The 245,186-nt window shown below is 38.4% G+C and overlaps 14 protein-coding genes across 19 annotated transcripts in view; 10 read left to right on the top strand and 4 right to left on the bottom strand.

Annotated features, from left to right (window-relative positions):
* Positions 1 to 7,629, top strand: part of tbc1d9 (TBC1 domain family, member 9 (with GRAM domain)) — a 24,775-nt gene extending 17,146 nt beyond the window's left edge. The window contains exons 10-21 of the mRNA XM_053330147.1: positions 1,382 to 1,596; positions 1,688 to 1,805; positions 2,034 to 2,319; positions 2,457 to 2,586; positions 3,043 to 3,141; positions 3,260 to 3,328; positions 3,803 to 4,043; positions 4,222 to 4,287; positions 4,818 to 4,904; positions 5,979 to 6,047; positions 6,636 to 6,739; positions 6,832 to 7,629. Of these exons, the coding sequence (XP_053186122.1) occupies positions 1,382 to 1,596; positions 1,688 to 1,805; positions 2,034 to 2,319; positions 2,457 to 2,586; positions 3,043 to 3,141; positions 3,260 to 3,328; positions 3,803 to 4,043; positions 4,222 to 4,287; positions 4,818 to 4,904; positions 5,979 to 6,047; positions 6,636 to 6,739; positions 6,832 to 7,629 (2,282 nt within the window). The remainder of the gene's footprint in view (positions 1 to 1,381; positions 1,597 to 1,687; positions 1,806 to 2,033; positions 2,320 to 2,456; positions 2,587 to 3,042; positions 3,142 to 3,259; positions 3,329 to 3,802; positions 4,044 to 4,221; positions 4,288 to 4,817; positions 4,905 to 5,978; positions 6,048 to 6,635; positions 6,740 to 6,831) is intronic.
* Positions 7,630 to 12,582: 4,953 nt separating this feature from the next.
* Positions 12,583 to 16,064, top strand: ucp1 (uncoupling protein 1). The gene is made up of 7 exons (XM_053330992.1): positions 12,583 to 12,726; positions 12,919 to 13,055; positions 13,134 to 13,338; positions 14,064 to 14,261; positions 14,396 to 14,497; positions 14,847 to 15,027; positions 15,590 to 16,064. Exons 2-7 carry the CDS (start codon positions 12,930 to 12,932, stop codon positions 15,702 to 15,704), a joined length of 927 nt encoding a protein of 308 aa, XP_053186967.1. The 5' UTR covers positions 12,583 to 12,726; positions 12,919 to 12,929; the 3' UTR covers positions 15,705 to 16,064.
* An 85-nt stretch (positions 16,065 to 16,149) lies between these two features.
* elmod2 (ELMO/CED-12 domain containing 2) lies at positions 16,150 to 22,554 on the bottom strand. Of its 2 annotated transcripts, none has more exons than XM_053331450.1 (9): positions 22,447 to 22,554; positions 20,566 to 20,713; positions 20,415 to 20,443; positions 19,142 to 19,239; positions 18,890 to 19,019; positions 18,520 to 18,653; positions 17,491 to 17,559; positions 17,207 to 17,340; positions 16,150 to 17,109 (listed from the first exon to the last, which is right to left on the bottom strand). In XM_053331450.1, exons 2-9 carry the CDS (start codon positions 20,708 to 20,710, stop codon positions 16,949 to 16,951), a joined length of 900 nt encoding a protein of 299 aa, XP_053187425.1. In that variant the 5' UTR covers positions 20,711 to 20,713; positions 22,447 to 22,554; the 3' UTR covers positions 16,150 to 16,948. The 2 variants fall into 2 exon arrangements, with proteins under 2 accessions (XP_053187425.1, XP_053187433.1); XM_053331458.1 differs by having other exon boundaries at positions 22,499 to 22,550.
* A 5,604-nt stretch (positions 22,555 to 28,158) lies between these two features.
* gprin3b (GPRIN family member 3b) lies at positions 28,159 to 30,393 on the top strand. Its single transcript, XM_053326274.1, has one exon. The coding sequence runs from the start codon at positions 28,159 to 28,161 to the stop codon at positions 30,391 to 30,393; it is 2,235 nt and encodes a 744-aa protein (XP_053182249.1).
* Positions 30,394 to 38,305: 7,912 nt separating this feature from the next.
* Positions 38,306 to 62,286, top strand: zgc:154142 (uncharacterized protein LOC555481 homolog). The gene is made up of 25 exons (XM_053326275.1): positions 38,306 to 38,450; positions 41,778 to 41,908; positions 42,932 to 43,025; positions 43,218 to 43,358; positions 43,571 to 43,668; positions 45,714 to 45,840; positions 46,223 to 46,423; positions 47,214 to 47,426; positions 49,765 to 49,905; positions 50,850 to 51,095; positions 51,748 to 51,933; positions 53,488 to 53,597; positions 55,170 to 55,270; positions 56,503 to 56,780; positions 56,992 to 57,155; positions 57,280 to 57,463; positions 57,568 to 57,786; positions 58,740 to 58,874; positions 59,062 to 59,283; positions 59,389 to 59,571; positions 59,825 to 59,937; positions 60,033 to 60,127; positions 60,256 to 60,545; positions 61,443 to 61,603; positions 62,089 to 62,286. Exons 1-25 carry the CDS (start codon positions 38,306 to 38,308, stop codon positions 62,284 to 62,286), a joined length of 4,176 nt encoding a protein of 1,391 aa, XP_053182250.1.
* Positions 62,287 to 63,366: 1,080 nt separating this feature from the next.
* fam13a (family with sequence similarity 13 member A) lies at positions 63,367 to 124,749 on the top strand. Its single transcript, XM_053326276.1, has 25 exons — positions 63,367 to 63,393; positions 68,517 to 68,712; positions 71,660 to 71,869; positions 74,745 to 74,922; positions 77,581 to 77,728; positions 79,691 to 79,774; positions 80,587 to 80,673; positions 84,530 to 84,774; positions 91,744 to 91,785; positions 99,254 to 99,296; positions 99,446 to 99,639; positions 100,944 to 101,139; positions 106,984 to 107,057; positions 113,127 to 113,347; positions 115,830 to 115,895; positions 118,150 to 118,363; positions 118,474 to 118,615; positions 118,840 to 118,921; positions 119,021 to 119,226; positions 119,377 to 119,460; positions 120,046 to 120,141; positions 121,294 to 121,377; positions 122,615 to 122,811; positions 123,197 to 123,298; positions 123,413 to 124,749. Exons 1-25 carry the CDS (start codon positions 63,367 to 63,369, stop codon positions 123,534 to 123,536), a joined length of 3,342 nt encoding a protein of 1,113 aa, XP_053182251.1. The 3' UTR covers positions 123,537 to 124,749.
* Positions 124,750 to 126,388: 1,639 nt separating this feature from the next.
* herc3 (HECT and RLD domain containing E3 ubiquitin protein ligase 3) lies at positions 126,389 to 157,104 on the bottom strand. Its single transcript, XM_053332992.1, has 25 exons — positions 157,028 to 157,104; positions 155,285 to 155,634; positions 153,457 to 153,616; positions 153,116 to 153,192; positions 152,447 to 152,668; positions 151,422 to 151,513; positions 150,955 to 151,085; positions 150,389 to 150,540; positions 149,859 to 149,932; positions 148,835 to 148,959; positions 148,558 to 148,617; positions 145,799 to 145,910; positions 143,071 to 143,260; positions 142,104 to 142,267; positions 141,809 to 141,922; positions 141,437 to 141,460; positions 141,246 to 141,344; positions 140,744 to 140,914; positions 140,513 to 140,656; positions 137,654 to 137,820; positions 134,904 to 134,970; positions 134,299 to 134,381; positions 131,972 to 132,155; positions 130,176 to 130,278; positions 126,389 to 128,246 (listed from the first exon to the last, which is right to left on the bottom strand). The coding sequence occupies exons 2-25, from the start codon at positions 155,505 to 155,507 to the stop codon at positions 128,038 to 128,040; spliced, it is 3,147 nt and encodes a 1,048-aa protein (XP_053188967.1). The 5' UTR covers positions 155,508 to 155,634; positions 157,028 to 157,104; the 3' UTR covers positions 126,389 to 128,037.
* A 1,743-nt stretch (positions 157,105 to 158,847) lies between these two features.
* Positions 158,848 to 167,961, top strand: ppm1kb (protein phosphatase, Mg2+/Mn2+ dependent 1Kb). Its single transcript, XM_053330981.1, has 7 exons — positions 158,848 to 158,972; positions 160,994 to 161,527; positions 161,636 to 161,736; positions 163,699 to 163,864; positions 164,678 to 164,822; positions 165,104 to 165,238; positions 165,764 to 167,961. Exons 2-7 carry the CDS (start codon positions 161,061 to 161,063, stop codon positions 165,893 to 165,895), a joined length of 1,146 nt encoding a protein of 381 aa, XP_053186956.1. The 5' UTR covers positions 158,848 to 158,972; positions 160,994 to 161,060; the 3' UTR covers positions 165,896 to 167,961.
* A 6,526-nt stretch (positions 167,962 to 174,487) lies between these two features.
* Positions 174,488 to 184,587, top strand: LOC128370455 (broad substrate specificity ATP-binding cassette transporter ABCG2-like). Its single transcript, XM_053330968.1, has 15 exons — positions 174,488 to 174,693; positions 175,747 to 175,806; positions 175,890 to 176,004; positions 176,129 to 176,281; positions 176,426 to 176,583; positions 177,362 to 177,513; positions 177,670 to 177,771; positions 178,255 to 178,505; positions 180,269 to 180,351; positions 181,654 to 181,743; positions 181,842 to 181,963; positions 182,484 to 182,638; positions 183,601 to 183,690; positions 183,796 to 183,908; positions 184,440 to 184,587. Exons 1-15 carry the CDS (start codon positions 174,488 to 174,490, stop codon positions 184,585 to 184,587), a joined length of 1,998 nt encoding a protein of 665 aa, XP_053186943.1.
* A 1,857-nt stretch (positions 184,588 to 186,444) lies between these two features.
* pkd2 (polycystic kidney disease 2) lies at positions 186,445 to 194,684 on the bottom strand. The gene is made up of 15 exons (XM_053330914.1): positions 194,061 to 194,684; positions 193,027 to 193,140; positions 191,680 to 191,813; positions 191,328 to 191,578; positions 190,940 to 191,164; positions 189,784 to 190,012; positions 189,523 to 189,693; positions 189,253 to 189,434; positions 189,049 to 189,169; positions 188,844 to 188,942; positions 188,607 to 188,728; positions 188,373 to 188,490; positions 188,059 to 188,222; positions 187,514 to 187,661; positions 186,445 to 187,395 (listed from the first exon to the last, which is right to left on the bottom strand). The coding sequence occupies exons 1-15, from the start codon at positions 194,485 to 194,487 to the stop codon at positions 187,189 to 187,191; spliced, it is 2,712 nt and encodes a 903-aa protein (XP_053186889.1). The 5' UTR covers positions 194,488 to 194,684; the 3' UTR covers positions 186,445 to 187,188.
* A 2,302-nt stretch (positions 194,685 to 196,986) lies between these two features.
* Positions 196,987 to 201,958, bottom strand: si:dkey-31c13.1 (uncharacterized protein LOC100002197 homolog). Of its 2 annotated transcripts, none has more exons than XM_053332971.1 (9): positions 201,684 to 201,958; positions 201,316 to 201,467; positions 200,714 to 200,830; positions 200,330 to 200,482; positions 199,632 to 199,810; positions 199,247 to 199,452; positions 198,795 to 199,033; positions 198,401 to 198,576; positions 196,987 to 197,938 (listed from the first exon to the last, which is right to left on the bottom strand). In XM_053332971.1, exons 1-9 carry the CDS (start codon positions 201,823 to 201,825, stop codon positions 197,080 to 197,082), a joined length of 2,223 nt encoding a protein of 740 aa, XP_053188946.1. In that variant the 5' UTR covers positions 201,826 to 201,958; the 3' UTR covers positions 196,987 to 197,079. The 2 variants fall into 2 exon arrangements, with proteins under 2 accessions (XP_053188946.1, XP_053188956.1); XM_053332981.1 differs by having other exon boundaries at positions 197,850 to 198,047.
* Positions 201,959 to 203,532: 1,574 nt separating this feature from the next.
* On the top strand, positions 203,533 to 215,116 carry g3bp2a (G3BP stress granule assembly factor 2a). Of its 4 annotated transcripts, none has more exons than XM_053329723.1 (13): positions 203,533 to 203,683; positions 205,507 to 205,625; positions 205,712 to 205,793; positions 206,729 to 206,902; positions 207,148 to 207,238; positions 207,370 to 207,475; positions 207,610 to 207,790; positions 209,203 to 209,304; positions 210,063 to 210,165; positions 210,254 to 210,313; positions 210,476 to 210,607; positions 210,741 to 210,868; positions 211,750 to 215,116. In XM_053329723.1, exons 2-13 carry the CDS (start codon positions 205,531 to 205,533, stop codon positions 212,029 to 212,031), a joined length of 1,536 nt encoding a protein of 511 aa, XP_053185698.1. In that variant the 5' UTR covers positions 203,533 to 203,683; positions 205,507 to 205,530; the 3' UTR covers positions 212,032 to 215,116. The 4 variants fall into 4 exon arrangements, with proteins under 4 accessions (XP_053185698.1, XP_053185714.1, XP_053185689.1 ...); XM_053329739.1 differs by having other exon boundaries at positions 210,741 to 210,859; XM_053329714.1 differs by having other exon boundaries at positions 210,254 to 210,312; positions 210,472 to 210,607.
* A 1,927-nt stretch (positions 215,117 to 217,043) lies between these two features.
* LOC128373053 (guanine nucleotide-binding protein G(I)/G(S)/G(O) subunit gamma-7-like) lies at positions 217,044 to 217,450 on the top strand. Its single transcript, XM_053333279.1, has 2 exons — positions 217,044 to 217,142; positions 217,325 to 217,450. Exons 1-2 carry the CDS (start codon positions 217,050 to 217,052, stop codon positions 217,448 to 217,450), a joined length of 219 nt encoding a protein of 72 aa, XP_053189254.1. The 5' UTR covers positions 217,044 to 217,049.
* A 1,962-nt stretch (positions 217,451 to 219,412) lies between these two features.
* On the top strand, positions 219,413 to 239,939 carry uso1 (USO1 vesicle transport factor). The gene is made up of 24 exons (XM_053332524.1): positions 219,413 to 219,614; positions 221,797 to 221,883; positions 222,527 to 222,591; positions 222,902 to 222,978; positions 225,023 to 225,123; positions 225,210 to 225,312; positions 225,503 to 225,558; positions 225,713 to 225,833; positions 225,979 to 226,157; positions 226,252 to 226,392; positions 226,512 to 226,600; positions 226,697 to 226,851; positions 227,500 to 227,705; positions 231,142 to 231,252; positions 231,708 to 231,826; positions 232,492 to 232,673; positions 232,775 to 232,896; positions 232,988 to 233,126; positions 234,640 to 234,806; positions 235,604 to 235,669; positions 236,647 to 236,745; positions 236,842 to 236,946; positions 237,090 to 237,305; positions 238,714 to 239,939. The coding sequence occupies exons 1-24, from the start codon at positions 219,558 to 219,560 to the stop codon at positions 238,789 to 238,791; spliced, it is 2,841 nt and encodes a 946-aa protein (XP_053188499.1). The 5' UTR covers positions 219,413 to 219,557; the 3' UTR covers positions 238,792 to 239,939.
* The last annotated feature ends 5,247 nt before the right edge of the window (positions 239,940 to 245,186 follow it).

The raw sequence follows: 245,186 nt of genomic DNA on the forward strand, positions 1-245,186 counted from the left end.
TTTCCATGAGTGTCTGTACACAAAACCCTAAACCTAAACCATAAAGTTTCCACTACCTGTCGACTGCACAGAGAACCTCACAGCTTTCAACTCTTGTTCTGTAACAACACGCTGTGGTATGCACAGGCTCCAGATTTTCCTGTTTATACTCACAGTCATGTGCAGCTTGTAGTCATCCTCACCTGATGGGAGCTCTTTTACAAACATCTCCTCACTCTCTCCCTGGTTACCTACTTATGGTGCAGTCTGCTTGTTGTCATAGCTGCATTATGTTCACCTTAGTCACACCTACCTGCACTTTCTGAAGGGCGATTACCTTATACTAATCCTCCAGAAAAAGAAAAAAAATATTGACATTTGAAGCATTTAAGCTGTTGCCTTATTAGTGTCTATATTTAGACCAAAGGGGATATAAACCAGTTTGGTGAGCATATATCCTGGAGCAGGCCCCAACATGTTTACTGATAATTATGCTGAGTAAACCACGGTTATCATAATCAAGCCGTAGACTGACTAGGTTTTTAATCGGTGTTATTCATGTTAACCAGTAGATCTGTAAACAGGCCTTTTAAGCTGTGTAAATTACAAATAGCAGTGTCATTTGAGTCGCAGCCTATTTGCCACCTTTGTTTACTGCACATTTCCCTTCTGTCATTTGGCTTTTTTAAAAATCATTTATTCAACTTTGTCAGCTTTAACGCTACAAAGATTAGTGCTTCAAAGCTGGCTTGAAATCAGAAGCTACTTACTTTTGACAGAGAGATAAAATATTGACAGTAAGGATTATAAAGCAACTTTTTTGAGAGGTTCTGGAGTGTAGCATTGCATAACAGTGTGCACAATACTATTTCAATACTGCAATACACAATGACATCATTGTAAAACTGAAACTTAGATAAAATCAGTGTTAGGTTTTGTGTTTACTATAATGGGTTATGTAGGTTATTGTACTGTAGACATAGCTTTAAATGAAGGCAGAACAGATATTGAAGAATGTGTATAATCATTGATAGGAATAACATAGTGATAATATCAAGTGGAAGAAATCTAAAAAACTAAAAAACCTCTAATATTATTTTAAAGTTATTTGTTTTATTATTATATTTATTGTGTTTTGTTTAGATGTTTTAAGACCACTAACAATCTTTAATTTGTTCAATGTATGTATTTTTGACATAGAGAGGAAAACATCTCTAATATAATTAAATAATCATGATGATCAAATGATTTGAAAATTACAAATTACAAAATTACAACATTTTACTCTGTTGCACTTTTGAGTTACAGAAATGATGACATCCTAGTATATACCCTGTGTTAGATACTGTACTTACCTTTTTTGGAATATTAATTTACACCTTTGAATGTTTTGTGTTTTTAGGGGCAATCAACGAGATGGCCACCCACCCCGGATACTATGAAGACCTGGTAGAGAAGTCGATGGGCAAATATAACCTGGCAACAGAGGAGATAGAGAGGGACCTGCACCGCTCTCTCCCTGAGCACCCCGCCTTTCAAAACGAGATGGGCATCGCTGCCCTCCGCAGGGTCCTCACCGCATATGCATTCAGAAATCCCAACATTGGATACTGTCAGGTTAGATACGCTCTTGTTTTTGATCCACATGAACTGACAGAAAACTGGCAGTCCGTGACAGGATAGTTTTTTTTATTCTTCTTCTCTGCAGGCCATGAATATTGTGACATCAGTTTTGCTGCTCTACGCCAAAGAAGAGGAGGCTTTTTGGCTGCTCGTAGCGCTCTGTGAGAGGATGCTACCTGACTACTACAACACTAGAGTCGTAGGTTAGTATGTTCATATTGTTGTGGGACTGAGGGTGTTTAATTTATCCTCAATTGATGGACAATCTTTTTTTTTCCATTGAAAAATTTGAACATCTGTATAGCCAACTAAAAATTTATTTTGCATAGTCTATGGCACTTTTCCGTTTGCCATGATGGTCTTTGAAAAAGATCAATTTTAATCTGAATGAGACATTTATCTTCTTCATTTACCATCCACCTCTTCCGCAGGAGCTTTAGTCGATCAGGGGGTGTTCGAGGAGCTCGCCCGCGAGTACGTTCCCCAGCTGTACGACTGCATGCAGGACCTTGGGGTCATCTCCACTATTTCGCTCTCCTGGTTCCTCACCCTCTTCCTGTCCGTCATGCCCTTCGAGAGCGCCGTGGTGGTGGTGGATTGCTTCTTCTATGATGGCATCAAGGTCATCTTCCAGCTGGCGCTCTCCGTGCTGCACGCCAACATCCACCAGCTGCTGGGCTGCAAGGATGACGGCGAGGCCATGACTGTACTGGGCAGGTAAGGAGAGGCAAAAGACCTCGGATATCTTTGTTTTTGGATATTTAAATTGTCTTTAATGGCCTCAGTCTGAGTTACAAACTCTTCCCACAGGCCTGATTTTTGCTATCATATCTTTAACTGTTTGTGTATTGTAGGTATTTGGACAGTGTGACCAATAAGGACAGCACCCTGCCTCCCATCCCCCACCTGCACTCTTTACTGACAGACAACGGCGAACCGCATCCAGAGGTCGACATCTTCAAACTGGTCCGCAGCTCCTATGAGGTATTTGACCTGAGTGATACTGTAATATCTACCTCTGTGCTTGGTCTTATTTTGTTCCTTGAAACTACCTCTTAAATATGCCTCTTATGGTGATATGTACACATCTGTTGATTTATGAGTGTATGACTCCATGAAACCTGCTAGTTTTTCTGTCATCTCTACATTTTTCATCCAGTTGTCACATTTTTGCTAAAAGAAGACATTATATTATGGTTGTTAAAGCTTTCAGTAAGATGCAGTGTGTGTTCAGTTTATCTATTTTAATGCTTTTCATGTTGAGAGGCCCTATGGAGTCCTCTTCGCAGTCAGTGTGTACTGTAAATGTTTTTGTAATTCCTCAGTAATTGTCTCCATTCATCCTTGTTGTTATAACTTGCTCAGTTATAGTCCAGTTATTTTAACCGCTCTCTTTCTTTCTCCCTCTCTTTCTGTTTCTTGCTTTCCTTTCTGCTTTAGAAATTTGGCTCCATACGTGCAGATGTGATTGAACAGATGCGTTTCAAACAGAGACTGAGGGTCATCCAAACTATTGAAGATACAACAAAACGCAATGTGGTAAGGACTAATTGACTTATTGTTCATAAATACTGGAAGTACAGTCAGATCTACCAGCTGTATGTACTAGAATGTTCTTGTTGACCCTTTTACTTAATGTAATTATATTGTGTTTCAGGTTAGAACTATTGTAACAGAGACTTCCTTCAGTATCGATGATTTGGAGGAGCTCTTTGTGCTCTTCAAGGTGAGTTACAGTTTCGATATTCTCATTGTGAGACCTTGTAAAAGCACCTTCTCACCCTTGGGCAGCATTTGTTTACTTCCATCCTCCACTCACAGTCATGCTACCATGCTAAAGTTTAAGTGCAGACAGGAAGTCTATGTGTGATTTGATCCGAGAGAAAGAGAGAGAGAGAATAAACAAGTGTTTAGTGTTTTGACTATTTTTCTCTTGCTGTTCTCTGTGCTGCAGGCCAGTAAAGATGAATTACTTAATTAATGGCAGTGTTTGTAATGATTCAGATAATTCAAGAGTTCAACATGACAGAGTGCAGCTGTGCTAATAGTTTGTTGGTTAAATCACATTTATCTTTAAAATTAGCATCTTCAAACACAGCAGAAAGCTTTGCTCTTCTTCTTTTGCAGTTATTTTTACTTCAGTTCTATTGCACACGTTCTCTTAAAGTTTCTACCCCACTCTCTCTTTGTCTCTTTCCAGGCAGAGCACCTGACCAGCTGCTACTGGGGCGGCAGCAGCAACCCCACAGAGCGCCATGACCCCAGCTTGCCCTACCTAGAGCAGTATCGCATTGACGTGGAACAGTTTAAAGGCCTGTTCAACCTGCTCTTCCCCTGGGCCAACGGAGCCCACTCGGACCCGTTGGCCATGCGCTTCTTTCGTCTCCTTGACCAAAACGGAGATGCCCTCATCAATTTCCGGGAGTTCATAAGTGGCCTTGGTAGGTAGAGCAAGGTCGTGTGTCTGTGTGGGTGTGTGTGTGTGTGTGTGTGTCCTTTTTAAATAGTTTAGTAGACAAATTGATGCTTTTTGTATCATTAATTTATTTATTTCATAGTATTGTTTCACTGTTGGAGGCAGTTCACATATGTTCTATAAATGCTGTTGGTATGTTGCAGGTATTCTGTATCATGGCGACCTCACTGAGAAACTGAAGCTCCTCTACAAGATGCATGTTTTACCTGGTGAGTGTGCATAGATGCAGTTCTCTCATCCTTGAAAGTTGTCTTAAGGGAGCCACAGAATATATTTCCATCCAGTGGAGCAAGATTAACAGCTGTACAGGGTAAAGACGGTTGAGTGAAGCATGTGAATGAGAATAGAATACGCTTTGTACTCTTTAGTCTCACTTCATTGGGCAAATCACTTTCTCAGGACTTCTCTTTGTCTGCATGTTTCCATTTGAAAGAGCTAACATTAATTAAAACTTTAACTATTTGCTGTATTCTAAATTCAGTTCTCTGTCTAATATGGCTTTCATTAACATTTTGGCAGTCTGGTGGAAAATGTTTTCACTGCATTTCATTATTTAGCATCAATGGAAAATTTGTTGTACACGGTTTTTCTTATCACCAAATGTCATGTTTATATGACATTATAAAATGTTTTTGATTTTAAAAAGTTTGGATTAAATTAAAAATCTAATGACAAAGAATGGTTCACTTGTTTTCATATGCCAAGTTAAATTTAGACCATTTCTGTTTTTAAAAATCAGAGTTGACTCACGAACAGGAAGAGCCAGACTCTGCCTTCGAGGCCACTCAGTACTTCTTTGAAGACATTACTCCGGAAACATCCATCGGTAAAGATCTTAGTTTAACTTTATTATATTTTATTGCTTATGTCACTCTCATGAGTTTCACATCAATCATTGCCCTACATGGCAATGCTGTTTTAAAATGTATACTGCATGGTATTTTAAGAAAAGCTATTTCAGCCAATGAGACACTGTATTCGTCACTTGTGTAAATATGAGTTGATAATGTGAGTTATAATATGAGTTGTGCTTTGTTGTGCAGTTTGTAGAGGAGATTGGGCTTTATTTGAAATGGATGGCTTAACAAGCTTTTAGCAGATATCCACTTCCATTAGGTGACATGCAGGAATATAATCTTCATTAGATCTCACACTGAACAGCTACATTTTTTATTTGACAGAGCATTTTCATCACACAGGCTTTATTTCAGTTTTTTAATTTATACACTGCCAGATGTGAAGCCATTTTTTATGTTTGTACTCCTGATGAAAGTGTGGCACAAAAATAATACTGAGGACTTGAGATCGTTATGGTTTTTGCAGGGGCTGTTTTTGTGGTTATGCACGTGTGACACGACTCGCAGGGGTGGTTATATTTACTGAAACCACAGACATCGCCTGCACCCTTTGGGCATGCTGGCATTGATAAATGTAGGCCCAAAAACGAATACGTATGTGCAAGTTAAATTATTCATGTAACCCTTGAGCCTGCAGGAGTATCCAGTTTTCATTTGCTGTGATGTTGAGGGAATATGCAGAGGAGAGAAAAACTGCCTCAAATGCTTCTGTTGATCACACAGCTGTTGTTTGTTAATTAAACCTGTTAACTAGTGTCATATGTGTTATGCACTGTTATATGTTATAGTTTATTGCAGTAGTTGCATTTGATCCAATTTGATATCAGAGACCCAGATGTTATGGTCTTAAACTACATTAGGCAGTAAATAATGAACTGAACTGTCCTGGGTGCAGAGAAGTGGAGCAGGACCATGTGTTTAATATACAATATGCTTTTCTTAGATAGAGAGGATGCTCCAAATTAGCACTGAACATTCAGTTTAGCTACTGAAAATGAATAAATCTAACAGTGTTTTTTTACAAAAAAAACTCCTCTCCTCAGGCCAAGACCCAAAATGCAGAAGTGAGAAGGATGATGGATTTGTCAGAGTTACGTTTAAGACGGAAAAAGGTAAGCAACATAATCACATTTATTACAAAAATATTTTAAACACCTGAATACAGAGATGTAATGCAGTTGATCATATAAACCTATTAGCTTAAGATGAACAGTGAGCTATTTGAGCTCATCAAAGAAGCAAACAGTTCTGCCTTTAGGCTTGATTAGCAACAAGCAAGTTGTTTGTTGGCTCAAAAGTGAATTTCATGGACTGATTTGTCATGGTTATAAACTCAGTCATCCATCTAGTAATGAACAAAGAACAAAAAAGAAAACTTAATTTCTTCTTTTGAATGTCTCAAACAAGTCACACATTTAAACAGTATGAAACTGTAAGCACACGCACACAATAAACCTTATTTATTTTGCAAAATACTGATGTTAAATGTCACATTTGTATTTACTAGTGAATTTTTTTTTTTTTTTACTAGTGAGAATTGGATGCCATTTATATGATCATGTCTACATTTTTTTAAATAGCTTTTCTCTTAAATCATAACAGAAATCTGAAAAGAATGCTGCTTTATTACCACCACAACATAACATGAGCATATGACTCCTTAAAGTTCATATTATAACACATTTTTATACATATTACAGTGAAGAAACTGAACACTCCTGATTACCGTCATTACCTGAAACTGTGGAATCAGGAGACTAAGCCTAAACGGGAAAACACAAAAGATCTTCCTAAGCTGAATCAGGTGAGACTTTTACTCTCTATACAATTATTATAAACATATATGTGTAGAAGAAACTCAGTGGAGTATAATTGAGCTCGTGTTTCTCTCTTCAGGGTCAGTTCATCGAGCTTTGCAAGACCCTCTACAGCATGTTCAGCGAGGATGTGGCAGAACAGGAGCTCTATCACGCCACAGCCACAGTCACCAGTTTGCTGCTGGAAATGGGAGAGGTGGGAAAGCTCTTCTCCTCTGGTAGGAAAGACCACAACCAAGATGGCAGATCAGAGCCAAACATGTGCACGGGAGATCCTAAAAGCTCACAGGAAGCGGGGCCTGATGACGTGTTCCAGCAACAGAATCGGGAAGACGTTTTTGTCTCTGCAGGTTTGGAGAACAAGCCGAGCCCCTGTGAGGAAGGGAAAGGGGACGAAGGCTGTGACCAGCTGCCACCTATGCAAGACATCAAGTTAGAGGACTCGTCTCCCAAAGACACAGGCACGTCGTCCGCTATGCTTATTTCTGATGATGAAACCAAAGATGACACGTCGATGTCATCTTACTCAGTGCTCAGCGCAGGCTCACATGAGCTGGATGAGAAGCTGCAGTGTGAGGACATTGCAGACGACACAGTGCTGGTGCTCAGCGACAATGTCTCCAACGGTGAAAGAGGTACCCGGCCTCACGGCAGTGGACCCCACAGCCGAGGGCTCCCTCACAGTACAAGCATTGATAAAGACTGGGCCATCACATTTGAGCAATTCCTGGCCTCCGTGCTCACTGAGCAGGCCCTGGTGCATTATTTTGAGAAGCCAGTGGAGGTGGCAGCTCGTATCATTAACGCCAAGAACGTGCGTAAAGTTGGGCGCCCCCTGCTGTCAACAAGTGACTATGAGATCTCGCTCTCTGGCTGAGGCCCTGGAGGAGATTTCACACAGAGACTTGTGCTGTTTTAAAAGGGAAACATGATTATGAGTCATCAGTTTAAAAACGTCTCAGTGGGTTTTAGAGGCTAATGAAGGTAAATGTAAAATGTATGTGTATGATAGTTGAATGAATGTGACCAAAAACTGCTCTTAGCAATGTATTTTACCAGATGTGAAAGACTTTTATTATAACAATCACTAGATTCTGCCCAGCTAAGAGGGAACAGCACATTAATATTAAGGTTTGCTCAGATGAAATCAGTGTGTACATGTAGTAGCTGTACTTTATAAAACATTATGCATAGGTGTTAATATTGTAACCTCTAGTACTCTTAGACTATAGATATATATGTCCACAGATACAGTACAGGTTCAAACTGGGATATTAATAGTCTACGTACGATCACCTAACATTATATCTGGTCAAACTATTGCTTCTTTACTTTAAAGTCCATTTGCTGCTAATCATTACTTTTCTTTTTCTTTTTTTTTTCTTTTTTTAAAGTTTCTTATCAAATATGGAAAAAAACAACAAAATAACAATGTGAAACTTCAATAAGATAGTGAAATTTCAGGTGTTATTGTATAAATTGTTTGTTTAGCTCCACACGTCTTTGTGATGTTTCACTTTGGCAAATCACATTCACCATTTCACATGCAAACATATGACTTCCTACGTATTCACTCCTCAACATAATGTACCTTGTATCTGTTCTAGGTTTCTTTTTTTTTTTTCTCCAAATAACAATAATAGTCATTATTATTATTATTACTGGTAATAACAAACAACTATAACAGTAATGCAAAATAGAAAAAAAAAACACAACCACTGGCTTGAATCAGAACAAGTCACTTCTCAGCTGTTACAACGGGCAAAAGGAATTCAAAGAAAAGTATGTGTGTGAGCTACAAAACGACTACACTACTAAAAAAACGCTGTTGTATGAAGAGCCTGCACTTTCTTCGTTTACATCATACTGTGATCCACTAATATGTATTTGCTTGCCTTTTTTTGCCTAGCTATTGTTGTCTCTACTCCTGACTGAAATGTTGGCCTTTTTAACATGTTTTTACCTTCTTGCTCTGTATATGATTACACTGCTGTTTTTTTTAAAGTTGTTTTTATGTGAATAATTTTTATTATGTCCATTTGTCTGTGCTCTGGGTTCTGATGCATTGAGTGTCACTCCATCAAATTAAAATTACATCAAGACCAATTCAGCGCTGCACAGTCACAGTACAATGTCTCAAGTCTTTTTCATTGACTTCTTCTGACTGGGAGCCACTATTTGACCTCTTTATGTAAAGTGTTACTGCCATCTTGTGGGCGATCATCCAGGTCAAATATGATTTAATAGATTAAAAAAACTGTTTGCAGTTGATGCTTTTTACAGTTTATACAATCCAAAGTAAGTATTTGCACAGTTATATTTTTTGTTGTTCAGGCAGCTTCAGCACATTAGTTTTGAAATAAGATGATAGATACTGTGTGTTAACACTCAGTGTTGTGTATATTGACACAAACCTACTCAAATTAAAGCTGGGATTGGACACTTTAATGTTGTGCCCATTACACTTACATTTTCAGATTGAATGTGCTGAAACACACAACCTGAAAGCAATACAATAAAACTAAAAAATACTGTCTGAACTGTAGTTAAGATACAGTATGTGTCTGAGAGTTAATCAAACATAACTTGATTTACATTTTTGGAGTACTAGTACCAGACTGTAAAACAATGGTGGAGATATAGCATATTGCTTGAGTAGATGTACTTTGTTAAGTGCATGTTTTAGGTCTTTGAAATTTACTTCACTATTCACATTTTACGTTACATCCATAGACTGTATATAAGAAAGGTTACATCACATTTCTACTCCTCTGCATTTCAGAGGGAAATATGTTTTACTGTATTCCATTTTTTGGGAGCTATACCAGTTACTTTACATTGCATTACTTTGTTGTTTAAGTTGTTAAAAATCCTTAAAATGACACCTACTGCTTCTTCCATTTAACACATCTAATACCACACAAATATGTTTGATTTCAAAAGACACAAGATGTTTCCTACTTCACTGTAAAATCTATTCTCAATGTTTGTACATTGGCGATTTCAAGTTTCAACATCACACTTGTGTAAACTGAATACAGACACTGCTAATCCTGCTCGTAAGCACGTCTTAAACTTGGATTTAAGGTGAGTGCAGAGAAGCTTTCCACTTTCAGCAGATGAATGAAAACAAACTATCAGTCGGCACAGCATCGCTCAACACATTCAAGTGATGGCACATGAAGAAAAACACATTTGACTGAAGGGTAACTAAGATTTTACAAAGAAAACATGATCAGTTTATGAAATAAAACAGTAGTTAAAATGTTCTCCACCTCAACTAACAACAACATTAAAGTATTGCTTACACATGAAGTAATTGTTAATAAAAGCCACAATGTAACACTGATGGGTCATTTTGTGGCAAGATGAGTATTTTTTACTTTTGACTCTTTTTAAGTACATTTTGCTATATAAGTATTTGCATTTACAATAATTCTCCTGTACTTATACTCAAACACAGATTATTTTTATATTGTGGTAGTATTATTAATTATATTTATAATAAAACTGGACTTACTGGACTTCTGGCTTTAGTTTCACTGTCATCTGCTCTCATTAAGATTTCTTTGAGGCTGAAAAATATAATATATTAACACAGGAGCAAATGACAGTATTTTGTTGGACATAATGCAATAATGTGTTGCCTAGGAGATACCTGTGTTAAATCCCTGTTGGTGACAGGGCCTCTCTCTGTCTCTGTAGACCAAACACAGACCAAACACACTGGGGCTGTGGCTCGGGTTGACCAATCACAGCTCAGTGAGCTCACCCACAGCAGCACTCTGCAGATTCAGGTGAGGCTTTCCCGTCTTAGACACATGGCCAAGCAATCAATAATTAACCAATCAGAAATGTGTGTTAGAGCAGGATGGATGCAGTGGTCCACATCGCTTTCTAGGTCCACAAGATCGTCATGCTCGCCTTCTTCCACAGATTATAAACTCCTCATATTAGAGTTAATATTAAGTTTAAAAAAGATGGTTCATGATGAAACTCTCTACAGGTCTTGCCATAACTTGCAAATGTGTTTTTTTTATGGCAGCATAATAAAAATGTGTAACATGAATGGGGGCCATCACTGAGGTCATCTAGTTGATAGGTTTGGTTTCATGATATCACTTAATCACAATGATCACATTATATTAGGTCCTGCCACCATGATCAACTCTTAGCAGCACGAGACAGCATCTTTATGTCTTCAATCAATCAATCAATCAATCTTTATTTGTATAGTGCCAAATCACAACAGAGTTATCTCAAGGCACTTTACACATAGAGCAGGTTCTAAACCGAACTCTTCAGGTTTTAACTTTAAAGAGACCCAACATTCCCACATGAGCAAGCACTTGGCAACAGTGGCAAGAACACATTATTGTAAACCTATAACTCCAAAGCAATCTATACTAGAGAATATTTATATTATAATTAAACTTGACTATTTTAACACTTTAAAACTCTGACAGAGTAAATGATACTAGATTTTGGAGAGAATGACTACATAAAAATAAAAGGAAAGAAGATGAAAATAGGATAATTGACAGCCTGTTGTTCAACATATTTCTTGCTCTGGATCCTGTTTAAATATCTCAACCATAAAATCCTTTCTCTCCTGATGTTAACTATTATATATATATATTTACTACATTTGCATTGCATTTATATATAATTATGCATTTTATTCTAAAACTACAGCCAACAACCGACCTGCAATAAATCCTATCATCATGAATACTAAAAGGTGTTGCTGTTATTTTGTCCACCCTATTTATATATCAGACCGTAACCCTAACTATTAGAGACACCTCTCAGTATAACACAATACCATTTACTACAATAACAACCTACAGCCTCCAAAATGACCATAAAGTTGCATCAAAGCCTCTTTTAAACATTTGTAACTAAAACTGAACATTACAACCTTCATGAGGGTATCTCAGTACTTTGGCCGCATGTAGTTTCTCCACAACTGCCATTCTGTTTGAGAAAGCTACGTTGGTAATAGTATGAGGAACGGTATTATGAAATAGACTGTTGAACGTATGATGGAAAGCTCTTATCTGCTCCACAGTGAACTTCAGTCACCAGCTCACGTCACAACTTAACCCCAGTGCTTTTTTTTGTTTTTAAAAAAAAATCAGTGTCTTCTTGAAGGTGTGGAAAGTCTGTGACTGTGACTGCTGTTATTAAGAAATCATGAGTGAACAACAAGATATGATTAGTTTTATATGAACCAATGAGCAAATTCTGTAAGATACAGTAACTCCACTGCAAAAGTGAAAGGGCAACGTGATGTGAGGCTGTAAAGTTTGTCTATTTAGCCAATCGGCTTCAAACACTTTCCCTGTACTGTCACTGGCTGAGAGCAGAGACAAGCCTCCAATTACCCTGTCTGACTGTCCTTTATTATGGTGGTTGTTAAGCACAGATACTTTGTCCTAATCAAGTAAATTATTACTTAATATCATGTCTGTGACAGACACCGAACATGAAAAAAATCTGCTGATATTTATTTCTACTGACTGTACTGAATGACAAATAAACCATATATAGCTTATAATGTGGATTCAATTCAAAGGCAGAAAAAGAGAAATTTGAAATTAGCTCATAGACATTTTTCTTTAAATATACCAACATTTGGATGATGGAAAAGATACTTAAAGTTAGAATGGCGGATTGGGGAAGTAAAAGAGTTGTTTTTCTGAAAAGTGACTGCACTGTGGGGTAAATTGAACATTGACTTTCTGACAGTCAGTGGACTTTGAGTTGACCCGGCAGAACAGGAGTACACAGTAACGCCTCTCTGTGGATGTCATAAAGACGCCGACCAGAAAATGTATAAGTACAGCGCAAAAGATGCATCTTTCCTTTCTGTGGACTGGGGCCCTTGATGGATTATAATCTGGCCTCTCAAAATCCTGCCTGTCAAAAACAACCAAGGATCAAAAGGGATCTTACATTTTAGACAAACCATGTAAGTCTGTTTCATGCTTTATTATCATCAATCTACACTTTGACTGTTGAACCATTGTGTCCCATAAATGATAATCTGAACAAATGAATGCTTTGTACATGAGGTTGATGTTTATATTGTGGTTTTCTATGAAAGTTCAACACTGATTTGTGCTGCTCTGTGCATGTTGCATGTGTGTCTGTGTAACCCCAGAAATAGGAAACATGGTAGGACTTAAACCCTCAGATGTTCCCCCTCCACTGGGGGTGAAGATGGCGAGTGCTGGAGCTGCAGCCTGTATAGCTGACATTGTCACATTTCCTCTGGATACAGCCAAAGTCAGACTACAGGTATGTGGTTCAGCAGCAATGTGTGATGAGTAGTTTGACTCTGAATCAATGCACTCATTAACACTTCTGTGACCCCAGATTCAGGGAGAGCAAAAGGTGGATGCAGCCAAAAACATTCGCTACAGAGGGGTGTTTGGGACGATCAGCACCATGATCCGAACAGAGGGCCCCAGGTCTTTGTATAACGGGCTGGTTGCTGGGCTGCAGAGACAATTGTGCTTTGCCTCCATTAGAATTGGCCTCTACGACAATGTCAGAGATTTCTACACTGGTGGAAATCAAAGTAAGTGGTTAATTTTTAAGTACACTCAGGGTTTCTATTTTGTTTTGTAATGACACATAAACTGAGCTCTCACAAATCTGGCTATACCTGATTTAAATATTTATAGACTTAAATGGCCTTCTGTCATAAACAAAACAACCTTAGATGAAAGATGAACAACAAGCCACAAATCACAAATTTGTCAAAGATGGATTCAAAATCTGCACGACTTACAACACAGTCTATCCATAGATCTTTGACACAGACAATGAAACACTGTCAAAAACACATACTGATTAATTAACCTGCAGACAGCATTTAATGTCAAACTCATTCCTTTTTTAAACTGATATGTTTTGAGAAAAGTAACTGTGAAATAAATGCAGTGGAGTAAAAAAGTACAATATTCACCTCTTAAATAAAGTGGAATTTAAGTATAAAGTGACACAAAATGAAAAAAAATGGACATTGTTAAAGGACGTGGTTAAAGTCTAGTCAGATACTTGTTCATTTTTTTATTGATTAACTGGTTTGTACTGTTTTATACCAGTGTGTTTAACATTGTTAGGACAAAGAGTTGTGAACGTTTTCTACATTTGTCAATTTTAAGTTGAGTTGGGATCACAGTATGGGTAAAAATTAGCAATTGACATAACCCTGAAACATTTATATTGATGTTGATTAATGTGCACTATCTGTATTTAAGTACAGTATTACACTATTAAGTTTCATCTATCCCTCTCCAGACCCGGGAGTACTGCTTCGTATCCTGGCTGGATGCACTACAGGTGCCATGGCGGTGTCCTTTGCACAACCCACTGATGTGGTCAAGGTTCGGTTCCAAGCCCAGATGAACCTGGATGGCGTAGCACGTCGTTACACTGGAACTATGCAGGCTTACAGACACATCTTTCAGAACGAGGGCTTACGTGGACTCTGGAAAGGTGCCATTTAATAAGCTTTTCTCTTAATAAGTTATCATGATGACAGCAGTTAAATATAGACCCAGAAATGTTTAATAACCTATTAATAAAGTACCAATTTGGTCCTTTTTGTTAAACCAAATGGCTTTTTCCAGGAACACTGCCCAACATCACAAGAAACGCACTGGTCAACTGCACAGAGCTGGTCACATATGATTTGATCAAAGAGGCCATCCTTAGACATAAACTGATGTCAGGTGAGTGAGCATGCACGTGTGTCTGAGCCTACACACACACGCACACACACACACACACACACACAAAAATGGGATCCCAAAGAGATGACAGCTGATTGGACAGAAATCCACACACCCTCCCACCCCTTCAACCCCACTGTAGCTGATAACAGAGCACATGCTGGTACAGGACATGTTGTAATGGTTACTATTACATTAACACCTCAACATTTATATTGCCCTATTCATGAGATTACAGAACCTGCTGACACTAGTATCTTATACTGCCCCATCTGAGAACAAAGGCCCTGCAGTCATTCATACTTCTTAAGGTCTCCATTGATAAGTCTTTCTACAACTCTCTCCACAGACAATCTGCCATGCCACTTTGTGTCTGCGTTTGGTGCTGGCTTCGTTACCACAGTGATAGCTTCCCCAGTAGATGTGGTGAAAACGAGGTACATGAACTCACCACCAGGCCAGTACAAGAGTGCGATCAACTGTGCCTGGACCATGATGACTAAAGAGGGGCCAACTGCTTTCTACAAAGGGTGAATTTCTCTCTTTCTCTCCTTTTCTCTCTCTCTCTCTCTGACCCCAGCACACATTTGTTTGTTTAGGAGTAACTGTACTTGAGTTCATTCTCTCCTGGCATGAGTCAAAAACCCAAGTCCTGCATCTAAAGTCCTACTTAAGTACAAGTATTATCAGCTAAACTTACTGAAATTATTAAAGTATTTGTTTTGCAGGAAATCTGGCGGTGACCACATTCAATAAAAAACAGTCTAATAACACCCCCCCCCCCGGGTGTTATTATCTCATGTAAAGTTGGGGAACATGGTTAATCTCAAACATTCAGGGTAACTTTAAGTTTATCATGTTATTTGATGTATAAATTTAACCTGAAAAGTAACAGATGTTGTATATTTGTCAAATAGTGAAGTATTTCCCTCCTAAATGTAATAGAGTAGAGGAAATACCCAAGTAAGGCACACACAGTATTTGAGTAAACATACTTAATTGCTTTTCACCACTATAAGCAACACATCAGTGGTTAAAATCTCGTCTTAATTATGTCCTACAAGCGTGTAATTTGTTTCTTGTCCCTTGTAGATTCGTGCCCTCGTTTCTGAGGTTGGGATCCTGGAATGTTGTGATGTTTGTCTCATTTGAGCAAATCAAGAGAGCCATGATGGTCACCAAGAAGAGATTTGACACCGACAACTGAGATTTTTGTCTCAAAGTTTGACTGAGAAACCTGAAGCGCTGACGGGCTGGAACATCGAACCTCATGAATGAACTCCACTAATTTTCAGTTTTATTATTGTTGTCCAGTAGTGACAAAGAACAAAATCCTTTGTTGAAAAAGGACGATATATGTGACAATATGTTGAACTGATGTATAAAAAAAACTCACAATTCTTTTTATATTTATAATTTGTCATAATGAGAAGTTGAGCTTGCACTTTAAGCCCTGTAAGTCTAAATCTGCCTCTTACACGTTTAAGGCAGTTTAACAAGTGCACCTTTACATGCTAAATAAAATGTAAGACATGTTTATGTAAATCCTAAATAATATTTGACTTTATTTACAGCCATTATGCTTGATTATTCCACTTGCCCTCTCTCACACACACACACACACACACAGACACACAGACACAAAACACATTTCAAAACATCAAAATGTGTATTTATTAAGTTTGAGCAAAGATGTGTTAGTCATTACATACCTTTCTCGAAAGCAAATCCCAGCATTTAAAAAAATGACTGGTAATGAAAATGCAACATCTGTCTTAAGACATACAAATATATGGAAAAGGAGGCAAATAAGCATTTTGACATCTCCTATATTACATAATACAGACTATATTAATGGTTTCAGCGGGGAAAAATTAAACCAAGCACACATTTTAAGATGATCACAACGGAGTGTCTGAAACTGGAAATGACTCCTTACATTAAGTTTAATTAATGGTCTCTGAACACAAATATCAAATTCCTGAGCAGGACAACTATGAGCCTCATTTACATAAATACAAACAAGACAGCTAAAAGTACCGTGGTTAATCACCCACTTTTCTATAACTGCCTTTAAACTGCAACAATTTGGCTGCTTGCTGACTGAAAGTGCTTAAACACTCAGACCCGTCCTCGCTTAGCTCTCGTTTCCCCTTTATTGAAGGACAATTAACCACTGGAATGGTGATATTTGAGGTATAGGGCAGTAGATTTGTGCTATATTTTAGTTTTCCCTTCAGTATCACTGTAACAACATGAACTGAGCACGGCTAATGTACTGTATCACAAAACCAAATACAAGAACGTTTATCAGTTTGAATTTTTGAGTTGAGGAACATGAGGGATTTGATCAGCTCGTTTGTCTTTTGCGAGCAGCGCTGCTTCCTTCTACCTGATCAAACAACATCAGGGGGTCACAGAGAGGTCAGGGGATATTATTCCTGAATCATTTTAGTTTTTAGTGCGTGTGTCAGTCAGTATGAGGGACACATCAGGGTCCTGTAGATGTGTCTTGACTGTATTATGGAATTTTTCTCTGTACTGATTGAACTCCATGATGCTTTCTGGTTCTTCTGCCACCCAGAATTTATCAAATTCATACGCCAGATAACCTGGAAGAGAGAAACAAGCAGGATTAAGAAGATGTTGTTTTTCTATTTATCTGGCAGAAGTGTGTATATATTAAAGAGGGAAGTGATTTCTTCTCACAGTATAGCTGATGAAAGTGCCTGAGCTCAGGTGTGCCGAGTACTGTATTGTAGAAATGTGGTTTCAATGCACCACTCTTCAGGAGGCTGTAGGCCATTTCTGTCAAGTTGATCCCAACTATAGCATATGAATACCTAAAATATAGGAAAAAAATCAAAAATAATAAGTGTTCACATAGAAACAAGATGATAAGATTTTGTTTCTGTCAGGTCTGCTGATAACGATGCATTGATTTCATCATGATTCAACTTTTGACACGACACCGACAAGAAGATTTCTCTCACCCGAGTTTAGGATGGTTTGCATGAGACAAAACCTGACGAGCCTCCTCTGTGTAGTTTTCACTGAAAAAACTGTGACAGAACAAAAACATTACAGATAATCGTTCACTGTGAATTGATCCTAAACTCCAATAACTGCTGATTAGTGTTCACCAGTGTGTACTCACTTCCAACATGCTACTTGTTACCTTTAATGTGGATATTATATTCAGATAGCTAAAATGTCATTAAAACCTCTTCTATCCATCTTTTGTAGACTTAATAAATTCTAAGTTGACCTGTGTGGATGATGTAATGTCTAATGATCTGACACAAACATCTAACCTGTTAATTTATCTATGGTGCTTTATAGCTTTGGGCTCTCCAGTGTTTTACCAGCTGATGGTGTGATAGCTGCAGAGAATATCCTGACCTGGTTTTCATTTCTTTGTGAAGTGATAATATGTGACAGTTTCGGCTACGAGACATGTAGAAAGCTCCACACATATAAACTATTGACATAGATTCAAGTTTAATTTTTAGACATAGAGAGCATGAGGTGTTGTTATATACTAGTCATGTTTGCAAAAAAAAAAAAAAAAAAAAAAGTAAGTGTAGATTTGAGTGCATATTCTCAATAGATGTGCCAGTGTGCATCTTTTATAATAGTGGAAATATATCCTATAACCTTTGTTTTGCTTGGTTTTATATTAAGCTACTGTATCTTATCCTCCTGTTTACATCTGGGTAGCTGTTCTGAGGGTCGTCATTTTGTGGCTCACTTGTTCAGCTCTCTGTACCTGTTCCATTTTTTTTACTAATTCCTTATTATTTCTTGTTGCTATTTTTAGATTATTTTCTTTTTATTTTCATCGTAGTTTAACATGTCTTTTCCGCACAGCAACAGAGATAAGAATGCACCAAAGAAGCAAAAGTTAGCTTTATATATTCTTCTCATTGTTGCACAAATCAAGTGGATCACTTTCCTTCTGTACTGATATTAGCTATTCCATTTATCATACTGTGTCTCATTCTTATTCATTGAACACTCACACAAGGTTGATTAGGCCCAGCAGCCCCATTCCTCTGAAGTCAGTCTTGGGGTCGTCTCCTTGGAAACCGATGTCTCCCCACTGTTTGGTTATCCTCGACTCCAGTTTGACAGTTGGCATCAACAGGTCCCAAAGCTGAGAGTACACATCATCCCAGAGTTACACATCTTTATTGCCACTGTAGTAAAGCTGGCACAATGACAGGTGCAATGGAAAAAACATGATGCAACATAGTGTGAAACATTTGAGATTAGTAATCAGTATCACAATACAACAATCTACTGGAGATGCTACCATTTATTGCCTTATCCTGGGACATATAAAACAGTAACATGAGGTTATAACATGTAGAGCCACAGCTTCACACACACCTTCAACAGCATGGCCTCATGTTCTTGGTTCTCTGAGCTGAAGACTTCCTTTCTCAATTCTTCCACAGATATATACAGACTGTTGTATCCTGTTGTCTGCAACAAACAGATGTGTAGGCTCTCCTTGAACCTAGAGAAGAAGGAAGATGAGACCAATAATGAGTCCACTAAATCAAAAAAATACACAGAACTGAATATTATTGTAAAATGAAGGAACTGCAGGTGGCAAGCAGATATGAAAAGTAAGCTTACATGGGACTTTTCTGGGGTTTGACATTCTTCTCTTTCATAATTTGATTCACACATTGTTCTAAATCATCCTTTTTGGTCTCCAACGCACCTCTTAAAACCTACAGAGGAAGCAAGCAAGGAGAATAAAGACATACCAGACAGAAAATTGGCATAGTCACTACCTGCTATATCATATAGTGTGTGCTGTCAACCTCAATGGAAAAAATGCTTTTACAAAGTCAACCTCAGGAACAATGAAACAGATGACCAAGCACTTCTCTCTCTACACCGAATGGACTGTTGGTCATGAAATGCTTAGCAAGCTATAATCATAAATAACAAGTAGAGTCAATTCATCTGAGCTTGGCAAGTGTACAAAAAGATAAAGACTGATTAAGTTCACAGGGAGTTCACAAATAATATAACCTGGCATATATTGAACAAATCAGTAGGGAAGCAAACAGTGGCTCTTTTACACTTCTTTGAGGGGCTACGTAGTTTAAAAAATGCCCCCAAAATTAATCAGGCGTCTATCTAGCATCTGTTGCAGTTAGGTTACTTTAAAAATAGATCACATTACACCAACTCTGACATGCTGAAAGCGCTGCATGATGTTGTTTTGACTTTGTTAGCTCTGCTAGGCACGTCAGGTCCACCTATTAAAGACTGCCGGCAACCACAACCTAGCAGCGTTCATATGCAGACTGAGAATAAAGTCTCACTTGAAACTGAAAAAGTACTCGTGTCTGCTTCATTCTGATTAATGACCTGTTTCACAACCCATTACAGACCTACAATGTGATGATGAACCTTTGTACATCCATTGTCAATTAATAAATCAGTTCTTTTTATTACGGTACAATTAAAATTGCAATAATGAAAACTGCTCATCACAAATTTCCAGAGCCAAAATGGACATCTTAATATTTCTATATATCAAAAAATGAGAAATCAGTTTACAGACAACAAATTGTCAATTTTCAGAATCTGGAAACAGAAAGTGATTTGTAATTTTACTTGAAAGATGATTCAACCAAGAGATTTTTAACACTTGATTTTAAATGTTATAGATCTATTTGCTGTTGATCATCAGTTTTTTGCACTAAAGTAATCATATTCAGTTATTTAAAGAAACCTGAACATAAAATAATAGAAATACTGATTTAAACTACTCTTTAACAAACAGTCAAACTGTCCCTGGAATTTGCCATGCAGCAATCCTGGGTATTAAAAACAAAATTAGCACTTTTTCCTACCATAAAACTGATGGTTGCCAATGGTAACATTTTCTCACCTTGCTTTTTGAAGACTTCAGGGAGAACTCTACAATTGGACACAAGCGGCAGATAAAACACATTAGACAAATAGTGGAAAAATGAATTATATTTATATATATATAAAGGGAGCAGCAAAAGTAGGACACATTTCGGATAGATTTAATTCACCTGCTTTCATCGTCCTAGTTGCTCCTGGTTTGTATCCGGAGCATATTCTCTGCAGCTCACATTTCCCTGTAGCCTGTCTGATGAGCCACTTCAGCCAGTATCTCAGAAAGGACGTGTAGACATACTGCCAGATGTATCCAAACATTTCCTACATTTACAGACAAAAGCAGAGAAACTTAATTCAAGCAGGACTACTTCACAAGCAAACAAACAAACACATATATTCAACATTCCTCTGAACCTCATGTGTCTCACTCAGATGCCTAATGTTATGGAAGTAAAATATTATCATCAAAATTAACGTTAAGTATCAAAAGCAAAAGAACTGATTATGCAGACTAGTATATTATATAAAACATTATACCATTGAATAGGGCTGCAACTAAAGACTATTTTCATTAACGATTAATCTGAAGTTTTATTTGTGTAATCGATTATTTCTATAAAAATAGTGACAAAAATGTGTTCACAATTTCTTAGAGGCCACAGTGATGTCTTCAATTTACTTGTTTTATCAGAGTCTAAAACTTTAAGAAATTCAATTTACTGTCATGTTACAATTAAAAAAAAAAACCCCTGCGAATTGTCACATTTGCGAAGCTGGAACCACAGAACAACGACTGGGACGGTTAATCAGTTGTCAAAAAAGTTGCTAATTGATTTTCTTTTGATTGACTAATAATTGATTAATTACAGCAGCTCTGTTATTCAATATTATTATTGATAGATGCATTTCAATTTTGCAGCTAATTATGTTGGAACCATTAAAAAATATATATTTATGATATACTACTGGGTTTTATAATGTATAAGAAGGAACAGTATATTTCTCTCCAAAGAGGAAATCCTACTTAAGTAAAAGCACATAAGTATTAGCAGTGAATTGTAGTTAAAGTATTGCAGTGAAAGTGGTTTGGTCCCTCTGACTGATATATTATTATATGTAACATCATTAGATTATTAATACTGAAGCATCAGTGTGTAAGTAGCATGTTCCTGTTGTAGCTGCGGGAGGTGGAGCTAGTTTACCCTACTTTCAGGTCAGGCCCATTCTAAGGGTCAGCAGATATATGTGAGGGGTGGTGAGATGATTTATGAGAGGAAAGATTAAAAACAAAGTTCTGATCCACAAATCTGTTTTCAGTTTTTTTACTTTTTCTCTAATCTTAACAATGGTTTGTATTTTAAAAGCTTGCTGTGTTATCCATTAAGTGAAATCTCCACCTGTCAAATAAATGTAGTTGATAGAAAGCACAATATTTCCCACTGATAATGCACTGTGAATGCTATCCATTACTTTCCACCAGTGCTGGCAGTACACATAACAAGTAACAACTAAAAAATCAGATGTCATCTCTATGAATGGGACTGCTGATTGTGTCATTCAGAGTACTTGACAATGACCACTGTTAATAATGTATTTTTAAAACCATTTAATTCATTAATTAATCAGTACATGAGAAGATCAGCTGCTCGGGCATCACTGAAACACACATCGATACATTTATAGACTGAACTCTAGCTATTCAAACATCTAAACTTATAACAATAGTGTTGCAACAGCTAGCCTTGTTGCTAAGGCTAACATAAACGTGACCATTTAGCTAACGTGAACAACACATCCAGCGTGAGTTTAAGATCGCTTCTGCAGATGTATGTCAGTAAAGAGTTATCCGGTTAGGTACCTGTGATTGTAATTAACAAACTAGTCGGCTTTAAAACACACAGATACCCATGGGGTAGCATTTCATACAACAGGTTGTCATTGTGTTCGCCTCACGGTAGCTATTGTTAACCTAGATAAAGGTTTGGTCGCTAGCATTAATGTGCTTGATAGTATTTACGACTAGCAAGAAGGTGGCGTTAATTTGTGATTCTTACCCTAGTATTGTCGCTGATAATAACAAATATACCCAAACTTAACTTCACGTACAAAGCTATAGCCGACGGCGTTGCAAGAGGTTAGCTACGTCTGCTGCTTTTGACAACTGTCTGGCTGTGATGTGTTCAAGTTTAACAGTCTTTACAAATCTGGCATTATCAGGCACTCGAGAAATTAGATGTTTGTCTTTTGCATAACATAAATACGAACATGTGGAATCATTTAAAGGATTTTTTTTAGTCGGGGGTATTACAATAACTATAGAAAAAAAATGAGAAATAGCCTAGTGATAATAATTTCATGGTTAACACAAATTCACGTGATGTCTTTGAACATAGCACACGCCAGCCTGTACACAGTCTAGACTTCAATGTTGCTGCAGCGCCATCTACTGTCCAAACCTTAGTAATAGGTACCTCTACAGATTGATGTCATGTTGCATTTTGTGTTCCGTGAGAGGGAGAGAAATATTACTACTTTTGTAATTCAGCTGCTGACCGTGCTCTGTAAATTTAAATGGTCTTGCTCCAAATTTGCATTCATCAGTTTATTATTGAACTCAAGCAGTACAGCACCTTAATAAGGTAAGAAGAGTTTCAATAGCCTATTTTAAAGGAGATATATTTTATTTTAACTTTTAAAAGGACTTAACAATGAATGGACTTCGGACTCCCCTGGCTTGAATGACAATTGTTGTACCTCTTAGTGGTAAATAAAGTTTTAGAAGGAACCCCCCATTTGCCATTACCAATACAACCACAAGATGCTGCCATATCCCTACTATAACTAGGCTATATGTTTTAAACCATTATCAAAGTATGTTCTCAATATAATATTCCCGATATTTAGGAGCATTGAATATACATGATTTAATTAACACATATGAGTTGGTACGTTGTACATGTGCTGCCTCATAATAATAACGACTAGCTAAAAATGGTGGCAGACAGACCACACATCATTATGCTTAATGATATTTCCTCTCACCAGCTGTGTTACCTTTTACAAACTGGGTGCACACCTTCGCCCTGAAGCACAAGTCTAGCATTTCAACAATGAGTGCTGCACAAACCTGCAGTTTCTAACCCTATCCAACAGTGCAGTCTGCTGTGATTAAGTCACGGTCTACCTTCTCACCTAATCAGTCCCTTTGGGGTTTTAAAGGCAGGAGGTCTATCCTAGACAATTGCTGTATTCCAAGAGGAGCTTCCTAAGTCTAAGAGACCAATGTAGGTAGAGCTTAAAAGTAGCCATTAATGCTGGTATTAACTCACTTATAACAGTACTGGCAGATGTGAAACAGAATCACGTTTTTCCCTGCACCATAGGAAAGATGAAAAATTAGATGTGATTGCAGTGCTTTAATAGAGGCCTTTAATGTTATGTTGTTGTTTCTCTCTATTCTCTACAGGGGAATGTGTATGTGGTAGCCATTGATTGCGAGGCTTGAAAATGATTCATACTGTTTTCTAATCTGCCATTGTTATGATTATAGGGACACTACTGAGTTCAGTTTACTTACCATAAGGAGTGTCACTGTCCGCTGAGGCTCTGGAGGAAGTAAATATAAAAAAAATACAGTAAAAAAACAAAACAAAAAAAACTGTGCTGACTGTCTGTCAGCAAAAACCAAAAAGGACATATTCTGCCCTTTCTCCGACAGTCTCAACCAAACATACTTATGTTTTATACTTAGTATATACACAGCACAGATCTAAAGATAAAACCAAGATTTAATCTGAGTGCTCTTCATCTGAAATGGCAGAGAGTGATGGTTTGAAATCATTAATGTGTCCCTCTAATTATCTTTCATGATGGCATGCCTCAGCCATTCTTTATCTGAAGCAAGGCTAAGTTTGATTAATATGATGCTCAAGTTAGATATTTATATTCTGTATCAGGAGCAAGAGCTTTAAATGCCAAATGTTTAGATTTTAATTGTTTTAAAGGTTTTCAGTATATCAGTATTTCACAAGTAAAAATGGCAGAAATATGTTTTCTTAAAGTGTCCAATAGGTGACTGCAAACTATGTAACTGCTGCTGGTTCGATCCTGCCCAGGGACCTGAAGTGTAATTTAATAGGTAGACCTTTATTACATGTCATCCATCTCTCTATGCCAGCATGTCCTGTCTGTATCTCTAACATCTATCCAATAAAGGTCAAAAAATAGCCTTAAAAAAGTGATATGATTTTTCAGCTTCTTTCATCAGCAGATTTATCTTGCGACACCTTGGGCAGAGATGTGGAACCACTGGTCTTACGTGCCAATGTCCAGAAGTAATAGTTGTAACTAAAGAGAAAGAAAGCACACAGTTTCTCTGCAGTAGTAAAGCAATGCTGCCTGAGGAGGACATAAGGAAAACCACCAAGCTGGAAATGCATCGCAATCTAGAATAGCTGCTGATCCAGGCCTTTTCTATGTTCTTTATACCATTTAGTGCCAGTTTTCATGCGCATATATAAGCATATTAAAGTGCATCACTTTTTTGCATTTGATAGCTCCCTTTTTTCTCTGTGGTAAAGCAAGAAATATTGCAACCCTAGTACAACTGAATTATAATATTAAGCAATAAAATAGCTTAATTTTTCTATTCAAACTTATATTTTGCATAAATGTAAAGGATCCTAAGACTTGTCTGTTTTTTGAGAGAAATATCTAGTGAGACTTCTCTTTTTGGATCAGATATTACATTTAAAAAGTAACAGACTTTTTTTTAAGTAAACAGAAATAGCTGCATCTTTGATACAACATATTGCTGTATGGCACCATGCCTATTTCCAAAGGTCATTCATTTATTCGGCAAAATGTTTCATCATATATCAAAACACTGTTAGTAATATAAAGAATCTATTTAGAAACACCGTCCACCTGCAGTAAGAGACACAGACTCTGAATCAATCACTGTCTGAACTGTACAAAAAAGGCACAACAAAATAAATAATATATTATCTTGGGATGATATAGGCTGCCTTAGGAGATAAAGGCTCAAGGATTTAAAAGTAATCAGTTTCAAGTGCAGGTGACCCTCCTGTGCAATGCATGCCTGCGGCTGTGTGGATTACAGTGCTGCCTCCATTCTCCTCCTCCATTCATCCATTCATCTGGTTTACTCTGCTGCACCACGTTGTCTGCGCCTCGGACCTGCTCAGTGCGGGATGGCACACACCGTGAGAGGGTGACAGATGCATTTTGTGAGAGGTCCACTTTTTCTTGGCACGCTGCGACGCTAATAAAGACCTCAGAGGAAGCATCCATCGGTCGGACAGCGGTGATTCATTGAGCACGGTCAGCCAGCCAGGGTGCTTTGACTTTCTTTATTTTATTTTTTTATTTTTTTTTGCGCTTTGCTGCGGAGGATCGATACCTCTAAAAAAGACCCATATTCTGGTAGAAGGCGTGGCTTGATGTCACCGACACAGGGTTGATTTTCCATATTCATATCTAGGGTTTAGCCTCATCTCACTGGCACGGACGCGCAAACGGCACCCTATGGTACAGGACATATAGCGTCTCTCTCAAGGTAAGCCATACCCACCTTTTCATCCGACTACAGGTTTTCCTTCGTGTCAGATGTTAAATTCGTCCGCAAGGTCAAATCATATCAGCAAATATCAGTGGCCTCTGATGTGTTAGGGTGGGACAGAACTGCAAATATAAGCAACAGTGCATGACATAGATCTTAATTGGCCCGAATTGGTCGTACGTATGTTTGTGCTTGCCGTTTTGCATGAATTCATATACTGCATGCACTCCATCCATCCACTCTCCTGAACTGCTGCAGGCGAAGGACACAGACACCGGTGCGTTTTATTTATTGTAGGATATCTAATTACAGTCAGGATATGCTGTCTATAAATATTTGCACTTTGACAACAGACAGGCAGATGAACACACACAAATGAGCAACACCTGCCCATGACCCAAAACAGTAGCCTACTATTCTGTTTTTATTCAAGTCACACTCAGAAAATGATGCTTTACCATGCAGGTTACCAAATACATTTGAATGAGGATTATAGGGATTTATCATTATTTCTAGACAGAAATATGGTGATCAGTGTACTCCAAATGTGTTCACTTGTGATGATCATGCTGGTTGTTGTGAGAAAGCAGAACAATTCATCTGAGAAGATCGAGTTTAATATTCAAAGCACAGTATGTAGAATAGAACTCATCATCAATAATGTCAATGAAATGGCTAAGCAGTGCTCTCTGTGGGCCGATGAATTATATGTATAGGCTGTTATGTATGATTAAAGTCTTGATCACAGTGGAAATCATTTGTCTGACTCCTAAGGAGCAGATATTTCACATGTCTGGTCTGCTGGCTCATTACTTGCAGAATTGGCCCAGATGCTTTTACACTTTTAGGAGACAGACAGAGATGGAGTCATTCATCAAGCCTGGGATGAAGAAGACATTTGTGAAACTGTAGGTCACTGCTCAGAATTTATACAAGATTGATGGTGAGGCAGAAGAGGATCTAAAGACACACTCCACTATGTTTATTTTTCACTAAATGTGTGATCATGAGAAAGAAAAGGAAGTTAAACTGAAGGATTAGTAATTGTGATTGTTTTCAGGGTACACGTTCAATACATTTTGTGTTTTGTAGTGGTTTTGTATTTGTTTTTTGTATTTGTAGAAATTGAAATTAAGATGTCATTGTTCTGCCTCAAATATGTTTGTGAATTTTCATAAAATGTCATTGTTCATTTACACAGTGGCGAGCCCTTTGTTGAGCAATGTGAGGGTTCATCAAATAACCTTTACTTGCCACTTCCTTTGTAACATAACAGCCATTCTACATATGATAACTTCAAATGAGATTAGGGTGATATACTTCCAAGTAAACACTTCAGGAAAAGACTTTGGACTGGTGGAACCACTAAATGTGGAACATCAATTGTAAGCATATTCAGCTTAGATAAATCAAGGTCTTTTCTGTATTTTGCTTACTTTCACTTAGTTTATGAACTTTGTTCTGCTTTACTCTGACACTGCATTTTTGTGTGCATTGTAGGGCTGGCTCCTCTTATTTTTGTGTCACTGCCACAGTTGGACCAAAACTCTTATATATTTAAATTCTCTAGGGATGTATAAGACATTAACATCAAAAGATGGTGTGTGTCCAGAATTATCTAAATCCTGCATTAATTGAGAATTCATTCATTTCTTTTGCTACAAGCAAACTTCAAAAGACTTTAGAGAGAAATGAAAAGACAAATATTTTACTGCATGTACAGTAACTAATCAATTATCAATCACATTGCAGAAAAGCAACATGTTGGAAATACACAGAGGTCTGCACTCCACCTTTCAGTGACTTGGACACAGAATATTATGGTTATTGATATGACAATTAGGCTTACATTCAAATTAATCTTGATTGAAAGCAGTGGTTAAATTAGGCAAATATAGGCCACTGATTGATCTGGTGTTTGGATTTTCTTTCTAAAAAGGATTGTTTGAATGCATATTGAATGCATGTTGTGGTTGTGGAATACAAGATGCAATCTGCATAAAGAGTATCTGATGTGATTGTTTTTGTGTAAATCTAGATATGAAGAACAGTCACTTTTCCAAAAAAACTCAGTCTATGTCTATTTTCATCCTTTAGGAAATTGCACAAAGTGACTCAAATCACACTTTGCATCAGTTTCCATCCTTGGATTACGAAAAAATTTAAGACTAAAACTGAATCCAGCATGGGAACTAACCCAAAAAGGACAGTGACGGTCCAGATGGTGCCTCAGCTGGATGTGGTGGACACGCTGGGCAATACGGAGTTGAATGCCAACTGGGCTAAAGATCCCAACCTAAAACTCTCTCAGGTTTGTCCAAATTCCAGCCCCACATCTTCTGACCACAAACAGGATAACTTATCTCCAACTGATGCTCCCGCTAACCCCATCCCACAAACCCAAAAAACAACTTCCAATGGAAGCGATCCAGTTAGCAGCGCTATGTCGGACAAACCAACACCAACCAATGGAAACCAGATAAAATCAGAGTGTGGGACAGGTGGAGACCAACAGATGCCAGACCTGTCTCTCGCAAGCCAAGGTGTGGGTGAAGCAGGAAGCGACCAGAGGGATGCTAATGCTAATATAAGAATATTAAGCCCGGCTGATGAAAAGGATATGTGTAAAGCCAGTTTGTCATCTGCTGCTACAGCGTCAAAGGTCGACACACAGACCAATGACTGCAGAGTAAAAGAGCCAAGTTCACCAGGGGAGGAGTGTGCAAAGCCTGCAATGCTGAGCGGTGCAACATCCTCAGCCAAAGCAACACTGCAAGAGGACAGTACAAATCATGTCTCTGCAAATAATCAAAATCCTAACAACGCTGGTGACTTAAAACATGCTGCATCTGAAGTATTTACACCTCCACAGGATAATAAAGGAATTACCTCAGCTGCTGTAAACAAGGACACTGCTTTACCACATAAATCTAAAGAACCCGATAAATCTAAAGAGCCTGATCATATTCAAAGGTGCTCACAAAGCTCTGTCTCTCTGCAAGAGTCACCTAAACCTAAGAAAAGCATGGAAACAGCAGCTTCACTTAGCTCTACTTCACCTCCAGATAAGAGCCAAGGCACAGAGGCCGAGAATACAAATAAGAATTCAAGTTTAACACACCCAGAGAAAGATTTGCAACTAGTAAAGAAATCACAAGTCTCCATCGATACACATCAGCCAGTGTCTTCACAGAAAGAGTCCTCCACTCTGCCCCTGGCTATACGTAACATGCCGACATCTGGGCAGGTGGCTGAGGACACCAGCCAGACCGACACAGCTGTCTTTGAGGGGCAGCAGCAGCAGCTGAAGTTGAAGGTTTACAAGGAAGCTTCAACCATGACCTCATCCCTGTCATCCACCCCAGTCAAGCAGCGTCATGATATGGAGGTTCAGGCAGTAGCAAACACGTGCAGTAAGGCTGTGTCCACAAGTCCGAGTCTGCTGCCCATCACTGTGACTCGCAAGCCAAGCACTGGTGCAATGCCTAAGGAGGAGGCACAGAGCCTGGCTGTTGTGTACCAGGTCGACGGGGGTTTGGGCATCCATCAGATTGGGACATCACAGATGAATATAACTTCTCTTAACGCCTCTCCTGATCCCAAGCCAGAGACACTCACTGTTGAGGCAGAGATGTGCCCCAACCAGAATGCCAGGCTCATAGCAAAGCCTAATGAACCAGGATCAGCTCTATGCAACACCCAGCCAGTTTATCAAATCAACATTGAACACAGCAATCACAAGGAGCAGGGAGAGACAAGTAACTCCCCAAAAAAACCTGCAGTTCAGACATCTGCAGCGATAACATCCACTGCTGGAGCTCCCTCTTTGAAATCAGGAACTGCCCCAGAGACAAATGTTGCTACCAAGCTTGGATCTGCTGACAGTAAGAAAGCTGCGGTGTCTCAGGCTACTGTAACAACCAAGCCCAAGGAGGCCCTGCCAACAGCAACTACAGCAAACACCAAATCCAAGTCAGATGCAACAAAAAAGAAAGAGAGTCCTAAAAAAAAGACTAAATCTGCAAGTAAAGCTCTGACGAAGCTGCTGAATTCTGACAAAAAGAAGATGGAACCAGAGAGGAATAACGAGGAGGATGACCAGTCAGGGAAACAGAAAGGAAAGAGCGTCCATGATGTTGTCTGGGATGAACAAGGGATGACTTGGGAGGTCTACGGGGCTTCTGTGGACCCAGAATCCCTCGGTTTTGCCATTCAGAGCCACTTGCAGTGTAAAATCAAGGAACAAGAGAGGAAACTCATAGTCCGGACCTCCATCCGAAAGTCAATCTCCGGTGCGGACTCACCGCGACATGGCAGGAAGAACAAAAGGCGGCAGCAGAACATTTTCAGGTCAATGCTGCAAAATGTCAGACGGCCCAACTGCTGCGTGCGTCCCCCTCCCTCCTCCGTCCTCGAGTAACACAGCACACACAGGTAGCCAATGTCAGACTCCTCCCTTTTTCCTAGAGGTCAAAACGTTTCTTTCCTCCCCTTGTCAAGATTGCAATGCCAAGTGAAACATTAACGGGACGTCGATCCCTGTAAGTAAGTATACTGGAATGTTGTAGTATAAAGAGTCAAACTATTTGTGATGTTTGTGATAAAAGGAGATAAAGGTAGGACATAGAAATGTAAAATGAACAACTCAAGACTTATTTTATAGAAATAGATATAAAAAAAGGGGGAGAAAATGTCTAAAGGTTTTTAAATAACAAAGGCAATAATAGTGAAACGCATGTATATTAGTAACGCTGGCAGTTGTATGACCTGAAAGAAAGTCCACAGACCTTCACAGTGAAAGGCTCAGATCATGAGATAGACGTATTACTCACTGTTTAAACATTTGTGCAAATATATTCACCCAACAGTTCATTACATTTGGTGCATTTGGTATATGTTTTTGAGGTGTTTTGGGGCCCTATATTTATAAGATTGCTGTATTTTTTTTCCACTTGCACATTTATTTTTAGTGAGTGATTTAAAAAAGGGACTGTATGCATACATGCGTTGTTTAATCTCTGTTCTTTGGTTTTCTATTAAAACAAGAAAAAAAGTCAAGCTTTACAGGTTCTTTATTTCTGACTTATTTGCAGCAATTTTAAGCCGGTGTAGCATCACTGTTCTGGTGATTTTTAAGAATTTTTAATGTGTTATCACATTAATGATTTACAGAAATGAAAGGCTATAAAATCTAAGGAAAAAAGAGACCAAGGATATCAATAACTCAGCAAATGTGTATGTGTCAAAGCCAAGTAGCAGGCAACATCAGATCAGTCCACAGAAGATGTGAGTGAGTGACAAACTGCAGCTGAGAATAAAGAAACTGCAGGTTTGGAGACTGTGCTGAATAAATTAGTCATAAGCTTATTGAGACAGTTCCTGATCTGTAATGAGGACATGAAGTTTGTTCAGAGACAAAGGCTAATTTGTTCCCAACTATTTCCTTTTGGTTGACATTGCGTGCTGTTTGCAGGTGGGCATAGATAGAAAGATTTCATAATCAATGCATGCTTTGCTTCCATTATAGATTTGTATGATTTGAAAATCTGTAAGAACACGGTTGGGTCAGTCATATAAAAATGCAAGGCATGTCCAGTCTTTGTAGGTCAGTAAAGGACAAGTGATATTGGTCATATTTGTAAGAAGAAGCATTGTTGTGTATGATGTAAGTCTGAATCAGGGATAAGATTTTGATCAAAACATTTGCAGTAAGTGCATATATGGGGAGACAGCTAAATTGAGTTATGTGCAATACATTTTTAGTTTTATCTGCATTGAACAGAGGAAGTTGCCTACTGTCCATTGTTTGTTGTATTGTTAATATTACAGATTGTAACTATACACAGCAGTGAGGTATTATTGCTGCAGTTTATTGTTATGTAAAGTTATGTGGAGATTAGAAGAGTGCCAGGAATGCATCTCATTTTACCATTTTAAAAGCCAAACAGAGAACAGGAAAGACACCAGACCTAAAAGTGCAGAGGAACATCAAAAGAGACTTTGCAGACATGTTAGCGGATAAAATGAAAGGATTCCCAATTTTTCACGAGTCTTAAAATATCAGTCAGGTGCCCAAATGAACAGTGGAACTGTTTTTTCTTGCTGTAATCAATTCTTCCTGTTCATACTGGACATTAAAAGACATTTCAACATCCAAGTTGTAATTAAAACTGGTAAACTGACTTTTCTGAAAGCTCTGATATATCTGTATTATTGGCACTTAATCATACAGAATGCCTGAAATAAGTAAACATTTATGGCTCACTTCAGCCAAACACTTTTATCCAACTTAATTAAAGTTCAATTTAAACAGGTGCAGTGTTATATTGTCATTGTTCACAATTTTCAACCATTACACAAGACTGTAAAACTGTCCGAGGGCGCTCACAAGTTTCACAAAAGAAGCTGTTTCATTTGATGTAAACGTGGGAATAATTTGCTTTTACCAAGCTCTGATTGATAATTACAATTACCTGTGTCCTGCTTTAACAGGTTATATAAAAAAATAACAGAGATTGAAGGAGCTGTGGTGGTTTAAAAGTTTTAAAGCTCAGAATAAATTCAAAAGAAGAACCAAAAATTCCTTGTAAAGGTTATGCATTTTGAAAATGTACATTAAAATAAAAATATCTGTCATCTATGGAATCTATTAAATTATTTTTTCTTTGGCTCAAACTATTTGTGGTGTCTGTGATCAAAGGAGGTGAAGGTAGGAAATATTAAATAGACTTATTTTATATAAGCAGATTAAAGATGGAGATAAAAAGAGACAAAATACATTGAATCTGTTACATTAGTTTTCTGTGGGTGTATTTTTATTTCACGCTTGTGATTGGATTTAAGCATCTGGGAAAGGAGATTGTGTCCCCAGGTTTGGTAGTTTGCATAGAGACTCAGGAGATACATTTGCATTATTTCAAACAGAGAGGTAATATTGACTGTTAAAGGTATGGAATTAAAAAGTGAAAAAATCACAGTCAATTGCTTTACATGAACCAAAATTACACAGGAATACACCGTTACTTGATATTGGACACTTGCCTTCACTGTGAATTTACTGTTCTGGCGGGTGTAACACTGATTTTAGGAGACTGCTGTTATTGTCTTAACAAGCATGTCACTTCTTGTTAATGTCAGGATGTGAAAGCAAAGGGAGAAAAAAAAGTCCTCTATATCCGCAGTGTCTGTACTGTGAGATGTCACAACCTGTCAAGAGCAACCCAGGATGATGCCCTGAATCTTTATGACTTTTTTGATCCTCTGGGATCAGACGACACAGCTACTAAGTCGGATTTATATCTGGTCCATCCTACCTGCTCGAATTTGTGCAAGAACAAGAGCGTGTGAATGTTCCTGAAGTGGGAGTGCCCTGGTGACCTCTTTACATACATACTCTGTTATTTAAGACAATCCTCAACTAGATTAGCACCCCTCCCCCCCACCCCCCTCTCTCTCTTCTTCCAGTCTAGGTAATTTTCTATGTCATACATCGACTCTGTCCATTTTTGTATGCCTGGTCACCAGATTATTTCACCCTAGCTTTAATTAGCTGTGGTTCGATTTTTAATAACCCCCTACCTTCATGATTTATGTTCTTATGACTGCTTTGCATTTGAATGTGCAGATTACAGTGGCTTGCACAGAGGGAGATTTATTCCAAAGACAGGGAACATGGAGGGAGATCTCAAAGACACATGGACAAATACCACCCACTGACACAGTTACCAGAGGCCAGCATTCAACTTGCTTTCAATATTCATCTCACCAGCACTGCTTCATGCCCTCCTCAGGTATTTTATTGATGCCTTAGGCACATAACTGCACTCTCATATCTTGCCCAGTCCTTTAATGCTCATATTGTATTTCACAGAGATGACATCAATCCAAACCTGTCCCCGGTTTGTCATCCTGCTCTCCATCCTCATGTTTCCTGTCTCTACTTACATCAAATTAAAGGATAAAGCTGTCATTATTCAGAGTTTTTTGTGGTCAACAAATCCCATGAAAAGACCAAAAACAACAATGCATCAGTCAATCTCTGATGTATCTCTACTTGTGTGATTTCCACATACCTGTCTGCGGCTTTTATCAGAACATCCATTGTTCAGGTTCAGTTATTCCCTAAAGCAGTTTTAGCTTTTAGTAAATGTTACTGAAAAAGGAGTAAATATTGTATTTATGGGGGATTATTTGGGGAGCTAGTCCTTATTTACAGCAGCAAGATGGTTTATGTTGGCTTATGATGGCTTATGTAACTACATTTTATGTGTGTGCATTCATGGTAATGAAGAAACATGTCACCCAGTGCAACAGTGTGTATAATTTATGTTCTTTTAAATAGTTGTTGGATAGCAATGGAGGTTTGTGGGGCAGAGGAATAACATACAACAAGCTTCGTGTTGTTAATCAAATAAATTATACTTTTCATGGGAAGACAAAATATATAAGTATTTCATTTTACTTAAGTATAATAACAGCAATGTTACATTAAAGCCAAAATATCCTGAAGTAACAAAAATCTTAAATAATACAGCTTACTTTTGTAAATAAATAATTCTGCAGTTTTCTCCTCTAGCTCCACCTCACCATTAGCACTTGAAATATGATATTTAACGAGAGATTTAACGCTGAAGTGTAGAGTCAGCTCATATTTGTACTAAAGAACAAAAGTAAGGCCCTATAACAAATATGCAGTTAAAAAATGGTGATTATATTCATATCTTCAAACAATGACAATGATAGCACAGCATTAATACCCGGCTTGAGAGCAAAATAATAATCTCTCAAGTGTTACTACTTAACAAGGAATTTCCCAGGCTGTGTAAAATTACAGACTGAAAGTCTATGAGAGGAGGCGGGAGCCCCTCGTTACAGCCCAAGGGTCGCCTCTGACTCATGCTGAGACGGTGAAATTAATGGTGTTGCTACTATGGGCGAGCAGCTGCTGGGCCGTAGGGACACCGTCGTGTAATGTGTACATGTAAAAACTGGTATTTTTGATCATTGATTAAAAAAAAGGGAAATCGTGCATTTCAGCTCAAGACATCATCAGATTTAATTTAATTTATTTAACTACACTTGCAGATCTCTTCTCTTCTCCAGTTGGATAAATTTAAAATAATCTAAAAGAAAAGGAATGAAGGTTACTCTAATTAAGTATTCTTGAGTAGAAAACATTGTATACTTTTCACCCTGAGTCACTGTACTGTCCTATTTAGATGAAACAGATGTGTTTTTAACATTTCAAAGTGTAAATACCCCCCATGTGTGACTCAGTAATAGCATCTTGGGATTCTGGGGGAAATTTAGGCCAGCAGCAACATTTTTGAGCTATAATTGAAGTCCTACAGATAAATTGTTGTCCTGGTGTTGGGATTTGAGATCTGCTTGCAGTGACCCAGTTAGCTTCGTAAACACACGAGCTTCTTCAGCTCATATAGAACCCCTCATAGAAGCGCTGTAGATAAAACTTGGACAGAAGCCATCACAATTATCCAGACCATCATCACAATAATAAAATCCATTCCCTGATGCATCATTGTGGCATATTAGACACACTTTTGTCATGGGGATGAGTGTTAATAGCTATTTACAGATCATATCTTGAGATTGTGAAGAGGCTAATTAGGGGCGGTGCTGTCCTTTAATTTTGTGTAACCCAGGCTCTAAAACCTGCTCTGGAGATTTAACTGTTGAATGGTAAGAGCTTCCTCCATTTCTCAACTATATCTGTGCCGTTTCTCATAATTATATTTCCTCTTCATCTCTTCCCACCTCTCTCTCTCCCTTGCTTTCTCGCTCTGCCTTCCCTTTCAACTTCAACTACCCATTTTCCCTTCACGCCTCCATTTCTCTCTGTCCCAGACGCTCCTTTTTTCTCTCTTTGACGATGATATCGTAATAAAGCATCCTAAGCCCGTAATAGTGAGGTGATTAAAGCTTCGGCTGGTTTCCACTCTGCAAGATATTTCCCATAAAGCGGTCTGCTTCTGCTCCTTCCCCTTATTTATCCTCCTCGTATTGTATTATAGTCAGATAGCTGGAACTGAGGCTCGTCCTCCTCATGGCCGCTCTATTCCCAGTGGAATATGTGGCCTACATTTGTTTGCAGTGCAGCGTTAGGCTGTGTGAGTATCAAACAATTGCAGTTTTCTGCAGTGTGCCACCTTTTGTCCCCTCATACAGTCACTATTTAGTGGTCACACATTGTCTTTCTATCTGTTGTCTTTCTTTCCTTTTCTTTCTCTGTCTTCTCTACAACACAGACACACACACACATATCCAATATTTGAAAGCTCATCATTGCTTGCTTACCATTCAGCTCACAAGCACATGCCCTCATAACCTTTATCACAGAGCATATATGTGCAAAAATGCACCACCAAAAAAGTATACACATACACATATACACACACATACAGTATACACAAAGGTCACCTTACCCAGCTTCATTAGAGACTGGGTTATTATGGCTGACAGATGTGCCCATAAATCATAGGTCCCCCGGTGAAACGAGAAGATTCAAAACAAACTCATAAAGGTGAAACACAGCGAGCGAGAAAGAACGGGAGAGAGACGTGGAGATAGACAGACACATTTATCAATATATTGTATTTATTGATAGTGTCTTGAACAATAGGTCTCTGTTAACATACAGAGGCATCCAGAGTGATAAGCAGTTTTTGTTACATCATTCCAGAAAATGGAAGGAAAGTCCTTATCTGGAAAGAAAAATGAATTGGTAAAGGGGAACGATGCACAGATTGCTGCTTCAGATTTTAATACACCCAAAGTGAGTCCAGGAGATGATTCTGATAGAACCCAGTCAAGCGTCTTTATATGGAGATTCAGCCCAAGATGAAGATCCTCCTTTTCAAACTCATTACCTCTGACCTGGGAGCTTTTGAGACAATGCTGCCTGTGTTTCTCTGTGTTGTCTAAGACACTACAAAGGATGTCAAACCTCCTCTTTTTTAACTTGACAGACACACAAATTAACTCTTACATGTCTGTAAAAAAGACACTTTGGATCAACTTTTTCAAGAGTGCCAACAGGTACTGAGTCTCGATCAAGTTAAACCTTTTAACAATGTAATATTTTTCTACTTGTTCACTGTTTCTTGTGTAATTAAGTTGTTTTTTCAAGATTCAGGCATTATACCCCAAATAAACCCTTCACCACCCTCAAAATGAAGGTGTTTTTAAAGAATCTTCCTCCTCAGTGTCAGGAATAAAATGGTCTTTTTTTATAGTTTTCTTGGAATAAAAGTACATAAACACTGGCATCAACTCAAGTGTGAACCCTAGGATTGCTTTAAGCCAAATCCACGAAAGAAAAAAACTAATTGGTGTCTTCTGTGGTGTCTACAGTCCCCATAATCCCTGGTCAAGTTCTATAGCTCATTTTAATGCGTTGACTATCAATAAATGTCATGCTTATAGCAAACGATAAATACAAGATTAATTTATCAGTTTTTAATGTAATGAATTTGCTGCTTTCAGCTTAGAAAATGCTCAGTTGTGAGAAACTAAAATAAAAGACAGAGCACCTTATATCCAAACTTTCCAAAGAGGAAAAACTGCCTGAGGGTTAGGGTTTTTAAAAAGCTGTTTACAGGTTTAAAGGTTAATTTTAAGGTGTAGTGTGTAGGATTTAGTGTCATCTAGTGGTGATCTTGCAGACTGCAACCAAAGGCTATGGTAGCTGCGAAATTTGCAAAAAATGTGAGCCAGGTCTGTCTGTTCTGGGTTACCTATGGTGGTGCAACATGGTGGGCTTCATCGAAGACGACCTGCTGCCTATGTAGATATAAAGGGCTCATTCTAAGGCAATTAGCACACAATTAATCTGTCAGGTGATTATACACAAATTCATTCAAAAATGAATTGTCATTGTCAAGTCTGGGTTATAACCCAGGACCAGCTAAGCCTTTTCCCTTATGTTTTGTGCTTTGTGCTTCAAACTATTTGTTTATTGATACTGAAAGGTCAGAGTCAAAGAAAGGCAAGAGTCAGTGTTAAAAATTCTGGGCCACAGGTGAGCAATTTATCTTTGCACCTTCTGTTTCAGGGCCCTTGGAAGATTATCACCTAATCATTAATCCTAATCATCCTTTGCTATAGACACCAAGCATCAATACTCATTATCTCACAGTTCTGATACTATATGATTTATGGCTCTGTAACAGGCAGGCTTGCATGCTGAAATACCACATGTGAGGGAGCTCAAGGTTCATCTGCACTATCAAAGTTCAGATACCCTTGAGTTGGTAATAAGTCAGTGAATTGTTGGATGAGGCACAGTCTGGTGCATCTCCTCAGCTGTGAGGAAAATGGAGAAGAGCCATGATCGCTCCAGGGGCTTGAGCACCCTGGAGAAGTGCCTGATATTTCTCTTTGTGGCCATGACCGGCGCCTGCATCGGCCTCGTAGTCATCTACTTCACGGACAAATCTGATGCTTCTGCTCATACAGAAGGTGAGAATTGTACTCTGCTTCAATAGCCATGTGTATCTCCAGTACTATCCTTAAAAACACACTGCAAAACTAATTCTATCTGTTATGGTTATTTGCTTACAGTTCCTCTCAGATAAGAAAAAATCAGACAAACCAAACTGAACAATACACTCAAACCTCTGGAGATTTACATCCAGACACACTGTGTAGGAAATTAAACAAGACAAAACAGAGACAATTGGAAATACATCAAAAAATCCAAACTAAGGGCGTTCAGATGCAACTGCGTCACTGAAAAGCATGTCGTCAACTTGGACCTGCAGTCTATTTTTGATCAAATGTCACTGTCACTGATCATTCACTGTCAGTTTAACTGCAGGAGGTGATTTAAACTTGACAAGGTGGCAAATGCCATCTGCATGGAAAGTTTTTTTATGACCAATTTATTATTATTTTTGGTTAATTTTACATCATGTGAATGGGACAAGCATGTAGTAATACACCTGATTGACAGATATGTACAGAAGAAGAAAAAAAAAAGAAGAAAATGGAGATTTTAAATTGAAATTTGAGTGTCAATTAACCAAAATTAACTAATACTAATGCTGCCAAGAATTGCCAAGAATTGTGTTTTTTGTAAAATATCTAAAATATTTCCTTGAACTTGAAAAATGTTTTGACTAAAAATCAATATTAAAAATACAAACCTCTCGTGATCTAAATAAGAGATATGAGTTAGGATTGTGCCTACTTACCATGTCAGTCTGAGTCTTCATAAAGACTGAGGACAATATTCCAGGTTTTGTTGTTAAAACTGAGTTAAAATAGTTTAAATTAATAAATAAATAAAAACCGGCACTATACAAACCAAAGTAAGATAAGATGTGTCCTTGACAACATTCAAGGGGCATAGGTTGCATTTAGAAATCCCAAGACCTTGGCAGGTGGAGATCTCTGATTGTCTGTAGCCTAGCTCTTGGGGAAAAAAAACAAATCATGCAAACACCTCAGACAAAGAAATCCATTGTTGGCATTTTTCTCAGATTTATCTTCACATTCTCCTTTTTTGATCCTGAGAAAATTAAAATCCACAACATGTAAGGGAGGACAACCAAAAGTTAGAAGTACTTTAATACATTTACATTGTTACATTTATGCCAGGTTCCTGTAAGCAAAATGTCACTTTCATTTTATAGTAATAATGTATGTATCATCAATCTCCCTGAGAGAAATGGCCCTACATGTGCCACACCTGCACTATTTAATATAAAACATCAAGGTCCCACTCTGCTTCTCCTTCATCTCTTGCCCATGTGCCATTTGTCATTTAGGAAGCCCATTATTTACTTTGGCCTTACGCAGGAGAAAACATGACTTCCTCAATCTTGGAAATTGATGTGGGTGAATTGTTTTGTGTTTGCATGGGAGGAGCAAAGTGGTGAAATGAATATCAGATGAGCCAATTTGCTTTTAACATTACAAGTCATCAGAGTCTTCTGAACATCTGAATAAATGTCCTTGTGACAAGTGTATTGGCAGATAAGACGTGCTCTGAAGAGTGAGGACTGTTACTGCCACTTATTACATATCACACACACAGTTTCACTGTGGGATCTCCATCATGGTATTAAATAAGAAAAAGCTATCCATCTTCATGAAATGCATTAAAAGGGTCATTGCCCACAAAATTAGAGGGTTTGTCTTACATAACAGGAGAACAATGTGATTATGTTGACAGTAATGCTCAGCCTAAATGAAACAATATAGTCCTAGTTTTGTGCTGTTAAACACAGCTGTGCTCCAGACTCCTAACAGAAGCTGCTACTGCCACGGGGGAAAGCGTGCTGCTGCAGCAGATGATGACATACTGTATAATCAATGTTACCAAGGCTTCTCAATTGATTTTAATCCAGCACTGCAGCTACCAGAAGGTGTTTTTTAATCATTGGAATTTCATAGTACACATTTCCCCTCTTAACTTTCAGTCTCGTTATTTGTACATAATAAGAAATTTAATAAAAACATCTCAAATTTTGTGCAGCTGATGTGTCTGTTGGAGCCAATAAAAACAGAAATTATATGATCCTTTTGATGTGTACTGAGTAAACAACACTTAATAGCTTACAGTAAATCAGTTTTGAGTTTCCTAAAGATTATGTACAAAAAAGTTTAGTATATGATTAAGTTTGCTTCATACTAATTGAGCTAGTCTACCAAAAGTCAAACAATACAAAAAAGAGAGAGTAAATTAAACTAAATTTAAAAGGAAAAGAAGACCTCAAAGGGCACATTTACATTAACACTATACAAGAGTGCAATATTTGATTACAATATTTTCACTTTTGGGGTCACTTTTTTCAGTTCGCTGCTTAGTTTTTCAGTTCTGACACACAAAGCTGTCATGTGAACAGTTGTAACAGGACTGCATCCCCATTGGCTAATTACCTCAGGAGGGACAGGTCAGTGAAGTGCAACAAGTAGCAGACTTCTATTCATTTTGCTCACCAACTTGCAACTTGCAATCCTTTCTTTGGCAAATATTAGTAATTATAAATAACAGAGTAAAGGGAATCTCTTGTGTTTCAGGTGGAGGGTGGTGCTCTCAGAATTCAATTAAGCATTTTATCCAGGTGAAAAATTCTGACACTTTGTTGCTCTGGTCTGAAAAAGTTAAATACCCTCCTCCATATGCAGAATAGTGTCTCATTGGTTCTCATTCACCTCCCTTTTTGAATGAGTGTGTCTCCCGTTTGCACCTGAAACTGAAAACACATGAGACTGCTTGAGTGAGTTGTGAGCTCCAATATTTTCTTTGGGTGCAGCCTATGAGAAGTGGTCCATTGAACTGTTTCTTATAACTATAGATAACCTTTAAATAATACAGGTTGGCTGGTGAATATACGAATTTAAAGAAAGTGTTGCAATGACATTACATTTCTATGTGATAACCTTACATTTGTTTTGGCCTTAATCAATTAAGCTAAAGATAACTGACTATTTGACAGGAAAGCATGACTATATGGGACCATGGGACCAGACACAGGATGTCCAATTAAGGTCAAAATAAACTGTTCATTGGCCACAAAGCTACAGTATATTGTTATTTATAATTATTAATAATACCCTGAGAAAAAATCCTGAAGATTCTTACCCTCTATGTGGATTGCCAGGAAATATACGTTTTACAATTTGTTGCACTTCTAGATTACTGAACTAACGCTCTGAAAGTTAACACTCACACGAGAGCTTTGTGTCAGAACTAAAAAAAACTAAGCAAATGGGTTTTATGTGGCTATTATTTCCAAAAAGACTCAGTAACAAGTGTCTCCTTTTGTCATACATTTCCAGGGCTAGACTCAGGCTGCAATGGACCTCAGGAGCTCACCGGAGAGTCAGGCACCTTCACCAGCTTTAACTACCCTAACAGCTACGCCAACGGGAAGAGCTGCACCTGGCACATCACCGTGGAACCTGGCAAGGTGACATCGACATGGACTTTAATTTTCTAAAATCTTATGTATTATGTCATGACATCACATAAATTAGGGCATGGTGTCATTTAGCAACTCTGGAAACAGGCTTAAGCTACTTTCCACTGACTTTCTTTTACTGTTCTCTTTTTAAACTGCCTCTCAATCTTTGATCAAAAAGAATGATAAACTGACTTTAGGAAATGTGCTTCAAATCTTACGCAACAAAAATGTTGAAAAGTATTTAAGTACAAAATAACTGAATGCTATGCCAAGTAACTTACTGGGACAAACTGATGAGTGAGTTAGTTTGTTAATTGACTGGGACAATGTGTCATAATGACAACATTATTGTTGTTTGTTATTAATGTTTTTCATTTCTATCTTTATCTCAGTTTATAGATCATGCAAAGAGTGCAGTTAAGTGTTTATATGTAGTACAAACAGAGTGTTGTGAAGGTCAGAAATAAATTCTTAAAAAACAAAAAACACACCCATCCTCAACAAAAATATGCAGATTTAAACAATATTACCCTAGTTTCTATTTCCGACAGGGTCCTTTAGAGTGTTCCTGTCTGGAGCCAAATCACTAGTAGAGTTTGTCAACTTGCTGTTGGGGAAAGTGTCTTATGTGAGGCCAAAGCAGTGTAGGACAGCTGGGAGAGATGCAGTGGCAGCCTCGCAGACAGATGGCTGTCTTGTCTCCTTCATTCTCCTCAGCTCTTCTCTCCACCCACAGGAGAGAAAAATACCCGAAGCTAAATCCTTGATTCTTCTCTCTGTTGTAGCATGCCTGTCTTCCTGTCTGCAGTAGCTGCTTTTCTCCATCTCTCTGCATATCTGTCTCTTCCTGTTGCTGTCTTCAAACACACATAAACATGCATAGAAAGGGGTGTGCATGCAGAGACACATGCACATACTCACATTTCACACTGAGAACAATTGCCTCTCCCTGTCAGTGGCCCATCTCGCTTATCGACTTCTTTGTTTTAAAAAAGAAAGATGAAACACCTCTGCATGTTTCTCTTGCAGGTTATCCATCTGTGGTTTGAGGACTTTGCTTTAGAGGACACTCACATCTGCTCTGCAGACTCCGTCACACTACAAGATTCACTGGGAATCATTGGTAAAAAAATTACATTAATTCCACCATATTTGTGAAAGGGGGAAAAACATTTTTTAATATGGTGCAAATTCTTTTTTCTAGATAGAGAGAGATTGATATTGATATTCATAAACATACATACACACACTCACTGTATATAAATGTGTGACTCTGTATAACCTTGACCTATATATTTTTCAATATAATTGGTAGGGAAATACTGTGGCTACGAAAAACCAAAGCCGATGGTGTCAATGACAAACCGCCTGACTGTCTTCTTTGACACCAATGACAGAAAAACAGACCAAGGATTTAAGGCTCATTATAAAGCTGTGTCTCCAGAACTCACAGCAGGTAAGAGGATGAGTAAAAATACATTTTAGCAAGAATATTGTGTTTGACTGCCTTATAGTATTTGATTGACCTTAAAGCTGAATGTTGTCGGTATATGGGTGGTTGATGAACAGGGGTGGGGAAATGAAAATGGGGAGGGAGAGGGGGGTTGTATTGTGGGTATCCTTGAGGTGTGTGTTTGAAGCTGAAGTGCCCTCCATCCCTGCTGCCAGAAATAGCCGGAGCTGGTGGCTTTCTCCAAGGTGACCAAGGGGATCTGTTGACCCCCGGCTTCCCAGAGCAGAATTATGTGAACGCAGCATTATATCAGGTACTGCCATGCACGTGACCAAACACACACAATAAAAGCTTGAATGTGACAGCTTTATGGTAACATTCACTGCTGACCTTTATCTGAAGATGCAAGTTTGTAAAATGTACTGCACAGTGTACTACAGACCAGAGTATTCAACTCAGCATTGTAAACAGAATCTGTATCTGTCTTTTTTATCTTTAAGGATTTTTATCTTTAAAGATGTACTGCACAGTGTGCTACAGACCGGAGTATTCAATTCAGCATTGTAAACAGAATCTGTATCTGTCTTTTTTATCTTTAAAGATGCTGTATATGGATCATGTTGTAAATGAGAGTAAAAACTTGAAGCGATCCACAGAGAATTATAAACCATCTCTGTGGTTTCCCTCAGCTCTACGGAGCATTTTTAATATCAATATTAATATCAGTATAATTAATATATTCTCACTATTCTCATGGGAAGGCTTTGGCTCAGGATGTGAAGAGGGTCATCCTCTAATTAGAAGGTCAGTGGTTTGATCCCTGCCTCCTCTTGACCACATGTCAAAGTGTCCTTGTGCAATAAACTGAACCCCAGATTACTTGGCGTATGGCTGATTGAGCGGCAGAAACATTGTAAGGCACTTTGAATAAAAGTACTATGTAAATGCAGTCATATGTTCTCGTTAGCATGAGACAGACACAGTTGGCCACTGTTTTCAGTAAAAATACTCTGATAAACCTACTGTACGCAACCTATGCAGCACCAAACAGCAAACAAAGTTAGCAACTAGCTAGTGAATGTAATCAAGCATTTAGTCACCGATGTCAAATATTTCCGTCAGGACTCCAACAACAGAACTAAAAGGAGAGTGAATATTGGATTTATATATATCAGGTCACTCAGAAACATCCAGCGATAATGTTGCTCCATATCGGCTGAATGTATACAAAATCTTGGACATTTTTGGGACTAACTTTTCAGGAAGTAAAAATGGCAAGATTGTCAGCATTGAGCAACAGCCTGAAGGTTATTAGCCTAGCTAGGCATAAATATGGTAAGCACGGGGAAACAGCTAGCCTGGCTCTCTCTAAAGTTAAAACATATGCCTACCAGTATCTCTAAGCCTCACTAATAAACACATTTTATCTTGTTTGTGACTTCCTAGGGTATTGTAGCAAAGCCACCATTGTTGGTTGTTAAAACTAAATTAAAATCTAATTTTGGCACAGATACATTTCAGCTGGATTGGAGCTGTACACTTCTGTTTTCAACTGAAAGAGCTAAATTAAGCCATAAATGATGTGTCTAAAAGTCTACTGTAGCAGTGTAAGCAATAGTCTTAGAATAATGCAACAAGCCTTCCCATTCTGCCAACTTTGTGTTAATGTAGGTTGTTAAAAGTGGATCAGTTTAGATAGTGGAATAGATAAATCAGACTGTGAGTTTTAGTAAAAGTTTAATTACCAGAGAATTGAGCTGTTAATTGTACAAATGAACTGCAACTCAATACTTAAAAGATGTCAATAATATTTTGTGAATTCTATGAAAACACAAAGACATATTATGTTTATACAGTGCTTTAGTATTGATTATCATATGGTTTTCAACAAGTTTAGATCTCAGATTAGCATCTAAAAGTAAATTATTTAAATTATTAAAATCCATTAGCTATGGACTTCATGTTAACAGAATTTATAGTCTTGATCAGTGATTTATATCTCTAATTAAATCAGAGTAAGTTCCTATACTGTGTTTGGACGTGGAGTCATGTGGCAATGTTTGGCTGTCATCATGATTTAATCTTGCTTTAGCTTGATGGGTCAACATCTGTCCAAACAAGACCAGAGTCATTGATAAAATGATTTATGAGTAACAGTTTGTCAAAATGCAGTCCATGTTAAAACCTTGAAACTAGAGGCAGGAAAACAAGAGGAGTGATGCAGGTACATAAGTGATTCATCAATCATCGGATTGATTAAAGAATCATCTGATATAAACCCATGGTGGGTGAAGCCGTTTGCGTTATTTATGTTGTTTAAAATGATTGATGTGTGTATGTTTTTGTTTGTTGGATCAGTGGAGAATCACTGTGCCTGAAGGCCAGAGGGTTCGACTGACATTCACCTTCTTTGACCTGGTGCCTGAGGTCTGTGGAGACTTTATTCAGGTGTATGATGGCTACAAGGCTGGCTCTTCTCTATTAGGTGAGATGACATGTTTCCAGTATGCAGTGAGGGATACAAGATGACGATAAAAAAGGGATTTTAAAGCACACCACAACATTTTCAGACATCAGTGCAGTTTATTTCAAAGTGCTATTACAAGGCAATAGGAAATGTTAGAATATCAGAATAGACTGTAGGCTTTGTTCAGCACAATGTCAACTACATGAACCCATGAATAAAAGTAAATGTTTGAGTAGTTGCACAATGAGAAAATGTTCTCAAGTCTGCATAAACTTCATTATATGTATATTTATAATAGTACAGGGGAACCGCTGATGCACTGCTCCCTTTCAGTTGTCTAAAAACTGAAATATTAGGATGTTGCCACTTTTTGAAAATACTGACCTATTATCCATTAAAGGTAAATTCTGCGGTGGGACAATGCCAAACCCAGTGGAGTCCAGCTCCAACACGATGCTGGTCCGCTTCAAAACGGACAACAGTTTGACTTCTAAAGGATTCAGAGCAACCTACACAAAGTCCAGCCTTCCACCTGTTATTGTTACCACCACCACATCCAGACCCCACACTACACAAACCCTTCCACCTACCACATCTTCTGGTAAGCAATCTCTCCAAACCCTGAGCTCTTAATTAAAACTGTAAACTGGGATCCATATTTACTAAATACTAATAAATCCCCTGAATCAATTGACTTTTTGAGCAAAGGCACCATTCTCTGTATGTCTCCATTTTGATTTTAATTGAAACATACAACATAAATATATGTGATTCCCTCACCAACAGATAACAGCATCAATGTCGATGCTACTCAACCAGCTTCCCGAGAACATTGGCCATCACAATTGATTTTTCTAGCTGGCTTCAGGACAGTTTTATCAGGGTTATCCTGCCAAACTGTAATAATTTACCTCCTGAAAGTTAATAATGATGTACAATAAACTATAATATCATGATCTTTGAGGTTCCTGGCCAATGAGAGCTCCTTGCTGTCCTGCTTCGTCTGCAGTTTCCTTGCTTTGATCAGGTGACGGCTTCCAGATAACGATTAATGCAAGTTGCTCTCTGCGTAGGAGTGGGGAGCTCCCCCATGAGGTTTATCTATTCATCACTGTATTAAAGCTATTGGTAGACAGAGCGGTTCTCTCCAGTGGCCAATTAAGGTACTTCATAATGAACTGGTTCATTAGGCAGTTTTGTATCCAAGTAAGCTGGTTCTCATCAACTGATGAAAAAGAAAAAGAATAAACTTAATTAAATGGATCTTAGAATGCACAGAAACCCCAATATTTGATCCAGTTTCCCTTCTTCTAAAGACAATCCCTATAATAAAGTGTAAATATGATGAAATCTTGTTTTCTAACATTACTTCCTGCACTGTTATTGGGCAGGAGGTGGTACAGTGATCCTCAGTGGGCGTAAAGGAGTGATCCAGTCTGAAGGTTACCCAAATTCATATCCTTCTCATCTGAAAAGTTCCTGGAAGATAACTGTGCCCAGAGGATTCAGGGTTAAACTGCACATCACCGACTTGGCCATCACAGGAGAGACTGGACAATGCAAGGAGGACAAACTGATCATCTCAGATGATTACAGCACACTAGGTGAACCAATTTTTTTCTGTTTGTGTTTTTTAAATGTTTTAATTAACTACAATTGATGTTTTCCTCATTTGACATTCTGTATATTTGTGTGCCCTTAACTTACTGTTTTAAGTCCCCAAATGCATCTGAAATCATCTTAGAATATCTTTTCTGCTTTTGCTTTATCAGCCATTTTTGTCTTTGTGTTGCCAGACTAGCAGCCACTGTGGAGTAACGGTTATAAACTCCTCTACTTGTGTTTCAAAATTATGTGGTGAGGCACCAAGATGAAAATGGCAAACAAGCAACCCCGCTAGGAATTCACTGTGTCATTAAATATGAGGACTTTGGCTTGTGTTTGGTGCACTTTGCTAGGATAACAGCTCTGGTACAGCAGTATAGTTCAATATCTGTCCCCTGCTGTAAAACTGTTGATTAGGATCTTCCTTGCAAAGTGCCCATTAAACTATAAATTATGTCCTGTTATTATTCACCTCAGTGGCGGCAGTGAGGCTGATACAGCTTTATCTATTGCTGACTTCTCAAGGACTAAAGCACTGAGGTGCAAGCATACACCCGCTGTGAAACACGCACAAATAAGTGATGAGAGTGTTTTAAGGCTGTGTCTTGTTAGTTTGAGAGCAAGCAAAGGTCTCAAGATGTTGCAAAAAGCTTCAAAGATCCATAACGTGAGACTATGTAACTTAGAAAAGAAGATATAATACATTCTTCCATTTATGAATTAAAAACTTAAAGGGGACATATTATGCACATTTAGGGGTTTATATTTTTAATTTGAGGTTTTTATGGTAATATCTCTGCATGATTTGCCATTTTTCCTTTTCTTAACTAATACAGAGCTTTATGCATATGTTATTTTACATATGTTAACCTCAAGTTTTGAAACTTGGACTTGAAACTTTGACCAGAAAATCACAAAAAGCCTAATATATGTCCTCTTCAAAATTCCTTAGCAATAAAATCTACAGTAATTAATTCAATGCTCTAAGGGGTTTGGCTGCTAGGACCTAACTTGGTATGACCAGTTGCTGTAGATATTTCTGTGTAACTGATATTAAGGAGTCAGTTTACTAACTTTTTTGTTTGTGATTTATTAATTAGAATTTATTTATTTATTTATTTTATATTTGGCAGTGAGATAGGAAACAAAAACTGAAGCAGCTTGAAAAGCACATCATAATGTAATATAAGTGTATCAGCAAGAGTTGTTGTCAATTTACTAACTGTATGATCCTTCTCTGTGCTTGTGCAACTGTTCGACATTTAAAGTGTGACACATAAAGTCACACTACAGTACTACAGTATGCATTTTTAATCCAATTGAAACAACTTCCTATAACGGGAATGAGCTGTAATGCTGGTACTCCTGATCCCACTGAGATCAACTCACCAGTCTGCAGGTTTCTGAATCATTTAAACTCTCAGCTTATGTTTTTGGTTTACTGGTCAATATGGTGAATGTTCAAACATAATATTCACAATATTGGACACACATTCTAGTGGTTAAAAGGTCACTCTGTGTTTACTGTATATTTAAGTTTGTTAACATTAGCATATAAATTTGATAAGCTAGTATATCAGGGCTGGGTTTTTCTTTCTACCCTCCTGCAGATCTAAAACTATTAAAGCAAAATAGAAATCTCTAATGTGTGAGAAGTGCAGGCCTGTGCAATAATTCAATATTATCATTTATTGGCTTTCAGTAAAATATTTCATTTTTTGCATGTTTTTGCATAGTATAGATATGTATTCCTAAATGAAAATGTAGTATAATACGCATCAATCATTAATGTCAAACTATGTGATCTATTACTGTTTATATTCTTAATTTACAGCCTGCTTACAGCTGCAGATTCACATGATAAATGCTCCTGATTGCTAAAACGTTATCCTCCGTCACCCAAAAATATTTTTTCATTAGAAGCTGATTTAGCTGCTTAACCTATTGCATTAATGAGCAACAGCATCTGGCATCACATTATATCTGTGCCCATGTTAGTTATCATTACTAGTTAATGCAGTCTTTTGTGTTCATTCGCTCTCATTAGGTAGGTACAGATTTAATTTGGTAACTGAGTTTGTTATTTGAATTTATAAGTAGCTGATGTACAATACTGAATAAAGTCGTCCTTTTTGGATCCACATCCATAAACCACTGATCACACCCTGACATACTCAGCCTCACAATAACACACACGTATATAGTATGGTGTATAAAATGCTTATTAACCCTTAATGTTTAGTTGCATTCTTTGAAGCTTCCCCTCATCCCTCACTCTGCTCTCTCCGTTTCCCTACATCTTTTACCACCTCTGTCCTTCCTCTCCCTCATTTTCAGGCACACACTGTGGCTACATCCTTCCTCCAGTGGTGGTCAGTGCCACTGACACAATGTCTGTCACCTTCCAGTCTGACAGTCGCCTCACAGACCGAGGATTCTCTGCCAAGTGGGAGGCTGTGTATCCTGAGGATGTTGCAGGTACTGAGGACTAATACACACACACCAATATGCACTTGTACACAACACACACACACACACACACACACACACACACACACAGGCACACACTCATACCTGAGGCAGCCATCGCTGCTGCAGCTCAGCACTTCATTAGGACTAACAATAAAACATTGCACCCCTCTGTCACATATTTATAAAAAAAGCAAAGTGCATAAGCAGTGTGAACTCAAAACACAGGTCAGAGTACAGTGAAGCATAAAACAAGATAAAGCCCCTTTATCTTTTTCTTTATCATGATTATTAGACAAGGAAATGACTTGTGACCCTACGTGCAGTGGAAGAAGTACTTAAAGGTGCAATGTGTAGTAGAATTTAGTGGCATCTAGTAGAACGGACGTATTACAAATTGAATATAATTATGTTTAAATTAGTGTATAATCCATGAAAATGTATAAAAATGAGCCCTTTATATTATCTACATAAGGAACAGGAACCGCAACCCAAAACGGACAAACTAGAAAGGATCTCTTGAATTTTTTCTTGCAAGTTTCATGCCACCATAGATTCTCCTACACACTTGGAGGTGGAATGGGAGGGGTATTCATTTAGTTGCAATCTGCAACCTCTCCACTAGATGCCGCTAAATCCTGCACACTAGTCCTTTAAGTAAAAGTGGCAATACAGAAGTACTTCATTACAACATAGTCCTGTATATTTTATGTAAATATAAATACCTATTGATTATCAGCTAAATGTGTATTAAAACTAAATAAATAAATAAATAGAATTGAATTTTACTCAAATAAGGATATAAGATACAAAAGTTAGCCTGCAGATCAAACTTCTTTATTATGAGTCCATGTTCACATGGTGTTGTGATGATTTTATATTTATATTTATTACAGGCAGACACTGTAACTCTCATACAGGAATCACACTGTCTTTCCCTCTTTGTGTCTCAGAAATCCAGGGCTGTGGAGGTTATTCCAAACAGGAAACAGGCGTTATCAAGTCTCAGAACTGGCCTATGAACTACAAGGCTAATGCTGAGTGCATGTGGAACATCCTGCTGCCTTTTGGGGAAAAAATCACACTGAACTTCACCCACTTTGACCTAGAAGGCAAAGATTTCTTGACGTCCAAATGCTATGATAACATAGTGGTCTACGACATCAATAGTTTGTCTAATAATCTGATTCAAAAGCACGGTAAGTTGGTTCCTAAAGTGTTGGTCTTAAAACTGTTGGTCAATTAAATTGTAAGACTCGGCCACAAATTGACAAATTGACAGTTTTAAAGCTAGGGGAGGGTACTGGTATTATATTAAAATAGACAACCTAACCTGGTACTGAATGTGGAATTTTATGGAGAGTTCAACTTTCAGTGAGGATCAATACAGTTTTAGAGCAACTAAATAATATTACATTCAGGTTTAAGTTCATTGGAGTTCAGTCCCAAACTATTCAGTTTCAACTTATGCTATACAGATTCAGTTATTCAAGTTAAGCAATACCAATCTAAATGATGTGATTCAAATTAATTTTTTATGTAATTATTCAAGTTGAGCAATTCAAATTCAAATATAAATGATTCAAATTCAGTTTCTAGTGACACATATTTCTGCCCATACATAACTGAACATGGGAATGCCCATCATATACTTCCATCATAACAGTTTATTACAAATGTATGACCAGAAAAATGTGAAACACAGTGTGGACCTGCTATCTCACTCTAAATACCTCCTGTCCTCCCATAAAAGACAAAAATTAGTCTATGGTGCATCTTAGTTAATAAAACAATGTATCTACACTGTTAAAAGTACTGTATACCTTCTCTAACACTTTTAATTGATTTTAGGTCCATTTTGTGGGACTAAGCTGCCTGGTATCATCCAGACAAAAGGCAACAGGCTGCTGATCCGCTTCCATTCAGACTTGTTTACTGAAGCCAAAGGCTTCAGGGCCTACTGGACCACAAACCCCAGCCTGCCTCCTCCTACTGAGCCGCCTGCTTTGCCCAACCCTTGGGACGAAATCCCCATAGGTGGAGTATCTGTCTCAGCTAAACACAGTTTGCTTACATTGGCATCACACAACATTTACATTAACTTCAAATACATTTAAAGTTACACTAGTCACTATTTGTCATATTAACAATAGATAAAATGATGATGGTGTAATATGAAAGGGAACTGCTCGTAGTGATGAACCCACTAATCATGCAGTTGACCTCAGCTCTCCGGAGCCCTCTAGCCTGTTTTAGTGATCATATGGCCAAACTAACCCTCCCTTTCTCTCATCAGCATTTCTAGTAGCAGCAGGCAGCTGTTTTCAGTCCAAAAGCTATGCTGGTTTCAACCTCTTAAATTTGAGGATTTGTTTATTTTCTTTGTTACATAATCACTGAAAGTAGGTTTGAGTTTTCAGACAAAACAAGTAATTTGGAGACATGGTATTAGCCTCTAGGAAAGTATAATGAGCATTTTTTCTTTTTACATGTTTTTTGAACATTTTATTCCTTTATTACTGAGTTGTCGCTACAAAAATGAAATGAAATGAGGGTCCTAAGCTGGACTGAAACCTATGAATAGTTTAAAATTATGATGATGTAGGCTTTACATTTGATATTCTAGGTTTTTTTATTTACACGTTGAAACCATGTCATATTGTACACTGTCTTCAGGTTAGTAGAGCAGTATTTTCCTATCACCGATCATAATAACCAACATCTGGTTTCAAAACTGCTCCTTGGAAGCTGTACAGAGACCTGCACTATATTCAACTGATTCCTCCCATCCTCACCTTTTCTTCACACACCCCTATCTTCTCTTTGCTGCACCCAGGTGTGTAGCAAAGCAAGGTGATTTGGTGTGCTGAGAACACAATGTGAAGTGGCCTAGCGCTTCGCTCTCCTTCCAAGCTGGCTGTCACCCAATCCCCATTCTTCACCCATCGATGAGCCCCAGGTGGCCCAGGCCCAAGCCAAGCCAATTGCTGAAATAGAGTTATATAGATGGACTCTGTTGCCTTTTTTTCCTTTCCCCTCACCTAGGCTCAGACCAGAAGTGCCCTATGCGTTTAGATGAAGGAAGGAAAGACAGAGTGAGAGGAATGAAAAGAGCTGAAAGGAGAACATGTTGGATACGAGAAACAGTTTAATGCCAGCTCTTTGGATGACTGAAGGACATTAACATCTTTGTATGTGCTGCTGTTGTGATGTTGAGTTTGGCCTGCAAGTTATGATTCCTCAAATCCGTTTCAGGACTTATTTTTTGTTTTCAGCAAGATCACGAAGATATTCTGAATAGAGGACTGCAAACTAGCAGATTAGAGAAAGCCAAAAAGAGAGAGACACAGTTCACTATAGCCAGCATTGTCAACTTGGTGTGATTGGAAAATTATTTTAAAAACATGCATCAGAGTGCCAGAACCAGTGATCGAAAGCCACTTCCCTCCAACATGCAGGCTTATCTGTTAGCTGCAGACATGTACTGTATATTCAGGCTTTGTTTATACACACACAAACCACAAACAAATTCACAGAAGCACAGAAAACCACACACATGATAGATTAAAGTGGTTTCCTTTCATTTTCTAGACTGGCCCAGTCCATGTGGGAAACCAGCCATTCCTCCTACTGTTGTGTCACGCATTGTGAATGGAGAACCAGCTAAACCACACTCCTGGCCCTGGCAAGTGTCCATGCAGGTGAGAGACTCCTCTAATGAACACTGGGAATTCACATGAAGATAAAACACATTTCATGAGAACTTGCTGTGATTTCAAAAGGAAAGAAACATTTAACCACTTAACGCACGCTGTTCCGTCTATGGAACGGGACGGATGTTAGGAGGTAGCCACAAGTTCTTCTGAAGGTTTTAAACACCAACCCTTAAACATATATATTCATGCCGTACATCGTTGGAAAGCTTAGATTGTCCTGATTCATTCAAGACCACTCACGAATTATATGGTTGCTCACAGCCGTAATAGTATTAGCGATTAGCTCGGCTAGCCCCTGAGCTAAGTAAGAAAAGCTATAATGCTACATACCTTCAAAGTCTTCCCTTTATCCACAACGATCATCTTATGACTCAGCACTCTCTGTACAGCTCGCCAAATATCCATTCTTGTGAAATATGAAATCCGTTTCCAAAAAACCGGAATATTTTCCTCAATATGTCCATGTATTTAGTCCAACACGTAACGTAATAACACAAATAACAAACCATAGGCTGTAGGCCTACGGTCAGTTTACGTCATTTCCTGAACTGCACGTCCATCTCAGAGTACACGTGACTAGATGTAAATATATGTATATGTAAATATTCGGTGAAATGAAGTTGATAACCTTTTAGCCAATAGTCTGAGATTTCCAACGGTGCATGACACTAAGCTATTAAGGTTGGCTGTCCATAAACAAACTCCAAGCGTAACCGGCGTGTGCCCGGTGCGTAAAAGAGTTGAATATATCATTACGCACTCGGCATTTTGGTACACGGTTGGTTCTTCTTCGACTTGACATATGACTTATACCAAAATAAACAGATAGATAGATAGATAGATAGATAGATAGATAGATATGGCCAAACCAAAAAATATGGTTATATGTAATAATAAGAATAATAATAATAATAATAATAATAATAATAATAATATGGCGTCAGCTTTCATTAGAGATTTTGATTGTAGGCAAAGGGGATGTGAATTTATAGGTGTTTGATTGTGGTTATACAGCTTTGGTAACCAAGTGTCCATTTGGAGTCTCCAAAAAGGACCTGAGGAAAACGCATGGACATACCTGTTGAAAAATAATTCAGAAAAAGTCATCTTTTGGTCTTTTGACTCCAAATTTGGACTGCATGAAGCCAAGACATGTGGCTGTGACCTCATTGTATATCCCGCTGAGAGGTCCCTGAATGTCTGTACACATGTCATTGTAAAGGCAAACCTATGGGCGAGTAAACAACCCCATCATTGTAACCTCTGCCACTCTTTGTCAGTAAGTCACAGAATCACACAGACACGTTTACAAGAATCCTGAGAGTGTTTCCTTTCCAATGATACCAGACACATCTCTGAGTCTCAAACTATGTGGGATCTGTGCTGCTCACAACTTGGGCATGTCGTTTAGGCTAACAGCATAAAAAACAGGGGCGTGTGTTAAGTGGTTAAATAAAAGCAAATATTAAGAAGGAATGGGATTCAAGGGACAAATTCAGATAAAGTGAGACTTGCAGAGTTATAGTTGAAAGTCTTGTCTGTGTGCATTTTTTTCAGGTCTGGCCAGCCAGTCGCCCAGAACCAACATTTTTCCATACCTGCGGTGGTACACTTATTCATAAGAACTGGGTACTTACAGCTGCCCACTGCTTCATAAAGTGAGTGCTCTGTAGGGCTGTGACTAACCTAGTTTCAGTATCGATTCATCCACTGGTTTTTTATCACTTTGCCTGTAAGGTCAGAAAATGTTTTTTAAAAATTCCTGTTTCTAAAAGCCCAAAGAGAAAGTCTTTAAATGTCTTGTTTTGTCTGATCAATGTCCAAAATATTCCAAGATATTCAGTTTATCATGTAGGACATGAGATCTTTTTAGGCGTTTTTCTTTAAAAAGTGAGTCAAACATTTATGAATCAACTCGATTAAAAAAATTGGTTGCAATTGACGAATTGACTGTTCGTTGCAGCTCCAGAGCTCTGATCAAAAGGAACATGCCTCATGACATTATTCATTTTCAAAACTGGAGATAGTTCAGTCCTCTGTGGTTTCATGCTCCACATATCAGGAACAAACTCCCTGAAAACTGAAGGTCTGCTGCAGCTCTCAGTTCTTTTAAAATCAAGGCTGAAAACTTTTCTGTTTGCTGCTGCCTTTGATTAAATCAAATAATTATTACATTTCTTACACTGCACTTTTATTCTTGTATTTTTTTTACTGCTTTTATTCTATTTTAGCTTATTTTTGTTTTCTATTCTCTTAACTCTTTAATTACTGTCTTAATTGTATTTTAATGTCTTTTTCAATTCTTTTGCACTCTGTCTGGATGCTTTTAATGTTTCACTCTGAATTGCCTTGTTGCTGAAATGTCTATAAATAAACTTGCCTTGCCTTTTAATGTTACAGGAAGTTTTTATCAAACTTCCTGGAGGCCCATTTGTGTAATCTTAAAAGGCAGTTATTGGCGTCTGTGGCCTGTGCTTTTTACCTCGGGCTTATTACAGTGTCAGAGCAATGTCTTCTTAGAGACGCCTCGCCGCCTTGGCTAATGGTCGACAGTGCCTTTTGCAGACATGCTGGTGCACTGTGGAGCCTGAATACTGTATATTTTCTGCTGTGAGCCTGAACAGGATGTCTATAAGGTTATATGTCACAGAGGTGTGGTGTGTACAGTAAAAATGTGTTTGTTTCTGTAAAAACTAGAATTCCCACATTGGAAACAAATTCTCCACTGTCACTGCTCAATATAAGCTAACAGGATCAGCTTATATTGAGCAGTGATAGTGACAAAACTGTATTGTACACTAAAGGGTTTTTTTATGTCATATTATTGCAAGACAATAAAGTGAAAGAGTCAAAGCTTTATTACTTATGAATCTGCTGATTTCCTACCCAGCTATGCTGATGAGCTGCATCGCTGGCGCATGTGCCTCGGCAAACACAACCTGACCTACACAGAGCCGAGTGAACGCTGCTTCAATGTGTCTGGTATCTATCGCCATGAGGGCTTCAAGTATCCCACGGTGCCCACGGTGGAGTTTGACATTGCCCTGATCAGGCTGGATGGGGAAGTGACACCCAGTGCTCAGATCTCTTACGCCTGCCTTCCCTCTGAGGAGGAAATGCTACCTGGGGACAAAAAGTGCTATGCCACCGGCTGGGGAGATGAAACAGGTGCTGTTTCTGAGCCTCAGTTCTTTAAAACTGATTCTTAAAGAGAGACAATCACTCCTCATTATATGTTTATGCTTTTAAACATTCATTGTTACATAGTTTGCATGCCCTCTGCTGGATTAAATGTGCAAATACTTCTTGTTTTTATGCCCCCACCTGTGACAAGTAGAATGTTTTTGTAACCATTTAAATTGTTTTCTGTGATTATCAGGTGATTCACTGAATGCTAAAGTCGCAGAGACTCTTAACCAGGTGGCCCTGCCTGTTGTGCCGTATGACACCTGCAAGAGGATGGATTATTGGTGGTTCCAAGTCAAGACCTCCATGATCTGCTGTGGTTATACCCTGCCTGATGAGCTCAAATCTGTCTGTCAGGTAAAACAAGACCTATGAGAGTGTCTGGCTAATGTCAACAATGAGATGTACACACCTGAATACACAGACAGGATTTTGACAACATGCTCATGGTGTTCTTAATGTTGATTTATGACTTTGACAGGGAGATTCAGGTGGTCCTCTGGTGTGCCAGGATGCCCCCAATAGTCAATGGGAAGTTCATGGTATAACTAGCTTTGGTCCTATTGGATGTATTATGAATAAGAAGCCTTCCGTGTTCACCCGCTCCTCTGCCTACATCCCCTGGATCAAGAACGTCATACGCAGAGACATCTACAATGAGCACAGTATGATTCCAGCTGGTCTAAACTGACCCACTTTGCTCAAAATCTAAATATGGTACAAAGTCAGAATGCAGTGTTGGTTTTCACTCTCTGTGCTCTCTGTGTAGCATCTGGCTGTGGTGGGGCAAAGGACTTGACTGGCACACATGGCACTCTGTCCTCTATGGGTTACCCTGGCAGCTACAGCAACAAAGCCCGCTGCCAGTGGAACATCCAGGTGCCCGACGGCAAACTGGTCCATCTCCATTTCCACAATTTCTCCCTGGAGGAAAGTCAGCTGTGCATGAATGACAAAGTCAGCCTCACTGACAGTATAGGAAGTTTAGGTATGTAAATATCTGCGTTTTGCATCTTCCCGGTTGATGATGGATTTCCTGAGTCATTCTGTGATGTGATTACCCCCAAAGACTTCAGCATAACTATCTATTCTTATCTATTACAGTATATTAGTTGAGAATGGTATCTCAACATGTCTAACATTTAGAGGTCCAAATGCCATTATTTACCTCCATCTATAAATATTGTGATTTCAGTGAACTGTCTTCTTATTGATACAGTCCAAAAGTCTCCTGCTTGGCATTTACAGTATATTAGGGCAAACAACTTGAGAGGCTGATCCAAGGAAGACCTGGAACAAAAACATGTCCACATATTAAAGAACTAACATGCACAAACTAGGAAAGTATAAAAACTTACTGGAAAACATCTTATATTAAAATTAGGGAAGGAATTCAGTAAATTAATGTGTTAGTGTTTCAACTTTATATTGTGAATATAAATTAAGTTATTCAAATAAAATAAAAACATTGGTATGAATACTACAGTGAGGACTGGAGAAGCCTTTTTAGCCTGAACACCCAGACTCTATCGTCTACACAGTAAGGAATTAAAGTCCCCAACACTTTTAGACAAGTCACCAACCTCAATTCCTGTATACTGTATCAACAGGGAGAGTCAATGATTGGCCAAAAATGTGACTAAAATATTGCATTAGTGTTATGTGTGTGGTTTACCCATTAAGAAAAAATACACATATACACACACACACACACACACACACACACACACACACACACACACACACACACACACACACACACACACACACATATGTCTGCTTGATATGTCTCTTAAATGTTCGGCCATGTATGCATAATGTAAAACAGGACAGATAACTAACTGTTAATATATTTTTTAAATAATCATTAGGACAGTAGGTCCACAGATTTACAGATTTGCAAAAAACTCAGTCTCACTCTTCATGTTCATTTCACCTCAGGCACCTACTGCAGCCTATTACCCCCTCAAGACCTGGTGAGTGATGGGAACGCACTTCACATCAGCTTCTCCTCCAACGACAAGGTGGTGGACACAGGCTTCAAAGCCACGTGGAAGGTAGTGGACCCATCAGAGGGTAAGACAGGAGGAAAGAGTGCCTGACAAGACACCGAGGGAATAACCTCCAGTCAAGACAAATTTTTATTCCGTCATGATCTAACCTCACGGTCTATTTTCTTTTTTGTTTCTCCTTTCCTTTTCTCTCATTTTTCCTCTTGTCCACACACACACACACACACACACACACACACACACACAAACAGCTCCTTGTGGTGGACATTTCAGCAGTTCTCAGGGTGAAATCACCTCTCCTAACTGGCCCAATGACTACAACTCTCAGTCTGTGTGCACATGGCGCATCAACATTCCTTCAGCAAAAAGTATCCATGTGGCCTTCACTCACTTTGAGCTGCAAGCTGTAAACATGTTAGGAAACTGCGTGGACTATGTGGAGATCTTCAATGGAGAAAGCATGACATCGCTAGGTTGAATATTTTACTACAAATTCTCATTTCCATCTTGAGATCAGTTGTTTTTAAAGTATTTTCTGTTCAATCAGTATCAGTATTTTTGTTTTGTTTTCTGTACAGGACGTTTCTGTGGTTTTGCCCCTCCACCCAAACTTGACATTTCAAGCAACACAGTCATCGTTCGCTTCCTTAGTAACAGTGCCAATCAGCAGATGGGTTTCCGTGGTTACTGGACCGTTAATGCCGGAATTATCCCAACTTTACCTCCTCCACTTCCAAACCCATGGGACAACATCACTATCAGTAAGTGCAAGCCTAGCCCAACACATAGCACCCCTATCTCATGTGTTGTGTTGTCATGTGGAACTTCACAGTTTCACAGTCTGGTTTCACTTCTCTCAAATGAAAATTGTTACAGGATCTGAACCTGGATCACCCAATGTCTGATTTTTAAACTTTGCCATGGCCTATATCTGTATAAATGCAGGTTAAATTAATAGATAAGTGACTGCACTACAGAGCTTGTTTATTTGAATTGTACATTTTCTCATCCCAGCCTGGCCAGAAAATTGTGGAAATCCAGCAGTGACACCTAGCACAGCCACAATGAGGGTGGTTAATGGAGTAGAGGCAGTCCCCCACTCCTGGCCCTGGCAAGTCTCCATGCAGGTACAGTCAACTCCTGCTTCTCTGTGTGCTGACTGACTAACAGTGATAGGCGAGAGCTTTTTTCCTTAAAATGTATTTTATTTTTTCTTCCCCAGGCTTCACCAATGTCTCCCATACCTTACATGCACGGTTGTGGAGGTTCTTTGATTCACAAGGAATGGGTCCTAACTGCTGCTCACTGTTTCATGTTGTAAGATGCCACATGCCACGTTAAAAACACAGTTTTTTATAAGCAGCTCTTAGAAACACACATTTTTCACAGCCTTAGGGGAACGTAAAACAAGTTCTAATTTTCTCTTTCATCCACCTGTTCTGCAGCCCACTGAATAGACCCTCCTTCTGGCGCATGTGTTTAGGGAAGCACCACATGAACTCCTCCATGGATGTTCCCTCAGCAGAGGCATGCTACAAGGTCGACGGTATCATCCGACATGAGGGGTTCGTCTACGAGCAGGATCGCAATGACATCAGCAATGACATAGCCCTGGTGCATTTGACTGAGCCCGTCAATATGACGAGAGAGATCAGCCCCATCTGTCTGCCCAAACCTGGTGCTGAGATGGCTGGTGGGACACCCTGCTTTGTTACGGGCTGGGGAGATGAGAAAGGTAGAAGTGATGATATATTTCAGGTTTTTTTTTAAAGAACTGCAGTTGCAATGTAACTGAACTAGATGTAACTGTAGTTATAGCTGTGATTGCTGCTTCTCAAAGTGAATCTCACGTATAACCCTGTTTTGTAAAATTAGGATTCCAGCTTTGTTGCCCCTTTTGTTCTGTACTTTTTATGTTTTCCTGTTTGTTTCATTTTAAAGGACAGGCTTACAATTTTTTAAGTCTGCTTTCAAACAACAGTCAGGTGCCCATATGAACGCAGAGGTTTTTCTCGCTTCAATCATTCCTCATGTTCATTCATTAACAAAAAGTGGGAATTAGACACTAAGAAGACAGTAACTTTTAAATATGTTGATTTGATATGAATAAATTGGACAGCTGAAGCTTCATATTAGCTTCAAATAAGCTTTTAAATACATTTTTACACTAAAGGAGGCTTTTGGATTCTGAGTCCCATCACTTGCATTGTAAGTGATTATGAAGGAATCTCTTAATGGTCAGTATGAACTGAAGGTATGATTACCACAAGAAGAACAAGTGTAAATATAAATATAAATATAAAAAATTGTGAACCTGTTCCTTAATTGAAATTTTGAACTGTTTCATATGTGTTAGGTTCAGTCTATAATAAGTATGCAACTTGAAAAACATGAACAACAAAAAGTAAACCTGATTTCTGCACTAAAAGTCATGTGAATGTTTACTAGTACAACAACTTTACATGCTCCACTAAAATCTTGCTATCAGGCATGTGCATGTTTTATTTAACAGCTCATACTTGCGGTAGCCTCGGCTTGATTACTAAAGATAACAGGTTTATCTAGGTGTAAATGTGTGTGTCTCTGTTACTATACCTTCTACAATATCATGTCCTTTCTATTTCTCTCTTAGGTAACCTGTTCCCCAAAGTGTCTGAGAAGCTAAATCAGGCAGCTCTCCCTATTGTTGACTTCCAAACCTGCAGTAAGCCTGCATACTGGTGGGACGTCCTCAGGCCCTCCATGATCTGTGCTGGCTATGAGTCCCCAGATGAGCTTAAGTCAGCCTGCCAGGTAAGAGGACGTATTCCACAAACAGTTACAAAATAAGTTTATTATAGAAAGAGGATGGATTTGGATGATGAAATTCCCTTCAAGCTTTTCTCACACATTATTAAACTACCTATTTTACACAGGATAAGTGTTTTATTATATAAGGCCTCTCATGATTGGATCATCTTTTATGTAACAGACTGCTTTGTTTGTGATCATTCAGCCTTGATTGCAAATGGCTGCTAGTTTGCAGGCATAATTGGACAAAAACATAGGAGCATTATTTGTTAGCTACAATGAGCCACTATGCAAGCAGGAACCTTGGAAGATTAGAAATTTAGAAGTGGGAAAAGTACTGCAGGCTTTTACTGACATTAGCCTCAAGAAAACTCGACGTACAATTTCCAGGGCAATGTGATGATGTTTAGTTGCTGTCAATGTCACCAATGCATCTTCTTACTCATGCAATAAATCTTTAACAAGTTATTTCTCCTGCTCTCTTGTAGGGTGACTCTGGCGGTCCTTTCGCATGCAAGGCTGATGCAGCAAGCAAAACCTGGGAGGTGCATGGTATTGTCAGTTTCGGACCTCAGGGCTGCATCAAAGACAAGAAACCCTCAGTTTTTACCCGCATCTCTGCCTTCAGTAACTGGATCGACCACAACATCAAGAAGTTCATGTATGAAAATGGCAAAACCAACTAAAGCTGATATCCATAACGTTTTGAATTTCATCTAAAATTTTTCCACTGCTACAGACTAAGTCATTGTACCTTATTATTTAGGATTCATCATTAATTATATAAGCAAAACAGCTCTCTGCCTCATTCAGTTTACAACCCTTTTAAGTATATATGTTGACTTACAAGAAGTAGAACAACTTTTATTTGATGCTATATTCAATGTTTCATACATTGTATACAGTATACTGTGCAAACTAAAGACATGTATGTTTTAAGGAAATAAAGAAATAAGTTTCTAACAATACTGATATTTTTTTATTTCATCAAATTTTTCTATACAACTCTTGCTGCTCTTTTGCTTTGCTATAATTCTGATGTTTAGTAAAATGTATATTATTATGAGTTTACAATAAAAAGAAGTGGCTGTGTAATAACACTATATATACAATTATTAGAAATGATCATAAATTACAAATAATTATCTTTGATGTTCAAATTATAACAAATACAATGCAAAAAAGTGAAAAATGAATCAAGTGATGAATCACTTATAAGCATTGCAGCCATGTTTCACTCACTTATAGTTGTTAATGTTGAGATATATAATTCATTTCTCTGTGAGTTATTACATGATTTTATGTCTGTTCAACCTCCCAGTTTACAGTGGTTACAAGCACCCTCCTCCGTTATTCCCTCCTTTGCAGACAGATGAATCTTTCAGGCATGGATTTAAAGTTTTGGGTTTTAACCCCTCTGTCACATGACCAGGCAACTCAGCCAATGGGATAGCTCAGCTCAGATTTCAGCCTAGGAGGAGAGAGGGGAATAAAGAGGGAGGAAGAGGAAGACACAAGCACTAATCTGTGCTCATGAGTAGGTCTGCCCGTGTTGACAGCACTTCTATACACTCTCTCCCGGGTTGGACTATCTGCATTGTGTTTTTGGAGTATTTGCATGGCACTATTTAAGGCAAAAGGGATTCCCACCATTGGGAAAAGTCAAGGAGTGCACCCTGGAACAGAGTGAGCAGAAGAGGAGGAGGGGAGATAGCACCAACTTTTCCTCTCATCTTTGCCTCTGCAGGCGTTTCTTCTTTGGAAGAATGGGGGCAGGAGCTCTGACCATCTGTGTGAGTAGAAACTACAAAGCCTGGGTTGGCTCAGAGACATCCCATAGTCTGTGATTAAGGGCTAAAGAATGCATAACGGGACTGTGTGTGTTTCAGTGTCAGTCTACACACTCTTTTCTAATGGTTGGTGTGTGTATATGTGTGTTAGATGTTCTGGTGGCTTTTTAAAATGGCAAGAAGGGACAACTCTCTTTCAGTCCCTAAATTAAAGTAACTTTCCTCAAAGATTACGTGACTGCCAGCATCATGCTGAATACTTTCTCTCTTCACAGAGAAATCAGCTTCCTTGCCAAACTATGTTCTGTTTTCCATCTGCCATTCTGGTACATCTGCACAGCAGTTTGAGAAAGCGAGATGGGATAAACACACAGTAAACGTCATGTTTCCTGTTCATGCCTGTAATTTTTTTCCAAGAAATGATCCAAAGCCTCAATGAGGTCACCTTCCACAAACTTTCCAAGTTGAAAATAGCCTTTTATAAGAACTAAACGACTCTCACTGCCTAATTTTAACATACATTTAAGAACTTAGGCAGTACTTTCTTTGAGCCTTGCAGCTGTTACTTGTGGTGCCTCTGCTGCCAGTTGCTTCAATGGCCACCCATATAGGGACAGAGGCAGATTCAAAAGGGAGGGAAAGGGTGGAGGGTTGGGAAAGGAGGGCACATGTTAGGGCTTGCTTTCCCCTTCATGAGCAAGTTTTAAAGGCACAAAAAATGACTCCATCTATTAACAGTGTACACGCGTTAAACCTCTTCAGAAACATTTTTTTACCGATTTAAGCTACACCAAATGTTTAAGAGGAGAAACCCGAGCAGTCTCTTTATTTAAAATGCTTAAGGAAATGAGGGAAGAAAACAAACTTCCACAGTCATTTAGCTTCCAGAGTCCCTCAATTGTCCCTTGACAAATAGGTTTCTTTCTCACTGTCAGAAGTTGCAGTGTGAAAATATTTTAAGGATGGGGGAGGGGAGAGGGAGATGAGGATTATTAGGCTAATCACGGTTGACTGTCCTTGTAAACAATAGAGGCAATTGGGTACCACCAGTATGTGTTTCCCTTTATGCTTGGCTTTTTGGTTCACACGGGCTCTATACTGTGGCACAAAAGGGACAAAAGCTTGAAAAGTAGTGTTAATACGTTCAATGCTAAAGTGCATAAGGGGGAGAGAGGTCTGCTTTAAGTGGGAGGACAAAGTGAGGAGTCTGATGTTTTTATATGTTCAGTTTCTGTCACTTTCACACCAAATAAATGATAAAAGCACAAATAGGGGACCTTGCTTACATCCAGAGTTTCGCATCGGGTTCAACACTGCAGCTCAGCTTTGATATAAAAGTGTTGACACAGATTATAAAGATACTGCCTGTATCTCTCAGGTGTAAATTCTTGTTTTCTCAATTTTAGTTCACATATGTACAGAGTTTCATTTGTTGCATAAACTTTTCATGTGGTGAGAAAATAAAGACAATAAAGAAAAAATAGATCTTAAACTGCCATGTCAGACGACGAATCAGCAAAACCTGACACCAGCCCAGAAGAACAGTTGTTGGGTCTCATGTGAGCTTTGACAGACAGGCTCAAATGAAAGGTACAATTTAAGGGAAGTATATGTCCCCTCTGGATCTCTGACACAGTGCTGAGAGAGTTAGACAGCAGGTTTTTTCAATGACTAATATATAGGTCAGTGTCACATAAGTACACCTGTGTTATTGTACACAGGTGTACACAGAAGAAGGATGTGAGTGTGTGTGTGTGTGTGTGTGTGTGTGTGTGTGTGTGTGTCTGTGTGTGTGCATGCGCGTGTGTGTGCGTGTGTGCGTGCCTGCATGCGTGTGTGTGTGTGAGCAAGGGCAAAGACAGATTTAGGGGACATCTGCTCAGTAAAGGCCTATCACAGTCAGACCTAGCTCAGACCGGCTTAACTCTTTAACACCTGCATGAGTAGTAGTACTACTGGTTTACTCATGACTACACACACCGTGGTGTGACCTACTAACATTATTACCAACTAAAAAGTAGATTTAATAGTAGTAGATTTTAAGATTTTGTCCTTTTTTCCGTCCTTCAGCCCTTAAATCGAGGTCCTCCTGACTCACTGTGGTCACTAAACATCCCAAGGCATTTACTGCAAAGTGTAGGGGGCTTCCCAGTGTACTGGCAAAATTCCCAACCTGGGTCTTTCCATCTGGCCACCCTAATCTTTCCCTAGTGTAAATGGCTCAATGATTTCCTCCCTCTCCACCTCGAGCTGATGTATGTTGAGCGCACTGTTGTTAAAAGGCTGCAATGCATCACCTAGCTGGGCATTGTATATTGGTAGTGGTTGAATTTCCTCCCTTCACTGAGACATGCTTTGGGTATCAAGAAGAAGCGTTATATAAACAAAATCTATTATTATAATTATAATTATTATTTACCTTCTACAATACCATTAAAACATAAATAATTCTGATTTAGTTTTGCGATGGCTCTATTTCCCACAACCCAAGGTGACGTCTTCTACCCTCTTGTTTTGTCTCAACCAACAGTCCCCTGCCCAAAGATATTCTGTCTACTGTCATGGAAGACTAAAGAAACCAATAAATATTCACATTAGAGTAGCTGGTAGTTTTTAACTTTTTTTTTTATCAAAGTAGTTTCTGATTAATTTTCTGCTGATTGACAAATGTATTACTCATCTAATTGTTACAGCTCTATATCCCATATGCCAGACTACAATATTTCAGTGCAGTTTAGCTTTAGTTTAGTTAAGTTGCGATCATTCTCAAACAGCTATCCAAATTCAAGTATACTTCATCATCATTTCATATTCATCACAAAGGTGCATCACTGGCATATTTCTATGCACCTGCCAGAGAAAAGTGGATGACAGAGCACCATTAACACCTGTTACTTTGCTGGTAAAAGCCTCTTCAATGCTCATTCCAGCGTGGATGCAAGTTGTATTAACACTGTCGTAGCATCTGCCATGATACAGATCATGTCTCCTTAGCCATCTCAGCACCATCTGTGAGGTGGGCTTTTAATCAGCTGACCAAAGAGTGGCACATGCCTGTGCCCATTATGTCAAAACAATTGGCCCCATAGGGGATAAATGCCATGGCACTTCTTCTTTCCTCTCTGCACACAGTAAACCCACTGTGTCACTGTGGACTTCATTGTTGCAATCATTTCACCGCATGGGTCAGTTCACTTGTTTGAAGTGGTGAACTCTGAAACGAAAAGATGTCACATGGTGTGGTTGTAGCTATGGCAACAAGAGTTAAACTCGTTCTGAATAGTGCAGGAAGTCTTTTCCTTCTCACCCAGTGTCCAAAACCTTCTCCCGGTTTGTGTCTTAACTCTTTTTGCTCCTAGTACTGATTTAACATAGACAGAAATGCAATGTACTGTAGTTAAGTGTGCAGAATGAATCAGTCATTTACCTTGCTCTGTCTAATGTCACCTCGTTGAATTGAGATGTGGCTTCTGTAGGACGAGTGTGTGTACAATCAGTGTTTACACTCAAGACAATGAGAGAGCATGTTGTACAGTCTGTCTCAGTATATGAAGAAATAAAGACAACATGTGGAACTGTTTGCCTGCATGAAAATCAGATAAGATGTACAGCTGGTAAATATTTGTCCACTGAGGCAAATATGCTCAGCCTGGCAATTAGAGCACAAGCACACATTTCATGAGATGAAAATACATTTATGTTGTAGGAGCCAACTCTTGTATGCTTCAGTTTTGGCTCACACATACTCTGTTTTATACACACAGTGATCTTGGAAAAGTTTCCAGTGAAACCTTTCAACATTCCACTCTTCTTAATGTCCAAATGAAGGAATGCACTATTGACAGCTGTAATTCTTATGCTTAATGTCCATTCAAATTAATATGCAATCTAATACCAGGTTCGCAATTTTTCAGCAGTCAGTTAGCCATATGAACAGACACTGCCTCTAAATGTGTAAGTTATGGGGGTCAAAATCTTTGTCCTGTGTAAAAATGTTTTCCAAAGTTAATTTATCTAATATGAGGTTTTAAATAGACATTTATGTGTTACCTTCAAATGTCTAACTCTTTAGTATGAAATGAGGGGATTTGAGGGGATTTTATATTAAAAAGACATGGGCCATGTCCACAATTACTCCCTAGTACACTATATTTACTGTCTGCCATTGTATTGAAGTGTCCGAATTCTTTATGTGCAAATTTATCCAATATATATTGCCTGCAAAAATTCCTATCCATGACATACATCTTAATTTCTCTTAATAACCCCAAAATGTGTCACACAGTATAGGTTGAATCACAATTTATTGAATAACCTATAACTTAACTGAATTATAATAATATCTATTGTATAAACATATGAGTTTCTATTATATAAGGAGTAGTGAGTAAGTGTATGAGGGAGTAATTTTGGACACAGCAGATAATATTTGATGAAACTATTTTGATATGTCAAACTTAAGACTGTTGAAGTCTCATATGAACTTCAACTAAACTCAAATCCATTTTTGCATTGAACAAGGACGGGGAATTTTTTCCCTCACTTACATTAAAAATGGATTAGGGAGGGATAATTTAATTGTCTGTATGAACACATTATTGAATAAATATAACAGGCAAAGCATGTTTTAGCTGTTCACATGTGCACCTTACTATTGTTTTACGACAAACTTGAAAAATTGTGAACTGATTCTTAAATGACAGCTGGTCATCACTTCACTTGAGTGCGTTTGTGTCTATATGTGCATATGTGTATTTGTACAAGTGTGCGTATCACTATCACCGCAATACCTTTAACCAAAGGTGTTGCATGGTAACCTGACGTTTGTCGTAGCAACACATGCACAGCCAGCCCTCCTCTTTCTCTTACTTCCAGCTCTAAGCACACACTGTATTTTAAGTGCATGACAGCACAACTGCAGGAGGGAGGTATGCATGCATGGACTCCACAGAGACAACCCAACACCACTTTCACATCACTCACCTTTTAGTCTTTGGAGCAGGGTGAGCCTCCGTCCCTCAGGACATCTGTCTCAGTGGTGTCTAACCTGATGTTGGCTCCAACGCTGCCCTCTGTGCCCATAGTGATAGAGTCTGACTGCTGCTCTCTGCTTTTTTTGTCTGCAGCATAACAAGACAGCAGTGCAAGTTAAAGAAGACATGAAGAAGATAGTCCAGATACCCATACTGAGGCCCAGAGCAGTAGCAGCCAAGCAAACCAAGCTGTTTGGAGTGTCCCTGTTTGAGCTGTGTGAGAAGGGCCTCATAGAGGATGGTGTTCCTCTGGTGGTGCGGAAGATGGTGGAGTATCTCAGCAAGCATGGTGAGTGAAACTAAAATTAAAAATATAATAAGAGAAAAGTTTAGAGAGGCACAATTTAAGTATCATACCAATGGATCTGCATTTTACTTTAACTGCAAGTCAAATACAATTACATGACAGCTAACTGTCTTGCAGGCTTGTTCCATTTACAGTATGGATATCTGTGGACAAATGAAATGTGCTTGTATTGTGTAATCCATCAAATTGCATTTATTTCTATTTCTTGCAATGTTTATTTTAAAATATGATAATAGAGTCAACATTACAAACTAGGCAAAAAAATATAACACAAAAACAGGAATGAGGGGGTAGGGTTTTAGTCAAAATACAAAACGACTTTATCGAGAACAAATAAAATAGAGTAAAAGGACAATTTTCTACATTAAAAATGTGCTCGTCATTGTTTTTCCACTTCGGATAATGAAGTTGAAGCAATGGGTGCATGGAAAAGTAGCAAAACTATATCCAAAATAATATCTCAAAATACTCTCTATAATATTGCTTTTGTCTTTGGCTACTTTTCTATGCAATGTCTTGTCCCACCTCACAGATGTTTTCAGTTATTGTACCTGATTAGACATTTTCTCAGGACAGTGTTGGCATTTATAGACTGTGCTTGATTGACACCTCCTTCAGTTTCCTGTTAAGTTCATTTTGTACCTCTTAAAGGACGGATTCACGTTCAAGTTTTTAACAATAGTCGGGTGCCCAAATCATCACTGAAATGTGTTTTTCTTGTCATGATCATTATTCCTGTTCTCCATAAGAAGATCCATTTATAATCCACATACAGTCTAAATGATGGAGGTCAAAATCCATATAGGATAGGTACAAATTTTTAAGTTCAAAAATGGATTTAAAAGTATATCTGAAGCTAAAATGAAGCTTCAGCTGTACATGATGTTTGCTGATAGCAGCATCAACCTGAGCAGAGGTCAAGAGGTCAGATCAGCCAGAATGACTGAAAACACCTGTGTGGTTAAACTTTAATCCCTTAACCAGACAATGTGCACCGGGACCCCCCCTCTTATTTACCACCCCTGCCTGTTTAAGGGTTAAAACATATTGGTATAACACTAGACGTATTTCATTCATTCATTATTCATTATGTTCTGTAGTTCTTCTTTTTGACCACTAGATGTCAGTATAATGTTTGTATAAAACTTAAAAGGATTTCATCTGGAGTGAATATGGCCTACAATAAGGATGACTGCTGTCCATGGTACTGTCTCTATTTTTATGGTATGTCAGCAGACAAGGTTCAATTCCAGCCAATATGCACCATCATGGTCATCATGAGGCTACTGTTACTTTACACTTTGATGATTTACATTTGACAAACAAAAAATTAAGAAGCTAAAAAACATTACCCTGCACCCCATAGACATATTACTCCGCCCCACTACCGTGGATGGAGGTGAATATCATTTTGTGTTATGGTGCTCACAGCATTGAAATTTACGTTTAAAAATTGAACATTTCACTTCAGAAACTGCTGTCACTCTGGATGATCTACTGAACCGGTAGTCGACAATACTTGTCATAGGGACGGACTATTTTCTACATGAAAAGTAGTTCGGCTCACGGTGAGATCTGGGGATTTTCCCAACTGTTGATTTTGATTTATAATTGTCATTTTCACCGTACAATAACTCTCGCCTCCATTGTTTTGTCGTAGAAAATTGAAAAATAAATGAATACAAATTAATGCTAATGAATAGGTCTAGTAAAATAGGTCTCTATAGTAATATCTAGTGGCTGCTATGGAAACCTACAACAACACCGTCAAACTCGTGCCCTCAGCCAGTGATGACGTAACGGGAATACAAATACTATGCTAAGTAACACACATTTTACATTTACCGCCACAGTGCTGTAAAGGTATGGCTGCATATCATAACAGTAATGTTGCTATACCTTACGTATAGGTTGGTATAGTTAGCTAATTTACTCAACGTTTCTTAAAGTTAGCTTATTAAAAGTCCAATTCAGCTGTGTAAAGCGAGATTTTGCTAACTAACAAGTCGAGTAAGCTTAAATTTTCGTACCGCGAAGTTCCCCCTGTGTGTGTTCTCGGTATTAATTGACAAGCAGCCAACAAGAACAGTCATTTATTGCATAGTTTTAGTAAAAAAATAATAATAGCCGAGCTACTACCTGCACAGCCGAGGCGAGACGTCAGTGTGACTTTTAGCTAACAGTAGCTAGCTGCATCATAAATTATCTGTCCAATTAATACAATGTACGGTCGATATCATTACTAAGAAATGTGTCTAAAGTGTCCATCGTCATTTTTAAAGGATAAAGCCCCTTTAATGTGTTTATACAGGTTGTGTACAAACAAGACTAAGAGAGATGTTTTTTGTTAGTCTCCATAGTTCAAAAGTGTTGAAACACATAATGCCAATTTTCATTATTAATGTTATTAAACGTGAAGTTTGTCCTCACGGTTGGTGTAGAAGAAAAGCCCTGGGATCATTAAAACCAGCATGCCTTCTTCTAGTTGGGGATATCTTATACTGTAGCCTACGTCCTGCAAATTTCAAGATAATATGAGATTTCTTTGTTTTGTTTTGTTTTTTTTAATCTTTTTTGTGTAAAATTTGGACTTATAGCCTGATGGTATTGCTATTGGAAAGATCAAGCCATGGAAAGCAAAGAAAACTTGATACCCTGTAATCAGTCAAAGTATTGGTATTGATTTGACATTTTGCCACATAAAATAGATGCTGCCCAAAATCATTATATATCATTAGCCTCTGAAGACGAATGAATATCAGTTACAATCCTGGCCTTTGTAAAACATGATAACAAGAAAAGCTACTTTAAGGGGCCAGACTTAATCACATTCCTCTTGAGCCCTCTTATTGAATAATTGATAGATAGGCTGGCTCTTAATCACACGATTGATCTGTAACTAAATAGTGTTTCTCTGACTTTCCTCCAGCTCTACATCAGGAGGGTTTGTTCAGAGTAAATGGGAACGTCCGTGCTGTGGAGACCCTGAAACATCGTCTGGAGAGTGGTGAGGATGTGGACTTGTTCTCTGAATCTGATACGTGTACCGTGGCCAGCTTGCTCAAACAGTACCTCAGGGACCTGCCTCAGGGCCTGGTAGACTCAACAGTCCAACAGGCACTGATACAGCACCACCAAGGTAAGAGTAGTTTCTGAGAAAATAAATGTGTCCTGATAATCTGGTTGACTGTGCAATAATTTGGATGACATGTTGTATGTGAGGTGTGTGCTTGGTTTTTGTGTTTTTTTATTTATTTATTTTATCCTAGTATCAATGTTCTTATATTTTCAATTTCATAATTTGCACTAATAAGGGGTTGCATCTCAATTCTATTCTGTTTGTTAAATCTTCAATCTCATGCCCTTATTCGTCGTCTGCTTATTGGTTTTCAAGAAGTTAAAGATTGAGCCTTAAATATTTACAACCATCATGTGATACTTCTCCCGCACAACTTCCCAAATCCACAATGTGATATTAATATCCTCACCAGTGAATATCTGGGCCATGACTCTGATTGGATGATAAGCAATGCTATCTTTAGGTGGTGAAATGTACTATTAGCTCTGCAGCCATCTGCACCACTGCACCAGGAGGTGCATAAAAAGGCATGACTGAGTTGAGCATGTGTGTGTGTGAGGGAGGGAGAGAGAGAGATTATGTGATTTAAAGAGCGTTGGACTTCATATTTCTGGCAATAACGTTGAAGGTCATAAAAGGTAAAATGAGTCATTTGGCAGGTGAGACATCTGTGCTTTCTCCCCGCTCTCCTCCGTCATGGGGTTTAATCTCTTTGATGGGGGAAGTGGACACATTTTGGCTCAATTTTTTAAAATTTGTCCTCATAGACTCCCTAAATATCAGTCTATTTTCCAGGGCTAATGGCCAAACAGCGCATTAGAATGATGATTTTTGGTGTACTCTGTAAAACTGGTTTGGCCAGAGTCCTTACCAGTATATTCAGCAAGTTTAAAAACATGTGAGGTGTATGACGAATAAATGATAAATCTGCTGAGAGATGGATCAGCAGATTAAGTTACAGCTTAGCATTATGTTCACTGAATATGTAAAAACATCAGGCACCAACGCATGTTAACAAGGATAGCAAGGCTTATGGTAAGTGACACTGTGACCACCTTCGCAATGTTTTTACATTTTTGTTATACTTCATAGTTTATATAGTATACTGATTAATCAACTAGTTGATTGACAAATAATTATTCAGTGACTATTTTGAGTATTGAGATATTATCATTGTAATTAATTTATCCTAAAAAAATACAGCTTTTTCCTGCAGTACAAATGTACTGCAGGAAAAAAAAGTAAACAATAGTGAGTAATAATGTTTTATTGCTTTTATTGCATTATTTAAAATGCAGATACATTTATTTTGGCTACTTAATGTATTATTATCAGTACTAGACACAGTTTATTACCCAGTTTGTGTTCAGTACAGCTGCTGCAAATATTAAACACATGCACATTTCTGCATCTTGCCTATGCACACAGATTACAGTAGAAATGGGCGACAGGGATAAAATTATCTGTCACAAAACATGTAATTGTATCAAAATATATCGTATAATATAATAGGTTCTCAATTAAAAGCTGTTAACAGATACAATGTTTGGTAAATACTGTGCAGTGCAGTGTACATCATAGTAACAATGCAAAAAATATATAATATCAATATTTCCATAAAGCAGTTCTGCTTACTGATTTCAACATTACCACAGTGACTGATACACCCAGAGATGTTAAAGGATAGCTACATGGTATGAACAGTATCTCTGGCCAGGGTTCAAAATTAACTTTTTTTGTCTCACTGGTCAAATGGCCAGTGAATGCTTAAATTTGACCAGCCACTCAGATTTCCATTGTTTTTTTAATTGGTGAGTGAAGCAAATCTACCAGCTGCTAGAGTATTTTACCGGCATTTGGCTGGTGACTGGTGCTAATTTTAAGCGCTGTCTCTGGCATAGACATACTTACATTGTCTGGCAACACACTGGTCAGCACATACAAACACCTACCACCATGTTTGTTAAGGTTGTAAGTGGTGCGATTCTTGATATTGTACCACACCACTATTTAATATAATAATTTTCAATAATTTTATTATTTGAAAATGATGAAGTATTACTGTAAGTTATTTCATTTTCAGTGTTTCTACAGTTGTCATATCCTTGTACGGTGCGTAGTTCTCTGCAGTGACCTGGTCTGGCGCTCTGATGGGATCTAATCTCATGTGCATCCACTTTGCATCCGCTGTGTCATTTCAATTTAATCTCTTGAATGTTTGTATTAACCTGTAGAACCCTCGTCAACAGTTAAAACAAAAGCCCCAAAGAAAAAATAAATAAAACAAAACACATGCCCTTGTACTTGACCCAAAGGTGCGCACATACGCACACAATCTGAACTTTACTCAGCAGTCAGAGAAGCAGCTGTGAGCACTCTAAGCCATTATTACCCCCCCCCCCCCCCCACACACACACACACACACACATACCTACATACCCACATACACATGCACACGTAGGCGCATGCACTCACAACGTTTGCGTCACTCAGTCACTGGGGATCAGTAGCCATGTGCATTTATCCAACTCTGACCCAATTATGTATTCAGAGTAATAGCATCAACATATTTTCAGGTTCTATTTGCTTAAATGCTCACATATTACTCGTCAGCACAAGTAACGAGTAATACATGAAGACATCAAGATTCAATATCATACAGAGCAGGTGGATGGAGCCCTCACTGCCTGCTGGAGATAACTATTATAACTATAACTATAAATATAACTATTAACTAAAGTGAAAGTAGATTTATGTTCCAGAGGATATCTGCTTGTTCCTGCCACTCTCCTAATTTCATTTTTTTGTCATCTAATTGTGATTGAAAATACTTTGAATAAAGCTGCTTCAAGCACTAAAGCAAATGTTCCTACTGAAGCTTGTGTCAGTGTTTCTAAAAGTAAAACAACTGTGAAATCTTGTTGTGTGTCTGTAGAGTGCAGTGATCCTGGTTCTTGGTCTGATATGAGAGACCTGATCCAGCAGCTACCAGATGTCCACCACAGCCTCCTCCGCTACCTTTGTCAATTCCTCACCCTCGTCGAGTGCAACCACAAGGAAAACCGCATGACTGCCTTCAACCTCGCCACTGTGTTTGGACCCAGTGTCTTCCAGTGAGTCTGACTTTTTTTTTTAAGGCAGGATGTCTTATATCAGTATGATACTCACAGTCGTGTTAACTTTTTCTTTCTCTGTGCAAGTACTGCAGCCAAAAACAACACTTAAGATCTGTGAGACTGAACCCAAACAGTCCTGTAAACAGGCTGAGTGTGTTCATACTTTTTGAAGAACATGAAGGTTTTGGCAGATTTGGTGTTTTCATTGTGACCTTTTACATAAGATATTTTGTTGCAGCCTTTAGTAAACAACGGCTTAACAACTTACCGTAGCCCTGAAAAAATAGGCCCACAGACATTAATAATAACTGACGTTGAAGGATCTTTCCCTTACTTCTGGTTGTGGGGCCAGACATTAACTATTGGTTTTATGTGTCACAGCAGTAGGATGAGTAGACATCCATAATAACTGATGCTGAAGGATCTTTCCCCTACTTCTGGTTGTTGAGTCAGATATTAACCATGTGTTTCATGTGTCAGAGCAGCAGGATGAGTAGAGTGAGTCCACTTTCAAAACATGCAGTACATATTTGGTAAGATAATGAATGTCCGGTCAAGTCCACACATACATTTCTTCGTTTCTGCAAAAATAGAAATACACTGAAAATAGAAATAATAACTTTTGGACTTGATACAGAATAAATGTAATGGCTTTTGTTTTAAAAATGAAAAAAGTTTAAAAGCACAGTAAATATTAGTGGGAAATATAAGAAAGTGTATCAAGAAGGAAACGGACAATGAATCTGAAAGTATTAATATTAAGATTTAGATTAATTTAGAGCCCATAGCTGCTTTTACTGCTTTCATTCAACTGTTCTGATTTCTGTTTCTGTCTAAACCAGCAGGTGGTGCTATAGCATATGTAGTGAGAATAAAACCACAGTGTACTGTAAAACTTCACTTCCACAGCTTGCTCATAAATGTTCCATTAATAAACTTCTTTACATTATAACAGACACTGTTGTTTAAACAGCTCTGTCTCTATTTAATAAAGAACTGATTGCATTCCTTTGCAGTTCAAAAGTGAGTGAAAGATGTAATGATGCACTTGTATTTCTTGTGGTGTACTTACCATTATATATAAAGGTCCCTCTCTATTGGTAAAGGACACTAATTGAGTCTAGGGTACAAGTTTGACTCCAGGTGATGTATAAGAAACGCTCCTTCCTTATTGATCTATTTTCAAGGTTGGTATGATGTTCATAAATAAATGATGCAGTCAGTGGCTTCATGTCTCCTTGCGGCTGCTGAGCTCAGTACCATTTTTTCTCACTAGTCTATTTTCACCGTGCAGTGTGTTTTAAATCGTACTCATACATTTCTTAAAGATCTTCAGCTTTACTGTTCTCCGGCTGACTGTTCACCGTCAGACCGATGGGCATCGCCACTAATAACCGGCAGTCTTTCATACTGTACAACCTGTTCTCTTCATCAGAGGCTATACTTGTGCTTGTATGTGTGTTCAAGTTATATAATTAGACCTACATTTAGGCTTACAGCCCAGTGTACATCTCGCACAGCTGTTCAGTAACAGCTGCATTCAGCTATCTTAACCAGGTCAACGAACTGATGACTGACTGTCCGTTTCAGTAAAACAATGATAGTAGAACCACATATATCAAAATGTCATGTTGTCATCTTTATTTTGTCACGTTTGGATTATTTTGGCTTTTTTTTGCCTTTTTTGGGTGAGAGAGTCAGGGAGGGGGTATGACATTAAATGAAGGTCACTGGCTACAATCAAAGCAGGGACGTTACAGTTATGTGGCAGCACGCAGTAACCATTCGGCTATCAGGGCGCACCCAAAATGTCATGTGAAAAGAATTTTGATTAAAGTAACAATCTCGAAGATTTTCTTTGAATTAAAATGTCTGCTAAGTCACTGTCTATCTACCGAATGATGCAACAGGGGTGATTGAGCCTGTGGCCCGCTGATGAAACTCCTTGCATGTCTAGTATTACGAACTGGGTGTCAGTGGAAAAATCACAGTCGGCACATATTTAGTGATGGGTATTCCATCACCCATCAGTGTTTGGTCCGCCTGACAGGCTAGGCTAAGCCAAGGCTGGAGCAAAACACCCAGGGCCCCTGGGCACTGAAACTCAAGCTCATTCAGCTAGTTGATCATTTTTCCCACACACTCGTCGATACAAACTAACCACAGTGCGTTGTGACCTAATGACCAATCATCACTTGTCCAACTATCGAAATGACAAATAAAACAGTCAATCGTGAGATTTATTTTCCTGCAAACAACTTTTATTTTATTCCAACTGGATAACGCTGTTGTTCGGTGTAAACCTTGTAATTCCATATTCCGTTTTGGATAGACTAGATTTCCAACAGCAACGATAACTTTCAACGTTAAAAGAATAGGTCAAGTCTTGTGACATATTTCTGTGGAGCCTGACAAAAACAAAAATGCACTTTTTTTATCCAATCATGGAGGACCCCTTTCTGCTCAAGGGCCCCTGGGGATTTGCCCAGATTGCCCGAATGGTAGATTCGGCCATTGGCGGAGCTACTGCAACAGATTGCGTGCAATTACTGCTTATAGTCACAGGTGCTGACAATGAGAACAAAACATATAATTATTTATATTGCTACTTTAAATGTGATCACTTTGCTTTTATTTCTTCTCTCTCCTTCCCAGTGTGGCTTCTGGTTTTGAAGCACTGAAGGACCAAAATATCTGCAACAAAATTATGGTCAAGTTCATCCAGAACTACGGCAACATCTTCGAGACCAACATAAACAAAGAGGTCTGCACAGAAGAACCATCAACCCTTATCATTTTCAAGGTCTGTATTTACTTACGGAAACACCAGATGCCAATGTTTAAATGAAATAGATTCAGTCTGCTGGTCAGTACAATGAAGTGCAGCTGGTAAGACAACACTCACATGTTGTGTTCATGCACTTTAAACAGTGTGCGATCCTCCTCACTCGTCTGTGACCTCACCCTCGGCCCACTCACTTGGACTGATGGATTATAAATACAGACGTATAATGTCAAGCTTAAATTGATTCACGTATTGATCATCTGTCACAGCCTTGCAGTAAAGACTCCTCCACAGGTGGCTGTTTTGAGTCTCCGGTTGTTGATTTGTATTTGCTGCTTGGATGTCTGATGCCTTTATTGATTAGCTGGTTTCTCTGGTCTGCTAGTTTTCCTGGCAGCGTCTTGTTGCTGAACCTGTAGCCTCCACAGGAAAGTGTAGCAAGAAACAAACCAAGTGGAACAAATCATTTTCCATCCGTTATATAATGTCAGATTCTGTTTTATAAGACTAATAATAATAAGAATAACAATAGAAAAAACCACCCCCAAAAAAACAAATATATATATATACATTTCATAAAATACATATATACATATATTTCTTACAACATTTCTATTCCCTGTTCTTTTAAAATGCCTATAAACTTCATTTCCCAACATGAGGGCCTCTGTCCTGTGAAAATGATGTGCCTTATAGTGAATATACTATAATGAGTCTAACAATACTGGTATCAACCTATGAAATATCTCCTCACAGGTTCCTAAATGAGGAACGAGACACAGAAGAGCCAGAGAATCAAAGCCGACTGCTTAATGCTAACAGAGACATGCTAATCATCTTAACTAGGATGACATATTTCATATCTTTCAAGACGTTGGACTTATCTTTACTTAACGATTCAATAATAAATTGAAGCATGAAATTACAACAAATTTAAATTAATTTCAGCCCACTGTAAAAAGTGAAATGAGAGGGACAGCTGCTGCTAGTGATATTTCAAACCCTTGTCTGAATTTCCTCTTTTAGAAAGACATCCATCTCCGCAGTCTACGAACAACGTCTTGATTTGTTGATTGATGACTGTGTTATTGACTTTAAACGTGACATGGGTCATCTGATGCCCCTGTTGGCTGACCAGGATATGACCAGGGGGATTTGGCTTTCTCTGCATTTGACCTCTCATCTCCTCTCCTCTCCTCTCCTCTCCTCTCTCACAGTACTCCTGCTTCCATTTTCAAACATAGTGTCTGGTTCCCACGTGACATCATGCTTGCCAATGCAAAAAAAAATAAAAAATGCTGAAGATATTAATAACTTCAGCAATTAAGTGATCACGTTTGACTCCAATCCAAAGGTTCAGATTTCTATTAGCGGTAGAATCAAATCTCAAAACACATTAATGATAAAGTGTCATGATGGTCTCCAGTAACTAATGTCTGTTCTGTGCTTTGAATGCCTCTAAGGGCACTGCTACATGAGACCCCGCTGACCTAAAGGAAACCCCTCAGTGAGAATGAGATCGTCTTACAAACAAACATGCACACTTACACAAAAACACATACACATATGCACATGAAACACAGTCTGAGGAGGCCCCTTTACCCTCTGACCTTCCTCTTCGTGCCTTTGAACGCAGCACATACAATCACTGGTGTAGCCTTTTCCTTCACTTGTAAAATGCTGACGAGCAGAAGGTGTTTATATGAGTGTGTGTGTTTGAGGATGCAGGTTGTTGACCTGTTTAAATCCTGGACTCTGCTGTTAAGATCCTCAGTGGAAAAGCAAAAGTAGAGCACACATACACAAGAAGTCTTCTAAAATCACACTGTTTGTAAAAAGGGATTTCATAACTACTGTATATATGAGGCTACAACAATGGGAACAGTACAAAAATGCCCCCTGGACTCTGTTAAGCATGATTTGTTGCTCCCTTTGTGGGCCTGCTGTCGGTGACTGTCTATGTCCTCTTTCTGGTCCCAGGAGGTCCACGTGACAGATGCAGACGTAAAGGAGTCACCGAGCCACCTCAACGCAAACACACCGACACCAGTTCCCAGAACAAGGGTGGGTGCTCAGCTTTCTTTGCAGCATGCCTGCATGTGTGCGTCTTTTGTTCACGCCTTAATGCTTCTCAGCGTACCTGTTATGGAAGCCTTTTGTCTGAGTCTGTCTGCGAAACGCAGTGTTGTTGTTTATAGGTGACATTCCAGGGTCAAACTTTATGACCCCTTGAAATTTCCTTGCATAGTCCTTTTAACACCAACCATGTGATCTGTGTGACGTGATTAACATAACATGAGCATGTTTTGGAAAAGCTGTTTTCTGAAACCAAAGCCATTTCTGCATGTGTCTGTGTGGGTCTCTGAGCTTTAAGGATGTTATCAGTGTCAGCTGACTTGTGTATACTGCCTAGTATGGTATTTGAGGTCACTGAGTATGAATAGTTGATGACCTTTTTAATAGTATGCAACTGACATCAGTAATTATTTTCTTTAAGGGTAGGAGTCTTAAACAATAATGCTGTTGAAGATGTGAATTTTCTCACACTTACTGATATTGCAAAAGCTGTAAGCTCACTCAGAAACATCACGTGAACTGCAGCATTATTGAAATCTACATTTCTAGAAATCACAAAGCATCTTAATTCATATTATTTGGAGAAGAACAGACTCTGTTACACATGTTGTCATTATATTTATATAAAATGTAGAAACTTGATGAGGATTATCCTGCAGCCTGATTTTAGTTCACAATATTCCTGGCTTGTTTGTGGTTGCCCCAGTAAATACATTCTTATTTGTCTAATCAATGTTATAGAAATAATGTTCACTTACACTGTAAATCTTAATCTCTTCATCTTTTACATATTTTCCCAGGCTGGACTTAAAAGCCCACCAGAAAATGCAGAGGGCCTGACCAAACCCACCACTAACACTCCAAAGGCGAGGCCAAGGAAAAAGAAGGTACAGGAAGTAACAGTTTGTTATTGTCAGAGTGATTCATGGTTTTCGTGTAAGGGCTCAGCCTAATGGTTTACTACAGTCTATTTCTCACCCTTTTCAATAACTACTTGGTTGCTTTCTTATCTGCTGCATTGCCTTGTTGCTGATTAGCCTGAGGTCATCTCTCAGACAGCCTCTGATGCCTGTGGCCTCGCTGCTCAGTCACATGATGTGATTTGATAAAGGCGATGTGCTGCAGGAAACAACAACGCACTTATTTGCAGTGAGAGACAAACACGGCCTGTGGTATGCTCTCCCAGCAGTGTTTTGGTTTTATTTCAAATGTGCCCTGCCAGAAAAATGTCAGCTGCTTATAAATTTGAATGAAAAGCTCAAAAATATCCTGTTTTTCTGTGTATGTAGCAGAAATTGAGCGCTTAATTAATTTATAGAAATAAGAGTATGATAAGAGAGTTACTTTTATTAAATTAAATTTAAATTTTGTTAAGTTATAAACTCTGCTTCTTTGATCTCACATAACTGCTTTGTATGCTGTCTTATTTTCACACAGTGTGTAGTAGGTTTTCAGATGTTAGCTTGCCTACAAAGACTGAATGTATCTACATTTCAAGAAGGTGCACATATCAAGACGAGTCTCACTGTAGAGATAAAAGAAATGCTGACTGACAGCAGGAAAAGCTCAAAGGAAGGCAAAACTTGTGCTGATGAAGACTGGTTGCTTCCCTCAGCAGTTAGTGAAACATTCAGCTTGTAGCAGAGTAGCTATGTGGCACATGAATGTTTGAAGTTACTTAAAGCTAAGATGCTAGCCATCTGCAGTCAACAAATAATATCAGGAATTAAAGAGCCTCTGAAATACTAACCACATTAATCACTGAATATGAATCCCAGAGATCCTCACTTCCTATGAAAATGAAAATGGCTTTTACAGAAAAAGACGTGACCTACTTAATGACTCATCATGTTTATTAATCACATCTATACATATTAACTTTTATAATCTGCATTTCCTGAACATATCTCGAATACCCCTCCATAAAAACAGTTTCACTCTCAAGGCCAAACACACCAGAGATTTGTCCTTGATGCCTTGTGCTACTACAGACTGTTCAAACTTAAAACATTTGAATTTGGTTGCAATACTCTGCATTGGTTGGCACTGTAAAGCAGATATGTTATAAGTTTATAGATTATACTATATGTATATATATGCCTCGGGTCATGCCAGGTGCTAAGACATGCAGAAACAAACAAACACACCCACACATATCAATTAGAGCCCTAAACGTGTCCGTTTTATCTGCTTGATTTATGATTCACGTGCCATTAATATGATAAAAGAGGAACTTGTTTTCTATCGAACACACACACTTATGTCCATGTCCGTACTTTAGCTTTGGACTCCAAAAGCACACAATTATTACTGCTGGAGTTTTAATTATTCCTTGTTATTGAATGAATATCACGTTGCAAAGAAACCCTCAGTTGCTAAGCTACAACCACAGTGAACATTTGAATTAACTTTTGAAATGTGTAAAAGTCACGTTTGAGCCGGTGAAAGTGCCTCCACAAGCATGGATCGGATTGCAAGGTGAATCCACAAAACTAGACATCTGAGAACCGAGCCGTCAGCAGCCAGTGAATAGAGATCAGTTAACAAAGGTATAGTTTATTTCAGCCACTACTGCTTCTTTCTCTGCAGTGTGTTATTGGAAAGAAAGCAAACCAAGTTTAAAGTCCTAAATGTTTTATTTTGCTTTCTTATGTAATATATTGGAGATTTTGATCACAAACATTAAAATTATTAGTTAATCCATGATTTAGAAACCAGGTCATATCCTCATTCTGGTCTGGTCTGTCAGGCTTGTTTGCCATCTGGCCTCTTTAGCTCCAACATGTTGTTGCTCTGTTTGAGCTTTTTTTATGCATAGACAGAAACTGAGAACCAGGAATGGAGACATGGTGGGTCAGTGGTCAGCATCTCTGTCTATAGGGAGTTTGCATGGCTTACTTACATGGCTTTAATATTCAATATATAGTCCACTATGCAATATGTTGGTCAACAGGTGAAAGAATAAAGAAACAAAGTGTGTATGTTTGAAATTATTTTATTTGGCAATAGACTCAGTGAATACTGAATAGGTGAACAATTTCAGTTCCTATATTTTTAATGTTTTGATACAATGGGTGTACTGGGTCCGTGTACTAAAGTATAATCTGTTTTTCTGTCAAAAAAAGGAATATATATGCTGTTTTTTCACAACAGTGTGAACAACATAAATTCATGTGGAAATCAGATACAGGTCTGATTTTTGTTTTGACTGTGATCTCTCAACAGTCATATCGAAATTCAGCCGACTTTTACGTTGTTTCTGTGAAACTGTTAACACTTTCAGTGGCTTCTGTGACGTTGTGCTGGAGCACGCAAAAGTGGCCCAAACCTGATGTTTGTTTTTTTTTAGTTCATACCCTCAGATCTGTTTTTTTCGCTACAGTGTGAACAGCATGTATCATGTGGAATCTGATCTCTTCAATTCTGATTTGGGCCATTTTCATATGTGGTCCTAAACCAGATAGATGTCTGAACAGTCAAAATGAAATTCAGGCGACTTTTACATTGTTTCTGTGAAACAGTTAACACTTTCAGTGGCTTTCGTGATGTCGTGCTGCGCGTAACGTCTTTTTATTATTCTTTTGCATATGTGGGTTAGTTCAGGACTGTGACTGGTTTACATTGGAATCTGATATTAAAAAATAATGTGAGCAGCCGAACAAAATCTAAGCAATAAATCTGAATCGAGCACTGAGTCCTGCAGTATGTATGTAGCCTAATTTGGCACCAGGTGCCTGTATGAATCTCTCTCTTTTTTATGTATATTTAAGAAGAATACAATGATAAAAGCACAACGAACAAAGCACATAAGTAATCATACAAACCTAAAAACTTCACATTCATTTTTCCTCTCCTTTCCTGTCCTCTGTGGTTTTGTGTCAATGACAAAATTAGCTACATCAATATCAATGCCCCAAGGGGCAAAATCCATACCGGGTCTAGCTAAAGAAGTTTGTGGAGCTAATTATGTCCCCAAAGATTCACCCATTAAGTGCACCAGTGGTTAAATGTCTAAATGGAGGCCGCATCCATAGATTTTAGATCAACCCATTAAGTTAAACCCTAAATGGAAATGTTCCACTGATAATTGGTGTATAGAAAAAAAAGAAAGCCTTTTAATTCAGCCAACAGACGTTTATTGAGAGCCAAGCCTCTTTTAGCACTGGGGGCTTTGACTATTATCAATACTTAAGCTGCTGGCATCAGACCCATGTTGTACTCAGCCAACTATTTGGCTTCATTGAACATGAGCCTGCATACAACTCCTGTCTGTATAGAGAAAACGCAGACAACTTCTTTAACACCTCTCTCAGGTTTCCTTGGTTGAAACTCCGTGAAAATGCAAAAGGGTACCGTTCACAATGTGGCTGTAATTAGATTAAGGTTCTTCTCCTACACAACAGTCGGTGGTTCACGCTGTTTATACCCACTCAGGGTTGGCACGGTAAGACAAACATCAGTCTAAACTTACAGTTATACAAGCTAACCTTTTTTTCCCATCATCTCTTTTGTGGTTCTTTTATTGCTGTCTGTCCTCAACTCAGAAGATCCTCAAATGCATATTTTATCTGAGCAAAGGTTGAAAGCTGTGCTGTGTGTTTCTGAATGTGTGTGTGTGCATTATGAAGTCGTTTTAGCTTGTTCGTGCAGAAATATTTGCAGATGTGTATCATTTACCTTACATGCTATATCTCATTTCCTGTCACGGGACTAACAAGTTGCTCGTGCCTCTCTGTAAAACAGGTGAGACAAGGGAAGAGTGACGGGATGCCTCAAGTCGTCCCTCAACCCAGCCGTTCCACTCGGTTGCCCTATGCAAGGCCTCTCTCCATACCAATAGTTTTGCCCCTGACCTCAGGACATAGGAGCCCCAGCCCAGAGGCGATGGAGACGGATTCGGTACCTTTGACTCGGAAAGACACCCCAGATACTTCCTCGCACCTCAGCCTCGATGTCAGCCCCTCCGGTAGCACCGAGGCCCTCGGCAGGTCAGTGTGTCTGGTTAAATTATGTGCACCTGTGTCTGAGAATAATTAAGTTTCAGCATTTACGGTAAATGTTAGATAATTTAGTTAATTATTTTACATACGTTATTTTATGATCTATTTTGTTTTTAAAGATAGAGCTTCTTGTGCATGTTGCATTACTGAAAATTAATTAGTATGTATAGTAACAATAAGAGATGAATATATAACTCAGGAGTAATGTGTATATTATTATGTAATATAGGTGTTATTCATAAATCATGCATTAGAAACATGAAATGAATAGTTCTTTTTTAAAAGAATGAAAGGCAAACAATAAAGCTTAAACCAAAGTAGAATTCAGCAACAGTGTCTAAGTTACTCCTGTAGTTTTATGATTTTATATGGCTCATAATCTTATCTGTGAGCTTAATGCTTTACGACCTCTGTAAAGTAAATCCTAAGGTCATACAAGACAAAACAAAACTCCAAATTTGGTGTTAAATTATTTCTATCTTTGTTTTCCGATGCCATCTTGACGTCAGTGGTTTTTATTATGTAATTTAACAACCTACACGTACAGTAACACTTTCTGCATATTCAGCAGGAAAACTTAACAAACAAAACCATACAGGGTTAAAACCATGAACATAAAACATGGACACGCAAAATCTCAAAATGACACAAAATGAAAAATAACAAGAACAAACAATTGTTAACAACTCATAAAAAGTGTTTATGAACACTTTTTGCATAAAAAAAAAAAATTAACCAAGATATTTTTTTAAACACTTAAAGTTAAAATAACAATCCAAATTCAATACCAGAGGGGGCTCTTTCCAGTGGTAAAGAGGTTACAAACACTATTTGTATAGGTGATGAGCCATTAGCCGAGGCCAAGGGTGAAGAATTAGTGTCTGACAGCAATCAGGGATCTAAAGCCCGAGCGCAGTGGCCATGTGCCTTTGGCATGCAAACAAGCCTATTATAAGACGCTGAAACTGGAACCACTTGGTGTCGAGTGTCCTCAATCCTGGAATAGCGAGGCTACAGCTGTGTCTGTTGTTGGGGCTCTTACTGCTTTGACTGGTGGCTTAGACTAGCATTAACCTTGGATGTGATCACACCTGCACTGGTTGGCTTACACGCCTGCTTACTGCTCTTTTTAAAAACTCTGCTCATTCACCTCAAATCTAGTTCATCTGCTGTGTAAGTTTCAGGATAAGTAAAGCTCTTTACTGGTTACATGCCTTGAGTAGAATATGTCTCTAGTTAGAAAAAAATAGAATTTACAATGTGGAGCAAAGCAATAAATGTCATACACATAATGTTGGAGCACTTACATGAGAGATGATGACACTGATGTTTTGACTTCTACTACGGCTTGTCAAACACACCACTGACCTTTGATACAACATTAATCATGAGTTCAAAACCATGTCAGCACCAGATACATTAAGATATTACATAAATGTATAGTGTAGCACACGCACAGTGATGTTCTTTCACGCATTCCTGCATACTGAATTACAAATCTTATTTCATCATCTTGCATATATATATATATATATATATATATATAAATATTTTATCCTATAAATGCAAATTGTTTTCTATTACAGGGTATTGTGAAATGTATTTTTATCACAGGATGTGTGGTAGTGTATTGTAAGTAACTGAACTCTTCAGTTTTATTGGTACTAATAATAGCAAGCAGTGTTACGGGTTAACAGGTACAACACACATTCATCAAAAATCAGATACATTTCTGTTTTCTGTGTTCAAAAAGTCAACATTATTCATTCTCAACAGAATGAAGCGTACTGTGTGTTCAGCCTAATTTATTAAATCAACAGAGCAACCATCAGCTGCTTTTGGAGAAGATGTTCATGTCTGCGTGAAGTGTCAGATATAATATTTCCAAGGTGGCAAGAGCTTTCCTTGTCATGTCAGGGTACCAGTAAATCCTCTGGTGGATTTCCCCCCACACCTTAACGTTCTCCTTGTCAGGTCGTATTGGGTGACTGACCTACAGACAGAGTGACGGGAGACCCCACTAAAGTGCGTCAGCAGTCAGCGCTGGTATTTACCAATAGACACTTGCGGCTAGCAAAACGACTGTAATGATTTTACCAACTTTGATACTCAAATTAAAGATGATGAAGCTTTAAAAATGTTTGTAAAGAAAATAGTTTCAGGTCTGAGTAGCTGTGACTTTGACACATAAAATCCACAGCAAATATATGATCACATTCTATGAGTGGACATCTGTGTGTTGATATCTATAGCCACTCTCATGCCTACTTGTCAGCTTGCTCTCAATTTCCATATGTACGTGTCAGACAAATCTGTATCAGTGTAGCACAACACATATAGCAGCACAGCATACTTGGCCAGAACTGAATTATCTTGAATATACCAGATTCATTTTTTAAATTAAAAACTTTGCTGTGTATTGTACTATGTTTATTTTCAGGGTGTGAAATAGTCAAAGTAAGTATGTTTGCATCTTGTTGGCTGCAAAGCAGTTTTATTTAGTGTTATGTATGATTTATGTTTGTATTAGATGTGCACCCTTCATTTGAGGAAGTTTCCTGAGTGCTCTGCTCTCTCAGGTTCCACACACAGTAGAAATCAAATCATCATACTCAGCATTTTCTATTAGTGCCTCGACTTTTAGTTCTTCTCTTGTATCCACCGGCATCCACCATGATGTAACATCTTTAACACTTTGCCTCCTCTTTATCAAATAAATGCCATGGTGCTCTCACCTTAACCTGAAATATGACACCAGCCTCATTCACCACACGGGCTGTATGAGCCAACATAGCAGCGTCATGTGAACTTATTATGCTCTTAGCAATGCGTAGTTGCACGTCGGGGATGCATACTGGCTTTTGTGTGGAGTTGCCATGGTTCACTGAATCCTGTGATGTAACCAATGAGTTTCTTAGAAGACCATTGGAAGTAGGTGGGAGTGAGGAACGTTGCGGTGTGGTGTGAGTGCAGGCAGTAACAGTATTGTTGGCCGCCTGTCAGCAAGTCTCATCCATCAGCGTGGAAGCCTGACAGCACATATTTACAACACGTGCTGGCCGGATCAGACTGGTTTTACTAAAAAATGTTTAATGTTGGCACCCTTTTCCCCAAAATCTTTGCCCTGAGTCATATCAAGATTTAAATGTCTGTGAAGACTCTCTGTCATCCAAGTTAGTAGAAGTACTTAGTCAAACCCAACTGTTCTTGAAGATGTTACACCACTAATCCATGAGGCCTCCACCAGGAAGAAGAACTGAAGAAGCCTCATGGAAAAGCGCCAAAACGTCTCAAAGAAGAAGAGCAATTGCCTAACTAGATACTACGTTGGATGTTCAGCGATAGACCTAACAGTCATACTGTTCGATTCTGAAGGAAAGAATGACTGCAGTTCTTCTTCAGTCCTTCATCAAAAAACAATATTTCAGCTCCATTAGTTCATAATTAGAAAACTAACAGATGACAATGTTGATAGCAGGTTAACAAAATTTCAAGCCAAAAATGCCAAATAGTCGGTTTTTGAAGCCCATCAATCTGCTTTTCTCTAAATCAGCAATCAGAACACAGTGGGCTCATTGGGAGGGGGGCCTTAAACTGACCAGAGCTAAAACAGCCAGTTTCAGACAGAGGCTGAACCAAGGGGCTGCATAAAGAGCCAATATAAAATGAATAAGAGTTTTATTTTAACTGTATATCATGCAAAAATATTCCAGTAGAGCACCAGAACATTAATATTGACCTTGATATGATGCATGTTGGCTTTATGTTCCTTTAATACCATTTTCTTTAAAAGAACAATATATACCAACCAAAGCTTAGGCCAGCTTATCCAACAAATACTTTAGGTCTTGACCACCACAGGTTCTGCTTGAAGGTATTTTAAGAATGTTCAGCACTCATCTAAAACCTGATGGGTTGGGGGTCCTTAAAGGAGTGGAGATACAATGGGACTCTGGCTGCGATCTCTACCCATCTTTGCCTCTTTGTTAATCAAAAAATTGCAAAAATAACTTCTATGGACGATTCATGTTTTTTGGATTTGTCTTTGTTGACTATGCACACTTAGTCTGACATGGCGTATTTTTGATTGAAGATAAAATCAAAATTAATGAAACACTACTGTAAAGAGCAGTGTTGAGCCAATAAGGTACTGATTGCACTTCCAAATTGCTGTGGGTGAAAACATCTGCAATGAAAAATGATTCAATAATACTTTGGTCTCTCACTGCTGCTAGCTACAGTAATGGGAGGATATTGCATGTTGTTGAAGGATTTTTGGAGTGCCCTGATAGCTGTATGTGGCATTGTGTGACATGCCAAATGCAAATGCCACATAATTGAAATGTCCATGGTTTGATTCCAGCCAGGGACTCTTGTTGCATGTCATACCCATCTATCTCTCTCCCCATGTTTCCTGTCTGCCTCTTTAGTGCCCACTGTCCCATAAAGACATTATATATATTTATTTATTTATTTATTTATTTATTTGTGTGTGTATAATTAGAGGGATTGAAAAAGGTGAGTCAGGGCGGAAGGGAACCTACCAAAAATGGAGCCAGTGGGAGGATTATACAAGTGACCAGCATCCACTGGTAAGCTAGACTGCATTCTTAAAAGAGTTGAAAAAGTGGAGCGTATCCAGATTGAACCAACTAGTCATTGGTAGTTTTCCATTCAGCCAGGAGGGATCAGGCATTTTCTGTGTATCCCTACAAAGCTTCTTGTTATCCCCTCAGTAAGGTAGTGGGTAAGCAGGATTTCCGCTTTTGCAATTCACGGCGGTAGTGACGGCACACATTATTTTAATACGCTTGCCAGACTGTATAACACCAGTTGAGAACGTTGGTGTGTGTGGGGGGGTGGAAATTCACCTCTGAGGCGCTGAAGGAATTTAGAGGTGTTTGTGGTGAACTATACCTCCACCTAAGAGAAAGTTGGAGGAAAATGTGAACATTTCCTGTGCATTGTTTGGCTTTTGAAGTTCAGTGAACTTTGGCCTATTTTGATTCCTGCCTGACTTGAAACCTAAATCCTTTGTTTTGAACTTATTGAGGTATTGCACGAATGGCCAATGTGTTTTCCCCTCCCCTCAATATGCCTGCCCCTTACAGTAAGCAACACAAAGGTACGTCAGTCTTGTAGCAAAAAACATCAGTGTACCAAACATTCACTGATTGGTCCACTCAAAAACAAGTCTGTCTTAGAATATCTGGGACTCAACATGATCAGACTGATTTATTGGCACAGCAGGCATACTTATCCAATGTTGGAAATGGTCACTGTTGGATTTTCTATTTTCTGTCCCTCTGTAAGACAAAAACAAATGTAGCAAAACAGAACATTAAGCTCTGAACAATGTTGTGTTACTGCTCTGTTTGACGTCTGCTGACCTGTATATAAAGGGGAGCAAACAAAAACACAATTCGCTTGAGATGTTTATGATTGTTAGTCATTATGTAGAAGATTGAATATAAACTTCTCAGTAATTAATGAGTAGGGTGGCTGCAACTAACAGTTATTTTCATGGTTAGTTTTGTCTATTAAATGTCTGACCATCACAACCTGTGTTATCAATGTCATTGTATATTTTATCCCATCAACAGAGTAAACTTAAAATATTATATTACAATAAATAAAAGATAGGGAAGCAGGAAATGCTTGAATGGATTAGATGAAACTAGAGAATGTTTGGCACTTTTGCTTGAAAAATGACAATCAAAAAAGTTTCTGATTATTATTCTGTTAATTGATGAATCAATTAATTGCCTGATCTTTTCAGCTCTATTAATGAGTGATTTAAAAAAAACAAACAAACAAAAACTATACGTCCAAGCCACTTACATCATTATAAGCACTGTGTGAAGCAGCTGAAATGTCAAAAAATGTGTGGAATCTGCATCCATGGTACCTGGTCAGTCAACATTTTTTGCACCCAAACCTTTGTTCAAATCCTGCTGTTCATGCTAGCCTGACACGTGTTCTCTTGTCACAATCGAACATCCAAATAAAGGCCCACAAGGGATTTAAAGTGATGATTGTACACACTTTTGTGTCTTCTTTTAAAGAGAAAATATCTCACAGCAGACATTTTGACTGGCCATAGTAGAAAAAGTACAGGTATTATTGATAACATAATGATGGCTCTGCAATCACAAAATCATGCTCAATATTAGGACCCTAAAACTGGAACAGCGAAATGTGATTCAGCCACCGTTTGTTACGTTTTATTATTCCCACCTGTGCTTTTCCTATTGTAGCATGTGAAAACATCCCATTAACACTGAAGATTAATGTCAGAGTTTGCATTTAAACATGCATCTGATTGATCTGCAGATTTAAAATATATTTTAAGTTGTAACATATTGTCATTGTACATATTGTCATTGTAGCAAGACATTGCTGAATTTAACAATTCTCAAATTGAAGAAAACATATTGCACCCTTGATTTTGCACAATTTGTTACATCATCCAATAGTTCAGGTCTGGCTGCAGTGTTTTTCTTCCCACTTTGACTTTAGAGAAGATAATACAGTATTCAGCTCTGCTTAGGCAAACAATACTTAGTGATTATGAAATTTCACCCTGGAAGTGCCAGGAAATGAAAATGTTAAGCAATCTCAACATTTGGTGCCAACACGGAGTTCCTCTTATCGTTGCATAATTTTATCATGTGTTCCTGGCTTATATCCAGTGGCAGCAGTCAGCCTATATTGTAGAGCAGCATTTCTCTGTTGGTTCATAATAATTACCCGAGACAAGTTCCACAAAGGCACTGATCTGTAGCACTGCATGGCTATTATTCTGCAGACAAAAGCCAGCCTTATGCTCCTATTTTCAGCCCCAGTAACATGTAGTGGGGTGAAGAGAGTGGAGTAATGTTTTTATGCCATAGCTCTTCATAACCACATCCTGCAAGCTAATTAATATAGTCTGTTTTGTTTTTTTTCCTATTACAGCTCCCAAGAAGAGGAGAGACCAATATCTCCTTTCTACATGAGGTAGGCTTCCTGTCTCTGTGTTAGAAAGCTGATAAAAAATTGGGTGAATGCATGTTGTTTTGGACTGGACGTGTGGGGGAAGTGGCTCTGTGTGCCTTGGTGCATTATCATCGAAAACAATGGAACCACCAGTTAGAGGGAAAGCGGGGCGGCGTGCACATGCAACAGTTTGCTCACCACTGTTTGGTAATTGTGTCAGACGCAGCCACAGCACATGTTATAGACACACCCACCATATATGGACACATCACAAAAGACATGTTTGTCACACAGCATTTGTTTATCTTTATGATACTCATTATTATCGCTCTCCATCAAATCAGTTACTGATTTTAATACACATTTTGTTAAGTGCCAATGTGAGTGTGAATTGTTGACTCATCAGTAAACAAATAGTGTCTACAGCCATGCAAGTATCTTTGTGAGGCTGTACTTCACAAAAACAATGGCTAACGAGGTGATGTTCAGTAGCTGTGTTTGCCTTGTTGACCATCTTTGTTTAGCATGGTAGTATGCTAAACTAAGTGCTAATTAGCACTTAACACAAAGTTTAGCTAGGCTGATGGGAATGGGGATGGGTCTTTAGTTTTCTAGTTATTTTGTCATAAGCCAATGTGCTGGTGTGGCCGTTCGTGGTGGCACTAGAGGAGAAGTCCAGGGAAGTCCAGTCAGTGGGATTCATCCTCCAGAGACCATGAATGTCTTTACAGAATTTCATAGCAGTTAAACCAATAGTTGTTAAGATATTTCAGTCTCAACCAATCAACATTGCCATCCATTGATCCACACCACTAGAATTACTAAAATGACCCATTAAAAACAAATGGAACGATACTTCATATGTACAACATGCAGTAACACCTTGGCATGACTTTGACACCTCATGTTTTTGCAAGTGATTTAATTGTAGGGTAACTTGACAAAACATAATTAATTATCATCTTTTAATCATCAATAGCAGCACTGTCATTGTTTCCCATCTATCCTTCAGTGCATGTCGACTCAAAGCCTTCTAATACAGCAGCTTATCCAGTCAATGTTACCGGCTGGTTCTTCAGGTAGTTGTTTGAAGTTGGACTATTTTGTCTGTGTGTCGTTCACTGACATGACCTTAGACCTGACAGAGCACCAGGGCAGCTGTTTGCATAATCAAGCATTTTTATTGTTTTTCCTAAAAATAGCTGAGTCATGAGTCATGGACACAAGACAAAAGCTTCACAGCTACACATTATTGTCACAGAAATAAGTTGGATGCAGTTCAATTCAAATATACTTTATGATTTTATGCTTCATATAAAATTTGGAACAGTAAAAAGCTCACAAGAGAGTCACAGGTAGCAATGTTCAGTAAAGCACTGATGACCAAACATGGTAAGCGTGTGAGAGTTGTGCTGCTTTACAGAATTATTTTATAGCAGCAATAACACCAGGTACAATAGTAATATTTCTTATCTTTGATTGAAGCAGCTTGTCGCTTGGTTGTAATGTAATAAAACAAAAGCCTCGTCTTGATGATGGATTAAAGGTTCCAAGTAGTTCACATTGGTGTCAACCCAAGACATGTGGTCATAGAGTCAACCATGTATAAGTAGTATATAATAAAACTTAGATATAAGCTATAGATGTAAGCTAAAATACACAACATAATCACATTCACATGTGTATATTTATTCAGTAAATTGGAGCAAAACTCATTATGCAGTAAAAAGAAAATCACATTCATAAAATGTCCTTGGACCCTATAACTTATATTGTGTATATATATATGGTGTGAATGTATTTGGTATATCATTATAATAATCAATGCATTTTAACGCACTTCAGGAACTGGGTTACAATTGGGTTTTCTCCAGATAGCTGATTTCTTAATTCATGTCATGTAAATGAGAAACCTGGTTTCTGTAGTCAGGGTAAGGGATTAGAGAAACCTGTTTTTCCCCTGGTAGATTTCTCCTGGAGAATGGTGATTTCCCTGCCACGTATAGGCATAATATAGATTTCTAATCGGCTTTTACAAGTACACATGTGTATAGCAACAGACTGCAGACAGGGAAAGCACAGCGCAGAGTGGCTGAATGAAAGGAGAGGAGAGATCATACATGGAGCAAATAATTATATCCAAAGTGAAACTAAAACAAAGCGGCCTGTTGAAGTCAAAATCTGGCTGCTGATCTGCTGCAAGTATTTGAAGATTTACAGTAGCCAGGTTCTTACGGTGCATGTAAACATGTTCCCCAATTACCCACATAACCTGGTATCGCCTGGTTATGCATTATTATTAAGTCTTATTACGTATGTATATGTGCAGTAACCATATACCTAAACACTTATTTTAACAGGAAGTTAATGTTGATGGGTCAACATTGAGGTTACATGGAGAACATTTGTTGCACTCACTTTCATGTTCATTCATGTTTTATTAACAATGTGTCTGTCCCTTTCACTGCTAAAACAATTAACAATGGTCAATTAATCAATTAGGCAGTCGCCAGACAATTGGCTGCCAACATTGTAGGCACAAATATGAGAATTTGTCAAATTTGTCTCTGTTATGTAATTATCCAAAAAATATAAGTGGGTTTTTCGGACAAAATAACATAATTGAAGAGTCTTAGTAACTTTTTACACTATATTCTGACATCCCATACAATTAACGATAAATCAGTTAACTGTAGTAATCTATTGAAAATACTATTAATAAGGTAATGGCACTCTAAAATGTTAAAGAGATCCATCAGGCACAGAAACTAATCATTATTCCATTCTCATAATATTCTGTGAAAACTCTGACCAATCATATCATTTGGGCCGAATGATATGAGGGGTGGGACATAGGAGGGAGGAGGGGTTGTTGCTGTTCAAGTTTTTTCAAAGTGCTGTGTGAAATGCAAGAAAGGTAAGAGTCGCTTTAAGTAATTAGTTGCTGGCCTTGTCTGACTCACTCTGACGTCTATGAGTGACTAATTTCTCTGTTTCCGTCTCTTTTCTGCAGTAGTCTTGCTCACGTTTATCAATGACTTACTCCATGGCCAGCTTGCACTTTGTCACATACACACACACATTCCATACAGACTTTTTCTCTCTTTGCTGAATTCTCCTTGCATTCCTTCACATACAGAGACTCTCAGGCAGCCACATGAGAGCTTAACCTCAACCCAGTCAAAATGGATCAAAGATCAACATGATTTTCTTCTACGTGTTGACCAAAAACTCTGAGGGTCCTGGCTAATGTCTGACTGTGGTGTAACACTGGATTACCTGAACGGATGCCCCTGGGTACACGGTGCTGGGGATTTAACTGTTATAAGCTCCTGCTGCAAAGGCTTTGGAGTTGTTTCCTTCCCACTTTTATGCCTCAAAGTAACACTTGACTTTGAGACACGTACACACATTTACTACAGACACATATTATTTTTGTCTAAGTATTATTTGCAAAGCAACTTTCTTAGTTAGAAGATTCTCAATGAAGCAATTATGTTGAGCTTTCGCAAAATGAACACTTCCACTGTTGGCTGCTTTAAATCACACTCAGCAAAACAAAAATAGCTAAATGGAACGATTAAATCAGAGTTATCATTATGGCCCTGACTTCAGCAAATCTTACAGACAACATCAAACTTAAAACAAAAAACAGCTGACACTGCACATTTGTAAACGGTCATTTAGGTTAATTAAAAAATATAACATCAAATATTTCTTGAAGAAATAGTTATTAGAAAAAATTAAAATAGTCTCTTTGTTGCATCAGAGAAAAGCATAATGTAAATAAAAATGGGAAAACCCCCACACACAGTCTCGCTTACTGCTGTAGTATTTCGTAGTTTATGACATTTCAAAACTGCTATCAGTTTAATGCATGTTATGATTTGTATGATATAAACCCTCTGAGCACTGTTGTCCTCGCCACATCAGCCTCAATCTAAGTTCATGTTTGCTTTCACAAGTAACCGTTGCAGACCTTGGACCAAACACCTGTTATTTTTATACAACTCCCTTTTTTTTGGATCGTAGTTATCATATACAGTAAGATAGCCTCGAGTCTTCACATTTGGGAAGCTGAAATTAGATAATTTCCAGCTTTTGATTTAATAAAAGTGACAATTATTCAATCATCAAAATAGCTGCTGAGTCATATTTTGTGGATTGCTGAATCAGTTAATTCCAGCTCAAACAGCTAGTGATTCTAGAGGTATTAAGACTTTATAGCTCACATAAAACTTTTTATAACTATGAATAAAGTTACAGTCACCGATGCAATATCACCAGCTGATGAGCTTCTGATCAAATATTTAGCTGTGGTTGGTTGATGGTATAATTTTATATTTTTAGACTGTTTGTGTTTAAGAAAGGCTTGTTGCTACTCTGCTGGTGATATTCACTGTATGTTTCTGGTGCAGTGACTCATGATCCCTTTTGCTTTTATGTGTCTGTTGCCAGTAGTTAGTCACTCAGACTGTCACCGTTGCACGCCAGACAACAATATTGTCTCATACCAGAATGACTGAGTGACTTTTTTTAGTCAGTGGTGCAAAGGTCTATCCGGGCCGTGGCGTTACCTCCTTTATAGATTTACCAAAATGCCAAACATCTTCTTTGCTGTGCCAACCCAAAGACGATTTAGCACGATGATAGCAACCACAAGATATTTAATTACCAAATGTCTGGCACTTGAGACTACTTACAGACAACCACGCTCACCTGTTTATTTCATCAACACACTAAATGTGGCACTTGAAAAAAATATTACAGGAGAATTAACTAGTGTCGATAAAATATTGGTAGTCTTTCGGAGTGTCATAAAAATGAATTGCAGTACTATACACCCTATAAGGAGTTCTTTTAAAAACATGTCACTCTACAAATTAAATTTTCATATGGTGTCTTTTAAAGTAAAAATACCCAAAAGCTCCACATTATTTCAGTACCTTTTTATTTGAATCATATTTAACATCCAAATAAAGGTGAATTCCTTGTAGGTCACTCTACACTTTTGATAAGTGTTGCTTAACAGAAATTAAGCAGTCCCACAATGTTTTCAATTTATGCTTTGGCGAAGTTTTAGCTAGCTAAACTAATTACACTAATTAAAAAACAAGTTATCTAAAGTTATAGATCAAAATGTCAATAAGGAAGTTCATCATACCATCTTCATGGTGACATTAGTAACATTACCCAATCACATTGTGCGGCAAAATACGACGGCATCCGCAACATAACAAATTTCTCCAGACGCGCGTCATGAAGGGAAAGTGACCAACAATTTTTGAGAAATATGGTAGCCTTCTACAAACAGAGCAGTAAACACTGACCTTTGAATGAGGGGTTACAGGTTAAAGCTATAAAGGGTCACAGGGCCAAAACGTTTGTGAACTGCCTTCTGAAACCATCATAGCATGGGTGCCATTCATAGACTGTAGGTGCCATTGCAACATAGAGCACTAATTTGTAGGGTCATAGAGATGTGCTATAAATTTTTCCCTAGGTATCATAATCATCCTGCCCTGGCACACACTGCAGTTACATAATTGATCTCATCTCATCACTTTAACACCAGCAGTGGCCTGAGGTGTGGGAAGACAAGCCTCAAAAGTTGCAAACTGTTCTAAAAACTTGGGCCATATTTCAGGCATTAATGTATCAACGGAGCATGGAGGAGACGAAAAGAAAAGACCACTTGATAAAGTTTTGCCTTTGACATTTTCCGGCTTTAAAGTTTAAGGTTAAATCAACACTAGTAAGCCATTAAACCGTTTTTCTGTTGCTTTAACCTGTTTCAGTCTGTGCCAGGTCTATTATTAGGTAATTGGCTAATATTTTTCCTGCTGTGCCCGGAGATAATCGAGCGGTTTAGTCTGCTGCCTCTGGAGCAACTTTCACTCCTCTGTCTCACTCTTTGCTTTCCAACTGTTCAAATAACTGAAACCGTACAGAAGGTGAAGGATCTCTGTAATGTTCACATTAAAATATTTGTTTTGGCAATTTTTGCCACAAACACAAATGTTAAATGAAAAGCACCAGACATTTACAGCCCATGTTTATGATATGAACTTGTTAAACTCTTAAGATTGATCATCTGGTTATCACACGATAGGGCGTGACACCTTTTCATCTGATTCACTATCCCCTTTTTTATTACAACTTTTATACTGTCAGTACATGTCTGTGGTATTTCACACAGGTTCACCTTGTACCATCTCTCCATTATTATCTCTTCCTTTATCAGTGCACATGGGCTCTGCCAAGCTGTGCTGTTACTATAAACACCACCACCACTGTTTATGGGAGATTCTTGCAGGTCACCCCTATACAGTTGACGTAGTTGTACGTACTCCAGGAAAAGCAGACATGCCATGTGTCAGTTAGAGGGTCTTTATGAGGCACTAAGATAAAGATTGTAAAAGCAAAATTTCACTTTCACTTTTGACAATAACTCTGTCAATGTTCTAGCCTCTTTTTAGATCATTAGAAGGAATCAAAAAGAAAAATTAAATCAAACACAAAACAGAATTTACCATGTTGGCAAAGATTTGCATTTTATAGTTACTTTCATTATCAATAAATCTCTATCCTTTCATTTAATCGATTCACCATTGGTCGATAAAATATCAGAGAATAAATCAAAAACTTCCCTAAGCACAAGTTGACATGTTTAAGTAGTGTATGGTGCCCAGCTCACAACCCAAAAGTATGTAAAGTAGTAGTAAAGTAATAGACACCCATTTAGCCTCAATTATGGATCAATATAATGAGACTGGTGATTTTTTATAATTATTCAAATATTTTAATTTCGTTTTCACAACCCAGGCACCTAACAAACACATCAAAGTCAAACCGAGCTTACATCGTACTCTTAATTTATTTTAGAAAGAGCACACTCAAAACAAACCAATAACTGGAAGCTTGTGAAATACATGTTAATCTGATGATGTTATTGTGTCTATGGCTCAAAGAGAAAAGCCCTTAATTGAAACAGGAGCATGGTTGCATCCTCCAAAAACAGACCAAACAGTTTTGTTAAGTCATAACTTGTTTGAAGCTGTTTCTAAGTGTAATGATAATCCAATATATCCAGATTTAAATATAGATTTCAACACACCCCTGCGCACACAGTATCAGCACTATTCACTGCTGTTTTCCTGCAGATGTATCCTGTATTTTGACTGGAGAGTACAGAGGCAGTAAGACAATAACAAAGCCAGAGGGAATAAGATAAATATAGGAATTAATACCCTTGTATTTTATTGTAGGATTTACTGGTAGCCATAGATGCCAGCCAGTTTGCTCTCAGAGGACGTACTTATGCTCTGAACACAGCTGAAGTTAACATACGTTCATGCACGCTAGCTGCCTTGAACACCTTGGACCAGAATCTGGGCCCTGAGGGGATTTTCAGAATTGCTCATCAACCCTGTTGTGATCACCTGTTTCTGCAGCATTAACTCACCTTCTTCTCTTGGGTTTCTTCCAGTAACCACCTCTTCCCTGTTCACTGCAGACCAGATGTGGTAAAGTAAGTGGACTTTTGTCACATGAAATGCAGCCTTATGTTGTCCGTGTAATGAATCAATTTACAGTTTTTATTTAGGGATATTTTCTCAAATCCTATGGAACTTTGAGCATACACTTTTACATTTCTTCATTTTTCTTTCTTGCTCCCAACAGTTTTCTGGACCGGACGATACGTTCAACAGTGGAGCAGCACCTTTTTGATGTTAACCCTTTAGAGGAAGAAAGTTCAGGGGACAGTGAGTTGACTTCATCTCCTAGGGTGACGCCAACTGCGCGACAGAGACGTCGACATCAGAGAGAGCAGCAGCTGCAGGAGGAGGGCTTAAGACACAGAGAAAGAAACAGGTATAGTGGGTTATCAGAGAACCGGGGTTACGTGAGTAACCTAACGTTTTGCATCGTCACAATGTTGGTGGTTGATGGTACCAGCACGAAATCCGTGTCCTCAGTAGCAACACTGAACTGCACTGCACAGACCTTGTTCTCATCATTTCATTTTGGCCTTGAAGTCTCATTTATTCAAATGGAAGTGAAGAAATCTGCTAATACACAAAGAATAATTCATTTCATCTAAAGCAAACCAAGGTCAAGTTGAATTTTTCCTGATTCTAGTGCAGAAAACTTCCATATTATCTCCCTTATTTTGAGAAAAATACACTAGAATTTTTTTTTTTTTTTGTGTAGATATTTTAATTTTCATCATTGTTTCTAACTATTTGAGCCCCTCGCCACCTTCTGAACAATCACATAAAACCCTGCATGGTTCACAGTTTTAAAAAACCCCATATTTATCTTACACAGGCCGTTTATTCATCCCCTTAGTTCAGCCTCTTTCTGAAACAGGCCACTTTAGCTCCTGTCTCTTTAAACCCTTCTTCGACTGAACCCACTGTGCTCTGATTGGCCATCTCCTCGCAGCAGACTTCCCCAGAAAACCAAAAATAGAAGCTGAGTTTTGCCTTCTTTTTTATTTATTTATTTTTTTTACCATTATTGACTTTAAATATACTGTAAACTTCTCAACTAAATTTTGGAACTCGACCATGAAATCCAACATTATATACAGTAAATACACATATAGAAAAGTATGACATGTCCCCCTTAAACCATATAAAAAGAATTTTAAAATGACATAAAATAACTTTTTAAGACAAACATTTTCTTTTGCTTGTAATATGCAATACGATGCCATTTATGATGCACATGGCTTCAACGTTAAACTGGATTGTTACTACTTCCAGTTGCTGTTTTGGTAACTGGAAGCATTCATAATCTCGTCCGCGGAGACGCGGCTCAGTCATAACAACTGAAGTCACAGCAGTAAGAAGCTAATCCTTGTTGACGGACACCTGGTGGAGTCTGAGAGATCAGTGACACGTGGATAAGGGGAGTGCATTAGTCCAAAGACAGCAGAAACCGTCAATAAGAGTGTGGACAGTAAATAGAATTACCATTAAAGCTAAACAGCACATTAACTGCTTGAGAAGGTATAAGTAAATGAGGCATCAGAATGACCTTGGTATTTAGTTTCCCTGCAGCATTTTGCTCAATGTCAAGCTGATAAAAACAGACCAAAGTGTTGTGAGAGAGGGAGAGATGGAAGGTAGATGTGTGATTTCCTTGCCCATTTCTTTTCCATCTGAGAGCAGAGCAGCATCCGTCAGAGCAAACACCAACAAGGAGAACATCCCATCGAGCAGTGGAAGCAGCTCTGGCGCCGCGGGGGAGGACACAAGCAGCAGCGCGGACTCGCAGGGAGGCCAGGGTGGTCACGCTGAGCGAACCCTGAAACCCAGAAAGTCGAAACATATCCCATCGCTGGTGCAACTCACTGACGCCCACGCGGTGAGTCATCCTGCTTCTTCTCCTCATCTATTTTTTATCTCTGTGATTTGTCACCGTTTTGACAGCGTCTGTGCCACTACTTTGTTTTTTCCTTTTTTTTTTGATTTAGTTCATATTTTCACTCGCTGTTTACAGGGCTTTCATTTAAAAACAGCATCCCTATATTCACAGAATTCAGTTCACCCCTTGCTGTTCTTATTTCACTACAAATAGCAGTCAGTTTCCATTAAGAAGAAACAGTAGATGGATACAGCGGTGAGTTTGAGGATGACAGGAAGCAGTTTGACTCCGTAATGGTTCTACTGCCTTTCTCATCACACAGCGGCTCATAATAAACAGTAATTGTAACCACTTTTTTCAGAGGCAGCGCAAATGTATGGGCCAGTTGTAAGTGTGCAATTAGCAGCAGCTTTTATCCACTGAAGAAGATGATGCATCACAGAGCAAATTGTCCTCTCAGCTGTTGTCATCGGTTAGTACTCGAGGCCACAATGTTCCAGACGCAGTGTTTGTTGAGTGCTCGGCAATTGTTGCACGTAGCGGAGAAGTGATTCAATAAAGAACGTTTCTCTGTAGAAATGTTTTATACAGCTTATTTTACAGATTTTTTTTTTTTTTATTGTATGCGGTTAATAGAAATGTGTCAACTGTTTTTTTTCTGAGGTGTCTATCTAACGCATCTGGTTCTACTCGTTCTACTCAATGGTTACTGATACGGTTTCATATCAGTGTTTTATGACAATATTGGTTTTAAAAGATTTTTTTGCATCAATGTGATGAAACACCTTTTTTTCATTTCATTCATTAAATTAAGTTAAAACTTCTATATAATATTATTGTGATATTAGTTAGTTACAGTATGAGATATACATTTACTAAAGCTGTGTCCTCTTACTTTTTTGGTACCAACCAGAGATGCATCATTATTGATATCAGATGTCGATCTGATGCTGACACTAGATCAGGTATCAGTGGTCCAATCTGGTATTGGATACCATTATTTTTTTTATATTTTTTGGGGCGTTTTGCCTTTATTGTATAGGTTAGTAGAGAGAGACAGGAAACAGGAGGTAGAGAGGGGGGAATGACATGCAGGATAGGACCGCTCGGTGCAGGATTTGAACCAGGGTCGCCTGCAGCGAGGACTGTAGCCTCTACATATGGGGCGGGAACTCTACCCACTGACCTATGCTCAACCCCTGGATACCATTATTTTAATGAATACTAATTCAGTACATTTATATCTGTGTATTTATTTGTTACATTTTGCGTAACAAAGTTAGGGAAGCAATGTTTAGCCTGATTTTGCCTTACACACAAAGTCTCTTCCATACAATGAGGTAAACAGCTTATTAATTAACATCATATAGGTACTCAATATCAGCTGATACCCAAAGCCCATCGCTATGAGGACTGAAAAAGTCAAAACAGTAGTGAAAGCTACAGTAGCATGACTCTCTGGTCAGATTTGGACCCTTCTTTACTCAGTGATAAGAAAGTTTCAGATAAAAATCAAGATTTTTCCAATGTTACACTGTATTGTATTCAAGTTAAGCATCATATTGGTACTGAAACTCCCATATCATATCAACAAGAGCTCAAATGATACACTAAATAATCAATTAGTCGATGGACAATTTCGATGACCAATGCTGATGTAATTCTTCAAGCAAAAATGTCAAATATTTTCTGAATTCAGTTCCTCAAGCGTGATGCTTTTCCCTGTTTCATATCACTCAGCTTCAGTTTATTTATAGTGCAACATCACTCAGTGAGTCTTTGCACACTTAACACACGACACAGTATTAAATAAAACATCAGACACCAAGTATAGATACTCTATCCATGTACAGACATACAGACACACACAGAGGTAGAGATGCAGTCACTACAACAATGACAAAAATCAAGGATAGTAGTTTTCATGTAGAGGATCTTTCCCCAACCAATGAATCTAATACAAACTAGTGTAGGAGACTTCAAACTGTGGTGCATCAGTACAACCTAATAAAACATATTTGGTCAGCTACCTTTCCTGCCAACTAAAAAGTGAGTCATACCCAGCAGTGTTGTAATAGAGTGAGAGCGGTCAAAGTCATGACGAGGACAGTGGTAGTGTGAAGCATGTCTCGTCGGTAACACGATCCGGTCCCTACAGACTCTCCTTACACTACAGCTGCATGTAAGCAAGTTGGATTATTATTCACACTTGGCTCATAAAAGATGTGTGCTAACGTAAAGTTCAGCTGGTCGGTGTGCCATCACACCGACTGACTGATGGAAATAGATTTGTCGAGTTACACTGACACCCAAGGAACTGAATCCCAGAAGACCCCAAAGCAGTTTCTTTTTTTTTGTCCATGCTCTGACCCTTTATGTAACACACAGCTGACACAGTAATTGGCCGGGGGGAGTGATGTGCCGAGTAGCCGACAAGAGGGGTTTGATGTTCGAGGGTCCGTGTCGCTGTCAGTGTGAACAGCCGCCTCTGTGAATGTGAGCTTATTCTGTCAGGAGGCTCTGAGGGTAATGAGCTTGACTGGTATTTCTGGTGGTCTTTGCATTGTCTTTTGTCATCACTGAAAAATCTCCAGTGTCGAGCCCCATTATGAATAACGGATGGGCCTTGTAGTGTGACATAATCGAAGAACAGTGATGTGGCCTCAGGGCTGCCCAACGAAGTCCAACTTGTCAGATTTTTTAATGTTTTCCCGCCTAGTTTGACATTGACTTCCAGTTCTCTCTGGCGCCAGGGGTGGATTGGCCATAGGGAGTACCGGGACTTTTCCCGGTGGGCCGGTCAATAATGGGCCGGTGGCTGCCGTTTTTTAACTTTTTTTATTTGTTTATTTAGTTTTTGCTGCGCCTTGCCATGGTTACTCTCCCGGCCCATGGGCAGAAACATGCACCGGCCCACAGAGCTCCGCTGCAGCCTGCAGACACATTAGAGGCCCATTGGCTTGTCTGTCTAAAGAATACCTGGCCCAGTGGCCCTATGATTGGCTACAGAGGCCCAGGAGTCCCACCCACGCTGGTTCTTGACCCCCCCCCCCCCCCCCCCCCCCAACCCCCTCTCGCTCTCCCTCACCTTTGATGACAGGCAATCAGATGAGAGATAGTGAGAGATACTACAACAAAATGGACAATGCGGCTAAAAAGCGAAAAGACGGAGCGGAAAAACAAAGAGATAAAAAAAGAAAAGCTCTAGCAACCGACGCTGCTACGAGCAAAACAAATTCAGAAATGTTTGCTGCGGGGGCCAGCATGGCCGGAGCGGCTTCAGGAGTGGGTCCCTCTCAGCAGCAGGTGTCGGACAGTGAGTCAAGTGAGGCTCCTGCTGCCATGGTGGTGCAGGAGCAGGTTGAGGAAGACTCTCCACCATGTGGAAGTGGTGATAGAGTTTTAAGCAGGTGTGAGCCTGCAGCATGGTGTGGATAAACACTCATTAAATGTTCAGAATGGTTACTAACTGTCTATGAACTTTACTTAACATAATAAATAAACTCTGCATAGTGTGGTGTGTTACAACTAGGCCTAAATCTAGTTATCTAAAGTATTGGAAAACAATAACCATATTCATATACTATCCTGATTAATTGATTAGTTGCTTTTATTAACCACTTAACCACTATTTTCATCAAAGGATGCCACATAATTACAAATCTGCAAGCTTACAACTCACATGTTGCAATGTGATGTGGTTTGAGCATGTAGATCTGCTACTTTCACAATTTTTGATCATTTCTACCTATAATGACTTCCGCCAAATCAGGTCACCAGAGTTAAAGTATTTTAAGTGTCAACATTCACCTTTCTTTGTGCCTATAGTCTAATTTCTTCATGAAGGACATTGATCTAACACCATAACACATATGTAGCCTATGATGTTACATATTTTTTTCAGTCAGTGTTTATGGTTTATTGCTCGTTCAACAGTTTCACATGATACAGTTAAAACTAAGTCAAGCCTATTCAAGTCTCCAGAATATAATGGATATTGTTCAGTATACTAGTGTTATTAAGGGCTTGTGTGTTTAAATGTACATCAACGTGAGTTGGCACAGTATCTGAGCATGGATTGCAGTGGGCCGGTCTGGACCAAAAAGTCCAGGGCCGAATTTTTGTCCCAGTCCAGGCCTGTCTGGCGCACATATGTGAACAGCTTTGACTGTTTTGGTGTTTACACATGTGCACCAGAGAGCACTCAGTCATTGGTGAATGTCAAGGAGCACGTCAGTGACAAAACTATGTCCACATCGGTCTGAATTTGTGTGGTCTGATCCCTGCTAACCAGTTTATTGTCTGACAGAAGCGCTGATTGTACCTGCTGTTGTGATTGTATCTTATCAGTCGAATTACAAGAGTCTCATCTTTCCAAAGGTTCGCCATGAGTACCCACTTAAACATTATAGATGAAGTTTTTCTTCAAATTTTAAGCTGTGAAGTACTTTCAATTCAAGAATCAAATCTTTTCTAAATGTCATTGAGTCATCTCACAACATCTTAAAGGTTTGGGTTTTATTCCAGTGTGTAAGGTTTTTCTTTTTCTTTTTTGTTTTGTTTTTTTGGCTTTAACGAGGGAATAAGAAAGAGGGACTTTCTGTGCTGAAGTCAGATTCATTGTTGACTCAGATGAGGGTGATAAGTGAAGGATCAGGTTCTGGATTAGGCAACATGTTTCAGTAGGTCAACTAATAGGTCAACTTGGGCCGTGGGAAACCATGATTGGCATTTTTCACAGTTTTCTAACATTTTATAGAACAAAATAACCTAATGAATATAGAAATAACTATGTTTTTATATTTTATATATGTATGTGTTTTATGTACAGCATGTGTTTTGTTATCAGGATCAGAATTTGTTGATTAACAGCTTACAAATAACTTGTCCTGGCATTTGCTCCCACAAACATAACATAGAAGAATAAACATAACAGAAGTAAGGTAATAATAATAATGAAAATAACCAGATAAACAAAACACTACTTTTAAATGAAAACCTGAATATTTCTTCTGCAATAGAAAAGTGAAATGAAGGATTTTAGTCTACATTTTTATGATTCAACATTCAAAACATTCATAAAAGCAATCCTGCTTTTTGGTTTCATATTTTATATAATATGAGCAAGATTTAAAAGGGCTCTTTTCATAATTATACACTAAATATCTGTTTTTGACAAGTCCTGTACTCATTACTCAGAAGTGTGTTTGTGTTTCAATTAGTGTGCCTGTGTGTGTACGATGATTGTTCAGTGATTGTGATGTGAATGAAACGTCTCATTGTGATCCTGCGTGTATGTAACCTGTTCTCTGGTCTCTCTTATGAAAGGAGATTTCCTGAATAGACTTATACAATTAAAGGTTATTCAAGTTCCCGCACACTGACAACACTAATGATTAACTGATTAATAGGTAAGTTTCAGGGGCCCGTTTCACCAACTGGCGAGCTGTGACAAGCAACATGAGATACTTTAAGGTCCTCCTGCGTTGATTTTAACACATTTAACTAAACAAGACACTTTGTCATGCCGGAGGACTCACACATTTCAGACTGACAATCATCTGTGAAGTGGAGCAGCGGCACCATTTAAAATCTGAATGTAAGGGGTGCTCGCAAATCGTTTTCATTAAATGGGCCCCAATACAAACTGACGCAGTATCAACTAATAAGACAGAGTAATCAATTATCCAAACGATGATAGAAAATGATTAATCAAACAAAAAGGCTCATAAAAGCATCTGTCATTTCTCGTTTGATGTACAGTAGCTTGTTTTTTCTCTGAAGTCAGATGTAATCTCAGCTATGCAGATAATTAACATTCAAACTTTGTATGTGTTTTTCCAGTTAAACGAGGGTGTCGGTGTGTCGGGGCCATATGAGAGACCTGAAACAAACCACATGGAGACATTTAAGAAAGGGTAAGCTCTTCAAAAAACCTTGCTTGATCCCTTTGATGTTTTTTATTTGAAGGTAGTTACAGAGGCACTTTCTCACTTCTCTCACCTTTTTTCCGCATAGACACCCACTTGTGCCTCCTGTTTCCTAAATGTTTAATCTACCAGCTGCCATTATGTCAAGAGGCAGTTGGCATTTTGTGATGCTTGTAAAGTACATGTTCTCTGATAAAGAGAGGCAGCACAGATATACAGTATGTACAGTATGTGTAAACTGACTGTAAGATAAATCTCTCTCCCACTGACTGTTTTGACATAATTTTAAGTAAACAGTTGACACTTCTTTTCCTGAAGTGGTGCCACTAAAGTTTCTCTGTCTGATTTTTTTCTTTCCAGGAATGACACTTCAAGAAAAGAAGACCTTCCTTCTCCTCCACAGGTAGGCTGAAGTTCACAATTACGCTGTGTGTGTCTCTCTCTCTCGCTCTCTTTCTGTCTGTTGTTGCCTGTTCTGTAGAAAGATTATGTTCCCTAAAGTAAAGGATTGAAAAAGTTTTGTTGTGGAATATCTACTTAAACCCAGGCATCATTTTGGCATTAGCAAACTATATTTAAACCCAGCCATCATGAATCAAGTGTAAGAAACACAGAGGAAGGAACCGCAAGTTTATTTGTGTCAATTAAAAGGTAATTTAAAGGGTCCTACAGGAGACAATAATAGATATTCATATTTTTTTTCAAAGGAATTGAGTAAAGTATGAGATAAAAAAAAAATAAAAAAAAGAAGGAACAGAAGAAAGATATATGAAGAAAAAAAATGACAGTTGAGAGAAATGAATAAATAGCCCTAAATTTAACCCGTGCAAGGTCAACCACTGATGTTTGTTTTAATTGTTGCTAAATTTCCAAAGAATCTTACTCATCAGCATGGGTTAACACTACCACAGAACTGCTTTACTGAACAGAAACTCGTCTGCAGTTTCACAGAAACATGAAATTTCACTTTTGACAGAGGGAGATTTTAGCCTTGCTAAGAAAAGGGAACTTCCTGCTGTTATTCTTTCACAAACACAATCAGCTGTTTAAAACACTGTGGAAAGCCGGTAGTGAATTTAGTGTCGCCGTGGATGCGAGCAGGCATGGAGGAAACTTTAAATCTGGTCCAGGTGTGCTGAACACAATCATGCAGCTTAGCACCAATGTGAGTATTTTCAGAGCAGCCAGATGGATTCTAGTTGCAGCTCAGGCCACAGCTCTCGCCACCAACACATTGTGCCACTGAGCGGCCATCTGGAGCCAATGTGGGGCAGCTCTGATCAGAGGCCGGTGGAGCAGCCTTTCAGCTGGTCATTGATGCCCGGGTTACAGCGCTAGCATCACACAGACATAATTGGTATCATCAGGCCTGCTTTAGCTCTACGTGAGCTGTAGTCAGTTGTTCTTGTTTGTACTCTGACATCATCAATTATCACTGAATAGGAAGTAGATACATGTTGCTTTGTGTGTAGAGTTGCTCTTAATTTGATTTGAATGTTATGGTGGTCCGGCAGAAATCACGAGGCTCGTACGGTTACTGTTTAATTAGCCCGTAGACAGAAGATGAAATCATTTATGAAGCAAAAATGCCAAAACATTTGCTGTTTTCAGATTTTTGTGTGTGAACATTTGCTGTTTTTCTGTATGTTTTGGTTCCGGACAATCGGTCGGACAAAATAAGACATCACCTTGGACTCCAGGATTGTGATGTTCATTTTTCACCATTATCTAACATTTTATAGACTAAACAAGAAATATTTTACTGGCAAAAATAATCAACAGATAATGAAAATAATAGCTGATGCAGCCTCGCTTGTGTTCTTGTCCTTCAGTGGTTTTTAACAAATGAGACAAATGTTTCTCACCTTTCTTTCTTTAACACCCAAACCTTTTATCATAATGTGTCAGTATGTCGTGTGGTATGTGTCATGTGCCATCCGAGTGCAGCGTTTGGTTTAATGTATCAGTGTGAATCCCAGTCCCTGTAAATCGATAACACAGCCGACTCCCCGTCAGAACATGTTGTACCTACTGTACAGAACGAGAAAACTGAGAAGTGAGATCTATCACCCCGCTCATGCAGAGCTTTGACTCGGCTCCTCCTGTTATAAATGTATAGGCCTACAGGTTTACACACAAGCATGGGTGTGTTGTGTAGAGTTGATTAATAGAAAAAATAATGTTTTCAAATTCCTAACCAGCTTTTTAAATGTGAGGACCTGCAGCTTTTTTTCATCGTATGTGACTCATATGTGACTTTAAACTGAACTGGGGCTTTAACTGACAAAACAATTAAGATATTACTCTTTTTATCTAACATTTGGCTCAATGTCCTCATGATCATATTCTTCATAGATGTTATTTATCTATCTATAATTCTGTCATCCCGTCTTTAACATAATGTAATTTAGCTCTAATCTGATCTGCTCTGTACACACACACACACACACACACACACACAGATATTACATGTCTGTCTGCTCTGGAGAAGGGATCTCTCCTCTGTTGCTTTTCCATTTTCCTTCTGAGGTTTTTGGAGATTTTCCTTTTCTAATCAAGGCTCTCAGGATTGAAGGATGTTGTACGCTCATGTACAATTTGTATAAAAAAAAAAAACATCCCTGAGGCAAATTTGTGATATTAGGCTAGACAAATAAAAATGTACTTGACATAAATCGATCATAAAAATAATAATCTCAGTGTTTTGAAATCGGCTCAGTTGGTCGGTATGCCAGAGGGAGAAAAAAAAGCAAAGCTATCAGAGACCAAGCTCATATCAGACTAAATCCTCCTGATGTATGTGCGTGCGAGCGTTCGTGTATGGTATACGCTCATCTGTGTGCCATCTCAGCAAAATGCTCCCTCAATTTAAAATTTAAAATTTAAAATTGTTTGTACACTGTCCTTAAGCCCCCCAAACATAGCTTAATCATTATCTAACACATCCCCACACCACCCCTACACACACACACACACACACACACACACAGTAGCTCTGTCTTGCCCTCTCTTTGCACCAGCTGGATGGCCACGATGACGTAATCATGGTTGAAGTGTGTTGGTGTGAACACAGTGGCCGATGTTCCAGGAAACTGTGTTGGTGTGTGTGTGTGTGCACGTACACAGCAGGGCCACGGCGAGCTGTAACATCTGTGCTCATGTTAATCCATCCTAAGAGCATCTTGTACTTGTATTGTCCTCGACTGATGCCAGAGAGCAGCCGTTCACCAGTGATTCTGCTGGTGATTATTGTCAGTTAGCTGATTGATCAATTCACTACAACGAGCTTACGAGCAGCAAAAACTAATCATCAGGCAAAAGTGACCAAATGTGTTGCTACTGTATTAACTTTTTTTATCAAATATCCTTTAACGAGTCATTTAAATAGAAAATAACATATTTGATGCTTATTTAAGAAACCTTTTTGCCCCCACAAGAGATAAATAACAAATATGTCCGTGGGTTGTTGTCAAGTCACTCTCCTCTCACCGTATCTCACCTCTGAGACTCATTACATTACATAACACCCACTTCAAGGACCCAGTAGACTCCTCCGTTGCAGAGCCTAATGAGTCCATAATTTCAATTGCACGATTACCTTCAACGCTTAACCAGAAGGTCACACAAAGTACAGTCGTTATTGAGGAAGGAGTAAATCAGAAGCTAGCTGCTTATTAGCAAATAATTAACGTGTTTTTCTCGGATCAAAGACGTTGTGGTCAAAAGAAGTTATAGGAGAACAGACTGTTATGTTAATGAACCAATATTTACTATAATAGTCTGTGAATCTTCATTTTCTCTTTCATATGAAATGTTTGTGATCAACAAAGAAGTTGCTAATTGGCACAAAACACAGTAATCAATCACATTGAATAGTCATTATCACTTATTGTGTTTGTTTTTTATTCAATTTTAACTCAGTATCTGTTATATAATATTTTATTTAGGTCTAGCTTTGTTTTAATCTTGTTTTATGAAACACCTTGGACATAAAAAGGTGCTACACAAATACAATTATTTTTATTATCATGACAAAAATAGATATCTTGACTTAAGGTCCTCTTGCTTTGTTCTTTTTGGAGCTTTCATTAGTATCACAGTCACTGAGGAAGACCAAAACTATTGAGTTGATCTTCAGCTCAGAAGCTTTTTAGTCTATAATGTTTGGCTCAGCTCCTCTACACCCAACAGGGCTTTTTATGGAAGACATTTTGACATGTCACAGTAGGGAAAGCACAGGTGTAAATAATAAAATTAATGAGGTCTGAATGCATGCTGGCTCACCGTCAGTGTCACGACTGACGGGGAACATAGCAGAGCCGCCATTAATTTTATAAGTAACACCTGTGTTTTTCCTAATGGCAAATGAAAATGCCTGCCAGGAAAAAGACCTGTTGAATGATCGATTGTGGGTTGTTGTTTTTTTTCGTTAAACCAGAAATGTTGGGAATAAAAAATAATCATAATCATCTTAGTACTAGCACTTTTTACAGGGAGCATCACTGTCAGTTCATGAATGACACAAAAAATAATCATATGCAGAGAACATTTATTAATATTCACCTCTGTGACACATCATTCACGCACACAGCCACACTAGACCTTTGTTATCCTAAAATGTTCCTTACATGTATTTACATAATTTTGTGTATCTGTGATAAGCAAGGGCTGCCGCTGTGTTGATTTGTTTGACAGGTTTGTTTTGTTTGTTAATGCACAAAGGATCTAGACGCTAATACGACCGAACGTGTCATTCCTCTGAACGTTGTGTAGTGTGGATCTGTGATAAGGGGATTTGGTATGTGAGTTGGTGCAGAACGTACTGGTCGAGGTTGTGGGAGGGGGGGGGGGGGTGTTTCTTGACTTGAAAACAGTGGCGGTAAGCACAACTTAGGGGAAATTTCCGCTGTTAGTTGGTCACAGGCCACACATTCTCTGGGCATTAATACCACATTGTATCCTCCGTGATTCCCGTCACATCAAAGCTGTTTCCCATACAGCAGCTGAGGGGTCTTGATAACTGTCTTTTTGTTTTGGCCACATGCCCCCCAATTTCCCCCCCCACACACACACACACACACACACACACCTGAGACTAATCATGTTGCTCCCTGTAATCAGTCACAAAGCTGCCAAAAAAAACAAAATGAGTGCTGTAACTGGATTCAAGTACAACCCCCCCCCCCCCCCCCCCCACCCACCACACACACACACACACACACACCCGCGTCCCCTGTCCCGTAAAGTAGTCTGTGGCATTCATGGGGTCTAGTAGCAGTGTTTCTTGATCTGTTTTTTTTTTTTCATAAAAATAGCTCGGTCCCACGCCCAGACAGAGGAAATGGGATCCCATGGGCTTAGCGCTAAGTGACCCATGTACACGTTCGTTCTAAATGCATGACCAGCTGAGCGTGTTGCGCCCCCCTCCAAATTATTTACTATTTACTTATTGTGGATAGGCGGAGCGGTTCAGAAAGAAAGGAGAGAGAGGAGAAGCTGATTGGGGGTTAAACAAATTTTGAAAAAGGTAGAAGAGTAGCATGTAGTTCCTGTGCTCTGAGCTTAATCTATAGAGAGAGGGGGGGGGGGGTGCTTTGAGAGAGAGAGAATATCATCCAGTCAGCCTACGTGTGCAGGCTCACAATCTGTCTGCTTTTTTTGTTTGTCCTCAACTCCCTCCCTCTCTCCTTCGTTCCCTCACTTACCCCTCCCCTCTCTCTCTCCCTCTTGCTCTAGCTGCTGTGAAACAAACAAGTCCAGGGTGGTTCTCGGGTGGGGAATATATGCGTGTCGGGCAAGGGAGAAAGGAAGAAGGCTACTGTAGAGAAAAGAGAGAGAGGGAGAAAAAAAATAAGGGAGGGAGTGAGGGAAGGAGGGAGGGAGGGATTCCAGAGGGTGAAAGACGAGGGAGGAGCCAATCCAGTCCTGCTCTCACACACACATAGGCAAAGGAGGTGGGCGGATGTTTTGGCCAGCCCAGGCAGCCAATGAGGAGCAGGGAACAGCCCCTCTGCTAGGGCAGGGCCAGACCGAGGGAGTGTGTGGCTCAACTTAAAGAGTGTGTTCACTGGCTGGCTGTCGTTCATTGAGCGCTCTTTTCCTTTCTCTCATGGTTGTGCAGACGCTAAGAATGAAGATCCAGGAGTCGCCCGTCACTTGTGACACGGGGAGGGTCGGCGGAGAGGTGCGAGGCTCCGACCCAGACTGCGAGAAGACGAGCTGTGAGGACGTCCCCCGTCTGGACCTGACAGCGCTGACTGAGGACAGCAACTGGGGAGGTGAGGGAGTAGCCGATCCTGTTGTTGTTGTTGCTCTTCTCATGCTATAGATTTCTTCTCCACACATGCATTCATTACCTTATTCTGGATTATGATTTAATAGTCTCTGGATTACGAAGCTTTCCGCACAAACACAAACATGTCCAGACAACCCACTCGCTGCTCTTCCACCCAGCTTCTGCACATGGGTGTCTGGGTAGCAGCTGCACACCTTCTGCTGTCTCTCCTCCTCCACCTCCTCCTCCTCCTCCTCCTCTCCTTCCTGATGCAGCTCCTTCTGGCTCTCCTGCAGGATTTAATTGTAAAAGATCCTCTTAAGTTCTCTAGACACCTATATCTGGAGGAGAAACGTCCCCCCGGAGACGTGTTTGTTTGCTCGGTTTGAGAGATAAGGCAGCGCTGCAGACAGTGCTGCAGACAGTTTGTTGTTTTGCTGCTGTTGAATTATGCCACACGGGATCCTTGAATCACATTTCACAGAGAAAATATTAAAGGAGTAAACTGTTTTTTTTACCAGCATGCATCAGATATTTGGCATATTTATGTCAGTGAATAGTTTCCAGACATGACTGCTGCTGCAATTCCCAGTCAATATCAATCATTAAAGGGGTCAGATTGTGATAACAGTGCACGATTGGACTAGTTGTAGAAACTTGGTTTGCATTTGGAGAGTTTATTGATCCTGGTTGATATTTTAAGACTTCTGTATTTCAAAAAAACCTGTTTTAATTTGGTGTTGCGAGCAGCTTGTGTCGGCTCTGTAAATCCAGGAATAGTGACTGTGTGATATCTGCATGTGCACTCACTGGCAGCTCTGCACAAGATCAAATTAGATACAACTGATGTCCAACTAATTTATTGATGTCGGTTTATCAGATGCCATTTTGCAACGCAGAGTTTGCGGAAGTAGCCACAAGCATTGAGTTAGTTATATGTCTCCTCCACCTCCTCCTCCTCCTTCTTCTCTTTGCTGCTGAGTTTGTTATTAATGCGTTTGTTTGTGCAGCGCTGGCGTTTGTGCAGAAAGGAAGTCGTGCACACTCGCCGTGCGCTAGAAACTGTGATTGTTTTGTTAGGACATTGTGACAGAGCGGAGGTGGGCGGAGGTTCTGCAGCGTTCAGCAGTGAAAGCTGAGCACTTTGCTGAACTATATACAGGAATGATCACTAACAGGTTTATACCTACAGCCAAGTACAGTTAAAGGGCATGTTGCCACGTGTGTTGACATCTTTCTGCTGCTAAAGTTGGTCACTACTCCGACTCCCACCGCCACCGCCGCCACCACCACCACCACCACCGCTGCTATCACTGTTTCCTGTTTGATGTGGCAGCCAGAGCAAAAAAAAAAATGTTCCATGCAACAAATCTCTCAACTTGACTACCTCATGTTTAGGATCTGCAGCAGCCGCATTGTATGTTATGTGGAGCTCTCTAGTGGCCAAATTATATACATGAAAAAACAGCTCTGGGCGCTCTGGGAGAGGTTGTTGTTTTTTTTTTGTCGGCTGTCTCTGTGGTGTTCCTGCCAGAAGAAGAAGTCAAGAAGTGAAATATTGACCATGAGCAAACAAACTGTCAAGGCTGTTATTTGAAGGTATGCTGTGACTCTCCGCCAGGCACACGGACGCTCTGATTGGGTTTGGCTCATTAAAATGTAACTCACGTCGAAGGAGAATTCACAAACCTGATGGCTGTTTTTTTTTTTTTCTCTGACATTGTGGAGATATTTTGTGTGGGGTCTCTCCTGTACATTCTGTCCTCAATGCATAACTGAGCTCGTAGCAGGTTGGTGGTGGTGGGGCACGCCACAGGGAGCCTGCGTGATTGGCTGTGACAGGCCCTTCATACATACACACACATACATGCAGGATCTCGTTAGGTCCCTGAGATGCTGATCAGATCAGGTCCTCTGAAGCATAAGGCCATGAGGCCGGGCTCGCTGCAGTTGTGTAAATGTATTGTGAGAGATTAGAGGGGTTTTTTTTCTTTTTCTATGTGTTTGGCACGTTTGTTCTTCAAGAAAGAGAGCCAAAGAAGGATTTATGCTCAGGCAGAAGGAGCCAAACTGACTCAGCATTTTAATAAAGCGCTATAACGATAGTGAGTATTGTTAGAGGATGTGTGCATACTGTACAGAGGGTGTAATACTGTACAAATGGGTATGAGGTGGATGATGGCATTAGGCAGCGCTGTGGGACCTTTGTCCCAGTACGCTTCGTGCCAGCGCCTGTCATGGTGACCTGATATTTGTTGCTGCTGCTGCGTCCTTGCCTGTCTGCCAGCAACGTTGGAAAGACACAAGCAGACGTTCAAACAGGAAGACGAGGCTCTGAAGCTCAAATGTCTATTCTCATTTCCCATATTTGATGCAACAAGAAAGGCGCATGCTGCTTTCTTTTACTTCTGTTTCGTTGTTTTCATGCTTTCATCTCATTCCTCTCCCCTCTCTCTCCCCCCTTTTTTTGTCCTTTGCTCCTCTAGATTCTTCATTGTTTAACTCCCCTTTCCTTGATTTCAAAAGCATTTTCCATCAGAGTGTTTGTGATGGTAAGTGTTACATCACTGTCAGCGCTGCATATAACATGTCAGAGAGAAAGAAGAGGCTGTCTTGAGTGACCTTTTCCCGCTGCATGGCAACATGCTTGAATGATGTGGAACATTGTGGCCGAGCGTCTCCCACACACACAACAACCTTTAGTGAAATGGCAAACTGGCATGTCTTTTTTTTTTTTTTTTTGGTTTCATTAGTCTTGTTAATCTCGAACTGAGCAGTTGATTTAAAGGATTAATTTTCAAATGCCATGGAGCCTCGCTGGCCGGCCGCAACGCCACTGCACTCTGAGCTAGATAATAGACCTCAGAGGATACTCTGCGTGATTGAGAGTTTCACCTGCCCCACTGTGAGCGAGCGCTAACATGCTGGCGGAGTTCCTACTTGATAAACTGCACGTACCTGCAAGTGCAGGAGGGACCCCCGGGACTCCAGAAGTGGAATTTGAGCTTAAGTCGCTTCACAAACGCCCCAACTCACCCCAGCTAAGAAAAATATGCATGTGCAGTTTTAGGCTGGGCGTGCATATTTTCCCGGGCGCATACTGACACCTTGAATGTTTACACTGACGGTTGGTTTCCCTCAGAGCTTGTTTTTACTCCCTCCATCTCCTCTCCCTGTGTGAAGGACTCACTCACTGTATTTCTAGAGCCCTCTGACACTCCTTTTTTCTGTGAAATCAGCGTTTGTATTCCTGCTGGGGTTTCATGTTTCGAAAGGTTCTACAGACAATCAGATATTCCTCTGTCTGGCCCACGTGCTCGGACAGATACATGCTAATTAATCTCTCACCGTGCAGAGTGGAAACTAAAACACAAACTCATCACCGTACCTCTCACCAGGGGTCGCACCCTGACATTATCCCACCGAGAGCCAGGGCATTATTAATAGCCCCAGGGATTGTTAGGGGTATCTGCATGGCTATTTTCACCACACGTAATGATTGCCTGAGTGGTGGAGACTGTAACCAGGGGATGGAGAGAGAGAGAGAGAGAGAGAGAGAGAGAGAGAGAGAGAGAGAGAGAGAGAGAGAGAGAGAGAGAGAGAGAGAGAGAGAGAGAGAGAGAGAGAGAGAGAGAGAGAGAGAGAGAGAGAGAGAGAGAGAGAGAGAGAGAGAGAGAGAGATTTACCCAGTTGCCCACAGTTTCAGAAAAACATCTGTGACTGTCGAGTCCCAGAGGAAGTTGTTTTTTTTTTTTTTTTGTTTAGTTTTTTCTTCTTCTCACAGTCATTTTAGAGAGAGCAGCTTAATCACATCTACTAACTTTCACAAAGTCAGAGGGGATCTAAGAGGATGTTACCAGGGAGAAAAATGGCCTCACAACTGTCTATACAACGAGATTTTATGCCTGTTCTTAAAAACAAGCGAACTGTTGGACTTTCCCACAAACATTTTGACACATCTTTCATGTTGCTTACACAGCTGAGTGTAACAAATCAATTTTATATTAGCTAAAAGGAACATAAATATCACTCAGTATTAAGGCTGGGCGATTGTGACAAAAATCAAAATCACGATTAATTGAACTTTTAACCTCGATTACGATTAATTAACGATTATCTCCACCCTTGATGAACAATTATGTATTTTCACAGTTTCTTTAGGAAGTGAAAATAATGATGATTTAAGGTGTGACGCTGTGGTTAATGTCTAGTTTACTTGATTAGAACTATGTAAAGATCATGGTTTGGGTTCAAATGATCACTGGAGACAAGTTCCTTAAAGATATGCAACCTTTACTGTCATGGCAACAGTGAACACCACGATTAATTGACATGAGCAAGATTAAGTCGATTAGAGTTTCTAAATATCGGTTTCGATTATTTTTCAATTACTTGCCCAGCCTTACTCAGTAGTCATTTAAACAGTCATTTAAAAAGATAAGAAAGTAACTGTCTGAATAAGAGTTATAAGAAGGTGGAACCACACAATATTTTAAGTTTTGCTCGAAAAAAAGTTGTTTATCAAACTAAATGCTTGAAATGTCTGTAATCACTGCAGCTCATGAGGAAAAGTGTTTCATCATGTTGTAGCTGCGGAGCTTTCGGGAATGATCCAGTGACTGTTGTTTCTGTATAAAGGGCGGTGATGAGTTGTTTGTCGGTCAGAGTGCGCCACATTTCCCAGACTAACTTTTTATTTTTTTTAACGTTTTATTCGCCTGTGTGTGTGTGCGTGTGTGTGTGTGTCTTCAGTTTGACAGCGATGCCAAACTAACAGTAAATGTGTGTATTTGTGTTTTAATACAGAACCAGTACCGTACTCGCCTCTGCAGAGGGAGAGTATGGACCGTGAGGAGGCTCGACTGTCCCCCCACGCCGGAGGACGCCTGATTCGCCAGCTGCTGGAGGAGGACAGCGACCCAATGGTGTCCCCTCGTTTTTACGCCTATGGACAGTGCCAGCAGTACCTGGACGACACTGAAGTGCCTCCCTCACCACCAAACGCACACTCGTTTGTCAGGTAAACACAGATCAAACGTTCTTCTGTCGACTTAATTACTGCAGTAAATGAGTAGAGGCGGTACGAAGAAGCTGTCAGCTGGACGTTAACAATTTTGTGTGTCTCTCCAGTCGCAGGAGGAGTTCATCTCTCGGCTCCTGTGACGACGATAAAGAGGAGCTGACGTCCGCCCAACTCACAAAGAGGATTCATGTGTTGAAGAAAAAGATCCACAAGTTTGAGGAGAGGTTTGAAGACGAGCGAAAATACAGAGTAAGTAGTAACGACCTGTCCATTAATCATAGTGATTAATGATTCTGGTGACACATTAGGAGGGAGTAAAGAATAGAGACTTTCATGTAGGCTTCATGTTTTTTGTCTTATAAAAACGCAGATGAGCCCGCACTGACCTCTACTACAGATTCATGGTGGCAGTTTAACATAATGTGCTGAAAGGAGAGTCAGATGTTTTATCTTTGTTCTGTTTTTTTTTTCAGCCATCTCACGGCGACAAAGTTGCAAACCCAGAAGTGCTGAGATGGGTGAATGAACTGGCCAAGCTTCGCAAAGACCTAAAAGGTACAACCAAAATTTTAAAATCACTCCTAAAACCAGCTTATAGTTTCTCTGTAATAAGATAGTATATCTCATATATGTTTGGTCTCTTTCCGCCATCAGAACACAAGCTCCTGCAATCCGAGGAAGACCTGCCGCCTCTGACCCGCCAGCGCAGCAACACACTGCCCAAAAGCTTCGGCTCTCAGCTGGAGAAGAAACCACAGCAGGAGAAGGTGCAGAAGCCACCGGTGGAGAGCACGCTGGAAACGATCATGAAGAAGCTGGAGGAGAAGAGGGAGGAGGTGAACCGTCCCGAGGACATCAAGGTAAGAAGATGAAGATGCACTCATGGGAAGAAATGAATAAATCATACAGAGAAAATGAATGATACATGAAAGATAAACAGCATAAAGCAGGGGATGTGATTCATTTCAATTAGTGTGAAATTGAGTGTTTGTGTTTTCTCTTCCTGGCAGGATATGACCCGGGAGCAGATCGGAGCAGAGAAGGTCGCCCTGCAGAAAGCTCTCCTCTACTACGAGAGCATACACGGCCGACCGGTGAGTCTCCCCCGTCCTCCACAACACAGATACAAGCAGCTCCTTTGAGAGGCCGCCGCTCCATTTATCTGATCTCCAGCCGCATTGGTCCAAAAGGAGAAAATCTTGTTTACTGCTTGATTTTGACCCAGATTGCAAGTCAAGGGTGAATAATGTCTCAAGCAGCAGTGTGTGTGTATGTGTAGGGGGGGGGGTTAGCTTTGTGAGTCATGACAAATGAAAAGGATGTTTTTAGTTTAGTTTTTGAAATATTTTCCTTTATTTGGAATTTTGTTCATTTTCCATGAGGAAACTAAATATTTATCATCGAAGGAGCTTTGAAATTGCAATAATAGCGGTGTCCAATCACTGCTTGTATTGTCGTATATGAGGAAGTGCAGCTGACCTTGCTGCCACCTCTGTCTCTGCTCATGCTGCATGCCCTGGTGGTTTGTGGTTAATGACGGTCACGTGGCCTGAACAGTTGAAGCGAGCACTCAGGGCCAATCTGGGTTAGCCATCATGTTGTTTTATGTCAGGCAGAGGACGACAGGAAGTACTGTACTAACAAGGTGTCTTTTTTTTTTTTTTTTTTTGCTACTTCAGGTGACCAAAAGCGAGAGGCAGATCATGAAACCTCTGTACGACAGATACCGACTGGTCAAGCAGATCCTGTGCAGAGCCTCCACCATCCCCGTCATTGTAAGTTATCACATCTTCTTAACCCCCCCCTTTTTTCTTTTCCTTTTTCTCCCCCTTCTTCCGCAGCTGCCTGGTCGTCCTGCTGCTCTTTGACAGGAGAGCGGCAACGATCAGCACATTGTCAAAACGTCTGCTGACACTTAATCCCAGATCACACCGGCTTTAGTGCCCCGATGTGGGAAGCGGTGGCAGCCGTGCCACAGGCGTGTTTTCCACCTGCAAGGCTTTAAGTCCAGCTTTAGCAGCTCAGTGAATCAGCGGTCAAAAGGAGGTCGTAAGGCGGCAGATTGAGTTCACAGCACGGTGTGAGCAGCTGAGTGCAGGAGAGGGTCAGGAAACGGACAGACTGTTAAGATAAGAAAGGCGATAAGAAACAAAAACCTACTGTCATCAGTTGATCATGTTATTTTAATCTGTAATCATAATGTGCTGTATTCTTTTATTCAACTATTAAATAACATTTTTGTTCATTATGTAAGATATGATCTGCATTATGGACACTCTGTATCCATTATATAATGCACTAATCTCTATCATGGAAATTGCTGTAGATTATTTTATACAACAGAATTTATTATTGTCGTGGACAGGTAGCGGCAAATGATGCTGCATGAATCCTGAATATTTTTTCAGTCTGAGGACTTTTTTTTAGCTTTTAACACCGAAACAAGCAGCACTTCTTGTGAAATAGTTAAAAAAATGACACCTAATAGTAAATGTTGTTAAATCCTTTTGGTTGCCATCATGATCCTGATCTCTAGTGGAGTTTATCTCCTCTCAAAAAGTCAGGATTAGTGTGCTGAATGAATCTATTTTAGATTTTTATAACCTATTTTCTTTATTATATTATATTATTTTATTTTACAATCCTGGTGTAAAATAAGCTTCTGTTGTGGTGTTCCGGAATAAGGATGACGACCTCCTTATAGGCTCAGAATAATAATAATAATAATTATAATGAATTCAGGTTGTCCCATTTCTGTGGTGCTGAGCTGGGAAAAAAGTATAAAAGAAAGAAAAGACTGGACATCAAAGCTTAGAAACAGTATTTATTGAAAAGAAGAATTTTTTTTCTTGGTGGCCTTGCTGTTAAACGCCAGCGTGAGCGTCTCTGCCTGGTTAACTCCTCCTCCTTCTCAACCGTCACCACAGGGTTCCCCCTCCAGCAAGCGCAGAGGTCCCCTCCTTCAGCCCATTATCGAGGGCGAAACCGCACTCTTCTTCGATGATATCAAGGTGAAGAGCTGCTGCTGCTTCAATAATCAGTCACCAGCTCCCCGAAACCCCCAACCCGCCCTGCCCTCCCACCACCCACCCCATATTTACTACCATTCACCCCCCCCCCCCCCCCCTAAAACACCTGATTGCTGCCTGGTGATTGGGCAGTTGCCTGTTTTCCCGCCATGAGCATCTGTAGAAAAGCATTTGTAGAGGTGTTGAATCAGTAGCTGCCTGGATCTCATATTTGAATCGCTGTGATTTTTTAATTATTATTTTTTTTAAATCCAGATTTATGATCTGAACATGACGTGTTTTTGAAGTGTAACTGTGGTTTATTGCAACTGTTGGTCTTATTTTTCAAAGCTGTTGCTGTTATTTCCATCGATAACGCGATGGTTAGTTACTGAAATGTGGGAACGCAGCACCATCGCAAAAAGACAAACGTGACATGAAATGAACAATGACAACATATAACATTTACACTCAGAAGACACAACAAAAAACTAGACAAAACCAAACCAAACCAAAGAGGTCTTAAACAATGCCCAGACTATGTTGGAAAAAATATGATAACACACTGTAAGTAATACTAAACATTAAGTGGTCTCACTTCTGGTTTCATCTCAGATAAAGAGGTTTAGCTCTCTGATACATGTACTACAGCACAGAAGATACTTCTACAGTTTCCAGCTGCATCAAAGTTAAATAACTTCAATAAAACTTAACTAGCAACTTATATAACAAACACTTCAAAATCCGTTCACATGGTGTCAGTGGTCGTCGTGTTCCCAGATCTCAGTAACTACTCTGAGTTCAGTGTTAAAATAACAGCTACATATAATGAGACCTGTGTTGTAATAAAGCAGAATGATCCTTTAAGTGTGTTTTAAGGCAACTTAATGGATCTCTGCTGTCTCTGTGTTTGAATGCAGGCTGTTGATATCACGTTTGATAGTAGTAGCTTCTCAGTGGACTGTGTGTCTCCTAGCCGACGGCCTTCATTAGCTCTCATCTACACACACTAACGAGTGCAGAATCACAGATGAGGAGCATGGACGTGCGTTTTGCTGCTGCACCTTGATGATTGTTAACCATCGATGACTAACTCTGCACGATTCTCACGCACCTTGGCTATCGAGCCCAGAGGCCGGCTGACCGCAGGGACACCGCTCATTGCGAGATGCGACCTTTAACCCCTCCGCCCCCACCCTCAGCCACCATCTGACCCCTCCCTCTCTCTTTAATTCTGCAGGAGGAAGAAGACGGCTCGGAGGACGAGGGAGACACAAAGACCCAGTTCACCGTGACGGTGCGGCCCGACCTCAGTGTGCTCAGCTTCCTGGACCACATAGACGAGGAATCGGATGGTTTCATTTCACCAGTGGACGAATTTTCACCCTCAAAGAACACCACCGACATGAGGCTGTCCAACCTGCACTCCGCCACCACGTAAGCAAGAAAAGAGAGAACACACAGCATCTCCTCATAATTAGTTTTTCATTCATACATTTCTCATCAGCCATTAAATAAACAGGTGATTAACCCTTTATGAAGATAACACATTCACAATCAACTATCATGATTGAAGTAATGTACCGAATGTGAAGAATGCAATATGTTTGATAAGTCATTTTTAAATAAATATGGGTCAAATTTTTAAAAATGTGAATCAGCTGCTCAATAATAAGTTTATTGTGGGTCACACTTCAGGGTGTTTTTATTGCTCTTAGATGTAAAAACAGGATCACATTAGACCTTAAAAGTGTGTAAGGGTTAAATATGTCTTTAGTGTGACGTAGATCTCTCAATGTTTCTGTGCTTCTTTTCCTCATAGGCAAGAACTTGTGGAGCAACTCCAAGAGACCAGAGAGGAGAAGAAGAGAATCCGTAAGAGCCTGAAAGAGTTCGAGGACCAGTTTTTGAGACAAAATGGAAGGTAAAAAAAACAAAAAAAAGAGGAATTTGTTCAGATTACATAACTGTGTGTGAGTGTGTGTTTTCCACCGCTAAACGCTCCGCATTGCTCAATGTTACCGTCTTGTTCCCATAGAAACGTGCAGAAGGAGGACCGCTCCCCATTGGCAGTGGAGTACAACGAATACAAGCATGTTAAAGCCAAGCTGCGGCTGCTGGAAGTCCTCATCAGCAAAAGAGACTCATCCAAGTTCATCTGAGAGAGAGAAATAAAAATAAAAATACCTAAAAGACTCTAAAGAAGAACAGCTGCTCGGTCTCTAGAGAAACCAAATCTGTCACACGTCTCTCCCCGACAGGTGTTTTTGTTTTTGTTTTTGTTTTCTTTCTTTCTTGTTGCCGCTCACGTTTTTTGGCTCGAGCATAGGCGCCCTGCCTGTTAAGTTCGTCCCCATCGAGCACAGCGGGAAGGTTTCCCTCTCTGGAGCCGCTGACCCACGGCTGATTCAAAACGACACAAACTCACCTCTCCTTTCCTGAGAAGTTAGTTTCCAGCAGACTTTCATAACGAGGACGTTTCTCTGAGACTGAGAGACAACGCACACGAATAACCCCAATACTGTTTCAGCTAAGAATCGCACCTGTATCACTAATAATTTATTTCTATCCTTTTAAATGTTTGTATCAGAGCAGCAAGTTTTTTTTTTCTAGAAGTCTTAAAAAAAATAACCTTGTACATTAAAAAAAAAAAATAGATATAAGATTAACGCTATTTTTTAAAAGAAGGATTTTTTGTGATCAAGATTTCTGTGTATTTTTGTAAGGGAGATATTTGTAATAAGTTCAATCGGCTCGACAGTATTCTCTGTTACAGTTTTGACCGCCACAAGATCCTGAGTTACTTCTCTAGAAGTTGAATGGAGTATTTGCTCACTAAAAAGAAGCGCTTTTCACATTTTAATACAACCCAAAGACGGCAAACTGCACACCGAAATGACACAGATGCTCATCATATTTGTGATCACTGGTACTTAAACATTTGACTGTATATTTGACGCATTTGATGTATCCCCCCCCCCCCCCCCCCCCCCCCCTTGTTCACTTCATGTCAAATAAGCTATTTTATCGTCTTGAAATCACTGGTATGGGTTTTGTTTTTGTTTTTTTTAGCTCACGCTTACAAACGTCTATGAGGCCATTTGTGAGACGACGCTCCACTTTAGTTTTTTTCTTTTCCTTCATCTCCAGAGCTCGTCCGCTCTTCTTGTAAATATGGATGTACGTTTACATTTCTGTGAGCAAAAGTACATTTCTCCTTTCTTTCTCCAAAATGGATGATTTATCAGTGTGAATTTCGTTTTTACTGAATGTAAACACTGGCGAGGCTTAATGAATTCTGAGTGTGTACATTTTAGTACATAAATCGTATTTGTATTTTGTATATATTATGAATGAAATCATATTTTTACTGATTGTTTTTGTGCTGTGTGGTTTTCCTTTTTTTATGGGCATTTTTCAGGTTGGGATCAAAATGTTTGTTATAGAAGATTATTGAAAAATGAACATCACAGTTTCACAGAGTCCAAGGTGACATTTCAAATGAGACAAACAAATTCAAATATATTAAGTTTATAATGATTTAAAACTGAGAAAAGCAGGAAATGATCACTTTGGAGGTTTTTTAGCATTTGTTTTTGGTAGATTCATTCTTTCAGTTCTATACTCTTGATAGTAATATTAACAACTTTAAGTGTATTACTTTTTAAGCTAGGAAGACAAAGTGCTTCCAAGAAAGGCAATCACAGATTTTAAAAAAGCAACAAATACAATCATCCATTAAACGAGTAACAATTGGTGGTAGCTAATAAGTCTATTTGTCAATCTTTAAAAAATGTGTCATACAGGAAGTAAAAACGAGGTTCAGCAGCAGTGAAGTGATCTGGAAGCTAAAATGAGGTCAAAACAGGGTCAAACTTAAAACTGTTGCAGCAACTATTTGCTGATACTTAAATGTTCAGCACTGAGGATGTGCAAAAAACATGTTTGCACTCCTCACTTGAGCACAGCTTGTTGAACTAGGGCTGGTCAATATGGACAAAATCAAATATGATGATGACCAAAAACCTCGATATCGATATTGCAACAATATCGCAGAGATGGCTGTTAGTGCTTTCACAACATATTTACACTTTTTTGTTTCATCAGTAATGTGGATATAATGACAAAGTGGGTAAAAGGTAAATAACAGAAGAGCTAGAACAGTCTGGTAAGTTCAGAAAATGACATCATATTACAGTAATGCAGCCTTTAAAACCAGGAAAAGACAACTGATGACATGTCGCTGTATTACGATATTCTAAATCTAAGACGATATCTAGTTTCATATCACGATATCAATTTAATATCAATATATTGCCCAGCCCTATGTTGAACTATAAATAGTTTTCTAACAGGTTGAAGAACATGTTTCAGTGACATCATGTGTGGTTAAACATGAACCTGCAGGCAGAGATCAGGTACTGTTGGTTTATGTATATTCAGAGATCAAATTCCTAGAAAGAAAAAAAGTGTAATTAAAATATATAAATAATATAATAATCCAGCCTGCAGAAAAACTACAAAAACTTTCATATTTAAGTCCTCTGATACTGAATAACTCAAATACAAATGAAAAACAATCTCAGCACAAAGTCAACCAACCAGCTGTCCAGGAGCTTTTGATCTTATCACATGATCTTCTTCAGCAGGGTTTCCCAGTTGTCACCTATAATCTAAATTTCCATTTGTTGTTTAACTAAACTCGGCTTGAAAAAAAGAGGAAAAAAAGAATGAACTTTCAATCCCAACTACTGACAACTAGGAAGCTTCATCTGCTGACGAACATCATGTGATATGATTGAAAGCTGGAACTTGATGCCATTGTTTCTAAAGTCAATATTGAACTTATAATCACATATACTGAAGCACTTTTTACACGTAGCAAACATCACCCTTCTACAACAGGACACAAGGACACATGACCAGGAGGAGCTGGGGATTCAATCAACTTTGTGACTGCATGACGAGTCTGGAGAACACAAAAGTCATGAGAAATTATTTTAACACTGTTTTGTTTAATTTAAAAAGTCGGCTGCAACAGAGAACTCAACAATATGAAGAATTCAGACAAATATGCAAAAAAGAAAAAAAAAGATAATCATTGCATTTTTTTTTTATAGCACATTAAAAGGTGCAAAAAAGTTGAGGGCTGCACAAACCTTTGCATAGAACTAAAGTCTGCAGGATAAATCAGCTTTATTTATCAGGACAGATATGGGCTGTACATGAGTGTGTGTATGTGTGTGTGTGTGTGTGTGTGTGTGTACATGCAGTGTGGAGCCTCAGAGAGAGTCAAGTGTTTCAGACCTTCAGAGGAAAAACTCAACAAGCTCTGAATTACTGAGCTGTTATTGCTGAACGGACGTGTGAGTCAGGACACATCAAGTCATGTATGAAATATATAAAAAATATATGTTTATATATATATATATTTATATATATGTATATATATGCAAGAGCATTTACACACACTTCACGCCAATGCACGACCTAATTAAACATCATTTTGATTAAAGGTTTGACTGTAGGAATAAATAGAAGAGTAACAGGGCAAGTCTTGGAGCATCAGGTGTAATATGTGCTCACACTGCTGAATATACACGTACTGTGTTTTATTTGGTATTAAATAATTACTTTTCTGCGACTTCAATATTAAAACTAATAAGTATTTAATTCTAATTTTTTTATATTTAAATTTAAATGACAGTCAGGGATTTTTTTGCTTTCACTCAACAACATGCACACAGACGACATCCAACAAAAACTCAGGCGGTAAAAAGTTTCTTGCGTCCGTTCAGTTTGTGGGTTTTTGATGTAGAAGGCAACACTGTTGAATGCAGGTCAGCTGCTCTGTGATCCACAGCCAAACAAAAGAAAAGAAAAACAAAAAAAAAGACGGATTGCAAATAATATTAATGTTTTCATCCTGCACCCGTCTGCTCGCTCTGATACTCCTTGTGTCTTTTTTTTGTATTTTACAGTCAGGCAGAGAGGACGTGCTGGTGTCCAGATTTAAAAGGATCGGCGCTGCAGGCACCCCTCCTCCCAACGTCAAGGGCAAAGGTTATATATATTCAAAGTGCTATTTACAGAAGTATACATTTCTATTTTGTCAAAAAATAACAACTCTATTTAATAAATTAAAAATAACAAAAAGCTTATATTGTCTCAAGGTAATAACATAATTATTTAAAGGTGAAAAATTGTATTTAAGGAGTTGAATATAAAATACACAACTTTGCAATGAAAAAAAAAGGGAACAGAAGAAAAAAAAAAAACACTAACACTAAAAGCCAGAGTTTCTCAACTTTCTGCGGCCCTTAATTTTAGGTCCCAAACTTCTCCTGATCCCAGTAATTAGAAGCTCTCATATGATCATCACCATGATCTACATTTATGTTCTTTTTAATCAATGAATCAGCTTTAAAATCATCAAACGGTCCTGAAAGGTTGAGAAACTTTGCCCAAAGCAATAAAAACAATAATACTCTGCATTTACATCGATAGACCTTTTTAAGATATGAGATGCGTAACAATCTTGTGAGAGCACAGAAAGAGACGTAATCTCCTCCCAAAAGTCTCTGCTGACACAGACGCAGGCAGGCGAGCGAGCGGTCGGGCGTATTGCTAAGAAAAAGTGCCTATGAGGATCTCCTCCGCTGATCAGACCAGGCTGAAGCCCTCGTACTGCTCCACGGCCTGCGTGAGGCGGCGGCGCAGGGTGTCTTTGGTCTTGTAGCGGGGCATGTCCAGCAGGTTGTAGCAGGTGTGGGCCACCGGCAGGTAGTGCTCCTCTGCCGTTGTGGACTGGATGACGATACGCAGGCTCTCCATGCCGTGGATGGGAATACGATCGCTGCCGGTCAGGAACACTGCAGGAAGGAGACACAGAGATTAAATCAGTGAGTGAAGTGTCGGGAAAAATACTTCAGTCAAAAAAGTGTTTTCTTATCGGGCCAACGAGCTCGATTTGTGACGTCCCAACTAGTTTGGAGCCACTGTTTGGAGCCAGTTTGGAGCTAGTTTGGAGCCAATGGTTCAGTGTGCAATGTACACAAGAATGAGGCGGAAACTTGAAGCCTGAACACTAAAATACGACTTTACAGTGAAACAGACATCTTGTGTCCCGCAGTATTTTTATATACCCTAAAAATTGTCTGGTGGGAATCTTAAATGGATAAGGCTGCTGTTTTTTTTATATTTTTCTCTTTTTTGTAGATTAGTCCACCAACATCAGACCAAAAACACAAACACACACTGTCAATCTGTCCTTCAATACTCTATGACTTCATTACGCTGCATGTTTTTCAGTCCCAAACCCGCTGACAAATATAAACCTTTAAAATCAGATCACAAATGTCAGTCTCAATTTTTTTTTTTTGGTCTAGTTTCTAAAACAGCTGGGCACTGAAGCTTTTAGCAAATGTTACTCAAACAGTACAAAATGGTGAATGTTTTTGGGGACTATTTTTGGCAGCGGATTAATACACATTTGGTGCTGTAGTGAGTATTTCTGGCAGCTGGACAGTGTGTGTGAGACTGATGATGCACAAAAGAACATTAATTAATTCAACATTAATACACTGTTAGTTTTGGTCTTCATATTTGTTGACAATAAGAAATAGAAAATGGGCAGACTGATCCTTTAAACAACATTTTACATCTCACTGTTTTTAGTTGAACTGAAGCTGCAGACGCTTCTCAAAGGGAGCATTATGTAAAATGTCAGATGGGTCAAACGGCTCATCTCAAATCCTCTGAATTTCCTGAGAGGGGTTTTTGTTGTAGCCTGGTTACGGACCTCTGGACCGCCGGGTACATCTCAGATTTTTGTAGCAGTTTGAGCAGAAAGAATGAAGTGAAATGAAACGGAGATTCAGTCTGAGGCCACAAAGAGATGAATTACTATAATAATGAATGGTAATAAAACCTGTAGATATGCAGTCTGTTTACTCAGGGACTGCAGGTGAAAATGAGCCTTCTGACAACCTCTGGCATGTCTTCAGAAATGTAATGAATATATTTTGTCCCTGTCGCATAAATGAATTAAACTAAATTAAAATAATAAACTGTTCATTTTGCAAAGTTGTAATAGGTGTACAACTTTTTACTGACTGCAAACTCATTTAACTGATTTGGCTCCTTTGAGCTTCTTGAAAGATCAACAAAGAATTAAAGGGCCAGTTCACAATTTTTCAAGTCTGTCTTAAAGCATTTTATCATTTTATCTTTGTGAGTAATGATGGCCAAAATCCCCTGTCTGTCCACTAGGGGTGTAACGGTTTGTTTTTTGATTTGTTCTGTACAGGATGTTTGGTTCTTTAACGCAAACAATATGAGCCAAAATAGTTGAATAATAATAAATAATCCACTCTCACTCTGACGTGCGGAACAATAATTCTTGTGCTTTAGTTTCACCCAGCAGGTTTCACTAGCTTAGCCCAGTTACTCTGGTTACCCTGGTAACCTATGCTTATGTAGCATCGCTGTCTCTATTAAAGTATGTGCTGCTATCTCTGTTTTTAAACAATATTACATCTCCTCTCTCTCTCTGTCCCCCCCTCCCCTCTCCCTCTCTGGGATAGTCGCCCTTTCACTGAAGCAAAACAACTATAAATACGTTGCTTTCCGACGTGGTCAGGCATCACGTCGTGAGTTCGGAGCAACCGTGAATCAGCAGCTGTCATCAGCTGTCCCACCTCCCTACAGAGAAGTTGTTTTCCCTTTTCCTTTTTCTTCGGGTGATAACATGACAATTAAACCGTCGTGCAGATCTAGCACAGCGGCAATTAAACACTTACATAAGAACTGCTTCTTTTTCTCCAGAGGGAACTCGTGAAAGACCTCCCAGAACAATTGGACTGTTGGATGAGTGGCTGAATACTCCCCTTTGTAGCTGGCGTTCTGGAGAAGAGAAAGAGAGAGAAATATGAGGCGATGAAAAGCTTTATCCTGTTTTATCCGCAGTAAAACATTTCCAGTCTGGTTGCAACATTGACACAACACTCATCAGTGAAACTCATTCCTCGGAGACGCTCATCAACTCTGTGTCTTTTCCTTTTTTATTCCCTTTTATAAACTTTGCTGTATTTTATTGTCTGTTTTATTCTAATGTATTATTAATAATATTTTCTGCATGTATTTGGTGCAGAAGGGACAACAACTGCATTTCCTTGTACAATAAAGGATTGCACAAGGAAATGCAGTTGTTGTGCTGATGAACTATTTACTTGGTGGAAATATTAATGTATAATATGTTAAGATCAACAGTGTTATTGTCTATTTTATGATATTTTTAATCAATCACTTTTACAGGAGTTTTTATATACTTAAGATCAGTTTTACATTCCTTGCTTCTCTTGTATTGTATTTAATTCAATCTTTTATGATTTGTAGCTTCTTTTTTTTTTAACATTCTCGGTAGTGTTGTTTTCTTGTTTGGGACACCACTGTTAAAATAAAGACAAACTCTGAGCTAAATTAAGTAATTGTAGACATAACACAAAACAAACAGAAACTACAGTCGGACTCAGTTTCTCTGCTGAGCCACAGAAACCGAACCACAGGAACTTTTTTTTATTTTTTTAACTGCGCCTGCTGAACAAACTCTCCCAGTGAGTCTTCATTATGTCATTATGTTAACTGTTAACTGTTCACCCCTGTGTTGTAATGTAACATGTTCCCTATTTTGTGTGTTGTACTGTGAGCGATGAGACAAGCAGATGTTGACGATGTAAAAAAGTGAAATTTTTAGCTGTGAGCGCCATCAAATCAACAACCATCAAATTGTACAAACATGTAATTTATCACATCGATTCCTACCTACAGTAACTGAGAAAAAAAACTTAAAAATTTAAAAATACTGAGCTAAGAGAAACTGATCTAATTTAAAAAAAAACAGGAAGTAAAGCGTTTTCTGCTGCAGGATTGTCAACATAACATGTCCAAGTCAGAACTGTTCGGAATAAAATACTGACCTGGGGTAATGTTTAATATTTTGAGAAAGAAATTGGTGAGACACTGGAGAGACGTCGCTTGTCGTACATTATGCCTGCCATGGAAGAACTGATCAAATTGTACTGTAGTAATAAGGAGATTGTTATCTTAGTCCAGAATCACTGTATGATCCAAAGCATCCAGACTTTGACTTCTTTTTCGCAAATTTTCGACTTTATGTTATCATAGAATATCCAAGTTATAATATTTTATATTATATATTTAATATCCATTTACGACTTTAGTCTCAGAAATTCTGAGGCCCTAATATGCCGTCGTAGACTGTAGTAGAAAAATCACATTTTGAATAACCTAACCTTATTAGCCTGAAATGAAATATCTGTCCTGGATATCCTACCTATCTGTAGTGGATAGTTCCTGATGGTACCCAGTACATCTCGGCACATCCTGACTCTGCCTCCCTTGTTTCATGGTTGTATAAAATGTACATGTACATTCAACACTGAATCAACTATCAGTCTACACTTACATTCTGTTGTGACTATGCACTAATCCATTGCAAAGTATTTATTGAAATAAACACAAAGACAACTTGGTCATTGTGCCAACTCATTATTTTTCAGATTTCCACCACACTGACCTTCTCCATCTCCTCCCAGTTGTAGTTGTTGTTGCCGACCACCATGGCCATCAGCTCAGAGGGCTGGAACAGACAGAGGATCTCCCCTCCGCACACCTTCAGGAAGCCTGACGAGAAGGCCGAGTACTGCTCACTCGCCGAGTCTGAGAACGTGTAGCGCAGGTAGGCCTCCACAAACTCTTTCCTGAAACACGCACAAACATGCACACACATACACACACACGTAAACATTTAGATCACGTATTTGTTCTGTCCTCACAATCAGCTTATAAGGAAAAAATCTATTCAGACTTGAAGTCGTGACTGTAAACACTCGCTTCCTCTCTCATTGTTTGTGTGTGAATCAAGGTGTGTGTGTGTGTGTGTGTGTGTGTGTGTGTGTTGGCTAGGTTGATGATGACTGTGATACTGTAAAAAGAACAACACTGTGGTTAGAGCTATTAATGATTAATGGTGATGATATATGTCTCACAGGAGTTCATCTATAACTTCTTCATCCAGGCTGAATGTGTTAATGTCTCACTGCAGACGACGCTCACGTAGATTAAATCTATAATCTCTTCAGCTGTGCCAGATACACCTGCAAGTCTGTCAGTACAGAAACATTTGGCCCAGTTTAACAAACCTGCAGAAAGTTTAGTTTGAATCCAGGCCGCAGGTCCTTTGCTGCATGTCATACCCCCCTTCTCTCCTGTTTCCTGTCTGTCTACTAACCCGGCTGTGCTGAAAAAATATTTAAAAATAAATAAATAAATAAAAAGCTGGTGTGCAGGACTTTTGTCTCCCCCTTCAGGCAGTGAGAATAATTACAAAAACACTGTTGATGCTTACGTCACAGGCTCTGTTCCATCGCTACTGCTGCGGCTGTAAAATGGTGAATAAACTGTTTACAGTGTCACACAACTGTCCACGAAATGACTCATTTAAACATCAGACTTGGATCCATTTGGTCCGATAAAATTTTGGAAAGTCTAGAAGAGCCACAGGATTAAATTCGGCAGAGAGCTAACGAAAGGAAGAAGTTAGCCAGCAGTAGTCTCTAAAGTGCATTCATCCAGCCAGCGCGGAAATATCAAACCTAACACCATATTAAAAACTCTGGTATACTGTGACATACTGAAAGGTAACTGACTTAATTGGCATTGAGTGAACTCTTTTGGCTTGAATGTAACTGACATTCATTCATATGTAAAACTTCTGCACTGCACCTTTAATTTCTACTTCCTGGAAAAAGAGTAGAATAGAGGCCTGCACAACTTCACTTACTTCCAAGGTGCACAAAAGTAGAAAAAAGTCAAAGCTCCAGCAACAGACTGCAAAGACCATGTTCCAGCTTCCAGCCATCAGGGTCATCATAATGGAACGTAATGTAAAGAATAATGTAATGTATAGTGTAATATAACTAAATGTATTCTAAAAATAACGTTGTTCTGTACTACATGTGTTGCTAGAGCTTTGACTGTTTTCAGACTTTCTGAAAAAACAAAATATTTTAATGGTGACTCCATCATGAACCAGAAGGAGTTGATCACTTAAAATATCAAATAATATCAAACAGAACAGATTTTTTAAACAAACCCACCTCTCCCTTCTCCCACAAGACAAAAATTGGATTTAAACACAGAAACGATGACTTAACCGTTTCTCATACAGCCACAACATCCTATTTCAACAGGAAATGAATTGAAATAAGGAAGAAAGATGCTCTAAAAAAAGAAAGCAATCAATCTTAGTTTGTTATATAACAAATCAGCACACGTACAACTGCTGTCTGATAAATTAACCCTCAGTCTAAATCAATTCTCCTTTATTGTGTGATGGAAAAGCTGATGTCCTTCTTGTTCTGTTTTACACTAAAACACCAGACTCCACTTTTATATCAGTGTGTTGACGCAGGTTTTGCAGACCTGGGTCAATGCCAACTCGCCATCTGTTCAAGAGCAGCAGCCAGACATGTTGACACCGCCCGCCCGACAACTCTCCGAGGACTCCTTAATGCAATCAATGCCACTGGCACAAGGACGACTTTAAGGAATGAGGTGGAGATGGTAGAAAAAAACACAGACTGACACTAAACAAACTCTCTGTTTTTATGTTTTCAACACATGCCACGACCTTCACAACCTTCAGCTGGAGCGATGATGTTAGCTGTCTGAGCTCAAGATAATCTGAGCACTAGAGAAAAATATACTTTATAAAACCTTCACAGTCTATTACTAAAAGAGCATCAAAAATATACCCAAAAAAAAAGATAATTTGAAATGAACAAAGATGGAACATTTGAGTTTAAACTATGAGCTGCACCATCATGCATGTATCCGTCTCACCTGTTGTTTTTGTCCACGCAGACACTCTCTCCTCCAGGGACGAGCTCCTTCACTTCTGTCAACCCGTAGTTCTCTCTCGTGATCTGAGGAGACGACGCAGACAACGCAGTATTTACATCTGAGATTCACATCAGCAGCAGAGCAGCTTTATAATGACCTCATTTCAAATATAGTTCACATCATCTTGAATAGTTTAACTCCCCTTTACTTGACCTTTGAGTTGAGTCCATGGCTGCAAAAAACGTTTATTTTTATCATCAATTTTTACACTAATTATTTCCTTGGTTAGACCATTAATCATTTCAATTTCCCACAGCTACCAATGATGTCTTCAATTTCTTTGTTTTTGTCTGAAAACCTTCAGATACTCAATTTATATGAATAACATATAGAAAAGAAAACGGAAAATCATCACATATGAGAAGCTGGAACCAGGTAATGTTTGGTCGTTTTACTTGAACAGTGACTGAAACAACAAGTCTTAATTTAGTTTATAGTCACACATATAATCTTTTTAAAATGTATTTAATTGAGGTCATAAATGCAGTGCTTTGTGTGTTAAGTGTGTGCATAAATTGCGGTAAAAGGTGAGAAGTTACACTCACAGCGAAATTGAGAAGAAACGTCTCCTCCACATCACTTCCTTCATAGTCTAGAAGTTGTTGTAGACTCCTGCAGAAATAATAAATCATGACAGTGAGGGGAAAAAAACCAACAACGAAAGGCCAGAATCAACTTTTTAGATGTTCAGTTTGAAATAAGAAACTAATCAGTTGCTGCTCTGTTTGTATTGTGCAGGATATTTTTATGCATTCATTTTCCATCTCAGGTTTTAATCTATTCCCCAGTTCACTATTAGAGCAAAAGCCAGGGATCCGCTGTTCCCATCCTGAAGCTACATGGATCAAATAAACAGGGGGCCCCCAAAACTGTCTGTTAGCTTTAGAGGCTAAGTGTTAACAATAAGAGCTCATAATGGAAAGTGAGTCACAGGGAGTGTTGTTTCCTCACGCTGGATATTTACCAACCAAAACAAAGCAAACATGGAAAGAGCAATGGACAAGCAGAGCTGGCAAAGACAGAGCTAATTAGTAAAGGAAGGAGATGAAATATCATTCACACAGCCTCTCAAACTACAGACTGAAGAACCTTCCAGTAATTAAGTAAAAAAAAAACAAAGAAATCAATCTCAATAATACAAATTAAATGTATCTGTGTGTGAAGTGGCCACAGTGTCCAGTTAGGTTTAAAGTTTAACAGCAGTGCAAATAAAACTGCAGCAAATCTAAGGATTTTTTTTCTGGATCATGTCCATCAAGGTTTTGCTGCCTCTAATAGAAACTCTACAGTCTGAGCTGCCCGACTTGTTTAGAGGACTAATCTTAAAATCAATAGTGCGAATGCTGATCTGTGTTTATAGCTGGAGACAATTAGACGCTGAGGAAATGCTAAAGCTTCCTGCTCCAAATTCAATGAAGAGGCCTTTCCTCGAGGGTTCACTGCTATTAAAAAAACACACTGGTTATGTAAGCGAGTGACACACTGTTGCATCATGATGACAAAGTTACCGAGCATTTTTTTGTGTTTAAGCACTAGAGCTGCTTTACAATGACACACAAACCTTTAAACAGGTAGACATGTCATGCTTCTTGTGATTTTCTGTTATATTTATAGTGGTATGATGTCAGATGTCGGTTAAACCTGCATTTTTTTTCCCCAGGTTGTCAAATGGAAACGCTCACTCAGCTGTTTGCACATCAAAATGCATTTCCAAATAAAATACCAAATACCCACCTTAAAAATGTATCAAAATAAGCTAAAAAATACAGCAGCCAAAAAATGTATCTAAATAAAATACTGTATTTTTGTATTTTCAAAATACTGCAAAATACTTATTTCCCTAAGGCAGTTTTTTTAAACAACCTTTCTCTAATAGCCTTTTTCATCTATCCCTTCACTTGTACACTACCTGGAAAAACATCTGAAAGCAAGAGACTCCTCCCATAATCAGTCAACAGATTAGATATGCTGACTCCTCATGTTAGAGATAGCCCAATAAACCTCTGCCCCGAGAAATGTTCCTTAAGTATACTTATTTACTCTCTTGGTGTAATAGATTGCCCACTATGAATCAGTGACAATAACTCAAAGACAAACCAAATTGATGATTTATTTAGAAATATAAACTAGGTAGCATTTTAACCTTTTCAGTTATTTAACACCATCACTACCAAACTTATGGTGAGTTTCATTAATACCATCTAATCAGTTAAGCCAATTAGAAGCCAATAATTATGACATTATCAATCATTTCTTATTTGAAATGTGCAAGAGGTTGGAAATGTCCTTGTTTGAGGTAGGAAATTATCTTGTCAAGTCACCATAGCACTGAAATATTTCATAGATCTGAGAACATAGACACATTTAAAGTCTAGAAAAAAACTGCAAAACAGAAAAATGAAAGAAAAAGAGCTGCTAATGTTGATATCAAAGCTTGTGAACTCAAGTCCTTGTTCTGTCCTTGTGTGAGCAAAGGAGTATGTGTAACCTTAGCCACCTTAGCTAGTGGTGTCTCCTCAGTTGACGCCTTTAAAGTCCGTGTAAAGTAAGAATAAATATGTGTTCTGAGTTTGACATGGCACAGAAAAGTGTGTTGTTAACCACCCTGCCAAATTTGAATGATTAAAAAAAATCGCCAAATATATGAAATTAGGCTTCAAAGTTGTGTAAAAAGCAGCCTTTTTCTCTGCTCCCAAACATGGTGGGAGTGCCTGCAGAGTTCGCTGAAACCCCGCCCCCTACCAAGTGTTACCTGTCAATCAAAGTCACCACCTCTACCCGAAACATGGACGCTACGTCTGAGAGCTTTCTGCTGCTAACTCGGCTGCTAGCTCGGCGGCTAACTCAGCTAACTGGCTAACTGTAGACAGTAGTAGTAGTGTGCGCTGAATGTATTTATACCTCTACAGCAGCAGGGGCGGGTTTATGCTAAGGCAGCCTAGCTCCACAATTCAAATCTAAGTGGTTGAAATGCTTTTTACACCTTTTTTATGACCTATTTAATGTGTTTAGAAGAAAATGTCTGAATTCACTTTACACGGTCTTTACACAACTAACTTCTCAAACAGTGTTGCGTTCAGGAAAATAAATGCCCGCCCATAGCGTGTGCAATGTGCATGCCCATAGCAAGTGTGAAACAGCGCCAGAAATTCCCAGTGGCCGAGAGCGGTAACAAAGGGGCTTGACTATGCGAGGGAGCCTCAGACAGACAGAGAGACAGAGATTTCGTGCTTGATGGATGGATGGATGGATGGATGGATAGATGGATAGATGGCTTGGGAAAATGACATTTTACCTGGCCTCGGTGGGCGAGAGCTCCATGAAGTCCTCCAGTGTCGGCGCCACGTCCAGCAGCTTCTTATAGAGAGCCAGCGGGAAATGGAGGTCCACCACTGTGGAATTATAGATGGCCAGACCGCAGATGATCCCGATCAGGTGAAACCAGTTGTGCTCCACAAAACACTGAAGACACACAAGAAAATGGTTATCTTTCTTATCGTCACTCCATTGTACCTTTCTGACATCTACAGTGACATAAACATAACTGCTATTACTTGGCATTTTTCATACTTTGGTATTTTATTATCACTATTTGGCATCTTCTATTATTACATACTATCCCACGTTTTATGAGATTATAACATGTTGTTTTGTTGTTGCACCAGGACACAAATAATGTGAATTTTGTTCCTTTACATGTACAATGTGTTGGAATTTCAATAAAACCTTAAAACTGACAACCTGTCACATCCCACCATCTTAAAAATAGCTCAGATGATACGAACCACAAAAAAAATTAACCACAAAACCATTTTCACCCTATTAGAGCTTCATGATAAATATTCTGCTATCTTTTTTAGCTGGGCTGGTCCTTCATTTAATTAGAGCAGCACATTAATTAAATCTTTTTCATAAAACATTTAATACAAAACAAGTCAGTGTGGTGAAAATCATCCTAACAATAAATAGGTTAGTAATTCTGCTTATAAAGTTTAATTATTATTACACGTAAATACTTTATTTTTTAATGATTAACATTTTGTCCTTGGTAAACTCTATTTTAGAGGTGTGGGTAATTATTTATTACAGCTTGTGTTCATATGGGTTAAAATTAGTATCGTGGTAATTATCAGTGAGAGGCATCATGCCTGTGCAGTGATTAGCACCATCGCCTAATTGCAAGAGGGTCTTCAGCTTAATCCTATAGACCAAAAACATGTAGGTTATCTTAAGTGGTGACTCTAAACTGCCTGCAGGTGTGAATGTGAGTGTGAATGGTTGTCTGTTTTTATACAACTTCGCTCTGTGATTGACTGCCACCTCGCGTCCTGTCAGCTGAGATTGACTCCAGCTTTCCCCCCCGACCCTCTAGATAATAAGTGGTAAAGAAAATTAATTAATTAATTGGTAGTGAGGAAAAAGTGTGATTCAACCCTTTTCTGATTTAAAAAAGGGTCATTTGAAAAAGGAGCTGAAAATCATCATTGCTGGATCTTGACGTATCAGACGTTGACTGTAATGATTTTCAAAGGCCCGTCTGCAGATAGAGGCAGAGGTTTTGTAAACTTGAATGTTCCCACTGACACATCACTTTGTGCAATTCCAGAAACCGCAACTCTTCATGGAAAAGCAGCAGCAGTAGGTCAAATAAAAGCCAAAGTAACCACTCTGCAGATCCATTATAGGCTTACTGCTATCAAGTATTTTTTTGTTTTAAAAAAAGCATGTTAAATAGCTCCCAAATAAAAGGTCATTTGAGTTACTGAAATAACTCTGAACTGCCTTTTAAGTAACAGATGGTAAATCCATTTTGAGCTTCATAAAAACCTTCTAGGTACATTTTCTCTCATGTCAAAAACAAACTGACGTCCTGTCACTGCTTCACATTCACAGAGAGTGTGGGAGGACTTCAGGAGACAAATTTAGCTTTGAATTTAAAAGAGTGTAACAAAGACGATGTAGAACATTTCAGAGTTTCATTGTCTGCAGCTGTGAGGAGTTTGTCACATGATTGACTCTACTTTGTTTCAAGTTGGTTTAAAATGCTAAAATCCCGATTTTATTTTATAAAACTGCTTCAGTTGCTTTGAGATACCAAGAGTCAGTATGTTTCGCCTTTTAAATTTCTCTTTGGTTTGGTCTGTGTGGGCCAGCCCATCCAAACTGATCGTGGTGCTCGCACGTAATTTCACGTATTTCTGTGAGATCAGGTTGACGCCCACCTTCCACACCCCAGGTTGCCTGATATGAAACAATGGCACACAAAGAGAGCGTGCTGCAGCCATGGAAGCAAGAAAACAAACTGGATCAACTGATATAGATTCAACCTGACCTGAAAACCCACATGAGCTTTGAGTCTGGGGCAGAGGGGATGGGGTGGGGCCAGAACACATTTTAAGCGCTTGCTGTCACACATATCTAATGGCAGTAATTAACTTTGTGTGTTGGCATATCAAGCTTTAATAATTAAGAGACACTTTTGTACAATCACTCTGTATTACGACAAAGTTATCACATGACTGAAGTTTCATATTTAAGTCATGTGACACCGACTGAGCAGACGTCGTCTGATAATGCAAAGTGAGATGGGACTGAAAGGTCAAGAGTAGGCAGTAAAGGGACTTTGAGATTTAGCCAAATTCCTGTTTCCATGTTCAAAAATGACTTACAACTTACACGACTGCACTTCCTGTTATAAACAGACCTCACAAAGCTCATTCATCCGTTTCAAGTTTTTAATCTTTTACTAAAAATGAACAAGCAGTCTGTTATTACAGAGCTCCTCAACTGTGGAATAATTAGCCACATTCAGAGATGCAAACACAACGGAGACCTTTAATCCAAGACTATAAACTTCTATTTTCACTCACCTACAGTTAAATAATTAAACCCTGTTTGCTAAACTGTACTTCACTTAGTAGTGGTTTCTGTTATGTCTTGAATTTATATTTTTATTTCATTATATGTGATTTCATGTGTTACAATCTATCCATCTGTAGTGTGTACTACCTTCTTATAAAGTGAACTGAGACTTCTGTGATTTTACATTTCATATAAACTCTATTTTTAATTTCTCAGGTAAGTAAATTTAAGGAGATACGCAAATGGATAAAATGTATTTTGAATCTTTTTGCTTCATCAGTATGTTTCTTACTTTATCTGAGAACCACAGAAGGTTGGAGTCTTTATAATGAGTGAACATCCCATATACAGGATCCATCAGCTCCTTTAACAGCAGCAGGAAGAACTCCTTTGTTACTCCGCCTGCGTCTACAGCCTCCTCTCCATCAAAGATCACCTGGAGGGGGAGAGGATTATGAGAAACTACAAATGTGTGAAGAAAAAAAAAATGTCTGTGGGAGACAAAGCCTACGCCGACTCTCACCTTGAGCGGTTTCTTGAGGTCCACATCAGAGTACATGGTGAGCTCTCGTAACGTGTCGCTGACTAAATGGTTCCTGCGCACGTGGAGCACCAGGTAAGGATTCCTAGCGAGGTGGGGCTCCAGTGTCAGTAGCATTAAGACATTGTGTAGGTTTGCACCGCTTACTGCCATCTAGATAATGGTCGCATGTGGGAGAAAAGAGACACTTAGTCAAATTCAAGTAAGATGACGTTCACTGAGAAGAATGAAATTATCTGTTGTTAACAGATTAGATAAAACTCACATTATTAAAGATAATAGTAATAATAGATATACAACAAATGGTTAAAAAGAGAAAGAAATGCCAAAGAAAAATATTTTAAATGAATACAATTGATAGTAAACAAAGACAATTAATACTGCATGACATCAAAATATTGAGTTTCACAGTAAAAGCAAGTTTGAAAAGCAGAGTTTAAAGTTAGTTTTAAAAATTTGGAGTCAAGTTAAACCCACGTCACACCTGCATTTGCAGTTCAGCGTCTGTTTGCAGCATGGTTGTCTTGGCTTGAGCGTTCAGTATGAACGGGTAGGCACATAGGTTCACTGGAGGGAAGTCACTCTGCAGGGAAAAACAGAGTATAAATATTATTCAAAAAGTTGAAATGAATCAAATACTTTGACATGTTTGAAATAAATTGTTAATTCAAGTACCTGCGTAGGAGACGATCCCATTTTCTAGAAAACAAAGTGAGAGAGAAGGAAAAACAGATTGACTTGTGTGTTTGACATAATTCAAAGTGTGAAACAATTGAGAGTAGTGCTGTAATAATGTCCAGTGAGTCATAAAGGCAACTTGAACTTAGACACAGCGACACACCCTTCCAACAGGAATAGTCAGGAATAAAATTCCTCACCATTTCTGCAGAATTGCATAAGGTCAGATAAGTGCAGCTAAATCCTGAATGAGCTGCTCTAAGCGTGTGTGCATATGTGTGTGAGTGTGTGTGTGTGTGTGTCTGTGTGTGTGTGTGCGTGTGTGTGTGTGTGTGTGTGTATGAGTAAAATCAGAGCTTGAGTACTCACAATTTCAGCTTTACTCAGAAACCACTTGAGGTAGTCTTCCTGGATGTCCACCAGGCTGGTGATGTCAGGGATATAAAAGCGGTTGTACTCCACATGGTGGGCCTTTAAGTTGACCTGATAATGAGGAACAAACAGCAGCCTCAACTCCAGGAACCGGCCAAGTACAGATCACCTTAACAGCTACTAAGAACAATCTGACCAGGAACACCATGACATTTCCTCCTCGTATTGTACTGAAGAACAATGCAGCATTGAGGGTTTGTTTACAGGAGCTGCAGGTGACCTTTGTAAATACCTTGTGGAGTTTCTCCAGCAGCCTTAGCGTGGCGAGAAAATAGTTCTCGTAGAACACAGGTACCAGCAGGGTCTTGCCAGCCATTAGCATGAACACAACGATGCTCTTGTACATGTCGACCATTCTGATAAACACACTGCCGTCCACTAAGCCCCACCAGTTATCTGCAGGGACAAAGAATAACGTAAAATTAAAAGATAATGATAATGTTTTACTACAGTTAGTTGTGTGAGAAGTTGTTCTATCTGCCTCCAGTTGTAAGTATGTTTGTTTGTGTGTATGGTAGCTGCACATGGGCGATAAAAGTGTAAAACACAGACCGCTGTGGGTGTGCGAATGTGTCTGAAACCCCCGCCGGAAAAACAATGGAACAATTTTTGTAACTTTCCGAAATGAACAATTCACGCCTACATCAAGCAACGGTGGAGATGCTTTTGTCACTTTTTTGTATTTAAAGCAAAAATGGCAAAATATTTAAGGAAAATGCAACCTTAGGTTGGTCAAAGTAGACCCCAGCTGCTTAATCACTTGTTCAATATTATCAACCAGCAGATATCAGCATATATGTTAACTTATAAGTAACAAGAAATTGCAGCACAGAAGTGCCGAAGATACATTTGAGGGCATTTAGAAATAATGTTTTTACATGATGTTTCCACCAGAGACCAATAAATAGTATATGTTATTTTTGTTGTTTATTAACTCTTTATTAACCAAAGTTTGTTGAAAAATGTAATTTTAATTACCAATCATTTAAAAATTGATCCAGAGTTTCTGTGACCATTTTCTTGTGTTGGTGCGTTTTTATCTGGAGGTAGTTGACATAGATGTGGATGAAGACACTGATATTCTGTAGATGTCTTCTTTAAGACTGATGTGATGTGTCAAAGGTGATTAAAATGATTTGACTGTTATCATTTAAAATAAAAAAATAAAAAAATCAAGTGTGCACATGCACATATGATACCCAATACTTTGCTGGGGTTGGCGTCTAGCCGGAGGATGGCCATTGCCAGGGGAATGGTGAGGCGAATGTAGTTCTTGGAGTCCTGCAGAGCCGGGTACTCAGACAAGATGAGGTAGATCCTCATGGCCTCGACATCAGGAGGAGATCGGGGAAGCTGAGGGATCAACAGACTCTCAAAACTCTTGCTGGCCTATACAGATGTTTGGACATAGAAAGAGAGAGGAGATGTAGGCCTGAATAACAGAACAGCAAATGAACAGTATCACAATCAAAATATCAAATGTCATTATAGAGTAAGTTAATTCAAAATGTACTGCGCTATAATGTGTAATGGTGCAGACACACTGGTTGACAGACAAACCGCTGCATCTGAATTTACATAATCACAACTCAACTTCAAATTATGCAAATTAAGTTTGTCCAGTTCAACACAGCCAGCTCACGAAACTCAAATCAAACTATCAAACTAGGTGCTTATCAAATATGAATCCATATTCTGTTACTGCTTTGCCAATTTTTTCACCTCATGTTTTCAGAAACATACTTTAGTGTTCTGTTTATCTGTAAAAGTTTGTGATGCGGCCGCCATGTTGAAAGCAGAAACAAAAAAGAAGCACCGCCCAACTCGCAGTACATCACCCACTGTCCAGATGCATCCTTGTCGGAGTCTGTGTGTCTGCACTGTAAGTATACATTCATGAGATGTTTTCCAATTCTAAAACAACTCAGATCAACTAGAAAGCCAGAGAAAAATATCAGTCTAAAATATCAGACACTAAATTCTGAGAGAAGCTTTTTAGAGGTTTGGAATGAGGCCTCCGTCTACACACACACATTATAACTCATGTCAGACTGAGCCACATGAATCCCAAACCTAACATTACTGAGCTAATGTTAGAGGTTGTGACTCAGTCCTGCAGCTTGTGCCATGCAGCTGTGGCAGAACTTGATGTGCTTTCAAAACATGCTGAATATTCACTTATGACATGGACGTGTTTTTAACCACAAGCTAGATATCGAATCCCACACGCTTCTCCTTTAACTGCTTCCTTCCTTTCTTTCACTCGTCACTCTATATTAGATCTGACTCATAGGTGTATTTGGGGGGAAGTTTTGTTTTCTAAAATTACATTCTGTGGTTTTGATTGATACAAACTAACTTTGTGTTAAGAGACTTTAACATAAAAAAACAGATTTAACATTAAATAGGTTTTTCTAATGCAACTTGTAATTCAAAATTCCTCAAAGAGGGATTATGACATGTTTGCAGCAATGGACGAAGTACTCAGAAATAAAAACAGTAATTACAAGTAAAAGTCCTAAATTGATGAAAGTATGTACTTAAAGTATCAAAAGTAAAAGTACTCATAATGCAGACTGTGTTATATTATTTTAGTTAATTATATTGTTTGTTTGTAATCACTAACAAACACATGTGAGAGCATTTTAATATTGTTTAATGATGTAGAGCCAATTTTAGATACTTTGGGTAGATTAATAGTATTCATTGTATTATATATATATATATATATGTGTGTACAATTTATGTAGCACCTTTCATACAAAGTGCATGACCCTTTTTTTAATATAAAAGTGACAATTCAAACAACAGTAAATATTAACTATATATTATTTTATGGGAAATCCTCATGTAAAAAGTAACTAAAGCTGTCAAATAAATGTTATGGAGTAGTACATATAATATTTACCTCTAAAGTGGAGTGGAGTGGAGTGCAAGCATGAAGTACCTCAAAGTTGTACTTAGTTACTTTCCACCACTGTATGTTTTAAAGATTATCATAAATCAGCTGCTTAAATCCTACTTTCAGTTTAGATGACATTGTAAAAAAGGTGATAATTCAGCAAAATATTAGGTCCACTTTTCAATATACTGCACTCCAGTAGACCACCACCACCACCACTATCCACTAGTTTCATAAAAGTGAAATTTAAAGCAGAGCTGTTGCATTGGATTGCATCAGATTGCCCAGGCGTTCCTAATAAAGAGCTTGGTGAGTGTTTAATAGTGTTATCACATTTTTAAATTGTTAGGGTGAACATGTTAGTAAAAGTTGCTTATTTATCCGTCCAAATTAACACAGAAACACAGAGCAAGAAAGGCAACACTCATCTGGAGTTTTGTTTCGGTCCGCAAATGTAAGCCAAATATCTGCCTCTTCAGCAACCAAATGCTCAAATATGTTCACCAGCTAGTCGCTAACTGCTGTCTGTCTGCCATTTGGTGTTGGGTAAGTAGAGTACAGGGGATTTACTTGAGTTTTTTTTTGCTGAAAAGAGCTATCTGCTATCGGGGATGGGGGGGGTGTCTGATGAGAGTGGTGATAGTGAGGAAAAACGGTGAAGCTGCAGGCTGAGAGTTGCTAAAATACTTCGTAGAACTGTGAGGTCGGGTTAGGGTTAGGGTTAGGGTAATTTTCCATGGGGCTGTCACCTCAGACCACCAGCTTTAAAAAATATTATCATTAGGTTTCCGGACTGAGTGGAAGAGTATGTGTTTGTGATTCGCAAATTTGATCTTTCTCTATTATCACTTGAGATCAGATAAACAAAGTGAAACAACAGAGGAGGAAAACACTATTAACGTCCTAAATATACTGCACGTCGGTGTCATTGGTATGCAGGAAGTTGGGTTTGGATGATAACAGAGATAATACAAAGTTTTACTTGCATGTATACATCACTTTGCGAATTCACTATGAGCCAATACCTGCTCCAGAAGTCCAGAGAAGGCTGGTTCACTGAGTGTATCAAATAGCGTTCTGACAGAGTTGAGATCGATTCCTGGGATCTTTGGGTTGGTTTTGAAGTGGGCGTCATCGCTGAGAAAACAAACAAATATATGATTGTCTAGACCACCTCTAATGTTTCCAGTGATTATTGACAGGATGAAAATAGACCAGTGCTCAGATTCAGGAGCTTTTGTGGTAAAGCCTTGATGTAAAAGGCAGACGTTGCTTTGGATTAAATACAAGTCTATTCCAACCTGTCATTTGGCAGGTCAGCTGTGAGCAAGGTTGGATTGCTAATAACACACACAAACACACACACACACACACACACACACACACACACACACACACACCCAATGAGCAATGCTTGTTAGGTGAATACACAGGCTGAAGGTATTTAAGCCAATCCCTAAGCAGATCACCTCTTCAGCCTTGCAGCAGGGGATAGTGAGTATTGGCTGATGAACGTATCGCCTCCAAAAGAGTCAACAAAATCCTACATGTGACTGACTGCAACTATTTGCAGTGTTAGCTTTCACGTTCTCATAGCAAAGGTTTTTTTTAGTCATAAAAACAAACAGACCTGATCCTGTGGAGACCGCCAAACAAATAACACTGATGTCAACAGTGTTGTGGTTGTGCTACATCCCAGTGAACTGTTAGTATGAGTCACGAGCGCCCACTTTAATTTAAATTAAGATCAATATGAGCTGCTCTGGATCCAAAATGTGACACTGAAAAGGACACTTGCTGTGCATGGTGCAGCAAAACAACTGCAGCACATCACAATGCTCACAGGCAGATCCAATGAACAAATCCAGTGTGCATTAAATTAAGTTTATCTTACAGTAAAGGAAATGCATCTACAGGATTGGCATGATGAGATGCACAGTGATCCTACGGGCTGTTCAATAGTGATTAAGTCTTTGAAAAGCGGCCCTGTGGAAAGAGCAAACCAGTCTACAGGTAGGTGTAATACTCATAATTTGACCCTTATAAACTGGTTTGTCAGAAGTTTTAGGAAGACAGAAGCAGGCTACTAAAAGAAGTTAAGATACTATGGGATTAAACCTAGCACAGTCAAATTTGAAAAACTTTTCAAAGCTAAAAATACATTAAAATAAAGAACCAATCTTGATGTATTTATTTATTTAAAAAAAAAAAAGGCTAGACTCAAGATTCCAATTTAATGTTTAATTTCAGCTTCTATTTCTGTCCTTACATTTTTCTTCACAGCAGATGTTTTTAACTTATAGTAGGAACGGCACAGGTGTTGGTAATAATATTAATGATGGGTCATGACAGTGTGACAGCGAGCCGGCATGCACAACACCAGGACCCTGAAACTGAAGCAGCCAAATGGAATTCAGCCATCATTAATTATTATTGACACATGCTTTTCCTACTATGACATGTCCAAATATCTTCAGCAAAAAAGCTGATTTACTTAATGTTTCCTTTTCTTTTTCCCCATATATGTAATAGTACACATATAACTTACATGTATGTGATCTCTGTCACATTTAGCGCTGGCTTTTAGGAGAAACTTTGCTAAGAGTGTCGATAAGTCCCCCTGAGTTTCAAGTGTTTCCACAACTCATTCCCAGAGCACGATAACTATCTGCTGATGAATCTGTCCTCAAGAGTCACATACACAGGCTGCTGGTAGTCAAAGTAATCTGGAGTCTCACATGTCTCAGTGACTGAAAAAAAGATAGCATCTTTCCCAGCCCTGATGATCAGCATGTTCGTTGGATAAGATGACATAGCACGACTGACAGTATGTGACAAGTACACCAAACAGATCCTGTGAGGTTACTCGTGAATCAGTTCCCAAGAATTTTGCTGACAAATGAGTCTACATGGTCTTTAGTTTCATAATACTGTATAATACCTCTTCATTTCATTTAGGTTACATGTCTGGATAGCAGGCCAATACCTGTCTGTTGAAAATAAAAATGTAAATGACACTGCAACGGTTAGTCGGTTAATCAATTAGTCGATCAACAGAAAACTGAATGATCGTTTTAGTCATTTTGCTGGTTATAGCTTCTCAAATGTTAGGATTTTAAGCTTTACTACATCATACAAGACCATAAACTGAATATTTTTGAATTTTGTAGACAAAACAGTGAATCAATAATGAAAAAAAACATTATATTCCTACTGATCCTCACCAAAGTCGGATGAATCGCCTGAAATGCAAAGTAGGGACGGTCGTGACTCTGCTGCATATTCAGTGCAGGTTTTTCTTTTTTTTTTTTTTGTGGTACTTTCATTAGTGGAAGGACACTAACATAGACCAACTCTAAAAATAGACTAACCTTTTTATGTATGCTGTGCTCGTTTTTGTTCATTTTGCTAACGGCCTTCAACAAGTAAACACAGAAAGGCAGTTTTAATCTGGCAATGGAAATAAGGCAGAGTAAAAAGTAATATCTGATTCTATCAAGCATTTGTCATCATCTCAGCAGGTACGCGTTACATCTGCACTCCTGAACTTATGTGCCATGCATTGAATCTTGTATGAGTTGAAGTGTTAAGCATAATATCACCGCTTCAATCCATTATGGTGCTATATTCTACGACTGTTTGATGCCGTAAAGACCGATTTCATCAAAGTCTTTTATTATCTCATTCTTATTGTGGCCCTTTCTCATTAATGCACGTTAACCTGCTGTAATTTGATTAAAGGTCAACACTACACTACAGACGAAACATATAAGGATTCGAGTACCTTTGGTCCAAGAAGCTGGCGTTCCAGCAAGCCGTAGAGGAGAGTTGGATTATGATCTCACTGTGCACAAAAACAGAAAACAGAGCATTACAATGAAAAGACTTAGCTACAAAACTAGTAGAGAGACCATTAAATCTCTAAATTAGTTCAAATAAAATATTTATCTATAGACAAGTAAGACAATTCAAATACAACCATTAAAGTAAGTATGTACAACAAGAAAATAAATACTTTGAAATATACAATCAGTTTCAAATAATTGTCGTTGATGACTTACTTTTTGACACTAGAATCTGTGGTATACATCAGCTTTAACCTCCACGAATTTAGTCTTTCATAATTAATTGGAGAAAGAGTTTTACTGATATTAATCACTCTGAAGTCTTCTGGGGGGGTTGAACTCTGCAGAGAGGAAGACGAGCAGAGACAACAGACAAGCAATGTTACAAACATTATCAAGATTGTTTGTGCTGGCACTTCCACCGTGTTTGGTACAGCTTGTGCATCTCTTTCCTCTATGAAGATAAAATAAACAAGCCATGCCTGAGCTCTAAATATTTCTGTTGTAGAGGATGAATGTGTGTTATGTCTTTATCAGTCGACATTCCTGGCAATCTGTCGCATATTTATACCAGACAATTGCTCCATATATCTTACAGGGTCAATACAAGAACTGGTGACAGGTGAGGTGTTAATGCCACCCTGTGGTGAAACACTGGAAGTGATGGACTGGAAAGCAGCAACACCTACAAAAAGAAAACACCTACTGTATTTACTTCTATTTAAGCTGATTTATTTAGGTGTCCTTTTTAAAGTATATATCTTATTTTGCTTTAAAAGTGTTGAAATTAGGATTATATTATGGTTAATGTTGAAGGTTTACAATAGGAAACTAGTGTTGATGGTAAAGTTAGAGGACAGGGAATTAATAGATTACACAGAGGATCCTGATAATCCCCCAGAAGATCAGCAGCACAAGGAAGTGTGTGTAGAGTAGTTTTTTTATATCCTTTTTCAGTCATGGTATAAGTGTCATTACTGGATTTGTCTGTCTTATAATTCCCTGTATCTTACATAACTGCCTGTTTGTGCTTTTGATTTTCTGTCTGCATGAAACACTTATCCATGTTTTAGGTGATACAGTATGTTTGTGGTAAAATTACAAATAAAAGTAAAATTGCCTTAAAAAAAAAATCAATTCTGTGCCCAAAGAACTGCAAAAACTGAGGGGAGAGAAAATATCATAAATATGGTAATAAGCTTAAGAACAGGGAATGAGTTCAAGTCACATACATACATACCTGCTCATTAGAGTACAATAAGAAACTATGATCTCCTCCACAGATGATTTTGGTCACTGTACATTGTTTCAATTCTGATAAAAAAGACAAATACAACATGTTAGCTTATAACAGTGAATCAAATGCTCACTTTAAGCAATTGATGCATCTGCTATCATCTGCATTCAAATGGAGATGATGATCATGAACATGAGTACCGGTATGTTATGATAGATGTTTACAGAGATTAAAGGCTGATCAATAAAAGATGCATCAAGTGACTGAGGACAATCTTAAAATATTAACTTGGATACATATGATAGTCTTACTTGCACTTATCTTATTTCCAATGTCATAAATAATCAATCTCTTAAATTATGAATTTCCTAAAACTGTTACTTCTACTCGTTGGAAAAAAAAGAAGAAAAGGAAAACACATGAGAACTAATAAATGGAAAATGTTATTACTACTGGATTTCAAGCCACACTTATCTGGTAACTGTAATAAAAATACTATTTATCACAGAGTGAGCAGAGAGTCTTCTTCTTACCTGTTTTATTTGAATTACCAGTTAGAATACTGGTCTTGGCAGGAGACGGGCTTCTGGCATCTCCCAGTACTCCTGTACCCAGCTGGCCATGGCTGTTACAACCAAATGCGTACACCATACCAGAGGAAGGCACGAATGCCAACGTGTGGTGCCTGACAAAAAGAAAGAAAAAGAGTTAGGATGCAGAAGGACACAGTGAGTTATGCCTTTATAGTCTTAATTTAAGCCAATTAAATGATCCTGCAATTCATTGGTGACCTTTTAATGCTCAGCTTTTTTTCGCCTGATTCAGAAATGTGTTCTCTACAGTAACACTGCTGCTAAGGCTGCAGTTAGTGGCAGTGTTTCTTATATTCTCTCCCAATTATGTATATAAATGGAGGTGAATAAAACACAGAAAATACTATTCAAGTTAAACACAACTGCTAACTACAGCCTCAAAGCCTACTATTGAACTTAATCGACAACTTTCTGACACTCTAAATAAAGTTTAAGCTTCATAAACACATAATTTACTACCGGATTACTGTATTCAGGTGCACCAGATTATACAGATGTAGATTTACCTGCCACAGGTGATCTGGGACACCTCAGTGCCCATGAGCTCCAGCACTCGTCTGGGTAAAAGTTCATTATTGGTGGAGGCGTGCCCCAACTGACCCCACGAGCCATCACCAAATGTGAACAAACCACCATCCTGCCAAAGAGACAATAAATATTATTGTTGCTATATGAAACTGAAATTCTTAACATTACTAAAGTGTAATTTAGGTTAATAAAGCCCATGTATCAGGTCTTGGGTCAAGGTTATTTAGGCTTAAATAGAACAGCTTGGATATGTTTTACATTTTTAAAAGGTGCCCTTGAAAGAAATGCTCAATGCAACAAGAAGCAGGTCACTACAGTATATAAAAGAAATGCTTAAATTATCCAACAGCTAACCAAAATGAATTATTTTAGCTTTGGTGGCATGCCATCAGAGTATGTGGATCTTTTAATGTATACACTGGTAAGGGTTCAGCTATATCAATACCTTTGTGAGTGCCGCTGTATGTTCATCTCCGCAGCTGATGTAAACAACTTTTTGAGATCTCAAAAATTTAATGTGGCAAGGGACAGCGCGATCTGTGAAAGAGAAACATAAACAAGGTCACACTGTTGTTTCATGCATCTATAAATGAAGGAGGAGACACTGGATTACACAGCGAGCAGTAGTCCAATAACATACCAAGTTTAAAAAAAAAAGAAAAGAAAAAGGTTTTGCATAAAATGTTTTATACTATTGTCTGCCTCAACAAGGCCAACTATAACCATTTTCAAAACAATATACCAACTTCCTGTACTGCGGGTAAAACATTGGGCAAGTATGGTTTCATTGTTCCATCAGAGGCTTGTTTACTGTTTCCATTTTTCAAACACCAATGTATTACTTAATTTCCTCTGCATGAACACATAGTATGATAAGAAATATAAACACTTCTTAATTTTCCAAGCAGTACTATGTGTTAATACTACATTATAATTAGCAACAATCACTATACTACACTGTACAGGGTTGGGAAGGTTATAAAGCAAGATTAGCCACTAATTTAAAATGTATTCATTAGTCCATGTAGATTTTGGGAATATAAAATAAAGATATTTTATGAAAAAAGTAAAAAGTCTGGCATGGGCTTAATTGGTACTGTGGTACCATTTAAGCCCATGTGTGCTCCAAATAACAAAATATAAACAATATTGATTTCAAAGAATTAAAAACAGCAATATGTATTCAGTAACATGTTAAATATTAAAAAAATGAGGAAAACCCTTCCTGAGCAAAATCTTAAAGGTCTGACTTCAGATGTAACCCCCCTTGTAGTCACACACATTTTCAGAAGTAACTGTAATTTAGTTACACATTTTTCTCAGTAACTATAACGGATTACAGTTACATTTATTTTGTAATTCAATTATTAAACGCTGATTATTGACACTGTAATACATAATAACAATAACACACCACACTTCAAAAAAGTGTCCAGCATCTTTCTATCCAGTTGACTTTTTTGTTTTTACCTTGTTTATCATTGAGACCCAGCTGTCCCGCTCTGTTCTTTCCCCAACCGAACACAGCTCCCGACAAAGAAAGTGCAAAGCTGTGATCTCCTCCAGCTGTGATCTGTGCCAAGGGAATTCCCGCCAGAGACTTCAGTGGATGAGGGAACAGCTTGCTGGGCTCTCCTTTCCCCAGACCGAGCTGACCGCTGGTGTTCTGGCCCCATGTGAACAGCTGGCCATCTATGAGAGAGGAAAGCACAGAGGACACTGTTACCTCTAAGTCTCATAGATAATTTCTGAAACACCTTTATCTCCCTCACCTAACCGTAAACACCTAAATGTTCTCATATCGCAATTAATCTTGAGTGGCACAATTTGTCCCTCTGGATTAATTTAAGATGTATTCTGACAGCAGATGTGAAATGGAGAGAGAGAGAGAGAGAGAGAGAGAGAGAGAGAGAGAGAGAGAGAGAGAGAGAGAGAGAGAGAGAGAGAGAGAGAGAGAGAGAGAGAGAGAGAGAGAGAGAGAGAGAGACAGAGACAGAGACAGAGAGAGTGAGAGACAGAGAGTGAGAGATGGGTATGACATGCAACCACAGACGTTGCAGGTATGTGGCATGCACTGTAACCACTCAGCTACAGGGCACTCCATAGTAGTGTATTTTGAAGAGAGTGTTCCTTTCACACCTCTGGAAAGTGCAATGCAGTGTTGATTCCCACACATGACTTGAGAGATGCGGTGGTCGCACAGCCTTTTGACCAACCTGGAGAAAAAACACAAGAAGTTTGTTCATCGGGTCCAAAATCCTGTAAAGGTTTTAAATAGCTGTTTGCATCTAAAAAGTCATAATGATAATTCTCTACATTTCACAGATATTTCTATGGAAACTCAACCAGTCATATTGTTATTATGGATCCCTAGTCTTCTCTTTTCTGTCTCTTATGCTACTATCCAACTTCAAAAATATGTTCAAGTTATTTCCTTGTTGTGTTTCTCTCCTGTCAGACTCGATGCTTCAGTTCCTCACCTTGGGATTCGAACGGCCGCCTCTGCAGTCCCCAGACCAAGCTGGCCGCCTTCACCAGCTCCCCAGGCAAACACCTGGCCCTGCTCATTCACCGCCATAGAGTGGGCCTGACCACACGACACCATTGTTATCTTCTGAGTGTCCAGAGCTCCTACTAACTCTGCAAGGAGGAGAAAGAGCTCGTCAGACTATTGCAGAAACAGCTGCATGAAACACAAATGATCAAAGTATGTAATGCTTTGGTTTTGGTGCTGTGAATGTGGCTAGATATCCATTTTACTTTTCTGCTAGTGCTTAATCTTATTTTAGGATCTGACGACACAGCGAGCATTCATAATGCCCTCATAAACCCAACCCACGTAAGGCATTTAACATCTGCAGTCTATCTCATCAACAATCTTTTCTGCAGCACAAAGGTAGATATACATTCCCTTCAAATTACGAAGGAAGAAAACATGAAGGTATTGCATGTGATCACATAGTCACACCCAAGACTCAGACGCTAGGAAGGAATAATACCATTAATATGCAGAAAAAGATCTGAGTCAACTTTGTTTTGAACTACAAAGTGAAAGTGGGCTTGTCTCCACACAATACTCAATGTCACATATTAGGAAATGGAGAAAAGCAGTAGGAAGACGACATGTGCAGAGAACAATCAGACACTGTGCAGTCAGTGTTTAGCTAGTTTCCTGCTATCAAACAGGTTCAAAATAGAGAGTGCACTGGGTCACACCACATGCTACCATAACAGTATTTAGAAAAATGAAATATGCACGATAAAGATGATTGTGATTGTGATTTCAAACCATTAACACTATTAGGAGTAAGCATACTTGATGAAGGTGTAACAGCCAAAACATTACATAAATATGTGAACATAAAACTTTCTATTGAATAATTTCATTTATTTGTTTGCCAGTTATTCTTGCATTTATTTGTTTTTGTTCCAGGTTCACACACAAATGCCAATATAGCACACACATCTGCTCACATGACACACAGAGCACACAGAGTCACCGCTGCCTGGAATCACTTTACAAGCTTTAACAGTGTTTCAAATCTAGAAATGGGTATGACGCTAGTTGTGCAATTTCATGTTCCAAATAAAAAACACCTAGAAATGGAGGCACATTTTCTGTCTGTGCAGCCAAAATGATTTTGTGTTGCACATAAAACAAGTGAATAAATACATGAAGTGTTGAATCAAACTTGTGTTACCAGCATGTTTTGGCTTTATTATCAAAGGTTATCAGTCATGTAAGTCAGGTCTTATCGAGCAACTGTGAAAACAGACTAACTGGATTTGTTAAGACCTACAGAAGACGTTTTACTGCACATAAGATAAACTACTTTAGTTCTACATAACCCTGGAAATGTGAGATATTCACACATGGGGGTGAGACTCTATCACAGCAGGTCTGGCCATAACTGCAACAAAATAGGCCTATCTTTTTTAGTTTTATGTAAGTTCTAATCATTTGGGAAGCATTTGGAACATTTATTTCCTAGGCTGTACACACACTTGCAGGGAAATGACCCCATTTTTTATTTTATTTTTTAAACTTACTAACTGAAGTCAATATAAATTATTTAACATAATATAACACAAATGAGAGAGGGAATAAATGTTCCACTTTTAAGTCAATGGTTCAAGCAATACAGATACAGCCTTTGTAAACACTTCATGCTCACCCTCATTCTCACACATGCTTTGTGACTTTGCACACACACACACAAAGCAGTGTTTCAGGTTGGTGCAACAACCTACAGTTTGGACTGATTAACCAAAGTAGAGTAAGTCTGACATTCACAGTTGAGAGCTTACCTGGGGAAGTCCCTGGTTTGTCATGGCCCAGCTGCCCACAGCTGTTAGAGCCACATGTGTACACACTGCCGTCATACAGCAGGAACATTGAGTGTTGTCCTCCACACGCTACCTCTATCAGTCCCCTGCCACTGAACACCTGACAGCTCCTGGGCTCAAACATGGGGTTCCTCTCCACACCGATACCCAACTGTCCTTCTTTTGCATTACCCCAACACAGCATGTTGGCGAGGGAGAGGGGATGAGCGGCGATCTGAAAAGGCAGAGACAGCGATGTCCAGATGGAGGAAGACAGAAGTGTTCAGGCTTGAGAGCAGCCCCGCTTTCTCCTCTTCATGTAAATTCCCACCCTGAAAGACACAAGCAACAGACTGATTATGTCATCTTTCCTCATCGGGAATGTATAATGATGACCGAACTCCATGTGTGAACTCTGACAACGTTTTAAGAATGAAAGACGGACGAGAACACGGTTGGGTGTGAGAATGATGTAAGCACTATGACAGAGGAACAGGCAGTGTGTTTAAATAAACCCTGTTGGTGTAATCCCAGCTTAAGCAGCTCCAAGCGGACCATCAATCCACTCGCAACGTGCATGTTACTGACTGAGTTAGCCACAGGTAATAAACAAATGGGGATAAAACTGAATAAATAAAAAAAAACACCAACATGATATAAATCAGGAGACAGAGAGAGAAATAGAGGTGCAAGCAGCATGGAGTCAACCACAGGGGACCATCCCACGCAGGAGTCACCTCAAACTCATAAGAGGCTTTCAGACCAGGAGTTACAAAATGACTTTATGTCAAGAACTTCACATATCTAGCCCTGATTTGACCTCTTTGCTGTCACGCTGAGCCCTATTTGAAAAGCTATTTGCTGAAACTAATGTGGTCTAATTTGTCAGCAGATTTAAGAAGTTTAGAGGGAAAAAATCCCTATTTGGGTGGAGCTGTTAACAACTCATAGACATCTGAAATGTGACTTCGATGGCACACTGCTTCTTATTATGTTGTATTTTAAAAGCTTGTTAGATTGTCTATTGTGTCAAATCTTCATCTGAAAAGTAGCTAAAGCTGTCAACTAAATATAGTGGTGTAAAAAGTACAATATTCCTCTCAGAAGTATTAAGCAGCTTGAAATGGAAATACTCAAGTAAAGCACAAGTACCTTAAAATTAGGTGCATTACATGAGGATATTAACTTAACTAACATATCAATAATATAACTCGTAGCTTGCTATAACATCCAGAACCTGGTTTAGAGATGCTAGGAAAGTGTTTGAATGCAACTTTATTTATTTATAATTAATATTAGTAAACACTGCAGCAATAAAGAGTATAATATGATACCCTGCCCCTGTGTTTATGTGTGAAGTGTAAATGGTCCAGCCCTCCCTCACAGCTGAAAGGGCATTTAACGCTAGCTTGCTGCTGGGGGTGAAGGAGGATGAAAATGATAAAACGAAGTCTGCAGCCGTATAACTAAATATCTCCACTGACATTATTAACTTGTAAAACAGTTTAGTGTCGGAAACATTAAACGTCTTGTCGACCCACATAAGCAATCATAGTTAATAGTTAAGCTACCTAACGCTAACCTTTAGCGAGCTACAACAACGCTGACTGTCTGTCTTATGGAGGAGAAAAACATATTAAATACACTGGTTAACCGACACCTTAAATGTGAGTGAAACATAAATGTAATATATGTAGCTCATCCAAAAATAAGACGGGATGTTACCTAGATAGATGCATCATGATATTTGGGCGTTTGGTTCCACTTCAGCTCGGAAAACAAACCAGGAAGTATCACTGCTGGCTACGTCACTAACGTCACGCGAAGAAACGCTACGATTGGCCCGCAGAACAGGAAGTGCAGGTGTTACGGCAAATTCTGTGACCCGCCAGATTGTGAGTCATTTTGTTTGGGAATCATAACTTGCTCTTGTTTACGTATCTGTTTTATATGTATATGAGCCGTTATCAAAAAATAGGGCCTCCATACTGTTAAAAAAAAAAAAAAAATTGGATTTCTCATTTCGATAACTGCAAAGAAAAAGACTGATGCTGACGTTACTGTTAATCCCAGGAGCATTGCACATCTGTCTCAGGAACTTCTACATATTGCATATTCATATAGATTTTTTGACACAGAAATTGTAAACTGTATACAGTATTTTATTTTTATTTTATTATATTATTATTTATTTATTTATTTTATTATTATTATTATATTTTTTTCCCATGTGGATTAATAAAGATACATCTTGTCTCTTATCTTTTGATAATTGTGACCTGTCTGAAGAGCGTTAACACATCCTTCTTGATATATGCAGATTAGATGCTACAATGGCGTATTGCTGACCTCTACTGTTATTGATGCTCCTTCTGAATGAATTATTTATATTGTGATATATACTCCAATATTGTGCAAATATTCCAGCCGTTTCTCCAGCTGCTCCCAGGTCTTTAAAATATTCCCTTATTCCTTCATTAGTCTCACAGTGGATAAATTTACATCATTGCAGCAACAAAGTGGAGTGAAGTACACAAGCGATAAAAAGATAGTAGTAAAAATATAGTAAAAAACAAACAAACATTGTAACATTATGTAGGCTACAAGAGTAATATTGGTGGTGAACGATAAGATACCTGAATTATTTATTGTTATTGTGCAGATTTTAAAGTGAAATATATATCCATATATATTGCACTGTTAAACTGAGTAGTAGTGTAGTCATGTACATTAGAAAGTGCCGGTGTGAAATTGTCCAGGTCAGGGTTGTGTGAGGTTTATTGGGAGCAGTGCTGGTTTTACAGTCAGACAGCTGCAGGGATGAAGGACCTGCGATATCGCTCCTTTACACACTTTGGGTGAAGGAGTCTGTCGCTGAAGGAGCTGAATGACTTATTAAAAACATAAAACATATTAAAAACATTAAGGTACGTTTTCACCATGCTTGTACAACATGAGCCATTGTTGAACCTAATTGGTTTCCGATTTTAGTGTTCTGTATGCAGGTTAATACAATAATAAAAGTGAAATCTTCAATTTAATATCTTCACAAATAGAATAAGGGGGCAAGATTTTACATTGTTTTTTAAATAATTTGTAATTATCAATGTCAGTCAGGACACAGGACAGCAGCTGTAGTTATTCTGTACTCTGCAAGCAAAGGATTAGGCCTAAAAGATGATTGGGTTAAACATTCATGCCTCCCACCAGTTATGTAATAAAAATCTAAACATTATATTATATCATATCACGTGTCGTAGGGGAAGTAGGAGGTGTTTGAGCCCCGGGAGGAGTAAACGAGTGTTCATGGAGGGCATTTCTTTTATACAGTCTATGGGAGGGAAGTGCATCGAGGAAATTCACTGGAATGGTAATGCTTCTCTGATTGGCTTCGGAGGCCAAAGCTGCTGATCAATGATGGGTGCGCACAGCTGTCATTCATCGTTCAGTCGACTAATCACGTGCACCGCATGTGGGGCGTCAAACGGAGGCGTAGACGTTCCTAGCACGCTGATTGGCTGAGTGGTTCAGTGACGACACGGGGGCCCTGTTTGATAACATTGGAGACACGGAGCGGAGACGAGGGCGGTTTAATTCAGTCATTAGCTGCTTGTTCTCAAGTAGCCCGAAGAGGATTAAATCACACATCAGTAAATCTAAAACATCAACGGTACGGTGTTTTATCAATACACTCCACTGAAGGGTGAAGGGGTTTTCTCCTTGATGTCGGATAAACTGCGAAATCGTAGCTAAGGCTAGCCACCTAGCTAGCTAAAGATCGTTAGCGTTATGTAGCTAGCAAGGTAATGGCAAGGCTAACATCTTCGAGACCAAAACTAACGCGAGTCTGCTGTTTTTCTTAATCTCTACAATGACTGCATGTCACGTACTGCTTTTAAAGTGTTCTGACTGAAATTGGCTCACCTCGTGTGATATTTTTGGTGTTTATATCCACTGCATACCTGTCATATTATTAGCACAAGCAGCTAGCTTTACGACTGTCAAGAGTTGCATCATTCATGTAGGGTTGCTTTTCCTAAAATTAATATTTATCTTGATTGCATACAGGTTTTAAACTTATTAATATTTCCCGATGCTGGTAAAAATGGATATTCCTCTGTAATAATTGCAAATACAACAGTTCTAACATTTCAGTCTTTTAAAAAAAATCCTTATTACAAACCGTAATGTATATACTGTTGGAGACTCTTGAATGGATAATATTGCACATATTAGCTACATCTTAATTATTTCTATTGCTTTTTACTATTTTGGCTTTTTATTGCACTTTATTTGAGTGGAGCACTGTTTGTTTGTTTTTAACTGCTGCTGCCTTATTGTCTTTTAAGGGTTCGTATGTGTTTCTTAGGTATGATTAATTATTACACGGTAAAGTTAAGGATTGTCACATTAATCGTAATTGGTTACATTTGATTAAATGTTGGTCAGTTTTTGAATACGTAATCATCGTGTTCAGTATTGATTGATATGCCGATTATTTCCTCCATGAATAGTTTTTCTAAATGTCTGTTTTGCACGGCCAAAACCCAAAGATAACCCTTTTGATATTATATGTAAAAGAAAAGCCTCATATTTGATAAGTTGGATCTAACAAATATTTAGCATGTTGATAAATTAAGTAATCAAGTATAAAAGTTGCCAATTAATCCTTTACTAATCGTTTCTACTTAAGGTTTAACATGAGGTATTGTACAACAGTTTCTTGGCACCTTTCAAACCATTCACTTAACTTGAACACTGTTTTAAGCGCCTTAAGTTAACCTTGGGTTAAGTATTTGCAGTTATTATAAACCTGTTTGACTACTGGGATAAAAGGAATCCAAAACATTCAGTAATCATTACCTTTTGACCCCGGGTCAACGGGGTTATATAGCATTTTACTCTTCTTTCAGATTCCTTATTGAATTTTGTTAAGTTTACCGTTCAACATTTGGAAGTTAAAAGTATGAAAGCTCAAAGATGTTTAATCACCTTTTGTTTGCTGAAAAGCCAGAGACACTACAGATTTTATTAGCTGCCAAATTTATGTTCTGATAAATGTTGGTACCAACAATGTGCAAATTAGATGAGCAGCATAATATATGACATTTTGATTAAATGTATGTGAACAGCTGTGGTTACTGTACTTCTAGAGCTATTTTCTCCAAATACTGAAGGTCCTGATTAAGAACTATTAAATTAATCATATGAAAATATTGGAATAAATCAAAGTTTAAGATTTTATTTGTCATTCGGATTATACATTATACATATCTATATATCTTAAAATGATGTGATAAATTAGTTGGATCAGACGTTTCGAGAAGAGTCGCCACTCTATTAAACAACAAAAACACACGGTTCACCTGCAGTCTTATGTGTCTTTTCACTCACAGTCAAGCTTTGGGCTCACTTGCTTTGACACCAGCTGCAAAGAGCACATTAACCAGAGAACAGCCAGATCTTCATCCATTACGTAGTTAATGTTAATTATAGCTGATCAAATCTGCTCTGCGATGTGATATGTTTCATATTAACCGGAGACAGCAACAGTCAGCTGGAAATGAGAAGCATGCAGCTTAAATATTCGTCATGGCTCTTTGAGATTAAAGTCTTGATAAGAGATAAGTAGCATCTGAGCTCATGTTTTGTAAAGTCTGTATCTAACTGAGCCGGGTTTTTTTTCTCCAGTTTTTGGACAGCACATCCCCTCCGCATCTGCAGCCAGTGCTTCTTCAGTGTTCGTGCTGTCGGGGTGATGTCAGCAGCCTGTCTTGTGCGTCTGGCAAGGTGCGGTGTGCCCCATGCAGGTCGCAGTGGGCTACAAATGGCCCTAGTCCCACTCCCATTCCAGCAAGACAGCCACCTCCAGTTCACAATCTCCCGGAGACATCTTTACTGCCCTTCAGGAAAAAAATACAGCAACACACGCTTTGATCCCGACAGCAGTGGCCGCCCCACCACTTGGGATTCATTTGGTATTTGGGACAATCGTATCGATGAGCCCATCCTGCTGCCTTCTAGTATCCGCTATGGCAAACCCATTCCCAAGGTTAGTCTATCTAGGGTTGGCTGTGCCTCGCTCATTGGTCAACGCAAGGAGAACGAAGACCGCTTCCAGGTCTCCCAAATGACTGATAACATCCTCTACTTTGCTGTGTTTGATGGGCATGGTGGGCCAGACGCTGCCGACTTCTGTGACAAATACATGGAGAAATTCATCAAGTAAGGGAATCGTTACAATCATTACAAAATATGAGATGATATCAAGATGGAAAATGTGACTTTTATAGTTGATATTCTGATGATTGTAGTTCTTTGTTGTTGTTTCAGGGACCTTGTGACAAAGGAGGACAATCTGGAAGTAGTTTTAACAAAAGCCTTCCTTGAATTAGACAAAGCTCTTGTCAGGCACTTACACTTCTCTCCAAATGGTAAGTTCTTACATGTTACATGCATGTAAATATTCTGTGTGTATATATACACATATATGTATGTAATGCCACTTTTTTTACTCTCCTTTTGAATCTTAACTGACTTATCTTACCTAGGCTTTGAAGCCTTGGATTTCCCAACTGACATGACCCGAGCACATTTGGTCAGAGGTCTGTCATTTAACCCAAAGTTATTAAATGATTGATTAACAATAAAACAGCCACAAGTCACGGGACAGACACTAGTGCCTCACTGCCTCATACAGATGGGCAACAAATTAAGGGAAAAACCTGGATATATGTATGAATAAACATAACAAAATGTGGCTGCTTTAAAGGTTTCATGTGTATAAAAATGATTTAGCTCACGCTCTGTGTAGTCAGCAGGTCTGAACCCAGTTGAACACCTACAGGAGATGTTGGACTGGTGCATTAGACATCGATTTTCACCACCATCATCAAAATACCAAATGAGAGAGTATGGTGTTCATTTCTCTAGTAGAGCTCCAGAGATGTGTTGAGTCTGTGTTAATATTGAAGTTCTGGAGACTTATGGTAGCCCAACACCTTCATAAGACACTTTATGTTGGTTTTTCCTTTTATTTGTCACCCAATGCTTGATATTTTCTCATACAGCAGAGTGTACTACTTACCACAAGCGTTTAAATTAATGTTAGGGTTAATCTGAGCATCACTCAAAGAATACATGAAAAACTGTTAACTCAACAAATCATGTGATCTGCAGGGTTTCCCTAGTCATATAGAAACCTTTCAAATGATTAGACTTTCCTCAGCTGACATTAAGTCTGATTAAAGTATCTGTTCATATGAAAGTTAGTATATCTGTTATGTGGCCATTCATCGGCCACGCTGTGTGAAATGTCCCAATATGCCTGTGTGTGTGTGTGCATGTTATCTACGGCAGCTGCTGACCCAGCTAAGAGCTGGAGGCCCTTGGCACCAATGTGGATGACGAGAGGCTAGATATTGAAGGAGAGTCCAGCGGGTCCTAAAACCTGGACTACTGGAAGGTTCCCTATCTTTCTCTCATTCTGCACTCTCTCTTGCTCTCTTTCTCTTCTTTCTACTCTCACCAAGTGTATGCAAAGCTTCTTGTGAGACAGTGCTTCAGTTTGAGAAGTTTTATAAGTGTGTGTTGTCAGTGACAGAGTGAGTCCATGTGATGCAGCATGTTTAAAATGTAGAGTAGTTTTTTGTTTTGTTTTTAAAGTTATATATATGATATATATATCAGAGTGAGAAATGTTGAATGCAGGCTTATGAATTTGAGAAGATAAATCAACATGGTGATATTTAATGCTAGTTTATTAAATACCATTGCAGTTAGATCATAAAGTTGGCTGGAATATTGTTTTACAGTATGTGAAAGTAACACCTTACTGTTGCCGACATTAATGAGACTTGTTTTTGAATACCTTTTATTAAATACAAAGTAATTCAGTTTGATATAACTTTCCTAATTTCAGATATGTTTGGGTTTTTTTTTACATTTGTAACTTCATAGAAATTCATATATAAACATATAAATAAAGCAAAAAACCCTCCTCAGGGAGTATTAAGGAAGAAGTTTTCTTTTTTAGATGAGTTTATGTGTTACTAACATTAAGGTCAATTCTGGACACTGATAAGTTTTGTGTCCGTTACCATTTATCATTTTTAGTTTGAGCCGTAAACTGAACTCTGCTGTAACATTTGCTCTGGACCTCAAATCTGCTGAAACAGTTCGACCTGCATGTGTGACTGCCTCCTCTGTCGTTTACTGTGTATTCTCTAGTCACTATAAGTCCGCTATATGACTTCCCACCCATGTGTTCATGTTTTATTGTGTGATGGATGTGAGAGTGTGAGATACACACCATGTGATTGTTGTGAACAGTGACTTCTTTGTGTGGACCATAACGGTGTGTTCCTCCTCTAATGTTTCTTTTTATGTCTCTGTAGCACCCGGGATGAACGCAGGAAGCACCGCCACTGTGGCACTTTTGAGGGACGGCATTGAGCTGGTGGTGGGCAGTGTGGGCGACAGCCGCGCCATGCTGTGTCGCAAGGGCAAGGCCCATAAACTCACTGTCGACCACACTCCTGAGAGGAAAGACGAGAAAGAGAGGTATATGAAATATGAAACATAACGTTTATTTATCAGTGAAACATGTCACACTTATTTGTTACTCATCATACACAATATCAGTCAAAAGTTTGCACACACCTTCCCATTCGCTTTAATGAGAAAGTGTTTCCAAACTTAAAGCACATCTGTATTTTGCTTCTTGAAAACATTCAAATTAAAAAGTATAAGAACAGCATAAAATATCATTTGTTACTCCTGCTGCAGTTGCAGTTTTGTTGCACCTATTAGAGTAACTTAGACCCTTATCATTCCCATTAGCTCATGGATTTTGTTGACCTCATGAGGTCAGACATCAGGCAGAAAAAATGAAAACATGAGCATGGAAGTGATTTTTTCCAAATGAAACTTCCAGAGTTTAGTTAACCTCATATCATATTAGAACATTAACATTTAGGGGTTAAAGGGACCATTTGGGAAGTAGTGTTTAGGCTTTAAATCTTAAGTATTGCTCAAGATAGCTTTTATGTAAATTTACGTTTATTAACATCTTGTGACTTTACCTGGCACCAAACTAATAAGAAAAGGTCGAGCCTTTTGTACCAAACCCATACAAATAACACCTGGGTCTGACTGTGTCTCTGAAAGATGACCAGAGTAGGATGAAGGAGTATAACCCAGCAAATCAGGATTTTTCTTGAGCTTCAGAATCTCATGACAGCTTCAAAACACATTTAAGTTATTATAGGCACTGATGGTAATTGCAATAATTAGCTTTAGAGGGATATTATTACTATAATTGTGAAAATAACTCAGTTTTGTTTACATCTCTGCCCCTTTCACATTTGCAACAAGGATAAAGAAAAGTGGGGGTTTCATTACCTGGAATAGTCTGGGACAACCAAACGTCAATGGCAGGTTAGCCATGACGCGCAGCATCGGAGACTTTGACTTGAAGAACATGGGCGTCATTGCCGAGCCTGAGACCAAGAGAATAACGGTAGGTTCATAAAAATCTATTAAGTCAACTGGGCTGAGTCATAATTCAAATTTATAGCTTAAATAATGTATTAAATGTGTGTACAGTAGCATTTTGTATTTAACGGACATATAATCTCTTTTTCTTAATGAACCAGTCCATATTTATTTTTACCCATATCTGTATGTATGTGATGATTTAAATATTTTACAGTAAATATTTAGTTGATCTCTAGATGAACACATGTTCACATCTTTTTAAAAAGTTTACAAATGTTAAATATTGTTTTTCCTTTTCTTTAGCTGAGCCACGTCCATGACTCCTTCCTGGCACTGACCACAGACGGCATCAACTTCATTATGAACAGCCAGGAGATCTGCGATGTCATCAACCAGTGTCACGATCCCAAAGAGGCAGCACAGAGGATATCGGACCAGGTGGGGATTTAATACTTCGGATACATCCATAATGAAACTCCACAATGTATATAAATGTATCTTTTATATGATGAACTTTTAGTATATTTTAGTATTTCAGAGAATTCCTAATGGTTGTCTTGTGTTTGGAAATAAAACTAACTGTTCACACATTGAGAAAGCATTGAAAATTAGCATCAGCTTCATTTGGTGTTTAAAGTTGTTGTATCAATGATCAATCAATAATTGCCTCTGCAATGTGGCATTCAGTATGTACCAATTATTCCTCTTATATTACCTCTAATTTGTTGCTCTATGTCGGATTTGATAGGAAAGTATTATATTACATTACAGTGCCTCAGAGGGTTCATGTGTTGTATTGCCAAATTTAATTGGAAATGAGCCATGATTATTATTTTTTTTAAGCGTAAACATTCAAGTGGAGATCTATGAATGTTGATCCACAAATTCAGCTCACAAATTTCACTCAGTGTAAGCTAAAAGCGAACCTTTTACACATGTTTTTTTGGATCTCTTCTCTCTCAGGCTCTTCAGTACGGCACAGAAGACAATAGCACAATCATCGTGATACCCTTTGGTGCGTGGGGAAAGCATAAAAGTTCAGATGCACGTTTCTCCTTCAGCCGAAGTATCGTGTCCAGCGGGCGCTGGGCGTAGACGGCAGTATGTTGTATGAAAAGGTGTGGTCTGTGGACCTTATTAATGTGTGCAATACAATCGAACAATGGTGTCCTTGTGAAAACATTATAAAGGGTGGGTTTGCCCAAACAATAATACCAGAGGGTTACAAGACGTTACTTAGAGTAGCATGATATTTATTTGCATCTGAAATAAGTAGCGGTAAATTCATGATGTGCACTAAAAGCCTTGTAAGCCTCAGGTGCTAAAAGCTGAGAAGTTTCTGAATGTCAGGCAGAAATTCATAACACGAGCCGTCACTTAGCAAACATGTAGCATGCTCTACATGAGCTAAGATTGTAAGGCTACTGTTTTCAACTGTCTGCCATTCAGATGTTTTCTTTGATCTATTTAGTGGTTCACAACACCCACATTTGCACTTATTTTATTTTCAAAGTGAATTAAACTTTTTCAAAAACATTTTACCAATTCTTAAATAATCAAAAATAGCAGTCTTAAATTTTGGACAGTTTTTCAGTGTAAACATTTGGACTGCAGAAGAAAGTGGGAAAATATAATAATTAAACTGCATTAATTGAACTCTTGAGAATACAAAATTTACTTGAATATACTTTGAACCTCATGACTTTTGAACTATTTAGAAAACAAGTGTCATGAGCAAAAAAAGTTCATTAATGTTTCCTTTTTTATCTTGAAGTTCAAATTATATAAATTAGATTTTTTTTTTGGCCGATACTTAGTTCATGAAACTATGTACCTTCTAAATGTATCTCCATTTATAAGGCTTTCCCAATTAAGGTTCAACACTTATTTTCTTTGTACTAAAGGGCCACTGAAACCCATTGATGACTAATTGCACAATTCTAGGGTTGAGGATAAATCTTTAACCTGGTGAGCTAGTGGCCTGTGTGAATGGAGCTGTTTTTAAATGAATAGCATTTCTGAACCTGACATTTATAATAATATGATATTCATGTTTATTGCAATATAAACATTGCTGAAGCTTGTGTAAGTGTTAATACCTGTGCTGTTTTGAGAGTGGTCTTATTAGGGCACGAAGACGTGTTCAGGGTACATAAATTTACGGTTTATGTAGTGTAAATAATTCTATTTATGTACATCTGGGAAAAGTATAGTTCTGTTACATTTACTTAATTACTCAGCTGAAGAGAAGATCATAATAATAGTTGCGTTGTGTTACTCTTGTTAATCAATAATTCCTCATTTCCACCATGTTTGTGTCACTCAAAGAGCAAAGCACACTTAATGCAACACTAAAGAATTGTTCAGCTAAGAGCCATGTATGACAATGTGAATGTTTGCTTGAATGCCCTCCATGACTAACAGATATAATCAAACCATGTAGGGTATAGGAATAATTAAGCTGTGCACATCTTGGCTGACATAATGTGACGTAATTTATGGCAGAATTAAAGGTGCACTGTGTCAAATTTAGTGGCATCTAGCAGAAGGGGCTTGGTCATGTTGCACCGCCATGTTTTTTGCATTAACTCAGAACAGACCAACCAAACATTTTGGGTTGCAACATTCAGTCGGTTGCAATCTTCAACCTCGCCACTAGATGCCAGTAAATCTTACCCACTGGTCCTTTAAACCATGATCGACTGTACAGTTTTTGTTCACTGTTGGTATGATCTTTTGTTCTGTGGTTGTTAAAGTTAGACAATTGCAACACCTCATATTTATCAGCATCTTTCTCCTACCTGTGAGACATACACATGTTGTGTAGCTATCAGTTATTCCTCAAACAGCATTTATCAGTGTTTTGTAAATAAGTTTATTTTTTTCCTTCATCCACCTTTTTGAATAAAACCTTGATTTTCTTATGGGGACTTTCTCTATATTCATAACACGTCCTGCTTACAAGCCTTCACATCTGTTCAACTTATCTATCGCCATGTATTCAATTTTTCTTTACTGTGTTTTGTTTCACTGCCTTTTCAAATATAATCACTGTAGCAGTGGATTTGTACCTGGGACCTAAATGTGACCGTGTAAACAACACTGTTAGTACTGTATTTTTGGTCTAAATGGCTTGTGACACTTCAATTAAAAAATTGTTCATGAAACGTATGTCGTGTGTGTTGTGTTTTCTTGGAATATTAAACTATAACCTACAAGGCTCTAGGTTAGGAGTACTAGCCAATCAGAGGCAGAGTAGGGCGGGTCATGCCCTCATCCTAGGAAAAGAATATTGACCTCCGGTTAACAAAAGATTTTTCTTTATATAGCCAGGTCTCATTATTATTATTATTATTATTATTATTTTTATGAGACTATTATCCAAAGTGGAAGAGATTTCCAGATCTGCTTTTTGTCACATGTTGTCTACAGTAGGTGTTTTATAACTTCATTTGTTGAATAAGTCATTAATTGAAGAAAGAAATGCTTTGTAAGGCCAAACACTATCGAGGTCTGTAAATTCTTGACTATAGCTCCTTTAATAACTAAAGATTAAGTGGATTATTGAACACTTTAAAAACAAGGATCATTTTTAGAATTACCTGTTTGATCCAGTTGGTGGTATCAAATGTCTACTAAAATGTGACTTCTCTGCTGATAAAATCCTTTTCACTTTCATCAGCATGCACTGATGCTTGGTTATTACCTTACAACCGTAACTTTTAAACCCCTTAGGTACTTCATATGAAAAAAATAATATATCTGAAATACAGCTATTTTCTATCTATGCATGGTTTAATAATATAGACAGGTGGCCAATTACTTAATCCAAATAATTATTAAATATCTCATAAAGAATCTCCTGATTAATTCAAAATACCTATAAAACCAAAGGAGCGGAAGTTTGGGGTCCATTCCTATAGCTCAATTGCAGGATATGAAATGAAAGGATGACGCTACCTACCTCTGCATAATCTTTTCTATGGTTCAGGTACAGGATGTGTATAATATGTAGACTACCTAGGGTATTGTGTTTTTGTTTTGTAGATCTATGTTTTGTGTTTGAGGTCTGGCTTGAGTTTTACGTTGTTGCTGGACTGCAAACTCCTTTTTATTTTATTTTATTTTATTTTATTTTGTTTTTCTGTTTGTGAAGGGAAAAAAAAGACAATGTAACTCTTATTCATGTAACTGTAATAATGTAACAGTTATTGTCCTGTACAATCCTGCCTCTGTGTTCTAATTTTTAAAATATTAATATATATATTAAGTGTTTCAAGATTTAAAGCCTACATATAAAAAGGACAAAGGTTGTGGAAGGTTGTTGTTGTGGACATTGGTGAATGAATAAAAAGAGCAGAAAAAATGAAGATATTAGAAAAGTAGACAAAAAAAAAACACCAAAATTGGTCAGATGCTGGCTGCCGTTTTCATCAGTATGCTTTACTGGAGAGGAGACACATTAAGACCTTTCTCAAGCTTTGTGTATTTAATCGTTATGCTTCTTTCTTAGTTTTGTTTGGCTATTTTTTGTGTCAGCTTTAATTTGGGGTGCTGTTGAATTGTGTATAACTGCATACCATGTATACTATGACTGGGTTATACTGAGACATATTTCTAATATTAAGTTTATCTTTATTCATGGAAATGGCCAACAAACGCCTCTCGTAAACAGATAACATTATAACCTTGTTGAGTTTAATCATTATTGCAGGGCTGTTGTTTTAGACTGTATTATCTTTATTTAGGCCCACCTAATAAATTGGCAAGTATACAGTACAGGTTTGATACTTTTCATAATTTAATAATATGTACCTGCTGTTTGTCTTCTTACTAAATCATTACTCAACAAAACCAGTTGATACAGTAATCATATAGGCTACTACAGTAACTTTAAGGAAGTGCTGTTACACTATCAAGCAATGAAAGAAAGAGAAACCTTCTAAAGCATCAACCAAACCAGACAGGTTAGAGGAAAACTTAGACTTACATTTTCATACTTAAATATTAACCACAAAAAGCTTGTCTGTGGAGCCTCTCACAGGATGAATGCAGACATCTTTGTCATGACCATCCACTATCGAGGACCATCAATTGATAGTATCAAACACTTTTTAAATGAATAGTGCTTGGTTTACACTGAGCTGCTGTTTATCTGTTTTTTAATGGCTACTCAACTACAGCAAGCTCATTCTTTCTTTTTTTTTGATACTAATTGATTACTTGATTAGAAAACCACCTGCATATTAATCAATAACAAAAACAATTGTAAGTCTGGTTTTAAACCTATCAACTTGTGTCGTTTTTGTTTTTTTCTCCAATTATTAGTATTAGTATAATTTCTATTGTGTGCAACAACCAATTAGCAAACGTAAATGTAAAACAAACAAACAAAAAATAAATCAATCAATCAAATATCAAAAAATGATGTAATACACAATTTGCTAATAGATTGTCACACAGTAGAAATCAATAAAAAACAATGATCTCACAGGTGTGAAAAGATAAATTGTCTCCAGTATAATCATGTGTGAGTTGAAATGTAAAGAAAGGGTTAAAGCTGTGCAGGTTAGTGTGAGGCTTTATGTTGAGGCGCCTCTCTCTGCTGTCATGAGCTGATGTTGGTAAGCCTGATCGGCCTCTCTCTGTCTGCTCTGTCAGTCTGCAGCAGCAGCAGCGCTCCTGAAGGCTGCAGCAGGACTCAAACAGCAGCCTTCTCACAGCCTCACAGCCCGGTAAGTCCCTGCATCTAAATCTTTACATTACTTTGTAGCAGCACCTTATTCACATATTAATTTCAGTTGTGACAATGTGTGTGTCTAATTGAGAATTGGACAGGAAAAAATAGTTTAATGAAGTTTTTTTCTCATGCTTTAAATCCGCTACAACCTACATCAATAGTAATAATGTAAGAAACATACCAGTTTTACTGAGGTAATGAGTCCTGGGTGCTGCTTTTATGTTTGTTAAGGGAAATTAATAAAGTGTAGTTACATAATACTATGTCTTAATTTAAGTTTTTTTCCCGGTGTTAATGAACGCTAAAGTTACTGAAAACTAGTCCCTGAAGCAAATAAATGAGCCACCTGAATAAAAAGTTATGGTGAAGTACATACTGTATATTACATTTCAAATGTCATAAAATCGTAAAATTGAAATATTTACTATTTACTTACTTTTTACCGTTTACTTATTTTTGATTAATTGCAGAACAATAAAGTAATTTTGATCCTGAAAAAAGAAAATATCAATGTCAAAGTCAAGTTAAATGCCTCACTTATAATTACTTATACAAAGAGCTGCATTTTTAGTTCACACAGTGAGACAAATAGAGTACCTGAATGGTAGCTGGACCCAGTTTTCCAATGGCTGGTAAAATACTTGAAAATGGTTGAATGGATTATATTTCATCAATTATGTCCAATGATGGCGTTCTATTCTATGAACCATTTTTAATTAACCAAGTTTCAACATTTTGAAACTATATTCTTCAAAAGAACAGTGTACAAGAAATAATTTCCTTTGAAGGGCTTTATATACCAACACTTTCTAATGAAGATGCTAAATCATTAGACATTAAAGGAATTGTATGCTAAATGTTTTTCTTTTATTATATATGATACAAAAAGCCTTACAAAAAGGGTGATTTCACAGATGTCTTAACACTGCAATTATCTCTGATTTGCATAGGAAAGGTATTCTCAAATTGGTGTTGTTTATCCCCTAATAACTGTGATATTAAGTTGTATGCAAATGTACTGGCCCCATTGTTTCGTCTCTTGCATATTATACATTTAGGTCAAACGATCAACACCCTGTGCAGTGCTGTCTGTAGACACCAAAAAGAGCATTTTACTGAATTCCCAGGAAGTGAAGGTGATAGCAGTGGACACCATCCATAAGACATCCTTGTACGCCGATGACGTGTTCATATATCTCAACCATTTATTGTCTTCCATTTCGATCAATATCTATATCAGTCTGGAAAAGTATTTACTTCCTCTAAAGCAATGAATACTACCAACACAAAAAATGTCAAGTATTCCCATAGTTTTAAATTTTAGATACTCAACATTTATTCTTCTTTGAACAAAGCTGTGACACAATATCATGTTTAACATTCTAAATCCATAACAGTAGATAGACGGTCAAAGTTGATAATATCATTAGCCACCCAAATCTATAATGTAAAAATGAACTAAGTCCCATGGGTTATTTGTTATGGTAGTATGGTGGCAAATGCCTCCTCAGCAGATTATTGGAACAGAAATGTATATGGAAAGACAAAAATTGAGGATTAGAACTACAGCACTGCAACATGATAATAGTTCAGCAGAATTGAAAGTCCCAAATTTTGATTTGTATTATTTATCTTTTATGCTCCATGAATTGACAAAATGGTTTGAAATGAGTTAAAGGCATCTTGTGTACAATTAGAAAAACATTTTATGTCACCATACACTCTATATTACTCTATAGTATTTTTTCAGGTTTATCATTGTAGCACCCAATTTGGTCCAGTTACAGGTCATTCAATTTATACTTGGCAAAATTTTGGAAAGCTTGGCCAATGGGAAATGGCATATGGACACACCAGTTTTCAATAATAACATCATAAAAATAGGTGAAATAGATGGAATAGATGAGAGATGCATTTATTTAACTGGATCATTTTCCTTTTTTTTATTTACAGCTGCACACATGGACTGAGTCATAACCTTCACCCACTTGTAGAAACAATAACAGGCTTTAGATGTGGCAGGGGCTTTGTGTCAAATTTATAAAAATAAATAAATAAATAAATAAAAAATACTGTAATACTGTGTAGAATATACACTTTAAAATATATGAACAGGGCATAGACACTCATTGTAATAATAACCATCAGTTTCTTAATTATAAAGCTATTCATAATTTATTTATCGCCAAAAAATTATGCCAACTTAAACTGACCCCAAGCCCTGAATGTTTACGTGTGTTAATGAAATGGGAACATACACACCTCAACAGATAAATGGATTTAATTATAACCTGCCCTCCAAACATTATCTTATTGAATGATTATTATTCAAAAGAAGGCATTATTCTGTGGAATAACATTAGCAAAGGGCGTAGTAGTAATGAGATGGAAATATCCACATGATCTGAATATACAACATTGGCTTTCATACTTTGATAATAATGCTCTTTCTTTAGAAGTGTCAGTAGGACACGGGGTATGATGGCTGAGGCAACAGAAGCTTTTTATCTAACAATGGAAAAAGTGAATTCACAAGTATAACCACGTAGGGATTATGGATGCATATATGTATGGCTCTGTATACTGTATGTTAATGTGAGTATGTATTATATTTTTTGTTTATTTATTTTGTTGTCTGGATTTCCATAAAATGCTACGAATATTACAATTGACACAAGCTATGTCATGGTTATATTCTTATGTTCAAAGGCCAATACGATACCCCCATATGACCTACCAGTTCAGTCTATAGCACCCAACTTGGCCACACAGGTTAACTTGTATTTAACCCTTTTTTAAATTGAGGTATATAGTAGGGCACAATATGTGTATTGCTATATATTCTGATCTTATCAATATCAATATCAATATCTTATCAATAATGAAAGCAAAAAGGAAAAAAAAAACTATAACAAATTTGGTTACAAAAAATAATACCACTGAAATTAAAAACTTGCACATGGTGTCAGGTTGCTAAAATCCCCATGTCCTTCTAAATTCTGAGGGCATGACCTCAGTGTCCTTAATGGTCAAATTCCTCGAAATCACACTGAGGTAGCTGACATGAAAGAGAGAGATAGAGATGAAAATCATGTAAGCTGCATGAAAATCATTATTAATACTAAGAATGTCTGTCAGTAGTAGCTCAGTTTGTCCATGTTTTTTCTTTTTTTTAATTGGTGTGTTTGTAAATGTTATGAATGTATGTGCAAAAATTGTGTTTGTTTGTAAAATAGTAGTTGGTAGCATATTAAATAAAGAATTTAACAGTAGGAGCTGTTGAATTCTCAGGAAACAGATATAGAAAAAATAATAATTTAAAGGTGCTAGTCGATCTCCATCTGCCATTGGTGATAATATTAGGATAAAATAAACTGCAGATTATTCTGTGTCTGGATTTCACACCATGCTTAAAATAAGTAATAATTGTCTCTGCTGGTTAAGATATAGATTGGTAAAGATTGGACTGCAATTATCACTTTTATTAATTTTACAAGATCTTTGTGTAAAATGAAAAACACATCTCTAATAAGCATTGATTGATTTGTGTCACTTTACAATAGAAGGACAAATATGTATTTTCCTGTCAAGTGTTGCAGGTTATGTTCCTGTTCTCCTTTAGAGGATTTACCAACATAGTGTTAGTTGTATTTGTCCAGCATCAAAACATATTCATGAATTGTTAATGTCCCATGAAAATAGCTGCATAATGATTAGTTGGGTGTCAAAACATAATTTGAGTGTATTATTTCATTATTTCCCTTCTGATCCAGCATGTGTGTGCAGTCCTTTGGGTGGTATCCTCCCCTCACCCTTTACATTTATTCAGGATTTTCTTCAAGAACTTGTGCCATAGAGGTATTATTATTACAATTATGACATTAAAAAGCACCTCTGCTCTTTTTTTGCCTCCAGCATCTTGTTTTAATCTAGCAAATGTACAGAGGATGACGGAGCGAGCCAATCACATCAACATTGCAATGATAGAAGATGTTGGCACCAACGGCACCACGGCCGGGTCGAAGGCCGTCCCATCCAAGCTGCCGTGTGGGTCCACCGTGAGCTTCCACAACATCCAGTACAAAGTGCAGCTGAGGAGCGGCTTCCTCTGCAGACGCAAAACCAGTCCCAGAGAAATACTGGCGGACCTCAAGTCAGTTTTAAAACTTATTTGACCTGTTCATGCATCGCTTTACGTGCTCCTCCATGTCTTATTTCCTTCTCACTCACACACTAAGATGCAGACACACACAGAAATCCATAAGTAAAGTGTAAATGATAAGGATGTTTAAAATTGTTGCTTATTTATTCTAATTTAACCAAAGACATACACTGCTTCGAAACCTTTTATTAGAGTATGAGATTAAAAATATTATAAATTTGGTGTTTTTTTTAATTTCTTGACTCCCAGAATCACATTATAATTTTTTTTAATATATAATAATAAACACTTTACTGTTGCTTGAGTCCCTAAATAAGGTTAAACCATGTTGAAAATGTAGTGTAGTTCTTCATATCCATTTTTTGGCTACCCATTGTATCAAGTGGACAATAGTGAATAGACCCCTTACATTGGTTTCTTTTTGATGGTATTAAACACAGCTGACATTTCCCATGGAAGAATGAATCATTTCACACAAGTTTTTTTGGGCCTTTTCCCGCCTCAGTGTTAATTATATGATATTAAGCATGGTTTCTTGCATATAATCTCTCTGATGCACTAAAGAACAGTCTGCCAGGGAAACGAATTAAACACTGTCACGTGATCCGCTGCCGGGCTTTCATTCAATCTTTTAATTCCGTTTTATTCTTGTGCTTTTGTGTAACTGTTCTCTCTGAAGTCGAAAAAGGATCTCTTGACGTCTTTTAGATTCTTCTGGTGTGCATTTGCAGCTGTCGGGAAATGTTCATAGCTTAATATCTGTAACAGGAGCAAAACAGTTTCTTTAACGTTATTTCATTTGGAAAGTGTGAGAAACGTGCTTAAAAGAAGAATTCTAAGCTTTATCCAGTTTCTTTGCCCAAGAACCACTTCAATCTGCATTGTTTCACATTCTTCATCCTGTTATTACTCAGATCTATGAAGCAAAACCTTAAATGTAATCCAAACTGTATGCTAACCATTTGAATATGTTACAATCTCTGGCTTTGACTACATTATCAATGTTAAATTGCTTACCCAGAAATGTGTGTTTTGATCTTGCAGTGGGATTATGAGACCCGGCCTGAACGCAATTCTTGGGCCAACTGGAAGTGGAAAATCTTCGTGAGTACCGCACCAGTCTCTTACGAGGAAAAATAATAGTCAAAACATCTCTTGTAGATATTTATTTGTTCTGTTTCTCACAGGTTCTTGGATATTCTAGCTGCAAGGAAGGATCCTTCAGGTCTGTCAGGAGAAGTGCTCATCGACGGAGCACCACAGCCTCCAAACTTCAAGTGTCTCTCTGGTTATGTGGTTCAGGTGCATTTAAATAGTTTTGCTAGTTTTCCCATAACATTATAAAGACTGTGGTACGGCCAACTTTCTGAAAACATGAGCCTCACTGTCTGTGACCTTTGACCTTAAGCCCTTGTCTCCCTCCCAGGAAGATGTGGTCATGGGCACCCTGACCGTGAGGGAGAATCTGCGTTTCTCTGCAGCGCTTCGGCTGCCCGGCTCTGTGCCTCAGAGTGAGAAGGAGGCTCGAGTCAATCACCTCATCAAAGAACTGGGCCTCACCAAGGTGGCGGACTCCAAGGTAAATAATCACACATGTCCCAGTCACTAATCTGTCCTCTTGACCAGAAGTCTGCCTCAAGCTTCAAGACATCAGGTGAGTCAGAATAATTGTACGTGTTTTTTTTACACTGACTGATCTGTGTTTGGTTGGTGTTTTTTTCAGGTGGGCACACAGATGACCCGAGGAATCTCTGGAGGAGAGAGGAAGAGGACAAACATTGGTATGGAGCTGATTATTGATCCTTCAGTCCTCTTCCTGGATGAACCAACCACAGGACTGGATGCTAGCACAGCTAACTCTGTCCTGCTGCTGCTGAAAAGGTAATAAAGAAGCTTCTCTGTTGTTCCTCTGATTTGATCAATTCTATGCCCCAAAACTATGATTTCCAGTTAAACTTAATTCAGTGTTAAATCCACTTTTTCCCATTAGTAAATTTTTATGTACATGTATGGCACTTTATTACACTATAACAAGGTTTTTGTTCCCAGTGTTCATTACAACCACAGTTCTTATTTTGGTTTAGATTTTTTAAAAGCTTAAATTGTGTATTTATATTTTATTAAACAAAGAGTTGCATCTTTCGACTGGCAAAACCCTTTAAAGTTTAAAGTACACCATAGTATTCATTGTTTGCCTGTTAAATCTATTATGTATTGTTCATTATTCCCATTAAACTGCACCTGCCTGCACTGTATGGAGCCTGGGGTGTACCACTAATTTAGATGTAATTGAATTCTAATCAGTGATACATTTAAAAAAGCTATTTGAAATTGAATATTTAAACTTTAATAAATTAAAAGGTAAATAACATGATATAAGTATTATTAATTTATTTCTTTATGTTTTATGTTAATGATTTCATTATGTGGAATTTTGAAAATAATCACGGCCGTGTTCAATTAAAAATGTGCAAGTATGGTTCTGTCTTTACTGAAGCGTTTTGACGTGTCTGTTCAACACAAAGAATCTCCAAATGTTATTTTTAGCTTTGAAACTTGAAATTGAGATGGTTCAACTGCATATCTGAAAATTCCAGTACAATTAAAAAGCAGCTTTACCATTATTATTTAATTTTTACTACATATGTTTTTTTTTCAGAATGGCCAGTCATGGAAGAACTATAATCATGTCCATCCACCAACCCCGATACTCCATCTACAGACTGTTTGACACTCTAACCTTGTTGGTTAGTGGTAAAATGGTATACCACGGACCAGCACCAAACGCTTTGGACTACTTCGCCAACATTGGTGAATATCTTCATCATCACCACAAGATACCAAAAACACTTTCCTCATAATTTAGATTTTTCAGTGTTAAATGAATGTAGGTTGTGCAGGTATGTAACTGTGTAAGACTGGACATGTATTGATATTAAACATTGATCATTGTGATCTGTGTTGCAGGATATCCCTGTGAGCCCCACAACAACCCAGCCGACTTCTTTCTGGATGTTATTAACGGAGACTTCACTGCCACAACCATGACTAAAGTGCACAGCTCTGAGGGTAACAGCATGTATACATCATACCACAAACATTATTGTCAAGCTTTAATAAACATTTCTGCCTTTACAACAGTAGAAGCATTGATTTGTTTAAATATAATCCCTTTGATGGATGGCCTATCCTCATCTCACAAATCCTGATCTATAGATGCTTATCTAATGTTCATGAATTAAATGGATAAGACCACCAATATTCTATATTCTCCTTATTGTCAAAAATACCAACAATTTATAGTTCCTTCTCTTCATTCCCATTGAAGATGTAAACTAAGCATTTTATACAATTGATAGTGCACTTTCTTCATGAAATGACAGATTTATATGGTACATATTGTCCTATTTCATGTTGAAACCATGAAATAAGACAACCATGTTTTCCACATCCTGAATTTAAAAATCCACTGCTTTATGGAGTTATTGGCATCCACTGTAATAAACTATTTCTAATATTCAAATGTATGATTTATGATTTATTTATGGCCAGATTTGGACTTTGAGGAACTCAGCAGCTCCAGGCAGAGCATCGAGGAGCGTCTGATAGAGGAGTACAGGAACAGCAGCTACTCCAGCGACACACGGGCCGAGCTGGAACGGATCATACAAGATAAGGAGTGTATCTCACGTCCCAAATCTCGCATCATCACCTACAACAGCTCCTTCTTCCACCAGCTGCACTGGGTGCTTAAGAGAACCTTTCAGAACCTGATGTTGAACCCTCAAACATCCGTGGCCCAGGTATACATTCACATTACTCTCCTAAAATATAAAATTACTTATATAAAATGAATTTAAATTTATATCTTTTAAAGACATCTGTTGACTTAATCACAATGGTTGATTGGACACTTTAATAACAAGTACACAAAGTGCCTCTTTAAGTGGTGAGTGTCTAGTTTCCCTATTTCTTGTATTGATATGGATCAGTTCCAGCGTACAGTTTCCAGTTTTCATCACCACACATGAGCTTGATTAAGTTTTTTAGGTCAAATCTAAGTCAATTCCAAAGTGTTTGACAGTTAAGTGGGACAAGAAATACAATAAAAGCACAAACTAGCACATAAATAAAGACTCTGTATTAGAGGCATTTGGCTTCCTTTGAAAAGATATTTGTTTAAAGCTATAAAGTGACAACATGTACAGAACAAAGACAAGAAGACATCATAAAGACAATACAGCAGGGAACCAAACATCAGTACTGCAATAACGACACCATTATGGTATATACATATCCAAGGCCTTTTGGAGTCGCTGAATTTTAAAGCTTTCTTTCAGCTTTTCAGATCTGATGGTGTACAAATATTGGGAAGGACATATTTTATATATTCTGTGTATTCAGTGGGACGTGATCTGTAGTCCTTTTCACTTTTTACTTTCCAGTCTCAAGTCGAGTCACTCGTCTACAACTCTGACAGATAAATACATCAAGTTCTCAGTTTTCAGTTTTTTTTTAGATCAGGATTTAGTTATTACTTTTACTTGTTCAAATACTCTAAAGAATGAAAAGACTGGAAAATCGTCAGCATTAGTGCTCTTATCATCCTGAACAGGATACACAGACAGCACTTTGGAGGGGTCAAGACTTTATGCTCTCATTAGTCACCCAATGGCGGCAAATTGCCGTCAGAAGTCTCCTCACTTTAAGAATTATTAACAGCTAATTGGCCCTAAATAAGTCACAATAATCCTACAAGAGGGGCTCTAGGTGGCGTGGGTGCCGTAATCGGCTTTGGTGACTGTTGTGACCCGACTCTTGCCTCTTTGGGCCAGGATCTGAACTGATATCATATCTGGCCAAAGCCCCCTGGCCCTGGTCCTGGACTCATCACATGATGGCGTCATGACCTATCACTCCACTGCCCCGCTTTCACATGAGGGGCTGGGGGGAATGAGGTGAAAAAGACTCAACCTTATTAGATTATCCCTTCACCCTGGGAACCGCTTAGTCCTGTCATAATCTGTAAATTGTTAGGATTAAAACTTGTGTCGTTTTCACTTTTCTCACTCTCCTCTGTCACCCCAACCCCCCACCTCACCGCCATCAGTTCTGGTTGTTTTCCCGAATAGGCCGGTCTGGGGGAGGAGCAGGGTGTCCGGCTAACCCCTGATCTCTCAAAACACGGGCCTTTTTGTCAGCGAGGACACGTTTATTTCCATTTTTCAAGAGTTGATGACGGATGTGGTACTAAATTATAAACATTTGCCTTTTCCTTCCAAACATGCTCAGATTTGCATTAAATAGAAACTTTTATCAACTCAGTTCCTCAACAAGTCTCTAAGCAGTTTTCCAGAAGTTTGTCACAGACTGTGAATATGTCATGTCAACTAAAGCAGAGTTTTCAGTACAACTTCACCTACATGAAAGATGCATGATGGAAGAAAATGGTCAAAGTAGGTTCTGCTGGAGTTTTGTCCTTGTATATGAGTATCTGCTGTGATACATGGCTACTAAAGAGAAGGCTTCTTGACTCTGTTGTCTAAATCTGTTTTTGCCTCTACAGCTGGGAGTCAACATTTTCCTCGCTCTAATCGTAGGAGCCATTTTCTTCGAGGTCAAAGATGATCAGAGTGGTATCCAGAACAGGTAGGACCAATGCAAAATACAAGCATTTATAGCCAAAGCTAATTTGCAATACCCGCCCCTTGATGGGCCTTTGAAATACATAAAAATTAATGACAAATTATATACAAAACACAAACAATTTATAATCAATGATACAATAAAAAATACCATTTTAATAGCAGTAATTGTGTTGAACCCACATGGACTTAAATGACCCTTAAAATACGGCTGCAGTGGTGACACATATTTAATATTACTAATATTATTATTACTTTAATATAATAAAATATTACACATAGATTTAATTTAAAACACAGAACTTTGTCTCCTTGCTGAATATCTACAAATAAAATCAGTCACAAACAAGGCCAACCCCCCAAAACACTTTTTAAGTCTTCTAGCTTCAGTCTCACCTGAATCACATGTCAAAGGCAGGCTTTCCTCTTCACGGAGACCATTAATCATACCTGTTTTTATAACTAATAAGTATCTGAATGTCACAGTGCACACAGAGGTCTTTGACTTTCAGTTCAGTCCTTCTTCCGATGAAGTTCAACTCTGTAGTAGTAGAGACAGTATGTCTGCAATATATGTTTGTACCAAAATATCAGCAAGCCATCTTTCTTTAAATGTAGGAAACTCTTTGTGTAAATTAAAATGCAATTATAGTGAAAATGTTTTTCATACAAAAGAAACATTTTAGTATCTATTGATGCAAAATGTCCCAGTTAAATATGTTTCTGAGCCACTATTCAGACTGATAATCTCACATTGATGTTGATTTATAATACACAGTATAAGGTCAAAGCTATCAATAATCATTTGTAATTTATATGATATTTACAGTCTTATTTCAGTTCATCTGGAATATTATGCAGATAAATAGCATGTTTTCTAGTAAATGTTTAAATTTTTCACCTAATCACTGCTTTTGCTAAAGAAGTGTGAAATGTAGAGCAATTCCTGGACAGCTAATCCTCTTACCATATTTTATTGGGCACAACCTGGTACCCACAAGCCCAGTGAAGCACATCAGAAACCTCAATGGTCTCTCTCTTTCTTTTCTGTGCATGCTTCAGTGGAATATAATGTCATTACATTCATGGTCAGTGCATAGGCAGTATAGCAGACACCCCCTCTCCTTTTCACTGGGTGTGGGGTCAATTATGAGGGTCACAATGGAGTCAGTCGCCTTTTAATCTGTGTGTGTACAGACAATGCCACATTTCATATAACAGGGATAAACCCTTTGCATTAAGAGGTGACATTGTTTCCCCACCAAGAAAGACTTAAAGACCAAATTTTGTTATGTTGTTCTTACAGGATGGGAGCCCTCTTCTTCATCACCACCAACCAGTGTTTCAGCACTGTGTCTGCAGCCGAGCTCTTCATCATCGAGAGGAAACTGTTTGTGTATGTGATCTGAAATCATGCAGGACTCAATGAGCTCGTAGACACTTTGACATTATGAAAGCCTGTGTTTGATTTCTGCTTGTGTTTTCTTGTGTCAGGCACGAGTACATCAGTGGCTACTACAGAGTGTCCGTCTACTTCCTCTCTAAGATCTTGTCTGACATCACTCTGCGCACTATTACCTCTGTTATCTTCAGCTGTATTGTCTATTTCATGATCGGTAAGACTAATAGATCTATTTTACTCCTAAAACATTATCAGACTTACATTGGACAGTTTTATGTACAGCATCAGAACCAGAGATATTTTTTTTTTATTCTTTCTCATCACCACCTGCAGCCTACACAATGCAAATGATGCTATGCGATTAATGTAGCCTGGTACTGCTAGCCTCACACAGAGATGAGGAGCAGGCTGCAAAGGTCTCTAACTCCACACCAGATTTTTTTCATTTTCAGACTTGTAGTCTTCAGCCTCAAGTGACATCACTAGAAGAAATGTACAGGACTTTCATATCTCTCTGTGAAGCTGGAAAATTAATTTAACCACATTTTGCTGCAAATACTTGTGTACTTTTACTCATGCAGGACTTTTGCTTATAATGGAGTATTTTTAGATTGGTGTATTTATTGAAGCAAAGGATCTGAACACTTTTTTCCACCACTGGATTATAGTAAATCTCCAGGAAATTAATGGAAGTCTCTGTAATGACATGACTGTGTGTTTATGTGTTCACTCAGGGCTGAAATCCACAGTAGCAGCCTTTTTCATCTTCACGCTGACAGTAACTCTGGTGGCCTACACAGCCACAGCCATGACCATGGCCATCTCAGCTGACCAGACCGTTGTGGCTCTCGCCAACATCTTCATGACCATCACCTTTGTCTTCATGATGGTGAGAGAGATGCAACAGGGAGGCTTAAGTAAAAAGCCCTTCAACATAGTTTCCCTTTTTGACAGCCAAATAGTTTTAAAGTCATCCCTATTAAACCCTGCCATTAGTCGGCTCTCTGAGGTGAACGACACGCTACCATTGACCCAAAGTAAAACTGTAACAACAACTTTTAAAATACCAAAACCATGGGATTGATAAACACATACAAGACAACCAAGACACAGCAAGAGGAACCTGGAGCATTAACTGCTTCCTTTCCTGGGCCAAGTGCACCTCATAGAAGACTGATCAGGTGTAAAAGACCTGGGTGGAGCAAGAGACAGGAGAGGAAAAGGGGCAAACAGCAGAGGCGACACATAAAGCTATAACAATCATCATATTTCACACTGCCTGACAGTTTAACTAACAGCTTGTTTCAGCTCCTAATTGAAGCTGTTTAATCTTAACACAGTGAAATATACAATATATTCAAACCCAACACAACATTTGTTTATGGCTACACTTTTCCATCAAATGGGAATAGATGTCATTTCCATAATTTTACACACATTTTCCCCCAAAAATCAGCTGCACATATTCGGTCTGTTTTCAGTTCAATTCAATACAGCTTTATTTATCCCTCTATTAGAAACCACATGCCACAGCTTACCACCTAGATCAAACACACACAGACGATGGCAGAGGAAGAAAACATATATTCAGAGGCTTTAAGATATTTGGAAACTTCTGTCAAATTGAACAGTGCATGACTTTGTAATGACTGGCAGGCTGCTGTTTGTTAAAGGATGCAGCAGGTCAGGTAAAATTCCCTCTATATTTCATTTTAGTCAGGAAATCTCATGAGAAGACAAACACATTGTCATCCAAAACACTTGAGTGATATGGAGCGCTGATTGTAATCTGTCAAAATATCAACTGGGACAAAAAAAAGTCTTTTGTTTAAGTTTGTGGTGTGTTTTTAGATTTTTTCAGGTCTCCTGGTCAACCTACCCAGCATCATGGACTGGCTGGCTTGGCTGAAGTACTTCAGTATTCCTCGTTATGGCCTAGCAGTAAGTGAAAATTAGAAAATTAAAGGAAGGTTATGACTAATAAAAACACCAGACTTCATAGACAGTATCTGCTCAGCATTCATTGACTGTGCTGTCCATGTTCAGGCCTTGAAGATCAACGAGTTTGTGGGTCTAAAGTTCTGTGAAGAGCCCGTTATCCGAAGCACCAACATGTCTGCGATAATGACTAACTGCAGTGTGAGCACAGTGGGTCTGACGTGAGTAAACCTGCATATATGATCCGGTTTGATCTTACTAGTTTACCAAATGTCATCTTCCTCTGTGATCTGCTTCTCTAAAGCAACGTATTATGACATTTCCAGTCCAGCTAGTCCACAAAGCTCCATATAACTCATGTTAAAGGTTAACATTTTACATTTAAAAACTTTTATAAACTTAAAGAGATTAAATTTTCAACATTCTTAAGACTATGAAACTTCCGTATTGTGACGTATTTCTGAATGAAAATTGATACAGGCGACACATAATGTTGGAATAAATTTGATTTGAACATTAAATACTATTTGTGTCATAATGAATCATATGATCTTAGCTCTGTGCTGCTTAAAGTTGAAGACTGATTGTTGGGTGGATGGGTATATTTTGTTTTAAAGGAAGAAAACATAATTGGATTTTGATATAAAAGATCATATATATTGTTAAATATTTGCACAATATGCCTGGGGATGTGATCGACTTTAAATACCATTATTTAATGTGTAAGACACTTACCAATTGTGTTATTTCAGATGTACAGGAGAACAATACCTGGACTACCTGGGAATACAGTATACCACCTGGGGACTGTGGGAGAATCATGTGGCCTTGACTATTATGACAATCATATTTCTTATCATCTCCTATCTGAAACTACGCTACATTAAGAAGTTCACTTGAAAGTGTGATTCTCTTTTGTTTGTCCTCAAAGAACCAGTAAATGTTCACTTAGTATTTCACCATTAATGGAATAGTTTGACATTTTGGGTAATATGCTTTGGTTTGCTTTCTTGCAGAGACGTCAGTACATTAGAGGTGAAACAGCAAGCCCTACTCTTTCCAAAGTTAAAAATAATAGTTTCTTTTTTTCTTTTTTTTTTGCTCTTGAGTTACTAAGTGCTCCAAAACGCTTACCTGCTATTCTTTAACTTAATCTCTGTGTTATTGGGTGCTGCCATGGTAACATACAGCAAGTTTATCTGAGCTTTATTCACTGAAAATAGTTGGAAAACTGAAACAATGAGCTAAAAGACACTAAAATGCTCCAGAGCTGAAGGGAAATGCAGAGTGGACTTACAGTTTACCACTAAGTGAAAATATACAGACATAAGAGTCGTATCAATCTCATCCAACTCTCAGACAAAAAGCAAACAAGCATATTTTCCTAAATGTTGAAGTATTTCTCTGAATGTGCCTAAAATACAAACCTGAATGTAAGCATCAATTTTATAATGTTTGCTTAATGAAAAACTTACAACTGATGAGACAAAATATTTGATCTAAGTGGACTTTTAAAAGCACTAAGAGAATTTTCTGAAGTGAAAACATGAACCACAATAATAGTGTCATGATTTTCACATCTGATATGGATATACTGTATGTGTGCGTCTTACAGGTTTATATTTCAAGTGTAACTGTGGTTATTTATGAATATTTACATTTGTATTGTTTTAAAATCAGACTTTTTTTTTTTTTGGTATGCTTTTCTGTAGCCTTGATATTTTTCAGCTTTTGCACAATTTCCAAATTACACTGAATTGAATTGTTCTTGATTTTACCTCAACAGTGATTACTTTTTTGTATTGTAGGATTAAATCAGGTAGATGGTTTATGCATTTACTTTTTCAATTGTTCCAAAGAAAACTTGTATACATACATTTATATTATGATGCAACTATTTGAGAACATGTATAAACATTTTCACGTAACCTTGGTCTTTGTGGGTTTTTTTGAATGCGGTCATCCAGTAACTCTTTATTTTATGGGTCCATAATATCCTTATAATGACCAAGGAGGTTTACACAGCTGTTGCATAAATGTGAAAATATACATGCAAGCATACAGTTCAAGAATAGCATTTGCAATAATATACACATAATGATTTATCTCCATCTAAATTGAGCCTTTCTTTCAAAGAAACTCCCCTGGAAATGAACAACGTGTAAACTTAATACGGCTAAATACAGTGACTGAAATAGCAGAATTTTGTCTGCATTTTCATCTCATAAGTGTGAGATCATATTGTGCTTTCCAAGAAACTTTTCAGATAATGATTGGGAAATGATGAGTATTTGCTTAATATATAAATTGAAGAGTGCAGCATTTGCACATCAGCAACCCATTTTTGTACAGATTCCTCTTGTCTACATCCACAGCTATAAAAAAATACTGCATAATTGAGCTTGGTAATTTAGGAAAAATTCAAAATTGTATTTTAAATATTTATTATTTCACAAGACTTTATATCTACCCATGTGGGCTGTCAGCATCACAATAGAAGGAAATACATTAACTCCTGTTTCTAGTGTCCATCTAGATACTCAGTCTGTACTTTTAACCATAATATAATTAACTATCAGGAACTCATTCTAAATATACAGTATATTGTATGTAGTACTATTTATGTTAATATGTTGTAAAAAGGAAGATCATTTTTCAGATGTTGTTGTGGTTTGCTTCATATTTATTGTTGTTTTCACTTCACTGAAAAATTAAGAATTCGAACCAGAAGAAGCAAAACAAATGAAAACAGACTCATATTTTAATAACACTTTATTTGGCATAACAGACATAAAAAAGAAATAGATTATAAAAAATGTAAGGCACAGGAAAAAATATAAATGCATGGGTTTCCCATGAACACTAGATGCACTCCAAATCGAAGTTTGTTTCAAGTTACAATATGTATCATAAAATGGTAAGCTATTTAATTTGAAGCTTAATTGATGTATGACAGAGTGTGCCACACTTGTACCTACTGTATAATAAAATGATTTTACAAAATTAGCAAAATAACATTCAAAGAAATGCCTTTTTGGTATTGTGTGTTGAAATGCAAAGATGTGTAGATACAGTGATCAGAAGCAAGTGAGCGTATTTCTCATGTAGTACAAAAATCACATGCTGAGTACTGTGGATACAAACCAACTGAATATGCTTGCAGGCTGTGGTACTGTGTTTAATACTGTGTCTAATACTGCAATGGATGAATCTTTATAAATCCTTCATTATTCTTTAACCTCTTCCTACACACATTTGTTTTCTTTCATCCTTTTAAAGTAATACTTGATATTAGCTTTCGACAGATTAAGAATACTTTTAGATGTCTTGCAGGAGAACCTCACTCACACTTTCAGTGCATTTAAGTATTGGAGGTGAGTATTTCTTCTCCACTGTAGGACATCAGGTATTTAAACAAAAACAACAGGGTGTGTGTCTCATTTTGTTTTGCAAAACTTGTCCCTTCAAGAAAATTTTCCAAAAGTTTCTTGCCTTCACTCCTCACACATGACTTCCATTTGTGCTTGTGTCAAGGCCGTCGGTGGACAGTGAAGAGGAGGGGCGGGGCCGGGGTCCGACAGGTGTGGCTGGCTGTGGGTGGCTGACCTGTGAGACCATGTCATCAGACTCCCACCGCTCCAGCTCCTCCCTAACCAGCCTCTCCATCTGCTCCCTGTGGGTGTCTGTGTCCCGTCCCAGCCGCTCATCCTGACAAACAGAAACGAATGAAATCTAAGAGTCAGGGTGACATTTTTACCTGTTTCCTGTCACACTGTATCTCAGCGTGGTTATAATCATCATCTACGTATGTGCATCCACTGCTCACCTCTATGACTCCATCTAGCAGCCTGCCCAGCACGTCTCTCCTCTTTAGTTTAGCTCGCTCCATGGTCTCCAGCTTCACGATCACAGCGTCTATCTTGGACACAATGCTGCCAATAGAGTGCTCCATCCTGTCCACACGTCTCACCAGCCTGAGAAAACAAAAGGTTGTCATCTTTGTTATTATAATATAGGTAAACAAGTGTTAGGAATCATGCATATTAAAATACTAAAAATAACTTTTGACCCTTACAGAGATTTAAGATTAAAGAAAAGAAGATAATCCACTATTTTTAACTACCAACCCTCAGCTTTGCCCCAATACCAGAGGATAAACATCAACTTGATTTCAGTTGAAAGTGAGGTGCGGCTATATTTATTGTTGTCCCTCTTGTTCCAAAAATGACATTATACTTAATATGAATCCAATCAGAATCAGAATTTATGATAAATATCAATCAATTTTAATTATTAGTTATGTGTTCAAACATACTTGGCCAATCAAGACGATTCGTAAGTTTTAGAGTTATAAGAATAACAGTGCCATACACTTGAAACTCCTCATAGGAGACGCCCCCTGAGCTGCTGCCGCGGCGACGTGAGCTGTGGCCGCTATCTTCATCGTCGTCCTCCTCCGAGTCGTCCTGGGTGCGAGGGAAGCTCCGCCCACTGCTGGGTCTAGTCAGCGAATTACGTTCCAGCTCCAAGTCCTCCTAGCGTACGAGCAGAAACACACTGAGCATGTGCAGGTGTTGTGGCTGTGTGTACGCTAAAACACTCAAACACTCCCAGCATTTCTTATTCAGAATCAGTCAGTAAAACCAGACTTTTGTTTACGACAGGGAACAAGCTTCATCACTCACTCTCTCTTTCTCCAAGTCGTCTCTCATTTGTTGATGTTCATGCTCCGTCAGCTCCTGATCGCCATCGTGATCGTACTTGGCAAAAATGGCCTGAATCTCTGCATCTGTGTGGCCCTTCCTGAGCAAAGAAAGATCAAAATGCACTCAGGATGGATAGCAGGATTTTATACATAACTTTACATTTTCATCATAATAGTTTACAGCATGTTTTAGTAAGATTTGAGATCTGGTCACCCTTTTAGATCCTGGCGGAGTTCGTCAATGTTCAATTTGCCCCCTGCCTGACGCAAACTGTCGGAGATGTCGTCTACTGCCGTCTTTTTGAGTCTCAACTTCATCAAAGCTTTGTTACAACCCTGAGGGAGAGTCAGAGGAGTAAATTACAACACATTTACAAAAACACTATCTTAAGATAACAATATTAACTTCTGTGCGAGACAGTGAGACAAAGACACTTTTAAAGCCAAATACCTTCTTAATGAGGTCAGTCATCTCCATGTCAGACCTCTGCTGGGACATATCGGCCTTCACCTCTGAGTATGTGTCATTGATGATGGCCAAGAACATGTTCTATACATAATGAAATTAGTGTTCTGTGTTAATGAGGAGCATAAAGTGAATGGCATGAATACGTGAACAACACAAATAAGCATGCTTACATGACTACCCTACTCACCATGAGAATGAAGAAAATGAAGAAGACAAACGTGGTGAAGTAGATGGGTCCGAGCACTGGGTTCGCCTCCTCAATCTCTGAGAACTCAAAGTCTCCCAGGATGATACGGAACTGGGTAAAACTACACAGGAAACAGGAAATTAACCAAAACAAGAGCAATATTTGTACATTTGTGGATTATACTATAAAATATAACGTTCTTACATGCTGGCTTGGAAAGTGCTGAAATCGTTGACTTGGGTTCCAAACACCAAGTAGGCCAGCTGAGCATACGCCAGGAAGATGATGAAGAACATGATGGCAAAACCCACAAGGTCCTTGGCACAGCGAGACATGGTGCTGGACAGCTGACTCATAGTCTTATTGAAGTTGATGAACTTAAAAAGCTTGAAGAGAGATTGTGAGAAGATATTAATCGTTTGTTGTTAGGTTTTTGAGTGATTATGAATCAAGATTAAAAACAAGATTGTCTACCTTGATCCAGGAAAAAAAGACGATGATTGCGGCCATGTTGTTGAACTGGACCTGCAGGTTGGCCAAAGACTCAAAGCTGGGGTGAGCAGTGTGGTTCTCCAGCAAGCCTTTGAGAAAGTTGCCTACCATGGCTGTTCTGGTTATGTTCATGATGATAGCGACAACACTCAGCTGGAAAAGGAGAAGAAATAATCAAATTATCATTCTAATGTAACAGTGATTACATTTAGCCAAAATGTCTCTATTTCATCACATACGCACCGCCACTATGAGGACGTCGAGACAGTTCCACAGGCTCTTAAAGTAATGCAGCCGGTGGATGTGGATCTCCAGCACCTCCTCCACCACGTAATAGAGGATGAATAGGCAAAACGCCACCTCACACAAACCCACAAAGTAGTCCCAGCTGGACGCGTATCGTATCAGACGCACCGTTTGGAACTGCCAGGAGGTCACCACCCCGCCAGTAGCTGGGAACTCCACCAACAACCTGACAAATGCATCAAATTGTGTTAATGGTGGTAACATGCTGGCACTGTTATATTTGGTTGACAACTTCACTGTAAATCAATATTCTGGATAAAAATGAGTGAGGATGACTTATTAACAATTGTGCAATAACAATAATAAAGTCATTTATCGAGCCAAAATGGAATATTTTCACTGCTTTCAGCTTTTATCTCCTTCATACCGTGTAACACATTTTAGTTTTCAACTGTTTATCAGATAAAACTATTCTATAACTATTATAAGATCTTAAGCTCTGAACAATTGTGATGAGTGTTTTTGGCAGTTTTCTCACTTTAAAACTGAATAAAAAAAGAATGACAGATTGTCAAAGTTCACTGTGGTAACTGAACCTGTGTTGCAGTAAAAAAAAAAATGAAACAACCTCAGTTAGTTGAAGCTAACTGTCAAACAGAGATTGAACAATCATTTCAAACAGTCGCCAAGAGTGTGATCTTCAAGTTGAATTTACACAGGAGTTTAAATTTTAAAAAATTGTAAAAAAAAAAAAAAAGGATAATTCTTAACTTTTAAGTTAGTGACAGCAGAATCCCAACGGGCCTTTGAAAATATGAAGGCTTGAACAAAAATTAGAGGGTCTGTGTTCTTCATAATCACAAAAATGTATGTATGTAAAAATGCAATATTTTTTGCTATCCACTTGTTGCTGTAATCATGTACATTTCCCCACTGTGGGACTAGAAAAGAAATCATTTAGTCATTTAGTTTAAATCATTTTTGTTGCACTTCATTCCTGCCGGCTGCCATTGTTCATATCTATTCCATTATATGCTGTATGTTTGTTGTTGTAACATGTGGTCTTGGATCAATAATGATAAAATCTATAAATAATCTGTATTTCAATAATCTAGATTGCTTAGTAAACACATTTACTGAGACTGATTCTCACCTGGCGATGCAGAAGAGGTTGATGTTACCGTTGTAGACAGAGAAATCGAGGAAGACCGCTCTGGTGCCCCGGTCCAGCCACAGGTTGTCTTTGAGTAACTGCAGTTGGATTGCTGACTCCTCTTTCGTACGTGACAGATCTTGGTAGTATCCTCCACCTGCATATTTGGATACCTGACCCGAGTAACTGCTCCCATTCATATCGCTCTCTGTCGTATATACCCACCTAACGGACAACGATGAGAAACATGTTAGAATGAAGAAGGTAACACACTATTTGCAGGATAAACATCTACAGAAGATACAGTTCAATCTTATACTCTAAAACTTGCTTGATAACTTTCTGGCCATTCATAAATCATCAATAAATTTGAAATGTGTTAACGTACGCAGTTGCATTCTTGGGGCCAAAGGGTCTGGTGTCCTCGTTGGTTGGGGTGTACATGTTGTAGCAGTCCTGAACCTCATCTCTCAGATCTTCATGGATGGAGCAGGAGTCGTTGTGGACTTTGACCTGACGCAGGCGTGGCACACCAAGTAGGAGGTTCTCATAGTAGATAAGACTCTGATTCTCTGGTAGGCTCTTGTTGTTGTACCACACCTCCCAGTACATGCCGTTGAGGAAAGGTCCCTCTGAAAACTGAAGAGTTTGGGACAGTCAAGATTATGACACAGGAGAGGCAAGAGAAAGAGGAATTCCAGGGATTTTTACCACAACATGGATCAACGTTGCTTGTTTACCTTCCAGAAATCCTCCATTGTTGACAAGCTCCTAAAAGTAGAAGGGTCTCCAGCAGACAGGGGTGTGTCCACGAAAAGCTGAGACATGACTTTGGTGTAGTAGTACATATTGGCACTCACCATCCCGTAGGTCACTGAAAAGTATTTCACAAAATAAAGGTACAATTAATGAGAGTATGTAGACAGTAATACTATTAGCATCATTGCCATCACCTTGTTACATACAGGATTGTCTGAAGGCTTTGTGATTACATACATGTGCTCTTTACATCCAATATAACCTTGCAAAGACTTGATCAACACAAAAAAACCTCAAAATTACATTAAACTTAATATTATTCCATCTATGCATTACTTTCCTCTGCAGCATACAGTATAAACATGGAGAAGCTCTAGAAACTGCTTTTACTAGTGAAGTAAAAAAAAAAGCCTCTGCCCCGTCTGCCAGGAAATCATTTCCTGATCCACCCGAAACCACAATTTGGCATTTTTCACTGCAGCAATGAGACAGTCCAGAAACTTAACCATTAGTTTTCTCATCACACACGTTTTAAATGTGGTATTTCCATAGATTCATCTCTGCCATCTAAAATTTGTGCTGTTGGTGGGATTTAAGACTCCTGATAAGTGTTGGAGATTTGATTTTCTGCAGAAACCATTAAGCATACACTGCGAGTTAGGAAAATGACTCAGCTATAGGAAAGGACAGGGTGACTCTCATTTACAATGACATTGAGACAATTAAAAAGACAGAATAGGAAAACAATAGCAAAAAATAAATAAAATAAAAATAATAAAATATTAAAAATAATAATAATAATCTATACACACACAGTGTGAGCTTCAAAAAAAGCTAACAAGTGGTAATAATTTGTTTGTTAAACTAATAGTTCCAAGATCAAGAACGAAATTTAACTTTTAAGAAGGAAACAGTTCTAGATGGAGATGGAGCAGAGTCTAGTAGGAGTCACAGTTATTATACTACTTGATAATAATATACAGTATGTACCACATATTAATTGTCATAGGATACTGTTGTACAAGAAATTACAGTACTTTTTATTACACTGAGGGGCTGTGTAATAAGAGGAACCAATATGTGCATGACCTAATGTAAATAAAACGTATATTTTGGAACCTTGCTGTAGGAGAGAGTTGTCTGCATATCTTCAGTAATTGGCCTGAACATTCAATTTAAATGAAAAAAAAGTACTGCCTGAAACCTGATTCTTCAACAGTGAAGCTAAAAACTCTACACTACTCTAACAACTGCAGTTTCTCAAATGTTGTGCTTTAATTTGGTGTCATATTGCGTTTTTTTAAAAGTTTTTTTTAGTGTATACTTACAGATACAAGTAGTGATGAGGAATGCGACATAGGTGACCATCTCTCGCAGTACATTCCTGAGGTACCTTTCTCGACTGCTGTCACTGTCCTCCATCAGCTCCGTGCCCCACAGAACTGCAAAGGAAACCATTCAAGAGCGCATTGGCAAATATTGCAGTAAAACTTACAGTACTTTCTGTCTTAATTTGTCCAATTCAGATAATATGTAAGTGTTGTGACAAAAGATTTAAATTAGAGATTTTTTAAATCTCTTAGAATATTTTATCTTTACTTTATCTGGGAGACGGGACAGTATCATAATTTGAGTTTTTTACTTGACTGAATTGTGTGGCCAATTGATTTTATTTTATATTTATTTATATCAGCAGTTTGTTAGCTGGGTTTTGAAAAGTGCTCATAAAAAAAAGACAACTTGAACTTCAGTAAGTGTCTAAAATAGTCATATTCATGTTTGATGGCTAATTTTAAAGTACAGAAAAAATGCACATTTTAATCAGTGGCATACATAAATATAAATATGCTGGCCCATTGTGCAGTGAGGCAGAAATGTATAAAGGGGCCTATAACCATATAACTAGCAAATTTCTTACCTAACTGTGTGGCTGGACAACAGATTTACAACTTTCCTATTATTACTATTTTGTGTGTGTGTGTGTGTGTGTGTGTGTGTGTGTGTGTGTGTGTGTGTGTGTGTGTGTGTGTGTGTGTGTGTGGTCTGTCTTAAACTATTATGGTGACATATTTCACACTTAGGACCAGTTAATTGGGGACAAAACGTGTCCAGTTGGGTGTATGTAGTAGTGATAGGGCTTGGGTAAGTCTCAGATAAATGATTTTAAGTCTATGTAATGTCCCCAAAAGTGACCATGATCTGATATGTGTGTGTTCTATTTGTGTTTCTGCATTTTTAAGTTTTCCTTTGCCACAATGTCACCATGATCACCAATTGCTGTCATGCTGATGTTTAGTACCCTGAACTGGCACTGAGTATGACAAGTGCTACACAGATTTAAAAAAATGTGACTTTGACTTACTTCTGATTTTATGGAGGATCTTCTTCATACAGTTGGAGTACTCATGTCTGTCTTGCTGCTGTGCATCCACAGTCGGGGTCGGGTACAGCCCTCCTCCTCGGGGGATGTGGGTGCTGCTGCCAGCGCCGGTGTAGCTCCCCAGGCCGCTGCTGCAGCTGCTGCTGGAGGCCGTGGACACGGACCTCCTCCCGGGACTAGCCGGAGGCCAGTCTGCTTCCATAATCTCATCCTCGGGCTCAAACCCCGGGTTATCCCTGCTCCAGGCTTGTCTGGACGGAGGTGATGGAGTACCTATGACCCCTCCGAGCCCCAGGTCTTGATGCTGGATGTTCTCCATCTCTATCCCCTCACTGGTGTCCAGTCTGTGGGCCGACCTGCCAGCCTGGCTCTGCGGGGGCTGCTGCGGTCCCACTCGGGATGAACTCATGGTCCAGTTGGCTTTTTTTTTATTTGGTGCGGATCATATGTAAGAATTTATCCCAGAAACTCTTAAAACCTGTTAAAATGTTGAATTATAATGGCTGAAGCATTTTGGCGTCAGAGATAACGAGCTGTAAACGCACCAAAACAACCAAATTAGGAAAGTTTTTAAAAATAGCTAATTTAATAAGGTAAAACTGTACACTATAGTGTTATGTAAAAAACACAATAAAACCATTTAAATAAGGATTTTCTCCGCATAACTCACGTAACCTTTAGTGTTTTTCACGATCTCCTTACACGATTAAAAAAAAGTCCCTTAAAGAAAACTTTCCTCTAAGTTTGTCTCCAAAATGGCTTCCGGTATACTAAAAGAAACGATGCCTTTAAAGCGTTTAAAGTTGTTCGCTAACTACAAAGCTATTTACTTAAAAGTTGACAACTGCGTCAAAAAAAATCCGTGTTTTTAAGTGAAAAGAGACAGATAGTGTTGTCGTCCCAGGACAGCCATCTTGTTCCTGAACTGTTCCCTCATCATTTGTCCAGGACTCAGGTTACATTACAAAAAGTGATGGCGTCGCAATAAAGGATGGAAAGTAGCTGTATATTCTGTAAAAATCACCTTTCTTCACGTGTTATTATTAAAAGTTTGCTTTTAATTTAATGGCTTTACAGGTTTGAGATAGTCTTTGTTGATTTTAAAAACAATCACAATTCTGCCACAGTAAGAAATAGTTTTCCTTTAAATGTTTTAAAGCCATATTTTGAAATTATTTGTGTTTACTAACGACATATAAACCCTGTATTTGCTTGAAAATGTTTAGTATAGCTTATATTTGCATGAATAATAAGTTACATAACCTCTGTGTGTTTGACTCAGCGGTTGCTATGACAACAAGGCGCTTTTACTAAGGCAACATTGAGGCCAGTCTGTTAAATCTGTGCTCCACATGCAAAAAAAACAAGTGACATCAAAAGGGAAATATATGGGACTTATATAACATATAATTATATCAGTCATAGACCTATTATAGGCAGTTTTACTTACCAATTAAAAAAAAAAAAATTGCAAAGTTTTGCACCTTGAAACTCTGATGAAAAAGGTTATTGGAAGGAGTAAAATGGGCAAACAAAACCACAACTTCATCTAGCTTGGTTTATGAAATGTCCAGTTTTTCAGTCATAACAACCAAAAAATGTTAAAATTACTTCCCTGTACCATTCGTAGGCTATGCACTGACTTAGCATGGAAACTAGATATACTAATTCTACTGATAATAAAGTCACTTGGAAATACAGAATGTGATATATAACAATGATGATATATTTTAGAAAGGTAGAAAGGTGCATTGTGAACCAAAAATAAGATGTACTAGTGGGAAAACGGGAAACTAAATGGAGATTTCCAAACTGCTAATATCTCAAAATAAAGTCACCCTCTGGTCTCTACATTTAAGTTTCTATGTGAAGTCATTCAAGTTGATATTTTAGAGCACTAAACTGAGCACTGAACTAAATACAAATGTGTTTGTTAATTGTTTTTATCAATTAAAAAAAAAAAAGGTTGTCAAAGATAGCCTTGTTCATAGAAAATGTATCATATCCCTTTATTAATTATTAGATAAGGGCCATGTTCTCTCATATTCAACTTTTTTTCACCAAAGCAACAGAATATATAAACAGATCTATTCTATGTTGATAATGTTTTTATTTCATTTGATAATATTTCTATGGCCAAAATGATTGGTTGATTATGCATTTGGTCAAGAGAAAAGTGTTTTTATTCTGAACCAAAAGTGTAAGACACAAAGCTTTTTAGTCCACTCAGTGGTGCTCAATATCTTGATTTGTTGAAGCCTGAAGCACCTACAACACTTTATAGATGGATAGTCCATTAAATTTGCCTGCTTTTTATACTGCATAAGACTCCATAGGTCATATGAAAGTTTCAGAAACGTTTAATTAACCTGACATTTTGATTTTAACATTGATTACTCAAAACCTCAGTGACATTTATGTAAAAAGAAACTCATATCCTGCATTCCTGTTTCACAATATAGGAAACATAAAATTACCATAAGATAGTTTGCCTTATGCTAATAGAGCACTCCAGTGATTTTGGAAAATATCAAATCACTACTCTGAAAAAACAAGTGACCTCTGTGGCTCTGTTTTTGTTATTTCAATTGTCAAGGTAGGCTATTTCAGTGGTTTTCAAACTTTTCATGCCAAGGACCCCTAAACTGATACAAATTAGACGATGCACCCCCATCTGATAAGATTGTGTTATTATAAATGTTCTTTTTTAAAAAAAAATGTGTTACCATATAACATATTGCTTGTTTGTCTTTATGTATAGCCTAAGAGAATATAAAGTCTAAAAAGTAATTCAGACACAGACATTACAATACAGCAACAATATAAACAAGTTGATCATTTGATGTTTAATTATATACATGACCCCACACACGCACCGTTAACATAACATTAATACAAATGTGGAAAAAGTATGTACAAAATATGAACATCAATCATCTCTGCAATGAGATGAAACAAGAACTCAGAGAAAACTCTAATGTTTCAACATGTAACATTATTGTTATTGTAGATTAACTGATATATGTGTCTTTGTTGTAGCTATGTCTGTGCAGTGCCCAACTCCGCCAGATAATGGCAGCTTTCTTCTGGGCTTCTTCAGAGGTTTGGCGTGCTCGGCAGCCCCTGAACTTCTCCTCTTAACTAGGGGTGTGTACAACAGGACAAGGGAGCCATCATTCGGAGTGTTTTGTTTGACGTCCTCTAGAAGGCCCTCTAATTTCTCTATCATCCTGTCCATGCAGCTTTCGTCTTGGAGGTGGTACACCTTGTCTGTCAGTTCTTTTAACAGAGCACTACACTTCTGGCGCTTCCATGTTTTTGTACTGGGGTTGGTGAGGACTGTGGAGCTGGAGGATGATTCTGCAGAGTGGCAGCCTGCATAGGTTTGTTGCTCAGAATCACAGACGTTGGTCACTGTAGAGTGGCAGCCTGTATATGATGGTACCGAGGTACCTGAGCTGTCAATAGAGTTCTTGAGGCATACCTCATCAAGCATGAACAGAGGGTTCTCTCTGTATGCAAGGCAGAGACTATCCCAACTCCAGCCAGGTTCCAGGTTAAACACTGCACAGAAGTGCTTACATGGGAGCAGGTTTTTCTGCCAGTCTTTACATGTACACGATGGCATCCGACTCTCCGATCCAAAGGACACACTGTACTGTTGTGACGTCGTCTGACAGTTGACTTTGAAGCTGGCCTCCCCTGCAGATGTTACTTGGCCCTCTGTGAACATCAGTGACTCCTGGTGCCTTGTCATGATGTGCTCAGCCACAATTTGTGGTTTGTCTTTGAGGTATGGTGGCACATTCTGGCTGTATACCTGGTAATCACTTGAACATTTTACGTTCAATTCAATGTATCTGTGAGCAGATAAAGATTGAATTAATTCTTCATACCACATTATAGATGGTTAGGTCCATATGTATTTGGACAATAACTATTTTGTCTCTGTCCTCCAGCATACTGGATCTGAAATTAAATGATTGAGTTTTAAGTACAGACTTAATATGACAGTTTCTATAATACTCATATGACCTGGCTGTAAATACTGTCATACTAATTCTGTACTTAAACTAAATCATTTAATTTCAAATCTAGTGTGCTGGATATATATGTATTTATATATGTTTTTTAGTTGGATGTCACTAAATCTTACACTACTCCTTTAAATTATTGTTACTAAAGGGTTAGAGGATATAGTGTAATCCCTTACATTTATTCAACTTAACAACAAGCAAAAACAGGAGCCTAACACTTCATTTATGTTTTAAAGTTCATTTTGGTTTTCTGTCTTTGGTTTGTTGGCTCTTTAGTATTCTTACCTTTGATAAGATCTTGGCAGGAAATCCTGCACAATAACCATGATGGTCTCACTGAGACTGCAGTTCTTGTAGCCTTTCAGGTACGAGTGTCTGAACATCTCGTTTTGTCTCTCAACTCCATTGTTTGTGTAGAGAGCCACTTTTAGGTCATCATTCTTGAATACATTAACCCATCTCTAATTGAGGACATACATACAAGGTTACACAATCGTATTACAATCATATTCATGAGGAATTCAAGGTGAATATTTGCACTACAGTGCTATAAAACACAAAACAGGTTTCATCTTCAACCTTTAAAAGGTGGACTGGCCTAAAATGTTTCAAGCTTTTTAGCATTTTGCTGTGCAGGAACAAAAGAGGACAGCTATGATCTAGAAATGTACACACACACCTCTGTTTGGTTAAGCCATTTAGTGGAGAACCATCTTCTCAGCCTCTCGTTTGTCTGCCAGACAGGGTGCTGTTTGAGGAAGAGGGTGCTGTTTTCAAATTCTTCAGCTGTCTCACAGTCTGCAATGGCCCGAAGCATTTTCAAAACTTCCTCCTCACACGTCACTCCATGATCCTTTTTTCTAGTCCATTCAATCCATGCGTTCTCTCGATGAAAATCGCAGAGGGACACTTTGCTATCTAAGAATAGCAGAGGTACACGATTGTCAGTCTTGTTGATCATAAACTGACTTATTCAATTACAGTTTTATTCCCCACTATATTTCACAATAACATTGACTGTACCTTACCAGGAAAAATAAAGAAAATGTGTTGCATGTGATCCACTAAGCCAAAGTTAATATTTCTTTAAAAAAAGAAGGACTTTAGTAATCAAATGATTTAAATACTTACCCTTGAATACCTCTTCAAGAGCCCCAATTTCTGCCTCACAGAAATCACTCATGAAGTGGGACGGATTCCAGTCGGCATTCCACTTTTTGAACACCTCCAATGCCTCTCTGATGTCCTCCTTCTTTTGAGACTGAATGACGAAGACTCCAACCACAATGTAACTTACATTAGTCCTCACATAGAGGAAGAAGAGGTATACTGAATACCTAAGAGACAAATGAAATAGATCAGTATTACACATTCTTAAGTTCACCACTAACATTTTGAAATGGATTCAGTAATCACAAATAAACAACACATTAACATTTTAGCAGAACAGTCCTGCAGATTTGAAGATAAATGATGAATACAAAACAACCTAATGAAGATAAAATCATTACATTACTTGCTTGTACGATACGTTGCATCGAGCAAACACATTTGCTGCCCATACAACAGCAAAAGCCTCTTCTGCCATGGGGTCTGCAAACAAAGGAGCAACTTCTCAACAGTGCCATCTTCCTTCTCCTGAGCAGGTCTGTACTCAATAACATATCCCTCTTGCCTCCATGACTCCACAAGGTCCTGAAACATATGAAGGCCAAATGTAACTTGTATAGAATAGTCCTGCACTACATATACACCCATGCAGAGTGCAGGGCTCAATCAAGTGCTCATGTGTGAGAGTTTCACAAATCCAGGGTTACCATCTAGACACAAATCTTTCTTGACCCTGTCTTTACTTTTTGCATAATGTTGTAGATGTCCTTATCTAGAGGACAGAACCTTCTCCAAGTAGCAAAAGGGAGACTGGAGCCCCATGCACCTCCCTTGAGACTACCAGTTTCAGCCTCTCTTATGTGCTTTTTCAATACTAACATCAATGGGCTCACACACTTCTGCTGCCTACAAGTTCAAGCTGATCAAACTGGCATTAACAGCAATATCCTCAGTAAAAAAAACAGGTATTTGATATAAGTATACCTTGTCCTGCTTGCCATGAGATTCAGCAGTGCCAAACAACTGTATATACAGTAATAACAAAGGAATCCTATGGGAAGCGAAGCCAGAACATATATGGTCAAGACCAGCATAGAAACAAACCTTTCCAACAATGGGGTGGTTTTTATGCTCCGTCACATGTGGGAAATAAGCAGTGAACAGCTGCTCTGTTTTGACATGTGACGGGTCTCCTCTTAGCATTTTTCTCACAGCTGACGATTTCTCTCGCCTCTGATATGGGGTGTCCTCGTATATCTAGAAACACAAAACTCAGAACTAGAACTCAATTCTATTCGATCTTTTGTCATTGTTTAGTATGCAAGGACATTGCAAATATGGTCTGCTAAGGTAAAAACGGAAAAATAACCGTGATTCAGTGAATAAAGGCAGTTGAAAACCAAGGCTGGATATACAGAATGCACAGGAATATTTGAAATACTGTCTTTCACAAGACATAATAGCAATCTACATTACATAGTATCTCACCTTATAATCAGGAAATCTACATATATGCACTACATATATGGCTGCAGGACAACCAGTTTTTTTTGTGGTCTGTATTCTGGTCTCTGCAAACTCTGGGTCTTCTTTGTGATGCTGTGCCTAAAAGAAATCATTGTTGGATAGCATTTATACAGTCAGTGTTATCCAAAGACGGAGTCCAACACCAAAACCATAACTTTCCATAATTAAATTTAACATGTAGGCTACAACTTTAGTGTTTAGGATAGTTTTCAACCCAGTGCATCAGAAAGATGCAGGAAATGCCAATAAGTAGTATTAAAGTGCAGTTTGTGAAATTGTGCAGGTCAGGGGTGTGTGAGGTTTATTGGGAAAAAACAAACACACATAAAGAATAATTACATAGACACATTTTTGCAAGGATCCCTCAAATGTGGTTATCAAGCACTTGCGACATAGTAATGGAGGTATGATATTTTAATAAACCTTACTGTATTTATTGCTTATAGGACAACATATAAATTGACACAGATATATCTGTGATAGGCCAATATCAGGCATCGGTCGGGCTCAGCTGTGGACTAATTCCTGGTAAACTAACGTGATAGTGAGTGAGGACTTCTTACCAGTTTCTCTTCTCTCTTTCTTTTATAAGCGGCATGTTTATCTCGCCCCTGGTGGCAGATGAAGGTTTTAGTGCCGAGCACAACAAAAGGCGTGCCATCATACGGGACGGTCTTTAGATGCCAGTGGATAGCCTTCCCCGTTACATTCAAGTCTGTGAACAGAGAGAAATTACCTCTGATTTGTCTTTGGAGAGAAGGAGCAATACAAACACTGTGCAGACAAACACTGGTAGCAAATAACAACTATTGTAGCTATCTAATTAGCCAACCTTAACTTTAGTTGAATGCAAGAAGAGTGATGTATAACTACTTCAAACAGCTGGCTGTAAACTAGCTGGCTGATAGTGTTGATTATCTGTCAAACTTACCAGTTTTTCCAAACACTTTGTCGCTCTTTAAAATGACAAATTTAGTCTTGGTTTTCTCCTCGTACAAACGCCGATGTGCTTCAAACTCGGCATGACAAGAAAATTTTAAAGCAGCCCCCGATGTGACAGATATATCTGCCATGCTGACGACTCAGACACAGTTTATAATCTGTTATTAAACATCCATGGTGCAGAGCAAAGCGATACTGAGCGGAAACAAGTGCACCAATGGGGAGTTTCGCAAATCCAGGGTTACCATTTAGAGCCACTTCTTCTTCGTCGTCTTCCTCTGTTTTTCTTCTTCTTCTTCTTCCTCCTCCTCCTCCTCTTCTTCTTCTCTTTGTTTCATGGCGAGTGGACAGTGTTGCATTCCGCCACCTGCTGGAATGTAACATTATTGACAGTACTATCTATCTTCCTACCTATCTTTCTATCTATCTGTCTATCTGACTGTCTGTAATATTTTTGTTTCCCTTTTGATCTAATTCCTTATTGTTATTTATATATTCCTATGTGCATTTTTTTTGGAAAGTTGTTAATAAGGACCATAATAAATCACTACTACTAACTAATGTTTGCAGTAGTCTCATACAATGCAATAAAATTAAATGTGCATGTTAAAAAATAGGTCCTTCCATCGTTCTCTTCTAGGCTTTTACACAATGGATTTATAATAAAACCTTAAACCTTCTTTACCATTAAAAAGTATGAAGATAAAGCAATAGTTTACATAGGTTGTTTTCTTATACGCTACAGCATGTGGTTGTTAGCTTTGCTGGTGCTTGTCACAGTCTCTTCAGGGTTGGTTGTCACATGTTGGCATTATATGGTGTGATATACCTAGTGCTTTCTTTCTTTTTAGATGCTAAATGACCAGGATTTTTTTCAGGAAGATGATCAAAGGCCAGACTCCTCCAGATGTGAAGCTCAAGGCAGTCAGAGAGGTTAAACTCCACAATATTGTTATATAAGTTTAAAAAAGGCACCTGTAAGCATGATTTTTCCTGTTTATGTTATCTTGGTGCAGGAGATGTGTTAAGTTGTTGTATTTCAATGAAACTAGACATTTTAAATTCATGTAAATACAGATTGCCTACATTACCTACTATATATTTTTTAAATATTTTAGTAGGCTATATTTTGGAGTTTATGTGTTGTATCACCATCAAGATATGTTGCCCCTATTAAGGGGTTAAACAAAATGTATACATGTATGTATCTCCTGGTGCCTGTTGCCTGTTTAAGGGTTTAAAGGAAATCTATTCAGGATACAGTATATGAGAAATTCAAAGGAAAGTAGAAAGTTTGTGAAGCACTTTGTAAACTTGTGTGTGACTACCATCCCTGTGATGATAGGGACGGTTGTCATAAGTGCACAAGACATATTCTGATGGTCCATATCTTTTAAACAGAATAAGCTTAAGGAGAATAAGACCACTTCATTCATATAGGCTTCCATTAACCATTAAAAGGAAATCAGTGTCTGAGGAAGTCAAAGGAAAGTAAAAAGTTTGTGAAGCACTTTGTAAACTCGTTTTTTAAAGGTGCTATATTAATAAAGCGTATTATTTATTATTGTTTGTTATTTATTTATTTATTTAGTTTATTTATCATTTATGGTTTTCAAACTAGACATGACCCAGCATTAGTAGAAAGTTGCGGGGGAGGAGGAGGAGGGAAGGGGAGGAAGAAGGGGGTTATTTGCTGACGTCATAATTTATGTTGCCCAGTGTAAACACCTGATTGGCTGAGCCGCGGCGATGGGGGTTCCCCGCCCCAGATTGCAGGGGTAAAACAATAAATGGAGCCTATCACTTTAAATGTTCAATCTCTGGTCCAGCAGAGATCACAGGCTGTCAGATAGAGAGGGAGCGTGGGAAATATCACATCATACACCTGGGATACTCTGTATTTCAGATCAGTTTACTGACGGTTAACTCGTAGTTTATTTATTACTAAAAAAAACCCAAACTGTCTACATAGATAGGTCCTTTCATAAGGTAAGTGTAGCCCTCCTCCAACCGTTGCTATGTCACGGCTGACCAGCTAACCGCCGCACCAGCTAAATGTTAACATTAGCTGCATTGTCTTGTCAAAAAATCACGGGCTGCTCGATGGGAGAGCAAGCTAAATCATTCAAAGTGACCAAATGGCGTGTGTAGCTGCTTGTATAAACCAGCGCACATTGCCTGTATTAGTTGTGAAGTGTGAATGTTAATCTAATTTATATGTGGCTCCTTCCTTTGTTTTCTTTGAGCTAGCATTAGCGCTCAACTTAGCACAAGTTAAACATAATTTGTACTAAAGATGAAGAAACGCGTGTGTTCACATTTAATTATATTTTAAAGAGGTGGTATTCTTCATTTTCGGGTCGAGTAGACATTTTAGTGGCTTATCGTTGTGTCAGCTTGGTGTTTTTCCCCTCTTCTCTCTCTCGCCTCGTTTGCAACCAGCGTGCAAGTTTATCTTAAAGTACAGCAAAAAATATAATATGTTGTCATTTTTCTTCGTGTCCATAACATGTTAACTGTGAGATATTTGAGTAAAAGACAAAGTGGCCACCGGCTAAAAGGTGAAAAAACGACGACGCCACAAGTTAGCTTTCCTAGAGCTAATGTTGCTAACTAGCAATGTCGCAAGCTTGACGTCGCTTTCCCCGTTTTCGCTGTTATAAGATGAGATAAGTATTGATATTAGTATTGCTTTGCTTACATACTTAACAGCATAAGCTTTCAATGACCTCTAAATGTCTATAACATGCACGTATGCTTTTTAAATTAAGCATTGGTCACCACGTATCTCTAGTAATGAACATGCGACACATGTAAGAGATAAAAAATGTTGTTAGCCTAAATATTTGGAGGCCTCTGTCAAATAGTAGGCCACTGATTTAACAAACAGATGTATGTAACAATAATATATGTGATGAACAGTTTTTTAAAAAAAAAATAGGATTTAATTGTATAAAGTGTTTTGTGCTCCTTGACTTGAACGCCTTGAATCGTCGCTTCCTATTTTATCTACAGCCGGTTTCCCCCCTTTGTCTCATTGGATGAACGTGATGGCGCAGTTCAATGTTAGCTGGTAGGTTAGCAAGCAAGCTGTCTTTTCCTGTCAGGTTTGGTGTGGGTCAGATGAAACATGGCCATAAAGTGACACAAAGAAAGTGAAACATTGCTCTGTAGAAAGGAAACGTATTAATAGATGTTTTTATGCTTTAGTTTCCTGTGCAGACACATATATTATGTTGGCTTGAACCACAATAAACCTAAATGTATATTAATTAATAGGCTTTCCTTAAAATGACCTGACTGTACATAATTCATATAATTGACTCTGATTTGAATTCTTAAGTAATTTTCGCCTACGTTCACTTTCTACAGGTTTCATGGCTAAAACTAATGCAGTATATAATGCGAAACCCATGCATAAAACCACGTTTCTGAAGTTCACAATGTTGACTTGGCACTTCAACTTTACTTTCAGTTTTGCGAGCGCGGTTAGGTTGTGGTGCAATTGGAATGAATTGCGGTATGAGTAATAAGAGAGTTGACACACCTCTACAGTGTAATGCAATACAATTCACAGCCTCCTAAATGACCATAAAAAAGTTTAATCAGCACCTCTCCAAAAAGTCTGAACAAAAACTAAACATAAATTTCATGGAGGTAAATGTATTACACGGCTGTAATAATAGACTGCGTTAGTTTTACTTTAGTGTGCCTAATTAACTGCCGTGTGTGCGTGTGTGTGCGTGTGTGCAATAAGTGCCAACATGTATTTTTAGACGGTGCAACTAAATACGTTTTTATTTCTCTTCCAGCACTTAATATTGTTTACCAAAGAAATGGTGATGGAGAAGCCAAGTCCCCTGCTTGTAGGGCGGGAGTTTGTGAGGCAGTATTACACACTCTTAAACAAGGCACCAGATTTCCTGCACAGGTAATTACTGAAATGTGACGTGGTACAAAATACATGAATGTATGAATTTTAGGGAATACTTAAATGTCATCTTGCTGTGCCATCAGGTTTTATGGGAGGAATTCTTCCTATGTTCATGGGGGACTCGACCCAAGTGGCAAGCTGGCAGAAGCAGTGTATGGGCAAGCGGTAAGTAAAAACTAAAAGAAGATTCACTTTTAGAAAAGAGTTTAGTAGGTGTCTCATACGATATTATTAATTTCTTCTTTCCCCCTCATGTGTTGCTGTTATACTCAATTTTATTTATTATACTATTATTATGCTAGTTTCTTCTTAATTCAATGCAACATACTAATTGTACACAGTATGTGCTATATTTAGTGTAGCATACTGTTTTTGCAGTTGGCACACAAGAAATGAACATATTTCAACATATCGAAACAGGAAATGGTACTACACGTGCAGCAACAAACTGTCAATATCTTAACAGACATAAAACGAAACATTTCTGACTGTAACAACTAATTAGTTTAACTAAGGCTACACTCTCACTGCAAGCCTTAATGCGCAATTCCGATTTATTGCTCAATCCGATTTTTTGTTTGGCTGTTCATATTACACTTTTAAATATGGCCTCCTGAAGTGACCCCTGCTCAGTTATCATTAATGACGTCAGGCACAGAACAGTGTTTACGGAAGCGAACATGGCAACAGCCGGTGAAGTTACTGGTAGTCTCATTTATGGTCTGTTAAAAACAGTGTGAGGCAGCCGGCAAATTTGTGAGCAGGTGATGTTAAAAAGGAGGAAGAGGAGAAAGAAAATTAATACTTAAATGATGTCTTTATGCGCAGCATTAGCTGTGTGTTGCTCCAGAATAACGTTGAAGTTGCATTAAATGCTACCTGAATGTATCCGATTCAGTACCACATTTGAAAGTGGCCTGAATCGGATTTGGAAATGTCAGATTCAATGCAACTTGTGCTGTTCACATTGTCAGAAACCTTTTTTTTTACTGTTCACAATGAACACATGAAACCGTTTTAGAACAACAAGATGATGTTTGTTGATTTCAACCAATTTTTCCCTAACATTTTTTTTTCCTACTTTACTCGTTATTTCTTAGGAAATCCACAAGAAGGTCATGTCTCTGCAGTTTAGTGAATGCCACACAAAGATCAGGCATGTGGATGCCCACGCCACACTAAGTGATGGAGTGGTGGTGCAAGTCCTGGGAGAACTGTCTAACAATGGTCAGCCCATGAGGAAGTTCATGCAGACTTTTGTGCTTGCTCCAGAGGTGAGTACATCTACCTTTCAGTCTCTTCATTTTTTTTATTTTTAACTAAAAATGTTGGATCAAACAGAACTAGTAAAACAAAATGAGTTGCTGTTGCTAAACTAAAATTACTCAGGCTGGCTATCTTTCAGTTCTTAAATAAATGTCTAGTTCACAAGATTGTAATATGTGGTTAAGTTTGTGGTTTTTCAATTTGATGCTCTTGAGTAAACAAAATGTGATTTTTGTTGTTTGCTTTTCTTTAGGGTTCAGTGGCAAACAAGTTCTACGTCCACAATGACATCTTCCGTTACGAGGACGAGGTTTTTGGGGACTCTGAAGCTGAGCTTGATGAGGGTAAAATGTTCATAAATATTCCACAAAGACCTTTTTGTTTGTTTGTGAGCTTTTAGCTTGTGTTCATGGTTGAATGCAAAGGGCACTTATGCAAATACATTCTCAATTTGTTTTTGTATTTTCTCACTTAGAATCAGAGGAGGAAGTTGAAGAGGAGCCAGAAGAGAGGCAGCAGTCCCCCGAGCCGCTTCAAGAAAGCCCCAACAGCACCACCTACTATGAACCTCACCCCGTTACGTAAGCTAAAACTTAGCATAACTGTGATATTATATTTAAATGTTTGACATTGTTTTTTAACATAGCGTACATTATTTTGCCTGTTAAAATTGATCTATATTGGGGGTGAAATCATGCTGGATTGTGCTCTGCAGTAATGGAGTAGAGGAGCCCATGGAGGAGCCAGCTCCAGAACCCGAGCCAGAGCCTGAACCAGAGCCCAAAGTTGAGGAGATCAAGCCTGAAGTAGATGAGAAGGTTCTGGAAGAGATGGAGGAGAAAGCCCCTTCACCAGTCCCCGTGGAGTCCCCACCAAATACCCAGGAGCCTCCCAAGGTGAGGCCGATGTTTACCGTGTAGTTTACATCTTAGTGTCAATCAATCAGTTTTTATTTATAGAACACCAAATTACAACAAAAGTTATCTCAAGGCACTTTTCACATAGAGCAGGACTAGACCAAACTCTTTAATTTAATTTAAAGAGACCCAACATTCCCCCATGAGCAAGTACTTGGCAACAGCGCCAAGGAAAAACTCCCCCAGTAGTTTCCATGAATAAGATTACTGAAGCTAGTCTGAGTTCACTGAATCTGTGAGGTCTTATAACTGAAGGTCTGTAATCGATGTGTTTTGCATACACTTGAGTAACTGAGTAATTTTGAGAAACCTGGTTTCTGTTATCAGGGCACGGGATAAGAGAAACCTGATCTTTCCAGCTAGATTTCTTGTAAAAAGCACAGATTTCCTCTGTACGGGTAACTGGGTTTTTTTTTCGCTTAGGAAGCCAGACAATAATTTTTGCGTTAATTAACTTTTTAACTTGGCACAGTCTGCGCTGCTTGTTCCCCTCATTACTCCACGTCTTGTCCCCCAAACAACAACAAACTGATTTGTTAATTAAAGTAGGTCATCAGCAGGCAGGTAGCTAGTCCATCACATCACTTTTCAGCTCTGATCAAAACATGACGTCTGTGAGAGGTCATGATCTGAGTGTCTCAGAGAGTCTGCCTGCATTGGTTTCTATTTTTCGCCCACTCTCTGGTGTGCTTGATTCTCTCTGTAGCAATGTGTATTGGCCCGATATGGGAGGATAAATGGAGAGGTCATGCCTTCATAGTTTGGAGAACCCCTGGTTCACACGGGGGAAGTGACGTGGGAGTGGCTAAAACCAAAAGAGATAATTACACGAGTGGATGAATTCCATCCAAAATCTGACTGCAACACAAAGTATCCTCTGGAAGTCTAAATAAGTCTAACCACTAATGGATGTATTCGGAGCTGTGATGAAAAGCTGTGCTCTGTCCACCTGCCTCTCCTCTCACTGCACCATCAGTCTATTCTGGCACAGACACGCTAAAAAACTGCAGCGTCTTCTGTCACTAATACAGTTAAATTAAGAAATCTATGCTTCAAAAATAAAGATGGGGAGAAATCCGATCACTGACCTGCTGCATGCATAACCAGATTTACAGAAACCAGGGTACCTCAGTGCACGTGGTACCCTGGTCTGCTCCCACACAGGGACACATTTATTTCTATTCAGTAATCTTTCCAATAAGATTTAAAAAAAAAAAAAAAAAAAAAAAAAAAGTTTTCATGTACTTTATTCTCAAATTAAGATTGTTAAAGGCACAAACCAGAAGCACATCACTGAGTCCAACAGTTACATACTCTGTTCAATGATATACCCACCAATATTTTAGTATGTTGTTGTAGCTCTAACCATTCGATTACTGCATCGCTCACAGGCTTTCTCCTGGGCCTCAGTGACCAGTAAAAACCTGCCTCCCTCTGGTACAGTCACCTCCTCTGGAATGTCTCCACATGTTGTTAAAGCTCCAAGCTCACAGGTAACTAACCACCACCCAACATTAAAATGTGGACTATCATTACAAAAAAATTCTAATAAAATGAACTGTATATTACCAATAAACTGCTCATTATACAGTCTATACAACACTATGCAGTAGTCTACCACAGTATTTTCTACAGCTTGTTGTAAACATAGTGCCCTTTTTTTTTTAAACTTCAAGTAATTACAGATAAGAATTACAAATGAGGTAATATTTTGTTTCTTTCTTTTTTTGCATCTAAGCTTGTTCACATTTGTGTACTAGTACTACTGCCTGCCACTGTAGTTGATTAATAGAAATGTGACTACTGGGTTTAGTCTAGAAGAGAAAAACAAAACTTATCTGTCCAAACAATTTATACATCTTCAGGCTCCAACTTAAGTACTTGTCAAATGTAGATAATGATGCATCAACAACAGCAAAAAGTCCAAAAGCAGATGAGGGAAAATTGGAGTGGCCGAGGAGAGTCCTTAATCAAACCTTTTGTAAAAGCTAAAGGTTTAAATGTTATGAACCAATACACCATAGAAATGTATGATTTTAGAATAAAGTTAAATTTCGGGTTGAGGGGACAAACAATTACCTCAAAATGTATTTCTCCTGTGTCACTGCCCGAATCAGTGAGGACTGCAACAAAATTAAAGACCTGGAATGAAATAAACACAAATTTTATGATGAGCTGATTTCAGCTGATTGAAAGTAAATCCATTGTGAAAGTGATGGGTGATTGATATGGTGACACCTTCTCCATACAGCCCAGAGTTGAAGCCAAGCCGGAGACACAGACAGCACCCATCCGACCCCGAGACCAGCGCACACGTGACAGACCGACCTTCACTCAGCGGGGCCCCCGACCTGGTACTGCCCAAACAATTTCCCTCCAAATCACCGTTAGAGTTTTATTTGGTTTATTCTTACACTCTGCATGTGTCTTTGTCACTAATAGATGGTGTTGCATCTTCGGAGTCACAAACGGGAAAACCACACTTAAGTTTTGTTAACAAAGGTAAAGATTTAAGTCACGGTTGTGTTAGTTAATTAATTAATGATCCTGTTTCATGACTATTCTTACTCAGTGAGACTATTCAGTGATCGTCTTCTTACATGTGGGATGAGTTTCACTTGACTTCTGGTGTTTTTCTTCCTGCTGTTTCGTTCTGACCTGCAGGTGGCAGAGGCGATGCTGAATCTGGTGACATGGACAGCAGGCGGATTGTCCGCTACCCAGACAGCCATCAGCTTTTTGTCGGCAACCTCCCACATGACATCGATGAGAGCGAGCTCAAAGATTTCTTCATGAGTATGTTTCCTCAAAAAGAAAGACATCATCAATGCACTCTCTATTTAGTTTAAAATGATCAATGGCTGTTTCTGATTGTGGATAAATTTTAAGTTTAATTATATAATATCTTTTTTTTTTTTTCATATTGCAGCATACGGAAATGTAGTTGAGCTGCGGATCAACACCAAGGGTGTCGGTGGGAAGCTTCCCAACTTTGGATTTGTGGTCTTTGATGACTCTGATCCAGTGCAGAGAATCCTGGGGGCCAAGGTAGAAGGGGCATGTATTAACATTTCATTACCCACTTTCATTCATTTGGTGGCGGTTTGGTGACACACATTTCTTACAATTAGCTCAACACTGGATTTCACAGATGGATAAAACACCAATAAGACATGAAATGCTTAAAGATATTGTCTGTTGTGAGTACATAATGTTTCCCGATGTGATTTGAGCATCAATTTACACTACTTAACAGAGTATCCAAGGCTGTGTTCAGACCAACTTAAGTATTGCATAAAAAAAAGGAGAAAAAAAAACAAGCATCAAAAGAAGGGCAGTTTGGCTTTGAAGCAGAATTAGTCAGTTCAGGGAAGTTTTCACTGCAGCAGGTTTTTTCTGCAAAGCTAGAATTGGCTGCTCTAGATCCTAACAGGGCTCAACCTACAACAGTGGCTTGCACTTATTTGATTGGCCATCGTAATGCTTTCCGGAAAGACAACTGGATTGTGCCATCATAAAAGTTAAGCCAGGATCTACTTTTATGTAATTTTTTTTTTTTTTTTTTTTTATCCCTCCATGTTGGATCAGATGCTGGGACACTTTACAGTTTATAAAACTCTGAGACAGGATTGTACAACATGGGTTAAAAAAAGCAAATGTTCAAGTTATAAATCCTGCACTCTTTTATAATTCAAATGATTTCAGTCTGAACACGGCCTCAGTGATTAGAAAATTTTACAGGCAAGGAAACGCTGGATGAACTCATCAGATGAGACCGGTGTGATGCGTAACGATGCTCTCATAGATGAACAAACCAGTGTGCAAACCAGTGAATGATGTGGGTTGTGAAATGGATGGGGAAATATTAAATTCTGCTTTCTCCCATAATGACCTCGCTTTTTTTTTTTTCTTTCTTTCTTTCTTTTTCTTGCCTGTAGCCCATCATGTTCAGAGGTGAAGTGCGTCTGAATGTGGAGGAGAAGAAAACGAGGGCGGTGCGCGAGCGAGAGACCCGTGGCGGAGGAGACGAACGTCGGGACATGAGGCGCAACGACCGGGGTCCTGGAGGTTCAAGGGGCATCGTGGGAAGCGGAATGATGCGTGAACGCGACGGGAGGGGACCACCACCCCGGAGCGGCATGGCCCCTAAGCCTGGCATGGGCTCTGGAAGGGGCTCTGGCGGCCAGGGTGAAGGTCGCTTCACAACCCAGCGCCGCTGAGAAGAGCACCACCTGCAGTGTGGAAGTAGTACCGTGTTCTTCATCTTCAACCGTTCTCGTTAACGAAAAGAAATCTTCATGTATAAACGTATATATTTGTTTTTGTTTTGTTTTTTTTTTCGTTTTTTTTTTTTTATTTTAATTTTTTTTGTTCCCTCTTTGCTTTGGAATGTGACACAGCCTGTCAACCATTTGTTTGTGAAATAGACAAAACAAAAAATAAGCAAACAAAAAAATTCGCTTATTAGTTGTGAGCTGAGCGTCCTTTTTTTGGGGGGTATCTCAAGAATTCACAAACTTTAATTTGTAAATTCGTGAAAAAAGGCAAACCAACCAGGAGTAATCTGCCACATTAGGAGGGACTGATAAAGACTTGTAACTACGATAATACAGCCCATCATTTGGAAAAGAGATTATATGCCTTGACTTAACTGGGGCGCTGCTTCACGAAAATCCCTCTATTGCACATTTTATATGGTAGTTTTCTGCCCGTTACTGTTGGAAAAGAGTGAGATGCAAAAATTTGTGCAGTTCCAGGGGAAAAGCTTGCCTTTTACTTTTTTCCTTTTTTTTGAGAGACCACTGCTTCAAAATTGCATAATGCACTCATCAATATGCACTAATGGGTACTTTTGTCGTGTTACATTGACAACCATGCTCGGAACGCAGCTGGAGAGACCTGTTTGTCTCAAAGCGATACGACTTAACGGGGCAGGCCTCGCTCACAGCGCCTGTCTGCTGTGACCAATGTACTTTTCACATTTCTGACCCAAAACTACGCTTCAATTACTGCTGGATGGACAAGATGACAAGCAAATCTACATTATATTTTTTCCTCATTTATAAAAAAGAAAAAAGCTCAAATCCTTGACTTTTCACCAAACGAGTGGGGGGACAAAGGATAAAACAAGAAACAAAAGCTGAATAGAAGAGTGGTGGTAATGATGGCGGCTCGCTCCATTTTTCTTTTGATTCCAAGTTTTGTTTTTTGTTTTTTGTTTTTGTTTTGTTTTTTTTTCCTCTCTCTCTGTTTTTTCCCTGCCAGCTAAACCGCAAAACTGGGATGGACGACATCTCCCTCCCTCTTCCCTCCCTTTCTGTCTTAAGTGCGGAGTAACAGAATAAATGTACAGCAAAAATCAGTTTACTGTATGTTTTTTTGTTTTTCTGCGTAATAATTTTTTCATTTCTCTTTCGACTTGATAAAAGCATGATGGTGCCTTCTATTTCACCTTTTCCAGTCTTACTAAGAAAAGAATAAAAATAAAACAAAGCGTTGCAGTTTGAGGCTCGCTGCCTCCTAATGTGGAGCTGCTCATTTTGAACTATTGTCTACTGGGAGCAGATTTAAGAAAAAAAAAAAGAAAAAAACTTGCAGTATTCACAATATTAAAGGTTTTGGGGTTTTTTTTTTCTTTTTCTGGTGCATATTTTGATTTTTCCATACTGTTTTACTACCTAAGATGATCTGCTGTGAGTTTTGTACATTTGTTTTTGTATTGTGTCTGTTCTGGGTTTTGTAGAGACAATAGGTGCCTCGAGTTCTGTTTGATGTTAAATGGTTTAAGAGGTGCACATGAAGAACTACTCCCCAAAAAAAAAAAAAAAAAAAGACAAAAGGTACATTAAAGATGGTTACAGTGACATGCTTTGTCCTTGGTTTTAACGAGTCATAGCTCTACACGAGAATGATTTCAGTGAACTGAGGTTTGGGAAGAGGAAATTGTCTCAATGTTTCAGACACTGTTTGATCCTTACTTTAAGTCTGACGGTAGTTTTTTGCAACTCATGGCAGCACTCGGGTTAATTCCTGGACTCACAAGTTGTCAGACTGTTCTTTTTTCAGCAACAATTTTGTAATCTGTGTGGGTGGGCTGGCCATAGTTCCAGCCCACAGACTAGCAAATAATTGTGCTCACTTTTTCTAGCCGTTTATGCATTTGTATTTTCATAATGCTGATTATTCATTGTGCTTATTATATTCATTTATTTTTTACAGTCAGTGTGAATGCCATACCGGTAGGCTTTTATTTCCTTTTCTTTCTTTCTTTATCTTCTTTTTACCACTCGGTAGGGAGGGAAGATCTTGGTTTCAGCTGGGAAGGAAAACATGACACAACATGAGATGTTTTATCTGTTATTTTTTGTTATCTTGCACTGAAATGGGAAGTGAAAAATTGATGTAGCATTTTTCTGGACAAACATGCTAATGAGGTCTTCCTTGTCTGGTGGTATTGCACTATTTCCAACATTTCTGGGACAATCTTGTCAGTTTGAACACAACCTCTCCAAATTTTTTCATCTGGCATTAAACAAACAGCCTGATTTAATGCACATTTAATGTAGTTTTCCCTCAGTAAAGCTCGGCTACACTTCCTTTTTATAGCTGAGATAAGAACTATTTTCACATCGTTTTTGAGAAATATCAGTTTTTGTCCTTATATTACAGAAACTTTTCAGGTCCTAGAGTGTATTTTAACAGTTCTCACGGGTGCCTAAACCCCCGAATGTTTATTTTGTCAGGTAAATTGCATAACACGGGCACTTGACTGCAATCATACTTTTACAGCAGAGGTCGATGAAGAGAATGGTGAAGAAGAGCCATCATGCTTTCAGACCAATCTGTGCTTTTAACATCTCAGTGGTGGTTTAAACAAAAAAAAAAGAAAAGAAAAATGTCTGAGCGTTTATCAATTTTACGGTTGGATCTTTTTCACTGAGGTCTTCAAGGACCTGCCTGCCCTTTTCCAAACTTTTAGCGGATCCCCAAGCTGTAACTGTAAACTTTCCTGTGGTTGAAATGCAGTAGAGTGGATCCACATTGTGAATCATTCCAGTCCTTTTTGAGTGGAAATAGAAGAACCTTCTTTGGCTTTAGCAGGTGTGGTAAACAGTTGGCTGCCATCTTAATTTACTGTGTTTACCCTTTTTACTTGTTGCTAGTACAAAACTGTTGCAGGTGGAAAATCTTTTTTTTTTTTTTGGTTTTTATTTTATTTTATTTTTTGTTTTGTTTTCTTTCCTTTCCATTTTGAATGTGTTGGATTTAACATACAATAAACTACTGATATCAGCACCACTCATACCGTTTGTCATGTTTACAGGTTACTTACATTAGAGATCATGTGTTTAACAGGCTGTTGATGCACGTTGATGAGCAGAGAACACAAGTAGCGCTAAAATGTGCTCCAGGAGTGCACAGATGTGATACTTGTCTCAATCCTTGGAAGTTGGTGCAAATCAAACGGCAAACGGTGAGTAAGTAACCTGACAAGTTTTGGTTGTCATTAAACTTTTGTTATTCAAAATAGAGACTGACATTTAAAAGGACCCTTAAACATTTGTGAGTTTTTTCATTTACACACCTAAACGTTCACAATAGTTGGTCTTGTGCATGCAGAAAATAATTTAATCGGTCTTGTGTTTTGTTGCATATCCAGCATTTTGAAGTTGTAGATAACCTTTGATCCAGGAGGGGATCTCTTTGATTCCTTGTTGGATTGCGGAAAATACCACCCTGAAACTGGCCTACTATGTAGTGTTGATCTCTCTGAAGATCCAGTATCCACTGTGGAGCTGGAAGAAAGCTTCTTTAGCCTGTTTGTGCTAAAGAGCACAAAGAGGATTGCTACGACGCAGATTATCAGAAACCTGGAAACTGTTATGAGGGATTTGGAGAACCACATTTCTCATGTTCCTGAATATGATCAAACCCAGAGTACTTGTGTGAACGCACTCAATAAATAACCACAGTGAACAAAGACATTGGAGCAGACGTGTGGAAGATGGGGTCAGAGCTGCAGCTATCAGTGGGGATTGAGGTCATGACCTTATTTTTGGGGGTATGGGGGGGATTTTAAGGTTTCAGCAACCTTGGGGGAGTTTATATTCAGCATGTGTCCACACACTGAATGGATGCTTCCAAAAATTCAATTTATTAAGTATAATCAGGACATTTTGACATTTAAGAATTTATTGGATAATATTCATCATATGACTTCTTCCTTCTTTTTTGTACTTTACTGAGACATTACATTTATTCACCATGTCCATACTGCGCTTAATGCCCTGAGTTTGTCATGATTTACATTTTTTATGTGTGACAATGATTAAAAATATTGCATAAGTTTAATTCAAAAAGGAAAAAAGTAGATACAATATTTCAAATTGAGGTGCTGAGGAGTTTTACTGCATGTCATATAAATCCTTTTGTGTCTCCAGGGGGAGCTATGTGAAATCTGACAAATGTCAATGAAAATGAAGGAAAGCTGCCCACATTTCATATCTGCTTGAGGCTAAATTAGCTGTTATTAGCATTGCACACCTGAATTTCAGACCAAACTGTTTGCAGTGGACTTGCATTGTGGGTAATGTAGTGCAATATTAAATCGGTGGTGTACTCTTCATTCTGAGTCTCTGAGTAGCTACTGTGTCTACCAGGATACCAGCCCTTGCTAAATTGTCCTATAATTAACACATTATTGCCATACATATGTCCACTGTAATGTGTCATTTAATTAAAATATATGTTTGACTATTTCTTTTACACCTTGTATTTGTACCCACAAAGAACACATTAAACCAAATTCATGAATTAAAACTTCAAATACCCCGCCTTATTATTATTGCAGAAATCAAAAAATCATAATACCTTTTTTTTTAACCTATTTATAATTGTAGCTTAAAGGACAGCATATCTGAAGCTTAGCATAGTGCCTCATCTTTCATGAGTGGTGGCTTTGAAGTGATGTGTGATGTTTGTGACATTTCCAGAACTGTGTTATATGACCTTTAATATCACATGGCCTTTGAAGTGGCCCCAACAGTGAATAAAAAGGGGGGTATGGGTCAAAAAGGAGACTCGGGAGCCTCTCTGGCTGGACTGTCTTGCACAACCTGAGCCGACTTTCTGGATCAGGCAAAAAATACTGCTCCAAATCATTTTCTTGTTGCTCCTTTTGGTTTTGAAGAAGGATATTGAATCAACATACGGTCATAGGAGTCTTCTACTACAGTTGATGTCAGGAAAGATGTGCAGCAGTAACAGTGTTGTTCAGGCTCAAAAACTGGTGGACCAGCTTCGAGTGGAGGCAGGCATGGAGAGACTTAAGGTACGTAAGAAAAACTACTTGTATAGTAGTGGCACATTAACACATATCTGAACTACTCTACTTAAGATTTGCATGATTCACTAAGTACAGAGTGTACCAGGATGCTCCATATCTGTTATTTAAAACAGGATGTCCTCTATGTGTTTTTGAAGTATTTTTCCTGTCCACATTTGTCCCAAAAGATCTCCCTCACTGCAGCAGACCTGGTCCAGTACTGTCAGGACCACAGACGCAGTGACCCTCTGCTCACCGGCATCGCTGCCTCATCCAACCCGTTCAAAGATAAGAAGACCTGTGTGCTGCTTTAACAGTCCTGACTATAGATGACCCGTGTTTCTGATTACTAAGACACAGCAGACGGACACATGGACAGCTTCTGTATATTTTCTACTATAAAAGGACAACATGATTAACCTTTTTAGCACGATAGTAAAACTAAAACCATTTGGCTGGTGCTTTTAACATCTTCACTACCTTTTCTCTCCCCTACTTCGCCACACATAGTGCACCTCATACTTCTTATACATCATTGTCCTTTAAACCTAAATGAAAGTCAGCACTAAGCATAGATGAGTTCAACACACAAAAGCTGCACAGATTAAGACAATATGACATTTAATGATATCTTTTGTTGAAATAGTTGTTTAATGTGTTTTATTGTTCACATCTGTAGTACTGTGCAAATGACTTATAGTTAGATTAACTAAATCTGTTAAATAATTGATAACACATACACAGTTGCTTTGTTGAAGCAGTGAAACAAAGCAGCATTCCTTCAAGAAAAAATCATATTAATTAGCACTGCTGACTGTGTTATAATAAAAAGCTTTACAAATATAATCATATTTTGTCACAGAGGGTTTTATTTCACTGTACATGACAGATAACTGCACTGCTTCTGGTAAAATGTGTGTAAGTTGGATTCAGTCTGTTTGTGAGCATGTACATTTCATCAAACATGAGAGCTTTGAGTACTGTTAAAAAAAAAGTCAGATAAACTCACAGGACAAACATCAGCAAAAGATCTGATCCCCGTTTTTTCACACACGTTCATTGTTTAGAAAAAGAGACGCATACCACATAACTACCATGGTTAGTTCCTGGTCACGGATGCACACTCTCAGCTGTCAAATAAAGATGAATAACCATCACTGCCAGACAAGAAATTACAAATATTTAGAGGGATTTTGGTTGAAGTTCATGTGAGCTGAAATTTCCCTCCATCTCAATAACATCAACACCTCTTAGAATCAGCCTTTTATTTGCTAGCCAGCCAGAAAGGCAAAAGATATATATTTCTTTTTTCTCCGTTTTCTCAACATCATGCACTCCTTTTTTTTCCCTTCTTTCCAAACTTGGTGTGTGGGACGGTCATCAGGCTTTGTCCCCACCTGCTTTCAAGTCTAAAGGCTAAAGTTTGCTCGTCTTACTCTTTCATTTTCTGGGTGTCCAGACTTCTACACACACACATCCCCCCGAGGCGACAGCAAGGACTCCGACCTCCACACTTAGCTGACAGTTGACAGGTGTGGTAGAGTTGGTGATGACACACAGAGAAAAACATTTCAGTAATGAGGATGAGCCTGAATTAGCCAACTATGAATATATTTCTGGGAGTGTTCTTTTTGGAAAAGATAAATAAAGAACAAAATAAATCACTACTACTACTACTACTACTACTACTAGCCTACTACTAATGTATGCAGTAGTCATACAATGCAATACAATAAATTCTGCATGTGTGAATCATCCAAAATAATTGGCCCTGGCCCTGGGTGCTCTTCTTGGCTAAGCCATGGATTTTGTCAATTCCTAGATCCGCCCCTGAGGAGGACTAAAGTTTGTAATAATAATAATAATAATAATAATAATTGTATTTAGCCTATTGCATGTACATTCAGATTTTAGAGAAAAGCATCTGAAAAGCTCTGAAAAGTTATGCATTTAGATTTGTGAATATTAAATTATTAAAATCAAATTAAAAATTAAAAATGGAATTGAAAACAATTATTCCTGTCATATTCAGTGAATCCAAACAATACGTTTTTCCAAAGAAGTAATAGAAAGTGTGGGTAGATATTGATTATACAGTCTGTGATATACGCTGATTATACAGTCTGTGATAGATACTGATTATACAGTCTGTGATATATACTGATTATACAGTCTGCGATAGATATTGATTATACAGTCTCTGATAGAGTTGAGCAGCTGGTTTCCCTTCCTGTGCTGATCAGCCACGTATCGCCACGTCTTCGCGCATGCTCAGTGTCGCCCTCACTGATTGTGGAGTGGTTCCGGGGTTGATGAAAAACACAATCATTGTATTCCATTTTTTTCCTCCTTTATTTTCACATATTTATCACACTAACCACGTAGAGGGGAGTCTGAGGGTTTCTGCGGACGTCTGTAGAGATGAACTTCTTCTTTAGAGGACCGACAGTCGGGACGCAGCCGTCCGGAGCGGAGACGGTAGGAAACCTGCCCGGTTAGCTGCGGCTAGCTGAGGCTAGCTGAGGCTTTCCACCTCTGTGTCTGATCAAATGAGACCTAACACACTTTATCATATCAAATTTGTGTTTCTGTACTGAAAGATGATTTGTTATCTCTCCTAAAAAATCACCTAGAATAATATGTTAAGACACTGGGGCCTTCTTTTAATGAATGACAACAAATAGCTTGTCAGGCTAATTGGCTAACTTGGCAGATCTGTCAGTGTAACCTTAGTCAGTGCTTGTTTTACCTGCTGTCTCTGCTGCGTGTAGCTAAACAACAGAAGAATGAATGAAATAACTGACTATTAGGAGTACCAGCTGACAGCTGGTTAATCAACACCATCCAACAATATATATATTTTTTATTAAGATAGCCAAAAATAACGACAGATATATCCAATGTGAGAAATGGTTTAATGGCAAATAAATTATTCTGCATCATATAAATCAGGCCTCCATCTGGATATACCGTTCACTGTCATGTAGTGCTGCAACCTACAAGTAGTTAAATCATGGTATTATCGGATATTGATTACAGATCCCCTCTAGACGTGTTTTAAGTGTAAAAATACTCTACTGTGAATAGTAATTTGTGTCTTGCTATTGGATTTCCACAAAATAAGTTTAACTAGTTAGAAATTCCTGAAATTGACATCTACTCCTTCCTCCTCTTCAAAAAACCCACAATCTATAAATAATGCAAATATTGTTCATTTAAGAACTACTGTAATACAAGGCATCTCCTCCTTCACTGAAATGTCAGTTCTCAGTGTTTGTGCACTAGAGGCTTCAAGTTACCACATCACCCAGGATTGACTCCAGCTTCCACTTTCAGCACATACATATTAAAGTGGTTTTCTAGTGTCAAACACTGCATGATAAAGCTCAAACATTGAGCAGTGAAACAGCAGTAAGAAAAACACTTTTTGGACTTCACACAGTCCAGAAATGTGAGAAAACATAAAAAATGATATCTTCTAGCTGCTTGTTTTGTTCCAGAGATATTCACTTTACAGTAATGTGAAATGGAGATGAGCAGAAAATCCTCACAGGGTTTAATTATAATTATAATAAGAACCAATAGTTATCTTAATGCACAGTAGCATATGAAGACCATGCACAGTACTGAATGCAGGGCTCTCTTGAAATGCTTTCTTGCTGGCGTTGCAGGAGGATAATAAGCACATAAACAGATCTTTGTCTCTAAACATTCTCGTCCTGACAGCTCAGATTACTGGCTTGTCCATCCACCCAGAAACTGAGTATGTGAGTGTGTTAAAGATCCCCCAGATATGTTTAAAAATGTTAAAAAAGTTAAAATATCTTGCTAAAAAATCTGAAAATGACATCTACTCCATCTCCCTCGTTTAAAAATCCTAAAGCTACTAATGTGCGAATATCAGTCATTTCAAAAGGTCTCTTACTGCAACTACAAAGTCCAAATTACAGTTTATGCCTGCTGGAGGCTTTAAGTTGGTTATGATGTCACAAAATAATGTTCGTACGCTGGATTTAAGGTGAGCGCAGATACACTTTCTCGCACATGAATCAATCAATCTTTATTTATATAGTGCCAAATCACAACAAAAGTCATGTCAAGGCACTTTTCACATAGAGCAGATTTAGACTGAACTCTTTAATTTAATTCAAATGTCCAATTAAAGGAACGATAACAGAAAAAAAAAACATTTTGGTATTTAAAACACAAGGCAGGTGGTATTTTAATACATTTTCTCATTGTTGACATATTTAATTAAAAGACCAAAATAGTCAATACATTTATTTCACTTATTAGTATTAGTATATGTAAAAGGCTGATATATCACATTCCTCTGTGCCATAGACCTCAATTGTTGGTCAAATCATTTTTGTCAATGACCACGAGCACTGTAGTTTATTTTGATTCAATGTCATGTCCTCCATAATGATAAGTGTGTCTGAAAGTAGACCCCAACAAATGTAATGTTTAGAGTAAGGTTTTCTAAAAACTACAAGGCTTACTGAGACTTTTAAAAATGAAACTATAGATTTCTTACTGTTTTATTTCAGTGTCTCAAGAAGGAACCAGTACATGTCAGACAGATGGAGCAGGGAAGTTGTAAAGTATTGAGAGATTGTTGTATATGAAGCTAAACAAATAATGAATCCTCCATTGACAGATCCAGAAACTGTGTGACCGGGTCGCCTCATCAACTCTCCTAGAAGACCGCAGAGATGCTGTCCGAGCTCTTAAGTCCCTCTCCAAGGTAAAGTATTGATGAGAAAGTCATAATTATTTATGTGAGATTTGTGTCAAGCAACATTTAGTGATGATTTGGTGCTTTTTTTTATGCAGTTGTATTTAGTGTATTAACCTTTTTTAATAAACAGGAGTAGCTATCAACGAAGAGAAAACGGCATGCAAATTTAATCAGTGTCGCCCCGAATTGATGTAAATGGATGTCAGACATTTGTTTAGTTTTTTTTCTCTCTCCCTCGCCGTCATGTACCATTAATCAATATCAGGGGTCGTGATTAAAGCTGATTATCTGATTAAAGCTGATGAACCAGTTGTCAGGATATTCCTCTACGAAGTCACCTCTCAGTTCTGTTCATGGACAGTTTTGTTCCTGGCTGCCTCATCAGCCGTGAATAATGAGTTTGTCAGGCATGAAAAAGGGGTTTAGGAGGCGCAGGGTGGCCTGTTAACATGTACGGGGGTCAGCACTAGTCTGACACACAGGGAGAGGTGTGGAGACTTCCTGTGTTTTATAAAGAATACAATATGAAGCATGTCCGTGTTAGTTTTGCTTGTGCACAATTATTGAAACTTCTTTATTTCTCAGTTTTTCTTGTAAGTGCTGACCACAGTGTGTCATCGGTCTTTATGAGTTTTATTTTCTCTTGTAGAAATATCGTATGGAAGTTGGCACACAGGCGATGGATCACTTGATTAACATACTACAAACTGACAGGTATGTCGACGCGGGCATGAATACTAAAATGAACAAATGCTTCAAATCCATTTATGTGCTTTAGTTTCAGACACTTTAATTGATCAGTTTCATCCATAATGTTGGTAGTAACATCTGTGCTTTTCCTGCTACGAGGAGTCAAAATGTGTTTGTGAAAAATATTATATTTATGTTTTATTAGGTCTAGTATTTCTGTTTTCATGTAAAGAGCTTCATGCTTGTGCTGTTTCCCTCAAATGTTTTTATAAAGTAACATGCAGCAGCCGTGTTTAGACTTTCTCTTGTGCTCTTTTAATAAATAATCAAACAGGTCTGACTCCGAAATCCTCGGCTATGCTTTGGACACGCTTTACAATATCATCTGCAACGATGAGGAGGAAGAACAAGGTATTATACCCTCAGAACTATTAGAAGGAAAGACATTTTAAATCATTTTTTAAAAACCTGTTTGAAGATAATTCTTCTTGATTATGTGGCTACCGTAAATGATCTTGACCGACTGAACCATTGTTCTGTTTGCATGTGTAATTGAGTTCAATTCATGTCAATTGGACTTCAGTCAATTTGCATTCCCCTCCTCTACATACTGATAATGACTGTTTTATATAAAGATTTTCATCTCTCTCTTCTCTTCCATGTTTTAACCCCACAGATGAATCAGAAGGTAAAACTCTTTGAATGTGCATGATGCAAACCCCCCCCCCCCTCCCCTTTAACCACCAGCAGCACGCACAAACCCTAGGGTCCTCTTGGTTGGGCTGTTGAAAAGAAGAGCATTACTAGCCTATCTTTTTTTTTTTGCAGTGTTCAGTTTGTAAAACGCTGATAAATTATGAGGCTGTTTGGTTATTGTCATGGCATGTCTTCATGAGAATCAATGCTAGCTTTTCAGTGAGGCTTTAAACTTCCTCTCCCACCCCGCCCTCGCAGATGCAGTAACCTCTATCCCTGTCTCAGGGAAGCATAAGAATGTGTCCATACCTGGTCAGTACTGAAATCAAGCTTTCTGTGCGCTAGTTAGAGTACTGCTATATAACTAACTTCACTAAAAATCAGTCGGCACTGGAAAATTGGGCCTGAAGATGTTTTCGGGTGGCAACAAACACGCTTCACTAATACAACACCATACCTGATCCTGTCTGTTCATGACACTCCTCATTGCTCCTTTGTTTCCTCACATTTTAATACCTTTAATACCTTATTTGCACACTTGTGGTGAAATTATGCAGTTTGATTGTTGATTTTTGTTGTTTTTAAGTGTCAGTTCCAATTACAAAAAATTGCACTTCCTTGCTTTTTTCTAGTGGTATATAACCTTGCAGATAGTTTTGGTTTCACTTGCCAAAGTGTGTAAATATGTGGATGTCTCACCGTGGCAGGGACACTGTTTTTTAAGAGGTTTCACATTGTTGTTACATAAGGGCAGCGGAACAATCTGTGAACACAGCATTGACATGATATTACCTTTTATATACAGTAGCTGACATGGTGAAGGTGTTAGCAAACAGTTTACTAACAGCAGACACATAGCAACATCAGCATTCATTGAAGTCATATTTGACTCAATGAATCTCCAACTTCTGAGTAACTAAAACTAAAATTTGGGGTGACAGAGCCTTGAAGTTTGGTCTGTTGACTCCTACACTGTAGGATACTTCCTTAATTAGATGTTTATTTTATTACAGTTAGAACAATGTTGTGCTTTTCTTACTTACTTTACTTACCAATTTTTTAAAAAAATGAAAGGGGGATTCTACAGAGTTGTGAGTCCTTGAAAAGAAGAAATCAACACAGTTTAAGACTGAGTGTGTGTGTCTGTTGCTGACATGTAGCTACTTTTGGGGACACATTTCAGACTAAAGACCACTTAATTGGGGATGTTTTATCTAATTGGGGACAATAGGGTCAGTGGTTAAGGTTAGGGTAATGGTAAATCTCCAGGAAATGAATGTAAGTCTATGTAACACAGTGATTGCCCAGATTTGTATGTTGGGAATACGCATATTTTTGAGTGCAGTACTGTTCCTAACCAGCTCATCACACTGATACCATCAGCTCATCCCTCCATTTATTATTTATTCCTGTGTATAACCAGTAGAATCCCAGTAACCCCACTGAGCTCTGTTCACCCTCCCATCCATCTGTCTCCTCACCTGTGTAGTGTATCTCTTTATATTTCCAGAAGGCGTGTTCACAATATCACCCTGAGCATGTGTACAATTATTGGACAGATTTATGTTAATATTCATTAAAAGTTCATAATTTAATATCAGAAAATCACCAGTGATAAACTTTTTTTTGAGAATTTGCAGATCTTACCTCAGGCTGATTGCTATGAACAAGCCAACTGGTTCCCTCACTACATCGATGACTCCCATTGTGATATATCATACAGAAGTTTCTCATTTCATTTTTCTATTTTCCTTCACAGATGAGAACACCCAGAAGCAGGCAGATGACCTCGGCGCCCAGTTCACAGACACATTCATCCAGGACCCCGAACACGTGACCCTGCTCCTCACTCTGTTGGAGGTACTGATTCTGGTCTAGCAGAGAGACGTATTTCTTATCCGTCTTGAACAACTGCCAATACTCACATATTCATGTGTTCATTTTAGGAGTTTGACTTCCATGTTCGTTGGCCCGGGGTGAAGCTGTTGACAGCTCTACTTAAGAACCAAGGAGTTCAGTTGCAGGGCATTATTCTGGTCAGCCCCATGGGTGAGTTTCTCCTTCAACGCAGCAACACAGTCCATGACATGTCAGATCAAACTTGTAATGTCAAGATTTTACTCAGGAGGGTGAACACTCAGTTTAATATTCACAAAAGACAAAAGGTTCTTTAATGTCTCAGTGCTCTTCTCTTCAACCAGTATCCAATCAGTTTTTCTTTGTCTGTTTCTGTTTGAAGGTGTTTCCAGATTGATGGACCTGTTGGCAGATTCTCGAGAAGTAATTCGCAATGATGTGAGTACTTTTAAGCTGTTACAGTGACACTAAACCACATGTAGGTTTTTGAAAGCATTGAATACAGATCTATCCATCATGACAGTTAAGTATAAATATAATGCTGTGACAACCAAAACTGATGACTGGCGACCTGTTTTCCATCTTCCGACAGGGCCTCTTGTTGCTTCAACAGCTGACTAAAAGCAACGCTGCCATACAGAAAATAGTTGCTTTTGAAAACGCATTTGAGCGTCTTCTAGATATCATCACAGAGGAGGGCAGCAGTGATGGAGGTAAAAAAGATTTTAATGATTCAAGTTTTCAGTGCAGAGTTAACTATGATTTAAATACAGTCCTGCCTTTTGTCATTTCTATAATTTAAGATTATTGTCTGTCTTGTGATATTTGACATCCACGCAACCTCTGTCCTGTGTGCAGGTATCGTGGTGGAGGACTGTTTGCTGCTGTTGCTCAACCTGCTAAAGAATAACAGCTCCAACCAGAACTTCTTCAAGGAGGGCTCCTACATCCAGAGAATGAAGCCCTGGTTCGAGGTTGGTGATGATAACTCCGGGTGGTCCGCACAAAAAGTGACCAACCTCCACCTAATGCTGCAGGTAATGTCTCATGTTGCTCATATTTTCAAACAACCAATTAATCATACTGAACTTTAGGATGTTGTGTTAATAAAATATTCTCTGTTAATCCCAGCTGGTGCGAGTCATGGTGTCTCCTGTGAACTCTCCGGGAGCTACAGCCAGCTGTCAGAAGTCCATGTACCAGTGTGGCCTGCTGCAGCAGCTGTGCACCATCCTTATGGCCACTGGTGTGCCTGCTGACATCCTCACTGAGGTAATCACAATTATATTTAGATAAATAAAACCCACCACAGAGGATTGTCGCTTACCTGCGGCACAATAACTTGGAGACAAACTGTTGAGGCTGTCTGTGATCTGGCTGCTTGTTTTCAGACTATCAACACTGTATCAGAGGTCATCAGGGGCTCACAGGTCAACCAGGACTACTTTGCTTCAGTCAACGCGCCTTCAAACCCGCCAAGGTGAGACACAAGCCAGTGCATTGACATGTTAAATCTCTTAAATCCATTTAAAAGTAAATCCAGTTACACTGATCTCTCTTCCTCTTTGATCCATAGACCAGCGATCGTAGTCTTGCTCATGTCCATGGTCAATGAGAGACAACCGTTTGTGCTTCGCTGTGCTGTCCTCTACTGCTTCCAGTGTTTTCTCTACAAAAACCAGAAAGGACAGGGGGAGATAGTGGCTACACTGCTGCCCTCCACCATTGATGGTCAGTTACACCAAGTCATGAACTTTTATAATTGTTGTTAATCTTATCAGAGGTCTGTCGAGATTTTGTTCTTGAGATGTCAAATGCAACATCTCAGAATCAACCCTTTTTTTATAGCTTGCTTCTTCAGCAATCAGTAAAAGTTGCACACAAATAATGGCTACAAAATGAATTGATTAAAGTATTAGTAGTAAAGTAATACTTTTTAAATGCCATAGACACAATTTACAGTTAATCTGTGTTTTTAAATGGCTTGTATATTTAGATTTGACCATGTAGACAAAATGTTAAGAAATACTAATGTCCAGATGTATCTGTGCGTTATTGAACGCCACAATTAGAGCTGAAACAAGTCACTGATAAATCGATTTGTCGATTGACAAAATGAATTGGCAACTATTTAGATAATTGATTAATAGTATAATTTTGTTCTGGCAGAAAAGACAAATATTCTCTAGTTACAGCTTCTCAATTCTGCTTTTATCTGTTTTTATATCATTGTAAACTGAATATTTGTGTTTTGGACTGTTGGTCAGACAAGATACAAGATTCCATCAAGATAATAATCATCCACCTAATCAATAATTAGAATATTTGTAAGTTGCAGCTTCAGCCACAATGTTATAAATTGTTCATTTTTTCCCTCAGCCAACTCCATCTCAGCGGGCCAGCTGCTGTGCGGAGGCCTTTTCTCAGCAGACTCGCTGTCCAACTGGTGCGCCGCTGTGGCCTTGGCTCACGCCCTGCAAGACAACCTCACCCAGAAGGAGCAACTGTTGAGGGTTCAGCTCGCCACCAGCCTGGGAAAGCCCCCCGTCTCCTTGCTACAGCAGTGCACCAACATCCTCTCCCAGGTAGGTGAATAACAGAGCTGCTGAAACGGAGGAGATTTAATATGTGTGCCTGAGCAGTGAGGATTAAGAACAGGATTGTTTTTGTTTGACAAATGGACAAAGGTTGAGTGTCAACAACAGTGAAAAGAACAGTGTCACATTATTGTGGTTTTGCAGGGTGATAAGATCAACCGACGGGTGAGTAAAGTGTGTGTGTTTGTGTGTTTGGGCCGCACCTGTCCTGTTTTATTTGGCTTGGCGTCTATAGTAGGGGTGTTGTCGCCCCACGTGTTGGGGGATCTTGCTTCCTTGTAACTCTTTACAACCCCCCCAATCCCTCCCTTTCCTAACCTACAGCTAGTTATTCCTCATTAGGGTGCTACACAGGTGCACTCCTCCCCACAGATTTGGAGGCTTGTGATCCAGGTGCTCACACTGCATCCATTGCTGGAATGTGGGGAAGTACACAAGTGATCACCCGAGAGAGGTTTAGCTGTTTTTTTGTGGTTTTATCTGTGCTGATAGCATCCTAACACTCGCTTTAAAAAAAAAACAAAAAAAAACTGTGACCTTGGACTGTTTGCTGTACTGCAAGCCCTTATCTATCTGTTCAGGAAGTGTTTTGAACTTTGGGGCTTTTTCCTGTCCGAGTGAGACACCTTCACTCTTGTCTGCCTTGTTCTCTTGTTTACATGCACCTGCTTACAAATGTGCAACGCAGGCGCTGGAAGATTTTCATAAATTTTACTTAAGAGGGATATTTAATTTACACTCTGTGTTCGGATGGGTCTGGAGACAAATTCAATTGTACTGAAACATTCGTGGTTTTCCTGGGAAAATGAATTTGCACTTCCCTCTTTAAATATCCTCTGGAGTTGCTAAATCTTCCTTTTCCTTCCATCATAGTCTCTTCACTGGGAGGTTGTTGCATTCTACTAAAATGCATGAATTTACAGCTATGCAGGTGTTTCTGAGGTACTGTTATCAAGGCTACTCAAGGTGTTTCATAAGCTAGACCTGTTTGTCTGTGACATGAGAATGATTTAATCTGTCAGTCCGTGCTGCTGAGGTGAGAAGCGGGGAAACCGTCAAACACAGCTCCAACATCTTAACACATATTTTAAATGCTGCACTTTCCCCTTGGTATAACTTAAAGAATTGCCATTTTTTATTGTAGTGTAGAAACCTTTGTGCTCCTATGAGCCAAGGACCTGTGTTAGGCAAAGACTCCCTGTAGGGTCTTTCAAGGCACACAGGCCTCAGTCATGGTGCCAGACTATGAGCTATTAAGAGGGCTGTTTGTGGTGGTGTTATGGGGTTTAATCTTTCCTTGATCTGGTCATTGAGGGGTTGTTACTTCTTTAGGGTCAGTCAGAGCAGTAACCACGGCATACTTTGGGGGGGTCTAGTACATTATTAGTTGGGCAGCAGCCTCCCTGACTTTCAAAATCTGCTCCTGACTATGTGGATTTCACTTCTTGTTGGGGAGCAGTCAGTTGGAAAAATAGTGAATTTCTCCCTTAAGGTTCGGAGCAATTTCTTGCCCCAGCTATCACAGGCTGTTGTTCTTGAGAGAGAAACATGAAGCAGGAGGTCGACTGGTGAATTTTTGTGAAGAGAGCGAAGCACGGATGTTGAACCGGAGTGTTGTAGTAAAGACAGAGCTGAGCCTGAAGGCAGTGAAGCTCTTGATTTACCTGTTTGCCTGGAATAGAAATGCTGCTTTGTCACGGTGAAAGGAGGAAAATCCCTCTGACGTTACACTCCACCACATTTATCTGACAGGTTTAGATTCAAATTACTATTACATAATATATTAAACTAATAAATTATGATGCAATATTATAGAAGAACCTGTAGTATACCTATAAGCTAATCACAAACAGCCACTTTAACCAGCTACAACATTAAGGCCCCTTTTTATATGGTGTGATTTTGGGATGAAATAAAAATCTACTTTCCCCAGCACGTACTGACATTCAGCTATAACTCTTTTCAACTAGTAACTGTTCAACTGTAGTTTTAACCACAATCATCCACTCAAATACACACAAACTGAAGTACAGTATAGCTTTTTTTGCAGAGGCCGATGTGTGTTCGACTAATACTTGTCTTCATTTTACTTTCTTTTGTTTGTTCTACATTTTCGCATTTCGTCACATTTGGAGACTAAATCTGAAAAGGTGATTTTTGTAATTCTTTGTAATGCTGATATGCTGAAAAGTTTTTTTTATTTTTTATACCCACTGCTTCATTGCTGAAATCTCCATACTTCCTCAATTTTGGCATTCTTTTTATTTTACTCCGAGAGAGAGAGAGAGATCTGCTCTTTGTGAAGCATGTTGTGCATTAATTGTTAATGCACCAGCTTGTTAGCAGCCTTCAACTACAGTGTAGAGTTTATAGCTTCTACTCGTTTCTGTACTGTGTCCCAATCCGTATTTATTTTCATCAACTCGCATTCAAACTCCATGAAAACCATCTTTTTTCCTACAATTGATTTAGATAAATTGCTTGAAATTGCTGTATGTTGACTCTGAACGTCTGACCGTTAAGCTTTTGTAAAGATGAAAGAAAATCCAGCTTGTTGTAGATCTTAAATCTTTTTTAATCTTTTACCTCAATTTGTTTTCATGGAAGTGCATGATCACATTTTTATCTATTACAGTTCATTTTTTTATTTTTAATAAGCACTTCTAGTGGGTTTTGCTTTGCATGTGCTGATAGCTCGATTTTCAATTACAGTTTCAGATCACTTTGATCTAAAGTCATCAGTTACTTGTAGAATGAAAATTGCAAACTACAAAAAAAGAAGAAAAAAAAAGAAAATTGTGAACTTGTAGTTTACCTGAAGGCTGAACGTAACTATTTTTGATGCTTAAAGAGCTTTGGGTTTTTTTTTTATTACAGGATTGCATGCTCTGGTCAACCTAACCTTGTGTGAATACCCGAATGTTTCCAGGTTTTTTTTTTGTTTGTGATAAACTAATTAACTAATAATGGTTGATGTGATTGAAGTGAAGATTTTACTTAATCAGTTTGTTACTTTTTTGATCTGGGAGTCAAATGCAAGATTTTATTCCTTAAAATGTCAGAATAACTTAACACCAAGTTGTATTCATACATATTTTTTATGCTATTTTAACAGCCCCCTTTTTTTTCTATTGCTGTACTTTTATTGGATTTGATGTTTTGTGTCACATTCTGAAAATACAGAACATTTTTGGTTATGACTGGACTTAATCAAATTTTCTATGACCAGGATTATAAATCTAATACTGATTATGACCATGCACTGTGACCTTCATGGTTTAAACTCTTTTTTCCCCCCATTGTTTTTGATATCAGGCTTTAGAATATTATTTATATTATTTATTTAGTTTACATGAGAGCAGACTTTACTGTCATTCAAGACGTATTTGTAGACATTTCTTGTGTTTTCTGTTGTGTTCAACAGGGCAGCAAAGTGCAGACCAGGGTGGGCCTCCTCATGCTGCTGTGTACGTGGATCAACAACTGTCCCATAGCCGTCACTCACTTTCTACACAATCAGGAAAATGTTCCCTTTGTATCCTTGAAGCACCTCACGAGCCATCGGCCATTTTTCATTCCTCCTAATTTCTTCTAAAGTGTTGCCATTTTTTGCTGGAAAGTATCCAAAGCCTACCTGTAAATTCACTAGATGTCACTAGATAAAAGTAAACAGACATAAACTTAATCTGCTATTATTATGTTTTTATCCTCAATATGCATTAAAATCCACAACCACCTTTACAGTTTTATTACACACACAACACAACAGCAGTGATCCTGAATAGTTATTCACCTCAGTCCCTTCCATCCATTTCTACACTGATGTGTTCACAGGCCTGATAGCTTTTTATACTCAGATATTCAATTTGGATGCTTGATTTTCTCACTACAAGGAGCAGGAACATCATATTCCAGTTTCTGGTTAAAAGTGGTATTAGATTTTGAAGCCCCGCTGTGTGTAATAGGTCCTTGACTCGTTGACTCCTACAGCTGACAGCGCAGATCTCAGAAAACCTGGGAGAGGATGAAAGGCTGGTGCAGGGCCTGTGTGCGCTGCTTCTTGGCATCTGTATTTATTACAATGACAACTCACTGGAGAACTACACCAAGTAAGTGTTACCTTGAAAAATAATGAAAACATGAAGCAAGAATTATCATAGAGTCAATACCACTAATATTTTCCTTTCTTTCCCTACTTCCCTTCCTTTTTAAAAAATGCAGAAACCAGATTACTGTGATCATTGAAGAGGTGGCAGGATATTAATAAATGTATTCACAAGTGCCGCTGTAGACTGATTAAGTTTTAGCTTTTATTTACAGTTGGCTACCATTTAAACTGCAGTCCAAAACCTTAAGGTATTTTAATTCACTATTATCTATGAGAAGAAAGACAGCAAATCCTTGCATATGAGAAGCCTGGAAGCAGAAAAATGTGGTATCTCTTTTTAAAAAATGAATTAAATGATTATTCACTTCTCAAAATAGTCACCAATTAGATTTTTTTTCTGTTGATCAATTAAACATTTATACATTTCTTCTCATTGTGTTGCACATGTGAGTTATTCAAATAGTGTAATGCTCTTTTCATGTCTTTGATTTGTTGAGTTTATAACATGAAGCAAACTAGGTTTCTTTTTTTACCTGCCATTTAAAAACCTTTTAATAAATAAATCAGGTTATATCCTAAAGTGAGGAGATATCAGATTGTTTAACTCATGTAAACTCAAACTACGTCCTGTTTTAAAGTCTTCTCTGTCCTCTCTATCTTCCTCAGAGAGAAGCTAAAACAGCTGATTGAGAAGCGGATTGGAAAAGAGAACTTTGTAGAGAAGCTCGGCTTCATCACAAAGCATGAGCTGTACTCGCGGGCAGCTCAGAAGCCGCAGCCCGTCTTCCCGTCTCCGGAGCAGATGCTGTTTGACCACGAGTTCACCAAACTGGTGAAAGAACTGGAGGGTAAGTCAGTGATTTCTTTTTTTTTCTTGATGATGAATTTATCATGATAGTTGCAGCTTCATGTTGGTCTCACAAATGTTTTCACCCTCCACTCTAAACAGGTGTGATAACCAAAGCAGTTCACAAGTCCAGTGAAGAGGAGAAGAAGGAAGAGGAGGTGAAGAAGACACTGGAGCAACATGACAACATTGTAACTCAGTACAAAGAACTGATCAGAGAACAGGTGAACAGACTGAACCACGCTTCACTTCATGGTGTCTGTATTTGATTTACTCTCCTGTTGACGGGTTTCTTTTGATTTATTTGGTCCTCAGGATGCTCAGATCCAGGAGCTGAAAGAGCAGGTATCATCGATGTCATCTCAGACTGAACAGATGCAGACTACAATCACTCAGCAGGTGTCCCAGATCCAGCAGCACAAAGACCAGTACAACATCCTCAAGCTGAAGTTAGGTAAGTCTGATAAAGGGTTTGAGGAATAGAATAGGATAGGATAGATAAAATTAAATAAATATATACAATTATAATGATAACCTTTTAAAAACAGTTGTTACAAAGTGCTTCACAGAGCAAAGGAAGACAAGAAGATTTAAGGCAAAACAACAAGAAACAAGAAATCACTCAGAGCCCAAGTACAAAGTTATAGAATAAATAAATAAAATAAATAATTGCAAGCTATAATTCGAGGGCAGGAAAAGTCTGTCCGTACAAAGTTGGTTTAAGACGATACTTGAACATGGTAGAACAAGTGTTAATTCTTAATCTGATTCAGCAAATGTTATGTATATGTTTTAAAGTACATTACATACCAGGGTCTACTTGTAGTTTTAGTCTGATAACATTTTACAGCTTTATTGCTGAGATAAGGGGTGACGGTAATATGCAGCGACATCGTTAGATAAAGTTTTACAACACAAACAGAATTATAAAAAAGACAAATGTGGTTTTAGGAGGTCTGTGTGTTGTTGATAATGTTCATATTTCTTGTTCAGCTGAGTGCAGTGACTTTACGTAGCTCATATCTGGCAACCAGAACTGTCACCAGAGACGCTTAGGAGTGCCGGTTTGGGCAGAGGGATAAGAACTGTTGTTTACCATGAAATATTTTCAACATGTAAATACTGTAAATTCCCCCAAAACAACAAATTGTCACTTTGACATTATAATAATTTGTATACAGATTAAACAAATGAACTTTAAAGGTGTTTTTTTACCTACTGCTTCCAGTCTTATGCTAAATTAAGCCAACCACAACCCAACTCTGCCTCTGTATTTGATGCACAGACATTAGAGTTGTATCAATCTTCTCATCTAACTCATCTAGAAAACATAGTATGCAAATTTAACTGTTGAATACGTCCTTTAAACAAGGCTACAGTCTAACTTAATTAAGTAAACCATTATTTCAGAAGTGAAACTAAAGCTTAACACAACAGAAATGTCTCTTTTATACTCATCAGTTTGTTCTAATTTTGTATTTATGCAACATCACAATAAATGAAGCTGCTCAGGCTTGAACTATGAAGGAGGAAAATGTAGCGCAACTAATGATCTGGGTCGAGATAATCTAGTTGAATCAGAAACCTGTCAGATTGCTCGTGTTGTTTCCTTGTTTCACTGCTGCAATGCACAATGACATATCTAATTTAGGTAGCAGATAATATGCTTTCATAACCACATTGCATGGTGACTAATATTCTAAACACTGTAATGAAACTAACTGAAACACCTTAATATGATTGTTTACAGCACTGGACCTTACAATCCTCAATATAGTACAGTTACTTACCTTAAAATATATTATAATCATTTGGAAAACACCTTTATCTAAAGCCACATTCATCAAGTGCATTAAAACTCTGTAGTAAGAAACACAGACACTTGCTTTGTATTGCATATGTCAACATTTATGTCTCATTTTCTCCTGAATCTGCCATTTTAATCATGCATGTGGTCCTGAATCCAGGTAAGGAGAACCAGACTCAGTCTAACAGTCAGGGAGACGGCTCGCAGGTGAACGGGCTGCAGACAGAAGAGCTGACGCAGCTCCGAGAAGAGGTGGAGGAGCTCCGCAAGCAACACACGCTGCTTCAGACACAACTCGGTGACAAAGACGCACTCATCAACACCCTGGTAAGTACATCGTGTGTCTGTGTGTGTTATACAGAACAAAAACCTTAAATAAATGAAGTTGTTGGTGAACATAGCTTTGATATTAATAGTTTAAAGGACTTCCTCCTAACTTACCTGTTTTCTGTTGTTGTTGTTGTTGTTATGGTTATTATTATTACAGGAATAATGTCTAGTTTTCTGCAGACTAAACTTAAACACTGCAGATGGACTTCGCATAATAAATGACGTGTTACCATCAAACCATACTTTCAGAGTTCAAGCGACACACTTTCAACATTACAGAAGTGGTTGACTGCGGTTTTCCAACCAGTCAAAACTCTGAATAACAAATAAAGTCTTACAACACAACTTCCAGCCATGTTTTGTCATAATGACACATCAACTGAGAGCAGAGCTGTGAGAGTGACTGAAAATGAAGCAGCTAATTTGATAATTAATTGTTTAAGTCAGATTTTCCAAACATTCACTAGCTCCAGCTCTTCAGTTACTTTTTCTTTTCTTAGTCTTTTCTTTACTTTATATATCTTCGTATCTTTGGATTTGGACAAGATATTTAAAGACGTCACTCTGGGCTTTTGGAAATTGGTGGCATTTTTCACGACAGTTTATAAAGCCAACAATTCATCACTTTATTAGTTGCAGCTCAAATTGAGAGCAAACAATGGTTCTGAAGAGACAATCTTATGATTAGAATAGTTTCTGGAGTTTTAACTTTGTCACAATAAAAATAAAAGTAAAGATGTGAGTACGGTTTCACTGTATTTATTTTTGAATTTTTGAATTGTGTTTTACTGTAGAGGTCGGAGGCAGCACAGACAGCAGAGGGAACAGCAGAAGGATCAGACAACACAGAACTACTCAAGGTGAGACTCTCCCTCTCAAGAGGTTCAAACTGACCTTTTTTTTCTCTAATGTGTTAAAGGTTCAGGTTGGCATTATTCTGTGTTTTTTTGTTGTTAACAAAATCCCACAAAATTCCAGTCAGGATTCAAGTTATGACCAATCAGCATCCTAGAATGATTGGCCGCTACTGGCATGGTTCAGGTGTGACCTTTTAAAAATGGGTTGTGAACATTGACTGTGTATAAAGATGGAAGTCATGACAGCTCAAGTGAAGCCAAAACATTTTGATCACCCCCTGCTGGCTGGCTGCTATAAGTGAGACATGAGCCGAACTAAAATATCAAAGTACATGTCCAATAGATTTTTCACAAAGATGATTTCTGTCATTGCCATTGTTCTTATCACACTGATGTTTCGCCAAGTGCTCATTTTTCTGATAAGTTTGTTTTTAATTATTTATTTGATTATATAAAAAGGGGGTGTGACATCATGATTGACAGCTGTGACAGAGGCTCTGGTGGTTGTTTGAGGCAGCGCGTACCACTATTTAGATAATTGATTTATTGTTTTGAGTCATTTATTCAAGTAAAAATGATGAAATCTTTTATTCTAGCTTCTAAAATGTGAATATTTTCTGGTTTCTTTTGTCATCTATGATAGTAAACTGAATATTTTTAGGTTATGGATTACTGGTTGGGAGAAAGTAAAACATTTAGGTTGCATCTTGGCCTCTGAGAAAAGGTGATCAACATTTTTCACCATAGTTGTTGAAGCTGTATGACAAAGAGGAGTAAGAAATATCAGGCACCTAATATACAGCTGACACTTGATAATCAGTCTTGATCATCATTCTTGATTTTTGTTTGTTTTTGGAGTCTCTGACAAAGAGAAAAACATAATATAATATGTAAAGAATATTGGCAGGATTATTTCTGACTGTAAAACATGTTTCTTATTGTTAGGTAATGTATTCATGTGAATGTGTTGTTTGTTCCAGGAGCTGGAGGCTCTGAAGAGTCAGGTCCAGTCCCAGTCAGCAGAGATCAGTCAGCTGAAGACTGAGAGAGAAGACTTGCTCAGGAGAGCTGAAGCAGGGGTAACAAAAAAAAAGAAGCAAAAATGACACCAATGAAGAATAAATATCACAGTAAACACATTCTGTATTAATGAACCTCTCTGTGGTTTCTTGAAGTCTTCAGATGCAGTTCCCAGTAATGACGGCTCATTAGATGCCGCCAAGATGGCAGACCTGGAGAGCAGACTCGCAGCACAGACGTCTGAGACAGAAAGACTGAAGGTGTGAAGAAGATGTCTTTTTTTGCTGTCTGCTAAGTTTTGTATTTAGAAATCTTTCTTATCAGCATCTCCACCCACCACCTGCTACTGTCTTGTCCACCTGTCTCCTCCTCCTGATCTCCTCCGTCCTCTTCTCTTTCCCAGGAGGAGGCAAGCAGCCTGTCGAAGAGCCGGGCAGACCTGGAGCAGCAGCTGGCGTCAGCCACCAGCTCGGTGGCCATCCTGCAGAACGAGAAAACAAAGCTGCAAACGGAGGTTCAGGAGTCTAAGAAGGAGCAGGATGACCTGCTGATGCTGCTGGCAGACCAGGACCAGAAGATCCACAGCCTCAAGCAGAGACTCAAAGACCTGGGAGAGACGGTAGATAAACCTTTAATACTGTGTTTCTCTAAATGTATCAGGACCAATTTCAGTTTTAAAGCCGGTCATTACACTGGAACAGTTTACTTCTTATTCATTCACACCTGCTGACAGTTGTGAGGGGATAAAATAAACTTTAATGTCTTGAGGGAAATTTGTCTTGGCCAAAAGCCAACCTGACATCTTGCAAGATTATTAATAAATAATTATCAGTAATGTGGAAATAATGATTAAGTGTGAAAAGGTGAATAATTAAACAGAAAGAAGTCTGGTAAGATCAGAAAATTACAACACTTTATCGTATCGCACTTTAAAAACCAGGAAAAGACAACACTTGATGCCATCTCACTCCAAGAAATAAAACAATGGGGACACTTTTTAGCCTCACAATATGAGAGAAAAAATGGCTTTAAATACGAAATAGAAACATAGCCAAAAATTGGACTTAAACTATCAACAATTAAATGTCTAAATTGTGATTTAGTGTATAAATTAAATGTTTTTCATGCCTGCAAAAAAAGTGAAAGTACTGTTTTTAGCCAAGAATAGTGACCGCTAGAGATGCACCGATATTGATATCAGATACCAGTCTGGAATCAGTGATATCAGGCTGATTGGATGCCATTATTTTAATAAATAACAATTCAGTAAACTTATATCTGTGTATTTAAGTTAAGAAAGCAGTGATGTTGCCTCACATATCAAAGAATAATCCCAGTCTCTTCCACACAGTGAAACACACAATTTCTTAATTGAACACTGGTATCAGATCGGTACTCGGTATCAGCGATACCCAAAGCCCAGGTATCCGTATCTGGACTGAAAAAGTCAGATCGGTACTCGGTATCAGCGATACCCAAAGCCCAGGTATCCGTATCTGGACTGAAAAAGTCAGATCGGTGCATTCTTAGTGCCTGCAGTCTTGCTCTCATGCTGTATTCAGCCCTCAAACCCTTCAGCGATAAGGTAAGCTGCCCTGTATGTAGCCTAAGAGGCTAAACCTGGGGCAAAAACGTCCATGTTGCACCCCTCAGTGCTGCTCATAAAGCTGATTGCTATGAGTACAAATAGTAATTAATGAAGATTTGAATAAACACAGAGCTTTTCTCATCTGGACAGCTGAAAATGTGACTGAAACTGCAAAAGAAAAAGAATAGAAAGAAAACTACACTTGCAGTTCAGTTCGTTCAGTTTGTGTTGCTCTTTGCCTGTAAAAGTTTTGCTGGTGTAAATATTTGTTAATGTCTCTTTAGTTTGAATAACCTTTAGTCTTAGCTGAGCTCTTAGTTTTATAGTCGTGCATAGCGAGCTTTAAGCGGAATAGCTAAAAAAACACGATATGTGTGCAGACGACTCAGCTGTGTTTCATGTGTTTGCTTTAGTTAGTACTGTGACGCTTTCCTTACAGGTGGAAGATGAAGACGACCTCGACGCAAGGGACCAGACGGACGATGACGAGGAAGACGATGAGGAAGACGAGGACTAGAAAACACTGAAGAAAGGAAACAGGAGAGAGAAAGAGAGAGAGATGGAAATGTCTCTGACAGCAGGCAAGAAAAGACTTTGCAGAAACACAGACGAGAAACTGAAAAATAGGACTAATATTTGAAGCGGTTTCTCTTCCCAGCTGCCACGCTATCTTCATTTTTTCCCTTCACGCCACGTGTTCACATCACATGTTAATGTTTGTTGTTTTTTTCCGGACTTTTTCACTTGTCCTACATCCGTTTCTTCTTTCAGCTTTCAGTGAGAAAAGTTATCAGTGCGTTCATCTCTGCAACTTTTACCTTCAGTTTGGGATGGATTTTACCAGTCTTGTGTTTATTGTAATGTATTGTCATATAGTTTATAATTCAAAAAAAGACGCTACTGTAGGTTAATTTTAACTCGCAAAGTCACCTTGAAAATTTAGAGCGGAGGATTTAAAATGTAGCACCTAAAAAAATGCACCTATAGAGATATTCGATATTACTCTCATGTTATCGTAAACATGCTGGTGAGCCCGTCAGGCCTGGCTTTGTTTATCCTGCTCTATTAATGCGCTCGAGTCCTCTCACGCTTAGAATCACCCGTGTCACTGTGCCATCACCCTGCACTCTGAATTCATCCGCCTCCTCCTCCTCCCAGTCTGTTCAAGTTCAGTGTACTACAGTATTTCAACACTCAGAGTTGTTCCATTTCACTTCGACAACACCTAACTGCTCTGCGATATGCTGCAAAACAGACAGAAAACATGTAAAGACAAAAAGGATATTTTTGCAACTTTTTGTCCAGTACTGGCATCCAGCTTCTGTATGATATTGTGTAACTTATCAATTTATGAGCCACATTGAAATGAATAAAGAATCTATCGGTCTGTATGCCTGTATGGAGGAATAATTGTAGATAAATTAAATTTTACTAAATCAATGTCGAGACATTTTTTTTGTTTTTGTTTGTTTAGGATTTTTTAATGTCTGAATGTCGAGCTGAATAACTTCACTGCAGCCTAAATAAATATGATGCCCACATTTAAGCACTTTTTTTGGACACATTTATAGGCAGGTTTTCTGCAAAACACTTTTCTCGGTCACTCAACAAAATAAACTAAACCTTGCAAATTCAAAAGTTTTATTTTTTAATATTGTGTCAACACAAACTAATAAAAGAACATAGCCAAAATAAGATATTGTATAAAAATGATGGTTTAGTTTAGGATATATCTGATATGGACACACCGACTGGTATAAATATCTGACCAAGAATTTTGTACTTAAGTTTTTTTAAAGTAATGTGGTTCAAATATTTGTGTACGACTTGCAACTTATATTTTAAGACATAAAACACACACTGTTAATCACTTTTTTAACAGTTTTAGTCCTCTAACCTTCATTGGGTAAAATGCCTTTCACAGTCAGTTATTTTTAGAGCCTGTGAGGGACCTCACTGAGGAAAAAAAACAATTCATGCTCATACAGAATTAATAATCTATATGCACAGATTACTTAATTACTTAATTAGTGCTCTCAATTGAACTATTCTGCCTGTTTCCTTCTCATTGAGGGAAACCAAACACATTCAGTCAGCTGGAAGTTTGAAGAGAGTGACAAAGATGTTTCTCCTTTAACGTCATAGTAATTCAGTGATTATAAGTTTCATGTTATAGTGACAGTAACTTGCTGTTTAAAGCAGCACATTTCAGAATTGTGTGGTTACATTTTTATACAACATGTTACTGACTTATTCATTTGTTCACTGAAGTTGATATGTTTACCTTCATAATGGCACAGAAAAATCTTACTGTGCCGACAGATGACTGAATGCATTTAATGCTCTCCACAAAGAGGAGGAAACAGACTAAACGGATAAATAGAGAGCTCCAATGAATTATTAAATTGAGATCACTAATTGTTCTGTTTATCCTCTGTGGCCTCTCCCCAGCTCCGCTGTTATTGATTCAAAATACCTGATAAATGTGCTTTCTGGTGTTTCACAGAATTTTTGGTACTTGTTACCTATTTTTGAAATATAAGAGGAACATTCAAAATCATACATAAGGAAAACAAGTCTTATTTCCCATCTCAGCTTCCTGTTCACATCCAGACATGAACACACAATCGAGAGATTCTCTCATCTAGAAAAGGAGACACTTAAAGTTTCATTCTCTATGTGATTTCAGTCCTTAAACAATTGTAGAAAACTACTCTACAATCTCCTATAATATAAGGTTTGAGACAGAATACAAAAAAAATCAATCTTGTGACTTCCTCAATAATACACTGAATCTTCACCAGAATTATTGGATTTTGTCTGCAGGGCATTAGCAGCGCACATCACATTTCCAGCCACAGAATATTTTTATTATCTGTTTTCTATCATTATTTTGGGGGATTTTATGCTTTTTTTTTGTTAGATAGTTGAAAGTAGTGAGAGGACAGGAAATGAGAGGACAGACAGCGAGACAGAGGGGGGAAGGATATGTAATAATTCTTTGTACTCGTTTCAACCTGGAGACATTAGATGATGTAAATGTTCTCATGTTTATGGACATAATGCAGGAACAAACCTCAAACTTTCACTCCCAGCTCCCGCAACCAGCCATTAAACCAACCGAACAGAATTACAAACTAACTGAATAAATGAAAAGTTAGTTATGACTGCAGAGTCTTTAACACAAATCTATATAACATACTTTGTGGCGGTTGGGTGGTTGGATGGGTGGGTGGGTGGGCTGAACCTTTTCATGGATCAAGGTTCAGTTTTATTATCATTACACAAAACATGATTACACAATGAAATGCAGGTGAAGCACCATCCAGACAACACACAGAAAATCTATAAACCATAAATATTCTAATGTTTAAAATTAGAAAAGAAGAAAACAAGAAATTGTATCACCCAAATGCATCCAAATCTTTTTTTTATTATCAGTTATCAAAAAGAGAAACCAACAATTAAAGCTTGTTACTTAACTATTGGACAATGTGCAGTACCCGCAGCCAGGTATTAAATCTGTTAAACTTAGTGCAACTTTGCTTCATAGATAAACAACTAAATCATTGCAATATTGATTAAAACATGCTTTATTTCTCCGTTGAAGTATGAAACTGTTAAAAGATTTATGTTTTTTATATTTTCTGTTTCTGGCTGACAAAAAGTTTCTGAAGATCTTTGAAAACAGAAGCTGCTCGATCAAACTTACAACTGTGCTCATGAAGACGCTCTTGTTTGTTTAACACTGAAGGCAGAAAGTCAGAGTCAGACAACTTGTCCAAGCACTTCAACTATTCTACTGCCCAGCCTCTGGGGCATGAGTAGATTGAAGACACGGTTCAAACCTAAAAAACGCTGTAAGCGCTCTGAAGACTTCAATGTTCCCGCTCAGCTGACGAAGCAGCTTTCCACTCATTGAGCTGACAGTCCCACATCTGGTCAGAAACAAGTCCTTCCACATAAATCATTGAGGGTTAATATCTGAATTTATTGTGTACCGTTTCAGTTGTAATCTCACAAAGATAATCTTCTATAAACAGTCAGTGTTTTGTGTTGTGAAGAGGTTTTACAGGACAAACCCGTAGCACAGGGGCATCATGTTTAGCAGATTTCTATAAACTTCTCTTGTCTGTTGAGATGATTTAAGATGTTGTTTTTTCTTTTGTTTTAGATTTTGTTTTACTTTAGACTTAAAGTCCGCCTCCACTCAAAAATATGTTTTTCTTTTTGTTCCTGCAGTTGGATGTTTGTGTAGGTTTTGACACCAGAAGGCTGTTTTTCATGTGTATCTGCTGGAGGGGTGCTCGCCTTAAATCTGGGTTTAACATGAATGATTTGTGACATCAAAACTAAGCCAATCAATCAAAGGATTCAATTTACACGAGTGTGATGTGAAAAGTTGAAGGCTTCAGTGCACGAACACTGAGAACACTGTGCACTACAATTGTTTTTAGGTTTTTAGGTTGATGTCTGGTTTTAATAATGTTTGATGATTTAATTCTCTAAGCGGGTGACCTTGGGTGACTTGAAAGGCGCCATCAAATAAAATGTATTATTTATTATTATTATTAAATAGACTTTTTAGTGAAGTAGGAGACATCTTGTAGGTTTTTTCAGTGTAGGGGAGAGAGTAAATGTCATTAACTAATTAGTAAAGAAACCATAGTAGATTCAAATAATTATTCAAGCTAGAATATTTTATATGACTTAAAATCTGTCAGGAGGACATTATGTAGGAATTGGGCACAGATTTACTCAAATACTAATTACATGAGGAAACTTTGAGCATTGTGGTTTCATGCAGCTGCAAACACACTGAATGCAAAATTAGACAGTGGAGGTGAAAATGGGTAAAGCTCCACTTTTGTAGCTGAAAGTGAGTTTTGTGGATTAATTAAAACGCATCCCAAAAATATCAAGTTTATTTATTTGTGTTGCACTTTTCACACAGTGGATGTAACTCAAGGTGCTGCACACATTAAAAAAAACATTAAAATGCATTCAAAATAAGACTACAATAAACATAAATGCTCAACTCAAGGGCCATTTCACTTGCTTGCTCTGGAGCTTTTGACTGTATGGCATGGTGCTCATCAGCGTCCGTCAACATGGATGAGAAGTCCTGCAGGTGCCACATCTGCATTTCAGCTGAGTTGGCTCAACCTGCTGATAAGGACCATGTGATAGTGTAAAAAGACACAAAACAAACGAGTAAGTGGACCTTGAGTGGAGTTTGTTTTGTGAGCTGCTTTTTCCAAGGACAAGAATTAAGTGAACATTTGTTATTCATTTCATCTCCAAACTGCAGGTTGCACTGACATGATTGAAGACTGAAACACACGCTGTCTTCTTTACAGATTAGTGTCAATTTTCCTCTATGATAAAATAAAATCAAGTATTGAATCTATAATAAAATAAGAGTCTATTTAATCTGGGTGTTAGATAAAATGTGTGTGCAGGAGACAATCTCTGTGATGTACCTCAGGCTTTTATAATCATCTTGTAATGTCTGTTGTTGAACACTAGAGGGCAACAAACTACCTCAAATGAAGAAATGCAGCAAACCTCACATGACACATTTACTGTATATTATTTAAATATATTAAAGCAATAAATATGAAAGGTTTGTTACTGTTGTTGAAAACGTCCCTAAGATCTGAAAAGTTTCTGTCTGACAAAAATCTGCAGATGATGCAGTTTAACATCTTTATCATCTTTTAGAGCTAAAAATCATCATATTTTCTGAATATTACCCCCATAAAGCTCACATTAGACTGAATGTTGGTCCAGTGAGTAAATGCTGTGTTCAATTACAAAACAGAAAAGGTCACACAGTGCTGTTACTAAACAGCCTGGTGAGATTTATTATCATATGGCATTTTTACAGTTAAATAAAAAATATATGCACACAAACACACCTGAAACTATATGGAGTCAATATGCAAATATGATATGTATCAGCTCGTTTCAGGGCCCGGGGCAAAACTGATCTGAGGGCCTCTACTGACACCTCCTCCTCCTCCTCCTCCTCCTCCTCCTCCTCCTCCTCTGTCTTCCTGTGCTGATTTGTGTGTACTGTGCCTTAAATACAGTTCAAACAGCTCGCTCCACAAGTTTTATAATATTTAGGTAAAAGTTGAGATTTCGGGTATTTTCTCTCTCTCTCTCTGAACATTTCTTTCTTTCTTTTTTCACTTTTCTTTGTATTGCTTCAACTCAAGGCACAACAGAACAGCTCACAAACAGAGGAGATGATTAATTGTTGTATTTTAACTCATTCAATTCATTCAAACACACTGTATTGGTTTGGTTTTATTCTGCTATTTAAAAAAAAACATACAGTAACTTTCTTGCAAAGGCCTACAAACTATAACATTTGCAAAAATCCAAAACAAGTAATGCATGTGCTTTAAATCAATCAAAGTACGACACCAGTGACAACACACTTGAGACCAAACTATAAGCAGAATGAGGGATGTGTATGTGTGTGTGTGTGTGTGTGTGTGTGTGTGTGTTTCACATTCACTAGTCAAAACTATCAAAGAGTGAAATCCAAAATAATTGACACTGATTGATTGACTGATTGATTCACATTCAAGTGCTGAAAGTGGGAAGTTCATCTGAGCTCAATGAAAATGAAAACAATTGATGGATTACTGAGCATAATCTGTGACATCACCACTAGTTTGGAGCCAATATAAGTCCAATATTCAATTTATATAGGCGTATAAGTGTGATGTGGGAATTTGGGAACTCCTGAAATGACATACTGTATAGGCATGCTTCTTGAATTTTTAATGAAGCAGAAGGAGGATTTTAACAAGATAATTTAACCTTTTTATAGAAAACATATTAGACACACATTATTATTTAAAAGTAGAGTATTTTATATACATGTTCAAACATGTC

Source organism: Scomber japonicus, chromosome 2, assembly GCF_027409825.1.
Source record: "Scomber japonicus isolate fScoJap1 chromosome 2, fScoJap1.pri, whole genome shotgun sequence".
NCBI classification, from domain to species: Eukaryota; Metazoa; Chordata; class Actinopteri; order Scombriformes; family Scombridae; genus Scomber; species Scomber japonicus.

Bases quoted from the DNA above. Each gene is read 5' to 3' on its own strand.
- ucp1 (XM_053330992.1), top strand. From the start codon at position 12,930: ATGGTAGGACTTAAACCCTCAGATGTTCCCCCTCCACTGGGGGTGAAG. The intron at 14,262-14,395 runs GTGCCATTTAAT...GGCTTTTTCCAG, and splicing joins CTTACGTGGACTCTGGAAAG to GAACACTGCCCAACATCACA. The intron at 15,028-15,589 runs GTGAATTTCTCT...TGTCCCTTGTAG, and splicing joins CCAACTGCTTTCTACAAAGG to ATTCGTGCCCTCGTTTCTGA.
- elmod2 (XM_053331450.1), bottom strand. From the start codon at position 20,710: ATGTTTGGATACATCTGGCAGTATGTCTACACGTCCTTTCTGAGATAC. The intron at 19,020-19,141 runs GTAAGCTTACTT...CTTCTTCTCTAG, and splicing joins AAACCCCAGAAAAGTCCCAT to GTTCAAGGAGAGCCTACACA. The intron at 17,110-17,206 runs GTGAGAAGAAAT...TCTCTCTTCCAG, and splicing joins GCACTTTCATCAGCTATACT to GTTATCTGGCGTATGAATTT.
- gprin3b (XM_053326274.1), top strand. From the start codon at position 28,159: ATGGGAACTAACCCAAAAAGGACAGTGACGGTCCAGATGGTGCCTCAG.
- zgc:154142 (XM_053326275.1), top strand. From the start codon at position 38,306: ATGGAGAAGAGCCATGATCGCTCCAGGGGCTTGAGCACCCTGGAGAAG. The intron at 58,875-59,061 runs GTAAGACAGGAG...ACACACAAACAG, and splicing joins GGTAGTGGACCCATCAGAGG to CTCCTTGTGGTGGACATTTC. The intron at 60,128-60,255 runs GTAAGATGCCAC...CCTGTTCTGCAG, and splicing joins GCTGCTCACTGTTTCATGTT to CCCACTGAATAGACCCTCCT.
- fam13a (XM_053326276.1), top strand. From the start codon at position 63,367: ATGGGGGCAGGAGCTCTGACCATCTGT. The intron at 107,058-113,126 runs GTAAGCTCTTCA...CTCAACTTAAAG, and splicing joins ATGGAGACATTTAAGAAAGG to AGTGTGTTCACTGGCTGGCT. The intron at 120,142-121,293 runs GTAAGTTATCAC...CCGTCACCACAG, and splicing joins CCTCCACCATCCCCGTCATT to GGTTCCCCCTCCAGCAAGCG.
- herc3 (XM_053332992.1), bottom strand. From the start codon at position 155,507: ATGCTGTGTTGGGGTAATGCAAAAGAAGGACAGTTGGGTATCGGTGTG. The intron at 148,960-149,858 runs GTATGTATGTAT...TCCTCTCTGCAG, and splicing joins TATTGTACTCTAATGAGCAG to AGTTCAACCCCCCCAGAAGA. The intron at 134,971-137,653 runs GTAAAATGTCAT...TTATTTCTGCAG, and splicing joins CTCTCGCCCACCGAGGCCAG to GAGTCTACAACAACTTCTAG.
- ppm1kb (XM_053330981.1), top strand. From the start codon at position 161,061: ATGTCAGCAGCCTGTCTTGTGCGTCTGGCAAGGTGCGGTGTGCCCCAT. The intron at 161,737-163,698 runs GTAAGTTCTTAC...ATGTCTCTGTAG, and splicing joins CTTACACTTCTCTCCAAATG to CACCCGGGATGAACGCAGGA. The intron at 164,823-165,103 runs GTAGGTTCATAA...CCTTTTCTTTAG, and splicing joins CTGAGACCAAGAGAATAACG to CTGAGCCACGTCCATGACTC.
- LOC128370455 (XM_053330968.1), top strand. From the start codon at position 174,488: ATGACGGAGCGAGCCAATCACATCAACATTGCAATGATAGAAGATGTT. The intron at 175,807-175,889 runs GTGAGTACCGCA...TGTTTCTCACAG, and splicing joins ACTGGAAGTGGAAAATCTTC to GTTCTTGGATATTCTAGCTG. The intron at 181,964-182,483 runs GTAAGACTAATA...GTGTTCACTCAG, and splicing joins TATTGTCTATTTCATGATCG to GGCTGAAATCCACAGTAGCA.
- pkd2 (XM_053330914.1), bottom strand. From the start codon at position 194,487: ATGAGTTCATCCCGAGTGGGACCGCAGCAGCCCCCGCAGAGCCAGGCT. The intron at 188,491-188,606 runs GTGACCAGATCT...TTCTTTGCTCAG, and splicing joins CTCCGCCAGGATCTAAAAGG to GAAGGGCCACACAGATGCAG. The intron at 187,662-188,058 runs GTATGGCACTGT...TTGTTTTCTCAG, and splicing joins TCCTATGAGGAGTTTCAAGT to GCTGGTGAGACGTGTGGACA.
- si:dkey-31c13.1 (XM_053332971.1), bottom strand. From the start codon at position 201,825: ATGGCAGATATATCTGTCACATCGGGGGCTGCTTTAAAATTTTCTTGT. The intron at 200,483-200,713 runs GTGAGATACTAT...TTGTGTTTCTAG, and splicing joins GTAGATTTCCTGATTATAAG to ATATACGAGGACACCCCATA. The intron at 199,453-199,631 runs GTAATGTAATGA...TTTGTCTCTTAG, and splicing joins GCAACGTATCGTACAAGCAA to GTATTCAGTATACCTCTTCT.
- g3bp2a (XM_053329714.1), top strand. From the start codon at position 205,531: ATGGTGATGGAGAAGCCAAGTCCCCTGCTTGTAGGGCGGGAGTTTGTG. The intron at 205,626-205,711 runs GTAATTACTGAA...CTGTGCCATCAG, and splicing joins GCACCAGATTTCCTGCACAG to GTTTTATGGGAGGAATTCTT. The intron at 205,794-206,728 runs GTAAGTAAAAAC...GTTATTTCTTAG, and splicing joins AAGCAGTGTATGGGCAAGCG to GAAATCCACAAGAAGGTCAT.
- LOC128373053 (XM_053333279.1), top strand. From the start codon at position 217,050: ATGTCAGGAAAGATGTGCAGCAGTAACAGTGTTGTTCAGGCTCAAAAA. The intron at 217,143-217,324 runs GTACGTAAGAAA...TTGTCCCAAAAG, and splicing joins CAGGCATGGAGAGACTTAAG to ATCTCCCTCACTGCAGCAGA.
- uso1 (XM_053332524.1), top strand. From the start codon at position 219,558: ATGAACTTCTTCTTTAGAGGACCGACAGTCGGGACGCAGCCGTCCGGA. The intron at 226,601-226,696 runs GTGAGACACAAG...TTTGATCCATAG, and splicing joins GCGCCTTCAAACCCGCCAAG to ACCAGCGATCGTAGTCTTGC. The intron at 234,807-235,603 runs GTAAGTACATCG...GTTTTACTGTAG, and splicing joins ACGCACTCATCAACACCCTG to AGGTCGGAGGCAGCACAGAC.